Genomic DNA, 227,403 nt, shown 5'->3' on the forward strand with positions numbered 1-227,403 from the left:
CGCAGCCTTCAAGGGCTGCTGTTTCCTTTCTCTCTTTATTGGTGGCCTATGACATGACAGCGTGCCTTGATGCGATAAATTGTTTACTTTTACGTGAGGGAGGCTTAGTTATTGCTCTTTTTCTTATGTATCAAGTTTTCTCAAAATGTATCAGCTGCAGGTCCCCAGGAAGCTTTGCAAATGGGGCTTATTTCACATCTTACCCCGGCCCCACCCCTGCCCCTGTTTGTAACAGTACAAGTTTGGGGGCTCACCAACTCTTAGCGCCTCCTCCTACAGAAAGACCCCTGGACAGGCCTGAACCAGGAGGGGGGGCAGGGGGCAGCATTTCCAGTTGGCACTGAGCCAACCTGCAGGAAGAGGGCTGATTGACAACCCCTTGGGGCTGTTCTACTTTACTCACATTTTTAAGGTATTCAGTTTCAGGAAAACCGCCTTTTTGACATAAGATATGGCTTCACATGGATTTATTAGGTCATTCCAAACCACCACAAAGCCTTCATCTCAATTGGGAAAGAAATACTTTTTTAAAAGATTTTATTCATTTATTCATGACAGACACAGAGAGGCAGAGACACAGGCAAAGGGAGAAGCAGGCTCCCTGCCGGGAGCCCGATGCAGGACCCGATCCCAGGATCCCCGGATCACGACCTGAGCTGAAGGCAGATGCTCAACCGCTGAGCCACCCAGGCACCCCGAAACATTTTTTTATCTGGAGGCAAATTTGGGCTCCACCAGACCCCACCACCATCTTGGGGTCTGGACAAATGCACAAGCTGCTGCGCACCTGCTGGGCAGACTGCAGGAAAAGAGCAGGCAATGCCTGCACCCCAACCCTGGTTACCTACCCCAATGTAGACCACATGCCCCCCGCTGCCCCACTGTGTCACCCCAGCACTGCCACACTGCATTCAGCCACTGCCTCAGCCTGCTGGAGCCCCAAGTCCTAGGACGCCATGAGGTCATCCAAACTTCCCGCGACTACACCCCTAAACCGCCCCCCGAACCTTAATAATACAGGCAGTGGTGACTCGATGAAGTGCATGTTCTCAGGGATGCTCTATTTTCAAGCCCCTTTGGAAATGTTATTTAACTGTTTTGCTAACACATTCTTTCTCGTGGCCTGACTAAAATGTTGGTGGGGAATTACCCAACACCGAAGGATGGTAAGAAGTGGCTTCACGTGAGCAGTAAGCCTCAGGGACATTCCCTGCGCAGTTTCTCAAACCATTTGCTTCTGGAGTAAACAGTGTTCACGACATAGCAAGCCCCCCACCCCCCCCCCACCCTGAGATGGGCAGGACACAGGGGGCTGCTCAGAGCAGAGTCGGAGCCACCTTTCAAAACCAGCAGCTCTCACATGAAAATCTGCATGTCCAGCTTCTCTTGGAAAATGGGAAGATTTGGCCACCAAGTGCCTGTGGTCCCCCACCCCCAACCGCACCCCAAGTAACTATCAGCTGGAGGGAGGCGCACTGGGTCCCCCAGACTGGCACTCCTCTGCACTTCACCGCAGCTCTCTGAGGACAGCCAGCTGCTACACTCGTTTACATCACCTGCTTGTCCCCGGCAGGGCTTTTGCAAACTTCAAACAGAAACAAGTTTGAAAAGCAAAATAAAAGGGGCCGGGTTCTTAAAAGATGAGCTCAAACAGGGTAAGCACCATCTGTGTCCCACACTGTGCAGGACTGTATCTCCAATGTTGGCCCGGGGCTCCAGGAGCAGTGCGGGTGGACCCCTTTCCAAAGGATCCCATGGCTCTTCTTACATCACCCCCACCCCTTTGTTCAGCCTCTCCCCAAGGCAGGACAGGCCTCTGGGGTTTCCAGAAAAAGTGTTGGGTTTTTTCCCCCAAGAACTCACAGAGGGTAGTGCGGGCATGAGTTGGTGGCAATACTACATTAACTCAAAAAATAAATAAATAAAAACCAAATTTTTGTACAAGACACACACCTATTACCTAAAACCCAGCAGCAGCTTCTCGAATGCGCCCTGGCATCTAAGGAGCACAGAGACCAACCCACCCACCGCCACCCCCGGGGGGCTGTGCAGGACCCCCCACCCCGAGGATTTCTGTGGTCAGTGGATAGGGAGGCTTCCGAGACAGGATTGAGAAACCAAGAAAGGGAAATCCCCACAGGGCACAGGCCGGACATCTGTAGTCAGTCCCTGTGTCAAGACGGGTTTCTGGAAGGAGCGGTTACTCCTGGCTCAGTGAAACCCCCTGAAGCCCCTGATGGGCTGGGGGCAGGTCATTCCTGAGGTTGGCACTTTCCCTAGCATGAGTAGGCAATGATGTGTGACACGTGTCATAGCCACAGGCATTAACCCCGTGGCTCTCCCTGTGGCCTCAACCCCACCCCCACCCCCAGAAGCCACAGATGTGCTGTCCTTCCCGGCGTGGCCATGTGCCAAGTCTTCTGAGCCTGGGATTCCCCCCGCCCCCCCATCCCATGAAAAGAAGATCTGCCCTTTGCCTTCCATGCGCCTCACTGGGAGTTTCTAAAGGTCACAGCGGGTCACCATTTGGCCCACACTCCAGTTTGGTTTGCTGGACAGTGTTCTAGAATGGCTTGCAAATAGAGTCTGACTTGTTTGTGTAGGTGGGAATGGGTGGCAGGCACTTTCCATGTCACCCTAGATGTGTCCCAAAGCCCCCCAGCCAGCCTCTGTGGGCCCTCGAGCTGGGGCGTAACCCTCTCTCTCCTCCAGCGGCACACAGGAAGCAGAGAGCTGTGGTCGCCCTGCTGGAGACGTTAACGTACGTAAAAAATAGGTGCTAGAACCACAGAATTTCTGAACCGAAAGTCCTCCTTTACGTTCTGAAAGGTGATTCAGAGCGAGTGTTTAAACACCCAGAAAGGGGAACATGACATTGGAGGTGCTGTTAGCAGCACAGGCTCAGATCTAGGTGTACACTGCTTACTTAGCTTCACCCTCAAGCAAAAAGTTAGTGCATGACCTAAAGTGTAAGGTGAAAACAGTCCCGGCTTGCTGACCCATCTACTCTACCCTTCTTGATTTCTTCTAAAGAAGTGCGTCCTCCAAAGTGCGTATTATAAGGAAATGTTTGCGGCAATATTTGTTCCTAATGATGAAAATCAGAAGCCACCATGGGAGGTGGGTGCTACACTGGAGGGTTGCACCTAAAAGAAACATATGTGGCCATAAAAGACATTCTGAAGAGAATCTCTTGGCACCATAGAGCCCCAGACACAACGTGGAGAAGCAAGGGACAGAGAGCACTAACTGTGCGACACCAGGAACCTGTAAGCCTCAGCGCACCTGACCCCCACTGCACGCATGACACAGCTGAATGGCCGTGTGGGGAGGGCTGTGATGACAGAGGATCGCTGCTCTCCTTCTTTGTGCTTTTCTACAAACTTTCTGCAGCTCAACCTTATGTAAGACAAATTCAAACTTCTCCCGAATGACAGCCTTGGTGCCAGACGTCATCCACCTGACTCGTGCGTCGGGCACTGGGCTGAATGATTGTTGGCCATATGGTAACAGATCAAGAAGCCAGACGGCCGCAGGGCTGTGCTTGCAGGGAGGGAGAGGCCCCAGCATGACCTTTGATTCCTGAGCTGCTCTCTGGCCATTTGATTCTGGTCCTTTTGTGGCTGAGGCCGAAGGAGGCCGAGGGGGGCCGTGGCGGTATCACCCTGGGAGGTTAACTCTAGAATGACCGAGATAAAGATCTCAGATGGCACAGTAGAGGCAGGAAGGACGGACAGACAGCCCCCAAACACCTTCCCAGAAACGCGCGGGTCACCAGGATGCACATTTTAGCAAGTAGCAATGGGGCCAAATGCTCTCACCCCCCCACCCCTTTTCGTAAAAATGTCTACTTCCCAGGTGTGAATTACAGCAATAAATTGTGAAAACTGTTTTCCATTGTTTATGTAACTAGGAATTCTAGAAATTCAAAATATGTGAGTGTACTCAAACTATTTTTGAGACTCTTGCAAGTGCAATTCTGTTTTTCAGGGCCTACTTGCTCTCATCCCAGAAGAACCATACAGGGCAGCCAGGGTGGCTCAGCGGTTTAGCGCCGCCTTCAGCCCAGGGCCTGATCCTGGAGACCCGGGATCGAGTCCCACATCGGGCTCCCTGCATGGAGCCTGCCTCTCCCTCTGCCTGTGTCTCTGTCTCTCTCTTTCTCTCTCTCTCTCTCTCTGTGTGTGTGTGTGTGTGATGAATAAATGAATAAAATCCTTAAAAAAAAGAAGAAGAAGAAGAAGAAGAAGAAGACCCGTGCATGACTTTAGTAGGTGGTCACCACTGGTATTCATGGTGTGGTTTTATTTACCAGACTCCTAGAATGCTTGTTCTGTGTCAGGCACAAGTCCGAGCACTTTAAAAACATCGCTGAACCCTCATGGTGACTCCGCTGGGTGGGCATGGTTGTCAGCATTGTCAGATAAGGGAACGTGGGCACCGAGAGGGTAGGCAACTCAGCCAAGGTCACACAGCCAGGAGGTGGCCGGGCTCGGCTTAGAACACAGAGCCACTGGCCCTGGAGCTCATCGCAGGGAAGGGAGAGACACGCTTCTCTGTTAAATCTTTTCTAGAGCCTTTGGGGCCAACTGTTTGGTCCACGAAGGACAAGGAGATTATCTAAGGAAAAAGATTTTTTCGAAAACCTGGCTTTCCTGAGGAGCCCCACCCAGCGGCGCTGGTCCCTGGTATGTGACTGCAGCGTGCCATCTTGTGGTCAAAGCAAATACAGCCTCCAGCTCTGAAAAGCAGCCTCTTCCTCGGCATCTAAACCCTTCGGTGCTTCCCAGGAGCCAGGAGTCACAGGCTCTGGCTAGGTGCCACCTGTGATGCGCAGGGGCAGCACCTTCATCTCCCTACCCCCCAGCAGCAAGGACCTCGACCCTGCCCTGCTGCCCACGGGTTAGATTGGGAGTGGAAGTCAGGCCAGCCCAGAGGATGATGCTTCTGTAAGGTTTGTCCACAGTAGAGAGGCAGGGTGAACCCCAACATCGGGGGAGCAGAACCCACCCCCCAGGAACCTTGTGCCAGTGGTGATGCTCTTGCCCGTGAAGCAGAGGGAAAGCGGGTATCGGGGTCATACAACTGAGGGAGCTGGGGACCTGGCCACTCCCTGCCAGACCTCACGCAAATCTCAGATTCATGCTGCCCCCTGGGAGGTGGGACCTGGACTCCCCCGGAGCAGCTGCCCCGGGACACAGCCCCCACAGTGCTCTGTCGTGCTTGGGGCGAGCCTGGCAGCCCATGCACCTGCTTCCTTTCAGATTAGGGATGCTCTGACTCTCCCCACGTTTTCCTCCCTGCAGTGGTGGGGTGACCCGCGGAGGAGGGGTGAGGGCAGCCCCAGGAGACAGTGCTGGGTCCCCACCTGGCCATGTGGGGCAGAGCTGCCCTGCTGGCCCACCCACCCAGGCTGTCTCGGTGGGGTGTGTGACATGAGTTCTGTCTTCCGCTGCTGCGTTTGGAGGTCTTTTTATTTTTTTATTTTTTTATTTCTTAAGATCTTATTTACTTATTCATGAGAGACAGAGAGAGAGAGAGAAGCAGAGACACAGGCAGACAGAGAAGCAGGCTCCATGCAGGGAGCCCGATGTGGGACTCGACCCCAGGACCCCAGGATCACACCCTGAGCCAAAGGCCGAGGCTCAACTGCTGAGCCACCCATGTGCCCTGACGTGGACGTGTTTTGACACCTTATACATTCAGGGCCCTCATGTTGGAGGATGCCACGTCCTCCTGGACAGGTGTCACACCCACTCTAATTGATTTGTCCTTCCTTGTTCACTGCCCCACATTGGTGGTCATCTGACCCAGATGCGTCCAGCCATTCAGCCCCCAGTGATGGGCGCACACTTGGAGCGTGTGCTGCAGACAGGATCGGGTCAGTGCATGCAGGAGTGCACGGGGGAGGGGCTCCAGGATGGGATCGGGTCAGTGCACACTCACACTGACCCCGGGGCCCTTCTGGTTCCTGCCCTGGCCTGCACCCTGCGGGATCCAATGCTGTCCTTAGGCTGAGTCGGAAGGGAGTTGAATTGGGGGACACCCAGCAGCTGGTGTGTCCCCAGTGCGTGAGACCTGGAGTGGGAACCATTAGCTGTGACTCAGTGGTCACCGAGACGGTAGGGAGTGAGCAGGGGAGGGAGGCACACCCACCCAAGCAGCCAGTGAATTTTTGAAAGGGTAATCTTGTCAGCCAGTGGCACTGACACAGTTGCACATGCACACGCAAAACAAAACAATTAAAGTCAGCTGCTAGGGGGTTCCTGGGGGACTCAGTGGGTGAAGCATCTGCCTTCGGCTCAGGTCATGACCTCAGGATCCTGGGATCCAGTCCTCTGTCAGGCTCCCTGCTCAGTGCAAAGTCTGCTTCTCCCTCTCCCTCTTCCCCTCCCCCTGCTCATATTCTCTCTCTCACTCAAATAAATAAATAAAATCTTATTCTAAAAAAAGAAAAAGAAAAAAAGGTCAACTCCTACCTCACAGAATGAAAAAGATCCCCTTGAATTGGGTCATAGATCTACATGTAAATGTGAAAAGTTTGAACCTTTAGAGATAAACAATAGGAGAAAGTCTTGGGTGCCTGGAGTTAGGCAAAGACTTCTTGAACTGGGCCCCAAAATCATATTCTAAAACGTAGTGATTTAGTCTTCAACAAAATTAAGAACATTTGGTCTTCGAAAAACACCATTAAGCCAAATGAAAAGGCAAGCCATAGACTGTGGGAAAATATTTGTAACACATGTAAAGGCCTTCTATCCACAATATATAAAGAGCTGTTACAACTCAGCAATGAGGAGATAGTCCAATTTTATTTTAAAGGAGCAAAAGATTTGAGCAAGCAGTTCGTGAAAGAAGCAATCAAGGGGCGGCAAAAGAAGCTCAGCATCATTAGATGTGAAAGAAATGCAGAGGAAAGTCACAATGAACTGTCTCTACTCACCAACCAGAGCTGACAAGATGTGATGCTAAGCGCTGGTGAACGTGTGGGGCGGGGCTGGAGCCCTCAGACGCTGCTAGTAGGGATGTAAAATGGTGCAACCACTTTGGGAACACAGCACCTCCTAGAAGTAAACCTATACTGACAGGCTGACTCCGAGACCCCAGTGCCATGCATCGAGAGAGAGAGAAAGAGAGAGAGAGAGAGAGAGAGATTCGTGACGTGTCAGCGTGAGAACTGAGTGCGGACGCTTGGATTTACTCATAAGATCCAAAAGTTAGATACAACCCAAACGTTCCTCACCCGGTGAACGGTTACACACTGCCCAGTGTCCCCACAGTGGACCACCGTCCACAAAACAAAGAAACAATGTCTAAACCCACTTGCCAGAGGCAACAGACCGCACAGTGCGCACGCTGCACGCCGTGAACCCACAGACAAGGACAAGTGAGTGACAAAGCAGATTCGTGGCTGGCGGTCGCAGGAGGGGACTGACAGGCGATGCAGATGTTCCGTTTATAACCGAGGTGGTCGCAAGACTACACCCACTTGTCAGAACTGTCTGCACCGAGTGGTTAATCTGGTCCATCTCGGGCACCACAGCGGTGCAGCTGGTTACGCTCCTGGTTTGGGCTCGGATCACGATTTCAGGATCGTGGGATGGAGCCTTGTGTCCGGCTCCACATTCCGTGGGGAGTCTGGTTGAGATTCTCTGTCCCCCTGCAAAATAAACATCTTTTAAAATAATGGTGCATCTCATTATGTCTAATTACACCCCCATAAAGCCAACCAAATGAGGAGAAGAAAAGAGCATTCTTTTAAGCAGAAGAAAAGAGCATTCTTTTAAGCATAGTCTTTCTTTATCTTTTTAATTATTTTTTAGGTGATCTCTATGCCCCACATAAGGGCTTGAACTCACCACCTCCAGATCAAGAGTCACAGGCTTTACAGACTGAGCCAGCTGGGAAGCCCTTGAATATATTCTTAATTTAAGTCCAGTTTGGAGAAAGTTAAAAGAAGGGCAATAGTTGGAGGATCAGATTAAATTTGAAAGGTGTAAACAATGAATCAGCAGTAATGCGACGCTGGGGAATCCAAAACTGAGGACACACTACCACCTAGTGGCCCAGTCGTGCATTTAGCCCATCATCATCATCTGGTGAACCGTGTGCATCTAACAAGTCACAGACCTGGACTCTTCTCGTCTAGTAAAGGTCTAGTAGAAAGTGTTTCTAGCAAAAACGTCACCAAAAGTAATTTAATAACATGTTATGCCTACTGGTCAAAAGTTGAGAAACCTTTTTAGAAATATCTAAAAAGAAGATCTTCCCGCCCTTTGAGCAACAACTAAAACCATACTTCAGAGAGATTCTCCTTTTAATTAGAAACAGCACAGAATTGCCTGTTGCCCCTATTACTTAACACTTCCCTGCAAGTTTTAGCCAATGCAAAAGATGGAAAAGTAAACAAAACAGGAGCAAGATGTAAAATTTTTTTAAAAGGTGGAAATAAAATTATCGCCATTGGAAGGTAACAGAGCAATGTACTTAAAACAAGAGAATCATCTTAAAATTCTTGTAATTCATTAAGTTATCAGACACCAGATTAAAGGGGAAAAGGTGATAGCTTTTCTATAACAGCAATCACAGACTATACGCTAAAACGAGGGAAAGCTTCCATTAATAAAAGTAGCAGCAAAAAAAAAAAAAAGAATATGAAACACCCATAGATAATCCTAAGGAAAAAAAGCTATCCATATGCACTGAATGGACTGTAAAAAGTTTATATGGTGAGGGCACCAGGGTGGCTCAGTGGTTGAGCATCTGCCTTTGGCTTAGGGCATGATCCCAGGGTCCGGGGATCAAGTCCCACATCGGGCTCCCTGCAGGGAGCCTGCTTCTCCCTCTGCCTGTGTCTCTGCCTCTCTCTGTGAGTCTCTCCTGAATAAATTTAAAAAAAAAACTTTTTAAAAAAGTTTGTATGGTAAGATGTATATCATTTCTTGATGGGGAATCTTATAGAATATTCATGTCCCTTCTCTTCAGTTTATCTTCTATATTTTATGGAGCTTCAGTCACATACACATATGTGGTATTTAGATTAACTTCAATCATATGAACAAGTTCCCAGAGCAATACTGTAATGATTTTGACTGAAATTCCATACAACTGGATGGTAATCTGAATACTGCTTGTGCATATGCCCATGAACAATGGACCACATAGTATCACCTTCTTATGTTTACTTTGCACACTAAATGCATCTTTTGTGGCTTGCCGTCTTATACACAAAATGACCATTTGGAGGTGCATTCGTGTCATTGTGTGTGGTCCCCTATTGTAGGTGTGCGCCCCGGGTTGTCTGTGCTCCTGTGGATGGGCACCCAGAATCCTGCAGACAATGCCTCCAGCATGCATACACACATCTGACAGCCATCGCAGGGACCCAGGCATGCACCCGTGCAGACTCCCAGGCTTGAGGGGCAGTGCACTCCAGCCGTGCAATTATCTGCTCTTTAAGGGCAAAACATGTGCCGCAGACTAAACTCCATCCCCCGAATGCACATTGAAGCCCTAGTCTCCGATGGGATGGTATTTGCAGGCTGGGCCTCTGGGAGGTGAGCAGGATGACATGAGGTCAGGAGCATGGCCCCGCTGTGGGGTTAGTGCCCTTATAGAAGGGACAGAAGGCACCTGTCGCCCCGGGGAGAGCTCTCACCAACGACCAGACCCAGCCATGCCTTGATCTCAGACCCCTAGCCACCAGGATGGAGAGAAATGCATGACTTTGTCTGAGCTGCTGGGTCTCTGTTCTGCTGTGACACCCCTGAGCAGACTAATGCAGTATGCCTCGGCTACAAAATGATGTTTTTTGTTAAAAAAAAAAAAAAACTCTATTGCCTTAAGTGATGCAATTTCCCAAAACTGTTTTCTCGTTTCAGCCAGATGATGTATTTTGCAAGGGGTAGATGCCATTTTAAGTTCTATTATATAGATCACATCTGAAAATACTCAAACGTTTTCAACTATGCAAGGGAAGCGTTGCAGATTCCAGTAGGTTTTTTTTTTTCAAAATTTCTCATTTGTATTATCAATATCCTTCCATAACTTTGGCCCCCAAGAGTATATACATGTCAAATATTTTATTCTGTGTAACTGATCCATCATGTCATTTTATATTTCCTCATTTTTATTACAATTTTTCTTTATATGAATTTACCGGGGTATTATTCCCCACTCTAATAAAAGTGTTCAATATTTTCAAATTTTCATGACTTTCAAGTAACATTTGCATCCCACATCTATGTCATTAACAACAAAAATAAGCCACTCATGTTTCTTGAAATTAGCAATTTATTTTCAGAGCCAGGGAGGGTGGTCTCAGAGCAGTGCAGTGACTAAGGGGCTTGTGGGGGAAAATTTGGAGCCCCTGCCCCCAGTCAGAAGCAGAAGGCTGGTTTTGATTTCGCATCAACCATAGTGCTGTGTTCACTTATCTCTGAAAAATATAATAAAAATAGTAAATCAGGTAACTCACTTTATCTTCTCCATAAACCTTATATTCACTACCTCATATAAAGTCAAATAATATGTGCATCAAAAGGGCATTAAAATCATGGAAAATGGAAAGCTATGCTGGGCCAGTGGCTTCCAGCCAGCAGAAGCCATGAGGCTGCAGCCACGAAGTGCCAGGAACGTGACAGCTCTCCTAGGTCTGGCTTTCCTGGCACAAAGCTGCTGTCATCGGAGCAAGGCCGCGAGCCTACACCCAGGAAACAAAACATTCAGGAAAGCAAAGCAGAACCCATACTCCAGTCAAAACAAAACCAAATGCAGTATCTTTTCTAAAAAATAAAAAAAGAAAGAAAGAAAGAAAAGAAAGAAACAAAAGCAAAAACAAAAACAGCTGGGCTGTCCAAACGCATTACACAAAAATGCCCAGGTTGTGTGATGATTGCAAAGGTGGGAATGCACTGAACCAAGAGCTCGCAAGCTACTGGATCATGACGTCGGCCACATGATGGATTGGAGGGGAGAACTGATAAAATGAAGGCAATCAGATGCACCCTTATTACCGGCGCCGCTCCTCTCCGAACCGCAGTGTGCAGGAGTGCACCTGCTGGACTCAGCGGGCTGTGGGCAGGTTTGCCCGGGACGGATGTGGGCACAGGCCTGGGGGCTGGGAGGCGGGCGGACGGCGGAGCTCCCCTGCACTGCTCTGTCGCAACCCCTGCAGCTGGCGGCCTGGCAGGCGTGGAGCCAGGAGTGGACGGAGCCATATCCAGGTCCTTCCGAACAAGCTCCGTCCCACCAGGAGTCCTGGAGGGGGTGCCGCTCTGCATCCAGGTGCTGCTTCCTGCCTTCCTCTGATTCAGGGACTCTGGCCCTCCTATCGCTTGCTTCCTCAAGATACCCAAGCCTGAGACTTGGGGATTGTTCTAGAGACCCCAGTTCCCTCACTCAGCAGCTCAACCTGACTCCCAAGTCCTGGTCAGCAGCCCCGCTGTCCAGTCCCTCCATCCCGGTCAGCTCAGATGCTGTAACAAAGTATGTGGACCCTGCCGCTAAAGTAACAGCATTTATTACTCAGAGCTACAGGCTGGGAGTCTGACACCAGCCCACGCCTCCAGCAGGTGAGGGGCACCCTGAGGTCTCTTCTCTCGGGGCACTAACCACACTCGTGGGGCTCACCTCCCCGCCCTTCCAAACAGCTTCATGTTAGGGAGTAGGGTTCCAGCACCTGAGTTGGGGGGGGCAGACATCAAAGCACGGCACCCACCCTCCCACCCACTTTCATCACTTCGCAGGGATGCGTGCAATTCCCACTGGTGGCTCCTGACCTCCACAGGGTTCACTGTGCTGCCTGAGTTCCTCCAAACGCCGTGACGCTGGCCCCATTGTGAGCCACTGTGGAGGGAGCCACATGGGCAGCCTCCTTCAGGGTCCCAGTTTGGAACTCCCCACAAGCCCCGACGTGCCCACCAGCTCACACCCTCTGGTCCCACCCAGACCTCCCGTTCCCAGCTCTCCCAGACTGTGTAAAGGCTCACTCCCATCATCCATTCCCTGTCCCAATAACTCACATCATGGATTCACACTTGGGACTCACTCCAACATTCTATCGGCATGATGGCCGGACCACGGTATTTGACGTTCCCCGAAGCCACGCATGCTTCTATGTACACGTTTCTGGCTGATGGGAATTCTCACCCCATTGCCAGGCCCATAGCTAACCCCTGCTTGTCTCTCAAAACCCATGCTGAGAGGGTCAGGAGGGAGGCTGAGCCCAGCGAACGGACGGGTGGTAAATCCATGGAGACAGAGTGGCTCTCAAGCTAGTGGGGACTTAAAGGGGCATCTGGACCCGGGATTGAGGAACTGATCACCTGGGAGCTATTCTTCAGGAAGTTAAGGAATCCTGTCCCAGTGGTCCTCTGGTATAAGGAGCACAGGTTGCCCAAGACCAGGGCTTGTCCCAGGCAGGGCAGCGGCGGCAACTCTAGGAGAGGGCCAGTCTCAGACAGGACCGCTGGGTCGAGGGCCTCCCCTCCTGGATCCCGAGCTCTGAATGGCATCACGGTAGGATCCGAAAAGACCTAAGTGGTAGCAGGAAGCTGGGGGAGTGGGGGGGACACCGTATCCAGGACTCTGGAAATGATGGACAAAATGCACAAACATCCTGCATGGGAACAGCAGAGCTGGCCCTCGGGGAAGACCCGAGTGTCACGGCCCCAGGGATGCAGAGCGGGCTTGGTGCACAGATTCTGGGGAGCTCTAACAGGGCTGCCACATAAAGCCCAAAACCCTGGGAAGCCCCTCCATGGCTGGAGACACTAGAAAAACTCACCCACCCTGGCAGAGACACAAGGGAACGTCTCTCTTGGCTTCCAGCTCCGCAGGCAGGAAGTTCTTCCCGGAAAGTTTGTAAGCTCAGGCCTTGGGTTCTTTGAATGTATTCTCTCTGCAGGAACCACTTTGTAAGACAAGGGAAGGTCAGCTATTAGGACTTTTCCTGTGTGATGCTATTTACTGAGACCTCCCCCCATGTCCCCCGCATGTTCAGGTGCTGGGGGGGGGCACCTGGGTGGCTCAGTGGTTCTGCATCTGCCTTCGGCTCAGGCCATGAACCTGGGGTCCTGGAATCGACTTCCGCATTGGGCTTCCCACATGGAGCCTGCTTCTCCCTCTGCCTGTGTCTCTGCCTCTCTCTGTGTGTCTCTCATGAATAAATAAATAAAATCTTTAAAAAAAAAAAAGTGAGCGTGACATCCCAGGTCCCTGCCTTCAGGCAGGTCACTCCACACATGACCCACAGCTTGGGGGGTGCATGTTGCAATGTCAGAGTGAGTTTCTGGAAAAGCTGTTCACTTTCCAGGAGTCAGATGTGGGACAACACCATGAGAAGGTCCCACTCAGGGTTCATGCATGGATGTGTCTGTGCACACGAGCACACACGTGTGGAGGGGGAACAAGCGACCTTGGGTGTGTCGGGGGGCAGTCCTGCCCTTGGGGTCAGCATCCCATCCTGCCAATACCCCGACTGCTCCACTCTGGTCTCCGATGGGAGCTCCTGCCACACTGAGATGTCATGTGATCAACACATCAAATCAGGGCCGAGCCATCTCAGAAAACAAGCCAGACCACAGCTCTATATCCTGTGAGTAGTGAAGTCTCTCACTTTTTGGAGAAATAAAAACCTAATTATGTGCATTGGAAGAAAGGCAATCAGGGGACCTGGGGTCTCAGTGACGCATCTGCCTTCGGCTCAGGTCATGATCCCAGGATCCTGGGATTGACTCCTGCGTCCAGCTCCTTGCACAATGAAAGTCAGCTTCTCCCTCTCTCTCTGCTTGCTTGTGCTCACTCTCTCTCTCTCACAAATAAATAAATTAAATATTTTTTTAAGTTTAAATAAATAAAAAATGGCAAGCAGTCCCGTGAATAACATAAAATAGTAGGTGAATAGAAGGTGTGATCTGGCCCGAGAGTGGCATATTTTCTGATTGTTCTGTCCAGATTTCTAAGTAATATTTTAATTATCTTTAGAGTTAAATGAGTGTGCACTGCCAACACAAGCAATGAGCTCAGAGAGAAGTCGTCCTGGGGGAGGAGGCCGTGAAAACTGAGTAACTTGGCCTGGAATTTAAACACCGTAGACCAACCACCATGTGGTTAAAGTTTTGCCCAGCCTCCTTCCAAGGGAACGAAACAGGATACAGCAAAGTGGAAAAGAGAATTTACCAAAAGGAGGACCGTGACCATCAGGACTCCTGTAACCACAGAGCCCAAGACACACGCAGGCTGTTTAAAGCTGGCTCTGGCCGTCCACGCCCTCTGCAAACGGACCACTAGTTCTCCCCACGGGGGAAGCACAAGAGCTGCCGCGGGGTGGGCAGTGGGGACAGAGGAACCACGGGGTTGGCGGTGCGGTTGCGCCAGGAGCTTAGCGGGCGGAAGGAGGCCATGGACAGCAGAGGAGTCAGTGGTGCACCTGCTCCTGCCTGTGGTGTTAGTGCCCCACAGGGCCAAGTGGGAGGCAGCTCTTGGGGTGACCGTCTCAGACCTGGCAGATACAGGGGGACCTGAGTCGGTGTACATCCTGCATCCAGCCTGCTGGCTCCGAGTGTGGGGCATCCACCACCAACATTCTCTGGATGACCCAGCGTGTTCACTGATCCGAAGGTGCCTCATCAGAACATTCCAGAACACAACCCTGACAGTGTGAAGCTCTCCAGCCTGCACAGTCCTCTCCCCAGGCAACAGAGAGCAGCCCCAATGATGAGAACGTGACTGTCCCAGTTGGTCCCATGGAAGTCCAGGAGTTCAGAGACACTCGTGGGGCCGATGTTGCTGTCAGCTGGACCACAGGTGCCCAGCTATGTGGCCAAACCAGGGTCTGGGTGCGTCTGTGAGGTGCTGCTGGGTGGGATTCGCACCTGAACCTGCACACCCAGTAAGGCAGACAGGGTGGGGCTCGGCCCATCCATTGAGGCTGGCCAGGGCTGAATGGGGAGCACCCCCTCCACATCCAGCTACTAAGCGGGGATGTGGTCTCCTCCTTTCCCTGGACAACCACATGCACCCCCTGGGCCCAGGCTCCCAGGGCTTCGGGCTCAGACCCTTACCACCCACTCCTGAGGCTCCAGTGAGGGTGCCCGCTACAGGCCTGGCACTTCCCAGGCTGCACAATCATGTGAGCCAATACCCTGCAATAAATCATATATGTTATATGTCTCTAAAAAACAGTAGGACACGCGTGTTATCATAAAAGACAAGAATCAAAGCTACGTTTGCAGCACGATTCCAATTTTTACACATTTATGTGCATAAATACACTCATGCACCCACGTGAACCAGTTTGGGGAGGAACACAGCAACATAGCCTGATGCTCATTACTGAATTGTCAGGCTGCAAAGAATTACTCCTCCTTTATCCTTTCTTCTAATTTCTGTATGTAGCACGAGTGTAATTTAATTTCTTCCAAAAGTAATGAATATCTGGGTTTTTTTTTATAAATTATACTGTCTGTCCATGTTTAGAGGCTCGTATGTACAGCCGTCAGGAGCATGGAAACCCCCTGCCTGCCCATCCGCTAGTAAACGGACAAACAGAGGCAGACCATCCATATGAGAGACGACAGGGACGTGAGTGAGCCCATCACAGGCACGCATCCCTGTGCATCGCGGTGAGGTTCAGAGATCTGCAGAGTGTCCCAGCCCCTGACACTGAAGTCGAGCGCAGGAAAGGCTGGTAGCCAGCAGGTGTGTCGTTGTCTGGGTGGGGGGCGGGGGGCGTGTTACTTTAAGTGGACATGAGGAGACTTCGGGCGTGAAGGAAATGTCCTGGGTCACAGACGTGGTCACACAGGTGTGTACATCTGTCAGACTCACCAACTTGGGCTTCTTAATTGTTATTAATTTATGTATTATTTATAAATAATAATTATTATTTATAATATTATGAATAATAGATTATTTATCTAGAGAGAGAACAAGCAGGGGCAGAGGAAGAAGGGGAGAAGCAGACTCCCCTCCGAGCAGGGAGCCCGACTCAGGACTTGATCCCAGGACCCTGAGGTCATGACCTGAGCCAAAGGCAGATGCTCGCTGAACCGACTCAGCCACCCAGGCGCCCCAGATTGGACGTTTTAAATACATGCAATTGATGGCATGAATACTGCGCCTTCATAATGTTAATTTGTTTAAAAACAAACATTGCCTGGTTGTAATGAAGTAATTGGATGAGGGAATGAATGGATGGGTAAAATGCGGGGCCACCTGGCAGCTTCCATGTGTGGCCTGCAGCTTAAGTCTCCCCTGACTCAGGCTCCTGGGGCCGCCCTGCACCCTGGCCTGCCCTCCCCGCTGCGCTCTCTGCCTGGGAAAGCCTGTCCCCAGGGCAGCCTTCCTCTCTGGTGGCCGGGCATCAGTGGATGGGACACCCTGAAGTGTGGCCCGCAGGCTGTCAGAGGGCCCAGCCGGACAGACCCCACTGTCCACAGTAGGGATAAGCCTCTCGCCCACCACCTGCACAGGGGGTTCCCAGCACAGGATGTCCCCCTGCTCTCAGCTGCCTCCCACCCAGGACGTCAGCCTGGGAGCTGGTCACCTGGAGCCGCTGCTGCCACCGGGGTCCAAACACCCAGGGAGACCCATGATGTGATGAGGAGCAAGCAAAGCCACCAAGATGGTGGAGGAGGGAGTGCCAGGCCTCTGGGGGCCCACCTGCACCCCCTTCCTGCTGTTTGGTTATAGGGTCTGTAAATCCCCCGACACACCACACACTCATGCCTGTGGGGTCCTGACACTTGCAGCAAACTGGTCTGATCCACACAAAAGATGTGAAAACAGCAACCGTCTGCCTCATGCCCACCTCAGGTGGCCACACAGCTCCCGCTGAGGCTCAGAGGCTCATTCACTCACTGCTTTGAGGGGCTTTTTTGCTAAATGTTGTTTCCCATTTCATTTTATTCCTTCCAAAAATGATGATGATCTGTTACATGGGTCCATGTCGATATGCTCCTGAGCAATGAGGGGGTGGGAGGTAGGGGCACCGACTTCCCAAGTCGTCAAAAATCCATGTACGATTTTTGTCTCCCCCTGAAACCTAGCTACTGTTGACCGGAAGCCTTACCGATCACAGCAACAGCCAACACACCCTCCCTGTGTTGTACATATTATGTCCTGCATCTTACAATACAGTCGCAAGAGAGAATTAAATGTCATTAAGAAATCATAAAGAAGAGAAAGCACATTCCCTGGACTGTATGGTATTTATTAAAAAATAATCCACCCATAAGTGGATCCATGCAGCTCAAACCCATCTTCTTCGAGGGCTAGTTGTATTTATAATGATTTGATGTAAATAGGATCACACACCCATATAAAACCCAACGGAAAACCTTTCATTTTAAACTTTTAAAAAAGATTTTATTTATTTATTCATGAGAGACACACAGAGAGAGGCAGAGACACAGGCAGAGGAACAAGAAGTCTCCCTGCGGGGAGCCCGATGTGGGACTCGATCCCAGGACCCGGGGTCACGCCCTGAGCCAAAGGCAGACATTCAACCACTGAGCCACTCAGGTGCCCCTAAATGTTTCATTTTTATGGGAACATAGTGGTCAGTATGAATGTGTCCAAGAGAGATCTCTGCCCCCCAAATAAAATAATCTGCAAAATCCTGTTTACCACCATGTGCCTGGAATTCTGTGTACTGTGAGAACCAGCTATAGATCATTAAAATAGAATTTTCCAGAGAAAACATTAAGCTGCTCCTGTTTCCATCTCGGGGCCGTGGTGTTTACCTTCAGCTCCGCATGTCCATCTCTCAGGGTGTCATCAAAGGGTGCTCTGGCTTCCCTGAAGGAGCGAAGGCATTTTGCTGCATCGCCACATACCTGCAGGGCCCTCCAGAGACCCCTGTACACTGTGATCCTGCACACCTGCCCCTGCCCCCGCCACCGTGGGACGGGCCAGCCACAGGAGCTGTCCCCGTCGCAGACAGGCCCACAGTAAGTGTCTTCCTGGACTCAGGTTGTCATTTGGGCAAACTCAGGATGACTTCCCGGCCCCGCATTATGGGCTCATGGCTCCAAATGATTCCCACAGCTCTGGGCAACAGGCTCGCGACTGCCCTGCCCACAGCCAGCCAAGCATGAGGACGCAGCGATGGGGGACTGTCGAGGGTGCCAGCCTGAGAGGGACCCAGAGGAATTCTGACAGCCATGCAGGAAGGTTCAGACACCGTGAGAGGAGCCCCGGCACGGACCCCCATCGCAGAAACGCACCTGTTAGCAAGGCAAGGGTCTGAGGGTCTCAGTTTGGTTGTTTTATTTTGTTTTGTTTTTTAGGAGCATCACCCAGGACAGCACCCACCTGTCACGGGAGCTGGGAGGACAGTATGTGAGCACCTGGTCTGTGCTACCCAGGAATAGGGGGAATAGGAAGAAATCTGGATTTTGCAGGGCGCTTTTTAGAACGTTCATGCGCGTTCCCACACTAATGCATCACAGCAGGGCTTCCACCTGACTTTTGGAGAGCTCTTGCATCCAGAGCCCCACCTGGGAGTCCGACGGTCTGCTCCGTTTGGACACCGAGTGTCCACCCCTCAAGGGGACAGGGATTCGCCCCTCCTCGTGGTCAGCAGCCCTGCAAAGAGTCCGGACGGCCCCTCCTCCTGCCACTTCGCCAGCGGCCCACATCCGTGCTGCCCCCACAACATCCCTGAATCCATTTATTTTTGTCCCTTCTGAGGTCAAGAAAGCACTGTTTATCCCTGGGATAACCATGGTGATGTTTCCAATGGTCCTCAGACAGCTCACATTGGCGCCAGAGTGACAAATAACAAGGGACAGATGCAGATCTGATGTGTCCTCTGCTGGCTCTAAATTCTTGATTGCTTGCCATTGCTCGAAAGCCACGCGATCCAATCTGGCAGCAGCCTCCCATTTGCTGCTTACATTTTATTTGATTAAAATTAAAGCCTCAGGGACGCCTGGGTGGCTCAGCATTTGAGCATCTGCCTTGGGCTCAGGGCATGACCCCGGGGTCCTGGGACCAAGTCCCACATCGGGCTCCCTGCATGGAGCCTGCTTCTCCCTCTGGCTGTCTCTTGGCCTCTCTCTCTGGGTCTCTCATGAATAAATAAATAAAATCATTAAAACACACACACACTAAAGTGAGCAAGTAGATTCTCAAACACGGAATCCACAAGCGAGGATCACCTGTATCTGACGATGGGCTGCATTCAAAAGTACGTAAAGAACGTGTGTATGTCATGGGTCAGCCTGAGGCTCCCAGGGCTGCTGGCCATCGCCTCTGGATCCTGGGGGCCTGAGGTGTCGCTGACCTGGGCAGCCGTCTCCTGTCCTGCCCCGGCTTGGAAAGTCAGAAGGATTCCGGGATGTGCGAGAATGAGGTTGCTTCTCCAGCCTCTCCCAGCACCGAGTCCAGGACGGAACATCTGTCAGCAACGGGTTTTGTTCAGTATTTGTGTCAGAGGAGGGAACCAGGCTCCCAAGGGTGGCCTCTTTGGGTGGGCTCCACGTGCTCACCTATGTCTGGCTCTCCCTGCATGCACGGGGTGCAGCCGGGAGCCAGTGCCTCTCCTGGGAGAGATGCCAGGGCCAGGGACTCAGAGATGCACTCAGGTCACCACCATCAGGGGCAAGTGCTTGCCTCAGTCTTGCTCCTCCTGGGGCTCTTGACACAGCACGCACCCCTCCTATACCTCGTCCCTACACAGTATCTCTCCGCCTCTGCCCTCTGACTCCCTCCTTTGGGCCATCCGGGCCCCGGGGAGAAGGTAGGGCACACAGGGTGGCCATCTGTCCAGGGGGGTTCAGGGCTGCCTCCTGACGCCCAGAAGACCACCCGGCATGGAGGGGGTGGGGGGTGCAAAGTTTTTTCTAAATGCTGAGCATCTTTGTGTTCCATTTCTCGCACTGAGTCAGCTTCCCTCCTCTCTGGCTGTAAGACAAGTACTTGCATTTCCCTGAACCATTTCAGAGGGGTCACCCGGTCCCCAGGTCTAGATTTGTCATCTGGAACCCAAAGCAGCCACGCCAGAGACCCCGTGATACCTGTCCCGCCCTGGGAATTTGCAGAAATGATTGTGTAGACCAAAGGCCATGAAATGCCTGGACCCTCCAAGCTGTGAGGAGCACTAGAACGTTCTAGGTAGGCAGTCAGGGAAAGAGGTCATCAGGACAGTGGGTACAGAGAGGGAAGTGGCTGGGACAGAGATTGGGAAGGACCCAACCCATGGGCGGCCCTCCTGCCCGCAGACCAGTGCCTCCCCTGGGGCATCGTGCACCTGCAGTGGCTGAGCCGCCAGCCCAGGGTCAGGAACCAGCTCACGCTAAGGAGCGCCAGCCCGGGGTGGTCAAGGTCAGCCCCCACGCACAACCCCGTTCCATTCCTCCTGCTTTGAAACACCTTCTGTCACTTCCAGAAACGTCATCCTGATTGTGATTTTAAGTGTTGCCTGTAAAGCTCCCTGGCAAGCCGGGACATGCCGCAAAGCCAGGCTGGAGTCTCTGGGCGCACCTCTGCAGGGAGGAGTGTAGTTCACGGGCGTCCAGAACAGTCCGTGGCTCCCCTGGCCCGTGGCTTCCACGACCCTGAGAACAGCCCCACCTGCCCTCACTGTGAGACAAGGGGTTGGGAGGGGTGCTGCTCAGGCCAGGTCGGCAGGTGCCTGAACTGGGGGAGACGCGCCCTCCGCAGGGTCGGAACACACAGCGCCTCCAGGCCACCGCCCACCTGCATTTGGACAATACCACACCCTCGTCTCTACTTGCCATGGTGGCCACAGGCCACACACTGTCCTCGGGGGCTAGGGGTGCAGACGGTGAGCCCCTGGTTCTCGGGCCCATGTGCAAATCCATGGTCATTCCAGGACCACATCCTCGCCCCCAGGCCACCTCTGTGCAGCTGGTCCTCACGTGGGGCCCACCCCTTGGAGTGATGCCACGTCCTACAGGTTGCTCCTTCCCCTGATTCTGTTTTGTTTCGTTTTAATTAACAAAAACTGGATGTTCCTCAGGTGCCAAACTCCTTCCTCCTTTAACAACCTCCCTCCTCACCGTGCCTGCCACACAGGCATCAGGCTCTGCCTCTTACAGATGGTGAAACTGAGGCCCACAAGGCATTCACCTCGGTCCTCCTGCTGCTTAATCAAGATTCATACTCAAATCAGGGAGAAGGCAACGAGGCAGGGGCCGCCCCGCATGGGGTGGGGGCTTTGGGGCGGTGCTCAGCTCCCCAGGAGCAAGAACCTAGACAGCTGAGCAAAAACAATATTAAGAATTTCAAGAAGTCTAAGGGTGCCTGGGGGGCTCCATCAGTGACGCGTCTGCCTTCGGCTCAGGTCATGACCCCAGGGTCCCGGAATTGAGTCCTGCGTCGGGCTCCCTGCTCAGCGGGGAGCCTGCTGCTCCCTCTGCTCATGCTCATGTTTGCTCTCACTTTCAAATAAATAAAATCTTCAAAAAAACAAAGAATTTGAGGAAGTCTGAAGTGAGTGGAGGAATAGATCCCGTTTATAGATAGAAACTTTCAAACTTACAAAGATGTCAATTCTCAAAAAGCTGCCTCTGTAAACCCGGTGTGATTGCACTGACATCTCTCCACCTGCCTGCACGCGTGCAGGGCTTGGCAAGCTGGTTCTAAAAGTCGAGGAAGCAGGGCCGCCAGGGCCTCCTGACGGTGGAAAAACCCGTTCAACTGGACGGCAGGACTTGTGAGAACAACCCTGGAACTAAGCCCAGGAGCCATTAGGAAAGGGCTTGGAAGAAGAACGCGCGCCTGGAGAGCTCATGGGGGGACGAGGTGGGGCGCAGGCCACGGGGTCTCGGGGTGAGCCACTCCCGACAGCAGGCCCCGTCCAGCCCCAGCCATGGCCTCTGCTTCACACGCTTCTGGGTGGGGCAAGAGTCTACTTGTAAAAGGCCAGCGGTAGAGCTGTTACAAGTAATCCCGGCGACCTTCAAACCTTCAGGTCCACAAGGACTTCTTAAAACACACACACACACAGCAGCCACCCCCAAAGAAAGTAGTGAGAAATGGTGAGCACTGAAATTAAGAACTTCACTCACCAGTAGGGACCATGGAGGAAGCAAAAATGGGCAGCATGGAGGGTGGTGTTTGCAGATGGTGCTGAGAGGGTGGCAGCTGTAGGGGTGAGAGGTGCCCGGCCTGGGTACCTGAGCAGCTTGCAGGGTGGCGGGGACCTGGGGATGGCCTGGTGGGGGGGGGATGTGGGAAGCAGGGGGACCCCAGAGTCTGGCCGTGTGCAGCTTCCCGAGCTGGAGGTGGTTGCACGGGAGGCTGATTTACAGTGAGAAATACGTTTTCTGAAGTTTTCTGAATGTGCATCCCACTGTGCAGTAGAAAAAGGTGAAAACATGTGTACAGTTGACCCTTGAGCAACACAGGGGCTGGGGAAGCACCCCCTATATGGTCAAAAATCCAGGTATGCCTGGGTGGCTCAGTGGTTGAGCGTCAGCCTTCGGCCCAGGTTGGGATCCTGGGATTCTGGGATCGAGTCCTGCGTTGGGCTTCCTGCATGAAACCTGCTTCTCCCTCTGCCTGTGTCTCTGCCTCTCTCTGTGTTTCTCATGAATAAATAAAATCTTCAAAGAACAAAACAAAACAAGAAACTCAGGTATAGCTTCTGACTTCCCCAAAACCCAACCACGAGCAGTCTATGGTGAACGGGAAGGAAGCCTTACTGATCGACATAGTTGAGTCACACATATTCTGTGTATTACACAGTGTTCCCGCAGTAAGTAAGCGGCAGGAAAGAGAATGGTATTAGGGAAAACAGAGGAGAACACACATACACAGTGTGTTCTGTACTTATCAAAACGACTGTCTACAGGTGAACCCAGGAATTTTAAACCCGCGTTGTTCAAGGGTCGACAGGAGGATGCTTAACTTTTAAAAATCCTACAACCGGGGCAGCCCTGGTGGCTCAGCGGTTTAGCACCACCTTCGGTCCAGGGCGTGATCCTGGAGACTGAGGATCGAGTCCCACGTCAGGCTCCCTGCATGGAGCCTGCTCCTCCCTCTGCCTGCGTCTCTGCTTCTCTCTCTCTCTGTATGTCTCTCATGAATAAATAAAATCTTTAAAAAAAAAAAATAAAAATAAAAATCCTACAACCGTGGATGAAGTAGTTTATTGTTTTAAATAGATGGTAATGACACGTGAGCTGTATTTTTTTTTAAGATTTTATTTATTTATTCATGAGAGACACACAGAGAGGCAGAGACACAGGCAGAGAGAGAAGCAGGCTCCCTGCAGGGAGCCTGATGTGGGACTGGATCCCAGGACCCCAGGATGCCCTACCTGGAAGGGAAGGCAGACCCCAATCGCTGAGCCACCCAGGTGCCCCAAGCTGTATTTTTAAAAGAAAGAAAGGTTCTTTGTCATGGGTAAAACTTCCCTGCAGGAAGAGGGAGGGGCTGCCCCTTGTGCAACCCCCCTGGGCTTCCAGGCCCCACAATGCAGGTGGAGCGCCGAGTTCAGCACCTCTTGCCCTGTTGAGGCCTCCCTGCCCCATCTACACAAGGACTTTGCAGAAATAAAGAGCAGCTTATGAAGGTAAACATGACCGCTCATGACGGCTCCACCCTGCACTTTGCAGACCTGCCCAGCGAGAGACGCCCAGGCGACCCCAGGGCAGGGTGCTCCAGACCCTCGTCCGATCTTCCTATCAGGTAGCACCTAGTCTGCCGACAGGAGGAATCATAGGGAACAAGGAGTTCCACTCCTCCTGGAAAACAGCATTTCCAAGGACACTGTGACCGAGCACGGCACGGCAGGGGCAGCAAGCAGGCCGGGCCCCAGGTCTCTGTGCCCGCACCAGGCTCCCAGGTCCTGTTTGGAGCAGCCCGGATGCCCTTGCAGGCAGCTCCACAGCTGGGGGGAAGGTCACAGAGCAAGGTGCTTGGTGCAGCACCCTCTGGATGATTAACACGGAAGTGCTCGGGCCCTGTGTGCAAAAGGACACTGTGGCTTTGTGTCTCTGGGCCTCAAGGACGTGGATGCTTTCGTGAGAGTTCCAGCATCTCTGAAGCCCACGAAGGCAGCCCCAGGGTCAGTCAGAATGCACTTGACTCTGCAGCCAAAGGATGTTCTTAGGCATAGGGCAAGGGAGGAAAAAAAAGTACCTACTATTTCTTTATCTTTTGAGGGAAGTAAACTCCCACAAGAGTCACCACGGCCTGAGACGAAGGAGGTGGCCATTGGTGCCCCCCATCAGGGCCAGATCTGACGATGCAGAGCCCAAAGTCAATGCACATCTATGCCAATTTAAAAGTATATATAAAAAAGGAACAGGGGCAAACGTGTTTTAAAGGCACACTGTACCAGTGTGCTAGTGAGGGTGTGTAGCGCCCAGAACCCCCACCCAGCGCTGACAGGCACGTAAGGTGGCACAGACGCTTTGGAAGCCAGTTTAGCTGTTCTCTTAAAACGTTCAGTGTGAACCTACCATACGAGCCAGGAATTTCACTCCTGGGAACTTGCCCCACAGATATAAAAAGATCCATCCACACAAAGGTTTGTTTGTGACCGGTCACGACCGCACATACAGCCAGAGGGCAGAAAGGACCCATTCGCATGACAACCGATAAAGAGATAAATCCAGCTTATCTGTGCCATGTGATATTACGCCACACTTGAAAGCACGGACCAATGCAATGCAGATGAACCAAATAAAACAAAAACAAAAACAAACAAAAAATTGAGCTACATGGAAGAAGCCAGGAGCAGAGGGCTGTGGCATGATGGTGCAGTCATGGAAGGCCCCAGACAGAGGATCCCCACACACGGAGAGCAGCTCAGTGGTGGCCTCAGGGTGTGGTGGCCTAGGGTTGCAGGGCAGCAAGGACACAAGGGATGTTTGGGGGTCACGGGAATGTTGGAGACCTGCATCGTGGTGAGGGTAGTGTTAAGGCCCCAGACTTATCAACATGCGTTGAATTGTATGCTTATCATGGGTGAGTTGTGTGGTGTGTGCTTTATGCCTCAAGAAAGCTGTCTTTTGGGGAGAAACAAAAAAGAAACAGTAAAGGAATGAATAAAAATGGATCGTTCCACAAGTAGCGTGGGCAGGCTGTGGACCACGGGGCCCGGGGACGATCAGTGTGATGTGCTTATCACCAAAACCAGCCTAGTTGTTTATTAGCCAAACCACATGACGACGAGAAGCGGTTAATAGATCACCAGTTTCCATGTAGGGCATGCCTGTCTGAGGACAAGAGGGGAAAGTCTGGGCAGGGAAGGCAAGGCCGACCCCTGGCTCGCATTCACAGGCACACAAAATACACCACAGCTGCTTAGAAGACAAAGGACAAGCCCCAAAACAGAGCTTTGCTGCAAATGTGGCAGGGCTCAATTCCCTCAGGTTTTAGCATCAGAATCAATAAGAAAAATGCTAACAAGGCCCAGCATCTCCTGTTCAAACACAGGTCACTCGGGGCTACAGGGAGAGCGGGACAGCCCAGGTCCCCGAGCTCCCAGGTGGCCGGCTGCAGCATGCACGCCCACCCAGAGCCCCGCGCCTCGGGGTTGGGGCTCTGTTGGCCCTTGTGGGGAAGCGGCAGCTGTCCCCGGGTGAGGTCTGCAGTGGCGATGGGTCTCCTCACTCCAGCCTGAGTCTGCACTGCTCCATCTAAGGACCAGAATGAGGGGCACCTGGGGGGCTCTGCGACTGAGCATCTGCCTTCAGCTCAGGGTGTGATCCCGGGGTCTGGGATAGAGTCCCACATCGGGCTCCCCGCAGGGAGCCTGCTTCTCCCTCTGCCTGTGTCTCTGCCTCTCTCTCTGGGTCTCTCATGATAATAATGAAGTCTTTTTTTTTTTTAAAGATTTCATTTTTATTCATGAGACCCAGAGAGAGAGAGAGGCAGTGACCAGCGGGGAAGCGGCTCCAGCGGAGCCGTGTGGGACTCAATCCTGGGACTCCGGGATCACACCTTGGGCCAAAGGCAGCACTAAACTGCTGAGCCACCTGGGCTGCCCAGGACACAGGCTTTAAAACATACACCATACACATGTATGCACACATGCACACCACACTTACATGTATATACGTGTGCACACACATGACACCCCACATCATGCACATATACCACATACACATGCACACTCCACACACATGTGCACACACTACACCATGTATCATGTATGCACACACAGAACAGCTACATGCATGCCACATACCACATGCATATACACAGCACACACATGCATGCACACATACTACACCATGCATCATGCAAACACACATAGAACAGCTACATGTGTGTCACATGCCACACACGTGCATATATGTATACATACACATGGCACCACACATATACTGCATACAGCATGCACATATGCACACACACCACACCATGCATCATGTGCACACACATACAATAGCTACATGTACATCACACAAAATGCACATATGCACATAGCACATACATGCATATACATATGTACACACACCACACACATACCACATACCATGCACACACCACGCACATATGCACACACCAAACACCATGCATGCACACATAGAACACCCACATACACCTCATGTGCAGTAAGTCACTGACTATACCCAGTGCCCGGGGCCCCCACAAGGAGCCAAGGCCACATAAGGATTCGCCATACCCAGGACAGGCTGAGGGAGGTGGAGAGGAGCCATGCCCAATAGGTTTCTGATCGCTGGCCTTCTGGGTAGTGAGCCACCAGGAGCCCCACTCCCCAAGCCTGGGGAGGAACCAGCTGTGGTATGCAGGCCACCCGCACTCTGGAGCAGAAGGCAAAATGTCATGAGGGCCATCAGAGAACCGAAGGCTTGGAGGGGGCAGCTCCAGACGAGCGTGGGTTCCCCCCTTAACATCCGAGAGGCCTTGCGCATTGAGAGAACCGTCCGCTACATCCTCCACTTTATCCAACATGCAGTTTACTTCCATGAAGCAAGCCACAATCCCCACGGAGCAATGGTTCTCAAACTCAAGCGTGCTTTGGAACCCCTGGTCGCTCACTAAAACACCTTTGCTGGGTTTCTGAGTTAGCAATTCTGGGGCAGAACCTGAGAATGTGCATTTCGAATGGTTCCCAGGTGATGCTGATGCTGCGGGATCTGAGACCAGACTTTGAGAAACGCACCCTCCTCTCCAGCTGGTCCATCAAAGGTGCTCTAAGGAGAATCAGGTGTCTCTAAAATTTCAGACATAGATTGTAAACTCAAACGCTTCCAAACACTTCCTTAAAATCAAGATGACTCTGTCGGTTGCTCTTGAGCGTTTTAAGTAAACAGCGGGTGAAGCCCTTCCGCACTCTTGATGGTGATTACAAACATCATCAGGCCACGCTAAGTAAATATTTACCAAAGTGGTAATTCCTCAGTCGGCTTTTCCGTGAACTTCCATTCCAGGTCTGATTTCTAGTTCTATCATCTCTAGTCTCATTCCATCCCCTGCCAGGGGCACAGTTTTACCCCCTTACCTAGAGAGGGGGTACAGCCTCTGCATCTGAAGCCAGCAGAGGCTGCAGCCGCCCCCCTATGCTGAGCCCAGGAGCTCAGGATGAGGCATGCAGGTGCCAGTCACATTGTGCCGATGAGGCGCCCTGAGTCCTTCCCCTTGGGACAGCCTGCTCTGTGCAGTTAGGGTTGGCGTCCCTAAGCAGAAACTGCCCAACTTACACACCCCAACTAACCCGACCGGTGTTGAGTTCCGGACCTAGGCTTTGCTCCTGCATCTGCTTATGCCGAGCGTCTTCCCACAATCGTGGGCTGGAGGCAGCTCACACTGACTGCAAGAGCTGACAGTGGAATGATCAGGACTCTCAGAAGCCTGACATTAAACACAGCCATCATCAAAAATCAAATTAGATCAACTTAGGATCAAATCGTATCACAACAAAGGTAATAAATACTCAGACTCACAGCTCTATGATTATCTTCTGGCTGTCTACCCTCCTGGGGGTGTTTACGTCCATTGCATGTGTGTAAGAGGAATGGTCTGTAAAAATGAGCTGCTTGCACCTCTGCCCAAACCCACTTCCGGGGTGACACAGTGGGAGCTTGGAATAGGCCACAGTGGGTGTCTTTACGCCACAGAAATCTGTAAGGTATTTCCCCAGCCCAGGCAGTTATTAGGGCTTTACAACATTGATCCTGTGATCGCAGAAGGAAACTTAAAACATTTTAGTTAGAACTGTGCCTATTTAGGGCATAGGGCACAGTGATGTGATGCACAGGTGCCAGTGACATGATGGCTGGGGCCACCTCCAGACCACTCGTTCACACTGGGGAAGGGAGCATGTGTGCTGGGCCTGGGGGCCTGGGGAAAGGAGCTGGAGGAGATAAGCTCCCTGCAGGGCGGTTAGGACAGAGTCTGTGCTGGGTGTGGAGTGCGTGCAGGTAGGCTGGGGACCGTCTGCTCGCTGTCACTACCAGATGCACACAGAAGCAGGGATGGGACTCGCTGGGGACAGGGGGGCAGATGGGACAGAGCACAGAGGGAGGGCCTGATGCTGCTGTGGATCCAGGGACACGAGAGGGAGAGATAGGGTGTGGGAGGGACCAGGGCCTGGTGCACTGGAGGTCAAGCTCAGAGATGGTGACGTTGTAGGGATGTTAAGTAGACCCATTGTCCCACACTCCCCCGAGGCCCCACCTCTTTCTTCCAAAACCAGCAGGAGAGGACATGCCTGCAACAGGAGGACGTCCCTCTCTTTAGCTCAGATCTTTTATAAATGCCACTGAGCAGCACTTGCCAGCAAGAAAGCACGCAGGCGGGGGAGACGGTCTGGCACAGCCCTGCTGCTGGAGGCCTGGAGGCCTGGAGGCTCCCACGAGCACAGAAGGGTCATCTCTGGGGATGATATCTGCATCCATTGGTCGCCATCACCAAGCAAGCTGGGCATGCCGTCGAGCCCTCTGTCCCCTCCTTAACCACATGATCATTACCATGTGTGGCCACACATGCCCCTCCATGGGGCTTTTACAGACGCTGGGGATGCGATGGCTGTGCATTTGAGGAAGGGATACCAAACACAGGGTTTTCTCCATATGGCCTCACCACAAAATATACGTTACACACACGCTGCCTGAGTCCTCCCTGGCATCCAGCATGTGCCTTTGTCTGGGGGCCTACAAAAGTAGTTTTCTCGGAGGATGATTCCAGGAAGCACAAGTGGAGAGCAGGGAGACACAGCAGGGAGAACAGCTACCAAAGCCACATTTGTGGGCAAGTCATGATCATGGGTGATGGGGCTCGGTCCCACGGGTCCCTCTGAGATCCCGCAGGATGCCCAGAATGGTCTTCCGTGCGTGACGGGGCATGCTTGCCCCAGAGTGGCAAAGGCCCCTGCACTTGCAGAGCGCACCTGCCTGTGGGGACATCCCCGTGATGCTGGAAGGGAGCCTCAGCTCCGAGCCGGGACGCTGCCCACCTGCTACAGCTGTGGAGATCAGGTGGGTCGTGGGGCTCTGCGACGAGGCATCGACCACAGAAGCACGTGGAATATGTATATATATATAAAACAAGTCAGCGATCCTTGGAAACAAGCCTTCTGTTTTAAGAAGGTGAATCATTAACCGAGTGTGTCTCCCACGCTGCCACAGTGAAGGCATTCCAGGACTCTCCGCTCGCACTACCCTCCTGGGTGGACGTGGGCGGGCAGGCCTCCAGCAGTGTGCCACACAAGCAGGAGCTCAGCAGGCGGTCGGGGAGGGTGGATTCCAAGGGCAAAGGTGGCAACAGCACCCCCCGCCCCATGTCACCAGAGAGGGAAAAGACGCCCTCCACAGGAAGAAGGACAACTCTATCTTAAAAAGAAGCAATAGCCAGCCTCTCCTTCCCTGCTTCAGGCTGGGGGTGTGAGATTGGTTTCTAGGTCTTAGGGGGTTAGGGACAGGTTTCCAGTTAAATGTGGCAGAATTGTCACCAGGACACCCCTATAACAACTATAAATACCAGAAGGGGATAAACCTGCAGTAGACCGGGGCACGGGGGATGGGGTGGCTCAGCGGTGGAGCACCTACCTTGGGCTCAGGTCGTGATCTCAGGGTCCTGGGATCGAGTCCCACATCAGGCTCCCCACAGAGAGCCTGCTTCTCCCTCTGCCTGTGTCTCTGCCTTTCTCTGTGTGTCTCTCATGAATGGATAAATAAAATATTAAATAAAATATTTTAAAAACCCTGCAGACGACCAATAGCCTGTACCCCAATATGCAAACAGCTCTGACAAGTCAATAAGAGAAGACATCCCAATGGAAAAGTGGGCAAAGTGTCTGGGTGACCACACGGTGTGTTGTGCAGGTGGCATGTCCACACAACGCAATACTGGGCAGCGGTCACAATGAACAAGCCCCGCGAATCCCGTCCCCCCCTGGGTGACCCGCATGCCACGATGTTGAGTAACAGCAGCCAGAGCAGGGGGTGGAAAGCAGCAGCAGGCCCCGTGAGGTTCTGTGGCCACGCGCTCTCACCAAGGGCGAACTTCTGGGAAGGAGAGCTGTGAAGCCCGAGGAATGGGGCAGGAGTCTGCTCCTCTTCCTTCAGGCCTCAGACTTTTAAAACATCGTGCATCTCTTGCCATGGTAAAAATAGATTTTTTTAAAAGAAAAAAATCTCTAAAATCAATTCAGGGAGTCAGCATCAAGCGCAGGACACGCCAGAGTCAGGTGGGCTGAGTGGCTGCGGGTGGGGGGCCCAGAAGGACTTGTGTGGCCCCGGCCCCCAGGGGCCAAGGGGAGGGCAGAGCCGGGGGCTGGGCACTGGGGGAGCACGTCCTGCCCCCTGGACTCGGCCAGGCTCCGGGTGGGGGACACCTCACTGCCTGCACTGGAGACGTCTGCTCAGCCTCAGTCCATGGACCTTGTGTGAGCATCTCCCCAAAGCAGACGGAGGGGCGTACGTCCACCAAGGTGACCCCGGGTTTGAGGGCACAGGGCGCGTGTTTACATGAGAGCGGGGAGCCCCGGCTCTCCCCACCACACTCGCACACTCGCACGTGTTCACATGCACACACAGCTCAGTGGCAGCACGCACCTGTTCTGGGGGCCAGCTGGTGGTGAGCGTGGGAGCTGGGAGCAGGGTCTACCACACACGGGTAGACCCGCATCCACCCTGGGGGGCACTCTGGTGGCGACCTTCTTTCAAAGACCTCGATTCTCCCAGCTTGCTGAGGGAGCAACTGAGGTCCCCAGAGGTGACCTCTCAGTTAACAGCCACATAGTGTGAGGGGCCAGTAAGGCACATTCCTCGCCATCTCCACACAGGCGACCTACCCAGCCTCAGGCCCCAGACATGCAGGTCAGTGCCCCCCCAACCCCAGGGCCCCTGGTGCGAGGAGCCAGAGAGCCCGAGAAGTCTCAGAGGGAGGGGAGACGATGAGGGTGTGGCCTCTGGGTATCAACCCGTCCTACCCTGTCCACCCCCTCCCTGCCCCTGAGAGCCATGAGAGCTGGGCCTGCTGTGACCTGCAGACAGGAGGTGGTCCCTACACCTTCCTGGCTCCTCGAGGAAACCTGCCCTCACCCCACCAGCACCCCAGAGCCCACCCCCAAAATCTAGGCTTAGGTTCCCCCACAGGCATGGCTGGGAGCATCCTCAGTTGGTGGAACTGAGGTCAAAATGGTCCCATGCCTGGTCACTCAGCTCTGCACCGAGGATCTCTGAGCTGTGGGCACCCTGCCCCTCACGGGGCCCAGCCCTGCCACTCCCCGGGCCCAGCCCTGCCCCTGGGAGTGCTGGAGGACAGTCTGCACCACAGGCCCACTGCCGAGCCAGCTGTCCGTCTTGGAGGGACCCTCATGTCCAGCCTGACCCCCTTGCAGCAAAGGCAGGGGGGCCCAGAAATGGCAGACGTTCAGCATCTTGCCAACAGACAAGAAAGGAGACACACACAACCCAGGGTGCCCGTGAAGCCCCCGTTAGCCCCAGGGACAGGGGAGGCAACACAGAAGCTCAGGGCAATGGGTCTGGCCTTGGCTTATTTGGCCTCCTTCTGCAGGTGACTCTCAGCTCCTTATGGCAGCACAGCATAGATGCTTGGTTGCAGGGAGACCTGAGAGCTTGTGGCTGCAGCTGGGGCCCAGCAGACAGTGGGCGCGTCGCCGTGCAGTGGGCAGGGCTGTGGGGGAGCAGGTGCACAGGGGGGCAGCAGGGAGGGGGCACAAGCAGAGTGAAGACCATCCCTGCACATCTGTGGCGTTCAGGGGGTGCTGGATCCTGAGCATGAGGAGGAACGCAAGGAGCCTTGAGTCTAGGAGAGGCAGCGCCCAGAAGAGCTGGGGAGCAACAGAACCCGGGTGGTGGGCAGTCACGCGAGGCGTCTTTCCTCGCTGCAGCTGTGCACTTAGGCCCAAGACACCTCCGCCTTCACTCGGGACTGGATCTAACAAGAAAGGCCCCTCTTGTTCCAAATGGCCCCACCTCGGTCATGAAAATGCACCATTGCACCATTAACCGCGCATCCCCCTGGCGCCCCAGCCTGTGGGTTTTGAGTCGGTTTTGTCACAGGCACAACTACAGATCTAGGCACCAGGGAAAGACACAGACTGTACACGACTGTGGGGCACAAAGCAGCAGCGTGTGTCTGGGGCAGGGCAGGGGGCGCACACGTGTCTCCCAGCACAAGGAGTGCTAGAAGAGGGAGGTCGTGGCCCCGAGACCTGCCCCAGAGCCTGCTTGTCACATCTACCCCAGCACCTTTGCACCCTCCAGGCCACAAATGGTGTCTGTTCACAAGCAGAGGACCTGACTGCTTCCTGGGTCCTAAAGACAGGAAGGAAGAGGAGCCTCTGGTTTGTAGCCCGATAACCCGTGGAGGCTTGTCTGCTCCCCACAAAGTGGTGGGGTGTGGGTGCTCTCTCCTACGGCTTCTTCCCAGCTTGGGACCCGACCACTGACTGTCACTCATGGTCCCTAAGGGGCACATGGGGCAAGGCCACCCTCTGGCCGGGGCCAACCCCGTGCCAGGGCCTCAGCACCACCCCCTTCCTCACCCCCATGTGGAAGGCAGGCAGACGGTCCCCCCAGAGCCCCCCACCCCACACCTTCTGGAAGCCTGCACAGCCTGCAGGCACGCTACGAGTCAGAGCTCAGAGGTGCCGGATCACAGGGCCCAAGTGTTCCTGCTGCATGGAGGTGATTCGAGGAACCAGCCTTCTCCCCTGCACCGACGCTCCGGGTCACAGAGCTCCTCTGAAGCCTGCATCTGCCTGCAGTTCCCTGCGGTCAGACACTTGACGACGTCCTGGAGGGGTGGCCACTGTCACAGCTTCCTGCCTGCTGCCCTGGGGACAACGGGCATCTCCTCTGACCTGCTGGCCATTTGGGGTCCCCTGGGCCTGTGTGGTGGGCATGGGTGACCCTAGGGACTCACCATCCCCCCACCCCTCCACCCTGCACCTCCCAGGGGCACAGGACCGGCTGGGCTGCCACGCCAATGCTACTCCCCAGGAACAAAAATGTGCCAGCTAGAAATGCAGCAAGTGTCGGCCGCGTGTCAAAGCTCCGTACCCATTGTGAATCCACGACAGCTGGATTTGTCAGCGCGAGGACGTCAGGGAGCATCAGGAAGGCAGCTGCTGGTTTGAAAAGGAAGCTAAAACTTCCACTCTCTTGATTAAGCGTCCCAAACTCATTTCTACACCCAACCCCAATAAAACTGAGATGCACACCCAGGGTGCTGCACATGGACACACACACACACACAGCCCGACATGCCCATGCACTCCCCGCACCCCTGCTGCAGCACCCAGGACCCTCACGCGATGCCCCGTGGGCCTGAGGTCGCTGGCGTGCTCCCTGCAGTGATGACGCATGGGCAGGGGAGCCCCTGGGGGCTTCCAGGAGGAGGGGAAGGGCCAGCCCTGGTGGGAGGAGAGTCACCACGTGGGCACCAGGACCAGCACAGGACATTGGCCTGACACAGGGGTGGATGCTGGGGGCCCGTCGGAGACCGGATCTGGTCAGAACGGAGCCCTAGAGATGTTTGAGGAGTGGGCCGTGAGGGAGGCGACGTTCTCAGTCTCCAATGTTGTTTTTGGTGTTGTCCGTTTTCCCTGCTGTAGATCATAACCCACGCAACGTTACGCAAGCGTGTGCACGGTTGTGATGCAAACATATGTTCGTATGTGTCCTGGGAGAACCACATGCACACGCACGCGAGGTGCTCAGCGTCCACATAACAGGGCCTTGCTTCATTGCTGTCCTGATCCAGGACGCCGACCCAGGGGACCAGCTTTATGAATCGTGATGAGAACTTTCCGAGAGACCCACGGACTCGTCAAAGGCAAACATCCACACTCAGTTTGCACACTCGGGTTCTGGGGGTCCTTCAGCTTGCTGCCCCTGGGGTCCCTCCCTATCAGCCGGTCCCAACCGAAGCCTCCTTACACCGGACGTCTGGTTCTCAGGGGACTTGGCCTGCCAAGGTGAAGCTCTGGGGGGTGGGCCTCCTGCCGGCAGCCACATGCTCAGCTCCCCTCACCCGCAGGTGACGGCAGTGGCGGTGGTGACGTCTGGGGGTCTTGGCACCCAACACACACATAGACCAGGGGTGATCACGCTTGTGTCTCTGCAAGTTTCTTATTTTCTCACTGATCAATAATACTTTTTAAGTCGTAAAACCACCTGGATAAACAGGCCTAATCCCCGAACCGTCCCCTAAGGAGAATAAGTCAAGAGGCCGAGGCCAAGTAGTTGCAGGGCAGCCGAGGCCCGAAGGAAGGAAGGGGGTGTCGGGAGCCCTTGGCTCCCCAGCCCCTCCCCTCGTTGGTTGGGTGGCTTCTGCTCCTGGGGGGGCCTGCTCGCATCCCCTCCTGTAACCCCCGCCTGCGCCCCATGGTGCCACCACGGGAGGAGCTGGCACTGAGGCAATGGGATCCTCCCTTCCCCCCACCTCCCGCCGCCCTTCCGGGCACCGAGCCACAGACACTCACTGAAGTGGGACCAACCCCGAGCGTGTTGTGCCCATGACATCTTGTCGGCCATCTGAGGTATCATCACTACTTGATCTGTCACCATGGCAACAGGAAAACTCTGGAAAAGCCAGCCTTATGGTCTCTCCTGGTAGAAATGCTCCATCTCCCAAACAGCAGAGGTGCCTCACCCTAACCACCCATGGTGCGGGGATCCCACCAGCCGGCCGCGGCCCCGGGCCAAGTGTCCGGGGATGCAGGTTACACAGCGTCCCTGTGTCATGAGCAGGGAACGCGCCTGGCGGTGGCTGCCCGTCTGAGGACTCAGCACTGCCGTCTGGGACGGCTGGGGCGTGGAGCAACGTGTGCCCAACATGGAGATGACCCGCCCCACCCTCGTCCCCCCAGACCCCCCCAGGGTGATGGAGCCGCTCTCCTGTGACACCAGCTTTTCTCACCAGCCCTCCCAGGCCCGCTCACGCCCACAGCTGATGGTGGGGATGATGACACCAACATGCCCACACTCGCAGAGGGCTCATGTGCCAATTCCTGGCCAGGAATTCTGGTTATAAGTGGTCACCTTTGTCACCAGGATCGTGACAAGCTGTCCTGGGCCAGCTCAGTTCTTCCCCAGGGCCCGTGGAGACAGGCGGCCACGTCCCCCCAACCCCTGGACAGCAGGCTCACGCCAGGAGCCCAGGCTCAGCCAAGGGGCTTCTCACGCATCCCCCGTCCTATCACCGTGATGGCTGAGAGCTGGGTGTCGTCTTGTCCATTTTACAGGCTGAGAAACTGAGTCCCGGGGTGTTAGGTCATAGAACCCAGATTTAAAGCCTTTGTGATCGCTGTTGGATTACATCCCAATGGCCCTTTTAAAGTTGGATTTCAGGAATGCCTGGGTGGCTCAGTGGTTGGGCAGTTGCCTTCGGCTCGGGTCGTGATCCCCGGATCCAGGATCGAGTCCCACATCGGGCTCCCTGCGTGGAGCCTGCTTCTCCCTCTGCCTGTGTCTCTGCCTCTCACCGCCTCTGTGTCTTTCATGAATTAATAAACAAATCTTTTTTTAAAAAGTTGGATTTCAGATGAACTACAAATAACCTTAGTATAAGTGTATCCCAAACTTCCATCTGCTGCATCTGGTGACCCTACTGTGTGTAAAGCATGTGGCGGGTTACAGGCTGGGACGTCCGTGCTGGTTGCTGGCTGGGCTGAGCCGTGGAAGCCGCGAGTGTGGGCTGCCCTGGGCTGTCTGCACCACCGCGGAGGCCTGGCCGAAGCTCCAGGGCTGGGCAGGGGGGCCTCCAGGCCCGGTGGCTTGCGTCCCCGCCGGCCCGCAAGAGTCCTCTGGGCTGTATCCCTGCCCCTCGCCACGTCCCCCCTTCTCCTGCTCACCTGTGCAGCACTGAAAGCCGAGAAAGGGGAGAACCAGTGAAACCTCCAGAAGAGGCCATGTCCACTGGCGTCGTCAGAGATGACACGCACTGGATCGCGGCTGGGAGTGTGGCCCAACGAGACGCCCACAGCAAACGGAAAGGCTGTTAACAAGAATCACAGGTAATAATCACAGCGTCTGGAGTTTCAGGGCCTGGAGCCGGCCCCCCTGAAACACAACAACACGTTTAATGGCCCCGCTCCCCATAAACGTTCCCACAGGCCGGGAAGGCTCACTCCCATTAGACGGGTAGTGAAAACATGGCCCGGCTCAGCAGCCTGGGCCGTGGGGACCCGTGTCCAGCCTGGGCTGCCTGCAGGGAGCCTCCCAGCCCCATCTTCCCTACCCCCCTGTCCCTCCCTCTTTCCCTCCTGTGTTCCCAACCTCCTGCCAAATATACCTACAAGCCAGGGCTTCAGGGCCCAGCACAGTGGGAGGCCGACAGAGGCTGGCGCACTCAACACATTTCAGGAAATTCTCCCCCCCCGCCCCCCCGCCCCAGGCCCAAAGACTATCCAGCGCCCTGGGTGCATCCTGGCTCTTTGGGGCACTGTGGGGATGGTTTAAATCCTCATTATTTTAAGATAACAGGTTGGAGCACCTGGGTGACTCGGTGGAGTGCCTGCCTTCGGCTCAGAGCGTGATCCCGGGGTCCTGGGATCGAGTCCTTTGTCGGGCTCCCCGCAGGGAGCCTGCTTCTCCCTCTGCTTGTGACTCTGCCTCTCTCTGTGTGTCTCTCATGAATAAATAAATAAAATCTTTAAAAAAAAAACAAAAACAAAAAAAAAAAGAAGTGCCCACTCAGGCTGTAATCCCGTAGGTATTTCCTACAAGTGGTTTGGGCTGCAAATGTGAGAAAGCCCATCTCAGAGGTGCTCTAACAGGGATGCACTTAGCGGTGTCACAGAAGACGCAGTCAGAGCCTGTGCCCCGGCCAAACCACGCCCCAACCAGGTGCGTCCTGACCTCCCATTTCCATTCCCAGCACAACAGCCTTGAACCCTGGTGCTGGCTGCCTCAAGGTTACAAAATAGCTACCAGAGCTCTGGGCATGACACCAACATCTCAGACTGGAAGGAAGGGACAGGGGAAAGCCTATGAAGTCTCCAGATGATCTTTTCTTTTCTCTCTCTCTTTATTTTTTTTATGCCTTGAAGTGTCCCATTCCCGGTCCCCCTGAAACACTCAGTTGCAAAGGAAAGGAGAGGTTATTGCTGTGGCTAGTTCAGACCAAATGGATATGGAAATGCTTCCCCTGGGAGCTGGAATGCTCTCTCCCTGCTACATAGATGCAGAATTGGGTTCTTCTGGCAAGAAGTGTGGACCACGGGAGGGAAGGCACAGTGTCTTCCATGAGCCCGGGGCTGGGTGGGGAGAGTCCCTGATAAGTAACCGGCTCCCTATTTCTGGCAGGGTCCCAAGTAAGGTCAAGTCTTGATTCTGTCTGGCTTAGAGAAGGAAGCTCATGAGCACACGAGCACCAAAGCCAGTAGTTGCCATCCTGGATCCCGCACCCGCACCTTCTCATTGCCCATCCTGGATCCCACACCTGCACCTACTCGTTGTCTATCCTGGATCCCGCATCCACACCTTCTCTTTGAAACAAAAGTGATCCAAGGAATTCCCACCTGGTCACCCCCACCAGAGTCCTAGAGAGGCATCAAAGTCCTGGCAGATGCTCTGCAGCAAATAAGGTGAGGCCAGGTGGATGCAGGTAAGGCCAGCAGCCACCTCAGGGGGCACTGGGGTGGGGGGCAAAGGCTGTAAAGTCCATGACAGCTGATAGCATGCAGCATTGGTGTCTGGAGCTGCTCACAGCTGTCGCTCATGAAGCCTGAGTGTCAGCAAGGGTGTCTTTTGGCCTTGAGAGAGTTTCACGTCCGTGGGGGTATGGGTTCCTCCAGGATCTCCCCTCAACTTTGGGGCCTGACTGTATGGCTGCTGGCTCAGCACAGAGACAGGCCTGTCACCCCCACACTGAGGCCAGCTGGAGCAGCCCCGGGAGGTGGGGAATGGACGCCCCTGCCCAGGAGAAGGGGATTGGCTGCTCCAATAGCTCCCCAGGTTGGTGGGGATCAGCCTGCCCATGGGACTTCCAGCAAGTCTAGATCAGAATCCCGGGCAGCAGCATCTCAGCCTCGGCTTCTCCGCCAGCAGGATTTCCCAGGCCAGCGTATTTCCTCCACCTGAATCATAAGATCTTATGTGACCAAATACATTTGGGCAACGCCAGGAGATCCCCTCGGGCCTCAGCCCCAGCATGGATGGACTGGGGGCGGCTGATAGCTCACACGCAGGCTGGGACCCAACAGCAGAGGCCAGTTGTGGATGTGAGTGTAACTGCTCTGGCCAACAAGCATCTATCTGGCAGCTTCTCCTGGAGGGAAGTGCTCGCCCGGCCCAGCAACGGGGACAAATGAAAACGTATACCCTCCACCCTCACCAAAGACTCAGGTAAGAATATTCAGAGCAGTTTTACTGGTAAGAGTCAAGACCTGGAAACACCCCCCCTCCACCAGAGAAACACGGGACAGGTGTTCTGAGTGTCCAAGCAGGTGCGGGGTAGGATGCTGCACCACGGGGCTGTCCCCGGCCAGGCCACAGGCTCTACCCGGCGGGTCACGGAACCGTCCGCCAGTCCTCCTCGGCTTTCTCAATCGCTGGGATGCACCACCACGCGTGTGTACGCAAGTCTTGGAACCAGGCCCCAGAAAACAAGCGTGCATTTCAGGACAAACCTCCCCAGAGGCAGGATTCCCGAGTGACCCTGGGCCCCCAGGGTGATGCTTCCCAAATCCAGGGCTCCTGGGGGACAGGTCCTGCTGGAGCATCCTGTCCACCAACGCGGCACATGGGCAGTCTTCCTCGGTCTTTCTCCAGGGGGTCTCCTCCCTCATTGCCTCACTTTGCTCTTTCTTCCATTCCCAGAAAGGGCCAAAGGCCTTTTTGGATACCTCATCCCGAGAAGGAAGTGGGAGGAATTCATGGCAGGCATAGAGGCCCCTGCGTAGTCTGCGCACTCTCCCTTGTCCACATTGGCTCCTGGGAGACGGGACAACCTCTAACACAAAACAGAAGGAAGGAGAGGGGCCTCATATCCATCTGTCCAGCTTGTCCCCTTCCAGGTTCCTGGAACACCCAGCACCCCAGATCGTTCTCAGACTGGCTACATCTGCCTCCCTACAGAGGGGGGTCAGACTCCAGCACAGATGTACCTAGCAGTGCATGAGCCCCGAGGACAGGAGCTCCTCCAGGGGAGGCCTTCCTGCCGACACCCACCACCGCCAAGTCAGACCCCGAGGGCTGCTCCCTGGCCCTGGGGGGGAATCCCCCCTGCAGGCTGTGATCTGCATGCTGGGCCCCCCTGGCGATGAGGGGAGTGCGAGAACGAGCACGAAGGCGAAGAGGAATGCTCCAGATAAGGGAATCTTGCCTCACAAAACCAGGAGGAGCAAGTCCCAAGCAGCACAGGCAAGCCACAAACCCTCCACAGGGCAGCAGGGCCCAGGGCCTCAAGGGTCACCGGTCACTCACGTGCATCAGCGACAGCCCAAGCCTCCGGGTAGAGAAACGTGCAGAGCAGGAGCAGAGGCGCCGCAGTCCTCGCTGGGGCCAGCCGCAGCGCCCCACGACCGACCGCAGGGACACAAGAACTCCTAATGGCCTGGTGAAAATAAACGTGTAAACCATCTGAGCAAGTTCCCCCAGAAAGTGTGTTTTTTACAAAGCACGGGATAAATCTATTTTTTGCTCCAAGAGCAGAACCAGCAGGCCACTCCAAGGTGACCTTTGTAAAGGGAACAGCACCACATGTGGCAGCATTCTGGGGATCGTCCTCATGGCAGGGCAAGTCAGGGTGGCGGGGCAGTGGGGACGGTGGGGATGGAGGGGATGGTGGGGGCAGAGGGGACCACAGGGACCACTGTCCTAGCAGAATGCTTATACGTATGCCCTGGAAAATGCATTTAGGCAGAGCTGGATTTGTTCCAAAGCAAGCTTTCCTCCTTCCCTGCGTCCAAAGTGAACAGATCTGCTGCCCTATCCATGACAAAAGTCATTGCCCAGCTCTGTCATCCCAAGACTGGTGGTGCCCCAGGCCCTCAGGCCATTGGCACATCCACGGGGCCGCTCTGCAAAACAATTTCCAGAGTTAGAAGGGAAGCCTTCTACGTAAGAGGAGCATCTTGACGCCAGGACAGCCCACCCTCTGCCCATTTCTCCTGAAATGCTTTCGGGGGCAGGACCTTGTCCCTCCAGATTCAGTCGTGTGGCACTTCAAGCCTCTGAAAGGCGGCGTTAGGTACGTACTTGAATTTTTTCCCCTGTCAGCTAAAAATATTTGTGGGCCAGGAAGCAAGGCTTTGGATGAGAAACTTCTTTACTAAATATTTTTATATTAGAGGGGGGAATATTTTGAGGTTTCGGGATTGAATCCTGCCCGTGTCCCGCCGGTCGCTTCTGTGTCACTCACCCACAGGCATCAGGGAAAACAGCGATTTTTCTGAACGTGACGTCAGATGCCAAGCATCAGGCACAGCACTGAGGACCACATCCTTGTCCATAGGAAGTCTGGTGGGAGCAGGCTCACATCCCTCTCTGGGCCCTACAGTTTCCCCAAGCGCTCTCGGAATGTGACAGTTTGAACAGATTGTGGCAGCAGATGGGGAAAAAAATCACCATCTGATTTTGGTGTGACGTGGAGACATAGAATGTGGTGCACAATAATTAGAGAGGCTGCGTACAGCCAGGAAAGCCCGTCTGCAAACAGCGAGGCTCACTGAGTGTCAACGAGGCTTGGGCCTCGTGAAAGGCGAGGGGAGCCATGTCTACCTCACCACCTTCTATGCCCTGGTCCCCCTAACACCCCAAAGACCCCCTGAGCTGGGCACATGAACCATGTCCATGGAGTTCAGAGCCTGCCCAAGGATGCACACGCTCCTCAGGGCGCACGCACCCTCATCCTCGATCACATGGCAACACAGAGGACAGAGCCTGGCCCTGCAACGTCGGGGAGAGCAAGGAGGCGGTGGCCGGCAGGGGCTCCAGGAGGGGGCCCCCGCTTTGCTGGCAGCCTTCGTCCTTACGGGTGGGTCTCGGCCTCCTGTTTCAATACTTTTCATGTGTTTTAAATATTTAGAGGGAAAACCTAAATATTTGCACACAGGATTTATGGCAGCGTAGGGTCCCTGCACATGCTTGGTGGAAACAGTTTGTAGCTCTCACTAGACTTGCACACTCAGTGGACATCGTGGACGCACAGGCTCGCATGCACAGGCCACCTGAGCCCCTACAGACTCTCAGGAAACTCTCAGCGTGAGTGCCTGTGGCTCTAGAATCTGGAGGGAGCCCAGAGTTCCCGAGAGGTGCCGAGGGCAGCGTGTGACCGGCCCCGGGGCAGAGGTAATATGCCTGGACTTGCTCGTGAGCTGAGACTCCTGTTTCTAAAGGATGGTGGGGGGAAGCAGCTCGCAGACAAAGCCCCCGTCTCACCTGGCAGGTAAGTATCGTGAGTCCTTAAGGGGTCTTAGGTACATTTAATTTACCCAACTGTAACCACAACAGGAGTGAGGCCATCCATATTATGTCCAAACAAGAGCACGTGGGAACGGAGGATATACACAGAAGTTTCCCTGAAGAAATGTGTTTAACTCTCCAGGTGGTCACTTTGCTCTGGTGGGTGTAGGGGGCCCGCAAGGGGGACCATGAGCCGCCAGCCCGAGGGAGGATGTGGGGAGGGCAGGGGCATGTGAGGGGGGTGTGTGGCCCCACTGGCACCCAGAGATGGGCTGACCCTCATCCTGCCATCCTGGCCCCCAAACTGCAGAGGGAATAGGTGAATGAAGCAGCGGCCCAGGGGATGGAGGAGCTGGGGGGGCATCTGGCAGAGGCAGCAGGAGCAGACCAGTGAGGACACGCGAGCGGCAGCGGCGTCCAGCAACCCTGCCTCACCCCTGCAAGCACAGCAGTCTCTCTGGGCTTCACCTCTGCCTTCAAAGCACAATGTGGGGAGCTCCGGGGCATCACCCCTTCCTGCAGGCTGGTGTGGTCCAGCAGAGAGCCACTCCCCACGCCCGCACCCCCACCCCAGCCCCGACAATGCCCCCACTCACAGCCCAGGGACCTTTCCCCGTGCAGAGGGAGGCCACACCAGCACCTGCACCCGCCGTCCTGGCTGTCATTTCCATGGACGACAGGCAGCCAGGCCTCCCTCTTCTCTCCCAGGCAGAGAATCCCTGACAACCGGGGGTCAGGACAGGCTGCCACGCACATCCTAGCTGGTGTTCTCGGGCTCCAGAGAGCTGCCAAAGCCGCAAAGGGGAACCGTTAGGAGCAACGTTGTGGGATCCGCGATTAGAAATGTGGTCAGCGGTCAGGACGTCCGGGTTCACGCCCGATGCTCGGTGTGAGCCCAGGGTCACCGCCCGGGCACACTCACAGCTAAGAGAAACAAACCAATCAGCCTGCAAGCAAAAGACCATGGGGGAGGTAAAGAAAATCCTGTAGAATTCACCCCCCCCCAGAAAAGGAAAATGAAGCCCTCAGGGAAAAGGGAGGAGAGTGTGTCTGCGACCCTGATGCCAGACACAGCAGAAGGGGCTGGAAGGGACGGCTTGGGTCTCCAGTACGACCAGGTGGCAGAGGAGTCCAGGAGAAGTGTCGGGGAGAGCAGGCTCTGCGCCCAGCAGTCACGGGAGGGCTGGCCCCCGTGGAGAGGCTCAGGAGAGGGCCGGGCCATGAGGTCTGCACGAGCCCCCCCAGGACCTGTCCCCAGACTTCACAGAACAAGGGCCAGAGAGACAACCCCACCCAGGTCCAGCAGGGAACGGACAGCCGTGACTGTGCCGCCAGGGAGCATCCACCCTGATTCCACCCTGAGCACGCCTCGCTGAGCCTGGGGGGTCCTGGGGTGCGGGTGCTCCCCCCAGAACAAAGGAGCCAGCTAGGAAAGGCAGATTGGCTCCATGGACAGAGCCAGCCTGAGACACAGGCAGCCTGGGGACAAGAGGCCAACAGTGGCCCAGGGCTTCCTTGCCAGGGGACAGCGGGAGGCAGCTTATGTCCAGGAGAAAACAGGGTCACAGGTAAGGGATGGCCTCCAGCAGAGCAGCCAGCAAACCTCTGCTGGGGGAGGCCTGGCGTGGGTGAGGGCAGCAGTAGGCCCCCCGCCCAACCTGGGGACGTCCCTCCACAGGGCCCCCCGCCCGACCTGGGGACATCCCTCCTCAGGACTCCCCTGCCTAACCTGGGGACCTTCCTCCTCAGGACCCCCCGCCCGACCCGGGGACCTCCCTCTTCAGGATCTCCCTGCCCGACCCGGGGACGTCCCTCCTCAGGACCCCCTACCCAACCCAGGGACCTCCCTCTTCAGGACCCCCCTGCCAAACCTGGGCATGTCCCTCCTCAGGGCCCCCTGCCTGACCCGGGACATCCCTCCACAGGGCCCCCTGCCTGACCCAGGGACCTCACTCCTCAGGGCCCCCGGCCCCAACCCGGGGGCGTCCCTCCGCAGGGCCCTCCTGGCCGACCCGGGGACTTCCCTCCTCAGGGCCCCCCTGCCCGACCCCAGGGACTTCCCTCTTCAGGGTTCCCCTGCCCTACCCCTGGCATGTCCCTCCTCAGGGTCCCCTGCCTGACCTGGGGACATCCTCCTCAGAAACCCCTGCATGACCTGGGGACATCCCTCTGCAGGGTCCCCCCACCTGACCCAGGGACCTCCCTCCTTAGGGCCCCCCTGCCTGACCCGGGGACGTCCTCCTCAGAACCCCCTGCCCGGCCTGGGGACGTCCCTCCACAGCCCATGTGGTGGCCCGGGGGCTCCATCCACATCCCCAGGGTGGTCCTGGCCATCACCCAGTCTGCAGGCATGATGGCTACAGAAAACTGATCACATACACATTCTTCCCACATTTTGTTTTTATAGACACCTCAACCCAGAAACTTCCAAATGTATACAGGAACCCCACGGAAGGTGGACAGGGGGGTAAGGAGAAGGTGAACAGGTAGCAGGGGGACAGGGGAAGGACAGGGATGCTTGTTTCTCATCCTGCTTGGTGACACACCAGAGAGTGAGAGGGAAAGCACCCCTGGAGTCCAGCATGGGATGAGAACAGGACTCATATTTTCTAATATGTAGGGGGGGACCAGAGATGTGGGCAGCTGAGTGCTGTCGTGAGTTGTGCAAAGACACCGTCAGCTCCCATCTAAGGCCGATAAACTGGAAAACAGCAGCTGTGGTTGGGCAGCCACCAGCATGGAGACGGGCGGGGGGGCAGCTCCCCAGAGCTAGGAACGGGGTGGGGGGGCTGGGTGCAAATAGGTGTACCTAACGCTGCAGGGTTGAGCCGTCTTCCTCTTGCCCACCTGTCTGAGAGAGTCTCCCGTGATTCTAGGAGGAACCAAGCAGGGCTGCATGCACCCGCTGACAGGTGAGCTGCAGGGTCCAATTTAAATCCAAAGTCGCACTTTGAAAATAAAAAAAAAAAAACAGACGGAGACACAGAGTGAGAAATTGAGACCAGATCTTACAAAGTGCACGTGTGTAGTTATGGGCTTGTTTGAGGGCACACGGAGAGGCTGGAGGAGGACGTATGTCCTGGAAGGTGGGGGAACAGAGGGTTGGCCGTCCCTGCTTTGTTGCCCCATGAGCGTCTGTGATCCTCTAAAGCCTACGCCACAATGAGATCTGCAAGCTACGTCTAGCGCGTTCCCGCCCACCTCCCTCTGGATGTCTCATTTACTCCTGTATTTGCCTCAATAATAGAAAAAGTCGCCTTCTTTGGGTGGAAAGTCAATCTTTGCCAACAGACGACGCTCTTTCTAAACGACTTTGGCCCTGGTGAGTCAAATACCAGTCAAGCGGCTTGCAAGCGAGGGGATAGAGCCGGAGTGCGGGCTGGCTGGTGGAGGGGGTCCTGCTCTCCCCAAGGGAACCAGGTGGGGGGCTGGGGAGGGGGGGCCAGGGTCACTCCACACCTAGAGTGGCCTGACTCGAAAGCACTTTCGGTTTGTGCGAGCGCTTCCACGGCTTGCAGAGCACGACCTGTCAGCCAGGCCTCTCCATAAAACCATGTCCCAGAACTGGGTCGTTGCAAGTAGGCCGCTGTGTTCATTCATTGCTAGCCCCCCACCTCACCCACTCTGCCTGGGATGTGAGCCACATGAGCACCCTCCATGCCCGGTCGGGGCCTCCACTGGGTCTGACTGAGGATGTTGGAAAAAATGGAAGAGGAGAAAAGACAGGTGCACAGAGTCTGCGCCGGGCGCTGGGTGAGCTTGGCCGTGTGCGGGGAAGGCTGTCCCCGGCCAGAGGCCCGAGCCCATAGAGTTGGGGATGCACTGATGACACCGTACCGGTGATGAGGCCTCGGGTCTTGTCGTGGAAGAAGCCAGCTCCTTACACCGTCCAATCCTTGATTGGGGAGCCTGGGGTCACTGAGTTTCCTGTTCCCAGGGTCAGTGGGCAAATGGTGGCTGAGGCGGGTGCCCACGGGTCCCAGGGGCAGGCGGCTTACCAGCAGGTGGACCCATCCTTGTCCACCTTTGCACAAAAAGTCTATGTGATTTCGCCCCAAGAAGCCCGAAAGCCGGGGCTCAGATCCTACCTCCCACAGTCACAGCCAACGGAGCATAAACAAGCCCCCTGACCCTGTTAGAACGGTCACATTTCTGGATGAGGATGACAAGGCCAGCATGCCCTGCCTGCGTGTTTGTATTGGGGAGGCTCACGCCCTGGGGGGTTGGAGATGCAGCATCGCCTGCCCACAGCCCAGCAGCCCGTGATTGCTGCAGGAAGCCGTGCCCCCGGGAATGCACTGTGACTACACATTTGCCCCCTGGCTCTAACCCGGCGGGACGTGTGCTGGCCCTGTGTGCTCAGGACCATCCACCTGTTCTCGCAGGTGCTGCTCCCACCCAGCCCCGAGGCTCTGTGACCTGCAGGACCGCACCCCGCCACGGGCAGAGGCAGGCGGCCCAGGTCTGACAGGTCGTGGATCTCCAAGCCGTTTGGGGTTATAAGTTCACATGTTGGGTGTGGGACCCGACCAGAGTCCTTTCTTGAGGCTCTCCGTAGGGTGGGAGAGTCCTCGTCATTATTGTGTTGTGGCAAGAGAGTGAAACCAACACGCCAGCAGAACTGGAGGCTGTCAGAGACAGCACAGGAGCGGCACCACAGTGGCTTCGCAGCCCCTGGATCTAGCTGTACCTGCAGCATCACTAGATGTAAGTGAGCCACAATTCTGTCACTTGCAACTAAGAGTCCCATTGCCTCCATGAATAATAAAGTAGACACGTTTGACGGTGATTTTACAGTAGCATCGTGCTCAGTGCTAGGGACGTAAAGTCTGGGGATGCCCTTTAAAATAATAATTCATGGGGTACCTGGGTGGCTCAGCAGTGGAGCATCTGCCTTCGGCTCAGACCGTGATCCCCGGGTCCTGGGATCAAGTCCCACGTTGGGCTCCCTGCAGGGAGTCTGCTTCTCCCTCTTGCCTGTGTCTCTGCCTCTTTCTGTGTGTCTCTCAGGAATAAATAAATAAAATCTTAAAAAAAAAAATAGACCATACTCAAGAGACTTTGGAGGGTCCATCCAGATGGAACGGAGGGAGGACAGGAGAAACGTTCTTACCTCCCACTGATCGCTAACTGAAATTCAGCATTTCCTTCAAGGGTCAGTGTGGACAACAGAACCCAGAAAGGTCAGAGGGGTGTGTGACCCGCCCCAGCACTCACAGAGCTGCTCCCGTCTCAAAACACCGGGCAGCTCATTTCCACTTAGGAATTGCTGGTTCTCGGATCCACTGCTGCAGCGTGTTACTCAGCGTGTAAACAAAGAAGCAAATGGATCACAGTTTAACAGACTCTGATAACTGGATTTCAGGATAACAGGTTTGGTTTCTAATCCCGTGTTTTATTCGGTACATTTAGAACCATTGCTCTGAAAGGAGGTCAACAGGGGTCACGAAGCTGTAGAGGCTCTAAACGAAGACCAGAGTAAAGAGGGAACAAACCAGGGGACCCTGGTGTGGGCTGTGGAGGGCAGATGTGCCTCCACCTCTGCAGGCAGGACTGCCAGGTGACATGGCAGCGGGAGGGGACGTGTGGGTTGGCTTGGGGACTCCGGATGCAGGATGCCTGCGGGGTAGCCAATGTCTGGAGGGCCCTTCCAGGAGAGGGGGGCTTGGGGAAGTGTGCTGGCTCTGCCGCCAGCAAGGCAGGCGGTTTTGGGGTCTGGGAAGGCATCACCGGTGCAGGTCAGCGGAGGACACCAGCTCTGGGTCAACTAATGGTCAGCAAGCACGGCCCACCAGAGGCCTGTCCCCCGTCCCCGACTCCCACTGACCCCAGGTCCCGCCAGCCTGCGCCCTGGAAGGTTTACCCTGTGCGTGCGTGACAGAGGAAGGCCTGATCAGCCAGGATGGGGGCTTAGTGACTCAGGATGCGCGTGCATGCGTGAAGGCTGGATTATACTCCTTCAGCTGAGGGAGTGTGCACTTCGCGGTCTGACGGCTAAAATACCGTGGGGTGCCGGGAACAATGGTGACGGCTCAGCCAGGCTTTCATTTATAAGCTGCTGCCGGAATGCAGCCTTCTAGAACACAGCCAGTGCATCTGGTGTGCTCCTGGGCGGGCGCTTCCTCTCCAGCTGAAGAGGGTGCTCTGGCAACGAGTGCCCGATAGAGACCCCCGGGGGATCCTTCATCTCGGGGTGGGTGGGGAGGCTGCCAGAGTGGGACGGCCAGTGAGGGGTGGGGTGGCAGTCATGCCATCCGTGGTCACCTTCAGAAGGCATTTCCCTCGAATCGGAAGCGGCACGGCCTCCCCGGTCATTACCCAAGCCCCCCAAGGCCCGTTTCTGCAGGGGCTGCACCACACCAACCCCCCAGCCCGCTTGACAGCTCACGTGCTAAGGTCCCAGCCGGGGCTGTACCTGCTGCAGCAGGTGCAATGCAATGCACCTCGCCTCCCTCGCTCAGATACTCCCCGTGTGGCCATCTTAATGCTGCTCTCAGCCAATTGCACCCGCTCTCAGCTGCACCTGGGGGGTGCAGAGGTAGAGAAGTAAGTATCTCTCCTCACGCCCACGGGCAATGGTGGAAGCTGAGCAGAGCCTGTGGCACCTGGGCTGCCACACGGAGCCTCCCCGCAAAGTGGACTTCATATCATCTACCCAGACAATGGTGCTCGTCCACACAGGGACGGCGGAGCTGGAGAAACACAGAGACACTTCGCACAACGTGCCCCATGGATCCAAACACTTGGCATTTCTGGAGAAGCTCCAAGACAAATTGGTGGATGTGCTGTCATTGCTCCTTGTCAAATTAGCATGGAAAGGGGGAGCAGGGGACCGGAGGTGGGTCGGAGGTGACGTAAGATTGCCACCTGTGCCCAGGCTTATTTGGCTGCTCTTATGTACATGTTTAGGATGTCCCGTCATGGAATGTAAAGTGGCAACAAGGAGAACAGAAAGACAAACTGGGTCACTTGGTGTGATGGGCTGAGGCCACAGGGACGGGAGGCCCTTCTGGAGACTGGCTGGTGGGAAGCGAGCAGCGCTCACCCTGAGCCCTCCCCCTGCCCCTGACATACATGAGGAAACAGGGGACAGGGCCAGTGTGTAAGGTGCTGAGGCTGCTGGCCCTCGCTCCAGGGCAGGGCGCTAACAAGTGTCTGGCCCGTGGGCCGCCCTTGGCCCCTTGAAGTGCTGGGACGTGGTGCAGGTGTGCAGAGAGCACGGTGGGCCTGGCAGTGGGGGGAGCTTCTGAGGTCACCCCGATGCAGGTCGCTCCAGCAGGCTCCCGCGGTGGCCCCAGGACCTGTCTAGACACTGGCTCGGAAGGACGCGCTCCTCCAGGGGCGGCGGCTCCTCTGGCAGGCGGATCTGCCAGAAAGCGCTCGTGGGGAGCGGAAATCTACTCTCTAATCTAATTTCCACCCATCTGTCCTCCTTCTGCCCTTCATAACCCCACAGGGTAATCCTTCTTCCTGGACAGTTTTGCAAATATTTGGATTCCACCATCTTGTGCTCCACACATCCATCTCTCAGGCTGACGTCTCCTGACGTGCCCGACCACCCTCCCATGGCCAGCTGGTGACTGTCCTTGGGCTCTAGCGAGGGCACCATGTTCCAGTGGCGCCCAGTGGGACAGGGATAAGGGGGGTACCCCTCCCACCTCTGTGATGCTCACAATCCTGGATCCTAAGAGTGGGTATTTGCTTGGGGCAGGGGATGCTGTTAAAACAGCCCTGCTCTAATCTCTTCCCATCAAGTTTTAATCCCAGAGGGATGGGGACCTCGATTCATGGCTCCACCAAGCAGAAGGAGCTTGGAAAGGTCGTTGCCCCACTTTCCCGGATAGTCCCCAGCACCAAGTGCGGAGTACGGCGCCATGGAGCAGCTACTGCTGTTCTCTTGGCAAGCCCAGCCCAGCTCAGAGCCGGCCACCTCATCCTCGCCCTGGGGAAGGCGGGATGGGGCTCCCAAGGTCACCCTGGAGCATGGAAGGCAAGGCCCCGGAGCCTCTGAGATTCCAGGTCATGACCCCGCCGCCAAGGCACAGGGGGAGAGGGGGTGAGCTGTCACCCGGCCTGTGTGCATGCTCAGCACTGCTTCACCATCCGGACCTGTGCTGGCCCTCAGGTCCTGGTCCTAAGGAGGACTGGCAGGGCCTCAGCAGACCAAGGCAAGGGGCCCGTGAAGGGGACCGAGGCTCTTGGGCTGCCCCGGATCATTTAGGGAAGTGTTTGTTTTTAACTCTCCCTCTGGCTCTCAGCAGCAGTGGTCACCAGGAGAGCAGTCCCCAGTTCCCTGGGAAAGTGCCTCGGCTCAGGCCAGAGGCCCAGGCCTGGTGAGGGAGCCCCCAGGCCCACCCGTGGTAAAACCCCACCGGCTCATGGGGAAACCGTGTTCCTTCCCGCGGACAGCATCCACAGCAGCCTGTGGGAGCTTCCTGAGATCACAGCCTTCAGAGGATGCCCAGGGCCCCCAAGGCCCCACATTAGTACAGACATGTGTCACCAGGGGCCGCACTGGGGAACCTTTTGCCATTTGGTGCAGGAGACGTGAAGGCTGGGCAGACAGTTGGCAGGGAGCACACAAGGGCCGCGGAAACCCCGCAGGCTGCAGGAGGTACCTGCCCGCCTCAGTCTGGGAAATGCAGGGGCCGCTCAGAAGGCTCCTGCCCAGTCAGGCTTCCTAAGATGCCAAGGGGCAACCAGCGTGGGCTGTGCACACGAGCGTGCAGGGCAGGGCCCCAGCAGAGTGGCCAGGGGGCCTGGGGGGCGCGGGAGACCTGGGGATGGGGGGGCCGGGAGGGGTGCAGTCAGGCCGGGCTCCCAGGAGGGGCCCGCGGGTCCCTGAGCAGGTGGTGGGGGTGGGGGCGGGGGCGGGGGCGGGGGCGGGGGCTGGGCCCGCCTGAGCGCGGGCGGGCCAGGGGCCGCCTCTGAGGCCCCGCGCGGAGGGGAGGCGGGAGGAGGCAGGAGGGGGAGGAGCGGTGGAGGAAGGTGAAGAAAGGGGAGGGCGGAGGGGAGGGAACGAGCCGGGGAGGAGGAGTCTGCCGGCAGCCGGGCGGGGGAGGAGGCGGCGGGAACGGGAGGGGAGGCGGGAGCGGGGGAGGGGGAGGGGCCTGCGCGCCGCCCCGCGCCCTCCCTCCCGCGCCGGCCTCCGCGCCCTCGCGCGCCGCAGCATCCCGCGCCGCCGCCCCCGCCGCCGCCGCCGCCCCCGCCGCCGCCGCCGCCCGCGAGCCGGCCGAGCGCCCCGCCGCCCGCCGCCCGCCGCCCGCCGCCATTCCTGCGCCCGCGCTCGCCGGGCCGGGCACCGCCGGGACGCGCGGCCAGGACGCGCCACGCCAGGTAAGGGCCGGCAGGCGGCGGGAGCGCGCGGCCCGGCAGGTGCGCGGGGGCGGCGGCGGGACCCTCCGGAGACCCCGGGCCGCCGGGAGCCCCAGCCGCCACCCCGCCGGACCCTCCCGGAGTCCCCGCCCCGGAGCCCCCCGACTCCTCCCCGGACCCCCGACCCTCCCGGCGGCCCCTCCTCGGCCCCTCCCGGCGCCCCCCTTGGGACCCCGCCCCCCAGGCCCCTCGCAGCACCCCCGGGACCCCTCCCCTCCCGAGCACCCTCGGGGCCGGCGCGCAGGTGGCTCCGGGGGCGCAGGGCGCGCGGCCGATCGCGGCAGGGAGCGGGGGCGGCGCGCAGGCCGGGCCGGCCGCCCCCCTGGCCGCTGGGCCCCCGCTGGGCCCCCGCCCGGCCCTCCGGGTCCAGCCGCTTGGGCCTGGCCGCGCTCCGCGGGCTTCTATTTCGGGCCGGAGGCCGCGGCCCCCGTGCGCCGGCCGGAGACGCGCACTCAGACAGGTGGGGCAGGTCAGGGCCCTGGCGGTGAGGGCTGCAGGCCTCGGGCTTCCTTCAGGCTTTGGGCTGCGTGATTCTAGAGCAGCCAAGGAGACTCTCCAGCCTTGGCTGGGGCTGCACCTGTTGCAGCCGCCTGGTGAGCTGCAGGGAGCTGAGCCCACTGGGGTTTTCCGGTGCGCACACGGAAAGGAGACTGGGGTGGTGGTCCTTCTTGTCATTTATTGGATTTAGAATCGGGAGGGGGGGCGCATGTGAGTCTATATGGGGGCAGTTCACTGAAAATGAGGCCTGTTGTCAAGGGCTGGGTGAGCCCTGACTTCCAGCACCTTCCGACCCCCTGCCTCCCAAAGTTGGCTCTGTTTTTGTTTTACAAACCTCCCCTTACCTTGAGCACGTCCAGGCCGGTGGGTGGCCAGGCTGCTGCAGGCCAGGCCGGACCTGGGGCTTGTGGCCAAGCAGCTGGCCCTCCTGCTCTGAGCTATTCAGGTCCACTAGGCGCCACGGAGCGGAAGTTTCTTCTGCAAGGGGGTGAAGTGACATCGTGGCCTGTCACCTCATATCTGCCCCAGGCCCGGGGCCAGCCTGCTGGCTGCCTGGGCACCGTTATTTGGGACTGTTTACTGTGTCCCAGAAACAGGCTGCCTCAGCCAGCGCTGGGGCCAGGATTCTGGTGGAGATAATGCCCTGATTGTCACTTGAACGGTTGGTGTCTATGCACATCGTCTGTAAAAATAAAGAAGAATAAAGCCGGCCTGCTCTGAGTACTCTAGGCACCATGTGCTACCAGGGATAAAAGCTCAGGAATGAGGGGCTGGTGAGGGACACACTGGCTGTTTCTGTGGACAGGGACTGGCCCTCTGGGAGCCAGACCTGCACTTCGCCCTGAAAGTGCCTGTAGTACACCCAGCAGGTGAATCAAGTAAAGGTGTAGAAGCTAATCAGCAACACGGAGAGATATCTCTGCCCGGTCCCTCCCTCGCAGGACCGTGAGCTGGTGGGGGGGAGTGACTGACTCCCCGTGATGGGCTTTGCCATCTGTTTGTCTGCCTCTGAAATAGTACAGTTGAGCTTGTCTGCCTACCCTCTGCCCAGGCTAGCACATGTCTGTTGGAAAATGCAGCTCTGCAGAGCCCCCTCCCCTGGTGCGTGGGGTGCCCTGCCGCTCCTGCTCTAGCCCCAGCAGGCAGTGCACACATCCGAGCTGGGGTGTGGGGTGTGGGCCGTGCTGCACAGCTGTCCAGTGGCTGGAGGTAGGGGGCAGCAGGGCAGGGCAGGGAGATGACCTTCATAACATCATTCACTTGTGATCCCCACCATGTGGGTTATCTGAGGCAGATGCATCTCGAGGGCCTTCCCCACCCCAGGCGGGGATGTCTAGGCCGGTCTTGGGAGAGCATACTAATGGTCGGCTCTGGTGCCAGCTCACAGCAAAATCAATAACGCCTTGCAAGGACCGTGGATCCGCTGTGCTTCTGGAGAGAGTCCGCCTCTCCCACACCCAGTGTGGACAGGCCCAGGCCTCCGGCCCCTCCCTCTGGGTCCCATTGCTCGTAGTGGGGGAGGAACGGGCAGGGCCAGGAGGGCGGCTGCAGAGCCTTCTCCTGATGCTGCGTGCTGCGTGGTGAGTCTGGGGCCAGAGCTCCTGTTTCAGCAGCTGGGACCTGGTCCCCAGGCATCCCTGTTGCTGGCTGGGGTAGGCCCCTGCCGCTGTGGCCGTGAATTCACTTCCCGATTATTCCATAATTTATAGTGACTCTCCTCTTCTTATCACACTAAGGATCCGCTTGGTTGAAAGAACTGCCGGGAGGGAGGTGGGAGGTGAGGTGGCCGGCGGTGGCTCCGAGCGCCCCTGCACCCCCAGGCTTTTCAGGGAGCAGAAGCCGTGGTCTGTTCACTGGCTGGGCGTGCAGGGTGGCCGTGTGGTGAAGCTGGCCATGCAAAAGCCCTCAGATGAATTTGCTGTCGGCTCACAGTCCAGGGTTAATGCTGGGAGAAAGGCCACCGTCTTGCAGTTCCCAGCTGGGAGCAGTGTCATCCCTCTTGACCTGTCACCCGGCAGAAGGGAGAATAGAAGAAGGAAGATGACAGAAGAGAAGTGGGGGGCGCAGGAGAGAGGTCCTCTCTCCCTCCAGCCTGGGTCGGCCTGGGGCTTGGCAGGTGCAGCTGCCACAGCTCTACCACACCACTGGGCTGTGGCTGTCTGGGGACGTCTTGGGGCGTCGCCCAAGAGCAGGGCCGGTCAGGCAGGCTCCTTGGCACAGGAGATAGGGCTCAGCGCGCAGCAATTTCCAGGCTGCCTGCCGTCCGGGGGGGGGGGGTGACACAGGGAAGCCAGGGGTTACTAGGAGGAAATATCTGCTGATTCGGAAGGGTGCGTATTGGGCCTCACCTAGTGAGGGTGGCATTTGTCCGCATGACAATTAAGGTGATTTTGGGGCTGAGCAAGTTGGCCCATCCCAGTTCCTTGAGTGGCTCACTTTTCAGCTTGCCTGACCCTCCCTCAGTGCACAGACGTTTTTACTGGCAATGCCGTGCTGGGGCAGGCTCCCTGTTGCCCTGCTGCCACTCCTGGGCTTTGCAGCAGCCCCCAGGGCCATCCTAGGCCTGGGTGCACCTCCAGAGGGGTGGGGTCCCTTCTTTGGTTGAAAAGTCTCAGATGCTGTCCAGGAGAAAGCAGACTGCACCCTCTGCCCGGGTCTCTTCTAAGCAGCTCCCGGAATTGCAGGCTTTGGACAAAATGCAGTCAGACCAGCATTTGATTTGACTCAAGAATCATTCCTTTAAAAAATTACGGTATTTATGAGACAGTTGATATTTGTTGAGCAACTGCTGAGTTTTTTTTTATAGATTTTATTTATTTATTCATGAGAGACACACAGAGGCAGACACATAGGCAGAGGGAGAAGCAGGCTCCCTGCTGGGATCTCAATGCAGGACTCAATCCTGGGACAGACACTCAACTGCTGAGCCACCCAGGCATCCCAATGACTGATGATTTTCAAAGAATGAGCATATTCCTTAGTATGAGCCATGTACAGAGCCACGGCCATGCTGAAATGACCTTTACCTTTTAGCCGTGGACACGAGAGTGTGTGCAGAGGAGACAAGAGAGTATTTGGGGTCTGCTTCTAACCAGCACGGTGGCAGGTGGGTGGGCGTGGAGGGGTGGTTGGGTCTGGAAGAGGGTGCCTGCAGGTTCTTATTCTGTTTTGTCTGCCTTCACTTATTTTCAAAATGCTCCATAATAAGAAGTTAGTAGTAATCCAAGAACCGTGTATCCCCTCCCAGAAACATGCCATAGGGTCCTTTAGTTCATGACACAGTTTGGGGCTTTACTTCAAAAGACGTGCTGACATATGAAGGGAAACCACCACTTCTCGGTGGAGCAGGCCTAGGAGGAGCCGGTTTTCGTGTGCGTACGTGTCAGTAATAACCTGAAAGGGCACACAGCGTCTGTTGAACAGATCGTTGTGGAGTGCCTGCTGTGGACAGCAGGAGCTGCTCCAGGCCTGGGGCCAGGGGGGAGGGGTATGGTGTGTGTGTGTGTGTGTGCGCGCGCACACGTATGCATGTGTATGTGTGCACTCACATGCATGCGTATGTGTGCATGTGTGCATGCATGCCTATGTGCGCTAGGTGTGTGCATGTGTGTGTGTATGTAGATCTGCATTTGTGTGTAGGGTTGTTTATGTGTGCATTTGTGTGCAGGTATGTGTATGTGCATGCGTGCTATGTATGTATGCACGCATATGTGAGTGTATGTTTGTGCATGGCTGTGTGCATGCATGTGTGTACGCATACATGAGTGTGAGCATGTGTGTTGGAGGAGGAAGTATGCATGTGTAATGGGGGGAGGGCGAGGGTAGGAGGGGTTGGGAGAGGAAGTGGAATCTATACTTTTTTCCCTTCTACATACTTCTGTTCAGTTAGTTGCTTTCAAAATGGAATTGTTTTTTCAGTCTAAAAGTTAATTTTAAGAAGGGTATCTCCATGAGGTGATACCATGTTGTATTCTGAATGTTCTGGATTTCTGAATTGGAAGTTGGTTTAAACGAGACTTGATTTGCAGAAGTGCACATCTCTGTACAGCGCAACGAGCGATGATGAGGTTCACACAAGGCACTTGTGAGTCAGTGGTCCCTGGCAGTCTGACTAAGTGCTCTGGGAGCCGCAAAGAGACAGACTCAGATGCCTGGCCCTCGGCGGCTGGGAGACGAGCCCCAGGCCCTGAACCTTGAACGCCAGCATGTCCCCCCACGGTGCCAGGGCCCGGCAGAGGTGGTCTGTGCAGTGCAGGAGGACCTCAGCCCGGACCCACCTGGTCTTGGTTCAGGTGGAGCAGCATGTCCTCTCCACGGCCCAAAGCAAAAGCAGAGATAGTCCCAAGTCCCAGAAGGTTCCCTGGGTGCTGGGTGTCTGGCCACTGCAGGCAGGTGCATCATTTTCAGTGTTTACTTTGGTTTTCTTTTCATTTAGCAGAGGGTGTGTCAGGTAACTTCTGTTCTGGAAAGCAGAGAGTGCAAATTGTCTGGGATCCTGAGGGTTTTTCCCTCCTGTTTTCCTCGTGGAAGACCTCCTGAGTGCCTTCACAGCCAGAATAGAATTCGCTTTGGTCTAGCATTCGGGGGGCTTTGGCCCTGACCTGTGTGTGTTTAGATTTTGTGCGGAAAGCCACTGGTTCCCAGGGGCCTGCCATCTGCGAGGGCTGCACTGCCCACCCCCTTCTGTGTCGTCACTGCATGTGTGGCGTGTGCCACAGTTCTCTGGATCTGAGGAGGGAGTACTGCAGCGGGCGGTGCTGCTCCGAGCCTGAGAAGTAGTCTGAGTCTGCTCGGGACAAGTGCCTGACCTCTCCTCTCATTGAGGTCCCAGGACCAGCTCACACATTTGTCCTGCAGTGGAGGGCACCCCTGGCAGACGTTTGCTGAGCGCCAGTTGCAGCAAGAAGCCGAGGTGCAGAAGGCCCTGTCCACATGGCGCTGCTCTCAGGTTGAGGGAGATGGAAGCCAGACATGGGGGAAGTAAGTCAGCCTGTGTCACACGTTGAGGCCGTCACGGGGTGTTTGGGATTCGAAATCAGGTGGCTGGGCCTGCCGCTGGCAGTGTGGAACAAGTACAGAATGGGGGGTGCAGCCAGTGGGCAGGAGGGGACCCCGAGACCCGGCTCAGGCAGCCGGAGGGGTCAGTTGGCATCATCCTGAGGTTGTGGGGAGTCGGGGAGGACGGCCGCTGCCCAGGTACTGCCTGTGAGCCTGCACTGTCCACGTTCAGGAGCCTGCACTAGAGCACGCATGCATGAGCAGGGAGTGGGGAGGAATGGGGAGGGGCAGAGGAGGAGAGAGAAGCCCAAGCAGACAATGTGAGACTTGACCTCATGACCCTGAGATGGTGACCTGAGCTGAAACCTTGAGTCAGACACTGAATCGTCGGCACCACCCAGGCTCCCCCAGAGATGAAGCTTCTAAAGCTGTGAGTCAGCACGGGACAGTGGAGGTGGAGGGGAGGACAGGCCAAAGGACCCCGGGGGGTGGCCAGAGAGGGGTGAGGAAGGCCGCCCAGCCCAGGGGTCCTGTGCAGTGAGGGCTTGGAGCTGACCCCAGCAACCTGGAGGTCCTTGATGACCTGCCAACCTGCCTGTGGTCTGGGGGAGTGGTCAAGGCCCTGTGGGGAGCAGCTGGTGGTCTGGGGGGAGTGGCCTCGGTGGACAGTGGATGGGAGCAGTCAGGGTCCTGGGGGGAGTGGCCAGTGATCTGGAGGGAGCGGTCCATGGTCTTGAGGGAGCGGCCAGCGGTCTGGGGGAGTGGTTGGCCAAGAGTTCAGGGGGCATGGAAAGGAGAGCTGCCCCTGTTTTGCGAGTTAGGCTTGCAGGGCAATAAGTAGGAGAGGACAGAGTAGCAGGGTGACGTTGGGGTCTGTGTTCTGGAAGGAGGGACAAGCCATGAAGGTAGCGAGGAGGAGGCTTTTGCTGGAGCCCTCCAGGCAGAGGTGCTGGCCGGCCCCAGGGTCTCCCCTCTAGGCCAGCTGGGCCCCCAGCTTGCAGTGTGGCCTGCAGCCTGTGTGCACTGCACCTCTGCTCGCCCAGGTCCACAGGCAGGAGGGGCCAGGACGCAGAAGGCACAGTAGAGGTTGGTGACATGGCATCTCTGAGCACAGGCAGGAGCTCACAGGTGGGCACCAGGGACCCCGGAAAGCTGCTAGTGGGGCACCTGGGCAGGGAGGGGAGTCAGCCATGGGGGAGGTCTGGTCAGAACCTGGGGCTGGGAGCAGGGGCCTGTCTTGGAGGCCCTGTGACTGTGGGGGAACTCTGAACATTCCTTCTGGGTGAGACCCGGATTTCCTCCAGGTGGGCCTCAGCCACCAGAAGGGTCCCAGGTCCTGTCTAGGATGGAGACATGGTCCCAGGTCACCTGGACACCGGCTGAGAGCACATGTCTGGGTCCCCCAGCCCGTTGGCCATGTTCCCCAGACCCGCAGTGGAGGCCCTTTGTTGCCAGGCCTGCCCATGGGCGAGCCCTGGGGTGGACGGGGCAGCCAAATCAGGGTGCTTGTGCAGAGGGATGGCGCGCCCTTTACCACTTATAGCAGGATGTGATTGCCACACAGCAACAGATGCTTGTTTTCAGGGAGCAGAGTGTTCTGAGCCATGTGCATGGCCAGCAGCTGCCGTGATGCAGGCCCCATGTCGCTGCCCTCAGCCCTGGGGTTGGACGTGCCGGGTCCACGCAGCCATTCATGAGAGTGAGAGTGCCCGGTGGCTTGGTGCTCTCACTGCAGGGTGGCATAGGGACGACTGGGACCCTCTGGCCTGTGAGCGCTTCCAGGGTCCCTCTTGCCCTTTGCACTCAGCCCACGGCCCAGGCAATGACTGATGTGTTGAGATTAGGTTACGGTCGATGAGATGTGTTCCTCCAGGAATTTCAAAAGGGACAGACACTGTGTCTGGCTGCTTTCATGCAGCGTGGTGGCTTTGAGATCCGTCGGAGCAGCCGTGCTTGTGAGAACTCCGTGTCTCTGTAGGGCTGAGTTCTCTTGGACGGTTGGGTGACCCAGGGTTTATCGATTCCTTCACCTGTTGGTGGACATTTGCATCACTTCCTGCGTGGGGTTGTGGTGAATAAAAGTGCCGTAGGCTACGACTCAGCACGGAAGGAGACACAGTCGGGGACCCAGGAGCAGATGCATCTCCAAAGGAGATACACAAATGATGGAGAAGCACACAGTAAGATGCGTGCGATCAGGAGTCCCCAGGGACGTGCAGAGCCAATCTGTGGCCACGTACCACTTCCCACCCAGTGGAAGGGCTTTGGTCCAGAGAGAACAGGAAGTGAAAAGGGTTGGCGGGCTCAAGGAGGATGAGAACCTGGTGCCTCGCTGGTGGGAAGGGGAAATCACAGTCCCGTCGGAAAGCCGCGTGGAGAGTCCCTCACGGAGGTTAATGGAGGCTGGCCCTGGGACCCGGCAACCCCACCCCCAGGTGTCCACCCAGAAGAGCTGAAGACAGGCCTCCAAACAAAATGCTGTGTGCGACTGTTCATAGTAGTAGCATCAACCAAGAGGTCAGAAGGACCCAAGGTCCGTCAGGGAGCGAATGGCCCAGCCAGAGCATGGCGGAGCGCTGACAGACCGGAACATGGGTGCCCCTCGGAAACATTGTGCTTGGGGAGCAAAGACGTAGAAGGGGACACGTTGCATGATTCCATTTATGTGAAAGGTCTAGAATAGGCACGTCCTTGGAGACGGGAGGCAGAGCCTAGGGTGGCTGCGGCTAGGGAGGGGGTGAGGGGTTAATGGGTGCTTTCCCTTTGGGGTGAAGATAGGGCTCTGGAGCTGCATCCTGCTCATGGTTGCATGGTGCTGGGGATGTACTCAGTGTCACCAAAATGGTAAATGTTGGGCACCTGGGTGGCTCAGTTGATGAAGTGTCTGCCTTGGGCTCAGGTCATGATCCCGTGGTCTTGGGGTCGAGTCCCTCACCGGGCTCCCTGCTCAGCTGAGGGGAGTCAGGTTCTCTAACTCTGCCTCTGCTCTCCCCTCCCCCCCCCGCTCATGCTCTCTCAAATCTTTAAAAAAAATGTAAATCTTTAAAAAAATAAATCTTAAAAAAATATAATAAAGTGATAGATGTTACCTTGTGTACATTTTACAGTAAAAAGTGGTATAAAAGCTCCCGCTGGGGAGCTGCGGGCACGGGCACCTCTAGAGTGTGTGGGTCGTGTATGGTAGTCGACTCTGAGAAACCGGCAAACAGTTTTCCATGGAGGTGGTGCCTTGCCTTGTCCCCGTGCCCCGTGTCCCGCATGTGAGAGGACGGTTCCCCACCCCGCCGACTTGCGTTGTCACCATCTCTCTGATTTTTGCTCTGCTGGTGTGTCACGTGCTGTGTCCCCAAGATTCTAGCACAGCAGCCCTTCCTGGGTTTACGTGTAAGTATTGTGTTAAGTTCCTGTTCAGATCATCTGCCCACGTTTGAAGGGGGTTGTGTTCTTGGATTTGGGTTCCAGGAGCCGTTCACGTGTTCCAGATTCAGGTCGTTTGTCTGATATGTGGAAGGCGAATAGGTTCCCTGTCTGTGGCTCGCCGTTTCGTTAATGACAGCTTTCAAAGGGCAGGTGTTTTCAATTCTGATGAAATCCGAGTTAATCTCCTGTTTTTGATTTATTTTTTTTTAAGAGCTCTTATTTATTTATTCATGAGAGACAGAGAGAGAGAGGCAGAGACACAGGCAGAGGGAGAAGCAGGCTCCATGTGGGGAGCCCAATGAGGGACTCGATCCCAGGACCCCGGGTCATGACCTGAACCAAAGATAGACGCTCAGTTGCTGAGCCACCCAGGGATCCCCTATCTCCTGTTTTTTTTTTAGTAGCTTGTACTTTTCTCGGGTCCTATTTACGAAACCTTTGCCGAAGGTATAGTCACGGAGATTTTCTCCTGAGTGTTCTCCTGAAGACGTTATGGTTTTAATGTCTTCTGTTCAGATCTGTTGCCCATTTTGCATTAATATGAAACTAGAAAGTTGAAAGGATCGAGGTTCTTTGTTTCCATGTCGGATGACCAGTTGTTCTAGTACCGTTGGTTTAAAGAAACGATCCTTCCCGTTGGATTGTCTTGGTGTCATGTCTGGAGAGCACCTGAGCTTCTCCGCGAGGCTGTTTCTGGGCTTGATCCTGGCCCGTCCTGGATTCTTCCTCGCGGCCCCCCTACTCTGGCTCCATGCCTGTTGCCTTCTGCAATGTCTTGAAGTTCCGTCCTGTGAGCCTCCCAACTATGCCTTGTTTCCAAGATGGTGTTGTCTGGTCTCGACCCTTCGCATCTCCCCGTGAATTTAAAATCAGCTTGTCAACTTCTATAAGAACCCTTGCTTGGATTTTTGACGGGGATCACATCGACGACCTAACTCAATTTGGAGAAAATTGACATGGTTAACAGTTCTGAGTGCCTCAGCCAACGGGCACGGGCCATCCCGCCTCCCGTGCTCTCCTAGCGGTGACTTGCAGAGGTTGTGTACAGGTTTTATACGTATCCTATCAGATTTATTGTTAGGGAGTTCATGTTTTTGGATGTTATTATGCATGGATTTGTTAGTTATATTTTGCACTTTATTGCAGGTGTTTACAAGTGCAATTGATTTTTTAAATAGTTTATCCTGTAACCTTTATATATTGACTTATTTGAGTAGCTTTTCGTGCAGCCGACCCCTTAAGATTTTGCACGTAGATAATCCTGATGGTTAGGAATGGGAACCATTTACCATTACGTTCCAGTCAGAATGCTGCTTATTTCTTTTTTTATTCTCTTGTCTGGGATCTTCACTACAATATTTCACAGAAGTAGTAAAAGTGGACAGTCTTGCCTGTTCCCAATCATAGGAAGAAAGAACTAAATGCCTTTTCGTGAAACACAGTGTTAGTGAAGATTTTATCTGGATGCCTTTTATGAGAGGATGAGGAAGGTTTCTCATTTGCTGAGAGTTTTTATCAGGAATGGACGTTGAATATTGTCATATGCTTTTTCTTTATCTGTGGAGACGATCGTACGGTATTTCTTTTTTTTTTTATAGATACGGTGAATTATGTTGATGTGTGTGTGTGTGTGTGTGTGTGTGTTAAACAACCTTGCATTCCTAGCACAAACTCGAGATGGTCACAGTGTATTATTTTTCTTACGTATTGCTGGATTTAATGTGCTACAATGTTGTTAAGGATGTTTGTAAGTATATTCTTGAGGGATACCGTGTTCCTTTTTTGTAATATCTGTCTGGTTTCGGTATGGGTAATGTTGGAGTCACATAGTGATTTGGGAAGCTCTTCATTTATTAATTATTATTTTTTAAAGGTTTATTTACGGGGCACCTGGGTGGCTCAGTGAGTGAAGCATTTGCCTTGGGCTCAGGTCATGATCCTGGGGTCCTGGGATGGAGTCCTGCATCGGGCTCCCTGCTCAGCAAGGAGCCTGCTTCATCCTCTCCCTCTGCCCCTCCCCCTGCTTGTGCTCTCTCTCAAATAAATAAATCTTAAAAAAAAAAAGATTTATTTACTTATTTGAGAGAGCAAGCGGGTGAGTGAGCATGTGAGCAGGGGTGAGGGGTAGAGGGAGAGGGAGAATCTCGAGCTGAGTCTGCATCAAACGTGGAGCCCGATGTGGGGCTCGATCTCATGACCCTGAGATCATGACCAGAGCTGAAATCAAGAGTCAGATGCTCAATGGGCTGAGTCATGCAGGTGCCCCTTTATTTTTTATTTTTTGAAAGAGAGCTTGTGTGGGACCAGTGTTATTTCTTCCTTAAATGTTTGCTAGAATTTACTAGTGAAACCATCTGCGGTGTTCCTCATGAGGAGGCTTTCAGGTTTGAATTCGGTGTCTGGACGTAGGGCTGCTAAAATTTTCTGTAGGTCGGTCCTGGTGTTAGGTGTGTTTCGGGGACTCTTTCCATTTCCTCTACGTTGTCAGACTTGTTGGAATAAAGTTGCCCCATAATATTCCTCTGTTATGCTTGTGATGTCTGTAGGATCTGCAGGATGTCCCCTCTGTCATTCTGAGCCTGGGGTCTTACAGTGCCTGGGCCTCCACCCACCCAGTCACATCTGACCCCAGGGTCAGAGGTAGGATACAGTCCAGTGGTTTGGACGAGCTGCTCAGGTCATTCTAACCTGCAGCCAGAGACCAAAACCTTCGAGGTAGAGGATGGAGGAATTTGTGGGTACCTCCTGGCAGCCCAGCAGGTGTTCAGGGTGGGAGGGGGTGGATCAAGAGCTGAGTGGGCTGTGAGGCCCTAGAGAAGGCAGCAGGCAGCTGCCTTGGTGGAGGTGTTGGGCTTGGTCCTGTCTTGGTGGGCCACAGGCTTGGTGGGCCTGCGGGCATGGAGGGTGCTCAGGATGTGCCAGAGGTGCAACAAGGTCTCTCTGCCGGCTGGTGGTTTGTGTTTAAGTCAGATTTTGACAAATAATCTGTCCACAGCAGAACTCACCCCTTGCCAGATCCTGCCCCGTGGGTTGTAATGCACAGTCATGCAGCCACCACCAAACCAGGATGTGAAAATTTGCTTGACCCTGCAGACTTCCTTATGCTCTCTGGAGTCAGATCCTTCTCCCCACCCCTGGCAACCACACATCCATTTCCTGTCCCTGTAGACTTTTCCAGAGCATCACGTAAGTGGAATCCGACCAACACAGCATAGGCGGCAGACCGGTAACTGGCGCCGTCGGATCCAGGTGGAGGGTGACTCTGGCCTCTCCGACTGCTGCACATGGGGAGGCCGTCAGGCAAGGAATGACACGGCTGCTTGCACGAGGGCCGCATTGTAAGTGACGTGCCTGACACGTCTCTCCCTCTTTCCTGGGGTCCTGACTACAGGTGAGGGTGTGGTAAACAGAGAGAACAAGAGACTTTTTACATGGCCACTCAGCCGGGAGGATGTGAAGCCCGGGAGCTGTGGCCTGAGGCCTGTGGGGAGGCATGCTTTTCAGGTGCCGTGTCTGGTGCACACAGCAAGGGGTGGTCACCCATCAGGGTGCTTTAGGGTTTAAAGATGTACGTACCCTGGGCCCCTGCAGCTCAACATCTAGAAGTTTACCCGAAGTAATCATGGGTATAAAGAGGCGTTTATTAGAAAGGGTGTTTGCCAGCATTTGTGAACAGAAAGCCCAGGTACAAGCTTGTGCCCGAGGGAGGGGCAGCCTGTCTCCAGAAGTCAGAGCGCCCAGTTTGACCATGGGATGCGGAATCAGAACACGTCCAGTGGCACAGCCCGCTCGTCTCCAAGGCCATAGGCGCAGCGAGGGCTGTAGCTCACCCAGAGAGTAGTAGACCAGGCTTTTGAAGATACTGTTTCTGCACAGAAACCTCCCTGGAGCTTGGTTTCAGACAGGACGCTGAGTCGCAGGTGCATCCTGGCACTGGGTTTATTGACAGGGCTCACTCACGGTCATGTCTCTGACCCCACAGCCTCGGGGCCATGGGTGCCAGGGGAGTCGACATCGCTTCCCTGTTGTCCTCAGAGCTTGTCTCCTGTCCCCGATGTCTCATGAGCGTGCACACACACACGCACACACACACAAATCCGTCCTGAGACCCAGCAGACGCCTCCCAGGCCTCTCGTACCTGCCTCGCTTAATGAGCACGTGGGTGTTTTACTGTCTGTTTTACTTTTAAGTGGAAAACGCACCGTGGGAAGTGGGGCAGCCGCCCTGGCCTCTCCCATGCGGTGGGGACCAGCTCCTGGGGCCAGGGTGTGCAGTGGGCACGGGCTCCCCTCCTCCCTCGGCCTGTCACCATCACAGGGCCTGCCCCACCTCATGAGCCGCGGGGTCAGCGCCAGTGGGTGGGGGTGTTGCAGGATTACATCATGAGAGAACAGCGAGTACCACTTGTTGGAATCCAGCGTCATGTTTAAAGACAAGCTTTAGAGAAGTTTCAGTGCATTTATAATATTTTCAAAAATATTTTTTATTAGAACATTAAAACTTCACTGCGGTCAGGAAGCTGGCTGCTTTCAGGCCCTGAGGGTGACTGGTGGGGAAGACGTGTGTTTATGCTGTGACCAGTGCACACGTGTGTGCAGTACACTTATGTGCACACAACACATGCACACGCAACACGTGTGCGTATATGACACGTGCATATACACTGTGAACATGTAGCAAATATGCCCGTTTGCGCACAGAACATGTGTACACATGTGCACACGCAACAGTGCACATATGCACATGGCATGCACATAGTATACATGCACACAGTACACATGACACATGCACACATGATGCGCACACGTACACCTGCACACACGTGTGTACACACACCGCTAAATCCAGTGTTTTCCTCAACAGCACACACATCCTTAACCATACAAAATACTTTTGATGTGTGTTCAGTGCATCTTCTGTGAAAGCTATTTCTACTCACCCCCCTCATTTGAAAAATACCCCCCTTGATGCCTCGCTCTGTGTGACTGCATGGACATTTTAACATGTTGGCACAGGGCGGCTGTGTATTTCATATTCTTGTCCCTTGGACTCCCTCCTCCTTGGTTTCTCTCTGTGGCCTGGCGTGCAGTGGGGCCGGGAGCCCCAGGGGCCCTAGGCCACCATGGACTGCACGCTCCAGAGCCACAGGGCTGGGAAACTGGGTCATGGCTGAGTCCCTGAGCTGAGTGGGTGGAACTGGACTGCTGGCATGTCTTTGAAACCCGAGGGAGTGGCTTGGGTTTCAAATGTGGGATCCTGCAGAGGCTCCCAGCCTCCTTGGGCCTTCTGCGTGGGGCCCACAGTCCCCTGGCTTGGCGGACAAGACTGCCACAGAGGCATGGCTCACTTTTTACCAGCAGCCCCAGGAAGCAATGGGAATGGGGTTTTTAAAATAGACTGTGAGTGCTGAGCTCCTAAAGAGCTGCTTTCGGGGAGAGGCAGGGCCCTGTCACCTGCTGTGACCCTCCGAGGCCCCCTGAGCCAGGGGCACAGGCTTGCTGTGAGCAGGGACGAACAAGTGCTATGTCCCGTGACTGCGTCTCTTTGTGCAGAAGGGGTGGCCAGCTCTGCACAGTCACATTGTTTCAAACATGAGGGAGAACCTGAAGGAATCAGAACGCTGTCCCTCGTCCCAGTCAGAGAGGGGGCAACGGGCACACAGGCCTACTCCATGGGGCACCGCTGCAGGCAGGACGTTTGTGCAGAGGTGTGAGAACCAGGGCTGTTCCCAGGCCCTTTTCAGCACTTCCATTGCAGACGCTAAATCAGATGGGAAACTTTTCCAAACGCAGCTGTGTTCACCACAGGTGCCAGGCTCCCCTGCCCGCTGGGCAGCCGAGGAGCTGGAGTTGGGCTTGTGCATAGACGCTGCCTCTGTGTCCTCGGGAGGCAGGCCGAGCCTGGGGTGCTTCCCTAGGATGTGGGAGCTGGGTTGATGCTGGTAAATGCCCCGTAGCCCTCCACACTTCAGAGGTACTGATGCCCGTGTGCTCAGAGCTGGAGGGGTATGCATCTCAGGAAGGAGACGTGGCCACAGCCCACGGTGTCAGCTAGTCTTCACCCACAGAGCGACCGCATATGACCTCATGTCCTTGGGCAGCAAGACCCAGAAGCAGCCAGCAGACGGGCTCTCCTGTGAGTGCTGGGGCAGGAGGCCCGTTGGTGTCAGCTCTACCGGTGGGGGCCCTGCCTTCCAGCCACCCCTGCCCAAAGCCACCCATGCTGCTCCGTGGTGGGTCCCCTGCCCCACTTGGCAGTAGCCCGTCCCCACTTCCTCTCCTGACTAGAAAAGGCAAAGGGCTTCTGCAGCCCACGCCCCTGGGGGCCCCCTGCTACCATGTGGTGTTCCCACCGCCAGCTCTCCATGGTGCTGTCACGTGCGTGAGCCGCAGTTTCCACGCTTGCTGTGCCGTTGGCTTGGTTTCCTCCTGGGCCGTTACGATGTGGCTGGTGAGGGTGCCTGGGTCTCAGGAACACTAAGAGACAGCTGGGAGCTGGGTGGGGGGAAGCCTGTGGTTGTCACTCCCCTGGCGTTGCTGTCACCGGGATGCTGTGTCTGTCCTGCTGTGGGGCAGGTGTCATGGTGCCCACGTGGAGCCTAGAGCCCTGCAATGCCCAGCATGGAGGCAATGGCCTTGTGGCCACCGTGCGGTGAAGAGCCAGGCCCCTAGACTGCCACACGCCCCACAGCCAGCAGTCCTGGTCTCCAGGCACTCCCTGCCAGGGCCTGATGGGCAAGGGGACCTGCCTGTCCATGACTGTAGCCTGTGGCCATTGGGTCCCCCAACCAGGGTCCCTGACATTGGAGCTGGGACGAAGATCCTGCCGTGGCCCGCTGGGACCCCCAGCCCATGGAAGCACGAGCATGGTGAATACCACGACCCCGAGTCCACGGTAGTTCATTAGGCTGTGTAGTGGCCGGAGTGGAAGGGGTGGCTCCGGGGAGAGGGCAGCGACCTGGGGTAGACAGGAAGCCCAGGGCATGGGTGCTGGATGGCGTGGTGGCCTGTGGCCCTGATGGGCGTGAACCTGGCTCTCTGCCTTCATCCCGCACGTTGCACCTCTGCGCCTCAGGGCGGCCTTCTTACCTTCTGGTGAACTGACAGTGAAGGCAGCGTGCTCACTCCTCCCGCGTGCACATGCATGATCCCTGGGCTGCTGTAACAAGGCGTCACGCACGAGGTGGCTTCCAGAACAGGATTTGTTGTTCTCGTGGTTCCGGGGCCAGAAATCCAACATGAAGGTGTGTGCAGGCCCGTGCTCCCTCTGCTGACCTGGGGAAGGTCCTTCCTGCCCCTTCCAGCCTCCGGGGGCTCCGATTGCCCCTCACTCATGTCCAGTCTCAGTCTCTGTCCTCCGACGGCCGCTCCTCGGTGTCTGGGTCTCTCCTCTGTGTGTCTCTCGTGAGGACACTTGTCAGTAGGTTCAGGGACCCCGCCGATGACCCAGGATGATCTCATCTTAACTCTGTGACCATAACCTAATGACGTCAGCAAACACCCTGGTTCCAATCAGGTGGTGTCCGCGGGCACTGGGGAGGCTCTGGGGACCCGCCGTGGCACACTGGAAGGCCCAGGACGTCGAGGCGCTGGGGGCCGCGGGGCGGGCGCCGGGGCTGGCAGGCTGTCACTTTCTCCAGGATGTAGTTCAGAGCCGCGTTATCAGCAGGAAAGTGGAAACCACGGCTGCCTCCTGCCCTCGTGGGCTGCGACAGAGGCGAGAGCACAGTGGAAACTCGCCGCTTGGTGAAATAATTTTTCATTGACTCAGAGGGGAAACAGGAAAGGGCCTCCTGTCTTTTCATGTGAGTTTTTATCTCTGCCGCCGGGGCTCTCTTTTAAGTAGCATTTCTACAAAAATACTTGTCAAATCTTTAGTGTGAACAGGAAAGCAAATATGCTGACTGATTTTTCCTTTATTTTAATGGTGTTTTTCTTACGTGGAAGATGGAGAAAGAGTGCCCCTCCTCCACGTGTGCGGGCTGCACGCTGTGGCCCACTGTGCGTCCGAGCTCGGCCTGTGCCCTTCTCTCGCTCGTGTGTTTGCATGCAGGTGCACACACCGAACACATGCATACGGCCGGTTTCCCAGAGCTGTGGTCGCTCCTGCAGGGCCCTGCAGCGTGCTTTTCCCACACAGTGCTGTGGTGTAGACCCGCGGGCTCCGTGATGTGCCGTGACGCCACCCGCGGTGTGGTGAGGGCCATGCGCCCGCGTCCCTCACCCCAAGGTGGAAACTCGGGTGTTTTCCTGTCTCCCACGTCCTTGACCACCGCTCCTCATGTGTGTCAGTGAGTATTTTTATATGGAGGACTTTTCTGGGAAAGCATACAAATTACCAGTAAGTTGTTAAACGGACGTGATGCCCTTGATTAGAGACCAGCGGGGCCATCACCTGCTTCCTGAGGCCCGTCAGTGGTGGTGGTGTGTGCGGGCGTGTCCCCAGGGGCCAGGCACCTGGTGTCCACGCTCTGGGTCACCTTGTCAGCTTCAGCCGTGCCAGCTTGGCCCCGGGGAGCATGGCGCCCAGGGAAAGGAATTGGCAGTGTTTGTAGTTGGCTGTGTGTGTGTGTGCAGACGTGTGGGCACATGTGGCACGCGTGTTCCTGGAAGTAGTGCACAGCACATCTCAAGGATTGTGTTCCACAAGGCTGTCACTGATTTAGGGGTCTGTCCTTGAGGAGGCTTGCTAGAACTTGCTTTCCATCCATCTTAATTGTATTTCCAGCCAAATGAGGAAGGTCACCCCCCCCAGCCCCTCCATACCTCCTGCTTGTCTGGAAAGGTCACACATGGGGGGAAACTCCCCTCCACGTCATACGTGACGCAGCGTGTCTTCCTGGGAGGCAGCTGTGCACCCTGACCCCACACTCCCCATGCTGGGTGGTGAGTCCTCGGTCATCCGCACACAAGGTTTTGGCCCCGAGCCCTTCATGGGGTGCCATGTGCTCACGGGGGCCGCTGTCTCTCTGCGGGGAGGTTCTGCTCAGATGTGGGGGTGGTCCAGGCTGGGTGACATCTCAGAAGCTGTGTCCTGTCGTCTTAGTCGGCATTCTTCAGAGACGGAGAACCGACAGCGGGCGTGTGGGCGCATGTGCGTGGTGTGCACTGAGAGAGAAGCAGAGAAAGTTGTATTCTACGGGATTGGCTCGTGTGATCGGGGAGGCTAGTGGCCTGAAATCCACAGGCCAGGCCAGCAGGTGGAGACCCCGGATGCCTGGAGACAAGCCCTACTCCTCACGGCCTTTTTTCCTACTAAGACCTTCCACTGATTGGATGAGGCCCACACGCGTTGTCGAGGGTGATGTGCTTTACTTGGGGTCTCCTGATTTAGATTTTCACATTGGTCATAAACCCCTTCACAGAAAGCTTGAGAAGAGCTTGACCAAGTCCCTGGCCGCTGTGGTTCAGCCATACTCACACGTGAAGTCAGCCCCAGGCTGATCAACGTCCCCAAGAGCCTCGGCCCCGTGGCAGGATGCGGGTGTGTGGGGATGGGGGGCAGCCTGTTCCCTCAGCAGGCAGGACTCGTGGCTGGTCCCCAGGTGCCGTGGGGCCAGCGTTGGCATGGAGGAAGGTGACAGTTCATGCATTTGGATGGTGCTGGGAGCACGTGCATGAGCAGAGCCCATACACACTGGCGCTGCAGCCTCTGGCCCCGTGCAAAGGCCTGAGTGCCTCTCAGGGCACCTCTGGGGGTGAGTCCTATCAGCCCCCCTCCAGAACAGGCCTCATGTTCCGGCTTGCACTGGAGGAGGTGTATTCACCAGAAGCCTTGGTGCTGTGCCTTTTTTTTTTTTTTTGGAAAAAGTCATCTGGTCCCTGCCCTTTGTGAGGGGCTGAGGCTGGTCTCCTGGTCTCCTGGCCGCCTGGCATGCTCTTATCAGGCCTCTTGGTTGGGTTGATGATAAATAATCGCGGTCAACAGGACAAAAGCAGTGTGGTGTCCCGGGAAGGGCTCAGCCTACCATTCGTGTGGGTTTGGAAACAACCTGCTTGGAAGACAAGTCGAGAGCAGGGAGCTGTGCCCCCTGCATCCCCCCAAATGGTCAGGGAAATGGTTTCTTTCTTTTCCACTAGGTGTGGTGTTGGAGGTGAAAGAGGAATGGTGGATGGATGGATGAGTGAGCGGGCTGGTCGCAGAGCTCGGAGGGGCTCAGTGGGTCCAGCATTGTGGCGGGCAGGCATCTGGGGACACAGGTGTCAGGGCCATGACCCCAGAACCCCGGGGCTGCAAGCCTCTCCTTGCTCCCAGGGGGCTTGGGGGTGCAGTGTAAGCACTTCCCATGAAGCCAGTCGTCTCACTATTTTAGAAAAGTGAGGCCTTTCCGGGCAGCCTGGGCTGCACCTCTTTGCGGTTGCTCTGGTGGTCACGGCCCAGAGGCCCCAATCCTCCTGTAGGGCTGGCGGGGAGCTCTGTGGGTGCCCTGAACCTGACCCTGCCCACTGGGGTGCAGTTGGAATATGCTGGTGCAGGAGGACCAGAGTCTGGTGGCAACTGCAGGTGCCCAAGCGGCATGGCAGCTCCAGGCCCACCCCCAGGGTCTAACACACCGACTGCTCCTCTCAGAAGTGCCTTCTAGAACTTTCCACGGTGGCCTGGCCAGGCATCCCGGGGCCTCACCAGCCAGAACCCCAAGGGGCTCCCCTGAGGACAGACCTGAGACCTGACATCAGCCCCGCGTTTCACGGTGGAAAGGCTTGTCCAGGAGGGACATGGTGAATTACATAGAGATGCGTCCTGAGTTCTCCCCTTTGAGGGCCACACATGTGTCGGGAGAGGGGCCGGGGAATAGATGCCTGATGATACTCGGTGCTTTCGACCCCGTGCTCCGCCAGGCTGTTCCGGGAAGAGCTAAGGAGGTGCACAGAGTGCTTGGGAGATGAAGCTTTTGGGTTGTGCCGGGAATTCAGATGGGGAGAGGCCCTGGTCCCGGAAGAGGAAGAAACCGGAGCAGTGTCCAGAGAGTATGGATGTGGCTCGCGCATCTGTGTGCTGCATATTGGAACTCAGAGACATTCAAACTGGTTTGTGTTTATGTGTCCAGAGTTATCTTTGTGGTGTGCTTATTTGGATTACAATGACAGTGGTTTCTTGACTCTGGCCGTAGCCCGGAGTTTGGGGGGAGGGGGGATGATTCCCGCTGAAGTGCTTGCAGCTCGTGGAGCCGGGGAGTGAGTCATACAGTGTTTATCGGTGGTGTTTGTTGGTGCCAGGTGTCCCCGGGCTGCGATTGGCACGTGGACATGATCAGGGCGATACTTCTTGGCAGCCCATGGGGTGGTGGGAGGACTCGTGCCCAGGAGCAGGTTCCTGTGTGTCTGCAGGGTGGCTGGAGGCTTTCTTTTTTTATTTATTCATTTTTTTAAAAAAAGATTTTATTTATTCATGAGACACACAGAGAGAGGCAGAGATACAGGCAGAGGGAGAAGCAAGCTCCCTGCAGGGAGCCCGATGGGGGACTTGATCCCAGGACCCCGGGGTCACTCGCTGAGCTAAAGGCAGATGCTCAACCACTGAGCCACCCAGGCATCCCAGCTGGAGGCTTTCTAAATTGTGAGCATGGACCCAGAAATGCCGCAGTGGGGCCATGGCCCCCTTGTGTCCCTGCCGCCTCCCCTGGGGGGTCCCCCCAAGGCAGAGAAGAGGCAGAGGGTCCCCTCATCTGCCCCTAACTGGTTTGCCTGGAGTCTCCATGGCCGTGTGTCCAAACGAGGTTGGGGACGAGGGTCTGGCCAGCCCAGGTGTGGCTGAACCTGCAGGCTGCTGCTTCAGACCAGGCACATGCGGGTGCTGAGCTGTCGGCTGCTCAATCACGGAAGCAAACCGTGATTCCTGGACAATCCGGAGGACTGGACAGAGTGACTGTGACATCCAATCTGGTCCCGAGGATGGTAGGAGCAGACCATGGCCCAAGTGTGAGGGCACCCGGTGCATGAGGTGTGTAGGGACGGCCTGGCGCGGTACGGGCCGAGCCCAGCCGCTGTGCATCTCCGGCTGAGCCACCGTGCAAGTCCTTCCCTGCTCACTTTCATAGCTGGCTCCATGGTTTTCTGTGTATACAAACACGGTTCTGTAAACCTGCTTTTCTGAGGGAGATAAAGGGGCCTTTACTGTGATAAAACACACATCATGTAACATTGACCCTTCTAAGCACAGTTCAGCGGCATGAAGCACATTCACGTTGTTGTGTAACCACCACCACCGTCCATCCACGGGACTTTGTCACGTTCCTGGAACAGAAAGTCTGTCCCCGGTGGATACCAACCCCCCAGCCTCCCCAGCCCCTGGCGCCCACCCCCTCTCCACTCTGCGTCTGGGAGTTCGACCCCGTGGGGGACCCCAGACAGATGGAGTTATAAAGTATTTGTCTGTGTCTGGCCAGAAATAAAAGTGTTTTTAAAACATTTTAACCAAGAGGCGCCTGGGCAGCTCAGTCGGTTGAGCATTTAACTCTGAGTTTCAGCTCAGGTCGTGATCTCAGGGTCATGGGATCGAGTCCCGGGTTGAGCTCTGCGATCAGTGGGGAGTCTACTTGGGATTCTCTCCCTCTCCCTCTGCCCCCTCCCTACCCCCTTCTCTTCTTCTCTAAAAACAATAATAATAATTTCAATTCCGTCTATACACACACACACACACACACACACACACACACACCCACCTCATTTTACTGTACTTAACCTCCACTGCACTTTGCAGAAACTGTGCTGTTTATAAACCGAGGGTTTGTGGCCAAGTGCGTGTCGAGCAAGCCTGTCAGCATCACTGCCAACCGCGTGTCTCTGTGTCCCACTCTGGTCATTCTCACGCTATTTCAGACCTTTTCGTGATGATGATATTTGTTCTGGGATCCACGCTGATGCCTGGCTCAATGCTCAGATGACAGTTCGTGGCTTTTAGCGGTAAAGTTCTTGTAACACAGGTATGTGTGCTGTATTTCAGACACAACGCTGTTACACGTGTACTTTTTACATGTTCTGGGAAAGTTAAAAAGTTCGTCTGACTCACTCTGTTGAGACTTGCTTCATCATGGTGGCCCAAAGCCAAATGTGCAGAACTCGGAGGTCCTTCTACTCTTTTTTTTCTTTATATTTTACGTGAATAGACAGTGAAAGTGGCCTTTGGTGTATGGTTCTTTTTTTTTTATTTTATTTATTTATTCATGAGAGACACAGAGAGAGGGGCAGAGGGAGAAGCAGGCTCCCTGTGGGGAGCCCAATGTGGGACTCGATCCCGGGACCCAGGATCACGCCCTGGGCCGAAGGCAGATGCTCAACCACTGAGCCACCCAGGCGTCCCTCCTTCAGTTTTTCAACATGGACAATCCTGCCGTCTCTGAAAAGGCCTTTTTAGTTCTTCCTTGCTAATCTGTATGCATTTTATATATCTTTATTGCTCCTTCTCACAAGCCAGGCCTCCACGGAGTCAGATGGGCGCAAAGAGAGGAGCTGTCCCACCCTGGCCCTGACTTAGGGCCCGGCGTTCAGTGTCCCCCCCCCCACACACACATGCTACCTCGTCGTCTGCTGAAGGTTTCTTTGTAGACACCCTCTGTGGGTGTGGGCGCGCCTCCTCTGCCTGGTTTGCTGAGAGATCTTGTGAGTAAATAGTGAGTTAAGTCAGATGCTTTTCCTACAGAAGTTGATCCCTCGTGAAGAAGTTTTTTTCTTCCGTGGGCCCCCAGGATGCTGTCTCTACTGATTTTCGCATGTTGAGCCTGCCTCGCATCCGGGGATAAACCCTATTCGGTCATGGCGCGCCTTTACATATGTTACTGGGTTCCATTTACCAATATTTTCTTGAGGATTTTTGGGTGTGTGCTCATGAGGATCAATGCTCTGCGATCTTTCATGCTGGTTTCGTCTGGTTTTGTTCTCAGAGTAATGCTGGCCTCCTTGAGGTTGGGAAACTTTTTTCCTCTTCTGTTTTCTGGAAGAGATGGCGTAAGACTGCTGTGTGTTTGTAAACATTTGGTAGAATTTGCCGGTAAGCGCATCTGGGTCTGGATTTGTCTTCTCCAGAAGGTTCTTAACTACAAATTCACGTTCTTGGGTGCTTGCGGTATCGTTCAGGTTGTCCGTTTCGTGTGGGTAAGCTTTGGTGCGCTGAGGTCGTTGAGAAATCAGAGCATCCCCAGCATGTCTCTGACTGGGTGTGCCCAGCGGGGTCAGCAGATTTCCTTACCTGTTGACCTGATTCTGGGGTCCGCAGGGGTAGCAGTTGTTCCTCCAGATACTGGGAATGAGTCAGATCTTGTGTTTGAAACGCAACCTTTGGAACAGGGTATCACAGCAGCTGAAGGTGTTGGGTTGTCCCCCTAAGCAGGGTTCCTGGGTTCCCAGGTACCCCACAGGGGATAGCGCACGAGATCCCATGGGGCAGCATTTGGTGCCCAGGGGCGGAAAGTTAGTGCATGGCACCCCAGTGACCTGCGCGTCTCCATGTGTTTGCAGAAGCGCCAGGTTGGGGCCAGGGAGCAGTTTCCCTCAGGAGAGCCTCCTGACAGGGCGGGCCGAGTCTGCCCCTGATTCTGGACACTCAAGGGGGCCGTTCCGGGCACAGTGTCCACATTGCGGATTGACACCCGCTCCTCCCATATCCAATCAGGCCACAGCTGGGCTGCTGATTTTTACCCCCTGGCAAAATACGTCCACACAGAGCTTCCGGTGTTTTTAGAGGTTTAAGCAGCAATTGCTTGGTTGGTGTTCATGGGGCCGGGCCAGGAGCGCAAGGTATGTGTCAGCACATCCTCACACATACGCTACGCCATGTGATCATCGTGAACCCTAAGGTAGATGTTCCAAAATGACAAAAGCTGTGGGTTTCGGTTCCTATGTTAGTCTGTTCTCGCTGCCGCAGACTGGGTGGCTTCTCAACAACACACGCTTATTTCACACGGTCCTGGAGGCTGGAAGTCCGAGCCCAGGGTGCCGGCAGCACTTCCAGGGCCCAGGTGCCTTGCCGTGTCTTCCTGTGGTAGAGGGGGCCGGGCTCCTGAGGTCTCTAAAGGGCACTAGTCTATCCACGGGGACCCTGCTGTCATGACCCTGTCAGCACCCCAAGGCCCAGCTCCTTGCACCATCACATGGGGGCATCGGGTGTAGGATGGAGTTTGCGGGGGACACAGACTATAGACCCGAGATGCTGACCTAGGGCGTCATCCCCTTGGGGGGGCAAAGGTCAGAGCCGTTTAGGAATTCCTCAAGCAAAATTAATTTTGCTTCATTCAATTAAAAGATCTGTGTCACTCAGGGCTTTAGGGCAGGGGAGGGATTTATGAACAATAGAAGGAGGATGAGATTTTGTAGACACAGAATGATCTGTCATGGCAACGTGCTGTCCCGTGTGGGCCCTGCTGCAGATCTGGTGTGCACGGTTTCTGCCTGATTTCCAGGAGCATGGGGGTGACTGGGCCCGGCACGGGGACTGCCTCGGCCGCTTGTCTCGCTGTCCGCCCTGTGGCAGCTCAGCCCGTGTTGGGAAACTCCAGGCAAAGTCCCCCAGGCTCAGCAATGGTGCGGACCTTGAGGGGCTGCAGTGGTGTGAGGTGTGCTCCCTGCGCCCCTGTCCCTGAGGCAGCTGATAAGACAAGTAACCTCTCTGGGTGTGATTTCCAGCCTCATTATAGAAGTAGCATGTGTTTCCTGTAGGAAGTCCAGAAAGGAGGGAATTGGAATCAGTCTCCACTGGGAGAGTTAGGGTCTGCGGGCCCCGGTCTCCTGGGCGCGGGATCGTAGGCACTGAAGGCCGCGAGCTGCCTCGAGGGGCACCCTGTGTGGGAGCCCAGGGTCGTCCGACGTTGACGTCTCAGGAGATGGACCTGGGAGGGCACACTCTCCCGGGGAGAGTCCACACGTGGCCACCAGGACGGAGGCAGGCCAGGGCGCAGGGGAGGGGTGTCCCCTCCTTTTCACGGAGATTCTGTGCCGTTAACTCTATGGATTAATAATTTGGTCTTTCCCATGAGGTTGGTGACAGGCAAGTCTTGCATTCTGGGTGCTGTAAAAGAGTGACAACTCTGTTCGGGCCGTGCTTTCCAGAGCTCACGGCTTAGAGCCTCTTGGTTATGCGGTGACAGAGGACCAAGGGCCATGCAAGTGCAGCCCCACCCTTGCGGAAGGTTCTGGTTGTTGACGTGGGGTCCACACCTTTCGACGTCTTCCTCTCATGCCTCCAAGGAGAGCCTGTGGCCTGGCAGTCGCCCGCTCAGCTCTTCATGAGGACAGGGGACCCATTCCCTGGGTGCCCCGGGCCTCCATCCGGACGTCCCCCCACCTGTCCTCTGCACGTGCAGAGGAAGCACGTGCCCTCACGACCTGATGCGGTGTGTGCTCTGGACAGAAGCGAATGACCACTCTCGTCCCTGGATGGCCTCTCTGAATGAGAGAACGGTCACCGTTGTCATGTGGTCTGGAGCGTCAGCGTGTCCAGGCAGGTGCACACGCCCTGGAGGGGTTGTAGGGATGCGGGGACCCCTTACTCGCACAAGGGGCGGCCTTCCCTGTGGCGTTGGAGATTCCTGGAGAGAAGTCTCATCTGGCAGACAGAGAAGGCATTTCTAGAGATGACTTGGTGTCAGGCTTCCTTATTTTGGAAGATGGGTGAGCTCAGACCTGAGCCGTCACTGTGGCTTTTCTTCTGAGGGAGTGGGGGGGTCTTTCCTTTTGTGCATGCGTTTGGCAGTCTGCGTGTCAGCTGCCCCGGAGCGTGCCCCAGGCTCCTTCTCCCCGCACACTCCTCCCCATCTCACTCTGCACCTTCACCTGGCCCGGGTCCCAAAGCCCCGCCCCTCCCTGCTCCCCACCTGGGATGGTGCAGTGAGCGGGTGTGAGTGGAGCGTCAGAGCCCCTGACATTTGTCTTTGTCCAGTTTCCGACGCTGCACGCAGTCAAAGGCCATGTGGATGGACCCCTCGGCAGGGATGCGCATGCGTCCCGTCCACTGGCCACACCGTGGACTTCGTCCCCTGGGAAAGGGCCGCTTTGCACCTGCTGGAGGCAGTTCCAGGATTCCTTCACCCAGTGTCTTATGGGGCTGACCATGTTTCAGTGCACACTCCAGGGGCATTTGGGACATTCCCAGTGTGGTGCAGCCACTGCCTGGTTCCAGGACACTCTGTCATCCCAGGGAAGTCCCGTCCCCCTCAGGCGGTCACCCCCCCCACCTCCCCCACCCTCCCCCGTCTGTTTTCTACTTCTCCTTTGAAGAGTCTGGAACACCTCATTGGTTCCTCATGAGTAATGAGTCAAACAACATTTTTAACCCGTGGTTATTTTTTTAAACGACCTTTGACAACCGTCCTGCCCTTGGCTGAGCCACAGTTTCCAGTGGGCCTGAGGTCCTCATTGGCCTGCGCCCTGTGGGACACGAGGGCTGAGAATCCGGTCATGGGGGGCAGGGCAAGCACCCCACGTGGACTTTCCCAGTCTTGTCTCTTGGGTGGAGGCGAGTCACCCAGCTGGCACTCTGCCGTGCTGGGACAGCGTGCACCGGGTCATTTTCATGTGCCTGGGGCTGTGTCGACCGTGTGAGAGGTTTTCAGCAGCTGGTAGGGCTCAGCGCCAAGCAGTGAAGTAGATCTGAGAAGAAGCAAGAGATGCTTCATCATTTGGCGTCCCTGGGCATGCATTGTAGTCGTGAGCGAGCATCTGCTGAGCAGAGCAGGACCTCCTCCGCGGGATGCGCTGGGCCCCTGTGGTGGTGGCCAGGACTTGGCCTGGCCTGTCCTCCAGGAGGATACAGACCACCCCCCGCCCCGGCCCCTGCACCCCCTGCTCCCAGCAGATGCAAGACTCAAGTGTGATTCTGTTTGAAGCCTCTGCTTTGTGTAGGTTGAACCTGCAAGGGGCCTGAGTCACAGCAGGACCAGCAGGTTTGACGTGTGTCAGTGTGACTCCTGCTCTTCCTGCCCCCACAGCGCGTGGGGACGACGGGTCTGGCCCGGCTCTCCCCAAACCAGCAGCACCAAACGAGGGGTCGTGACTTTGAGCGGAAAGAGGAAGCCTCTGAGGGCCCCACGGGGTGGCTTCCTGGGGGACGGAGCCTGTCCCTGAGGAGGGCTGGCGTGGCGGAGGCGGGGGCCGTGTGGGCTGCAGCAGGTGCGAGCTGCAGGTGCTTCTGGATGGTGTGGCCAGCCCTCCGTGCCGGCTGCTGTCAGCTGGTTGCTCTGAGCGGGGGGCTTCCGCCCTGAATGCAGCCTGCTTTCTCGGGCTGTGATCGTTCCCTCGGTTGTAATATTTTCCAACAGCTTTATTCTTTTAAAGATTTTATTTATTTATTTGAGAGAGAGAGAGTGAGAAGGAGAAAAAGCAGGAGGAGCAGCAGAGAGAGAGGGAGAAGCAGCCTCCCCGTCAAGCAGGGAGCCCGATGCAGGACTTGATCCCAGGACCCCGAGATCATGACCTGAGCTGAAGGCAGACGTGTCACCCACTGAGCCCCCCAGGTCGCCACATCCATCGTCTTATAAAAGATTCTGTCTTGTAAAGAAGGCAGGGCTCGTGTTATGTAGATGTGCCACCAGGAAAACCACCTCCGCGTTGGGTCAGTCTCTCGTTGCTGCTCATGCGCACACGAGGCGAGAGCATGGGGACCACTTCCTAGTGTGGCAGGTGCCCCTGTTGTCAATACTGAATGGCCAGGGACTCTACTTTCTGCACCATACCTGGGCTTCAGGGTGGAGCTGGTGAGATGTCCCCACGTCTGCACCGGCGAGAAGCTGAGTTCCCAGGGCCTGCTGCCCGGTGTTCATTGTGCGACTCCGCACCCACACCCGTCATGGGCTCTGCAGACAGCGTCAGGTGGAGTCAGGGTGCTTGCAGCTTCTGGAGCTGTAGCCGGGTCTCAGCCAAGGCTGACAGCTTCCCATCCTGACCAGACCGAGTTGAATCAGCTGCCAGGAGAAGCAGGTCACTGACTGTTACCGGTGTCCCTTAAATCCAGCCTGTGAATCTGCTGTCTGCTATAGAACCGCACCTCGGCCCCCCAGGGAGGCTGCATGTGCACAGAAGCTGCTGTGTGCTCAGCATCTCTAACCCGGGGATCCTGGGGGCCGAGCTATGTTTCTTAATCCTCTCTCCAGGACCTCTCTTAATTTTATGCCCTACTGAGTGTCCACTGGAATGGGAACTTCGGCTGTGAACCCCTGTCCCCGATCCCCATCCTTACCCGTAGCCAGCATAGGCCTCTGCAAGGTTCTGGATGGTCCTGGGCCGTGTTGCTTCTAGAAGAGGCTTCCCGTTGGCAATGGGAGCCCTGGCTCCGGCACACATGACCCCTGAGACTGAGCCCTAGAAGTCTGCAGTCCACGGGAGGTTTGAGTCCCCCCACCGCATCCTCCCCAGGAAGCCTGCCCTGCTGTGGCTCTTGGGGGCCTAGCCTGGCCTACCCTGACTCGGGGGGCCAAGGGGGCTCTCCCTCCCATGTCAGAAAACCCCCTGCTCTGGCGTTAACCTTTCACATCACAAATCGTCTGCTTGCAAAAGGCACATTAAAAGGGAACACTTAGGGGATCCCTGGGTGGCGCAGTGGTTTAGCGCCTGCCTTTGGCCCAGGGCGCGATCCTGGAGACCCAGGATCGAATCCCACATCGGGCTCCCGGTGCATGGAGCCTGCTTCTCCCTGTGCCTGTGTCTCTGCCTCTCTCTCTCTCTCTCTCTCTCTCTGTGTGACTATCATAAATAAATAAAAATTAAAAAAAAAAAAGGGAACACTTAGATTTAAAAGTAGATTCTAGAGTGCGTGTCCAAGCAGAAAAGCGGCTCACGTGAGGGATTCGCTTTTCCAGCCTGAGGTGGTTTGGAGGAAGCTTTGCATCAGGGGGTTCTCTGTGTGGGGACAGAGCGGAGGCAATCTTCCATCACCAGCATGGTGATGCTGGTCCGTCTGACGAGGGTCCAAGAGACACACACAGCCTGAACCCCGAAGGGGTGCTGCCCTTGTCACAGGGACAGCCGTCTGGGAGGCTGGCTTTGAGGGCCGATGGTCGGGGTGCAGGGGGTGCCACCTGTAGGTGAGCTTCCCTGGAGCATGTGACCCAACGGGCCCAGAGGGCCTCCGTGGCTTCCTGGGATAGGTCCACAGGGACGCCTGTCTGCAACGGATGTAATTTTATGTCTCACCTGCAATTTTTCTGTTAGACCCAAAGTCGTACAGCCTGGGCGGACGCGCTGATGGGAGGCGGAGAGCCATCTGCCCTGAGCACCTTTGTTGTGTTGGCGCCAGATAGCTAACAGTCCCACAGTCTTGCTGAGCCGTGGCGCGGGCCACCTGGCTGCCAGGGTAGGGGTAGGGGGGGCGCCATCCGTGGGGGGGGGCCACCGTCCATGGGATGGGTGCTTCGTGCACAGCAGGTGGCGTGCGGTGTCCTGCAGCGCCCTGCAGCGCGGGGAGAGGGACTGCTGTGTGTGTGTTTGAGGACCTGGGAGGGTCTGTCTGGTGGTCCAGCTGCAGCCCCGGGATGCGGTCACCCCCACGTGGCCCAGGACCACCCCTGAGGGCGCCCAGGGTCCCATGGCGCTGATCTGAGGGTGAGTGGTCTGGACTTTTCGTGTCTGAAGACTGTGTACGTGAGGAGCTCACATTTCACGACTGGTTAACATCAGTGTGGAACCAACTTCCTCCCAACTCGGGTCTGCACATGGTCTTAGCCCAAAGTCCAACCCAAGGCCCACGGTACAGACTGAACGACAGGCCAACTGACAGGCCGCTGATGAGGCGTGGGCGGAGCTGTGGGTGCACCTTGCTGAGGCCTGGGCTCCTTGGAGCCAGGACTGGGGGGCAGGCCCTCTGGCTGTGACAGCTGCACAGCGCTGACCCCATTGGGTCTGTGGTGACCAGGAGCTGCCACACTGTCGGCCACAGCTGGTCCTGCACTGGCTCTGACATCAGAACCTCACGGGGACGATACCACTTGCTCATGCGTCACACCTGCTGCACGGTCCGACACCACGGGGGCACGGAGCTGGTGCAGCGGCTGGTCAGAGCTATGGGCGTGGATAACAGCACAGGCTGTAAAGGCCCAGGGTCAAGAGGGACTGACCGGAGGTGGTTCTGTTCATGATGCTGGGAGCTACCTGTGATCGTGCTTTGGATGTGTATTGGACTATGTTCTAAGAGCTAACATCACCTGTTTGTTCTTACTCTTTCAATGTGACTTTTGGGTGCATCTGAAATGACACATGTGGCTCACCTGGCATTTCTGTTGGAAGCATGGATCTGGACTGCTTTTTTTTTTTTCTAAACATTTTACTTATTATTTAAGAGAGAAAGAGAGAGTGCGAGCGCCTGTGCGCACGAACGGAGGGGGGGACAGAGGAAGGAGCACACTCCCTGCCAAGCAGGGAGCCCGATGCAGGACTCGATCCCAGGACACTGAGATCATGACCTGATCTGAAGGCAGACACTTCAGAGACGGAGCCACACAGGCGCCCTGGACCACCTCTGTGACTTCCCGCATCTGTCAGGCCGGCCCAGGGGTGGGGATGCTGATTCGTCACGGGTCCTCGGGGCCTGGAGTATAGGGAAAGAGCCTCTGTGAGCCTCCTTGGTCCTGCATCCCTGCCGCACTGACTCATGGGGGGCGACCCTTGCCAGAGACATGGGCTTGGTGCTCATACTGCATCTCCTGTGGGGGGACTCAGCCCCCTGCTTTGTGAACGTGCTCAATCCCTGAAGGGCCACCCTGGCTCCCCGATCCCTGCTCCTGTGTCCCTGTGTGCTGTGCATAAGGGGCCGAGCCATGGCCCGCAGCCTGGCCTCTACACGACCACCTCCTGCTCACACTGCGTGGCAGTGGCATCAGCGAACCGCTGGCTGTGTCCTGGTGGGAGGAGGACGGGCGTGGGACCCTGTCCTGTCGGGAGGGGGATGGGCACAGAACCCTGTCCTGGTGGGAGGGGGGACGGGCGCAGGACCCTGTCCTGGTGGGAGGGGGACAGGCACAAACCCTGTCCTGGTGGGAGGGGAATGGGCGCAGGACCCTGTCCTGGCGGGAGGGGGACAGGCACGGAACCCTGTCCTGGTGGGAGGGGGATGGGCGCAGGACCCTGTCCTGGTGGGAGGGGGACGGGCGCAGGACCCTGTCCTGGTGGGAGGGGGGATGGGCATGGAACCCTGTCCTGGTGGGAGGGGGACGGGCGCAGGACCCTGTCCTGGTGGGAGGGGGACAGGCACAAACCCTGTCCTGGTGGGAGGGGGATGGGCGCAGGACCCTGTCCTGGCGGGAGGGGGACAGGCACGGAACCCTGTCCTGGTGGGAGGGGGATGGGCGCAGGACCCTGTCCTGGTGGGAGGGGGACGGGCGCAGGACCCTGTCCTGGTGGGAGGGGGGATGGGCATGGAACCCTGTCCTGGTGGGAGGGGGACGGGCGCAGGACCCTGTCCTGGTGGGAGGGGGGATGGGCATGGAACCCTGTCCTGGTGGGAGGGGGACGGGTGCAGGACCCTGTCCTGGTGGGAGGGGGACGGGCGCAGGACCCTGTCCTGACGGGAGGGAGATGGGCACGGAACCCTGTCCTGGTGGGAGGGGTTTGGCAGTGGACCCTGTCCTGGTGGGAGGGGGTTCGGCAGTGGACCCTGTCCTGTCTCTGGGTGCAGGGTTGCTGTGGCTTCCCAGGGCCCCGCTGATGGGGGGCTGGGCTGGAGCCCTGGGGAGCACCCTGCAGGCGGGTCCACATCTGGCTGGGCTATTTATATCCCACAATGGCCCGTTTTGCTCCGGCGCTGCTGTCATGCTCGTGGGTGAAGCCAGTGAAACGGGCCTTTCATCACCCGCTGCTGGAGCGTCAGCCGCGTTCTCGTCCACATGCCCGTCCCCAGGCTCTCCCCTCGGCCCGCTGCCGTCTGGGGCACACACGGCCTGGGCGCGGCATTGGGATGGCCTGGCTGGCCCAGGGCGGCAAGCCCCGGCTCCCCTCTGGCCCCTCCAGACCCCATCTGTGCGCTGACCTCCCCTGCTGGGCATTGGGGCCTCCGCATGGGGTGTGCACTCCGGTGTCGGGGAGGACGGAGAGACCGCGGGACCAGTAAGTGGGTTACGAGCCGTGAGGTGGTCCCGGGAGCACAGGAGGAAGGAGGACCTCGCTGAGGAAGGTGGTTGGGGAAGGGGAGACGGGCTGCGCCTGGGTTTGGGGAGTAGTGCTCCAGGCGGGAGGGAACAGCAGCCACAAAGGCCCTGAGGCTGCAGCAGGCCTCCCATGTTCGGGGCACAAGGGGGACCTGGGAGCTGCTTGGCACTGGGGATGCCGAGGTGGGAGCCCGGAGCCAAGGGTTTGGGTGGCCCATGGCTTCTGGGGCATGGGACATGGTGGGGGCAGGGGGGCTGCGAGATGGTCTGGAGAGGACGTGGTGGCACAGGCCGGCTGGCTACAGCAGCCAGGGTGGGAGGATGGCCTGCTGGGCCTTCCCGGGAGCAGAGTCGGGGGACTTGCTGACTGAGTTGGGGTGGGTGGGGGTCGAGGATGCCCCGGCGCTGGGCAGAGCAGCTGGAAGCATGGAGGGTCCCGTGGGGGCAGCTCCCCGAGCCCCTAGGAAGCGTCTCAACCTTGGGAGGTGGGATGGCAGGCGTGGGTCAGGTGAGGCATGGAGGGGAGGAAGGCCTGGGGCCCTAAGCCTGGCACTGGACGATGTCTGTGGACCTGCCAAGGGGTGGGCACCTGCTGCAGCAGCGTGTGGGTCTCCAGACGGGTGGGCTGCTTGCTGTCAAAGAGCCTCCATCTGTCCGTCCATCCGTCAGGTGAAGCTGGCTGTGTGGGAATCAGGATGGGCAGCCTGTTACGACCCCGGGGTGGGACTTGGTGCATGGAGGTGGGGAGGGGTCTCAGTGGCTGTGTGTGCGGGGCGGCAAGGGTGGGCTGCTCAGGGCACACGTCCCAGGGTGCACCCTGGCGGAGCTCCACAGGGGGTTCTGAGCTGCTGGGTACACAGGCCTCTGGAGGCTGGCAGGGGGTGTGTGTGGGGGAGGCAGAGCCAGCCACAGGGGAGCCCTGGCTGGCTGTTAGGACGGTGCGCAGCCTGCGTGGTGTGGGAGCGGGGGAGCTCTTAGGAAGGAGGCGCCTCCCTTCTCCGGGGTAGACCTCAACATCGACACTCTTTGTGCCTATCTCCCAGGAAAGGGATAAGTGACTACCTGGGGTCGTGGACGACCCCCCTCCCCGCCCCACCCTGAGGCCAGGGGGATGCTCATTTTTGCAGGCACACAGTAGCCAGGGTCTTCACCCTGCCTCCCTGTAACCCGAGAGAGGCTGGCGCCTCTGTTACAGACAGGAGGTGCTGTATCTTGTCCTCGTGGCTGTATCTGGGGTTGGGAAGAGGGATGATTACCCCCTGGCCAGGGTTCCTTTATGACCTAGCACTGGGTCCCACATGGAGCCACTCACCCACGCTCCTGGATTGGACCTGTGGTCCCTTGTGAACTTGAGAACGGCCATCAACAAAGTCAGGCTCCGGTCCCTGGAACTTTGGGTGCAGCTATGTCTAGACCCAGGGTCTGTGCCTGTGTGGTTCCGTGAAGGGTGTTGACATGGGGACGAGATCCTGGGTGGCCTGGTGGGCCCTCAGTGCACCACAGTGACCTTCTGAGAGTGAGGCAGGAGTCAGGCCGTTGAGGACAAGAGGAGGACGTGACGTGAGGACAGAAGACGGGTCGGAGTTGCATGGGCACAGTGGCTGGTTTTAGGTGGTAGCTTGGCGGGCCGCCGGTGCCCAGATACTTGGTCCAGTGGGATTCTGGGCATGTCTGCAAGGGTGTTTCTGGATGGGATTAGTGTTTGAATCAGAAGACCGAGTAAAGCAGATTGTCATCCTCAATGAGGGTGGGCCTCGTCCAATCAGTCGAGGGCCTGAACGGAGCTGAGAGGCGGTGTAAGTGAGAATTCCCGTGCTGGCTGCACAGCTGCTCTGAGCTGGGTCGCCGTCGTCTCTGGCTCCCAGATCTGGACTGGAGCTAGGACTCCTGTCCTCCGCTCCCCTGGGGTGTCCAGCTTGCCGACTGCACATATCAGGACCAATCAGCCTGCAGGACCGTGTGATATGATTTATAATAAGTAATCTCTTTCTGTGTGTACATCCCATCGATTCTGTGCCCCTGGGGACCCTGACTAATGCCATGGCCGCGAATGAAGGGATGCCGGCAGCCACCAGAAGCTGGAGAAGGCAGGGAGGGGGTCCTCCCCCAGAGCCCCCAGAGAGGACACGGCCCTGCTGACCCCATCATTTCAGCCCAGCAAGACCGATTTTAGACTTGCGGCCTCCAGGACTGCGGGAGAATAGATTTCTGTTGTTCTGAGCCACCCAGTTTATGGTCATTTGTTGGAGACGCCACAGGAAAGGAAGACGCAGCCAGTGTAAACAGTGCTGCCCTAAATAGGGCGGCCACACGCAGGGGCTGTAATTCAGTGCGTGGCCTTCAGGGAGAGGTACCGCCGGGCCGGGGTGGGGGGGCGCCTCTTTGTTCTACAGATTGTGCCACATGCATCTGCGCGGGTGTCTGACAGCTGCCGCCTCCCCGTGAGGCCGTGTGCCCGCCCTGAGCGCGGCGGGCACGAGGGGACTGCCTGACCCGTCGGCCTGCAAGGGGCAGAGCTGCAGGACGTGCGGGCCCCGCGCCGCCAAGGTGGGCTCTTCGCTCACAGGTGCAGCGATCCCTCTGTGTGTGAATCATCCACTCGTGTTCTGGGCCCGTGTCCTTCCTCGCCTGTCTGTAGATGTTCACGGGCGTGGGTGGTTCCCTTCTGCCCTGAAGATACGGGCTCCCCGCTCTGTTGTTTGGTTCTTTCTTGGGTCACTGTGTCATTTGCCACCAACATGAGGTCATTTTGCAGCTGACTGTGTGTCTCTCGTCACCTCTGGTTTCTGGCTCCGGGTCTGCCGGGAAGATCACCCAGGCAGATCTGTCTCTCGATTGCCTGGCGGGGGCTATGTCGCTTTGGATCAGCTCTTGAGCACATCTAGTATGCTCTCGCGTAATGTGGGATCAGATTTTTGAGGGCGGAGGAGCCTGATTTTATGTCCTTCCACTGTGCCACACCAAGTAGTCAGCCAGTGAGCTGAGCTTCCAGTCTGCAAGGTGTCCTGGGCTCACATACGTGGGTTCCCTTTGGGGGTTCTCGCATCCATCCCACTGACCTGGGTGCCTATGGTGCACCAGTGTCTCACTGGTAGCGGCCGTGTGGTATGTTTCCACAGCTGAGGAAGGAACCCCCTTTCCTGTGCTCTGGGACACGGTGAGATGTTATGGCGACAATCCTGGGTATGCACCTGTGAGCCCGTGTGCACACTGACACGTTCCCATGTCTTGTGGGCAGAGGGTGATTTGGGTGGACACAGGATAGCTGTGCTGCCAGAGGCAGCAGAGAGGACAGTGTGGTGTAGGTGCAGCGGGGAGCCAGACGCAAGGGACAGAGGGACAGTCACACTGCATTAAACTACTCCTCGGCACACACAGAGTTTTAAAGGTTTATGAAATAAGTGAAGCAGTAGCATCTGAGGAACAAGGCCCTGAACACACAGGGTCGCCACGGGGGAGTGGCCCCATAGCACATCCCACTGGCTCCACCATCATGTTGGGGACATGCCATGGCCTGGGTTTCTTCTGTGCATGAGTGCTTTTCTTTGTGGATGGTGGGACATGTGTGCGCATGTGGGGGTGTGCGTGTGCATGTGGGGGGTACATGTGCATGGCAGGAGTGTGCATGTGCGTGGGGGTGCAGTGTGTGTGCATGGTGGACGGGTGCATGTATGTGGCAGTGTGTGTGTGTGCATGGATGGTGCTTTGCACAGCGGGGTATATATATGCATGGCAGGGGTGCACGTGTGCATGGGAGGGGTGCATGTGCACGGCAGGTGGGCACACGTGTGCATGGCGGGGGTACATGCATACATGGGAGGGGTGCATGTGCACAGCAGGGGTGCACGTGTGCACAGGAGGGATGCAGTTGCATCCCTGTATGCAGTTGTCGGAGCCAGTGCACACATGTTGCAGCTGGGTATTGTGTCTGACTGGGCACCCTCATCTTATCAGTCACTGGCTCAGGCCCTCTGAGCAGCAGCACCCTTTGTCCTCAGACATCCCTGGTGTCCTCCAAATGCCTCTGTGTTCGCCCTACACCGTCTGTGCCTGGGCTTCTGCCACCCGAGCTGGGGTGCACCCCCCTCCGTGCCGGGAGCCTGGAGAGGTCCTGCCTGTACTCACCCTCTTGTGACCCTGGCCCTGCCCACACGGCGGGTGGAGGTGTCCCTGGAGCTCCATGCGCCGCACCCCACACAGGACTGAGGACTAGCACCTGAGGACGCTGGCCTCAGCTGGGGTGGGGGTGGGGTGGGTGTGGGCACCGCAGGCCCAGGCTGTCCACTCACTCTCTGCCCCACGCAAGTCCTCCTTCAGTAGCTCATGCTGGGGGCCGCCTAGCCTGCTTCACGGCTGGCAGGCCTGGGGGGGCAGGGTCCACAGTACAAGGCAGGCTCACTTCTTTCCCAAATACCAGTGTGACTGGAATCTCCCCAGGACCAGACTGTGGCCCATCTGCTCCGAGGTCAGCAGAGGGTGACCTGGGAGCTTCTCCATGGGAGAAAAATGGGGAGCACGCCCTGTGGGCAGGAGGGGAGGACGGAGAGCAGGCCCCCTGGAAGGAGGGGGAGGAGGATGGGGAGTGGGCCCCTGGGAGGAGAAGAGGAGGAGGGGGAGCAAGTCCCTGGGAGGAGGAGAGGAGGGGAGGAGGGAGGAAGATGGGGAGTAGGCCCCCTTGGAAGGGGGAGAGGAGGAGGGGGAGGAGGAAAGCAGGCTTCCTGGGGAGGAGGGGGAGGAGGAGAGGTAGGAAGAGGGGGAGGAGGAGGGGAAGTGGGCTCCCTGGGAGGAGGGGGAGGAGAGACAGCGGGTCCCCTGGGAGGAGGGCAGGAAGCTGTAGGCCGAGGCCATGCTGGTGAGCAGGTGAGGAAGGACACCTCTGGGCTCCCGGGGCCCCTGCCTGGCCCGTGGCAGGCTCACCCCCACAGCTGAAGGATGTGCACGTGTACAGGTGCTGGAGCAGCATGTCTGGTGGGGAAGAGACATGTTTCAGCACAGATGGGTGCCCGGGGAAACCCCCCCCACCGTGTCCACTACTCCCTGTGCTCGGGGCGAGGGTCCCCTGCGGGAGGTGGTCACCCTGGCCCCACCCTGTGCCAGGGAGCAGGGGGCCCGAGCTCACGGGGTTTGGGTGCAGGCCCTGCAGGAAGGGCTGAGGCAGGAGGGGCAGGAGGCACTGGACTGGCGAGAAGTCTGAGAGGAGGACGGGCCGCCATCAGTGAGTGGAGGGTTGGGAGGCTGGGGGCCTGGGGGCCGGGCACTAGGGACCCTACAGCCCCAAGGAGGAGCCCCCAGGCTTGCTGGGTGCTGGCCTCTCCTCCCGCCCCTGGGCTCCTTTGCCCCCTTCTCAAGCTGGGACCCTGATGCAGCCCCCCCACCATGCAGACCCCTAGGGAGCACCCCTCGGTGGCCCGTCCATGGAGACTTCATCCTTCCGGGGAGATCAGGGCCACTTACCCAGAGGTCCTCGGTGTGTTTGAAGGGTGAGGAGCATGCGGCTCGTGTGGCTGGTGGAAGGTGCCCCCGCAGAGGGCAGAGACAAGGGGGTTGGCGTGGCCTTGTGCAGGGGAGGGGTCTCCAGGACAGAAGCCCGTGTCGGGGTGGCCCGCACGGCGAGGGCCAGGTTCCGAGAGAGGGTGATGTCTGGACTGCTCCTGGTGAAACTGAGGCAGGCCGCTCTGTGCCCCTCAGGCCTCTCCGCAGCCTGGCAGGTGCTGTTACAGGGCCGGGTTCCAGTGGCAGAGTTACACGTGGTGCATCCTTGGGCTCAGGGGTTGGACTGATGCTCGAAACCGATGCTAAGACGTGAACTTGAGCACAAGCCCGCTGGTTTTCACTTGGCCGAAGTTTGTGCAGTGGGGTGGCCGCCTCCTTTCTCAGGAAGCGAAGCACGTACCTAAGGTAGGCTGGTGCAAGTAGAGCCCTCCCTGGCTCCTTCCTGAGCCCTGGGTGGGCGCTGGGCCCAGGGTCCTGCTGGGTGCTCCCACTCTGAGCTGGGCCGCGGAGCCCACACTGAGCGCCTTTGTGACGGGGATGAGACTGAATTCAGAAGCTCGTCTTTACACGGGCGGCTCATTAGTGCCGGTCTGTGAAAATAGCCTCGGTTTCAGGGTGTGTCGCAGACTTGAGGAGAGTCTCCAGGTAGCACATTGGGTGCGATTCCAATCAGAGCACGAGGAATACTTGAGTTTGTGGCCTCGGGACAGCCGTGAAGCCAGAAGCGCTGTGTGCCTCTCCTGACGACAGAGTAAAGGGTTTTCGTGATGCTGGTGCGACGGAGGCCCCTGGCAGCCCATGCTGGGTGCAGTCTCGCTGTGTCTACTGTCCTGACCGTGTAGCCCCGGCTCCCCCGGCACATGTGCCCTGGAGCGCGGCCTCTTGGGCTCCGACGGCACCGCCTGGAGCTGCCCCATGCCGCCGGCCAGGGCACAAGTCCCCCCACAGGACCCATGCGAGCACCTGCTGTGGCCGCCCTGTCTGTCTTGCTGCTGCTCCCGGGCCTGGTGCTCAGAGTGCCGTCCCCAAAGGCTCGGGGCGGGGCAGAGGTCCCTGGAGCAGGTACCTGGGACCAGGTGGGGCCCTTCCAGGCAGGGCCTGCATCCCTCAGCACTGGACGCGTCCCGTACGCCGGCCCTCTGTCTTGGTGGCTCAGTGGCACTGTGGGTGGCCCGCAGAGGTCAGTGCCCTCGGCCATCAAGCCGTGCGGCGTCCCCGGCCCGCGTCCTCCCGTGGTGGGGCGCGCAGTTGTCTGGGGCCACAGTGGGGGCCTCCCTGCCTGCTGCCCATGTGCTCGGGTGTGTTCATGACCAGGTGTGGGCACTCCCATCCCCTCCCTGTTCCCTGTCCAGGTCTGCAGGGTCCTGGGGACACCCTGTCCACCCTTCACAGGTGGCTAGCGCAGGGGCCATGTGGAGGGGCTGTGGTCAGCCCTTGGTTTGGTTTCCTGGCTGAGTCTCGTTGTGCCCAACTGTGCCATGGTTGTGTCCCTGCCTCCCCTGCCCTGACTGCTAGCCTGGGTGCCCCGACTGTCCGTGTTTCCCAGGCTGGACACTGAGGTTCAGAGGGGTCACCCAGGGCCCCTCAGGAGAGCCTGCCGGGGAGCAGCTCCCCCCTCCTCGGCCTGGAGCCCCAAGGCATCGGGGACCAGCTGTGGCCTGGCCTGTGTGACCCTCAGGCTCTCGGAGGGACCCCTTGTTTGCCCTCTCGTGGCTCCTGGTCCCCTTCTTCTCGAGGGAGTGGTGTTCCTTCCCCCTCCTGGGCCAGGCCCCCCGGTGCCCTCAATGGGCCCACACAGGAGAACAATCAGGCCCACATCCCGCACAGCCTGCCATTGATAGGGAGAGAATGGGGCAAGCGTGTTCCACGGCCCGAGGGGGGCTCCCCGCGGGGCCTTGTCCTGTTGCTGAAGGGTCCCTTGTGGTGCCGTGGCTGGTCCCCGCCCCCCCCCCACGCTGTGCCCTGGACACCTCGCGGTGCCAGGACAGACGCCCTGCAGGTCAGGCCCTCGCAAGCAGGGGGCGGCGGGGCCAGACGGGTTCTGAGCGCCGTCCCTCCGCAGCCAGCGTCGGTCGGGGACTGCCGGCAAGCGCGGCCCTGGAGAGGTGAGGCCGGCTGGGTGGGCGGCGGGGGTCTGGCTTGTTGGCAGGAGTCCAGCGGGGTTTTTCCTGCTGGAAGAATCAGGAGCGTGTACCAACCCTGGGTGCCAGGACACGTCTGGATCTGAGTTTGATCTTGTTCTCAGGCCTCGGGCGTGTGATGGTGTTCAGGCCCCTGAAGGAGTGGGGTGACGTGCGGCCATGCCCCCTCGCTGACCGGGCTCCCTGGCACGGGGAGGCCGGGTCCCTGCCCATCCCTGCGCTTCTCATCATTCTTGTGGACGGCCCTGTGCTTTCCCGGCTCTGACAGCTCTGCTGTGGACAAGCGAGCTGAGTGGGCAGGTGGGCATCCTCCCCCGCCCCCCGTGACCGAGGCATGAGTGGCCAGCTCTAGGGCCGGGGGAGTCTGTCTATGATTCTGGGCAGCCGCTCATTGGCCTGGGTGGCTCGTCCAGGTCCCCGTGGACGTGTCACAGCAGATGTGTCTCAGTGTCTCATGGGCTCTGCAGGGAAGCCAGCGAAGGCCATGGGCATCTTGGGAGTGGCGGGGGGCAGGTGGGTGGAGTCAGTAGGACAGGCTCCCGGCCCTGCTGGCTCTGCACACGGGGGCAGGCCAGGTGCCGTCCGGGGTCCCCACTGCATCGTACTTGGCACCACGAGGGTCATGCCAGGCGCCCTGGCCTGTCTGGCTCAGGAGACAGGCTGGTGCGGCCCCTGGGGTGGGTGGGGGGTGGGACTGGGCCCCCCACCCCAAGGACCCCACAGCGCCTGCCTGAAGAGGCCTCTGGGGTTGAGGGGCTTCGTAGAAGGACCCAGTGGGGGGAGTGCCTGTGGCTGGGAACTGTGAGCGCTTGTTCTGGGGAATTCCTCTGGCCTGGCTCTCCACGGGGTGCTTGTAAACCTTCCAGAATTGGGGTAGAATTTGCATCTGAAAGACCAGTCGGGCCAGGCCGGCCTTGGAATGTGCTGGTTTCCTTGTTACTTGCCTCTCCTTGTTAACACTCAGTCACATTTTTATTCTGCCCACGTCCCTAAAACTCACATTACCTGGCGGGTGCCCTGCCCCTGGTTTCAGGGCGCACTCGACCGTGTTGGCCCCCCCCATGGACTCCCACCCCCAGCCCCCAGAAAGTGTGCACCCTGCCGCCCCCCACAGCCCTGGGCCCCCACCCTTAGCACCAGACCCCCAGCCCCCGTGGAAGGTGTGCACCCTGCTGCCCCCCACCCCCAGCCCTGCAGCACCCCTGTTCTGTGGGGCACCCAGGTGGGCTGGAGCTCACAGGAGGCACACAGGTGTGGTCTGGACATCCCAGGATCCCAGTTGCCTGTTACTTCTCTGCATGAAGAAACTGGGAGCTTTAAATCCACAAACCTCACTTTTTCTACAAGAGCTGGGAGCTGTGCTCATCATGCGGGGCCATATCATCAAGTAGCCTTGGGGGCTGCAGGAGGCTGCACACTGCCCCCAGGCTCGTCCACGTCCTCACCCCTGGAACCTGCCCCGCAGTTGACCTTGAACGGTGTGGGGGAGGGGAGCTTCCATGTCCCCCAAAAGCCTGCTGTTGACCAGGAGCCTCGCCTGTGACATCCACAGTCAGTTAACACATGTTTTGCATGTGGACTGCATCCCGTGCTCTGTTCTTGGCATAAAGTCACCAGGGGGGGAGATGTCGTCAAGGGAACCACGGGGAGGGGAAAGGACATGCATGGTATGCCCTATGCGTACCCCAAATAATCCACCTATGAGTGGACCGCACCCACGCAGTTCAACGCAGTGTTGTTGAAGGGTCAACCGTGTGTCATCCTACGTGGTAAAGGGACTTCACAGGTGTGATTGAGGGTTTGAGTTAAGGACAGGATCCTGGGTCCTCCAGAGGGGCCCGAAATGTCATCACGGGTGCCTGATGAGAGACTCAGGAGGGCAGACGGGAAAGAAGATGCTAAGGTGCTATGCCACCAGATTGAGGGAGGGAAAAGCTTCTCCTCTCCTGTCTTAGGTTCTGTCTGTGGGGCCTGTGAATTAAACTAAGAAATGAGAGATTAATAGGACAAAAGGCACACAAGTTGTACTATTGTCACATGCACAGGAGCTTCACAGGCAAGTAAAGACCCAAAGGAAGCAGTTAGACGGGGGTGGGGGGGTGCTGATATATCACTTAAGTCAAGAGCGGTTAAGTTGTGAGGTGCTAAGGCCAAGGGAAGGCGGTTTGGGCTCCTGGGGCAGTAAACTGTGGGAAGGCAAATAGGAAACTGGTGAGTACGGGGTGTTCAGGAAGGTTTGCTGGGCAGACTCATGTTGGTGCCTTCCCGGGGTCACGCTGATCGAAAGTGTGTGTTGTGCGGGCTCGTGGGGAGGCAGCAAGCCCTTGTGTGTGCCGCTCCTCGGCTGCCTTCAGCTTAAAACTGTGCTTCTGCCAAAGTGGCCTGCGTGGCCTGGTGCATCCCGATCCTCTTCTCCGGCTCCGAAGCCTGAGGCAGGGACACGAGCCCGGGAGCACAGGAGGCCCCGGGGGCTGGGAAGGCAGCATGGGTCCCTCCATTGGATGCCCGGCAGCCCAGTGGGGCCCGCGTCAGGATGGCGAACCCCAGAGCCGCTGAGATGACCCATCGATGTCCGAACCCATGGAGTGTGTGGTGATTTTCTCTGGGAGGTCAGCACGGGTCCTTAGGCCGCGGTCTGCTGGCTCCTGTGGCTGGTCGGGGCGGGACGACTGTGTGGCCCTTCGTCTCCCCAGAGGCTCATGCCACAAGCACTTACACATCCAGGGATGCAGCCGCGGCCACTCCTTGGGCAGGAGGCGTCTGGTTGACAGTCTTGGAGACACATGGCCATCCTGACTCACGCCTGCCAGTGGACCTGCTAGAGTCAGAGCCGTGACATGAGGGCCTGGGCGGCGGGTGCCCCAGGCAGCCCAGGTCTGCTCCCCCCCCCCATCCCTGCTGAGGGCCTCCCTTCCCGGGTGCTGGAGGCGAGGAGGAGGATCAGGGACGCGGGGTGGCCTCACAGTTCCCCAGGTGTGTGGGGAGCAGGTGCCGCCCCGCCCGGTGATAGTGACATCCTTTAGGACGGGACCTGAGGTTGGAGGCCGAGGCAGGAGTGCTGGAGCTGCGTAGATGAGGTGGCTTCCCCTCTGCGTGGCGGGCAAGCTCTTCCTGCGTGAGCTCTCTCCTGGGGGACAAGGTGTAGAAGGAATACAGCGTGGGATGTGCCAGGGCGGTCGTCTCCCGGGAGGCCCAGCAGACGCCCCAGCCATGCTTTGGGACCGGCTCCATCACAGCTCAGACCTCGGGGGCAGCAGTGGGCAGCTGACACGGGTCACACGGCTCCAGCCCGGGCCTCCCGTGCATCCCTCTTGGGGGGCAGCTGGACCACCAGCCCCCAGCAGGCACACAGACATAGAGAGCAATGAGGCATCGACGATGACAGAAAGGAGAAGCCACGGGCGGCCCCGTCCAGTGGGGGGCCGGGAGGACGGATGTGTCCCTAAGGACAGTGGGAATGCGCCCCTGGGGCCGCGGGCCGCCTTCCTCTCTGCTGGGACTGGGGGATTGGTCCAAGAGAGACTCTGGGAGAAGCTACTGATTGTGGAAACATCGTGATTGTTCTTTAAGAAAAACTCACACAAAAATTGCATTTTCCAATTGCAAAAGCAGTCAGGAGATGCAGTAGAATCCAAAGAGGGATTTAGAAATGCCCCCATGAGCCCAGGGCACAGAGCTCGCCCCGCAGGCAGCAGGCACCCCTCGCCCACCTGTGACAGGGCCACGGCCTGGGGCTCAGGGCTCAAAGAGCAGGTGCACCTGGCCCAGCGAGCTCACCTGAAAAGCAGGTAGTGCTGCCCCGCCGGTGTGGAGGAGCGCGCGTGGGCGCAGGGGGCAGGGCCGCGGCCCTCCTGGGCACAAGCCTCCCCGACGGCCTTGTACGTGAGTAAGCGAGCATTTGAGCTCCAGTTTATCCTCCCCGCGTCACATTTAATGATCTACGTGTCCATCCGTGCTCAGCAGTAAGCGGGGACCAGATGGTTTGCGTTGCAAGCATAGCGGGCTGTGATATTACCTGTTTAGGCTGTAGATCCTTGCTGCTGGGGCCATATGGGGGTCAGCGTTTGAGCCCACATCCTTTTGAACTGGTGGGATGGCGGCGGCCAGGGAAGTAGGTGATCGGCGCCTGTCTAACTCCTCTGGAACGCCGGGTCTGGCTGCACCCTGGTGGGTGCCTGCGGATACTGGCAGGTGCTGCTCCATGCTGGGTGGGGGTTTGCAGCCTGGCGGCCGGCACCCCCACAGAGGCAGAAAATCGTTTCCCACTGAAGGTGGAGGGCCCCAGCCTGCTGATGGTGGGTCAGGGCAGGTGGGTGTGCAAGGGGCTGCCCAACGTGACTCCCCTCGGGCTTTTCTGGGTAGAAGAGACGTGGCCCCAGAGACCTGTGCGTGGGGGCAGGGAGTGGGGTCGGGCAAGCTCGGGCAGGTGCTTCCAGTTTCTCAGTCTGTGAGTTGAGTTTTGTGAAAAGAATCCACCTGGTTCTGAAATCTGGTGAGGAGTGTCTTCCGCCATGGCTGAAATGTTTCTAGAGCCTTCTGTGACCTGGGACGCTCTGGGCGGGATTGCCATCCCGGGCTGGGAGCCTGTCCTGGGCAGACAGGGGTGGGTAGCCAGGTGTGCCCGCCCCCCACGGGGTCACAGCCGCCACCAGCCATTCAGGGAGGAGCAGAGGCCCTGGAAGAGGGTTTGTAGTTAGAAGATGCTAACAAGGCTGTATGGTCATTTGAGGTTCATCCCTGTCCCTGACCACCTGACCTTGAGGCTCATCCCCGACCCTGACCATCTGACCTTGAGGCTTGTCCCTGACCGCCTGACCTCAAGGCTCGTCCTCGTCCCTGACTGCTTGACCTTAAGGCTTGTCCATCCCTGATTGCTTGACCTTAAGGCTTGTCCATCCCTGACTGCTTGACCTTAAGGCTTGTCCATCCCTGACTGCTTGACCTTGAACATGCACCTGGGGACCACGTGGTGTTCTAGGCATGGAACTGTTGCTCTCCGTTCGCCGTGTGGTCTCCGGGGATGCAGGGGGCGATTAGTTTTACCGTCTCTGTGTTAGGTTTTTAAACTGGGAAGAAGAAATGAGGACCACACAGCCCTGATTTGCCGAGTGGGTTTATTTATTTATTTATTTTTTTAAAGAATTTCATATCTTTTTTTTTATTTTTTTTTAATTCATTTATTTATGATAGTCACAGAGAGAGAGACAGAGAGACAGAGAGACAGAGAGAGAGGCAGAGACATAGGCAGAGGGAGAAGCAGGCTCCATGCACCGGGAGCCCGATATGGGATTCGATCCCAGGTCTCCAGGATCGCGCCCTGAGCCAAAGGCAGGCGCCAAACTGCTGCGCCACCCAGGGATCCCTGCCGAGTGGGTTTATTGGCGAGGCACAGCTGCCAGACTCCAGGGCGGGCCCCAGTACCACCGGCCTGGTTTAGCCCATGGGGGGGGGTGCCTGCTGCACCCCCACCTGGGAGTGTGTGTGTGGTGTTGGTGGGACACCTGGCAAGGCCAGCCATGTGCACCAGCTCTATGTGGCCCCTGGCTCAGGCTCTCCCATGTCAGGGGGAAGGTTGTTGGCTCCCCACCCCGGTTGGGGGGGGTAGTTACAGGTGGTGTTAAGGTCGGGGCCCAGGCAGATGCGGGCATCGGACTCTGATGGCCACTGGCGTGGGACTCTTGGAAGTGTCTGGGTTGTGGTTTCCTTATGTGTGAAGGGGGGTGAGGAGGAGAAGGAGGATGGCCCCAGCTCATCCTGTGGCCAGAAGAGCCCCTGTGACAAGCCCGCACATCTTGGTGGTGTGGGGTGACTGACCAGCTCCTCTTCCTCCTCCAGAGCTCATGCAGGGACGTCGGGGCCCCAGCTGTGTCTCCAGGAGGGTGAGGGGTGGCTGCCAGTGGGGGGCAGCTCTAGGGGTGGAGGGAGCTGCGGGCAGGTGAGGGCAGGGGGCTGCCTCCAGGCTGGTGGCAGGTGGGGCAGGCCTGGCGGGCTGCCTGGCAGTGGTGCTCTGCAGGCCTCCCCTGCCCCTCCCCCATGCAGCTCGTCAGCTTCCGGCCCAGAGCTTCCGGTGCCTACAGGGTCTGTGGAGGCCTTGGGGGACCTGGGGGTGAGGGTGGCGGCAGCCGGCCCCTAGGGAAGCCACATCAGTGCCTCACAAGGTTGAAGAGGAGCAGTTGGCCTTTCCTGGTGACCCCGCGGCCAGCCGGGGCCCATCTGGTTTGCTGCTGCTCCGGGTAGCACTTCCGCCCAGGCTGCCCGTTGCCCCGCGCCTGCAGGTAGGGCTGGCACCAGTGCCGTCGGGGGCCCTGCCGGGTGGCGGCCCCACTGCAGGGACAGGCTGTCCTGGAGGAGAGCCGGGCGGGGCAGGGGCTGTCCGGGTGTCTCTGGTCCCTGCTGGGGGCCAGCAGTGGGCGCGGGGCTCTCATGTGTGCATCGTGGGGAGCCGTGCCTGGCGCCTGGCCGAGGACTGCCACGCTCTGCTGCCCGCTGGCGCACGGGGCGGCCCTGCCCGCGTGTGGCCCTCGGCGGGCAGTTGCAGGCCTGGCCGGGTCCCCTGCAGTGTGCGGCATGGTGGCTCAGGCGTCCCTGGCAGGGACGTGACTAGGCTGCAGGGAGTGTGAGCCCTGGGTGACCGTGATGGTGGTGGCACCTCCGGGGCCCAACTGTGCCCATGTGCGTGGTCACGGGAGGCAGCAGGGCCCGGGTGAGGGCGGCTGTGTCAGCCTGAGGTCAGCCCCCCCGGGGCACAGCCCACCTCGAGGGGCCCCGCACGTCCCTGGTGTGATGATGGCAAGACTGGCAGGCTCCCCAGCAGAGCTCGCCCTGGGCGGTGGCCGTCAGGGGCCCGCCGAGGCCTGGGGTGGGCCACCCGTGACACTGCGTGTCCCCGGGGCCCGGGAGTGGGTGGCAGGGGGGCCCTGAGCTCTGCCTGGCGGGCAGCATGGCCAGCTGGCCAGGCTCCAGGACCAGGCCTGCAGGAAACCAGACCTCGGGCCCCGTCACCTCCAGTAGACAGGGCTGTTGACGAGCACACCTCCCGACTTCCCGAGTCCTTGACCGAATGCCGGTCACATTTCCTCAGCCCTTACCCTCCGAAAGGTTCAGAGTCCTGTGCTCTGGCTGGTGCTCGGGACCCACGTTGGGGGGGTCCTTTCGTTCTGTCCCCGTGTCCCCATCGCTGGATGAGGGTCCCCAGCATGCACGAGGTGGCACGTGTGCAGCACCTGGCAGGAGGCTCGGCAGGAGCAGGTCTGAGCCAAGCCACGGTTGTCTCCAGGGGTGCAGTGGCAGGGCCCTAGCGGGGTAGAGCAGGGACCTAGCTTACTCTGGTGTGAGAATGTTCTAGAAGCTTTTAGATTTTGATTGATTTTGGTTGCTGTGAATTGTGAGGAGGCCACTCTGCCTTTGTGCTGTGCGGCTCCTATCGTATTCCCAGCACTGGTCCCCGGGAGGGACGGCGCCTCCTCGGGCTGGCTGGAGGCCGTGTGGGCCAGCTAACCCCTCAGCCCACGTCTTCCCCCCGGAAGATAACTGCCGCCATGTTTCCGTGTCTCGCACATTCTGAAGCACCTGGGAGGTGGCACGGGGCTCGGGACGGGAGCGCCCCACCTGCTGTGGGAGTCCGCACCACGGGAGGGACAGTGGGGCCAGGCACCAGGGCAGGACACAGGTTGGGGGGGCCGGGGTCCAGTGAGTCTGGCCCACGATACGAGGGGAGACCCTCTCCCATGTGGATGCTGCAGAATAGATCGCTAGAATCTGAGGTGGGGGCTGCCCTTGACCTGGGACCTTCAGCAGAGGTCACCCCCGGGCACCTGCTCGCCTGCACCTTGTCTGGAGGGACAAGGACATTTGACGTACTGGGGTTTGCTTGGGGCCTAGCCTGCATTGTTTATGTGGCCCTCGTCACTCACACAGCAGCTGGGCCCGGAAGCATCTAGAAGATGAAAAGAACCACAAGGGAGGATCGATTGGAGGGGTGAACCAGGCCCAGGGTGGGGCTCTCAGTGCTCCCCGCAAGGGCCCTCCGTGCTGGTGTTTACCTCGGGCTGTGCCTCTGCGGCCTGTTTGGAAAGTAGAAACAATTGAGAGTCTGGGCATCACCTGTGTGCGGGCAGCTGGCCAGTGGGCATCTCAGCAAAGGTGGAGACCCTGGTGCCCCCCAGGTTAGGGAGAGGCTAGGGCCCTTCCAGGCTGCCTGTGGCACCCCGCAGTATTTGCCCCTTGTCCTCATGGCTGGGGAAGGGCTGTCACTTTGTCTCCTCCGCAGCATCCTGGGGAGGCCGCTTCACCTGCCCAGGGCGACCCCGTGGTCCGCTGTCGGTGGGGTGTGGCTTGGTGTGGTTTGAACGTGGATCAGAGGTGGCGAGGTTTCAGGACGGTGAACTTTGCTGCCAGGTGTTCAGTCAGCTGCATCCAGGGCCGAAGTTGGAGTTTCTGGGGGGTCCCCGTGAAGGGGAGTAGAAGATGGTGAAATAGAGCAAAATGCTGGGGCGTAATGTTTGCACAGATAGTGCATGGAGGTTGGCACGGCAGCCTGACGTGGCACGGTGAGGGCCCTCGTGCCCCGCCTGGGGGAGGCCCCGGGGCCCTCAGGGTGCCTCGGCCTGGGGCATGAGCCTTCTCTAATGGGCTCTGCCAGGTGAAGAGCAAAGGCCACGTCCTGCAGGGAGGTCAGGTGCAAGGAAACGGCTTCATCCCGGCTCGGCCTTCGCACACTGGAGCTGGACGGTAGCCCGCGGCCAGTCGTGCTGGCCTGGCTCTGGAGCCCTGCTGGGTATTTTTAAGGAGTCACTAAAGAAGATGAAGGCAAAGAGAGTAGCATTTTGTGGGTTTTCTAGACTTAAAAAAGAAATCTCCGCCTGGACCTAGGCTTGTCAGGGCTCCAAGGCCTGTCCCTCCTGCGATGGCTGAGATATGCTGGTCATGCTGCCACTGGGCTGGGCCCATGCAAGGGGCAGGAGTCCGGTCCCCTGGTGAAACTGTGTGCACAGCCCCCGTGGACACTCTGAGGGGCTTGAGCACCCTGGAGGCAGGACGCTGCCCCAAGTGGCCCCGAGCGCCATCCCGAGCCAGCCCCGGATTTTGCATGATTCCGGGTGATTCTGTGACACCTTCATTCCCTGGCAAATGGCAAAGAGAAGGAGCCACCTCTTCTGAAGCACCTGCTGTGGGGTTGGAACACCCCTTGTCTCTGCTCTGAGCTCCTGGAGGAGAAACATCAATTCAGAGTGGAGCCAGACGCTTCTGCAGAGAGTAGTCTCCAGCCCTGCCTGCAGAGCCATTGCCCACTCCGTCCCCAGGGCAATGGGAGCCTAGGGACCTGCTGGCCAGGCCTGCAGGGGGGATGCAGGACACGGGAGGGACAGAGGATGCCCAGCTTTGCTGGAGACTCCAGATTCATAACTGCCTTTGTGAGTCTGTTTCTTCTTGACAGGGGTGCCTAAAACCTGCCTCACTAGGAGCTGGGGGTAGTGGGGGGCCACACGGTGGTACCCCCGCGGATGGTGCAGCAGGGCTGTGGCCTCGGTGACTAAGTCTGTTGGCACAATCCAAGGGTTCTTTCAGAGGCCTTGCATTGAAAAAAAAGGAAAAAAAAGAGGCCTTGCATTGTAGTCAGACGTGTACACCCAGGGAGCTAGACATGGATAAGGGTAGTGATCTCTTGTCTATAACACTGTAATGCCTGTGGAGGGGCTGAGGGAGTAGCTGGGGGTGATGGAGGGGCTGAGGGAGTAGCTGGGGATGATGGAGGGGCTGAGGGAGTAGCTGGGGGTGATGGAGGGGCTGAGGGAGTAGCTGGGGGTGATGGAGGGGCTGAGGGAGTAGCTGGGGGTGGTGGAGGAGCTGAGGGAGGAGCTGGGGTGGTGGAGGAGCTGAGAGAGTAGCTGGGGGTCATGGAGGGGCTGAGGGAGGAGCTGGGGGTCGTGGAGGGGCTGAGGGAGTAGCTGGGGGTCGTGGAGGGGCTGAGGGAGTAGCTTGGGGGTCATGGAGGGGCTGAGGGAGGAGCTGGGGGTGGTGGAGGAGCTGAGGGAGGAGCTGGGGGTGGTGGAGGGGCTGAGGGAGTAGCTGGGGGTGGTGGAGGGGCTGAGGGAGTAGCTGGGGTCGTGGAGGGGCTGAGGGAGTAGCTTGGGGGTCATGGAGGGGCTGAGGGAGGAGCTGGGGGTGGTGGAGGAGCTGAGGGAGGAGCTGGGGGGTCGTGGAGGGGCTGAGGGAGGTGGAGGGGCTGGGGGAGGAGCTGGAGGTGGGCAGTGACCTGTCCCCGTCCCTCCAGTGGGAGGTGGCATCCCTGGCCCTGGGAGCCGCCACTAGAGCAGCACCCTCACTACCGGCCCCCTCCCCTCCCCCCCTTAGGGGGAGCAACCACCAGGAGCTGAATGGCAGCTAGGGCTGGAGGGAAGTGTAAGGGCGCTGAGGTAGAGCGCCCCGCGGTTTATCGCACAGAGCGCGCGCCTTTGCGGATGAGACTGTGGCCGGCGCCCGCAGGGGCCGAGCGCGCCAAGTCCCGGGGCGGCCGTTTCCCGGCCTGCCAGGCGGTGCGTGCGTGCTCTGGGCTGTTGGCCGCGCCGGGGCGAAGGCACGGGCCTTCCGACCGCTTCACGGTGTCCCCCGCGTGGCACCTCCGCAGACAGGCTCTGGGTACGGGAGCTTCTGGGTAGCTCTGCTGGAGGCCAAAATCAGGCTTTAAAAATGAATTTTAAAGGGCGCCTGGGGGCTCGTCAGTAGAGCACGTGACTCTTGGTCTCAGGGTCCTGCGTTCAAGGCCCATGTCAGATGCGGCGCCTACTTAAAAAAATGAATTTTAAGTCAGAAATTGGCAAAGGTCTGAGGGTGCCACCTTCTCCTATTTAATCCTGGAACACCGAGTGGCCATCAGAGGTGCTGGGGGAGCGCCGGGGGCCCACGGATGCCCCCCACGGGAGAGCCCAGGGAAGGGCACGGTTCACTCAGAGGGCCCGCCCCCGCTCCGGCCAGCGCCCGGGGGACACCCCCCAAGTCCGTGTGCGGCAGCAAGCTGCCCCTGCCGCCCCAGGGCACCGACCGGCTGGGATCCCCGGCCCTCCCCGGACCGTCCTCCTGTGTCAGTCCCTCAGTGGGGGTCCGACAGGACGTACACGTGGGCAAACGACGCAGAGACTATCTGCTGTTCTCGGGAACTGGTGCTTTAATAGAATCCATGTCGTCAGCCTCACAAACGGAACCAACCGGACATCAGAGTCTGTGCCTTACTAGGTGCCCAGCAGAGTGAGTGTCCCCGTCGGTCCCCGGGCGACATCGTGGCTGTGTCAGCGATGATGCTCCCTGCGCTGAACTTTCCATCCCGCGCACTGACTTGTGTTGTTGCCGGACATTTGTACCTCTCTGTTCCCGTCACCAGTCTCACCCATCGCCCGCCCACCCCCGCTGGTGACCCCAGGTTGTGCTCTGTCTTTAAGACTCTGGTTTTCCGTTTGTTCATTGGTTTCATTTAGATACCAGTGTAACCAAGATATAGTGTTGATCCTTGTCTGAGTGACTTACACTCTCTAGGTCCTTCCATGTCATCATGAGTGGTAACGTGTTCTTTTTGTTTTTTTGTTTTTAAATATTTTATTTATTCATGAGGGACACAGAGAGAGAGGCAGAGACGCAGGCAGAGGCAGAAGCAGGCTCCCTGTGGGGAGTCCCATGCGGGACTCGATCCCAGGACCCCGGGGTCACGCCCTGAGCCGAAGGCAGACGCTCAACCACTGAGCCACCCAGGCGTCCCATGTTGTTCACTTTGGTGGCTGAGTAACATTCCAGTGCGTGTGCCCACCACACCTTAATCCACTCGTCTATGGAACGACGCTTGGGCTGCTTCCATATCTTCGCCGTTGCCAGTGATGCTGCAGCGAGCACAAGAGCGTGTGTGTCTTTTCAGATTACTGTTTTTAGTTTTCCTTGGGTAAACGCCCCGTGGTAGAATTACTGGGTCATATAGTAGTTCTGTTAATTTTTTTGAGGATGCTCCGTACCATGAGCACGCCAATCTACACTCCCACCAGGAGCGCAAAAAGGCTCCTTTAGCCACTTTATTCCTTTTAGCAGCTGCATACTGTTCCATCCCACGGACACAACACATTTATATACAAGCTGATTTGTGCACGTACGGTGTGTGTGCGTGTCTGTGTGTGAGATGTCTCCAGAGTTGTCCTGTGGAATAGCCTCCTACTTGGGCGTCTCTCGTACGTGGGGTGTATCCAGCTGAATTGCTGGTGGACAACTGCTGCGTCAGGAGCCCTTGGCACACGTTGGCCGGGGCACGTGGACACTGCCTCTGCGCCTTCCTTGCGGTGTCTCATAGCCAGCTGGTCCCATGGCTGCCCTTCTCAGAGGCGGGACTGTAGCATCTTGCTTAGATGTGCAGACCCCTGCTAAGGGTAAGGAGCTTGGGGGGGTGATGTCACAATTGCAGAACATGGGTAGGGTGTGTGCAAGAGCTGCTTTGCCTTCCCTCCGTGCTGTGGCTGGAGCGGTCACTGGACAGCTGCCCAGGGCATGGGCCTTGGGGCTCCCACACTCACCGGCACCCTGGGGAGGGGGGATGGGAAAGGCCAAGTCCCTCACGCAGGAGAGGAAACACTCTCTCCCTTCTGATTAATTTTGTGCTTTTACCTCGCAAAAGGAGGCTCGGATTCTTTTTATGTGCATTACAAGTGGGTATGCATGCGTGGCTCGAGGAAATGCACGAGTCTGTCACGGGCACGTCTTTGGGGTGGTGGTCCCTCATTACAGTACATGGGTTTTTCTGTTGAGAAACAAGGAAGGACTGGCGTGGTAAGAGGGCACAGATGGCCGGGGCTGGGGCCGGGGCCTGGTCGTTGGTGGGGCCGGAAGTGTCTGGTTTTGCTCCGAAACCACAGGTTAGGAGCTGCTGAGTGGAGGGAAGCTGGGTGTGCAGACCTAGGTCGAGGTTAGAAGGCGAGGTTGCCACGCCCAGGTGCGTGAGGGGGTCCACGGTACAGACCCACATACAGGCATCCCGACCTGGCAGTGGCGTCGGGCACTGTGAGATGGGGGAAATGCGACGCCCGCCTCGTCTGGCCCCCAAACGAGCAGCTCTGGGCTTGTACTTGTGGAAGTGACGGAGGCTTACTGAACTAACAGAAGAGAGACGTTTTTCAGTTTTAAAATTCTCAGCATTCATGTTGTTTATCTGAACCTCTTGCTATGTGTGAACTGCTTCCCCCCCCTACCCCCGTGTTTTTGGGAGTGTCTGGGTGGCCACTGTGCGCTGCCGGCCTGTGCCATCGGGTTTGCGTGTCACCTGTCCATTCCTTGTGGCAGCACCTGCCCTGGCTTTTAGACAGCAGGCGTGGGTTCTGGGAGCTGCGAGGGTGCGGCCTTGTCTGGCGATGCTTCTGCTGGCTCATGGGTGAAGATATTTTTGCTTGTCAGTTGGCCGTCAGCAGGAGCCAACCCAGAATCAGAAAGACCCAGCTTGGCCTCTGCAAGCCTGCCACCATGAGACCAGTACTGGACGGGGGGCTGGTCTCATTTGCTCAGGGTTCACGGGATGTGTCTCGGGCGGCAAGGCTTCCCCGGGGGACCCTGCCTGGAAGTCGTGCGTCACAGGTGGACGCGTTGGAGTGGGCGCAGCTGGCCCCCAACTCCGCAGAAGCTGTGGGAGGGATGGGGCATCGGCAGTGCTTCTGGGGAGCACTTTCCACTTCTCAGCTATCTTCAGAAGACCGGCAAGAATTGTAGCAGTTCTTCAAACAAAAAGAAACCAAAATATTGCAACCGCAGAAAAAAATGCAAGTGTTTGATTGTGAGGTTTCAGGCCCATGCTGGATCGTTGCGAGCCCTCGAGGGTCTGGTACCAGTGTCCTCGACCCCCTTGTGCATCCGGCCTGAGGCCCACTGGGGCCGCCAGCCACTCTGGGCCTCTGTGATACCCTGCCCATCCTGGACCGGGCTGCCCATGGCGAGGGCCGCACCCTGCAGGCCGGGTTTCAGGGAGGTTTCTTTGTGGATCTGAAGCTCACAGGGTGCTCAATGCTGTGTCCACAAGCGGCAGACCAGCCCCAGAGGCCGTGTTTGATTGGCTCATCCTGCAGGGAAGTGGCTGCGGTCAGTGCTTGGGGACCGGCCAGGTTGCACTTCCTTTCTGGGCACGATTGCACACACCCTCCTTCCTCCCGTTTGCACAAGTGCGCAAAGGCCTCACCCATCCTGGGCCAGGGCCGGCCTGCCTGGGGCCCCGGAGGTTATAGAAGAAATTGCTGAGACTTTCTTCTGGTTGTGTCCAGAAGGGATGCTCAGCTGCCGTGGACAGAGGATTTCGATGTTGAAACGTTCTCCTTTCCTGTCACTTTCAGAGCCCAGGCTTCTGAGGACACCGTCCTGGGAACAACAGGGGGCAGGTCCTGGAAGGAGAAGATCCAGGTAAAAACGCACGGCCTCCCCATCTGTGTCCCCTTGAGGCAGGGCCGAGTCCTGGTAGAAGCTTTGGTGGGGGCCCGGGGACACTGGTCCCAGCTCCCTGTGTGCTTGGGTTGGAGTTGAGGGAGGTCAGGACACGCTCTGCAGGGCGCCTGTCCGCCTTGGTGCCGGGCACCTGGCCCAGCGCACAGCCCGTCTCTCCGCACCCACCCTCATCCTCCTGCTCCCTGCTTCCTTCTCAGCTCTCTCCCCTGGACAATTGCAAAGCTCCATCATCTCTTCTGGGGGCGCAGGGGCCTTGTCAGTGGTGTGATTGCAGGGAGGGTGCTCCGTGTCACCACGCCCCAGATTTGGGGTCATTTTGTGGTTCGTCTTCATTTCAACCATGTAGTTCCAGCTTGAGGGGAAAAAGAATGAATTGAATGTAAAAGCAGAAGGAAAGCCCACACCTCCCGTCCTCCTGCCCCGCTCTGGCCGCTCTCCAGCAGCCCTGCCGCCCCGTGTTCCCCGGGACCTGCTGGGCCGGTATGCTGGGGCACCGTTAGTGAGCACGGCTTCACCTCTAGGGGCACTTAGCACTTTCCGTGTGTTCGTCTGGGCCCACGCGTGTGCACTGAATCACCAGCCGTGTTGGGCCAGGGGCTGCTTTGGTAGGTGGCTGCGCAGAGCAGGAACTCTAAGCCCTGGCGCTTGGCTGACAAGTATTTTCCCCCCAGGTCATGTATTTTCGATTGTGTTATCTCTTTATTTTAATTTTTTTAAAGATTTTATTTGAAAGAGATAGAGATATAGTGACTGAGACAGCACAAGCAGGAGCGGAGGGATCAGACTCTCGGCTGAACAGGGAGCCCGATGTGGGACTCGATCCAGGGACCCCGGGATCACGCCCTGAGCCAAAGGCAGAGGTTCCACCATGGAGCCACCCAGGTGTCCCTGTTGATTACATTAAAAAATTTTGGGGGGATGCCCAGGCACCTACCAGGCAGGTGCAGCAGTAACTGCAGAGTGGTATAGATGTGGCGCTCACTGTGTATGAAGCCAACATGAGCAGCGGGGCCCCTGGCCCCGGGCCTCCCTCCCCTGAGGTTACCACTGTTAATGGTTGGATGTGTGTTGTGTCCATATGTGTTTAGGTCCTTGTCAGGGCTGGGGGACAGGTGGCACCTGCTACCTGGACACAGCGGGGGCCGTCCCACCTGCTGCTGACCTCACGGGGCAGACCCTGACAGGCGCCCCCACCCCCACCCCGGTTGTACCTGTGTCCTCAATGGACTGCAGGCCCTCCCGGGTCCCTGGGGGTAGGAAGTGAGGCTCGGCTGCGGAAGCCCCCTGCCCTGCCCTCCCGCAGCTTCTCTCAGCCTGGCTGCAGGTAAATGGCTGTCATATCGTAGTTTGCGTTTCCCTGTGAGTGGAGCTTGGTGCCCTGGGAGCTGCTGACACAGGTGTCGGCCCCATAGGCCAGGGGATTCAGGACCGCGGCGGGCTCCAGGCAAAGCACAGCTGTCCCGTGTCTTTTACCTGAGGGTGCCTTCCTTGCCTCTGGGGACCAAACACCCATGTCTGTGGCATTTCGGTCCACCCCTCGCCCCTGGTATCACTGGGGTCACCTCACTCAGCAGCCTCTGGGGTGACATCTGGTTCCTGAACCCATCCTGAGCCAAGAGGACAGGGGCTTCTCTGCGAGGTGGTAATGCATTGGTCCCACAGCCAATGAGGGGGAAGGGAGCCCAGGACTGGAAGCTGGGGGCAGGGGGTGGGGGTCAGTCGGAGGACAAGAGTGCTGTGGGCCAGCCTGGGGGCAGGGGTGGGCATGGGGGGTGGTCATCCTTGGGGACAGAGGTGGAGGGGTGGGGAGGGTCAGCCTTGGGGGTAAGGGTAGGCGTGGGGAAGCCGTGGGTAGGTGCATGTCCTCTGCTGGCCAGGCTACAGGGTTGAGGGGAGCGGGGCTTCACCCACCCCGTGTGTGTGGACCAGGCCCCTTGGGCCCCATGGGCCCCATGCACAGCTGTCACCAGAAAGCCCTTCCACAGACTCGTGGGTGCCGGCAAGAGTGCTCTGAACGTTGGCTTCACATCCTGCTGGTCAGTGTGGCCCTGAGATCTTCAGGGGGCAGGGAGAGGTGGCCCCTTTGTGGTCCCTCTGTGACCCTCCCACCCCCACCCAGGGCCACAGGCAGTTGGTCCCAGGAGGGGAAGCCAGTCCCAGGGAGCCTCGTGGTCCTCGGTTCCCGCAGCAGTCAGCAGTCACATCTAAGAACAGAATGGCAGGTCAAGACTGTCCTCCTGCAGCAGAGTGCACACACCACACACGTGTGTTCACGTGCATGCACACGTACAGGCATGCACATGTGGACGCACACAGGTGCACAGAGGTACACAGGTGCATGTGTACATGCATGCACACAGGTGTGCAGTTCACATGCACACATACAACTGTGTGCATTATATGCACGTGGGTTCTTGCACTTACATGTCCACGTTGCACACATGTGTGCATGCACCTGCAGCTGTGGGGGCAGTTTCCTGAACAGAACCCTCTCTGGCTGCTGTCTTCTCCACTGCAGTCCCTGACTTGGTTCAGAGGCACCGGGGGGAAGGCTGGTGGGTGACCGGCACTGACAGCCTGAGCGAGGGGCTCCGAGCCCCCTCCCTCCAGTCTCTCAACGCCCAGAGTGGGGTCGTGCACTCCTCATGAGCTAGCGCATGGCCATGTAGGTACTGGGGCCTGTGCGGTGGAACCCTGCCTCCCTGAAGGGCTCCTGGTTCTGTGTGACACTTCTCTACTGGGGGCACACAATGCACACCTGTCACTTGGCTCCCGGTGACAGGCTCCTGCTGCTCAGAAGCGCCTGGGAAAGCCAAGGCAACTGGCATGATCCACTTGTTTCCATTTTAGCATTTATGCCATGGTCCCTCATGCTGCATGTCCCCCATCCCAGAATTCCAGAGCCGGATTCCTGTAGGAGCACTTGGTGGCCGCAGGTCCACGTGCACGGGGCATGTGCTCTGCTTGGTGGGGCTTCAGTTCTATGTGACACCACATGCTTATTGGAAAAGAGAACACGAAGCCCTTCCGGTGTCCTGCAGGACATGAAGCACCCACTGCTGCCCCCCCCAAAAGCCGTCTGGGGAACGTGGCCCCTCTCCCCTTTGTTGTTCCTGTGGATTTTTTAAAGACGCTCAGGAAGCTCGTGTGTGCTGCAGCACAAGGAGCACGTCTGCTGGGTGACCTGGGGTGGCCAGGAGCAGGTGGCCACCCGGCTCCTGAGTGGCCGAGTCTGGGTGGGTCCAAGGTGAAGGGCAGTTAAGAATTCCCCCTCTTCTCACGTGGACCGATTTGAGCAAGCCACGTGTGCAGCAACCTATGTGTGCAGTAGCCCGTGTGCAGCTCCCTAGGTGTGCACGGTGCCACCCCAGCTCACCTGTGCGTTTGTCAGGCTGCACAGCCCCTGCTGGAGCTCTGGCCATTGCACCTGTCATCCTGGGGTGGCCCGCCCAGAGTGTTCTATTGTGAAGCATCCTGTCTCCAGCCCCCCCCAACCCCAGCCGTGGTCTCCTAACTGGGGTGTGCATCTACCCGGCCCCACCCACCACAGAAGGGGCCAGGGCCACGGGCACAATCAAGGCCTTCCATGGAATGAAGAGGATGAGGCCAGAAGCAATAGGAGGGAGGGTAGGCATCCGGCCAGGAGTGGCCCTGGAGCCAGTGTCGCTGTGGGCGAGGCCCAGCTGCCAGGGCCAGCACAGGAATATTCTGGAGGACAGGCAGCTTGTGCCGAGGCTGGGGGTGGGGCATGGTGTTGCTGTGGAAGATGGCAACGGGGTTCTCTGCCTCCCCGCCCTGTCCCCTCCACAACAAAGTCCCTGTGCCCTCGGCCCCACTCCTCGTCACACGGGGTCTTCTGCTCCCGGCTGTTCTTCCTTCTTGGGAAGAGACAGGCCAAGTAGCTCCCTTGTTTTGCCGGAGCAGATCCTTCAGGAGCTTTCTGAGAAAGGCCGCTGTGGGGTAAGAGCTTTGAGAGCCCTGGTGTGAGACGGGTTCCATGTACCCTCCGTGTTGACAGTTGGGTACTGTGCGGGATTCTGGGGGGGCGGGGGGGGAAGCCTCCTCCAGGATGTTCAGGGCGTCCTGCTCCTTCAAAAGGTCATTCTGCAAGGCTCTGTCCCCCTGGAAGCTGCCAGGACCCCTCACCCCACCTTTGTCCCCAAGGGTCTCAGATGTCACCACCATGCACTGGGAATGGTGGTCTCCTTTCCTTCATCACGCCGCCAGGGGCTCCCGTTCCGTAAACGCGTATCCTCCCGTTCGGGACCTTCTCTTATCATCGCCCTCTCATTGTCCACGTCTCCTCCTCCCGCCTCCGGAGCTCCTGCCAGCTGCTCCTGGGCCTCCCCCCGCCTGGTCCTTATCTGCGCCACCTTGATGAAGCCGCCTCAGTTTTATCTTCTCGTCCTTCCCCTGGACGTTCTGTTCCTGTCGTCAGAATTTTAATTTCTGAGTTCACCTTCATTTCCTGGGGTGGTTTTCCTCCGGCATCCTGGGCTCCGGCCGCGGCTCTGTGTGGTCCACGGAGCCTGGGGACTCCCAGCCAGGGGGTGCCAGCGCTGGTGGGGGGGGCACAGATGGTATCAGACTGCGCGACACAGGCTTCGATGCGCGATGCGCTATGCGCGGCGTTGACAGTAAAGACCTCGCTGCTTTTGCTGTGTGTTTTCCCCCTGGCTGTGCTGTTACTGTCACTGATGCGCCCCAGCGGCCACCCGCCTCCACGTGTGGGGCGGAGGGTGGGCACTGTGCCCCGTGCATCTTGTGTTGTCTCTGTGTTCAGTGACTTCGTGTCAGGAGCTTGAAGGCACCTCTGACACCCCCAAAAATGTGCATATGGCACAAAGCAGGGCACGTCCCCCACCCTGCCGTGGCTCTTGGAGGCCTGGTGGCTGGGGCTGAGCCCACACAGTGCCCGTGACCCTCACCTGTTTGTGTTCCGGTTCCGCAGCGCGGTCACATTCCCATGGGCTATGGTGCTCTCCCCATTTTTGTCCTGATGGTTTATGCCCTTGAGCATCACAGGATTGGGCTTTAGGACAGCAGGGCTGAACCTCTGTGTGGGCTCCAGGTGGTACATGGCTTCTGCCATCAGCAGTGTCTGGGTCCTCACCTGACTGCTCCCAGAGTGACCTGTGTTGGGGACCCAGCCGGGAGTCAGCGCTTCCCCTGGGCCCTTGTAAACCGGACTCTGGCTCTGTGTTGGTATTTGGGGGTGGCAGGGATGACACATGCCAGTGGGCCTCGAATCTGCAGCCAGAGGTGCCCTGGGCAGTGGGCACACTCACACAAAACCTCACACGTGCACCTCTTGTGATTGGGAGGCACCGCTCTGAGCTGGGGTGGTTTTTTTTTTTTTAGTAAACTCTATTCTTCTGAACAGTTTTAGATTCATGAGGAAACAGAGCATAAAGCACAGGGTTCCCATGTACCCCATCCCCACGATGAAAACCCTACTCTGCCGGCTGCTGCTGGTTAGTAAGTGTATTCTGGGAGGTATCTGTTTGGAATTCTATCCAACTGCTGGTAATAAAAACCTGGAAAACGGTAACTTGAAGAGACTACTGGCTTATTAGCAGGTCTGGAGGCAGGCAGAGGGAAGGTGTGAGGTCCCCAGTGGATTTCCACTTGGCTGTTCCTAGAAGGAGACCCTGGTCTTCATGTTTGCGAGGTGGCGCCCAGAGCTCCAGCCGTCCAGTTCAAGTTCCAGGCACCAAATGGAGGAAAGACTGGAGGCAAGACTGCCAACGCTAACCGAGTCAGCTTTCCTGGGATTTGCACCTGATACCTTCCCTTCCCAGTTCTTCAGCCTCTGCTGCCTCCGGGGAAGCTGGGAGTTGTAGTGAGCTGGGCGCACTGGTGTCCCCAGGGAAACTGAGACCCTGTCAGTAAGCAAGAAGGGACGCGGATGCTGGGACAGGCAGTAGGCATGGAACAGGGTGAAGGGGAGGCGGCTGTGGAGGCTCAGGTGTGGGTGGGCATGGTGGGGACGGCCCCGGGGGGTGGAGGTCCACGTCGCCCACATAGGCCGCTCTTCCCGGGGCCTCAGTGTCCCCCGGTTCCCCAACTGTTGGGGCTCCCTGGGTGCTGCTGCACGCAGGGTCACAGGGGACCCGCACAGGGAGGAGCCTCGCCCCCAGCTGGGGGCAGGATGGCAGGGAGCCCAGCGCCCTCGGGGCTGCTGTCGCGCTGCCACATGGACTCAAGTAGCCGGGACAGAGACCCCGCGGCTCAGTAGTCCCTGAGAAGGGTGCCTGTCTGGCCGTCGGGGGGCGGGCGGGTGTCTGCACAGGACATGCCACCCCAGGAGCGGGAGCCAGCAGGCGCCCCGGCTGCAGGGCCTGATGCGGCCTTGGGGAGAGGACGGGTGCCGGGAGGACAGAACCTGGCCTGGCAGGAGGGCGAGCCGCTGAGGCCCCACCGTGCCCTCCCCACAGGGCCTCACGAGCCCCTTCCTTTGGAGGGGGGCGGCCATCCTGGTGCCCCGTGTACATACGAGAGGCAGAGGTGCGCTATAGCACCCCGTGTGATCCATGTGGTGGTGGGGGCCAGCCATGTGGGGTGCTAGGTTTAGGGCTCGGGCGAGGATTCCAGGGGCCAGACAGGGTGGCCTCCTGGGCCAGATGAGGCAGCCCAGGAGGGCTTCCTGGAGGCGGTGGCCAAAATGTCTCCTAAAACCTTCTCGGGAGGTTTGGTTGGGCTGGAGGTGCTAAGGCACAGCAGGAGCTGGTGTATGGTAGGTTTGGGGGCCCTGTGGGAGCGCTAAGCAGCAGGGAACTGTTCGGGGGACTGGGTGTCCACAGACATCCCTGAGGGCCAGTGAAGTTCAGGGGGCTGGTGGTGATGCTTGGGGTAAGAGGAAGGCTCCAGAGGGGGCCCAGGGCTTGGCTGGACAGAGGGACCCACAGGCAGGATGAAAGGAAGACAAGGGGGTGAGCAGGGCCTGCCCTGGGCTGAGAGGACAGACTGTTCCACTGGCTCCCAGAAGCAGGAACCTGGGCTGGGGGGCTGCGAGTGGACACCGTGCCAGGACCCCTGGGGGAGGGCGGGAAAGCACAGGGTCCTGCTGTGACATACCTGCACCCCCCTGCTGGATAGGCAAGGGTCCCATCTCTGCTCCCACAGCTGTTTGGGAGAAGCCCACAGGAATCCTGGTCACAGTCCCGCTGGGGTTCCGGTGGGGATCCAGGTCAGGGACAGCCCCGCCTCAGCAACCTGCAGTGAGGCTGAGCTGCCCCTCACCACAGGCCGCCTCGTACACGGCACATGGGGCAGAGCGTGGGTGCCGGGAGACCTGGGGACCCCAGCCCACAGCCTCTGTCCTGCTACCCAGGGACCCTTGTGAGCCCACGGCCACTCCATGGGGACATCCCAGGTGGGACTGCGGGAGCAGGGCCGTGGGGGTGGCCGTGTCTGCTGCAGGAGGTCAGCCAGCCTGCATGGCGAGGTCACTTGTGTGTGTGCGTAGGCGTGCATATGTGTGTGCATGTATGCATGTACTTAGTGTGTGTGCACGTGTATATATGTGTACGTGTGCGTGTCTGCCTGCAGGTGCATGTGTACGTGCATATGTGTGCACATGCATGTGTGTGCATGTGTTCGTGTGTGCGTGTTCTCACATGCACACGTGCCCCAGCTTAGCCTCTACCTGCTGCTCCTGCTCTTGGGCCCTGGCTGACCTGCTGACGAGGCCTATGGAGCTGGGAAGCCAGGGTTGGGGGGATCCTGTCCCCTGGTTCAGGCATTTGCATCACGTTGCAAGCTGACCATGAGCGTCCATGCTGGGGGGACGCTGAGCAGCCAGGGGGGGTGGTTGTCCAGGTCCGGCCCCCATCTGTCCTGGAGCTCTGCCCCTGGGTGACTGGGACACAGTGTTGCCCTGGGGTGGCGTCCCCACCACCCTGCCCCAGCACAGAGCAAGCCAGGGGCCCAGGGAGATATACCCAGCAGGTGCTCCTCTGTGCATCCTGACCTGTGACCTTCCTTCTCCCTTGCTTCCAGAATTTCTTCGTGAGGCCACAGAGAAGCGCACCATTGAAGAACCGGGTGGCCCTCGACATCTGCGGCGGGGACCTCACCCAGTGCCTGGGAGATGCGGGTCCTCAGCATTCACACCATCCACCTGCTCCGGGCCGTGCTGCGGGTCGTGGCCCCCTGGCTCTGAGCAGCATTGGCTGTCACCCCCACCACGGGCTCCCTGCCCACGAGCCTTCACTACCGGAGTCCCCCCCGTGGCGCCTGCGCGTGAGAATGTGCGCCCCCATCGGCGGGCTGCTTGCTGCCCTGGCCATGGCATTTGGGATGACGGTGGCATTCGCACCGGTCCCCAGGATCACCTGGGAGCACAGAGGTGAGGGCTGGCCCTTCCCTGGAGGACTTGCGGGCAGCGGGGGCTGTGCTGGGTCTGGGGGGAGGGGGTTCTGTGCACCTGCAGCAGGGGAAGAGCCTCGGCCCCGGGGTGCACATGCCCAGCTGGTGCAGGGGCCCCAGGAAGGATGCTTCCCCGTCGTGCGCCCGAGGGAGTGTGCACGTGGCCCAGGCCCGAACCTCAGTGAACGCCACTCCAAGGGCCTTGAGTGACGGGTGGCCGAGCGTCCAACCAGCTGCTCTCATCTGCTCCATCTCCCTCTCAGGAGCCGCGTCCTGAGACCCCAGGTCCCTCGGGCTCAGTGCAGCAAGGGCTCGCAGGGCCCAGCCGTGTCGTGCGGAGCCCCAGGCCGTGTGCCTGGGAGCCTGCGTCCGCACGTCTGTGTCCAGCCCTGGAAGATCAGGAGAGCAGGATGGCAGGCCAAGGAAACCCGGGTTCAGACTCCTCCACGGGGGCCGGGCCACAGCGAGCGCGCTTACGTACTGCCCATTGCCCGTGCCTCGTGTTCCTGCATATCGGCACCATGACCTCGTAAGAGAGGAGGCATCCCTCGTTTCTCTGTTTTATAAGTTGGTGGTGCTTGTCCCTGAAAAATACTCAGGTTAAGGGACATATTTACCAAAATATTTTTTTTAAGGTTTTGAGCTAAATCATTTTTTTTCACTGAATAAGGAAAGCTTAGTTCTATTTTTTATACAGTTCATCTGTGTTATGATCAAACACACATACCAGAGTATGCAAGCACAGCAGTCAGCAGCCTGAGGCGTGCAGGCTCCGGTGGTCTCCTGGGAGGTCAAGAGGTCATGCTCCTCAGAGGTCACATTCCTGGGAGGCCACAAGCCTAGAGGTCATGCTCCTCGGAGGTCACAATCCTGGGAAGTCACGAGTTTAGAGGCCACGCTCCTGGGAGGTCATGGGCCTAGAGGTCATGTGCTTAGAGGCCATACTCCTGGGAGGTCCCGCTCCAGGGAGGTCACAATCCTGAAAGGTCCTTCTCTTGGGGGGTCACGTGCTTGGAGGCCACACTGCTGGGAGGTCATGCTCCTTGTAGGTCACACTCCTGGGAGGTCATGTGCTTGGAGGTCATGCTTCTGGGAGGCCACACCCCTGGGAGGCCACACGGAGTGCAGGGTTTGTAATCAGCTGGGCTGGAAGGAGTAGGAAGGGATGTTGGGCCACAGCACTGGTTAACCACAGTGGCTTGGGCCTTGCTGGGTCCTCTGCTCTTCATGGCCATCTTAGGCCGGGGGCTGGCCTCGTGGCAGTGGGTCCACGCTGGGCCCTGGTGACCTGACGGTGTGCTGAAGCCAGGCAGGGTGCTCGGTGCATCCCAGTTCAGAAGGGCCTCACCTTCTCCCTTATCCCCAGAGGTGCAGCTGGAGAAGTTTCACGAGCCTGGCATCTTCAACTACTCGGTGTTGCTGCTAAGTGAGGACAAGAGCACCCTGTACGTGGGTGCCCGGGAGGCCGTGTTTGCCCTGAGCGCACTCAACGTCTCCGAGAAGCAGCACGAGGTATGGCACGGGCTCCGCTCTACTGCCGTGTGGGCCACAGACCTTCTGGGGTTTTCTTCTTGAGCCTGCACTTGGGCCCCTCCTAGGGTGTGAGGCCCCTCACTGGCCATGAGGCTGCTCACCCTGTGGCCGGCCCACAGTATTCTGCATGCCTGCGAGCAGCCTCCCGCCCGCCTGTGAGCAGCCCGTCCTGGGGTGCACCGGGGCAGCCTCCGTCGTCCCAGGCCAGCCACTCACCCAGGGGCCTCCTTTCCTCGTGGGGTTGTGAACTCTTCGTCACGGACAATCTCAAGCCCATGCAGGAGTAGAAGTGATGTCGATGAGGCCTGTCCCCCCCTCAGCTCCTATAGCCCGGAGTCACCTTCCTGCACCCATGTCCTCGTGCTCTGGTCCCTCGGGAGGCTTCAAATCCAACCCCAGACCCATGCTTCATCCATAAGGGGTTCCCTGGGTGTCTCCTTCCTAAAGAAAATGATTCTTTTTTGTCAAAATAAGCAAAATACCACAATCACAGCCCAAAAATGTTATCAGAATAGTTCAGATTCCAGAAACCATCATAAATGACGTCTGAATGTGGTTGAGATCAGGCTGTTCTTGGGGTCAGCCGCTCTGCCCATCAGGTGTCCCCAGCCTCTCGCTGGGAAAGCCACCTCCTGCGTTCTGGGCAGGCCCATCCTCCAAGGCAGGGCCCCCCTCCCCGCCCCTGGTGCAGAGATGCAGGTGCATCATGGACCCCGTCCAGGGACTGCCCGGCCCAGCCTCTCCTTCCCTGTCCAGGAGCAGGAAGTTGTCACCAAAGGGGACGTTCATGTCCCCAGGATCCGTTCCTTTAGACATGGCTGGAACAGCACCTGAAATCCTGGCCTCTGTTTGCCTGTTTTTCACGCCCTACGCCCTACATCTCTCCCAAGGGGGAGGTAGTGGCATTTTGGTTATTTGGATTTTCGGAACAATCTTGGAGTCGTGAATTTGAGCACATCAGCAGGGCCTTGCTCCGTGGTGGCCCGAGCGGGACCTGCTGCTCAGACTGTCCCTGGCTGATGGCAGCCTCTCCATAACCATAGGTCCTAGGCTCAAGTCGGTGGCTGGGGTTGGCTTCTTGCTCTCTGGAACTGAGCAGGGCCGAGCTGGTCTTATGCGTTCTCCGCCCCAGACGTCTGTGCTTTGTTCTGCCGTCGGCTCCCGAGTCTGGTATCATCGGGTTTATTTCTGCCTGACTGATAACCGATAACCCAGATGCTGGCCGTCGGCCTCTGAAAAGAACGGGGTGGGCAGCCTGGGTGGCTCAGCCTGCCTTCGGCTCAGGGTGTGATCCTGGGGTCCTGGGATCGAGTCCCACGTCGGGCTCCCTGCGTGGATCCTGCTTCTCCCTCTGCCTGTGTCTCTGCCTCTCTCTCTGTGTCTCTCATGAATAAATAAAATCTTCAAAAAAATAATTTAAAAAAAGAATGGGGCTGTGCCGACCTCTGGGTGTGTGGTTGGAGCCCACACGGCTCTTTCTGTGCATCCTGCGTTCCCTCGGGGTGAGGGAGGGGTCCCCTCGGAGACCAGGGGGGCCCATCAGTGTTCATGTTCCCGTGTCCTTATGCATTTTATGTGGATGGAGATGAAATCGTTTTTTTTTTACTTTCCGAGACAAGTGGCCATTTGCCTTGGTACGTCATTCTGATGAGGACTTGGGTTTCTCTGGAAACGGGCCGTGTGGTTGTCAAGGGCTGTGCTGCTCCCCTGTGGGAAGCCAGTCCGTGGAGGACATTTAGGGTAGGGCAGCATCCACGGGGATTTGCCCCCATGTGCTCCCTGACCCCTGAGCCCCCAATAGCTGGCTTTGATTCTCTGAGCGTTGGTCATGGGGTCATCACACGGGGAGATGGGGCATCCTGGAGGTGAGGCAGGAGTTGGGGAGCCCTTTGTGGGGTGGCCTATGGCCTCTTGTCCTGTGCGGGGCAGGGGGCAGAGGCTCCACAGCCGGTCGGCCTTGATCATGCGAGCACAGGCCATGGGAACACGCGTGGTGGGGGGGAGCAGGTGCTCCCTCGCTGCCAAGGCTGCGGGCACAGAAACCTGAAGGGAGCCCAGCGGTCATGGGAAACACGGGACTTTATTTTTCCTTTTACTGCCCTCAAGTCGGTCTGAATGGATGAAGGAGCCAACTTTGCCATTTGAAAATGCCTGTGGTTTAGCTTGCTGATAAATAACCTAAGACTTCAGTGTTAGCATGTGAGCGTTGGCTGCTGCTTTGCGGCGAGTGATGGGAATCTGGGGGGAATGATGGAAATCTGGGGGGCCAGGCGTGCCAGCTTCGGAGGAATGGTCCTGGTGGAAACTTCTCAAAGTCCCGGTTGCTCAGGCATCCGCTGGCTGAGCCTGGCTTTACAATCTCATGTCTGCTCTCAGGGGGAATGTGTGTGCCCCACATGCCCCCAGGTGCTTTGGGAGCCATGGGTTTTGACGCCAGCGTCCCCTTTTGAATGGGGGAGATGCACTGAAACAGACTCTCGTTTCTCCCAACAGGCGTATTGGAAGGTCTCGGAAGATAAAAAAGCAAAATGTGCAGAAAAGGGCAAATCAAGACAGGTAATTTCCGGTCTCAGAAGCCCCCCATCCTGCAGGTCCCCCTCCTGCACCCCAACGATTGGGGGGCATCTCTCAAACCAGGAGCCCCCACATGGTGGGTGCCTGGCACACTTTTGTAAAGGTGAACATAGGTGCGTTTATTCAGATGGCCCCAAACCTGATAGAGAAAATCCTTCCTGGTGCCCGTGGGATGAACATGTGTGGTGCAGGGTCCAGCCCCCTGCCAGCTTTGGGGGGTGGCCGTAGGGTTTCTGCATCTGGGGCAGCAACTGTGCCTTGAGAAACGCTCTTCCTCAAGGAGGTACTTGGCTGGTCCGTGTGCTGGCTGTGTGGGCAGTGCTGCCCCCCACCACCTGTGCCCCCCATCACTCCCTGGGCCCCCTGCCCTGACCTGGTGCCAGGCCTGTGTCCGAGACCCTGAATGGAAGAGCCCCGTCTTCCTTGCTAGTTGGGCAGGACACCAGAGTTCAGGTAGATTAAAGTGGTTGGCTAATTTCAAAAGGATTCAAAATAAAAAAAAAATGCTCCTGCTGAACTTTTTCTTTAGCAAGATGTTGCACACGTTCACCGACGTCCCTAGATCCGAAGTTCCTTTAGGAAATGGGGAAAATGCAGGCTTCATGTGGTAATAACTAGTGTTGGAGGGAGTTGTCTGAAAGCTAAATTAGGCTGAGTGCTCGCCCTGCCCGACGTGGAGGCTGCTCGGAGACAAGAGTCCCTCCCGGGTCACGTGGGGAGGGTGAGCTACTGCCAACCCATTAAAGACAATTGTGGTGGGGGAAAAAAACCTTCCCTGGGCAGAGATAATTTCAGACAATAGTCCGTATAACACATATAATCCCGGTACATACATTTCAGCCTAAAATAGCGTGTTCTCTGGTGGCATCTGGTTTTCTCCTGCAGGGACAGCCTCGGGCCCCTCCCTCGCCTGGCCTGTCCCTGGAGACCAGAGAAGTGCTGTTTCCAGTCCCGTGAACTGGGCAGGCCCCTGTGCAGTCCCCTGCACAGGGAGGGCAGGCGGGATGCCTCGCTCCGGCCCCTCTGCAGCTCTGGCCACGCGAGGCCGGTCCCGGGTGTTGAAGAGAGTCAGTGCATCTGTCCGGCAGCGGGTGTCCAGGGGGGTCTGAGGCCAGCGCATCTTCGCCGAGTGTGAATTGGTGGTGGAGGTGAAATGTCACGGCCCCTGACGGCTGCCCCGGGGACGCTGCCGGCACACAAGCACCCAGTCCAGCTGCAGAGTTAGGCTTGTCCGGGGGGGCTGGGTCTGTGCCCTGACCCTGCTGCCCAGACAGGACCGAGCGAGCATGTGAAGGTGCCCGGTGCGTGAGGGCGGCGTCCTGTGGCGGCTGATGCTCGTTTCTCTCCCTTTTGCAGACGGAATGTCTCAACTACATCCGCGTGCTGCAGCCGCTCAGTGCCAGCGCCCTGTACGTGTGTGGGACCAACGCGTTCCAGCCAGCCTGCGACCACCTGGTAAGGCTGCGGAACCCACTCCTTGGGCAGTGCTCCTAGCAGAGGGGGCCTGAGGCAACCTGGGGGGCCGGCAGCGAGGGCTCTGCGGGGCCAGTGGCCGGGCTCCCGGAAGGCCAATGTCCTGCCTGTGAACCGCTATCACCGAGGGGAGGACAGGGCAGGGCTCACGGGGCCAGCGGCACGGAGCTGGCCATGGGCAGAGCTTCTGGGATGCATGCTGTTGGCACACAGAAGTACCAACGTGCCGTGGACCAGCCTGTGTCCTCCTGGCCACGTGTGCTTCGTGGGGGGGCTGCTGCGGCTGGGGGGCCTGGTCAGATGGAAAAGCCAGGACTCGGATCCTGATCGCGTGCTGCTGGTTCACCTGGGTTGCAGGCCAAGTGTCCATGCGCCCAAATCCACACGTGGGAGCCCTAATGCACCCCCTGCATGTTGGTGTTTGGAGTTGGGGCCCGTGAGCCTCCAGAGCCGTCTCTGCACCACGTTGGGGGGATGGGGTGCCTGCCAGCCAGGAAGAAAACAGCATCCTCTTCACCCAGCACGTCCCAGCCGGTGCCCTGAACCCCACTGGCCACCTCCAGAGCTGGAGGGAACGGGTGTGTGTGCTAGGGGCTGCCCTGTGTGCTGCTTAATGGCAGCCCGGGCTCACAGGGACTGCATGGCTGCTGCTCGGCTCCGGGGGACATCGCCCTGTGGCATCGGCTGTGGACGCGGGGACTGCTGATGTAGCTGGTGGCATGCACCCCCTCCAAGGGGCTGCGGCATGGCATGGGTGTTTGAGTGCCTCCCTCCTTGACCCACGTCCATCCTCCTGGCTCCCATTTGCCTTGTAGCATGAAGGTCTTTGGAGGGGGGGCCCACACTTTCCTCCGCAGACCCTCTACAACAGGGAGCCAGAAGGACATTGGGTGGCAGCGTCTTGCCACAAGAAGCCCGTTTTGCTCAGGCGCCTGCTGAGCCATTTACAACGACCACAGAGAACGAGCAGCATTTATGTTTTACAAAGGTTTTATTTATTTATCCATGAGAGACAGAGAGGCAGAGACACCAGGCAGAGGGAGAAGCAGGCTCCCTGCAGGGAGCCCGATGTGGGACTCCTTCCCAGGACCCCGGGATCGTGCCCTGAGCCAAAGGTAGACACTCAACCATTGAGTCACCCAGGGATCCCTCAGAAGAGCATTTTAAACACTTGAGGATCGACAGGCCCCTCTTCTAGTGACTGTCCCTGATTGAGCGAGTCTCAGCCAGGCAAGAAGTGCGCTGCCATGGAGAGCTTTGTTTGCTGGAACCCTAAAGTAATAATAACTTAAAGAAGATTCTCCAACCTTGAGTCCGAGCTACATGACAGCGCAAAGTGGGGGCAGACACAGGACTTGACTGGGGAACCGTGTTCATGCACAGACCCACAGGGCGGCTGCCACGACCCAGCCGTCTCAGCTTGCAGACGCTGGGGGTGTGAGGGCTGGCACTGAGAGCTGGACCTCCTCTTTCTGAGGGAAGGAAACGTGTGCCAGGTCTTATTAGAAACGTCTGTGCACCCAGGTATCTGCTGGCTGAGCTTTAGTCGGTCAGGAGTTTCCAACACCAGGTGTAGATGCCGGTCCCGCGGGCCTGTCTGCTGTTAGGTGAGGGAGTCAGGTGTCACATGTAATCTCTCCCCATATTTTTAATGACAATGTTCAGGCCACCAGAAGGCCGATGGTGCAGGCATCTGGGCACCTGGATCACACAGGTGGCACAGGTGTGGGCAAGCTGCCCCATGCCCTGCAGCCCCCGAATGCCCAGAGCAGTGGCGCTGGCCTACGTGACCAAGCCTGTGGGTGCCTGCAAAGACGCACAGTCATTTCCAATAATCTTCTCTTCTCTGGGCCGCCCCCTGTTCACACGTCCCCCAGACTGCCCCTTGTGCTACGATCCATTCACACCCCAGCTCGTGCTCCCTGGCCTGACATGGGAGGTGGGCCCACAGCTTTCCTGTTCTTTACGCACAGGGTTTGGGCTCCCTGGTCAGGCCAGGAGGGATGCGGACCTGAGACTGTCACCCCTACTGTGTGTGAGAGCCAAATGGGGTGGGAGTCCCCAGGTGCCTGTGTCTCAGGGGGGCTGGGCCCCGCCGCCTCCAATGCTGCCGCGTTGGCACTGAAATCCTGTATGTGGCCTCCAGTCACTCGCGGGGGCCTCCCACCCCGGGCTGCCCTAGATGCCTAGTGACCGTGGAGCTGTCAGCGCTGTACAACTAAAATGAGGCTCCTGGAACCCGTGGGGCCCTCGAGGCGCCAGCATCCAGATGCTCCTCTCTCTCTCCCCCCAGCGAATCTGGGAAGCGGTTCAGCACATGGGCGCTGGGATCCAAGAGGTTCAAACTCTTCCTGATGCTCTGTCTCCTGGTTCTGTTGCAGAACTTAACCTCCTTTCAGTTTCTGGGGCGAACAGAAGATGGAAAGGGCAGGTGCCCCTTCGACCCCGCACAGAGCTACACTTCTGTCATGGTTGGTGAGTCCCACCCCCAGGCTGGTACGCAGCCCGTGGGGCTCCCTCCCTCGGCCTCCACATTCCCTGTCCCCCCAGAAGGCCCACGGGCCTCCCTTTAAACCCTCCCACATGAGCCTTTGAACTCATTGTGCAAAAGGCCCACCGGCCACCACTGGGGCCACACGTCAGACTTGTGGGACGAGGTTATCGTGCGTCTGTACAAATTACGTGGCCTCCTATTCACACTGTCATGCCTCCACAGAGGGCAGCATGTGTGGAGCCCTGTGTGCCCACCATCATATCCTGGGTGCAGGTCCCCTGGTGTTCACGGCCCAGCCCTCGAGAAGCACCCTTCATGAGGTGCACACAGCCATCCCCATGGGGAAATGCAGCAGAGGCTCCAGAAGCAGCTGCGTGTGCCCAGGAGCAGGCCCACGGCCTCTCCCCATCCCCAGAGGGGCTTGTGTCTGGCTGTGACCGGAGCTGTGACGGGTGCTGACCCCCTCTCCTCTTCCCTCCGGGGCCGCTCAAGATGGGGAGCTGTATTCTGGGACATCCTACAACTTTCTGGGAAGTGAGCCCATCATCTCCCGAAACTCGTCCCATAGCCCTCTGAGGACGGAGTACGCGATCCCGTGGCTCAACGGTAAGAGGCAGGAGCCCCGCCACCGTGTTCCTCCATCTGCAGCGCTGAGCCTCCCCAAAGGCCTTGGGCGCCCCTGACCTCGTGGCAGCCCCCCTGTGGGTGCATCCAGAGCTCCATACCTAGTGTCCCAGGCTGGGTCCTTCTCCGCTCAGCTGGTGCTGCTTGAAGGCCACCCTCCCCACTACTTCCCTCCCTGAAAATGGACATGGTCACCGTCCTTCGTGATATGAGAGCTTCACAGTCCCCGGTGACTCGGGCAGGGAGGCCACCTACCTCCAGATGATGCGGTTGCAGCAGATCCCGCAGCTGTTCACACGGGGCTCTCCCTGTGGGCTTGGCAGCTGCCTGTGACCCCGGGGTGCTCCTCGCTGCAGGGTGGGCTAGGGCAGGGGCTGTGTCATCGTTGGGTCTCCGGGGATGGGGGTCTGCCCGCCACGGGGGGAAGCCCAGCCTGGGGTCATAGGCAGCATCTCCAGCACCTCCGCGGGCCAGGGAGGGCAGTGGGCGGCATCCCCACCCCTGTGACACATGCATCCTCTTGCATTGCTGCTGGTGGCACCGGGGCCCTGGGCATGTGGAGGGCCAGCCATGTGTCTGCCGCTTGCAGAGCCAAGCTTCGTCTTTGCTGACGTGATCCGAGAACACCCAGATGGCGTGGACAGCGGGGATGACCGGGTCTACTTCTTCTTCACTGAGGTGTCTGTGGAGTATGAGTTTGTGTTCAAGCTGATGATCCCACGAGTGGCCAGGGTGTGCAAGGTGAGCACGCTCCCCGAGGTCCCCTTGGTGCTGACCCATGGCGCACATGTGTCCGGGGGACTTGTGGGTTCCGGGCTTCCTCTGAAATGTCGACACCCCTCTGCTTCACCCTCCCACACCATGATGATCAGCCTGCCCGGGCAGCCTGGGGGTGTCCCTGTGAACCCCGGAAGCATAGGCACCCCCATGTGTGAGCGGCCACCCAGTCTCAGCAAGCCTGCTTCTGACCCCCCTCCCCCAGGCCTCCCAAGTTACCGAAACTTAGTGGCTGGCCACCGTGTGAGCTAAATTCTGCCGGAATTGGGATTTCGGCATCCCAACATACAGGTGGCAGAGGGCGTGTGGGTTTCTGTGTCCAAAATGAGTAAGAATGCTTCGATTCCAGAGTCTCCTGCATCCAGATTCTCGTGTTTCAGGCTCTCCTGGGCGGGTCCCATCAGGCATGTTTGTCATTGTCCCTTGGGGGCCGCTCACGAGAACATGTGTATGGGGGACCCGGCCAGAGCCCGCTGACATGACTGCATCCTCTGCGATGAGGACTGTCTTTTGGGGGAGTCCCCACGTGTTGGCCTGAGGCAGACGGGGCCTTGTCCATGGCCCGGGCTCTGCAGCTGCTCATGGGGTTCAGTAGCATGTGGCTGGTGAGGCATCTGCCGTGATGCCATGTGTGTGTGCATGGCCCACCGGTCCCTCCAGCCGCGGCCAGGCAACATCACCGAGAGGCCTGTCTGACCCAAGACCCCAGCTGGCGAGGAAGGGGCACAGTGGCCACGTGGCGGTTCCGCGGCCTTCCTCAGCCGAGGCCTCAGGTGGTTCGAATGGCGCCACTGGGGGCCCGCTGACCACACTCGCTGGGCACCCGCTCACAGGGGCCTGCCCTTCCCCCACCACACGTGTCTTCTGGTTTTAGGGGGACCAGGGTGGCCTGCGGACCCTGCAAAAGAAGTGGACGTCTTTCCTCAAGGCCAGGCTGATCTGTTCCCGGCCAGAGAGCAACCTCGTCTTCAACGTGCTGCAGGACATCTTTGTCCTCAGGTCCCCAGACCTCAAGGAGCCCGTGTTCTACGGGGTCTTCACCCCACAGCTGTGAGTGCGTGGGCAGCGGGGTGGGCAGGGGGGCAGCTTCTCTGCACTCCCACCAGCCAGGCCAGTCACGCCGTCCCCCTCCTCCGCAGGAACAACGTGGGGCTGTCGGCTGTGTGTGCCTATAACCTGTCCACGGCCGAGGCGGTCTTCTCCGGCGGGAAGTACATGCAGAGCGCCACGGTGGAGCAGTCCCACACCAAGTGGGTGCGCTACAACGGGGCCGTGCCCACGCCGCGGCCCGGGGCGGTGAGTGGGGCTGGGCTGCGGGAGGCCGGGGGCAAGTTGGTGGGAACCGCCATGCATCCCGGGCCAGGCCAGGGTGGGGGTGGTCCTGGAGGGGAAGAGGCATCCACAGGGGCTAGGAAGGTCAGCGAGCACACTCCTCCCCCTGTGCTGTCCTCAGTGGTGTGCAGGGCACGGGGTTGCAGGCTGAACGAGAAGGTCACCCTGGCTGGCACAGGTCACTTAGTGGCATTAAAGTCGTATGATAAAAAGAGTTCTGTGTCATCTTCTGCTCCCTGCACAGAAATACACAATTCCTTGGTTACGAGCTGTACTTCCTGCCCATTAACACGAGTCACATTTTTTCCCCCTAAAAGTAGTGAATTCTGTGTAGAAGTCAGTGTGGTCACAAGGCCCATTTGGCTGCATCTGCTCAGCTTGTGGTTGGCGTGCGGGGCCGGGGCCTGGGCTCTCCCCCAGGACAGGGTCTCCTCCGGGGGGACACGTGTGCCCACAATGGTCGGGTCCCTCAGTGCGCAAGTTACGAAGTAAAACCCGTCCACTCACACGCATGAGAAGCTAGAGTCCCTCACACGCTTGACCTTCATGCACTTTGGAACGGGACTGTTTTTAGCAATTTTAGCCGTGTTCTTGAGCTGTCAAGCGATAAGTACTTAGATTCAATTTCAAAAGCTTGATACGCTTTTCTCGTTTATAAGTAGGTACAGCTTCGCAGAGTGTGGATCTCGGGAATTCTGTCTCATGGATACAAATGTAGTTGCCTCCCCCACAGGCCGCAAAGGATAAGGCACCTGCAGGGAACGGGCGCCTGTTTGTGCCCTTGTGCAAGAAACCCGCTGTGTAGTGGGTTTTGTGCCTCCTGGGGGCCTGCGTGGGGAGCGTGTGCGGGCAGCCGTGCGCAGGGTGTTGACAGGCAGCTCCCTCCCTGCAGTGCATCAACCGTGAAGCGCGGGCCGCCAACTTCTCCAGCTCCCTCACTCTGCCTGACAAGACCTTACAGTTCATCAAAGACCACCCTCTGATGGACGGCTCCGTGACCCCGATAGACAACAGGCCCAGGCTGATCAAGAGAGACGTGAACTACACGCAGATCGTGGTGGACAGGACACGGGCCCTGGACGGCACCGTCTATGACATCATGTTTGTCAGCACAGGTGGGTTCCGACCCCTGGTGAGGACACTGGCACCGCTGGCTCTTCCTTGGGGAGCCAGCGCCTGCCCCCGAGGCCCCAACTGCGTGCGTGGAAGCGTTCCCAAGTGGCCGCCCCAGCTGGCTGGCCTCAGGGCTGTGAGCACATCAGACCACCGGGGCGCTGGGTGAAAAGGCAGATCCCGGGTCCCATCTGGGGAGTTGGGTCCCGTAGGTCGGGGCTAGCACTGAGGGAGTCTGGGTGGTCCGTGCGGGCCTCCCTGCTGGTTTGGGACCTGACCCTGAACAAGGGGTGGTGGCCAGGCTCCAAGGCCGCTGGTAGGGCACCATGGTTGGCCCTGGGAGCTTTCCAGTGGCTCTAATCATCATGGGAGAGGGCCCTGCCTTCACCTTCCCCGGGGCACCCATGGGCGGCATCCCCAGAGGGCCACCTGTCCTTATGGTGGCAGCACGTCACTGCATCGACGTCCACTGGAGCCAACTGTAGCCTGTTAGCGTATCATTGAGGGAACAGTGGAAACGCTCTGTGCCACTCGGTCCCCATTCCCCAGCGAGTGGTTTCTCCTTTCCCACCTCCAAAGCGAGACAACCATCAGTCTCTAAGCGTCCTGTCAGGGGAGGGAGTTGACGGAAAGAATGGACCGCGGGCTGCCGTGGCCAACAGTACCAGCACGTCCTGTCCTCGCGGGTGTGGCCCTGACCCAGAGCTTTGCCCCTGCAGACCGGGGTGCCCTGCACAAAGCCGTCAGCTTCGAGCACGAGGCCCACATCATCGAGGAGACGCAGCTCTTCCCGGACTTTGAGCCGATCCAGACGCTGCTGCTGAATTCCCAGCAGGTAGAGTGGCCGGCGGGGGGCGGGCAGGCGGGGGGCACTCGTGTCCCTGGTCGCCGGGTGAACGCGGAGGCCAGTCTGTCTGGTCCAGAGGAGCCGATCTCCAGCCTCTTACAGAAGGTCCTGGGAGGCCCAGGGTGTCGGATGGGGAGATGGAACTGTCAGCTCAGGAGGGCTGTGCCTCACGGAGTTGCTGGGGCACCCTGGGAGGTGAGGGGCACCGGCTCACAGAAACACCCCTGCGCCCTGAGCTGGGTAGGGTCGGCGCCCCGTCGGCAGGTGAGGGGTCCTTGCAACATACATGTCGGGACAGAGGAGCCTGCTCTGAGCAGCAGTGATGATGCCTGTGCGACCCCCGCCTCTCTGACGAGGCACCTTCTGCATCCGGGTTGGGGTCAGGGTCGAGGTCGGGATCGGGTCGGGGTCGGGGTCGGGGTTCTGCTAAGCCCTCCCGTAAAAGCCAGGACTGAGTGTTCGAGGCTCCAGGGGCTACACGAGCGGCCCTGGGGCATCACCGGCGTTTGCACCTGCCTGCACTCCGGCAGAGCTTTATTTATGGAAACAGCTCAGGAGCTCGCTAACACCCAGATGTCATGGAATGTTGTTCTGACTTTTTCCTCAGCCGTTTCACAATGTGAAATCTGTTATTAGTTGGCGGGTAGTGCAGAAACGGCGGGGCGGATTTGCTGCGCAGGCCGAGCCCTGCCGTCTCCACACGTGGCTGGGCCGCGGCTCCCGCTCACAGCTGGGGCGGGCCACGCGGATCCCAGCAGGCCAGGCCCAGGCAGGGGGACCACGTGAGCCTCCTCTGTAGCTGGGGGCATCCGACCCTGGGGGTGGCCCGGCCCCGCCCTGTGACTGGCTGCCAGCCTCGCTCCTCCCTGTGGGGTCCCCACGCTGGGAGTCCCCCCGGGGCCAGAGCAGACACCGGAAGCCTGGCCGCGGGCCCGTGCCCCTTGCTGCGCACCTGGCCTCTCTGCCTGGGCTGCAAAGCCTCGTTCCGGGGCACCGGGCTCAGCTGTCCCCAGTGTGTGGCATTGTTCACGTGTTGAGCCTGCCTTGTGTGACCCTGACGCTCCCAAGCCTCTGTCTCCAGGGGTGGACGGAGCTTCACACCTGAGGTGGTCCCATGGCCCCTCCACGCTTCCACGCAGCCAGGGGAGGGGACGGTCGGCAGCGGCAAGAGGCACGGGCAGCCAGGTCGGGGGAGAAGGCAGCTGACTTCCCAGGGGCACGTGTGCAGACGTCACGCACGGGTCCCCTGCATTGTGAGCAGATGGACTTGGACCTGATGTCCAAGGGGACCCGCGAGGGGCCAGGCAGGACAGGGCCACGGCACGCACCCACTCAACAAACCTCACAAACATCAGGCATTACCTGCTCAGGTTTTTTCTTTTTTCTTTGCCTTTCCAAACACTTTCCATTTTGAAATATTGTCAGATCCACAGAGGTGGGGGCATGATGTGCAGGGGCTCTGGCCACCCCCCGCACGGAGGAGCCCCGCTGGCACAGTGCCCACTGGCCCACAAACGTCTGCTCCAGTTCCGGGGCCTCACGTGGCCTGGGACATCCCCGTCCATCATCATTTCTGCGGCATGCTCAGCTTTGCGGAGGACCAAACACCCCGGGTTTCCTCGTGATTGGATGGGGTTGAGGGTTTGGGGACGTGAGCGAGGACAGTGCTGGCCAGCGGGGCCAGGCAGGGGTGAGGCCCCAGTGCCCATGGGCAGACATGCTGTGAAGCCGTGGACCTGCACTCCACCCCGTGGTGACGGACGCTTGCTCATGGTTGAGACCTCAAGGCTGCTGGGTGTCAGTCCCTCCTGCCCACGGGCTTCTGCACCTGCCAACGGTCTCAGCCACCCCCCGCCACTGTTTGCCTGTTTCCTTCTCTCAGAATCTGTTACTCCGTGGCTCTGGATCACGGAAGCCCAGCCCTGGGGACGGGGGGTACAGGGACATGAGCGCCCCATCCCCCCATGCCCACAGCCACACGCTCAGGTCTGGTGTCAGCTGGGGCTTCCGGGGCAGAGTCTGTGCCCTCTGGGGTCCCTCAAGGTTGCCTGCTCGGCCTTCCCAGGAACCCTCTCCTCTGCAAGCCATGTGACCCTGACAGGGGTCTGGGGTGGCATCCTCAGTCCTTTCAGCAGCCATGTGGCCTCCTCTGCCTGGGCCCCACCAACAGGGATGGGCTGGCCCCCAGGCCTGGCTCTCTGCCCCTTCTGACCAGAGGACAGTCTGCTGTGGAGGGGACTTCTTGGCTACACTCACACAGGGTGCGTCACAGGCCAGGAGCGCCAGCTGGACGCTGCTGTTAATTCCCTGTCTCCCCCCGGGGAAGGCTGCAACTCGTTTGGGTCTGAAACACTGACTTCTGCTGGGTTCTGTTAACCCTGAGGTTAACCAGAAGATCTGTGTGGGGTCGGGGAAGATGGGCTCACCGGCGGAGGAGACCGTAGACACACATGCAGAATTGCAGCCCTGCAGCATGGCTGTGCCAGGAGGGGTCCCTGCTGTGTCCAGGGGAGCAATTAGACGCCTGGGGGGCCTGGCTCTCTGAGGTGCCAGCCGTCGGCCTCCCTGTCTGCGTGCTCCTCCCTCGCAAACCTGGCTGGTCCCTTATTCCTCGTGCTGGAGTTCTGCATGCCCCCCACCACTCACTGGCACCTCCTTTCCTGGCCCCGCTGGATTCGGACACTACTGGGCTGTCTGTACACGGCTGCTCAAGCCAGACAGGCCTGAGATTGGGCTCCGAGTTGTACCCTTTGGCCTCTGTCCTGTCGCAGGGCCAGGAGTGTCCCACTGGAGGAGCCCCATGCACACAGAGGAGCTGACCCCCAGCCCTAGTGGGGCAGAGACACGTCCACACTGGCACCCAGACGGGATGGCTGGGGGGTTCTGGAGGGTCCTGTGACCAAGGCCCCGAGGGCCGAGTTAACGAGGACTCTGCTGAAGAGCACGCGGCCTCTGCGGGCTTGAGGTGCTGCTGTTGGGATTGGCCTTGGAGTAGCCCGGCTGAGCTCCGGTTCTGGAAGCTCCTGGATGAGGGATCGCGGGAACGTGCTTGCCACAGCCGGCGAGGTGGAGAGGCACCTGCCACCAAGCGCATGAATGCCCCCCTCACGCGCCTGTCCCCTCTGTCTCCCCCATGCAGGGCAAGAGGTTTGTGTACGCGGGTTCCAGCTCGGGTGTGGTGCAGGCCCCCGTGGCCTTCTGCAGGAAGCACGGGAGCTGCGAGGACTGCGTGCTGGCCCGCGACCCCTACTGCGCCTGGAGCCGTGCCGCCGAGGCCTGCGTGGACCTGCACCGGACAGACAGCCCCAGCAGGTACCGGGGGCGCGCGTGCCGGCCACCCGCCCTGCCCGCGGGGAAGGCGCGTGAGTGACCGTGCCCGCTTGCCTTGCAGGACTTTGGTTCAGCAGATGAGCGGTGACACGTCCGTCTGCCCCAGTAAGTGGCCCCTCCTCGCTGTGCTGCTCGGGGGCGGCCGGGTCTCGTGATCGTGTCGTGGTGCTGTGCTGTTGTGGCATCTCGTACATTCTTTTTTCTTTCTCTACTTGGAACAGAGGGCACGTATCCATGAGGATACAGAGGCCGACCCCGCCAGCCCCTCTGGTTGCAGCCACGTAGTACGTTCACTGGAAGGTGCTCGGCGTCCAACCTGTGACATCCAGTCTTGAGACGCTCCTCTCTCCCGCTTAGCTTGGGGCTGCTGACACAACCCTGAGGGTCCCGGGAGGGGCAGCGGGAGGAGTCCTCATCCCCTCGGCGATGCCCCTGCCGGCCAGGGGGTCAGGCACATCCCTTGGTCTCCTGGAAGGCAGCCGTGCCCTGGGCTGTCACGCTCCTGATGTGGACTCGACAGCGGGGCAGCCTCAGGAGGGTGCTGGGCGCACTGAGAGTCCACGGGCCCCGGAGCCGTTGGCAGGAGCGCGGCATGTGACCCCGCGTGTCGCCGCACGGCCTCGCAGGGCACCAGATGGGAACTCTGTGCCCGGTTGCTCCCGAGTTCCTCATCCCCTGGGGCTGCCATCTGGGGCTCATCTCTGCTCTTCTGTCACGCATGTCTTTATCTCCTTAGTTGTTCTGGAAGATTCTGTGTTGCTCCAGTGGGTGAAACTCTTGTGTTCTCTTGTGCGTGTTGACCTATCTTTGAAAGAAGGGAAGTAGCGGGCCGGGTTGTTGACACTGTGCACGTTTATTTTGGTGTTCCAGATGAAACTAAAAGTTTCCGGGAGCATTTTTTCAAGCACGGCGGCACAGCGGAACTGAAATGCTCCCAAAAGTCGAACCTGGCCCGGGTGGTGTGGACGTTCCGGGACCGCGTACTCAAGGCCCAGACCCCCAAGTATGGCCTGGTGGGCAGGAAAGACTTGCTCATCTTCGACCTGTCAGAGGGAGACAGTGGGGTGTACCAGTGCCTGTCGGAGGAGAGAGTCAGGAACAGGACGGTCCTGCAGCTGCTGGCCAAGCATGTTCTGGAAGTCAGGGTGGTTCCTAGGACCCCGGCTGCTCCCACCCCACCAGCCGCCCGGACAGAAGGCGACAGGACCGTCCTCAGAGTGTCGATGGAGCCCACCCTGGGCCCCCTGCCCCAGACCCCGGCCATGCGGGGCCCCACACCCAGCCCCGCGCCCACCGGCGGCACCTGCAAACCAAAGACCATCATCAACACGGTCCCTGAGGTCCACTCGGAGAAGACCATGTATCTCAAGTCCAGTGACAACCGCCTGCTCATGTTCCTCTTCCTCTTCTTCTTCGTGCTCTGCCTCGGCCTCTTTTCCTACAACTGCTACAAGGGCTACCTGCCCGGCCACTGCCTGAAGCTCCGCTCCGCCATGCTGCTGGGGAAGAAGCAGCCCGCGTCCGACTTCTCCGACTTTGAGCAGAGCGTGAAGGAGACGCTGGTGGAGCAGGGCAGCTTCTCGCAGCAGAACGGGGGGCAGCCCCGGCCGGCCCTGGACACCGGCTACGAGACGGAGCAGGACACCATGGCCAGCCGGGTGCCCACCGACAGGGAAGACTCGCAGAGGCTCGACGACCTGCCGGTCCGGGACAGGCCGTTTGACGTCAAGTGTGAGCTCAAGTATGCCGACTCGGACGCGGATGCGGACGGGGAATGAGGCGCCTGCGCGTACAGGCCTCCACACACCGTCGGTGCTCGTCCGGCCCTGGGGCCACGTAGGGAGCCCGTGTCCATACACCTGTCTTCTGTGTCTTTTCTCTTGGGTCGAGCTTGTGATTTGGTTTCTCTTTGTCCTTTCGGAAAATGGTGAGCATTGTGCCCCGGCATCCCAGGTGGGCCGCCGTCGGGGACCGGCTGTGGACACTCATGCCTGGAGCGCCCCCTCCTCCAAGCAGCCACTGAACGATCATTTCATTCCAGATTGGAAATGACGTGTTTGTTTATCAGATTGGTAACTTAGCGCCTGTTGTCCAGATTGGCACGTACCTTTTCTTCCCACAGGATTATTTTTGTAGGGTTTTACTTCTGTTGTGTTAGGTCGTTTATTTCTTAAATCAAGAAAGCGGATGTTTAAATATTGAGAAGATGTAGTACATCTTCCGAGTTCTGTTGTGAGGATAGGATACAGCTTACGTTGCTTACGATTCTCAGGGATAAACTTACTTTGGCTAAATGCATTCCTTCTGCTTTTAGAAACGTAGACAGAACCATCTCTTAAGCACATTTTTTTTTTTTTATTCCTTGAAGGAAACCTCATTTTCAGAGAGATTTTCTTTCTATAATTTTCCCCCCGTTGTTTTAACTGTTTCGAAGAAGAGAGAACAGCGGGAGGCTGGCCCAGAGCTGATGGGGGTGCAGGTCTTGCAAACGGAGGCCCATGGCCACTGCTCAGAACCTCCCGTGCAGACGGACAGACATCCACCAGGGCGTCTTCAGCCATCCACGTGGCTGCTGTGACCATTGGCCTCTGTCCACAGCCACTGCCCACGGGACGTCCCACCTGGCTGAAGAGAGCTGTCCACACATGCAAGCAAGCTGGACAGGCCCGTGTCCCAACAGTCCTTGGAGCCATGGGGGCGGAGGCACGTGGCCCAGTGCTGTCTCTCAAGGTGCAAACAGGCGAGATGGTTCAGCCTCGGTGACGTCAAGCCCGCCTGCTGCTTCCCACACGCCTGCAAGAGGAGGCTGTCTTTCCGTGGCAAAGAGCAATAAGCTGGACTTGTGTGTGCCCGCGTGGACGGTGTCATCTGCAGCATGCTAGGACTCGACCATTTTGGTGTAAACATTTGTGTTTTATAAGATTTACTTTGTTTTTATTTTTCTACTTTGAATTGTATACATTGGAAAAGTAACCTAATAAATGAGAAGCTTCTATCCTTCACGCGGGCGTGACTTGCCGAGTCTGGCGGCCAACACCCTCCCCCCCCCCCCCCCACGGGCGCTGACCTGCGCTGCTGGCCCTCCCTTCTCTGTGCTTTGCTTTCCTGCTCCGGGTGCAGTGGGATCCTCACGACCCCGCCTCAGTGGCCTCTTTCTTTTCTGTCCTCTGTCTCGCAGCCTCACCTCTGCCCTTCCCCCCTCCGGGGTCCTCCTCCCTGTCCTGTCGGGGCCCCGGCTCAGCTTCCTCTCCCCGAAGCCCCTGGCCGGCCTCGGCCTCGGGGCCTGACAGCAGCCTGCCGGTTGCCCTCCTGCCACCCTTCCTCAGCGACCAGGCACAGCACGTGCACGCCCTGGGGACCTTCCACCTCTTCTGCCAGGCCACAGGTGAGCGGGGCGCCAGGCGGGGGGGGGGGGGGGGGCATCGGTCTATCCACAGGGGGCTGCGCTCACCGCCATGGGCTGCACAGGCCACGGGTCCCATCGGGAACTCGGCTCTGCCTCCAGAGCCCCGAGGCCTTGCTCGGTGGGACTGACTGACTGCCGACCCCTCGGGGCTCTGTCCTTGGGGGACTCCGGAGCCGCCAGAAGGGGCGTCGTTCTCATGCGTCGAGCCGAGCGGCCCCGGGGCCTGGAGGTGCCTGCCCTGTGCTGGGAGAGGCCAAGACGGCCTCCTGCGGGGCCATGTCTTTGTGGTCTCCTGTGGCCTCCCATGGTCCCCATGGTTTTCCATGGCCTCCGTGGTCTCCCTGGTCCCCGTGGTCTCCTGTGGCCGAGCGGCTGCCTGGAGGCTCCGTCCTCTGTGCCCCGAGGAGAGGGATAGAGCTGAAGAGGAAGCAGCGTGCAGGTGGTTTCTTCTTGAGACTTTAAACTGAGGAGTGCTCCAGGTACGAGCCGGCTCCGGGAGCCTTTGCACGTCCCGTGTGGCCGTGGACTGGCCGCATGTCTCGTGGCCGCACGGGAAGCCGCCTGTGAGCAGGACGCTATGGAGACAGACCCATGGGGGCAGGTCTGGGCGGCCCCCCGCTCGCCTGCTCCACACCTGGACTTAGCCCGTACCGGGCCCCCCGTGTGGCTCCGGGCCTGGGCGAGTCCTCTTGGGGCCTCCCTGGACAGAGTGGTGTCCGCGTTGCTGGGAGAGCGGGTGGTCAGTCACACAACCTGGCGAGGAACCCAAGGCCCCTTGCCGCAGGCGGCCATGAGACCAGGGGACACTTCTAAACGTGGCTTCTCTGGGAGGCGCTGTTAGCCAGTGTGTGCACACAAGTGCACTGCCCCTGTGATGGGGGGCTGGGGGACCCCGAGGCTGGCGTCAGCCGGAGTGGGAAGCATACCAGGTTTCAACGGGGACCCAGTGCAGGGTGTTCACTGCAGGGCTGCTGGCGGCTGGGGAGAAGGGGTGCGGGTCCCATATGTGACGACGGCGGGAAGAGCCACACCCCCTCCCCTGCCGGGCTGCTGCCAAGAACCAGCAGCCAGAGGGACAGTCTTCCCCAGACTTCCCGCCTCCTTAGTGGGACCTGACAGGAAGCTGGGGACCAAGGATGGGGAGGCAGCGGGTGGCCTCGCAGCCCAGGGCGGGAGAAGTGGGCAGCACGGAGGGGGCAGCTGATTGAGCAGAGGGCCCGCGGCCCCCGCCCTCCCCTCGCACACTCCTTGCTCCTTGAGCGGTGGCCCACCTGGAACCTTCCATTGTTCCACGGGGCCCCACCTGAGGCTGAGGCAGCCTGAGAACGGGCCCTTCCCAGGGAGCCCGTGCATCCTATTCCACCCGAGGGAAGGCCGTGCGTCCTTGTCAGCTCGAGGTACCCGAGGGCCCGGGGCTTGCCCAGCGCAGCTCGGCACAGGCCACACGGAGCACAGCGGGCCCTCCTGTGGGCGGCTGGGTGTGCGGGCCGGGCCCCGAGGGAGGGCGGCTCCGTCGGGCAGCAGCAAGCCAGGGCAGGGGCCGCATCCCAGGGCGCCCACCCCACCCTCCAGAGCGGTCGCTGGAGGTGTCAGCGGAAGCCAGGAGGCGCAGCCCTGGCCTCAGGGCCCGCCCCCAGCTCGGCCTCTCCCCGGAGCCCCGTCCAGGAGCCAGTGCTGGTCGCATGCGCAGGTGGGTGTCCTTGTACATGGGGTTTCAAATGACAGTGCCTCTGGCCACCCCTTCCCGGCACATGCCAGAACCAGTTTCTTCTCCAGCTGACGCTCCAGCCGCAGCTCCTCCCGCAGCCCCTCCCTTTCCAGGTTTCCCTCCCAGTGTCCCCAAACGGCCTCAGGCCCCGGGGGCCACGCAGACCTGGCTTTGGTAAACTGTGACTGGCGGCTGGGCCAGATCACCTGCCTGTGCCGGGCGTGCCTCGCTGCTCCCCGTCTTGCCCCATGTCCGGATTTTCCCCGCGGGGTGTGTGTGTGCACTCACGTGTGCATGCATCTCTGGCCACAGCCGACTGCCAATGGTGCTCTGCAGCCATGCCTCCATTCCCAGGCCCTGAGGCCTCAGGGTGCAGAGGAGGGCGTCTCCAAACTGCTGCTCACCTCCCAGGAGGTGACGGGGGGGGGGGGGGGGGTTGGCCGCATCTGCAGTTAGGAAGGTGCTGGCAGGCAGAAGGGATCCTGAGCCCGAGACTGATGTCGGCATATGGCGGGGATGCTTTTCTGCAATGACCCCGAGCCCCTTGCCGTGGAGTGCAGTGGGATGAGCAGTCACTGGCAGCGGTACTCCGGCGTGTGTGCACAGGCAGGGAGAGCTGTGAGCCACACCAACACGCCCACGTTCACAGACGTGCAGATCATGCATCTGCCCCCACAGGTGTGTGGACTGGAGCCCCTTGGTGCCCAAGTGGAGCCGTCTGCCCCGCGGGACCCTGCATCCCTGGCAGACTGTGCTCATCACTTTCACAGCTAGGAACGGGTCCTCTGTACGTGAGGTGACTCGGCTACCCCTGGTTTTGGCGGCCTCCTGGGTTTTAACCACGATGTTGGAAATCAGAGCCCTTGAAGCCACTGGGAGCTGTGGGGGCCACAGAACGTTCCCTGCTCCCCCACAGTGGCTGTTGGTGCCAGCGTGTCTTGGGGGAAGGGGGGAGGGAGGGTGCTCCGGAAAGACCAGGCTGGACTGTGCGCGTCGACTCGGGAGCTGGTCATTGTCTGGAAAGGCTGGGACCCCTCCAGGGTGGGCAAGGCGGCCGATCTGTCCCCTTGCAGCTGGCTTGATCCTTAGCATGTCTTTCTGTTGTGATCACCATAGGCTTTTCCAGAGCAGTCCTTACGTGTGGGACCGTCCCCCGCACCTGGCACCCCATGAAACTGGGCGCCTGGGCAGGCGACCCCCATGCTCCCACTTACCCACAACGTGGTCTGTGAAGCACATTTTGCCACATGCTTCCAGGGATTGGGACCTAGATATTCTCTAGATGTTCTGGGGGTCACTCTCGTCAGCCGACCACAGAGTGCTGGCTGCTTTGCGACAATGTGGGCACTGTGATGGGAAGGCTCTGATGGGGTGGAAGAGGCCCCTCTCCCCAGCTGGATCCTGATTTCCATGCAGTTCTGGATCTGGCCATGCAGGACGACGTCCAACTCTGGGTGCCGCCAGTAACTGGCAGGAGGCCCCGGGCATGAGCTCGGAGATGGGCTGGCCCCAGGGTCAGAGACCACCATATACAAGGGGATGCTTGGGGGAAGGCTTGACAAGCAGGGACACTAGTCACAGATGTGGCCCGAGGACTTGACCCCATCACACTGCCCTCCAACTCTGGGCTCTCAAGGCCCCCACTTCCAAAATCAGGTGTCGTCCCTCAGTGAGGCCACTGCTCTGAGGGGCTCTGGTTTTGACACAAGGTAGAATCAGCACTGCACCCACCAGTCCCCTTCGGGCATGGGGTGGGTTAGGGGCAGGGTGAACCCTGGCAGGTGCTGGAACCCAAGGCCTGGGGAGCCTTCCTGGGGCAGGAGGGCCTGGCCTGCTGTCTGGGCCTGAGTGGCAGTATGCAGGCCCTGCTGACAGGTTTTAACTGTCCCTTTGCCTCCCTGTTCTCCTCTGCATTCAGGAGCCGGATAGCTTTCTAAAAAAGTAAGTAGAACGTAAGTACACCTTTAACATTTTCAGTGCTTTACTGTGGCTAAACGCAGATTTCAGGCTGCACGTGGTGGTTTGTGTTCTGCCCATGCCCCCCTACGGCATGGGCACCCGGGCATTTTGCTTTTCAGGTCCTGGCCATATGGCTCAGGTTCTGTCCCAGAGAGGGCTGTAAGAAACCTCCAGAAGCTCCCGTGGCCCATCCAGGTGGTACGTCACCATGGGGCAGTCAGGGGATGCGGGGAGCCCAGGCCTTTTGGAACAGACTTCAGTGTCTGTTCACAGACTGCCTCAACAAGAGTCCGTTTCCAAACTTGATTCGGCTGCTGGGCGGTGGTGTCACACGGCACTCGCAGCAGGTACAGGGAGGGTCAGTGCCCGGCGATGGGCAGCTGCAGGTGTATGCAGACATAGGCAGACCTGTGTGTGTGTTCATGCGTGTGCACACACGTCTGTAGTGCGGATCCTCAGATGCATGCATATCTACGTGTGATACATGGACAGAAACATCTTCGACTAGAGGACAAAACGCTTTGTGAAAATCAAATTACACTAATAGAATAAAAACCCATAAATCCTGCACAGAAAACAAGAGGACACTGACAAGGTGTCCACACCACCAGTGTGGCCACAGCGCTGCTGTGTGAAACACGTGCTCCCGCACAGGTGCACTCCCCCTCTGCTGACCGCCCCCGGACACCGCCGCAGCCTCTGTGGTTCCCAGGTTGGCGGGGCAACCAGGTAGACTCTTGCTTTGAGATGCGTTCTCAAGCAGGGCTGGCTCTAGTCTGGGTCAGCTTGCAGCCCACCCCTGGGTGCCATCCATGCCTGGTGCCCCTCCCCACCCCCTGGGAGCGCCCCCTGGCATCCCCACCCCTCAGCTTGGCCGGACCACCTCCAGTTAGGTGCCAGGAGAGCAGGGGGGACCCCCTGGAGGCAGAGCCTCTGGTCACAGGTGGTGGTGTCAGGTCTAGGGCAAGAGATGAAGTTCCCAGGCTCAGACCCTCTGTGCAGAACGGACACCTGTCCCCAGGGCATGGCTCTCAGGTCCCCCATGGCAAAGGGGGCTAGGGGACACCAGCTGTGCAGATGTGCTTCTAAAAAGGTACCTAAGGTTTAAGAAGCAGGGAGTCCAGGGGGCAGTGAGGGCACACCTTTTCTCCAAGGACGCTGACGCTCACAGTGGGAATCACCCCAGGCCACCTCCAGGGACACAAGTGCCGTCACTCTGAGTCCAGCTGGGACAATGCAGGTCCTTGCCCTGGGTAGCTCATGCCACTCATCCCCACTGGGGGCCGTGAACACGGGCCTTTAGTCAGAGTCCAGGGGACACCAGGTGGAGACAGTCTGTGTGTCCCCAGGTCCTGCAGACGTTCACTTTGTCTGGGAGAAGAATGGCCGTGAGCTGGAGACATGTGTCCCCACACAGACCCACGGGCTGCACGACGGCAGGACCCACGTGCTCAGCTGGCTGCGAGATGCCCTCCAAGAGAGCGCCGAGTACCGCTGCTCCGTGTTGTCCTCCGCGGGCAACAAGACCTCCAGAGTGCGGGTCACCGTCATGAGACATGGTAAAGAAGGAGTGTGCCGTGCACGGCCAGCCTCCCCGGCGTCCCGCCACTGCCACACGGCCCCCACACCCTGTGCCCACCTCATAGCCACCTGCCGGGTCTCACCCTGGGATCTGTGAGGTCTGTGTTTGGAGAGCCCGTGTCCCCTGCGGTCTTCACACCGAAGGGCCGGGTGTGCGCGTCTAGCCTGAAAGCCCTCCCGTCTCCCAGCCCTGCACACCCAGCCTGGCGCTCCAGGCCCACCGGCCACACTGCATACACTCACGCCTCGGTGCCCCCAGGCCTGAGCCCATGCCACCAGGAGTTTTTCCTGAACATGTATTCATTCTGCTCTGCTCCACTTCATGTCCTGTGCTCTTTCTGGAACTATTTTCCCACACGTTGGACCCCTTGGTTTGGTATGGAACAGGGAAGGGCCCTGGGGCTGTGCTTCCGCGTCCAGATGGCCTGTCCCGGTGCCCGAGTGTCTCCAGGAGGGGTTGCCTCGGTTTCCCCACTGCTGGCCAAGGATTCGGCCTTCTCAGGTCTGCTCCCTTCCAGCTGGCGCCTCTGCTTTCAGCCCCCAGGTTTTGTGCTTTCCTCTCTAGTCCTGGCCTGTCCTCAGGTTTGCACCTATACTTGGCAATGCTGAAAAGGCCACGTCCTTCTGGGGCAAGCTTGGGGAGGAAAAAATGCTGCAAATATTCGCTCCTACCCAGAACCCCTTTCTTCCTGTTTCTGTCAAGCGCCCTGCCTGCTGCAGTGATGACAAACGGAATCGTGACGTGAATGAGCCCCACAAACTATGAGGGGTCATGCGGGAATGGCACCGTCAGCCAACAGCCAAGGGGCCGCAGGCAGTCTGGGGCACACTACACTGCCCCGCTCCCTGGGCTATGCTCTGGCCCAGGGCCTCCCAGCTCAGAGCCCGTGAGCAGCAGGCCCCAGCTCTGGTTGTGGCCCTTCTACCGTCACACTACGGGCTGCCCGGGCATGCGGCGGGCGGAGATGCAGGCACAGCCAGGACGGCCAGAATCTGCCTGCCCGCTCGGCCTCCTGGAGATGCAGGGGCGCTAGAGAACGTAGGGGTTCTCTCAGAACAGGAGCAAGAAGTCCCCACATGGCCCCTCGGGGATTAGGACCCCGAAGGCGCCTCTGGAGCCCTTGCCCCTGCCCACTTCTGCTCCAGCAACAAGTTCCACTTGGTGTCTCAGGGTTCAGGTCCCTGGCACCCACTTTTGAAATCAGCAGCCTGAACTCTGGGCCAGATCAGTGACACAGTTCACACCTGTGCTTACAAACAAAATCCACGGCGGTCTGCTGTGCCATCCTGACAGCCCCCCAAGTAACTTGCTTTCAAACCCTAGATCAGCTCCTACGTGCAGCAGGCTGCACAGAGCAGGCAACAGCTGGACGTCGGCCTCCCTCAGGCCAGGCCTCAAAGGGGAGGCAGCACCCCCGACATGGGGAACTAGACAATTCAAGGGAGTAGAGGACAGAGCCAGCGTGACCTTGGGGAGCAGCCGCTAACTGGAGCTGGCAGCCAGGGACGACCTGGGGAAGCCCCTCCAGCCAGGAAGGCAAGGCTGGGAGGTGTCAACACTCCTTGGAATGGCCTCAGTGGATGGTACGTACCCAGGGTGCCATCAAGGCCTGCAAACCTGACACCTGGTGTCCCCTTTGTCTTGCAGAAGCAACCCACCAGGAGCAGTGGACCAGAGAGCTCGCCGCGTGGAGGGCTGTCGCCGGGGAGCATGACCGCATGATGCGCAGCTGGAGGAAGGCGTGGGTACGTGGCCGGGCTGGGGGTGGGCAAGGGCTGGTGGGCGTCCACTGCCTTGGGGTTTGGTCTGCTGAACAGTTCTTTCTGGAACCTGCAGCCTCAGAGCTCCAGGCAGAGCCCTGAGGAACATCAACAGAATGGGAGGGGGCACTCATGGAGACAAGTCTGGGGGCCCCACTTGTGGGGAGGTGACTGCTGGGCCTGCAGGGAGCCCCATCCCAGCACCAAGGGGGGGGAGGACAGGCGTCCCCCGCCCTCATTGCTGCAGCCATCTGGGCAGCTACCAGGCCAGGAAGAAGCCCTACAGCTCAACCACCGGCCTTCAAATGTCCTGGGTTTCGTGGCCACCCACGACCTCTCCCTGTTGCCAACACAGGCTAAGCGTTTCTGACTCATCCCTTCAAACATAGAACATGCAGGGCCCCTCCCTGAAGGCCGCCCCCTTGACCCCAAGGGGGAGCACATGGGGTGTGACGCTTGAGGCCCCTTCCTACATCGAGGACAGTGAGGGGGAAGCAGGATGGGCCTCTCTTCTGCCGGGAATTCAAAGACGGGTTGCACTGTTGTTTCAGGAAAGCTGTGACAAGGATACCTTCTAGGCACCAGGTGGTGGTGCCCACCCCTAGCCACACCCCTGACCCTGCCATGGCTCCAGGACAGTGAACAGTCATCTGGCCTGCGGAGAGGTGGCCCCACCTCAACCTCTGTGACACTAGCCAAAACGTTCTAAAAACTTAGGTGCTTACATGAGACAGAAGAGTCAGCCCGGCAGAAACAGGACAGCAGGACAGTTAACTACCTATAGATTGAAGTTATGTAGACAATGGTGTGCATGACGGCTCGTCTTCCAGAAACACCCGAGTGGTTTCCTGTACAGCATGGCCACCCCTGGAGCCCTGCAGCAGCTCTACGGGTTCATGGCCACCCCCCACGCCTGCTGCCACTCCCTCCTTCACACATGGCCACGGAGCTCCCACTGCCAGGACAGGCCCAGCAACACCAGTGGCAATATCTGGCCTGATCGTTCAAGTGACAACAAGGTCTCCTGGAGCTCACAGGGACTGTAGGATTCACAGGCTTCCGAGCACATCTCAGAGTGTGGGGGCTGCTCTACGGGGCTCTGTGCACACCCTGAGCTTATGTGCAGCGGTGCCACGGGGAGGGGCCTGTGTCCTGGAGCTGCACCTGCAGGCACACTGTGTGTGCGGGATGTGAAAGCCTGATACTGCACAGCCTGGACCCTCCAGACACTTTCTGCTGCTGGAATGGTTAGCAGAATGCCAGTCCACCAAGACACCACAACCTCTGTGCAACCCCAGCAAATGGATGACCACAGCCTGTGTCCAGACTCCTTCGTTCTGAGGCCGGGGACATCGGAGAGCACAGCCTCCTGAGGACACCGGCTTGGGGTGGGGTCTGCCTGGGATGCCTGCCCACCTGGTTCCCAGGCCATCATGCGTGGTGCCCCTGACAGAAGGGCTCAGAGGCCTGTGTCCTCCTTGGTGCTGCTTTCCAGAGCCCTGAGACTTGGCCTGAGTTGGCGGGCTCAGAGTACCTCATGCAGCACCACAATGAGATGTGTGCTTAGCCTAGCAGGGAGGGTTCTGGGGGGAACCCGTGCTTAGGAGTTCGGGGTCTCTGCTCTGTTGAAAAAATAAATGGAAATAAACACAGTGAGCTGAGTGTGTGGTTGGGAGGCCTGGCGGCGTGTGCTTCCCGCAGCATTGGCCACAACAGGGCCCCATCTCACCAGCAGCAGGAGCCTCTGCTGTGAAAGGGACACTGCAGCTTGGCTAACCCCACAGGAGGTCACAGGAGACGCTGGCCCCCTGGGGCTGACGCCGTGTTCACGCCTCCCCACTCTGCTTCGGCTTCTCTGCCCCCAGATGAGCTCTGTGCAAGCCACGGGCCAGGGCTGGGGCGCTCAACAGAGGCCGGCATATCCTGCTCAGAGTTGTACATTTGATTTTCTCCTTTTAGGTTAACTCTGGAACCTTACCTCTCCCATAATATCCAATTTTGAAACCTACAAGAGCAGACTTGGCCCCTACTGACACAGCAGGGGAAAAGCCCTCCCTCGTGCCCCTCCTCTCCACCCCACCGAGGGAGCAGCCTGGGGGTGGGACTTGGCCTGGGTGACCACGTCACATGCCCCCCACTTACAGGCTCAGAGAGCAGAGAAGCAGGCACCTAGGGTCAGCAAGCATCCAGACGACAGGACATACCGGTGCTTCCACACCCCGCCAGCCCTGGCAACACCACATGCCTTTTGTGACGTCACTTCAGTGCACTCCTCACAGGCCACTGGCCTGCCAGACGTGTAACACTTGACACGACCGACTTCCCCTCACACCACCCGCAAAGCCAACGCACTCTGCCGCCCTTCTGAGAAATGGCCAACAATAAAGCTCCATCCTGCCGTCAGCTCTGTGACGGCACAGGGGGCAGATGGGGCCGAGGCAAGGTCCCCTCAGCAAACCTCTCCCCAGGTTCCATCCTCTTCCCTTCAAGCAACAGCCCCCGAGGAGTGCGGACCAGGGCTGAGGAACCACCCATAAGCCTAAGCTCTGGCCACGGGGAGATCAAATCATTGCTCTTTATTCAAAATAAATAAGCCCTCTTACTTACAGCAAAGTATGAAAGCAAACTTCTATCCTGCTGGCCTCCAAGACAGAAACCACATTCAAAGAATAAGTTCATTTACAAAAAAGCCTATAGAAATTTAGGACTTCAATATACATTGCTTCTTTGAAAAATAAAGACAAAAAGGAATAATTCATGTCAAAAGGTCACAGGTTAGAGAACTGATTTTCCTTCTGAGTGAGGCTCATTTTAGCAGACATTCCAAGTACCCCCAAATCTTCCAGCCGAAGAACCAGGTCCCGAGAAAGCCCCCCCACCCCAAAAGTGGCCCCACCACACCCGCCTGCTGGCTTCTCTGCGGCTGTGCTGGGTCCTCAGGCAAGAACACCAGCCCCAGGGCTGCGGCCTGCAGTGGCTGCCACAAACTAACCCAGCTCGGCTTTTCCGCATCAGAGGGGGTTTCCTTCACAGCAGACTCAGGGCACCACACGTTGCAGTCTTCCCAGACAACGTACGCTTACATCCAAAGCTGTGTCTCAGGGCTCTCTGGCAAGGCTCCTGCCAGCCACCTGAGCATCCATTCCAGGAGGCACACCCTGGACCCCCTCCCAGTTATCAGCCACACAGAATAGAATACATCAGGTCAGTGAAAACCTGGGAAGAAAAAGGCCCCGGAGTCTGTCACACCCCCCCCTCCTTACCCCACACGACACACACACAGAATTCTTCCTATAAGTTCAGGTTCATCATCTGAGAGGTTGAAGCCTCCAGTGAGTCTTCCAGCTCCAGGGCACAGCGACTGTATGCTTCCAGGTGTCTCCTCCAGATTTCAACTGGAAACAACAAAGTGGCACAGCTGAGGGACATACAGGGATGGTCGGGACAGTCTCTACTGTCCGAAGCGTGCCACCCGTGGCTCAGCCCTACGTGGGCCTGGCAAGGACTCAGCCCAGCCGCCCCCATTCACAGCCACACTCTGGGAGCAGTACCCATGAGCCCTTGGTGTCTGGTGGGTTTGACGGCCTCCCGCCAGGGACACCGCTGTCATCTAGGCTACACTCTGCAGGTGCCATCTAACCCGAGGTCTTGACACCAGCTCTTAAGACAACAGCCAGGACCAACCCGGCTTTCTCCAGGGGGCGCTGCCAGGAAGAGGCCATCCAGGCACTCTGTCCCTTCTGTCAGCTGATGCAGTCCCTCCCCGGCACTCACTGTAATGGGGCTCTTCTTTCTCGGCTGTAGGAGCAGGGGGGCTGTCCTGCGTGGAGCAGCCAGGACCCTGCATGGGCGGATTGGCCAGAGCTGGGGTCCCAGGTTCCCCGGCCAACTCCTGGCGCACGTTCTCCAACATGGTCTTGTAGGCCTGCCGCGCAGCCATCGTCAGCTCGACCATCCTGTGGAACTGGTCCTGGGGCAGAGGTGAGAGCAGAGGTGACACCCCTGACCCACCGGGGACGCTGCCCTCGGGGGGAGCAGGGGGACACCCGGCATGGATGCTGCCTGCCCGAGGTACCTCTGGGACAGCAGTGAGCACAGAGCAGACTCAGGATCGCACCACCACCCTCGGGCTCAGGGCTGCCCCATGGGAATGTGCCTACAAGCCCAGGCCTCTGCTCCACCCCCACCCCCAAAGAACCCCGCCCCCCCACTCACCTGGGCCCCATCGTAGCTGAAGATGCCCACCACACTGACAGGGACAGCCTTGTTCAAACTGCGCCCCAGAGCCTTGCGGTTGAGTGCAAACACAAAGGGAATGTTCTGCTCACAGGCGTAATCAATGATGGTGTGCAGCGTGTCATCCAGCCCACCTGGTCAGGGACAGCAGAACAGGGAAATGCGTCAAATGCAGCGGGGTGGTGACACTGGCCGGAAAGGGCTTTTTTCTACAGAAGGCAATACCCCCAGCTACTTCGTTTACTCGTGGGCCTGTGCCAGATGCCACCAGGACAAGCCTGCCACCGCAAGTGCATGGTTATTCTCAGCTGCAAGGAGGATATCAACTCTCCGGGAGAAACGTCCCCAACATAATACACACTGCAACCCCAACACTCTTTCCTTACATTCTTTCCATTTGCTAGAGATACAAAGAACTCCATTCAGGGAGTCACTTAACTTCTGTTTTTTCCAATTTATGAAAGGATGTGACATGAGTTCCGATCACCAGCTGGAGCAGAGATGTACACAGGGCAGGTACAGAGAAGGTGCGGAGCTTCCCTGCCTGCTACAGGTGTGCCAACTACTCCGGCATCATCTCCTGTGCACTGACCAGGAGGTTCTCCTAACCCAGCAGGGTGGGGGTGGGGGAGTTCTATGGATGCTTCACCACATGGTCACAATGGACTGAGTCGACCTCCAGCTCCTCCCCTCCCTGCAGGCCAAGGGTAGGGGTGGGATGGGGACAAAGGTTCCAACCTCCCCAATTACTTGGGTGACTCTCTGGCAACCAGCCCCTGCCCAAAGTCCACCTTCATTAACATGACACCTTTACTGAAGTTAACACAGGTATTCCAAGGTGTGAGCCAGAAACCAAGGACAAAGACTAGATAGGAAGTAGAGTCTATTTCGGTCATCTGAACAACCAAATAGGTATTTCTTACAAATCACAACATTGCATGAGGTGACTATTTCCTGAATACTCAGTGTGCGCCAGGCTGCTAGCTAAGCGCCTCGTGCGTGTTAGCTCCTGTGTGCACACACCCGGCAGGAGAGAGGCTGCACCCACACAATGGAACCCCAGAGCACACACAGGTCACCAAGTATGTGACAGAGCCCAGCTGTGGGCTCCCTGACCTCCACCACCTGCCCTACTGCCAAGCAAGGTGCCAGGCAGGGTCCATGCACGGGGAGAAGGGCCATGGGGCTCTGTGTGCAGGCAATGTGAATCTTTACCATGAGAGAAGTACATACGGGCGTCTGTGTACAAGTCACGCAGAAATCACGAGTCCTCACACAGGCAAGTGGAGCCACCCAGGACAGGTATGGACAGCCACCAGACATCACCACAGGCAGGAACAGATTTATCACCAAGTATGAAAGATTTACTGAGCAGCCTCAAGGTGCTCCAGAAGCACAAGAGAACATCTACAGGAAGGCACCTGTGCTCTCAGCCACAACACACCAATTCTGTGCTAACCTAACACTCTGAAATACTTACTACAACTGGGATTTTTTTGAGGAATAAAGAATATGAAAAAATATACATATGAGAACAAGCCTTTGAAAAAGAAAATAGGGATCCCTGGGTGGCTTAGCAGTTTGGTGCCTGCCTTCAGCCCAGGGTGTGATCCTAGAGTCCTGGGATCAAGTCCCACATCGGGCTCCCTGCATGGAGCCTGCTTCTCCCTCTGCCTGTGTCTCTGACTCTCTCTCTTTCTCTCCATGTCGCTCATGAATAAATAAGTAAAATCTTTAAAATAAATAAAAGCTAAATAAAAATACATACATACATACATACATACATACATACATAAATAAAGAAGGAAAATAATACCTGGCTAGCATCACCAGGCACAAGAGCTGCTCAAAGCCACAAGACATAAAAGCAGCGACGCGGAGTGGCAGACCAGAGGCCCCCAAGTGCTGCTGTCGTGTGCAATCTGAGCAGCCGGGAAGAGCGCTGTGAAGCAGTACAGAAAGGACACCTGGCTCGGCCTCTGGAAAGACCCACCTGAGAAAGAATATGTTCTTCCTAAACAAAAATGAAACCATGGAAGAACCAGGAAAAACAAAAACAAAAAAAACCAAAAACCACAAACCTACAATAACCTTGGAGTGTTAAGGTGAAAGAATGGCATAAAACCTAAAATGTAATAAAAACACAAAAACAGAAAACGTTATTATCATAACAACACCCAAAATACATTTAAAAAATACGAAAATGACAAACCAGAGAAACATTTACAACTCTTACCCAAAAAGCTTTATTATATAAAAAAGCACAAGTCACTATTAAAAAGATCAACATCCCAAAAGACAATGGGCAAAGAACATGAACCACCAAGTCCTTTAATAAGTAGGCAGCTGCTCAACACCCCCCCCCCACCCCACCCCCAAGCACACACACTCCACAGAAGGAAGGGCCGGGCACGGGCACAACCGGCTCTGGGTGCAGGCGGAGGTGCGGAACCCATGCAACCCACAAATACACCCGCCCTCACGCCCTCAGTGTGGAAGCCACGGACACGTTCCCACAAGCAGAAAGGACAGGGTGCAAGATGCATCCTTATTCATAGCTGTTGGCATCTGGAGAGAACTGTGCAGAGTCTGTGCACGATGCTAAGAGCTGGACCCCCAGACTAACCACAAAGCTAAAAACAAGGGCCAAAGGGCCAGGGTGCCAGACCTCCCTCTGTCTCTCTCTCACACACACACCCTGCCTTACCAAGGACACATCGAATGTGGCAATGCTGGTTGCCTCTGGGGGGGGGGGGGCTGCAGGAATCTGGGGGACTTATTCCTCAAAATGAAACCCAGCATCTGGCTCACCAGGTGGCATGGCCTGCCCCAGCACGTGCCTGAGAAGGAAATGTCTCCCTGTGGCCCCTATCACCTGGCACTAGTTACAGGATTATCCAATTTTCTTTCAAGAGAGGAACTTCTCAAAAGCATGGGCCACTGCTCTGGGAACTGAGAACTCACTCTGCAGCTGGCTGGATCAGAGTTAACATTCAGGGCCCACATCCATTAATTCTGCCCACCCCCTGGCCCAGATCCTCCTGAAGACAAGAGGATGTGAGGAGGAAGTTAGCTCTGGGGAGAGAGATGTTCAAGGAAAGCCGCACTCCCGGGTTGGCAGGGAAGCGGGCAGAGGGGGATGTGGGCAGGGTGGGGTCCTTGACTAGAATCACAGCGACTCTTTCCCAACTTCCCGCTGGAGACTCCTGTGCCCCTGGGGGTCGGCCACGTGGTCTCTCTCCACCTCATGTCCCCCACCCTCAGAGCTGGTCACAAATGCTTTGCTGTGCTGTCTCCCCAGGCTGGCACCAGGGCCTGGGTTTCCAGAGGGCTCCCACCATGCTAGCTGGTCAGAGGAGCTTCAGGGTGGCAATGACAAGGTTCATGCTGATTACCAGTCGGGTCAGGCAGGGGGTGCCCACGTGACCAGCCCCCCCACAGAAGACCTGGGCATGATGCCCTAGGAGCTTCCCAGGCAGACGACTCTCCACACATGCATCCCGAGTGACTCCCCTGGGAGAGACTGGAAGGCTGGGTCTGTCTGACACGGCGGCAAGGCTAGATAGTTCTGCTCCACCCAACACCTAGCCTGAATTATCAGGGAGAGCTGAGAGCAACTCCAAGGGCCAGCTTCCCAGGATTCAGACGACGACACAACTTAGAACAAGCAAATGCTCAGGACAACTGCTGTTTGAAATTCAACTTCTGAAGCACTAGGGGGAAGACCAACCTGAGCAGACGCAGTACTTTCACACAGTCCAAGAGGCCACGATACTAAGTTTTTCCTTTAAAATGACTGCAAGCCACTGCCTAACTCTTTTAAGAAGAAAACATTTATGAGGTATAATAATCAAGCTGCTTTGGCCTCAAAGCAGAAATACCCCTAAGAACTGATGACGAACAGCGTATCTGAACGTGCAACCAATGCAGACGCCTGTTGGCCAGGCCTGACCCCACCCCAGTGCCCGGTCAGAGGAAGGAAGGCAGCTCACGAGAAAGGCACGGTGGACCGCCCACTGCACACACATACCCATTTTCTTAGTCTGTTTTTTAAGGACACAAATCACAGGAGAATTCGAGACCAGAGCAGGAAGCTCTAATGGAAAGACAACTGAGCCAGCCAACCGGCCAGTGAGGCCAGCGCGGGGAGCCTGGAGCTGGCCATCTACAGCCTAGCACCAATTCCCTGGAGCTTGGCGGCTACAAGCAACACTGGGCACCTTCCAAATGGAGCAAAGCTCTGAAAGGTGACGGCAAGCTGGCGTGCGTCACCCAGGCAATGCCGGAAGCTGCGCTTCTAGGGGCAAATGTGAGGACGGACTCAGGGTGGATGCTGGGGCCCCACACCAGGGGGAGCATCTTGCCCAGGGGACTCAGAGACATGCCCTCGGGGGCTCTCCAGCACAACCGCGGCCCCACTGGTCAGCCAAGAGTGGGGACCCTGGAGTAGCAGCATCTTTGAAAAACATGCTCAAAATGCTCAATTCTGGGGTCCAGGGGCCCTGCTCTGGCAGGGAGTCAGGGTGATGCTCACATTCACTAGCTGGAGAAGCAATGCCCTACAACGCAGCTCCTGGCCTCTACATGCCAGCCTCGCTAGCTTCCTGGCAGCTGAGGACACAGGTGCCCAGGAGCCACTGGCCATCTGCAGAACCATCTAGCCAGAGACCCAAACGGCAAAGCAGCAGCCAGGAAGGCTCTTGAGGGGCAGGAGCTGCACACCCTTACATCTTCTCCACACACAGCTCAGGGCATGGACCCAGCTCCAAAGTAGCAGCAGTGGCAACACAGAGACTTCAGGACAACAAACACAGCTCCCGAAAGTCAGAAATGGAAAACTTTGCCATGGTTTAGAAGACGCAGGTGAGGAAGATGCCGTTCTGTAGGGCAGAAAACAGAACCAAGGAAAGGCTGAGAAGATGGCGGCGCAGAAGACACTGCTTGGTGCGGTATGCTCCAGAAGGGCAGCAAAGGGGCCCTGCATGCAGGTGTACAAGTGGGGGTCTGTGTGCTACCCACCATCCTCCCAGGGAGGAGGGAAGGACAATGGAGAGCGGGTGAAGGAGAGCAGGCCTCTGGAGAGCCAGCAGACTGGGCTCTGAGTCCTGGTTCCTGGATGCACCCCTGCACCTGCCTTTTCATGAGCCCCCGGGGAACACGCTCAGGGCAAACAGGGTGCCCCTGAGAAGCACACAAGCAGGCACCAGTACCCCCACACGCCAGGGGGGCCAGGGAAGGGCAACCCCAGGAAGATGGCTGCAGAGAGGTGCAGAGAGCCCCCAAGGAGCCCAGGTGAAGCTGTGGAATGCCCCAGGCATCCTGTCTTAGAGGAGGCTCAGGCTGCAGGCAGGAGCTTAAGGGCTGCTTGGTGTTCTAGCCCAGCGCTGTGACTGGACCCAAGTGAGGGGCGCAGCCAACACACAACCAAATGGCAGGTGCCTGAAGCCCCCTTCTGTCCCATTCCGGTGTTGAGGCCCACCCTCAGCTAGGACCAGGACACGGTGAGCGGGCAACAAGCAGGTCTAGCTACTGCTCTTGGACCCTGGGTGCCCAACACAAGCCAGGAAACCTCAAGTCTTTAGCTGCGAAACGGCAGCCAGAAAAGCCCAGGGCAGGATCCAAACCTGTTCCCTGCAAGGTAACCTGTGCAATATGGGAGAAGAAGGTGCCCAGTGAAGGACTCCACATGCTCCGCAGGCTCCCTTGGTCCCCTTGGCAGAGGAGGACACAGGACCAGCATCCCCCTAACATACAGCCCGAGGAGGGCCACAGGGGACACGTCACAGCCTGAGTCTGTGCATCACCTCACCCAGCCCACTGCATCCCATGAGACACAGCCAACTTTCCAGGGCCAGTAAGATGGCCAAGCCCCTGGACAAACCGCATCCTTAAATCAGTGGACAGAGGAGTGGGGTCACAGACATAGCAAGTAAGTTCAAAACGGACTGCCTGGCTGCCACTCACAGACTTCCTGCAGCACGGCCTCCAGGGCCCCCCACGCCCCCCAAAAGAGGCACAGCGTCCCAGCCACCAGAGGCCTGCATGGGCCGGAGCGCACAGGGGCCTGGCTGCCTCAGAGAGCAGGACACCGGGTGGCCAAGTGAACGCTGCAAACACGGCCCTCAGTCAGAGAGGAGAGAACCAAACCAGCCCTAGCAACCGGGCCCACAGCCCTTGTTACCTTTCGACTGGATCTTCTCACAGTTGGGAGAGATGATGATGCATTTGAGCTTCCTGAGCTTCAGATGCTTGAGGACCTCCCGCAGCCCCAGCACGAGTCGGCGTTTGGTCTTAGCCTTGACCGGATCCTTCTGGTACATGCGGTCTTGGAATCGCACCAGCTCCTTCAGCAGATCCGTGACACAAGCATCCACCTCCTTGCTCAGCATCTGGCTGCAGTAGCTGAAACAAGGTTCCCACTGGCGGCAGCCCTCTCGGGAATCATAGCACTGAGCAGCCCGTGCCCAAGAGCTGGGGCTCACCTCTACACCCGGCTTCCCCTGATGGCCCGCCACACACCCCGTGGCAGCTACTGCCCATGAGAACCCACACGTGGGGTGTGCCCTGGGAGAAACGTGGGATGGGAGAGACAGAGTTCCCTCAGAAATTACAGACATTTACCTCAAAAGGGAGCCCACCCCCCAACACACAAGTCCATTGAAGTGCACCTCCCATACCACGTGTGTAGGGCAAGGATCCTGCAGAAGCAGATTAGGTGGCCTTGCCCTGGGCTACGACAAGGATGAAGGCTGGGGCCTAGCTCGGCAGTCTGAGTGCACCAGGGCAGCAGGGCCCCACGCTCAACATCACAGTGAGCACATCCGTCCCATCCCCACAGGGGGCACAGCACCACAGCCACTCACTCCCTGAATCTCCGGCTGTGGATCTTGGGGCAGCTGGCGCCATTGGGCACCAGGTGGCAGCCCTCCGCCTCCTTCTGGAGCTCAGCTCTCGGCGGCTCTTCTGACCCGCTCTCCACTGCGGGAGCAGAGGACAGCACCTCCTCCGGTCCCTCTGAAACTTCACAGAGACACAAGTCAGGGCACAGCACCTGCAGGACTGGGCACTCAGGTCGAGGATGGAGGCCACCTGTGCACACCTCATGGGGCAGCAAATCCAGGGCAGCCCCCCCTTCCCGGTACCATGGCGGGTGGCAGAGCCATGAGAGATGGGAACAGCTGGGGGACGCAGAAGGACTTGGCGACTTTCTACTCTGCCTGGAGGTGCCTCTGACCCCGACTTAAGCTGGTATTTACTGTGGCAAAATATTCATAAAATATACCATCCTGACCATTATTAAATATACAGTTTGGCTGCCAAAACTGGTTTTTAATTTTGAAATTTAACCTGAAATTCATAATGGGAAGTTTTAAGAACAGTTTTAGCATTCCCAATTCTTCATACGATGGTTGAATTCATTCTTTTAGCAAACAAATATAAAAAACATCTGAACCCAAACACCTAAACTATGAGCTTCAAGCTCACAGTTCCCAAATTACTTCCAGGACAAGTGAGATAACAGCACCGGAGAGAGAAACTACCCGCCAGGAGGGCAAAGGTGACAAAGACAGCCTCCTGTGGGCTGACTTCTCCCCCACCTGTGGGCAGACCTGCTGGAACACCTGGAAGCCTATCTGGTGGAAGCCTGAGGGCAGACGGCAGTGGACCGACCCCTGGAGCCCACAGTCCCACCTGGCACATGCCACAGGAGAGAGTGCTTACGTCCTGCGCGCACGCTGACCTACTTCTACTGACCCCAAGAGGGAACTCCCAGAACGTCCACCTGCCAGCTGGCACGTGAACATGCCTGAATGCCATGCAGCAATGACAATCAGAACCCACTCCTACAGGCCACAGACACACGGCTGGGTGCAGGCACAGGCTGCAAGATCCCACTAGAATGAGGTCAGGGCTGTGGCCCTGGGCCAGAGGGCAGGGGGGCTGTCCTGCTTCTGAGCTGGGTGTGGTACTCACTGTATGAGACGTCCTCCAGCCACACACCAATCATCTGGGAGACTGTTCTGAACACACAGCTCAATAAAAGGCTTCCTAACATGTTCTATCTATGAGACCTGACTCTCATGCGGGGGAAGCAGCTCTGAAGTCAGGGGCATTCACTCTCACGGCAACTTCAAGCTATAAGGACCACCCAATGCCACACAGATTGCACTCGGGGCCTCGCCCCCTGTCCCTTGACATGTCCCCACACCCAACACAGAGGCACAGGCATCAGGAGCTCTACCCGCCCACTGGGATGCCCTTTCCTGTCAAGTCACTGCACGGTCCTCTGGGCAGCCAGCACAAGCGCTCAGTACCTGAGGGGTCAACCTGCTCGAAGGCCTCATCGTCACCGCCGCTCTCCCCGTCCGGCACAGCGTCACTGGCAGGAGCTGGGCTCACAGCATTTTCTTGGAGACGCTGCTGCTTTCTCTCCTGCCGTTCTTTCAAAATGATCTTTAAAATTAAATAAGCAATTGAAACACCTAAATACTTATGTTAAAAATAAGCTCTTTTGCAAAATAAACCACCCAATTTCAGCTTGCAGGCATCATGCCTTTTTGCGTTCCCACAGCAGCGACATGCCCTCCATCCCCCAAGAGGCTGGGACACATGTCCCCCAAGTGTGCAGAGCAGGGTATGCAGGACCCGGGCCAGACACCACAGGCTGCGACAGCCCCTGCAGAACCCACACTCAAGAATCTCAACACCAGACAGATCACCCAAGGGAGGATGAGGGCAGCAGAGTGTGAACAAGTAGAAGGCAACCCCCCATCCCTGGCTCTGTCTGCATCACTGGAGAACAAAGAGCCCTGCCTCTACAGCAGAGACACCCTGCCTCGTACCCTCTGCCGTCCCACTCAGGGAGAGGACCATGTGTCAGAGAATCACGCACACACCTGGTAGAGCACATTCAGGTAAACATGTGGAGAGCCGTAAGAGATAACAGACACAGGAGAGCCCACAGGTTTCCTAGCACCCAGTTTCGAGGGGAATAGCACATACCTTCTTCAACGAGGTTGGCTTCTTGGCCTTGGGGACCTCCCTCTGCTTCCCCTTCTTCATCAGCGGGGCGCTGGAGTCCAAGGGGTTGTGTGGGGACTTCACCTGGCTGAAGTGGTGGCCCTTCTTCCCCGACGCAGTGTCCCTGGAGAGAACCGGCACCGCCCCAACTGCAACACAGAGGGGACATGCATCAGGCCAACTGCCGCACCAGCTCACGGACCTCACTCACCCCATGAAGATGTTGATTACACAGTCTTCTCATTGGCAACTCAATGAAGTTTAGTATCTTCTGGTAGAGATCCAAAAAACTGTCAACTTATTTGAGGACAACCAGCGTCCCATCCCTGTGACGGAATCTCCACGTTGTTCAGGAAGTCTGACAGCGGGTGGACCCCACCTTCTGAAACCAAGGTATTTCCAGACAGTGCGTACTTGTGATGGCTCTTTTGAGGGAGTCTCTCCCCACACTGTTCAGTTGATGTGGCCTCTGCAGAAGTTGACTACTGGTTTCCACACATGCATCTTCTCTCTCACTAGCTTGTAAGATTCTCTCAAGTTTTCCAGGCAGAAACACACGGTCATCCTAGGTTCCCTCATACACAGCTGGTGGTAAGCCCTCCACCATAAATACAAGATCACAATCTGCTCAGCACTCCTGCTGCATTTTTCCAAATCTTGCTCTACTTCTCACCTAGCTCTTGCTCCGAGGAAACTGGTTATTCGTGGCTACTTCTTTTCCCTACCTTTCAGTCAGGACAGCTTTCCGGCTCACACCCAAGAAGAGAAAACGGTATGACAACAAACCCCAGGTACCCACTGCCCAGCTGCAAAACCATCACTGTCTTCCCAAACATCATCAGACCTGCCCTCGCTGGGTTTGAAGTACATTGTAGAGTTACTGGTGTCTTCTCAATCGGGCATGCCCAGTGCCCTATGGAGAGCACAGCAGCACTGCCCCTAGCTCTCAGCCACTTCTAGTCATGACTCCACAGCATTGCTGGCAGCTCTGCAACTGTGCTTCCCCCCCCCCCATTATAAGTTTGAAACATACACGTGCCAAGCTCATTTTGAAAAACCACCCCATGCAGACCCTGCTGACACCTGTTCACTCTGTCCCCGATACCACTTCCCAGTGCAGGACCTCAGCTGGGCATCTGTGACTCCTACTGCCTGGCCCCTCCTGTCTGCCCAGTTGCCAGGTGACGCTCCACACAGCATTAGCAATGAGTCCGGGAGTCCCTTCCACATGCACAATGAGGTCGACCAGCTCCCATCCCTGAAACTGGACAAAACTCTAAAAAATCATGTCAGCCCTCTAGGAAGTGACCAAAGGCTTATCACAAACTATGGAGCCTTACTAGTACGCTCTATCAAAGTCCAGTAAGAACAGCACCAGCCTGGGCGTCTTATACAGGCTGCTCTCATTCAATCCCTGCTGACAGCTAGTTGGACCAGGGGAGAGAGGCCGTGAAAACCTGCAGCTTCACTGCTCCTGCCAGAAGGAGCTGCTCAATTTAGAACATGATCATTCAGAGACATGATCCAGCAAGGGACAGTACAGCCAGCCCGAGCCGTGGTCCTCTGCAGGCAAGCAATAGGGCAAGAGCAAGTCCACCCCACAACCCAGACAATGACAGAGCCCCCTGCAAGTGCAGGACTCACAGGAGTCCAAGGACACTGAGCCAGGGCAGACCTGACCACAGCCTGCAAGCTGAATGCACTCCAAACCCACACATACTTGTGAACAGACAGCACAGGCTGTGCAATCTTGATGCATTTGAGCACAACCTCCAACACATCTGTGCTGGGTGGACAGGCAGGGGTGGCCTCTGGAAAGCCAAAAACAGTAAGAACAGGGAGAAATAACTGAGCTGAGGCATCAGCAACCACACAGCATGTGGAAAACAGCCTTCAGATTCAGACCAACGCACTTACTAAATAAAACCCAAGAAATTAAATCATAACCATCACTACTCTCAGGGAAGGAAAAATAAATTCAGAATCCAGAGCTGTTATAACTTATTAACTAAAATATTCGGTATTCAACACAAAATCAGAGACTTTCAAAGAAACAAGGAAGTGTGACCCACACTTTTGAAAAAGGAAAAGAAACTGCCTAAGAGGCACCCACTGTGAGATGTGGCCAAGACTTCAAGGCAACTCTAAGAACACAGCTGAACCTAGGGTTTCAATTAACAGAAACTGTAAAAAGGAGGTCAGCAACAGATCTGACATGGCAAAAAAAAATCGGAGAAGCTGAAGATACATCAATACAAACTATTCAGTTTCCTGAAAAAACTTAAAGAGATAAAGAAAAGTGAACTGAGCCTGAGCGACCAATGGGGCATCAACGAGCGGAATAATATACATGTGTAACGGGGGGGGGGGGGGGGCAAAAGAGAAAAACAAAAAAGTTTCAGGAGAAATAAAGGCCCCAAACTTCCCAAATCTGATGAAAGCATTAGTCTCCAGAGCCAACACACAGCCAACCAAGGTGGGATGCATATACAGAGACATATCAGACATGCCCCAGCCCGAGCACTGAAGGCCAGAGGAAGAGAACCCATGGAGAACAGCAAGGGGACAACTGCTTATCACAGAACGGGTACAGGATTAATGGCTCCTGACATGTCACGGGCGATAGTGGAGGCCAGAGCACAGGAGACACCCTCATCTTACTGTGCTGCACAGACCCTGGGTGTTTCATAGACTGAAGGCTGGTGACAACCCTGTGTTGGCAAGTCTCCTGGCACCACCTTCCTAACCAAACTTGTACTTCAGGTCTGTGTCACAATTCTCATAATTTCTTCAATTTCTTTTTTTTAATTATTTATTTATTTATTTATTTATTTATTTATTTATTTATTTATTTATTTATTTATTTATTTATTTATTTATGATAGTCGCAGAGAGAGAGAGAGAGGCAGAGACACAGGCAGAGAGAGAAGCAGGCTCCATGCACCGGGAGCCCGATGTGGGATTCGATCCCGGGTCTCCAGGATCGCGCCCTGGGCCAAAGGCAGGCGCCAAACCGCTGCGCCACCCAGGGATCCCTTCAATTTCTTATTACTATTATTGACTATGGGGATCTGTGACCAGTCATCTTTGGTTCTATTATTGTAATGTTTTGGGCACCACAAGCCGTGCCTATGTAGACGGCCAACTTAATCCCTGTCTCTCCCCCTCTCTTTGGGCCCATTCCCAGAAACAAGACAGTACTGACCCTACAGTGGCCTCTATGTGTTCCAGCAAAAGGAAGGCATGTTGAAAGCCGAGATGGGCCAAAAAGCTAGGCTTCTTGTGTTAAACAGCCAAGTTCTGAATACGAAGGTGGTTTCTGAAGGAAATTACACATGCATAGCAAATACACAATTGATAGGAAAGTGAAATAGCTTTATTGCTGATAATGGAAAACGTTTAGTGGGTAAAAGGTCAAACCAACTGCAAAGTTCCCTTCAACCAAAGCCTCACCCAGAGCAAGGTCCTGACTCTGTTCAATCCCATGAAGGCTGAGAGAGGGAAGGAAGCTGCAGAAGTCAAGTCTGAGGCTAGTAGAGACTGGTTCATGAGGTATAAGGAAGGAAGCTGTGTCCATGGCATGAAGGTGCCAGGCGATGCAGCAAGTGCTGCTGTGGGAGCTGCAGCAAATGATCCAGAAGATCTAGCTGAGATCCTTAATGAAGGCGGCTACCAACCGATTGCCAGTGTGGGTGAAAGAGCCTCCCACGGGAAGAAGATGTCATCTAGGACTTGTGTGTTTAGAGAGGAAAAGTCCGTGCCTGGCTTCAGAGGTTCCGAGGATAGGCTGATTGTGTTGCAGGCACTAAGGCAGTTGGTGACTTTAAGTTGAAGCCAATGCTCACTGACCATTCCGAAAATCCTTGGGCCTTTAAGAATTATGCTAAAGTTTACTTCTGGGGAAGACAGCAAAGTAAAAGGATCCTAGGCTCACCTCATCCCACAGTTACATCTAGGTAAAACCCACTATAGTGTAAGTAACCCAGAAAAAGGACCCAAAGACTAGCAGAACAGACACACCACAGCTAAATGTACAGAAGATGCCACATCAAAGAGGGTAGGAAGGGTGGAGACACGGTCTGGAGCCCAAAGGACCCTCAGGACTGTCCACAGGAGGGAGAAATGCACCAGGTGCAGAGAGGAAGAAGCGCTGACCCACACCAGGACCTGCACTGGGAAGAGGAGTCACCATAGCATTTGGCTTTGAAAACCAGACTCACCTAACATTGTGATCTCTTACAATGAGTGGGGCTGAGCACCTGAAACTTTAAGAATCAGTGGCTCAGCTCTGGGAAAGCTGGAGGGTGATAGGCAACTGCAACCTGCCCTTAGAGAGACAGCACAATGGCCTCGCAGAGACACAGCAGCTGAGCAGCAGCAGGCTGAAACACGTGGGGTAGACATGAGGAACATCTATCTGTTTGCTGCTCTCAGAGCCTATGTGGCAGGGGCAGGGATCCCTAGGAGATGCTCCAAGAACAAGAGCTGGTGGGTGCCACTTCTGTCCCCACCCCCCAGCCAAGATACACTGACACCTGCAGGAACCAGCAACGTGGACTCTCCCCTCCTGGTTTGATTAACAGCACGTCCCCCCTCTATCCCAGCCTCCATAGGAGTCCTCCTTGCTGGCACCATGCACCTCACCCCTACTCTTCTGCAGCCCTGGCCCCTCTGTCCTGGTTGGGCCTCCACAGATTTCCCTGTCCGCTGCAGATCCCCACCGGTGCTGGACCAGTTTGCACCCTGCTGGCATCAGGAGCCCAGTCCCCGTGTCCTCCTGTGAATCTAACACCTCCAACATACCCTAGGCCCAAGCCCATCCAAATCAGTGCCACAAGCCTGGCAGTGTGCCAGCAACCCTGAGAGAGGCCAGCACCATTCCACAGTGATTCCTGCCCCTAAGAGAGGAGGAGATTGGGGAATCCCTGGGTGGCTTGGCGGTTTAGCGCCTGCCTTTAGCCCGGGGCGCGATCCTGGAGACCCAGGATTGGGTCCCATGTCAGGCTCCCTGCATGGAGCCTGCTCTTCCCTCTACCTATGTCTCTGCGCCTCTCTCTCTCTCATGAATAAATAAAATCTTTTTTTTTTTTTTTTTTTTTTTTAGAAAATAAAGAGGGAGATAACCACACACACCAGTCCCCCTGCGGCCCCTGGGGTCAGACAACTGGCCACACTGCAGGGCCTGGCCACCAACAAAAGCTTCTCAAGAGACAACACAGGGAAAGCGCCCTGCAGTCTGGTACCTACCACAGCTCTGGCAAACACTGGTCTGACACAACTAACTAAGCGCAAGGCAGCCCAGACTGGCCCACCACTAACCCAGGAACCAAACCCTGCTCAATGGCAAAGAGAGCCACTGCAGACCACTGGACTGAATGAAAAAGTGGTGAGGCCACAGGAGCAGGGCACACGCCACACACAGAGGAGACAGCCCCTGAAATGCCAGCCTCGAGGGAATAGGAGACACAACACACAGAAACAGACACAGGGAATTAGACAAAGCGAGAAGAGTAGAATATGTCCCACAGAAAGAACAGGGCAAAATCACAGCAAGACAGAGGCTACACAAAAACAGTGATAAGTAATATGCCTTGCAGGGAATGTGAAGATATGGTCATGAAGATCCTCGCTGGACTTGAGAAAACACTGGGGGAGCTCAGAGAGACCCCTGACACAGACACAGAAAACATATAAAGAACCAATCAGAGATGAAGAACTCAGAAAGTAACATTAAAAATATTCTACGTGGAATAAATGGTAGATGAGAGGAAGCAGAAGAACCCATCAGTGACCTCAGGCCAGAACAATGGAAAACAAGCAAGCTGAATAGGAAAGAGAAAAAGAGTAAGAAATGAAAATACACCCAGGGAACTCAAGAGACACTAGCAAGCATAATAACATTTGCATTACATGAATCCCAGAAGATGAGAGAGAAAACAGGCCAGAAAATATACTTGAGGAAATAATAGCTGTAAGCTTCCCAAATCTGAGGAAGGAAACAGATCTAGATCCAGAAGGCAGAAAGAGTCTTCCACAAAATAAACCCAAGGAGGTACACACCAAAATACTGAGTAATTAAAATGGCAAAAAGTTGGGACGCCTGGGTGGCTCAGCAGTTGAGCATCTGCCTTCGGCTCAGGGCGTGATCCCAGGGTCCTGGGATGGAGGCCCACATCGGGCTCCTTGAGGGGAGCCTGCTTCTCCCTCTGTGTATGTCTCTGCCTCTCTCTGTGTGTCTCTTATGAATAAATAAATAAAATCTTTAAAAAAATAAAATGGCAGAAAGTACTGGTAAAGGCAGAATTTTAGAACCAGGAAGAGGGGTGCACCTGGGGGAAGGGGGGCTCAGGTGATTAAGCATCATCAAACTCTTGATTTTGGCTCAGGTTATGATCTCAGGGTCCTGGGATCTCAGGTTGTGGATTCTGCACTGGCAGATTCTCTCTCTCCCTTCCTCTCTGTTATCCTTGCCTTCAACACTCTCTCTCCAAAAAACAAACAAACAGACCAGCAAGAGAGCAAACAGTTACATCCAGGGGAAATCCCATAAGGCCGTGCATGGATTTTTCAGCAGACACTTAGCAGTGGCATGATATATTCAAGGTGCTGAAATAAAAAACATGCAGCTGAGAAGACTATCTAGCAAGGCTGTCAATAGGCATAGAAAGAGAGAGAAAGTTTCCCAAAACAGAAATTAAAGGAGTTCATGACCACTAAACCAGCCCTACAAGAAATATTAAAGGGGTCTCTGTGAGTGGGAAAGGAAGTCCGTAAGCAGGAATAAAAAAGGTCCTTAGGAAGCACAAAAGCAATAAAATTAAGTATATCTATAAAAATAATTCAAGGGATTCACAAAATAAAAGGATGTAATGTATAACACCATGTATCTAACATACCATGGAGAGAGGAGTAAAGCCTCAGTGCTCTTAGGATGGGTTCAAACTTAAGTGGCCATCAACTTATGATAGACTGCTATCTGCAGAAGAGATGATTTGCCAACCTAGCTGTAGCCACAAATTCAAAACTCCTAACAGATATTTAAAGAGTAAAGAGAAAGGAATCCAAGTATATAACTGAAGAAAGCCAGCAAACCCTGAGAGAAAAAAGGGAAGAAACAGAGAAGTACTATAAAACCACCATAAAAGAACCAAAATGGCAGTAAGTCCATACTCATCAACAATGTAAATGGCCTAAATGCTCCAATCAGAAGACCGAGGGTGACAGAGTGAATAAAAAATCAAGACCCACCGCTGCAGAGACTCGTTTCAGACCCGAAGCTACATGCAGACTCAAAGTGCAGGGATGGGAGAGCATTTATCCTGCAAATGGAAGTGAAAGGAAAACCTGGAGACCAATTCTTATATGAGACAAAACAGACTTTAAGACAAAGACAAGAAAAAAAGGCGGACAAAAGGGGGCAATCCAACAAGAAGATTTAACAACTGTAAATATTTGGGACCCAACATGGGAGCACCCAAATACATAAAGCAGCTAATAACAAACCTAAAGGAAGTAATCAATAGTAACAAATTAACAGTAGGGAACTTAACACCCTACTAACATCAATGGATAGCTAATCCAAACAGAAAATCAACAAGGAATCAGTGGCTTCGAATGACACACTGGGCCAGACAGATCCAAAAGAAAAGAAAGAAAAGAAAGAAAGAAAGGAAAGAAAGGAAAGAAAGGAAAGAAAGAAAGAAAGAAAGAAAGGAAAGAAAGAAAGAAAGAAAGAAAGAAAGAAAGAAAGAAAGAAAGAAAGAATAGATAGATAGATAGATAGATAGATATTCGGAACATCCCATCCTAAAACAGCAGAACGTACATTCTTTTCAAGGGCGCGTGAAATGTTCTCCAGAATAAATCACATATTAGTGCACAAAGCAAGTCTCAACAAATTCAAGGAGCTCAAAGTCCTAACGTGCATCTTTTCTGACCACAATGCTATGATACTAGCAATCAACCGTAAGGAAAAATATGGAAAGATGGAAGATTAAGAACATGCTATGACAATGAATGGGTCAACTAAGAAATCAAAAAAGAAATCCAAAAGTACACAGAAACAACTGAAATTGAAAATACAATCGTCCAAAATCTTTGGGATGCAGCAAAAGTGGTTCTACGAGGGAAGTTTATAGCAATACTACAGGCCCACCTCAAGAAGAAAAATCTCAAATAAACAACCTAACTTTACACCTATAAGGAGAGAGAAAAAAGAAAAAACAAAACCCCAAACCGAAGGAAGGAAATCATAAAGATTATAGCATAAATAAATACTAACAAAAAAACAGAATACAACAATGAAACCAGCAGCTGGTTATTTAAAAAGATCAACAAAACTGATAAATCTTTAGTCAGATTCATTGGGGCGTGGGGTGGGGAGGGGGGAGAAGAGGACTGAAATCAACAAAATCAGAAATGAAAGATGAGAACAACCAAGACCACAGAAATACAAAGGATTATAAGAGAATATTATGAAAAACTATATAAATTTGGCAAATAGTAGAAATGGATAAATTCCTACACACAATCTCCCTAAACTAAATCAGGAAGAAATAGAAAATTTGAATAGACCAATTACCAACAATGAAACTGAATCCCTTATCAAAAAACTCCCAACAAACAAAAGCCCAGGACTAAATAGCTTCATGGGCAAATTCTATAAAACATTTTTTTTTAACGATTCTATTTATTTATTCATGAGAGACAGAGAGAGAGAGAGAGAGAGAGAGAGAAGAGCAGAGACACAGGCAGAGGGAGAAGCAGGCTCCATGCAGGGAGCCTGACATGGGACTCCATCCCAGGTCTCCAGGATCAGGCCCTGGGCTGAAGGCGGGGAGGCGGGCTAAACCGCTGAGCCACCTGGGCTGCCCAAATTCTGTCAAACATTTAAAGGAGAGTTAATACTTACTCTTCTCAAACTATTTTAAAAAATAAAAGAGGAGGGCAGTCCTGGTGGCCGAGAGGTTTGGTGCCGCCTTTGGCCTGGGGTGTGATCCTGGAGACCCGGGATCGAGTCCCGTGTCCGGCTCCCTGCATGGGGCCTGCTTCTCCCTCTGCCTATGTCTCTGCCATTCTCTCTCTCTCTCTCTGTGTGTGTGTCTGTCATGAATAGATAAATGAAATCTTAAAAAAATAAAATAAAAGAGGAAAGAAAACTTCCAAATTTACTGTGGCCAGCACTACCATGACATCAAAATCAGATAAAGACACTATAATAGAAGAACCACAGGCGTCTCTGATGAACACAGATGCAAAAATCCTCGAGAAAATAGCAAACTGAATGCAACAATACATTAGAAAAATCATTCACCATGATCAAGTGGGATTTACTCCTGGGATACAAGGGTGGTTCAATATTCACATATCAACACAAAACATGCATCAATAAAAGAAGAACCATACGATCATTTCAGTAGATGCAGAAAAAGCATTTGACAAAGTACAAAATCCATTCATGATAAAAACCCTCAACAAAGTAGGTTTAGAAGGAACATACCTCAACATAATAAAGGCCATATATAAAAAACCCAAAGCTAACCCCACTCAATGGTGAAAAACTGTGAGCTTGGGATGCCTGCCTGGGTGGCTCAGCAGTTGAGTGTCTGCCTTTGGCTCAGGGTGTGATCCTGGAATCTGGGATCGAGTCCCGCAACAGGCTCCTTGCAGGGAGCCTGCTTCTCCTTCTGCCTGTGTCTCTACCTCGCTCTCTCATGAATAAATAAATAAAATCTTTATAAACAAAAAAACTGTGAGCTTTCCCCTAAGGTCAAGAACAAGAAAAGGATGCCACACCACTTTTATTCAACATAGTACCCAAAGTCCTAGCCACAGCAATCAATGAAAAGAAATAAAGTCTTCCACATTGGTAAGGAAGAAGTCAAATTTTCACTATTAGCAGATGATATACTATATAAAGAAAAACCTAGACTCCACCATAAAGAGCAAGAATAAATAAATTCCATCAAGTTGCAAGACACAAAAACCAATGTATAGAAATCCATTGCATTTCTATGTACTAAATAATGAAATAGCATAAAGGAGAAATTAAGACAACAGACCTATTTACAATTGCATCAAAAATAATAAAATACCTAGGAATAAACTTAACCAAGGAGGTAAAAGGCATGTGTACTGTGAAAACTATAAAACAGACTAAAGAAAATGATGATAATGCAAACAAATGGAAAGATATTCTATGCTTATGGATGAGGGTAAATACTATTAAAATGTCCATATTACCCAAAGCAATCTACATATTTAATGCAATCCCTGGCAAAATATCAACAGCATTTTTCACAGAACAAGAACAAATAAGTTTAAAATTTTAATGGAACCGAAGAAGACCCTAAATAGCCAAAGTAATCTCAAAAAAGAACAAAACTGGAAGCGTCACAATCCCAGACTTCAAGTTATACTACAAAGCTATGGTAATCAAAACAGCACGGTACTACAGCCCTAGGTGGCAGTCACTTAGGCATCCAACTCTTGGTTTCAGCTCAGGTTGTGATCTTAGGTTTGGTGGGATAAAGCCTTTTATGAGTGCAGAACCTGCCTCAGATTGTTTCCCTCTTCCTCTCCCTCTCTCTAAAATAAATAAAATCTTAAAAAAAAAAAAAAGAAAAAGAAAAGGAAACCAGAATGGTACTAGCACAAAAAAAGAAACACAGATCAATGGAACAGGACAGAAAACCCAGAAATAAACCCAAAATTACATGGCTAATAATCTTCAATAAAGAAGGCAAGAATATACAATGGGGAAAGGATGGTCTCTTCAACAAAGATTAAGCATTCAACAAATAATGCTGGGAAAACTGGAGAGCTACATGCAAAATAATGAAACAACTAGTCTCTTATACCATACACAAAATTAAATTCAAAATGGATGAAGGACCTAAATGTGAGACCTGAAGCCATAAAAATCCTAGAAGAGAATACAGGCAGTAATTTCTCTGACATCAGCCATAGCAACATTTTTCTAGATATGTCTCCTAAGTCCAGGGAAACAAAAGCAAAAATAAACTGCTGGGACCACACCAAAAAAAAAAAAAAAAAAAAGCTTCTGTTCGGTGAAGGAAAGAGTCAACAAACTAAAAGGCAAACTACTGAATGGGAGAAGATATTTGCAAAAGACATATCTGATAAAAGGTTAGTATTCAAAATATATAAAGAACTGCTACACCAAAAAAACAAATAATCCAATTAAAATGGACAGAAGACATGAACAGACATTTCTCCAAAAAAGACATCCAGATGGCCAACAGACACTTGAAAAGACGCTCCAAATCACTGATCATCAGGGAGATGCAAATCAAAACCACAATGAGCTATTACCTCACACCTGTCAGAATGGCTACAATCAAAACCACAAGAAACAACTGTTCACAAGGATGTAGAGAAAAAGGAAAGCTCATGCACTATTGGTGGGAATGCGAAGTAGTATAGTCACTCTGGAAAACAGTATGGAGATTCCTCAAAAAATTAAAAATAGAATTACCCTATGATCTAGTAATTCCACTACTGGATATTTAATGAAAGAATACAAAAACACTAATTCAAAAAGATATATGTACCACTATATTTACTGCAACAGTATTTACAACAGCCATATTACAGAAGCAACCCAAATGTCCACTGAGAGACGAATAAAGAAGTGATACATATAGACAATGGAGCATTACTAAACTATAAAAAGAAAAAAAAAAGGAAATCTTGCAATTTGCAACAACAGGATAGATCTAGAGAGCATAATAATAAATAAGTCAGAGAAAAACAAATAACATGATTTCACTCACGTGAAATTTAAAGAAAGTAAAAAAAAAAAAAAAAAAAAAAAACCAAGAAAAACAAACTCTTAATTATACAGAACAAAATGATGTTTACCAGAGGAGTGATGGGTAGGGGACTGGATGAAATGGGTGAAGTGGCTTAAGAATATACGTATCGTGATGTGCACTATGTAATGTATAGAATTGTTGAATAACTATAATGTACCCTTGAAACTAATATAACACTGGATGCTAAGTATACTGAAATTGAGAGAAAAAAAGAATTATGCTAAATCTGTTTTGCCTGTGATCTTTAAATGGGGACATTAAAGCCTGGAGACAGCACAGCTGTTTACAACATGGTTCACTATTTTAAGCCCATGGGGGGGGGGGGTACCTATTGCTCAGATATAAAGATTCTTTTCAAAATATAACTGTTCATTGACAGTGCAATTGGTCACCCATCCAAGAGCTCTGATGAGATTAACTAACTATCAAGATTGTTTTCATGCCTGGTAACAAAAAATTTATTTTGTAGCCCATAGATCAAGGAGTGATTTTGACTTTTGAATCTTATTATTTAAAAATTACATTTCATAGGCCTATCGTGGCCATAGATGCTGATTGCTCCGATGGGTCTAGGCAGAGTGAACTGAAAACATCCTGGAAAGGATTCGCCATCTGGAACAAGCCAAAATATTAACATTCATCAGGGTTTGGAAGAAGTTGATTCCAGCTCTCATGGATGGCTTGAAGGGGTTCAGGACTTTCCTGGAGTAAGTCACTGCAGATATAGGAACAGCAAGAGAACCAGGATCAGAAGTATAGTCTGAAGACAGACTGAACTGCCCCCAATCTCGGGATAAAACTTAAACAGACGAGGGGTTGCTTCTTAAAGAAGAGCAAAGAAAATGGGTTCTCAAGATGGGATCTACTCCTGGTGAAGATGCCGTGAAGACTGTTGAAATGACAACGAAGGATTTAGACTGTCACGTGAACGTAGTTGTAAAGCAATGGCAGGGTTTGAGAGGAGGGACTCAAGTTTTGAAAGAAGTCCTACTGTGGGTAAAATGCTACCAAACAGCATTACATGCTACAAAGAAATCATTCACAAAAGGAAGAGTCAATCCATGCAGCAAACTTCACTGTCTTATTTTCAGAAATGGCCACAGCCACTATCACCCTGATGGTCAGCAGCCTTAAACATCAGATGAAACCCTCCACTAGCAAAAAGATTATGGCTCCTGAAAGCTCAGATGAGAGCTGGCATTTTTTAGAAATATTTTTTAATTAAAGTATATACATTGTTTTATTTTAGACATAACACTGCTGCACTTAATAGATTACAGTTCAGTGTAAACATAACTTTTACATGCACTGGGAAACCAAAAATTAATTTGACTTCCTTTACTGCAATATTCACTTTATTGCAATGGTCTGGAACCAAACCCACAGAATCTCCAACGTACACCTGCACTAGGGGAAAAAAACTGCCACGCAGGAATTCTATATCCAGCAAAACCATCTTTCCAAAACTAAATGCAAAATAAAGACATTCCCCGACAAACAAAGCATGAGAGAATTCGCTGCTTAGCAGAACTCCTGTATGATACAAGAGGAAATGCTGATGGAGGAGCCCCCGGACAGTAACAGACTCCAAAGGGACAAACACAGAACACTAAAAATTGTGAACAGGAAGCTGATAAACATACATTTCTCATTCCTTGTCTTAGTTTCTTCAAAAGACGTGGCTGCACAAAGCAATCCTGACAACACTGTATTGTTTTAACATATATAGGTGCAACAACAGCCCAAACACAGAGAGAGGGAGAGAAGAGTTCTACTGGAGTAAAGTTCTCCAGTGCAGAAATTCAGATGTATACTGTAATTCCTAGAGCAATCACTGTCCTCATTCAGGAGCAACCACTTACTTTCCTAGTTTTCAAGAAAATTATTTTTTTTAAAGAAAAAAACAAATGAAGGTATCAAAATGGTAGTCTAAAAATATTTACTTGGGGCACCTGGGTGGCTCAAGTTAAGAGTTAGTCAAGTTAAGAGTTAGTTAAGAGTAGACTTGATTTCAGCTCAGGTCCTGGGATCGAGCCCTAGGCGTGGAGCCTGCTTAAGATTCTCTCTTTCCGGGCAGCCCCGGTGGCACAGCGGTTTGGCGCTGCCTGCAGTCCAGGGTGTGATCCTGGAGACCCAGGATCGAGTCCCACGTCCGGCTCCCTGCATGGAGCCTGCTTCTCCCTCTGCCTGTGTCTCTGCCTCTCTCTGTGTCTCTCGTGAATAAATAAATAAAATCATTAAAAAAAAAAAAAAGATTCTCTCTTTCCCTTGCCCTCTGCCCCTCCGTAAATAATAAAAATTATTTACTTAACATAAAAGACAACAGTTGAAGAGGAACAAAGACGACAGGAGAGAATAAAAAACCCAGCAAAAAACTGAACATAAATCCAACCACAGTAACAATTCCATTAAATGTGAACGAAGGAAACACCCCAGTCAACAAAACACCCCAGTCAACAGGCAGAGGCCATCAGACTGGATAAAAAAGAAAAACGTGACTGCAGTAGTCTCAAAGAAACACACCTCGGGTTCCAGGGTGTCGTCTGCCAAGTAGCCAGGGCTCCTCCTGCCATTGCTGCTGGTAAAAGCAGGTATATCCTCATTGCCCTGGTAGCCGACAGGGAGACCTGATCTGGAATCCAGGAAAGACTCAAGCCAAAAGCCCTGAGTGAGGTTGTGTGCTGGCCTGAAAGCACGGCACAGGGGTCACCTCACACTGGCTCAGCTACAAAGAAAGAGAAACCCCAAATTCCTCTTAACTGGTTTTCACTTTTCCTGGCAAAGAGGGTTCCAGTTGTAATGTCAAAAGGGAAGGTGATGGACACATCTGGATGTGGGCATTCTTCAGATTCTGGCCAAAATATCATTTCAATATTATCAAAATCCCAGCCTCAAAATTCAACCCGAAACTACTTAAAAATGTGACCTGAATCGGAAAATACAAAATTTGCCTTTTGAAAATATTTTAGAATGATCTGACCATCTGTACTATGTATTTTTTAGTCATACGTGATTATACAATTACCTTCTTGGTTCCTGACTTGCCAATTGTAAAGTTGTTTTGTTTTTTTTTTTAAAGATTTTATTTATTCACTCATGAGAGACAGACAGAGAGAGAGAGAGAGAGAGAAAGAGAGAGAGAGGCAGAGACACAGGCAAAGGGAGAAGCAGGCTCCAGGCAGGGAGCCCGATGCGGGACTGGATCCCAGGTCCCCAGGACCACACCCCAGGCCAAAGGCAGCGCCAAACTGCTGAGCCACCGGGGCTGCCCTAAAGTTTCTATTACTCCTTCACCTCTATGAGTTTTACAAACCAAAATATAAGTGGCTTCTTTAAAAAAAAAATCCTGATCTCACTGGGGTTTCCCATTCTTTGCTAAACTATTTCACACACAATTCCATCAAACTGATCCAACTTGAACCCAGTGGGAAAAGACCCACACAGTGCCTCTCAGGCTGGTTTCCTCTGCCTTGTGAGTGATGTAAGGATCTGGAGAGCTCAGTCAACAGCTTACACACACCCCCTGCAGCCTCCCCAGGGAACTACATTCTGCGCCATAGGAGGGCTGGCTGCACATCTTCCAGATTTCTGAGTGTGATGTAGGTTACTTGAATTTCTGCTCTGGAAAACAACAGGCTAAGATAACTTCTGCTGTGACCTAGGAGTAAGCCCTGCATTAGTATGTTTGTGTATTTGCTGTGTATTACGATGTTTTGACATCTTAAACGCTTCCAGTTAAAAAAGAGTGCCCTCCTGAGATAGCCAATTCTTAGAGAGACCAAAGGCTCCAGGCTGCAAAGGGACTTCGATATGCAAGCTAACCCACCCAAAGCCAGACCTCCTCCATCTGGCCCCTGCACCCTGGAGGCAGGATCCTTTAGTCATCCCAGGGCCAGGGGCCAGGCCACTAGTTACCTCTAGCTCAGAGCTCACTGAAAGGAATCAAACTGGCCAGTCCTAAACAGTCCACCCTTCCCTGCCCACAGAAACCCCAACAAAGGCTCTGGCCTAACACCCTCCCCTCGCTTCTGACCTCTGCCTGCTGTCTACCCCGGTGCTTGTGCAGGTGGCTGTGCCTCCTGTCTGTAGGACCTGGGACTACAATAAACTGTTTTCTTGAGCCTCTCTTCCACCCCTTCTTGTGGCCACACCTGACTCACCACCTCATCAAAAAAAAAAAAAAAAAAAAAAAAAATAGAACAAGCCCAAAGCCAACTGCCAAGGAAAAGCTCACTGCCCATAGGTGACCCATAAATTACCAGCTCCTACTAAGCACCTGGACTGGTCTGAGAGCAACACACAATCAGAGAGCCCTGCAGGCCTTTCCCAAATGAGCTGAGGAAAGCAACGCTCATCAGGGAAGAGTCACCCAGGGGATAGGGGTCCCAAGCTCTGGTACAGTCACTCAGACTTGCCACATACCCAACCATGGAAACTGACATGGATAAAATTACCAACACCACCGAGACAACCAAGGAAATTTAAACACAGACTGGACGCCAGACACTAGTGAGAAACAAGCATAAATGCTGTGAGAGGCCGGCGGGGGGGTGGTCCAGTGAAGCACACCACCACCATCAGACATGCCAACAGGGCACATACAGGGAAATGATGGAACACCTACCACTTGCTTTCAGGCACTTCAGAAAAATAAAATGTGAAGTCACAGACACAACAAGAGTGGCACAATGTTGATAACTGCTGGAGCTGGGTAACAGGCAAATGGTAGGGTTCACTGCACTCTCTCTACTTCTGATTATTTTCCATAATGCAAAGTACAAACAAGACAACAAACTGGTACAAAACAAACAAAAAATCCTGTGAGCTAGTTAAAACACCTCTTCCCCAAGCCCAACTCCACCCCAGTGACTTCACTGCACCTGCCCAAAGTCTGAGACATGTCCAGGGCCTGTGCTTTCTGTGTACTCCCAATTGTGCAGCTGCAGGTGGCCCTGGGGATGCAGCGTGAGGGAGGAACAGTGGGCTGAGGGACACCCTGTCTACCACTGCCTCAACCACTGTGCTTCAGCTAAATTAGCTACGTTCAGAATTTTAAGGTTGTATGCTGAGCTGGTAATAAACGCCACTAAGGAACTGCCACATAAACTTCCTTCTGCTATAGCCATGAGAATGGTATTTAGAAACTGCTCACCACATACCATTCAGCAACCCGTACGAAAACAATCCACACGAGAAACAGCATTTCGAATTTTTAGCTTCAAAAATATGCCAACTCCACCCCGATCCCCCCTAGAAAGGCTACAATTAAGATCAACATGATCATCATATTGGTGAGCATGCAGAAGCACCAGAGCTTGCACACATTACTGACGAGTGTAAAACAGCACACAAGCAGTACGGCAATTTATAAACTAAATATATCCCTACCACGTGGCCCAGCAGCTCCACTCCCAAGTGAATCAAAAACAGATACTCAAATACTGCTACCTGAACAGTCATAAAAGTACTAATCACAAGAGTTAAAAGGTGGAGACAATTTAAATGTCCATCAGTGGGTGAATGGGGAAACAAACTGTGGCGATGGAACAGGATTCAGACATAAAAACTAGCCAGATGCTGATGCAAGAACATGGATGAACGTCAAAGATGCTCTGCCAAGGGAAAACAGACCAACACAAAAGGTCACAAACTGCACCATTCCGTTTATGTAATGCATCAGAACAGGCAAAGCCAAAGAGAAAATGCACACTGGGAGTTGCTGGGAACCGGGGAAACGGGGAGCTCAGCGGGCAGGGGTCTCCTTTTGCCAGGGTGAAAGTGTGGAACCAGAGAGAACAAGGCCACACAACACTGTGGACGAACTCCACGCCACTGAACTGTACGCCTTAAAATGGGTTTTATGTTACTTGAATTTCACATCCAAAAAAAGCCAAAAAGGAACTCTGTACAACAGGAGTAAATCTCAAAACCCCCTTGATGAGTGAAGAAAGCCTTAATCAAAGGAGCATATGTTTTAAGATCCCATTTCTACGAAGCTCTAGCAGGAAAAAAGAAGTCTGGCAGACAAAGAATCCGCAGGTGGCTGCCTGGGGGCACGTAGGGACCTGCTGGGTGGGGTGCAGGGAGCTTCCAAGGGTGCTGACGGGGGCTTGGGTGACCTTGCAAAGGGCTTACCTAAGATCTGTGCATTTCACTAATGCATGCTTCACCTCCGAAGACAAAAAGAACCATGAGCTCTAGTCAGTGATATGCCTGCAACCTTTATTAGAGGTGATAGCAACCAAGGTCTGCAACTTTGAAAGGCAGCAAAAAATAAAATAAAATATTGATAGGTGGTTAGGTCAGGGTCAGCCAGCTTTTCCTTAAAGGGCCAGAGAGTAAATATTTTAGGCCCGTGAGCACATGAGTGTGCAACACTTAACTGCCATTTCCTAAAGTCATCATACGTAAGTAATTCATCAACACCTAGCATGTTAACTATTCCATAGTACACAACCCAGGAACACCAATCACACTCACTGTGTTGTGTAACCCTCACTACCACCTAGTCCCCGAAGTTTTCCATGCCCCAAACTGAAAGTCTGTCCCCACCAAAAAGTCCCATACCCTCCACCCCAGGTACCCTCTAATCTACTTCCTGTGACTGTCTATTCTAGATCTCTCATGTAGCATGCGCCCTTTTGTGCTGGCTTACTCCATTAGCAGAACGCTTTCATGTTTATCCACTCTGGCAGAACTTCCTTTCTTTTAAGGCCAAGTGGCAGTCGGCGGTCGGGCTGGGCTGTTTAGCCATTTGGGCTGATAAGCAAGTGGGGGTGTTTCCACTTTTTGCCGCTTGGAATAATGCTGCTGTGAACACTGCCTTGCAAGCGTCTGGGTCTTCATTTTCAACTCCTCTGGGCATACACAGGCAGTGGCATTGCTGGGCAACATGGCAACACTCCACCTAGCATTCTGAGGAGCTGCCAAACTGCTTCCCCAAGTAGTCTCATGCTTCCCCATTTCCCAGGGGTCTCCATTTCCTCCAAATCCTCACCAACACCTGCTATTTCCCGTGTTTTCCCACCACGGCTACAGCAGCAGGAACAAAGAGCTATCTCAGTGCAGCACTGGCTCACATTCGTCTGATGACTAATGCTGTTGAGCATCTTTTTATGTGTTACTGGCCACCTGTGCATCTCCGTGTAGAGCCATGCCAAGTCCTTTGCCGATTTTTTAGTGGGTATTTATTATCGAGTTGTAGGAGTTCACAGATCTTTGGACACCAAATCCTTATCAGACATATGATTTACAAACATTTTCTCACTTTCTGTAAGTAAATTACTTTTCTGTTTTCTTGACAATATCAGCTGGTACACATAAGGTTCTTGTTTTTGATGAAATCCTATTTAACGGTTTTTTCTTTTGTGGCCTATGCTTTTGGTGTCCCAGCTAAAAATTCACTGCTTAATCGTAAGTCATGAAATTTACCCTTGCTTTTTTTTTTTTGAAAGAGGGAGAGAGAGAATCTCAAGCACACTCCCTGCTGAGTGCAGAGCCCAACCTGAGGTCACAACCTGAGCTGAAACCAAGAATCGGGTGCTTAACCAACTGAGCCACCCAGGCGCCCCACCTTTGTTTTCTTCTTAGGGTTTTATGGGCTTAGCTCTTGTATTTAGGTCATCACTCCATTTTAACTATTGCATATGGTGTGAGGCAGGAGCCCAGCTTTCTCTGGCATGTGGAAAAATCCAGTTGTCCCAGCACCATTTTTCAAAACTGTTTCTTATTCTTTTAATGAACACATTCTGGTCAAAAATCCACTGGCCATAGATACGTGGGTTTACTTCTGGACTCCCAAGCTATTCCATTTAGTATCTTTCTCTTCATCTCAGGACCATGCTGTTCTGACTATATACACACACTTTTGATTAAAAATCAGACAGTCACAGAGCAGTCTACCTGAAAGACCTCTAGCCATTTATCTGAGATGGACAGACTCTTACCTGAGAACACCACAGGTTTGGAGGACGGCTTCGAGCTCTGGGAGTGCTGCTTCTTTTCCAGGGCTGCTAGCATTCCCCCTAAATCCAACTGTACCGGAAGTTGGCTCTTCTTTCCACTATTTTTAAAATTATTCTATAGAATTGAAAAATCAGAAGTTTCCTTAGGATAATGTATTTCACAAACTGTGTTTTTTTCTATAACAAAAAGATATAATGATATAAAAAATAAAATGAAACATATTCATAGTGACTGTAAAAATCTTCTAAAATTAATTAAAGGAAGCCCTAGATAATCCCATATTATCTCTCAATATGACTGGCATGGTTGTTTCCTCCTTCTCCCATAACCCTGGGTTTGTATCAGATGAGCTCCATCCCTGGCTACACCACATTGTGAATAAGAGCATACACCTACAGGTACCAAATCAAGACTCATGGGAAGTCTCTGGCAACAGGAGTTTGTGTGTGAGGCTAACTGTTGGTGTTTTGCCTCACCAGTACCACTCAACCTCTGACTGCCTAGGGGAGCCAATCAAATGCCACGAAATCATGGAGATACAACCAAGAATTTACACAAGTCCAAAATACACACAAGCAGGTATTAAATTTAGGCATGAAGTGTGATATATTGAAGCAACTGCTATTTCTGAAATAATTGTGACCTGGGTTCTGAGGCTGTGTGAAAGGCTGTGCAGGCAAGCCGCTGCACGAATGTGCTCTGGCACATTGACTCCTGCTCTGCTGCCTGGCTGAGGGCCCACATCAAAGTGTGAGCACAGAGTGCCACACTAGTAGGTTGCAGGGTCCTCCACAGACAGGCAGGCAAAAGGTCCAAACTGTACCACGGGAATTCAAACTAAGGTGCACAAGGGTTTAGAACTTCTCACCAACATGAAAATAATGACCCCACTTCGGAAGGCCAAATGACAATGAAGAGGCTAGAGATGAGCTGAGGAATGGGGCCAAGTGTGCAAGTTCTCCATCTGGGTGACAAGTCACGAGTTCATCCCTGAACCTACCACAGAGCTGGGGCTCTAGGGGAGTCCTCTCTTCACCTTGTATTGACCGCTTAGAGTGAACTCTGATGGCTCTCCCCAGTTTGTTCAGACACTGCTGCCTCACAAAGGAAGTCCTCTAAGATCCCCAGGTAGCACGTGCTGCCATCCTTTCTGATGCAGCAGCGGCAGCTACCAAGTCTTCTTGTGAAGGTGACAGAATGTTTGGGCTTACAGCAATTTTATTTCAATACAATGGGTATGATTCTCCAACGAAGGAAGGGATCAAAACTAAACCAGCTCTCTCTTGGTGCATAAAAAAGTCTGGAAAGTAGTTTTTGTCAAGAGTTTAGTTGAGCGAGAAAAGTTAAGCCTAAATCAAGGACAAGGTCAATCTAAAAATTACCTGTGGCTGCTGTTTGGATTGAAATTTCGGAGATGCTACTCTGTCTCTTCTTTCAGATGCAACTGCCAGATTGGGGAACTCCTCGGCATCCTAAGTAAACCACACACCCTTTAGCTCGTTGCGGATCACGAGAATCAATGTGCCCATGTGCAAGCTTTTCCCTGCTCCTCTTCTGCATCTATGACAAGCTCCCACAGTGCTCTCAAGGGGATCTCAACAGCCCCTAACTGTTTCACTCTTACCAACAGATTTAAAGACCACGGTTCTAATCCCGCTGCCCTGGAGAGCAGCAGGCAGGGGCCCCAAGGACGTGGGTGCCTGAGCCCCCACCCCAGGCACAAGAGTGGGGGTCCCAAGCACCCAGCCTTCAACTGAATTTTCATTAGAGAAACTGTCTAGACTCAGGAGACGGAAGTACTCTGTCTTGTGTGCTGCTTCCAGGCTGGAAAATAGAAATAAAATAGAAAATAGGGCAACAGGACTCTAACAATGACACTGAAGTCATTTAAGAACATCCTTCTGTGAGCATCTGAGGTGACTCAGAGTATGTGGGCTACGGGAAGAGAACTCTATGAATTATGTGTTGGCCCAAACCATAAGGCTCTGGCAGGGTGATAGGTCTTCAAATACACCCCCTAGTGTCCTCAAGAAGATGTCCTGAGAGCGCCCAGATACATGGTCAAGTCTCGGGTTTGGCCCCAACCTGGGTGGCAGGCAGCAGTGCTGAGCCCCCAGAGCCGGGCTGCTGAGTCTGGTACTCAGTCTGAACCCAGGGCAAGTCCTCACAGGACAGGGCCTTTCTTACGGTGCCACAGGGAAAGTTTACAGGGTGGTTTTGCAAGTCTGTGGAATTCTCTTGGCCACGGCCCACAATGGAGCTCTGGCATTCTAATTTCCCTCTAGAGTGACGCACATTATATTACCATTTCTGGATAGAAAAGGAGACCCTGCAAAAGCCAGCATGCCAAAGCGAAGAAGAAACAGGGGAACAAGATAGTTAAGGAGTAGGAGCCGTGGCAGGTGCCCCACTCGATCTGCACAAGGACTCCTGCCTCTCCACTCCTCACGCACCCACCCGCCCAGTGCCCACGACAACTCAGCCACCACGCTGGGCCACCAAAGTGAAGAGAACAGGGAATGGCTATTGTCTTTAGCACTGGGCAAAGCCTATCAAGGAAATGCTCGAGATTTTCATTTGGGAAGCCCGAATGAACCTGAATTTCTACTAGGACAGACCCATTCACTGTGTCGTAAAAGGTGAGTAATAAACGTAAATGTACTTCAATCCTTGGTGGCTCCTGAACTGTCAAGACTTCATATTTTGATTTAGACTTTTCTTTCTTTTTCTTATGCTTTCTTGAGGCTTCATTCTGTTCGGGATCGCCACCCTGTGACGCTTTGGACTAGATGGAACAAAAAACACAGCAAAAATCATGGGCTTTTTAGACATTGAATGGGATGTTTACTTTGTGAATCAGAGAAAACTGACCACATGGCAACTTTGTTCAGAGTCTGGCTCCTCATCTCTGTTTTCCAATGAGCCAGCATTCAGTAGAGTACTTCTCAAGGAAATCTGGTGAAAAAACTGTCCTATCCAATTATTTGGAAACTGGTAGATTTGGATATAACCTACTTGAGCAAGAAGAGATAATTCTGACATCTCTCATACCACCTTTAAGTCTTTTCATAAACCCGGGTGTGCCATTTCTAGCATAATGGCCTGGTAGTCCCTAAACCTGATCACATATCTGAATCCCCTGTGGAGACTTCAGGTGGGCCAAATGTGTGGGCCCGTCGCACACCTACTGAAGTGACCCCGCTGCTTGCACCCTCCCGCAGCACAGTAACCTCAGGGCCTCTGCACATCCGCCCACACTCAGGCTAGGCTGGGACCGCACCCTCATTCCAGGTCAAGAGCCGTCCCATCTCTTGAGCCTGTCCCTCCTCATCGCTCCCCTCCAAAGCACTGATCCCTCTCTGAGTGCACCACGCTCCTCTCTCAGAATGGAGGCGTGAGGAAAGCAGGGCCTTTTCAGGTGGGGGCCCTGCCCTACCTGAGGCAGGAACTCACCCTCCAGGGGCTCCTGAAAACAGTGTTTATCTGTTGACCTACAAGATCTGTCCGTGAGAACTTATTAAGTGAAAAAGGCAACTCTGAAGGGATGATGTGTAGAAGGGTCTCATTTTTGTTTCAAAGAAAAAAAAACTTAAAAAACAACAGAAATCTGTTTGTTGATGTTCTGTGGAGCCCAAGGAAGGACATACACCTGGTTGTTACCACAGCCTTTCCCAAAGGGTGGGCAACAAAGGGAAGATGACCTCGTTCATAAGATCTCTGTGGTATTACATTCATTTGCTATTTTGGTGATAAAAACTCACAACACAAAGTTTCAGAGGGAGAAACCATCATGATGCTATCACTCCCGTTACATATGACAGCACACCCTCTGGATTCTAAGATGCCAGGCAATCTAAATTTTCTTGTCTTTACCTTAGAATTTTTCTAAAATCAACTTTTCTTACACTTTTTATAACTAAAAAACAATGTTAGGGGCACCTGGGTGGCTCAGTCAGTTAAGCACCTGCCTTCTGTTGTCATGATCTGTCATGATCTCTCGGTCCTGGGATCGAGCCCCACATCGGGCTCCCTGCTCAGTGGGAAGTCTGCTTCTCCTTCTCCCTGCCTCTCCCCCCTGCTTGTGCATGTACGCTTCCTCTCTCTCAAATAAAATCTTTAAAAAAATTTTTTAAAGGTTCTGGGAAAATAAAACAAAATTGTTAATAATAACTCTAAGAATGCGCATCAGGAACTGTGGTCAGACAGCAAGACAGCGGCTGCGGGGCAGCCCCAGCCAGAGACCTGCCCCACACCTGCACCCACATGGCCACAGCTGGCAGCTCCATGTGAGCTCAGAGTGGGTCTCACCTGAGCCTCTAGCGTCCTTCACATCATTCACAGAGCCGTGAGGACAGGCACACAGGTCTGAGCTCACCCAAACTGTTGGCAGCACACTTTCCCTCCCTCAGCAGACTCCCAACATAGCTCCCCTTTATGGGGGATGGTCTATGACACTCTGGGTGACAGAAACTATCCTCATACTTAAAAAGGGTATCATTGCACTAACAAACATGGCCACATTTCAACCTGAAAAAAAGTATCCATACACAGTGAAAATCAAGAAATAAATCTAGACCAGTAAAAAAGCCTCTTACAGAAATAAATTTAGGGACCAATAAAAATGACAGCTTAAAATTATTTGACTTGAAAAGGAAAAATGGACCCTGAGATGCTACCTTACACACTACAATGAACTGAGTCAGTAACATACACCAGATGATCACACGAGGTGGAGTTCAACTGTCTTGCTATTGTGACTAGTAAGTAAAAGATGAAAAGGCTAGGGGAAAAAAGGTAGGACTTTATATACCAGGGCGTGAACTTCGACCAGTGTCTCTCCTTCACAGACTTCAAAATGGTTCACAGGTGTTTGAAGACCACAGATATAAAATCGACAGATATCTCCCTTGCTCTAAAAGCTACCAGCTGTGTTCCCGAACCGAGGTTCTATTTTTCTCAAGGTACAAAAATGCAACTGATTCAGATGAGCAACTAAAACACAGAATGAAACACTTTGTGAGGATCTGAGAAAAATAAAGACTATCCAGTCGCACAGAAGATCAACATAATGCAAACGTGACACCTACCTTTTTAGCTGGGTGGACATGTCTCTCTTTGTAGGAAAGATCCGAAGGTAAAACTTCAGGAGGTGATATACTAACACTTTTAGGGTCTGCTGATGAAGCAACCATCTTTAGGTTTATCATGGAAGTAACGTTTTTAGGGGCTGCTGACCGTTCTGTAGATAATGTCTGCCGAACAACATAACCCATTGGTGTCCAAGATAACTCTGCTCAAAGATAACCAAAGTTGTTGAACCATCTCAACATTAAAACAAAAATACTTAGAAATTCTAAACACGTATTACGTGAGGTCATTACTCAGAGCATGATTAAATTTAGACTGGTGCTCTGAACACTCTTGGAAATGACAGCATTTGCTAAGCTCTCTTCTTGGAACGCACTTGCTGAATTAACTTACAGGCTGTGTGATTTCCCTAGAAAGCAATTTTTTAACTTGGGTGTGCAGGTGGGTAGACACACTACAGCTAAAATTAAAAGGACAAAGATCACACGCTAGCCCCACTAACCTTGCTATGTAGCACTGACACTCAGTCAAGGATCACTGACTTCAGCTTCCCAGGAAAAGGTGATCTCTCTCTCTTTAGGCTCAGGTCTCAGTACGACAGCACTACTGCCTAGGTCCACAGACAGAACAGAACCCATGCACCCCATGGACAGCTGGGGCATCCCCCCAGGAGAGGAGGCCAGAGGCCAGTCAGGCTGCTTTCATACCAGAGCTACACGTCATTCAAGCTGCCTCTTAGGTGAAGGCTTTACTGAACCACACACGTGCCACACATGAGAATGCAAAAGAAAACACACTTAAAAAAAAAAAAAAGAAAAAAAGAAAAGAAAACACACTTATGAATACACCTGGAAGAGTTTTGTAAAAATGTCTTCTGCTAGGACCAGCTACTCAGAAAAATTACTGAGGTCTCTCTGAACATATCACTTCCAAGACAGCCAGGCCAGAAGACCCATAAGCATGGTCTGAGGCTCCCAAGACCCTTTCAGGGCTCTGAAGCATCAAAACCATTTTCATGACAGGAGGAACGGGCCCTGTGTCTCCCTGTGCTCATCCTCCCTGTGCCTCCCTTCGCTCATCCCCGAGTGCCCTGCGTTCATCCTCCTGAGCAGCCAGCAGCGTTTTCCGGAGGCTGCATGACACGCGACAGTAGAGTTCATTAAATTCCTCCCTTAACTGGACAAAGTGGACACATCTCATTTAGAATTCTTTGCTCCCACGTTACACTCCTTGCACACTGACGTGGGATCTCACGTACTTACTTCCAGCTTCTCACAATAACATCAGTTTGTCCACAACCCATCAGCTGTCTTAAAGAAGGCTTTAAACCAAAAACACTTCTGTTGTACTGAGCTAAAAATGACCTTGGAAAGTGGGGGCCTGGCAGTGCCTCTTACCTCTGGTACATGAGGAGGGATCGGCCACAGAGCTGCCAGTCATAGACTCCACTGCATCTGTGCTTCTCACCACCCCTTCACCCTAGAAGGCAAACCAGCATCATACCATTTCAAGTTGAAAATAATCACTTATTTTTTTTTAAGATTTTATTTATTTATTTATTCATGAGAGATACAGAGAGAGGCAGAGACACAGGCAGAGGGAGAAGCAGGCTCCAGGCAGGGAGCCTGACATGGGACTCGATCATGGGGCTCCAGGATCATGCCCTGGGCTGAAGGCGGCACTAAACCACCGAGCCACCCGGGCTGCCCTAATCACTTAATTTTTAAATACACCTTCCCTTGCGATTCTTAAAATCTCCAAAATATATGCTAATGCCACCCAGGGGCCCCCTAAATTATATTTATTAAAAGAACAGGCTATGGGGATGCCTGGGTGGATCAGCGGTTGAGCATCTACATCTACCTTTGGCCCAGGTCATGATCCAGGGGTCCTGGGATCAAGTCTCACATCGGGCTCCCCGCAGGGAGCCTGCTTCTCCCTCTGCAGGTGTCTCTGCCTCTCTCTCTCTGTTTCTCATGAATAAATAAAATCTTTATATATATATGTGTGTGTATATATATATATATATACACACACACACACATATAATATACATGCTCACCATGGCATACCTGTCCCAGAACAGTTACATAAAGATTCAGTGCAACAGGCTTTCAAAAAATACTTAGTAACACAGAAAAATGCCAAGTTTTAAAACCTCAAAACACAAACCCATACATACACATAACCTCAATTTGAGGGGCATCCCCTCAATTCCCACTACATACCACTAAAAAAAGATTTAAGTACTTAACACAGTTTTCCTTGGATGACAATTACAGGTGACCCTTAAGCATTGGGAGTTGGGGTGCCAACCCCTGGCGAGTCAAAACTCCACATGTAACTTCTGACCCCCTCAAAAACCTAACTACTAACAGCCTACTGTTGGCCGGAACCCTGACAGATCACATGGAGTTAACATGCATACCATACACGATACGTATCATATACTAGATCCTTATAGTAAAATAAGCTAAAAAAAAAAAAAAAAAAAAGACGTTAAGAGAATCACAAAGAAAAAAAAACATGTTTACGCTCCTGTCCTGTGTTTTATAAAAAAAAAAAAAAAAAAATCAGTTGGTGCAATTCAAACCCGTGCTGCAGAAGGTCAACTGTTTATTCTCGTTTAAATACTCTTCTTGTATTTATTTTTTTTTAAGACTTATTTATTTGTTTATGATAGACATAGAGAGAGAGAGAGGCAGAGACACAGGCAGAGGGAGAAGCAGGCTCCATGCCGGGGGCCCGACGCGGAACTCGATCCCGGGACTCCAGGATCACGCGCTGGGCCAAAGGCAGGCGCTAAACCACTGAGCCACCCAGGGATCCCCTCTTCTTGTGTTTAAAGATACTACTAGGATTAATGAGGAAAAAAGTTCTTCTAGATAGAAAAATTAAACTGCACACATAATTCAAGAATGTGAACACATCCTGAGCGGGGAGTCTTGTACACCTACTGACGTAGCAGCATGGGCCTCATTTTGTGTCCAGATGCAGGTGTGTGACCAGTGACCATGATGAGACAGGTCGGTCACATCCCGCCACAGGCCACTAGGTACATGGACTACTCACGGGCTTAGACTATACAGTGACTACCAGGGACATGGACATGGAGCCCCTCAATGGCTCGGCTACTCCACGCACACAGCAGAAGGGTCACACAGCTGCCAAACGAAACGGATTCCTCAACGTCAGCCAGCCGGCCACAGGGAAGCACCAGAGTGTGATAGCATCTAACGTGTGGGGAATGGTGTAACTCCTGCACACCACAAGCCACGCTGCCTACCTCTGGGCGTCGGTGTCCAGGCACCCAAGAGCACCTGAGGAAGCCAAATCCCAGCTCCACTCAAGAGGTAGGTGGATGGGGAGGCCCCCCTCCTTCTCTGTACCCACCTCCTTGCCTGTCCACCCTCCTTCAGCAGGAACTTGTGAGAAGCAACCTTAGAGACTATACTCGGATGACCTTTCTTCCTGAAACCTTGATGGAATAAACTTCCAAGACCAAACGTGGAACAATGCATATTTTAAAATCATTAAGTGGCAAACAAAACACACAATGATGACTTCTGCTCAGTTTGTGGTCTCATCAACGAAAAAAAGTATGGATAAAAAACCTAGAAAAATCAGAGGCTACTTGTGCAGTTTGAAATATTAGTCTGATTTTAAAAATCTCTGTGTCTATACAATAAACGTTTGTCAGATGCAACGCTGACAGTGAGACATTCACCAAGGGCTGTCTGAGCAGCGGGACCTGTGCCAGAATCCGACCCCAGGCGCTGGCAGCTAACAAGCACAAGGAAGCTTATTAAGTAATTCTTTTAAAAGAATAGCTGTCTTAGGGGCTACAACCAGCTGGGAAGAGTCCAAACCAAAGGTCCTCTAAGTGCCTGGACAGGCCCCCACACTAAGACATAGCGTACTGTGAAGTACTTGCAAAAATGCGTACGGAGAAGAAAGGGAGACAGGAGGAGGAGGTCCCACACTCACCTCTGCTGTCACCACAGTGGGTTTCACCACCTCCCTGAGGAGAGAAAGGTCAGCTGAGGTGGAGCGTAGAGGCCCCCACTTGGGCGGCTTCTGTGTCTCTGAGAGCTTGCTGTTCTCTGGGCCTGGCAGCTCAGGAAAATCCAACCTGGTAAATTCAAACTCAGGTTTGGAGGCAGATCCACTTTTTTCAACAATTCTGGATTTCCTGTCTGTTCGTTTATGATAACCATCTGTATCTGTAGAATCAAAAGCAGGGGTGAAAAGTCAGGCATCGTGTGAAAACTGTTACTCATGCTTCAACAGTGGGGCAGAAAGCCTGTTGCTGCTGACGCACTAACACAGGACTGTCCAAATGCCGCCGCCCCCCCCCCCCCCTTTGCTAGTGTTGCCAACCTGGCTAACGGTGGAAAACAGAACTGACCACAAGTTCCAGCTGGGCCACCAGGCAGGAAAAAGCAAAGCACGCCACAGATTTTGGGCATAATTCTCAAGCTGCTGAACTAGTTATTAGAACCTGATCTAATTATTCTTAACACTGTAGAGTTCTGCAAATTCACAGAGATGCCAACTGACTTCTTTTCAGCGATATATCTTCCACGCTTGAGAGAAACTTTGGAAGAAAGCGAGTAGAATTAAACTTGGAACCTCTTCCCCATCTTTCCCCTTCAAATACAAATGAATCCTCCTGTGGGCTGTAATACCATGAAGTCCCCGCATTTAATCATGAGGGCAGAGTTATTACAGTAAACTGTCTGACTTTCCTTTCACACTTCCATGCACCAAATGATTTCTGAGTGAAGTCAACACAAAGAGAAAAATTTGTATGCCAAATAAGTATACATGTAAATAAGCTGGGCATTCCCAGAAAATACATTATAACAAAGGTGTTAACTATTTATATAAATAAGCCATCAAACTGCGCTAGTACATAACTTACAGGAGAAAGCAAGACACCACGTGGAATCACTAGCTTTCAGCCAGAGCCTGAAACAGTAGTTTCCAAGGCCAGAGAGGCCACATCCCCCAAGTAACTACACTGCCTCAGGTTTGCTATTGCTCAGGATGGGATTCAAAGCACAAACTCTCTCACGTATTAAAAAGCGTCCCAGGGATCCCTGGGTGGCGCAGCGGTTTGGTGCCTGCCTTTGGCCCAGGGCGCGATCCTGGAGACCCGGGATCGAATCCCACGTCGGGCTCCTGGTGCATGGAGCCTGCTTCTCCCTCTGCCTGTGTCTCTGCCTCCCTCTCTCTCTCTCTCTCTCTCTGTATGACTATCGTAAATAAATAAATAAAAAATTTAAAAATAAAAAAAAAAAAAAAAAAAAAAAAAAAAAAAAAAGCGTCCCAACAGAATACCAGAGAAGTGATTTTAGCAATGAACATGGTCAAAAAGAATACAAAGGATGCAGCCGTGATTTGCTTAAGGACATGTTTTGTGGCCTGTGGGTGTCAGCTACTTGCCATGTTAACTTTGGGCTGGTTCCTGCACACGTGCGTGCACATCACAGAGCGCCCCCAGAACAGGTCCCTCCCAGGGCAGAAGACCCCAGTGGAGTCCAATGGCCTCTGCTCTTCTCGAGCAAGTCCAAAAAAGCAGATGAACAAAGAACAGTGACATTTCCGGGGTAGGCGGGGTAGAACGATAGAACATCAGAAAGGAGTCTGTCATTTTCACCTGATTTCAAATTACTGTCAGCGTGAATGGACATAGGATGTGAACCTCTAACTGATTTTAGATCCGATGACAGAGATCCGTCAGCCTTCTTGCTGTCAAACTTTTGCTCGTATGTTTTTTTCTGCAGGAAAAATTAAAAGGTCACATGAATTAAGAAAACTAGCACAAAGGCTTAAAATTGCAAATCCGTAAGTATCCCCAGTGACCATTTCGAAAAAGGCTAAACAAAAATCAGTTCTTAAATACACAAAAGACTTAGATAATATTTAAGTATCACGTGAGAATGAAGCAGCTCTTTACACTGTAAACGCTAATGTAACCAGTAGCACCATGGTGTGCTAACCTTAAACAGAGCTTTCGTGTCTTGTGGGAGAGGGCACATCTGCTCGCTTCGTGGCTTCATGGTCTGAAAACCTCGGTAACCGCTGGGGTGGCCGTAAGCATACTGGGACCCAGGCACTGGGCAGACACTCTGTGCACACTCCATGGGGTAAGGAGAATAACTGCATGGATGAAGAGCGAGCTCAGAAGATAAATACTGAGGTGGAAACGTTGAAGCCCCAAAGGCCACATCTTCAGTGTAGAGCTTCCGCCTAAAGAAAGAAGGTACATTTTATTTTTTTAAGATTTTATTTATTTATTCATGAGAGACACACAGAGAGAGGCAGAGACACAGGCAGAGGGAGAAGCAGGCTCCCTGCAGGGAGCCCAATGTGGGACTCGATCCTGTGACTCCAGGATCACGCCTTGGGGCGAAGGCAGAGGCTCAACCGCTGAGCCACCCAGGCGCCCTGAAGAAAGGTACATTTTAGTGGAAAATTTCATACCACAAACCAAAGAGCTATTCTGTACAAAGCAATTTAAACTTTTGAGGTCATTCGTTCTAGCACTGAAATCTCTCTAATAGCACAAGGAAAGCTCCTAGTGTTTCCTTCTTGCCCTGCACAGAAAGACGCAGAGCCAGTACTCCGTGTTCACTACTAAGGTGAAGCATCCACGGCAGGACTGGGTCACAGGGCGCAGGAGCGGAGCCCAGGGACATCTCAGCAGCTTCTCATGCACAGTTAGACGTCTGGGAAAGCCTCCCACCACTACCCTGGCCTAAAGGGCCATCCAGACCATTCTCTCTGCAGAGGGGGCTCTTACAGAGACCCCACTGCCCCATCCAATCTCCAGCTCAACCTCCACATCCTGTGCTTTTCTGTCTTGCAGGGCCAGAGCTGCAAAGGGGACCCTGCACAAATGGTGGCCTAGGAGCTGCAACCTGCCAACAAGACGGCCACCATCTGTGGATGCTGCCATCACCCCATTTGCTCAAACTGTGAGGCTAAACCAAAATATAATTTAACACTGATTTTGTAAAGCAAATTTGGTATTCAGCTAGAGGCTTCAATCCTCTTGTGACAAAAGATGATACAATGGCGAAATGCTGAGCAGAGGAGCTAAGACACAAAACATGCCCTTCTCGTTCCCACAAATGAGCACCAGATGTTTCTGTGACGTCCCAGAGCATCAAAGGAATCCCAAAGGGTGCTGGTCCCCTGGAAATCAGAGCTAATGATGAGACATCCCAGCTGACCTCACCTTCCGGATGGCCAGGAGGTACAAGCAAAGGCAACATGAAAGACGTATTTCTGTTCTGGGGCAGGAATGGTCTGGACTGCAGGAGACAGCACCCGCACCCAGGTGAGCAGGCCAGACCTGAGACCAGGCCAGACACCAGAATGTTCCCTGCATTCACAGCCACGCAGGGCCTAACTGGACAGTCTGCTACTGCTATCTATGAACCCACAACACCTTATAATAAGTTCACACCCAGTAAGATCCTTCACTAATTCCAGTAATTAAGTATTCCTAAAGAAAAACCAAGAAAAACCTCTTACTATACTTTTTTCAGTACACGTGGCCTAGTGCTGCTCTTTGCAGGAAAAAAAAGCAAAAGCAGGTGATAGCAAAACACAGTAAAAAAGATGAAATCCCAAGTCCAAAAACCGGTCAAACGAACAGACCAATGAAACTGAGGTAAGGGAGGAAAGGAAGGCCAGGTCCCACAGTTTTGAGGCTGTGTCATCCAGCAAACGTGCATCCGCAAATCCAGAGCCCTCGGTTCGGGTCCTGGCAGTTTTCAGTATCTAGTTGTCCACTTTGGACAAGTCATCACTGGTCCTTCTTCCTCTGAGAAGTTGGTACTTTTCCCTTCCATCCAAGGACAACACAATTACATGCAGAGACCACCACACAGAGACACACAGTAAATCACAGCGACAATGCACAGCACCTGCCGGGGCTTCAAGCGCCTTTTCTGTAAAATTCCAGTTGCCACAAATGGCCCAGATTTTCCTCAACCACAGAGCATACCTTCTTCATGCCCCACATCTCACCCAGCCCCCCTTATATTTGGAGCACCTCTCCTGCAGCTAACCCCCCACCCTGTACCCACACAGCACCCCCCCCCCCGACCTCTCTGTCTCCTTGCCCCATCGCCACCCACAGTCCCAAGTCTCCAGGACATCCTTCCTGCGAGCCCAGTGGCCTCCTCCCCACACCATCTGCGGGTCTGGCCCTTCTGTCCCATCACTTGTAAAGCTCCACTGGCCTGGACTTGCCAATCCTGTCTCACCTTCCATGGCTCGTCCACAGAGGGCCCTCCTTGGCACTTTCCCAGTCTCTCCGGTCAGACTCCGAACCCAGACCTGTCCTCGCTCTGCTCAGGACTTCACACACGTACATGCCATCCTGAACCTTTGCCAGCTCTGGGCGTGGCTCTCCAACTGACAGGTCACTGCCCTCGAACCAGCACTGACTGCAGTCCAAGCTGAACGTGGAGTCCCCGAAGGGCCCCTCTTCCCACCCCCATCCTCAGGAGTGATGCCACCGCTCTGCACATCCTCAGCCTCTCTTCCACTAGCATCCACACGGGTCACCATGGAGCCTTCCTTTCCCATACCTTCCTTATTCCCTAGTTTCAGGGCCTGGAACCCAGTCCTCACCTTAGAACTCTTCTTCCTACACAGCTGAATGAGAAGCCGGGAGGGAGCGTCCCCACACATTTAAGGCACGACTGGCAGTTCCCTACTTCTACCCCACACCCTTAGTCTCCTCGGCTGCACTGAGCAGTGTCCCCCCAGCACTTCCCTCAATCCCTTGTCTTTGACATTTGCCCCACAGTGTTGTCCCCAGTCCCTGCCGTCAGGCCAGGACAGGTCAGGCTCCAGCTGCTCCTCCAGCCACCAAGCGGACCTGAGTGAGACACACTGCGACCAGGACTCCTCGTTCTCACAGCTGAGGGATTTGCACTCAGAGGCACCCACCGCTGACGGTACACTGCCACCCGCCGAACTGTTCTGCAAACACTTGCCACAGGTGGCAGCAGCTCTGGGGAGATCCACTGAGGGCAGGTCAGAACTACAGATACTCACTCTGCTCCGGGCACTGCCTACCTCAATGACCGAGCACACGTTTCTAGCCCCAGTTTCTCAGGCGCAAAAATAACATCACACTTCCTGCCAACCTCATGGACTGGCAGTGGGACAGGCAGCAAAGACGACCTATGTTCCTTATGGAAAATGCTAGAGGAGATCTCCATTTCTGGGAAGCCTGGCTCAGGCAAAGACTTCTTGGCCTCCGTCAGGAAGGACTAGATACTCAGTCCTCATTACATAATACATCCCTTTCCAAGGCTCCTGTCCCTCCTAATCCTGCCCCTCTGCATACACGCCTCTTTTCTCCTTGTTTTCTTGCTGGCCAGGAATATTGTCAGCCAATCTTTTCCTTGGTTATAAATAATTTAAAAAAAAAAAAAAAAAAGTCAAAGTTATAAAAGAGTAAGAGGTCAAGAGACCTAATTTTTAAATCTGGCAGTGCACATCCTGAAGCTTCTGATTCGTCTCAATTCAGGCTACTGCCAGAACATTAGTTCAGCCGTAGGAATGTTTTCCACCTTTATTTTGGGTAACTGGAATCCCACCCAGCAGATGGCTTCGAATCCCTGTCACTGAGTGAACTACATTTTATACTTTACTTTGTGAACGAACCACCCAAGGTAGAACAATTCGAGTGAGACCCATGCCAACCCTCCTCTAACAGAGGATGAAACCAAAGTGGAAAACTCGAGTACTCCTAGCAACCCATGTACAGGCAAAACTTCAACACTTTCAAAAAATACAACCTACGTACACCAAACAACTTTATGATTTTCTTATTCATTCTAAATTTCACTCTTGTGAATACTAATCTACAATTTATAGGAAGCATGATCTATTTTCAGTCGACACCATGCAGACATGAAAAAGAAACAAGTATGACCCACATCAAAGGAATGTAAAGACAAAGATTCTTACATAAGCATGAAGGTGGCGCATACCTTAAAAAAAATCTACATGTACTCTGTACGATGACACGAGAGCTTTAACACACGTTTTTCTAAATTCAGCTAATGACAGAAACCATTTTTGTCAATACCCAAAAAATGAAACTTGTGAAGGAAAAACTGAAAAACCAACACAAGCCTTTTAACTCGAGAAAAATTTTATAACCCAAGCTTCTAGACTCCATCTCCAGGAGACATTTTTAAAGAAAAGTGCACAATTCTTTGGAAACTATCCAACAGAGGAGCAGCCAGGGCTGCAAGATTTTACAATGTTAGCCCTTGATCTCCCTGGACTGGTCCTTGCCCCGTGTCCTCTCTGCACCCCAGCCACCTCGTCTCCGCCAGATGTGTGATACAGTTCCAGACCCCATGCACAACTGAACCCTGAAACTGCATTTCCTACCAGCGAGTGCACTGCAGCCTCCACACGTTCTTGGCCCAAAACCACCACATGGGCGTGAGGAGGTGACCTTTCCGTGCCTGGTGCAGGACACAGGCTGTGCCCCAGGCTCGGGCCCCTCCCTGGGGAGGAGCATCCTCCGGTGGTACCCGGAACACGACGCCGTCAGGTGCAGCGTGGTTCATCCGGGAAGAAGACAAGACAATGAGAGGGATACGTACTCAGGCACCGGCAGCTCCTGAACACACGGGTAGTAGGTGGCTGCACAGCCGGGGAACACACGTGCTTCCGAAGACTCTGCCCAGGCCACACTGAGCCCTGCAAATTTGGGGACAAACGGCTTGACATCTGCTGACAACTTGATGCCCTGAGGAAAAAAGGGAGAGATGGTTTTGACTAGTACCTTCGCAGGTAAAGCAAGGGCGAACAAAGAAGCCGAAGAACGCCGGGGGTTCCGGCAGTCCCCGAAATGCCAAGCCCAGTAACGCCTGCGGCTCAAAGCCCAGAGCGTCCGTCCTCATAACGAGAGACTGCGTTTGCCAACTTCTGCTCCGATGCTTCTCTCCTAAAAAAGGGGGTGTAGCGAGGGGCTGGGGGTGGGAAGGGCGAACGATCCAACCGGTGACGGAGCCAGGACAGCCGGCACGGTCCCTCGGCTGTCACCCCGGGTCTCCGGGGACCGCGCGGCCGCCCAGACTGCCAAACGCACCGCCGGAGTTCGCGGCCATCACGCTTCCCAGATTAAAAAGTTGCGTCAGTGCTCGGCTGTCACGCGGCGGCCCACGACCAGCGGTTCCGTGAGCAACCGAGGGCGAGCGCCGCCGAAGCCCGGGACCCGAGCGCCGCGGCGGCCGGGGCTCCCCCTAGCGGTCCGGCCCGCGGGCCCAGCGCGCCCAGCGCGCCCAGCGCGCCCAGCGCCGCGGCGGACGTCGGCGGGAGCTCCGGGCGCTCGAGAGCCGAGACGCCCCCTCGGGGCCCGCCGCCAGCCCCCGCTAACCGCGGCCGCCCCGACGCCCCGCGCGGCCCCCGCCCCCGCTCCGGCGCGCCGTCCTCACCTCGCCGACCGGCTCCCGCGGCCCCTCCGACGCCATGGCGCGCGGCTCGGAGGAGGCCCGGCCCGGGAGGCCAGCAGCCGCCCCGTCGGCTGGCGGCGCGGACGAGCGACGCTCCCGCTCCCCGCTTTTCCGCCTTTGGAGCGGACGCCAGGAAGTGCGTCACAGAAACGCGCCCCGGCCCGCCCCGCCCCGCCCCGCGCCGCGCCGCGCCGCGCCCCCTCGCTTCCGGCCGTTAGTGTGCGCGGCGGCGGCGGCGCGGCGGCGGCCGGGGGAGACCCTACCTTGGAAGGGGGCCGCAGGCGGCCCCGGGACACGACGGGGCTGGGGGCACCGGAAGCGGACGGGGACCGCAGAGCCAGGAGGCCACGAGGACTCGGTGCACTCGACTGCCGGCGGCAGGAGCTCTCGGCTGTAAACGCGGAGCGCCCAGCCCTTGCAGCTGTGGGGACAGGGGTGCGGCCGGGCGGGGGGTCGGAGGGACCGGGCAGGTGTGGGGCCGCGGGGGGGAGGGGGACGAGGGGTACACACTGGGGAGCGGGGCGGGGCCTGGGAACCTCAGCGCTGCCCCGCACGGAGGCCTGGGCTCACTGACCGCCCGGTACTCCCGAGCAGCACGCGCTCCCCGCTCCCCGTGTGCGCTCCTCTGCAGGTGTCCCAGCAGGTTGTCGACAGGCCTGGGGCGAAGCAGTTAGCCTCGCTGTCCCTCCCCTGCGGTCTGCCAGCCCTGCCAGCCCTGCCAGCCCGGGGACTTCTCGGGGATGGGCCCTGGGCTGCAGCTCAGCACCAGTGTCTCTGTAGACGCCCACCCCCGCCTTCCTCAGGAGCGAGCCTATGGAGGACCACCAGACTGGCACCAGACTCCCTGCTTCTGCACACCTAATTTCAGGGTTTTCTCCAGCACAGCAGATAAAATAGGCTGTGTCTGCGTTACCGCGGGAATGTTAAATAGCAGCTGAGAAGACAGTTTATTAACAGACACCAACTGTGTAGGGGGCTGGTGTTTGATGGTACTTTTCAACTCAGTGGAAACATCATCCGAACTGGGAACATGCAGTAAAAGAGAAACGGGGCTAAGAGGTTTCCCCCACGGCCACCACCTGGGGCAGTCCTTCCACCCAACTGCACAATTCTCCAGAACTAGACTAGCAGCAGAGCTGTAAAATAAATCTACTCTTTATTAACTATTACTTCGTATGTGAATTAAGTGGTTTCCTCCCCAAGCCAAGCTATTTTAAACTCATTTAATCTTACTGCTTTAATTTCCTCCGGATCAAACTTGTAAGAGCTGAAATCCTCTAACCACCTCACTACACACAAATTCACATTAAGAAAATAAACCCCAATAAAGTCAATGATAAATGCAACATACAAACTTTATTTAACAAAAGTAACAGACAAAAATCAAACAGGCACTTATATTAAGAGAAAAACTGACTAGGAGAAATTTATCTTGAACATCTTATAGTAACCTACTTGCAGTTGCATTTAACTGAGCTCTGTTGCTGTGAAGAATACAGCTCATGCACAGGTATGGATCAACAATTTGTACATTTTAAGTATTCACTGAATACTACCCTTATATACACATATACATTAAATTTGAAAAAGATTTAATTGACGATCCCCAGAAAGACTTCATTTTTGTTGCTCTTTTGGAAGAGGTCGTCTAAAGAGAAGAATATGTGGTTCTGTGGAAACAAAATATTTTATATAATTTTAATACATTTAATTTTCATTCATTCAACCAAAAACTCAAAATCCTCAGTTGATCCAAATAAAATAGATCAACTGTTATCAAAATAACAAATTTTACTTCAAAAGTCACTGTCAACTATAAACAAAACCACCTGATGATAACATTCCCCAAGGTTTTAGTTTTATCTAAAAGAGATCCTAAATAGAGAAGAGAGTTTGGGGAGAATGGTTTCTACCTTTAGAATCTCAATTCCAGCAAAAAGGGAAAAGAGACCTAATCAAATTCAAAAACCACCACCCTGTAAAAAGTACAGATCCCAAGGGCCCATCCCCAAAGATTATTTCAGTAGGTGGGAGTCCCAGATTCTACAAGCAAAGTTCCTCACGTGCTCTGGTACTAGCTGGACAAAGCTTTTGACCTAATAGGATTAAATGCCCCCAGTCCCAGAAAAATTTTAAGTCCATTTCTGAGGCTACTGCCACTTTAACAAGAGCAGAAAACAAGATCACTCTAATTCCACCTGATTCAGTTTCTATAGCATGCCCTCAAAATTTGCTCAAAGCACTATAAATCATTAGATTTATTCATTATGCAAAAAAAAAAAATTTTTAACCCAAGTTTTAGTTGACCATTTCATATCTGGGAAACTCTGGTGAAATCCACAAAATAATACACTCCTAATGCATAACACACATAGCACAGTTTACTATGTTATGTTATTCCAGCTTAATGTGGTAGAACCCAATTATCCTTTAAATAGAATGAAGGAAAAGATAAATCACTTCAAATTGCATTAATTTCTATGCATAGAACTTAAGGGACACTTAAAGGGTCTTAAAATAAGTTCTTAGTTTTCAAAAAGGGGACAATAAGTATGGCAAAATAAGATACTATTTATAATGACACATTTTAAAACAGAATTGCCCTTTTTTTTAACTCATCTTTCTGCAAGAGGATAATGTATTACTTTCATTCCTGGTATTCACTACAAAATTGGAATTTTTCCTAGGAAGAAAGGAATCAGCCATTTAAAGAACACTCACACTTACCAGAGTTACTTTGGGAATACCACTAAATGTCAGTATTATTAACCTCCAACAGCCAAAACCACTACTATTTTATTTCAGTTGATGCTTTCCTAAATGGCCACACTTACCTGGCTCATGAATCATGTAATGAACCCAGCCTAGACTCTGTTGGACACCAAGTCTCCTCCACTCCTCTTCAGACATCAGATGGGTTTTCGGTACTTGTTTGGAAAGTTCTCTGGGTAACATGACATGCCTGTTAAGAGATAGAGCCAACTATTAGTATCCACCTTTCGTACAATTATCACTTTATACATGCATTTTCAGGATACTTAGTATCTGAGTTCAGAATAAAGACCCTTAAAGCAACTCTTTTTACATTACTTTTGGTATCAATCTTGAGGACTATCACCTTTAATTCTGAGTTTTGAAAGCCAAATGCTCAAAATTAGGGAGAAAAGAATATACAGTCCAAATACAGAAGGCATTTTGTTAGGATTCACCTTTTCTTCTCTACGAGACTTCTTCAGGGATAGAATCTCCAGAAACTAAGTGGTTATCTAAAACACCCCAGCCTCCCGCCACAGCTACCCCTTCTGACTTAAATCCTGGCCAATATGAAGTAAGCGGAAAATACACCAACTTAAAGAAACTGTCCTCAAAAGAGAACATGCCTAACTCTTTTCCTTGTTCTTTCCTGTTGGTTATGAATCAGACTAATGGCATCAGGGAGCTAGAGAAGCCATCTAAATCCACAGAAGCGTAAGTTGAGGATGGTTCCTGGTTGTAAAACTAAACCCCATGCTGCCTTTTATATAAAAGAAAAAAATATTTCTAAAGATCTTATTTGGAAAAAAAAAAAATCTTATTTGAGAGACAGCAAGAGAACAAACACAAGCAGGGTGAGGGGACAGAGGGAAGAGAGCAGCAGAGTCCCATGCGGGGCTTGATCCCAGAACCCAAGGCAGACACATAACTGAGGCACCCAGGTGCCCCCAAAATATCTAATTTGTTAATTTGGGTGTCCCACTACTCAACATTATAGATTTATAGTAGATAGGAGTCCTGTATACTGTACAAGTTGCTTTGTTCAGATACAAAGTAAAAAACTCAAGCCCCACAAATATAGGTGTACCTAACCACCTCAAAGACTTCTTTAATTTCTATTTATTTATGAGACACAGAGAGGCAGAGACACAGGCAGAGGGAGAGGCAGGCTCCCTGCGGGGAGCGGGCTGTGGCACTGGATCCTGGGACTCCAGGATCACGCCCTGGGCGGAAGGCGGGGGCAAAACCGATGAGCCACCCAGGCATCCCCAAAGACTTTTTTCAGAAGTTACTGACTTCTATCCAAAACTTTAAGTTGTTATTTTAAGGAAAAGATGTTCTCTTCAATGTACGTATACATTGCACGTGCACAACTATAACTTCGTAAATTCTGAAAGACAAGTCTGCATCCCTCTTAACTGCAGTAAAAAGGCCTTTATCAATCACAATTCCCAGACCCATTTTTACTATTCCCAGCGGCAATATGAAGTTATGGAGTTCTCGACAGTAACCAAGTTTTTTGACCAGTACGAAATATCTACCTGTGGTCAGCTGGCTAGGGGGGGAGAAAAGGGGAATCTGACCAGTCACATTTTCTGTCAGAAACTGAACTCCTTACACATAAACACTAAGACGGTCATCAGCTTACACTCTCGTCGGTGACGAGTGAACTGAATACCCGTACGTATTATTCACACAGAAGCAGTGAGCCTTGGAACTACCGCCATGTTTTTAAATCTGCCCTGAGACCTCCAAATCGAATTACGCTATTTCTACCAATTCCAGTGAACTACAGTTGACTCTTGACCACCACGGGGTTGGGGGCCCTGACCCCTCAAACAGTTGAAAACCTACACGTAACACCCGACCCCCCAACACTAATTACTGACGTCATCCTCTGACGCAAAGCCTGGCTGGTGGTAACGTGTTGTGCACGTTTCCTTGAGATGCCCCGTGAACGGCCTCACTTCTGCCTTCCACGTCGCTGTCCGCCTGCAGCACGTCCTCAGCCCCCCCTGTTCCCTCCGCGGGGCCGCCGCTCCCCAACTACGCCGGGGACCGTGTCCACGTCACGGCGCGCCCGGGGCTACTCAGGACACACGCTCCCCGAAGGCCGCGGGCCTCAGCGCCGACGCTCAAGTCCCGAGACCCCGCGCGGGGACCCGGTCTCGGAGACCAGAAACGCGGCCCAGGTCACGCCCCGCTTCCGGGAACACTCCCCGAGGGGCCGCTCTCCGCCCGGACCCTCCCCACAGTCTGGCCCGGGGCTCCAGGGCACGGCCCCCGCCCCCGCCCCCGCCCCGAGCGTGCCCCCCACAGCCCCACCCCGCCCGCGGCCCCTCCCCCGCCCCACCCAGTCCCACCCCGCCCGGCCCGTCTCCCCCACCCAGGGACCGGCGCCGGATCCAGCCGCGCCTACCCACAGCCGCCTGGCCGTGCTCCGACGCCGCGGCAGCCCGGCAGGGCGCAGCGGGGAGGGGAGGGAGGGAGTGGGCCCCACAGCCCCGGCCCCGCCCGGCCACCGCGAACAAAGGGCGGGGGACGCGGGGACGCCGGTCCGCACGCCCCGGGGCCCTGGTGCCCTGGTGCCCCGCCGCCCGCCGCCCGCCGCCCGCCGCCCTCCGACCTCGGGCCCCGACCCGAACCCCCGCCGGCGCGCTGCGACCCCGACCCCGACGCCGACCCCGGTTCCGGTTCCGCCCAGCCTCGCGGCCGAGGCCGGTAGTCGTAGTGCTCACCGGTACTCGTAGTGCTCGTCGAAGTACTTGTCCGAGTAGTAGATCTGCTTGTGGGCCATCGTGCGGGCGGCGGGAGCGACGGGGCGCGAAGAGCGGGCGCGGCGGGCCACACGTCCGCGTCAGGCCGAAGCAACGACTCGACTGCGACCAACCGACCGCAGGCCCAACGATCCCGGTTTGAATCCGACAGCCCACCGCTGATTGGACGGAGGCGCCAGCCAATCACCTTCCACGCAAACTGCCAGTAGGCGGAACCGGCTCCCAGCCTATCGTCACCGACCCTCCTCGGCGCTGTCCCCCGTGATCAGCCAATCAGAGACCTGTTGCGGGGTCGCCCTGGGGAAGAAGTGGATGATTGGCAAGGCGTGGCGACGGGAAGCTCCCAGACGGGAAGGGGCATGGCCAGGGGAGGGCGGAGCCCGGACGTTAAGGGCCTCAGAGCGCGTGCGCAGGGGTTTAGAACGTTCCAGGTCAACCAGGCCGTTGGGGAGGGCGGACCTGAGGGAAAGGTGAAGTATCGCGGGGTTTGGCGCGGTGCGGGCGGGGCTGCGCGACGTGCGGCCGTCTCCGCGCAGGCGCAGTCTCGGTGTCGAGAGGGCGGGAGGGGAGGGGTGGGGCCGGCGGCCTTCCGCCGCGGGGCCTGGCCTCGGGGTCCGGGAGGTCGCGGCGCCCGCGGCAGGTGGGCGGGCGTGGACAGGAAGACGTTGGGCGGCGCGGTCGGGAGCAGACTGGGGCGGCCGGAGGGAGAAGGACGCCGACCCCTGAGCGGGCGGCCTGTCGGTGCGGGTCGGAGGCGCCCCGCAGGCGGCGGGCGGGAGCCACGTGCAGGAACCGGGGGCCTTCAGGGCGGGGCGCGGCGGGGGGGAGGGGTCCCGCCGGCACAGGCGCATCGGGGCCGGGCACGGACCTGCTGCCGGTAGGCGGGGCCGGCGCCCCGCCCCGCCCCCCCCCGGGCTCCGTGCCTGCCGCCCCCGCACCTGCCGGGTCCAGGGCATCGTGCGCCGCGAGGGCGAAGATGTGGACGATTGTCACGGGAGGTGGGGCGGGGCACCGCTGACTGTGTGGCAGAGCGCGGGAAGGGAGAGCTTCCCAGATTCGTTTTTACAGAGATGTAGTGAAAATTTCAGGTGAGAGAGTAGAGTGGCGTCTCCTCCCCAGTCCGGGTCCGGGTCCGGGTCCGGGTCCGGGTCGCTGAGCTTCCGCAGCCGTTGTGTGGCCGCCTCGTTTCCTCTCCTCCACCCCCACGTTTGAAGCGATCCCGAATATGGGGCCGTTCTGCTTTGAAGGGTGCTTCCGCCTATGTGTGTGTCTGCGGAGCACGTCTCCAGGAAGACTCCGAGTACTCGGCACCATGCCGCAGGCCACGCCACAGCACCACCCCTCGTGGCCCTCCGCACGCGCCCGGGTTCGGGGCTCCCGGTCTCGCAGGTGCCTTTTGACGGCTGGTAAACCCGCATCCAAACGTGCGCCCACGTGTCCAGTCTGAGGCAACGCCCTCCCCACCCACACCCACCCACACCCACACCACCCTTGACCATAGGGATTCATCCAAGACACCAGGCCGTTGGCATCTGTGGAATACTGGTTGCTTGCGGTCTGATCTACTTTTCCGCGTGATCTAGGTCAAAACCACAGCAACAGCCATTTGTCCGAATCCATCTAGCGAGTGGCAGACTGCCCACTTGAGCCCCGACAGTCCGAGTCCGCGGTTAGGCCACTTAACTGCTACTGTGTGCTGTCGCCCATCTTGACAATGTGGCGTATGCTGGGGGCAGAGTGCACACATCCTGGGAAGGGAAGGGAAGGTGTGGGAGGTGGATCTGGGAGGAGGGACGTCACAGACCTCAGAACAGCCCCCACAGATGTCCATGTCCTGATCCTGGAACCTGGAGATGTGTTGCCTTAACCTGGCAAAATGGACTTGGCAGATGTGACAGGTACTTCTGACCTCTAGAGCTGTCAGATAATGAATTTGTGTTGTTTTAAGGCACTAAGTCTGCTGTGATGTGTAAAAAGCAAACAAAACACAACCCAGCAGCTGGAAACCAGTGGTAAATTGGGCCAGACTAGGAAGGGATTCCAGACTTCTTCCTATTAAATGTGGTCATTTTGTTGAGCGTGGGGCCGGTCAGGTGAGATGTGGCAGAGGGGCTCTGTGAGAAAGACCTGGCACTTGATCGGGTGAGGGCAGGCGCCCTGTCCTGGCAGCAGCCCACTGACAGGCTAATGGTAAAAGTAGCCCCGTGTGGTCCACATCCAGTCACGGAGCCCAGCAGCGTGCTTGGAGAGGCTTCCTCCCTGGGGACAGCACTGATTCTGCTGCTCCAGTGATGACAGTGCCTGCCTGGGAGGCACTACAACGTGGCATAAGCATTTCTTCATTGTCCCTTCTGAGCCTCCACGTTACCGCACGAAAAAGGCAAGGTGGATAAAAGCAGTTTAGCTGCAAAGCCCTCCTTGACCAACAGTTCCTGCTCCAAACAAGTTGAAATTCTGAATGTGCGTATTGTATGAAAAGCATCTATTCACTGTGTCCGTGGAAGAGACTTTAGACAGCCATTCCATGTGTAAGAAGTACAACAAAGTGTGTGATTTAAAATACAAGACTCGGACACACCTGGGTGGCTCAGCCGTTGAGCGTCTGCGTTTGGCTCCGGTCATGATCCCGGGGTCCTGGGATTGAGTCCCACATCAGGCTCCCCACGAGAAGCCTCCTTCTCCCTCTGCCTGTGTGTCTCTGCCTCCCTCTGTCTCGCGTGAATAAAATAAAATCTTAAAAAAAAATACAAGTGTCTTTCTGTTCTGATATGGGTACAAGCTTAGGAACTAATTCACAATGAACACACACACCATAAAGCTCAAGTTTGAACTCCCCACCATCCTCTTGATGTTGCACTAATCGTGCATGAGGAAGATTCAGGTGGTATAGGCCATTTTCAATGACCGCACCCAAGCTGGTCAGTGTTCACATACTTCTGTATGTAATTCTTGATTGAAAAGTTTAATTCCCACCAAACTCCTATCACTCTTCTTAGTGTTTTATTCAACTCATGTCTGAAAATTGCAGAAATAAGCACATACTTATCAAAAGAAATAAAATGCCTGCTCACTCCTTTCTCAACAATCTCATACAGATGTAATGGCCATGGTGCATTACCCACATGGACTTTTCTGTGTGCTTAGTACAGACGTGTCCCTTCCAGAGCTAGGGGTTCATGTGTACATCCTTATTTTATAAAATATTCTACAGCTTGCTTTTTTTTTTTTTTTTCACTCTCTTCCTGGGACCCCATTAACAAGAAGGATCATTTCAGGGATCTTGTTGAGGCCATCAGAGTTTTGCTGAAAGGATGTGTGAGACTGCGTCCCTCCACCTGTACTGGCCCCTCCTGGTGCATGTTGGTTCTTGTCCATGTGGGAACTCCATAGGGCTCAGTCCTCAGACTGATAGTCTCCTCGTGGTTCTGCCAATTTTTTGCTTCACGGATTTTGCAGCTCTGTTAATTTGGTGCACTTAGGAAGGCTGTCTTCTTGGCAAGTGGACCATTTTGTTATGTAATGTCTCTCCTCATCTTGGTTAATTCTCGTCTTTGCTCTGAAGTCTGCAATGTCTGATGCAAACATAGCCACTTCAGCTTTCTTTTCATCAGGGTTTATATCCTACAGCTTTTTCCATCCTTCTGCTTTTAACTCACCTCAATCTTTATATTTGACATGAATTTCTCGTAGATACCATCTACAAGATGTTAGGTTTTTTCCAAAATGAACGGCAGAGAAATAAAAAAAAAAAAAAACAAAAACCAGCAGAGCCAGGCAGTATGTTCTAGAGTGTTTCTAATGGGGAGCGCTCCTGGGCGAGGTTCCAAGACTGAGTCAGAGAAGTCACACCAGGGTTGGCGAGTGTGAGGGTTTTTAAGCCTTATTGGTTCAGGGTTCGGGTCTGGGTGGGTCCCTTGCCAAATTAGGCAAGGGAACACCGAGTCCCTAGGTGATGGCTGGGGGTGGGGATAGTACAGACGATGGGGGTGGTCCCTGGCTGGAAAGTCCTGGATGGAAAGTTTCGGTTTCCCGTCTAGGCTTCGATTTGCTGAAGATGATGTGGTGGTCATGGCTGCTTTGACCAGCCATTTTGACCCAATTTGAGATGTCCGCCATTTTGGGTGCCCCTATCTCTCAGCCAGCTCAACACAAGAAACTATTTTTATCTATTTTCCCGTCTTTATCTTTTAATTGGTACTTAAGGCCTTTTACATGTAATGTAACTGTTGATGCTTGGCTTTGAGTCTGCTGTTTTACTATGTTACCTGCCTGGTCTCTTGTTTCTTCTGCTTCCCCTTTACTGTCTTCCTGTATGGGCTCAGGAGCCAAAAAAAAAAAAAAAAAAAAAAAAAGCCTGAAGGTTCCTATACATATTAAATCGAAGGCTAATTAAAGTCTCCTAAAGAAAACACTAGACCCAAAAGGCTTTGCAGAAGACGTCTACCAAGAGCAGAAGAGTTCATTCTATTAGGCAAGAATCACATTGATTCAAAAAACACATTGATCCAAACATGGACAATATGAGAAGGGAAATGAATGCCCCCTTCACGGACACAGATAACACTTAAACAACCTAAATAAAGTGCTGGCCAGCTGCATCCAATTGTGTTCTTAAAAAAGATGACACGTCATCCTACAAATGCAAAGATGGTGTAATATTAGAAAATCTGTTAATGTAATACAGCACATTAACAGCATAAAGGAGGAAAAATGATCCTCTCCATCATGCAGGGAAAAATAATTGATAAATTCACCATTCTTTTAAAATACAAACTCAGTAAACCCACCATTCACTGGTGATAGCACTCTTCATGATAGAAGTGGAAGGAAGCTTTGTTAAAACTTCATTGAAACAGCTATAAAAAAAACATTTAATGTAATTCTTTTGGAGAAACATCAGAAGTATTCTCTTTAAAATTTTCTATTATCTCTAATTATATTGAACAATGTGCTGGAGTTGTTCCATCACCTTAAAGAAGCCATCACCTTAAAGAAGAAATTGAAGGCATAATAATTGGAAAGGAAGAAATAAAACGGCTTTTGCCGTATATATTCTATAATATATAGAATTATATTTATATCCAGACATAAGATCAACGTACAAGTCAATTGCAATCCAACAAACCAGGAACAAAAAACTAGAAAACGTATGCAAAAAAAGAAATATGATTATATCAGCACCAAATGTCACAGACTGGAGATAAGCCGAAGAAAAAAAATACCCAAAGCCCTGATAAGCAAAAATGTAAACTTTTGAGAGACATAAAGACTCGTATGAATGGAGAGATATACTGTGTTCATGCTTGGACTTGACGTGGTTAAGATACAAATTCCCTCCAAAATAAAAAAAAAAAAAAAAAAGACACCTGAGTGGCTCAGCGGTTTAGTGCCTGCCTTCAGCCCAGGGTGTGATCCTGGAGTCCCACGATTGAGTCATCAGGCTCCCTGCATGGAGCCTGCTTCTCCCTCTGCCTGTCTCTCTCTCTCTCTCTCTCTCTCTCTCTCTCTCTCTCTCTGTCTCTCATGAATAAATAAATAAAATCTTAAAAAAAAAATTTCCCTCCAAACTGATCATAACGTAGTCTCATTCCAATAAAAATGCCACATTTGAGGGATAAGTACCTTTGATGAGAAAAGAGCCAAAAATAGCATAGATACTTCCCTGGACTCTGTCAATGCAGACCGACCAGAAATCCCTCTAATAAAAGAAGAAAATAGTTTTATTTGAGGCCAGATTACAGCAGCTGTCTGGGAAATACGATCTTCACAGGGACCAAAGTGCTCCGGAGAATGATCGGTTTTTAAAGGGCTATATCCTTTTTTTTTTTTTTTTTACATAAAAGAGCCATAAATCAACATGTCAGAAGTACATTCCTGTAAAAGTTCAAGAAGACTATTGGTGATCACGGAGGCGGGAACCACGGGTTTTAATGTCATGGAAAGTAGGGAGTAGGAGCATGGATCAATTTCTTAAGGACAAGATGTTTTCCTTCAGGCTCCTCATGGGCAAAGCAGATGGACAACGCAAGCTTGACGAGCCATAAATCATGCTTTGGGTTTAAACAAAGTTTAGGTATAGTCCTGCTGACTTAGAAACCTCAAATGGCTCCCTCAAATGGCTCCCCAGGCCCTTAGAGAGTTTTTGTGTCATCTACTCGGGGACCATGATTTATGAAGGAACTGTGATAATTAAGACTGTGGCAGGGGCTTGTAGAAATTAAGATAAGGTGTCAGGAAACAGGCAAGCTGCCTTCGGGAAGTGGCAGCAGGCCCAGCACAGCGCTGGCTGCAGCTCTGCTGTCCTAGACGCCCTTCGCCGTTGTGAGGCCGCACCCCTTCCCTCCTGGCTTGCTAAATGTTTATTATAAATACTGTATTTCATCAAAGGCTTTAAACTTTTTTATTTTGTACGTACGTTCAGTCTTTTTTTGAATTCTGAATGTAAGTTGTAAATGCCATAAAAGAGATGAAAAGGTATTGGCAGCTGCAGTTGTCAGGATGAGTCAAACCAAAAATTCAATAAATGGAAATACTTTGGATGAGGAACAGATCAGTGAGTCCCGGGAAACACCAGGAAGGGACAAAGAGAGGGAAGACAGGAAGGAAAGAGGCATGAAGGCTAGAAGGAATGAAAACTGTTGTGACTAGGAGTCCCAAAGGGAGAGAAACAATAAACAGAGGAGAGGAAGAAATGCTACTACAAATAATGTCTGGGTATCCGCCCAGTTTTAAGAAAGAAAGACTTCAGGTTGGAAGGGCTTGTAGAGAGCTGAGTAATGGAGATAAGAAAATATAACCACATTGGGTCTAGCGCAATTCACAAACACCAAAGACAGAGTAAAGTTCTGGGAGCTTCCAGGGAGAAGCCAGATGGCACCTGCAAAGAAATGATGCATGGACCATGGCCGGCACTGAATTCAGGGAGAAAACGGGTTGCTGCGCACAGAGTGTTGGATGAAGGACTAGAAATAAATCCTGGATGAAATTCACGATATACTGGAAATATAGCAAAACAAGTAACTTAATACATTGATTGAGGATTTATAACAACACTTATTAACAATTCAGCAGCCAACACAACTGGGATAGGCAGGACCAGAGGGAAGTGAGTACACGCCAAGGTACTTATCCTTGCAGCAATTGGTAAATTTAGGAGATTGAAGGAGATTAAGAACCCATCACCCATCACCAGAGCAGTCTGCTACAATCACTTGGTCCTGCTACCATCTGCAGTAGCAAAATTAAATGTTTTAACACCACATCGTAAAGCTTAACTTATAGACAGAAACACCTCCCATCTCAGCACACATGCCCTTCATTCACAGTGTGACTCTACATTCCTGTCGACAAGTTGGAGTCCTCTTCTCCACCTTTGGTCTGGTCTGGTGACTTGCTTTCACAAGCAAAATATAGTGGAAGGGACATTACAGGACTTCTCAGCCTAGTTCTTAAGAGGCATTGCTGTTTTTGCTTTCTCCCTTTTGTAATGCTGCCCTGGATCCTAGTATCAACAAGCCAGGGAGACAACTAGGTGGCCCAGCCATCCACCTAGCCATCCGTCCAACCATCCAACCATCCACCCAGCCATCCACCCAGCCAATCATTCCACCATCCATCCAGCTATCCACACAACCATCCACCCAGCCATCTAAACATTCAGCCATCCATCCAACCATCCAGCCCCATTCAACTGCCAAACATGTGCCAGAGGCGCTGAATGCAGAATCTGAGTGAGATGAATGAAAATGAGGAAGGGAATTGCCCAACCAACCCTCAGAATCATGAGAAAAAATAAATCACTATTCCCAGTCACTAATTTGAGGGTGGGGATAGTTTCCTATACAATCATAGTCATGTTCTAGATTCAAGTCTCACATCAGCAAATCTAATCAGGAAAAACTAAGCTATGTACAGCGTCACAGCTGCAATGAACTCCATGAAATGCTTTTAGTCTTCCAGCCTCCCTCGCACTGGAAGAATGCTGAGCTCTCTCATTAACAAGACACAGTTCTGAACCATACACTAACTTGAAAACCTGGGTGGGATGGATCTTTGAGCAAATTGGCCCAGACACTAGACAAGGAGAAAACAGTCTAACTCATTGTACAAGGCTGCCCTAACCTTTACACCAGAATCAGAGAAGGGTAACCGGAGAACAACAAAAGCAAGATAAGAGTCATTCCCTTTTAAATGTGGTTGTGAATTTAGCTGAGTGAACCTCAGATTATTTTAAAAACTGCATCAAGGGGAATTTGTCTCAAAAACAAAACAGCAATGAGTGTAATGGCAGTTAGCCAATCTAACAATGTAATTCACACACGAGGGACAAAAGGAAAAGGAAATGCCATGTTAATACATGCAGAAAAATCATCTGATACAGTTGAACCCTGATCTATAATGAGAATTACCAACACAGAGGACAACTTTCTTATTTTTAGAAGCTACATACAAAATCCTACAGCAAACACATACATAATGGAGAAACTTTAGAAACATCCTCTTTAACATTGGAAAAAACACAAAAGACACTTTCTATCACACCTGAGGACCATTTCCGAAGAGTACCACAATGTGGAAAAGTTGTGAGCAATGCCCCAGGTATCTAAGCCTTAACCTAACAATGAATGCACAAGATCTTTATGGAGACAACAGAAAAAGATCTATACAAATGGAAGATCTACACAAAACAGTAAAGAAAAAAACAGAAAGCCAACAGAAAGTTGGCTAAAAATATAAATAGGCAATTCGCAGACGGGAAACATCTGGAAAGCTAACAGTGTATGAAGATGTGACCAAACTCATTTGTAATCAGAGAAATACAAATTATAGCAACCATAGTAGCTTCCCTATACCGATGATACTGGCAAAAATCATCAAGTCCAATATTAGGAAGTGTTCTCAAGGACGTTAGGACATGGGACCGACACTCATGGTCTATGAGTGGAACATAAGGTGATACAACCCTTCTGGAAGCAGTCTGGCAGTATTCAGTGAAATTAAGGATGTGTATTCCCGATGTCATCCCAGAACACAACCTGCCCGGATTCATAAGGTTCAGGCTTCTACAGCTACTACCTATCTCTATATCCACCCGTCTGTCTACATGCCAACAGAATTAGATCTAGAAAGCGTTAAGCAAAATAGTTTTTAAAAAATAGAACAGAGGGACGCCTGGGTGGCTCAGCGGTTGAGCAACTGCCTTCAGCTCAGGTCTTGATCCTGAGGTCCTGGGATCCTGTGGGGAGCCTGCTTCTCCCTCTGCCTATGTCCCTCTCTCTGTGTCTCTCATAAGACATCTTTAAAAAAAAAAAAAAAAAGATGTGAACAGAGGCAGCTATGAAAGAGTAATGTTTCTCAAATCAGATTCCATCATTCTGGGGCGGGGTGGGGGTGGGGGGTCCTTGTGATGAAGTTTTGGAATGTAGGTGAGGTTTGGTGGGGTGAGGTCCGGAGCCGATGACCAAGAAAGAATTCTTGAGACATCTTTGGTGCAAAATGGTGGTTTTATTAAAGCCCAGGGACAGGACCCCCGTGGGAGGAAGAGTGGCTGCCCCAGGCCTGTGAGGGGTGGCTGGTTATATACCTGGGAGTTGGGAGGGGTTTGAGGATAGCTCACTCTCTAAGGAATTTTGGAAGCAAGGTCTCCAGGACCCTGAGGGGACCAGCTATTATTGGGAAAATATCACTTATTACCATCTAATAAAATCTGAGTCATGAGACCCTTCAGATATTTATCAGTGGGCCATGTGCTTGGGAGATGATTGCAAACACGTATCTTGGAGGGTAGAGATAAAGGAAATTTCTAAAGGAATTTTTATATGTTAAAGCAGACTTAGAGGATCCCGGGGGTGGGGCTAGGATTGCCTTTTGCCCTCAGCAGAGTATTAACATAGAGACAGTGGAGTCTGTAGAGGAATGTCCCTCTGCTTGTTTTAAGGATGTGTCAATGTGCTTTGTCCTCATCTAGTCCTCTGTTCCATCACTGGTGTTTTCTGCCAGACTGCTTACCTTCGGGTGGGCCCATGGACAAATGAATTCTGTGTCATCTGTAAGCCTCCTCCATTGCAGCTTGTGTTTTGTTCCTATCAATTGTTGTGGCCAATGAGAACCCAACAGTTAGATTGACTGTTGATTGTCACCTGAACAGAGCAGGGGAAGCACGATCAGGCTTGCAGTTGTCAGAAAAAGTAGGAAGAGATTTGTCTGTGCTCCTGATCACTGGATTCCAGCGTGCAGGTGAGCAGGGTGGAGTACCAGCCGGGCGTCCTATGATTCAGCTGGGTTCCGACACCACCTACCTGGAGACAGTGCAGCGTCCCATCCCACGTCACCTCCTGCCCCACATTTCCCATGCAGTCACAAATCCAGGCGGTTACCTTTGCTTCTGCTTCTGACCTACTGGCCCCAGGTTGGAGGTTCCAACAGCATCCTCCAACTCTGCATGAAAATCACAACCCCTTGTTACCCTTGCTCCTGGCCCACAGGCCACAGGATCACAGCTTCCCACAACCCCCTCCCTGGGTTCCATTCATCTGCTCCAGAGGCTCACAGAACTCAAGGAAGCATGTTACTTACTAGGTCATCAGTTTAATCGGAGGAGGACACAACCAGGGAGCGCAGACGCACAGGGCCAGCCATGGGGAAGGGCGCAGAGATTCCCTGTCCTCTCTGCGCACACATCACTCTCTCCAAATCTCCCCCAGTTCACCAACCTGGAAGCTCTCAGACCCTGTTCTCCCAGGTTTTTGCAGAGGTTCTGCTACAAGAGTGAGATTGATTAAATCATCGACCCTGGCGATTAGGCCTCCAATCGCTCTCCCCTCCCTAGAGGTCAGAGGGTGAGGAGGTGGAAATTCCAACCTTGTAATCAACTGATTGGTCTTGGGTCACCTAGGGGCATTCCTAAAGTGTCTCATTAACAAAACAAAAGACACTTTGTAAGTTCCAAGAATTTTAGGAGCTCTGTGCCAGGACGGGGTTAGGAGACTAAATAGGTACTTTTTAGTGTAAGTCACAATATCACAATTTCAAGTATTGAAAAGCCCAAAGTTGCTGGTGAGTCATGCCAGCCTCCAAAGAGCCCATCCTTAACATCCTCCACCATTTTTGTGTCAACAGCCATGACTGGTTTCAGCAAAACAACATTACCCATCGCATTAAGTTGAAGTCGGTTTAGTTTGTATTTATTTTTTCTTTTAAAGATTTTATTTATTTATTCATGAGAGACACAGGGAGAGAGGCAGAGACACAGGCAGAGGGAGAAGCAGACTCCACGCAGGAAGCCTGATGTGGGACTTGATCCTAGGATTCCGGGATCACTCCCTGAGTCAAAGGCAGACGTCCAACTGCTGAGCCACCCAGCCGTCCCTGGTTTAGTTTGTATTTAAACTGAAGCTAGTATAGTTTTATCTGATTAATCCTTTTGCCTTTAACGGTTTAAGAGACATAAAACTTACTCTGTTTGTATCAGCATTTAAGTAACATTATGAGGAAAACGTGGGGATTTCCACACACCCCCACACCCCCACCCCCCTCACCCCCACCCCCCACCCCCGGCATAATGGATGTGAAGTGAACACTGAGGATCTGGGAGATTTATTTCCCTTTACAAGTGATCTGTAGGCCTCTCAGTTTGAAACTCACCAGACTGTGGGGTGCAGCCCCCGGTAGCCGGGAGCATGTTCCGGTGGGGGGTGGGGAGTGCCTCCTGGAGGGGTGCAGATGCCAGGCCATAAGCAGGCACAGCTGCCTCCGCTGCGCACCACACAAACCTTCCCTCAAAGGGGACACATTTCACCCAGAGTCCTCACAATCAGAGATTCATCTGGTGAAAAGTAAAGTTTTTAGAAGAACACAAACACTGGAGGGTCGAAGAGCTGACTAATTTTCTTACTACTGGTGAGGGAGCAGAAGGCGAGGTGAGGACAAAGCCGAAGCGGACACCCCACAGCCCACCCCCACCCCCGAGCTGGGAATACGTGTGACATTCCTCAGGCGCTCCTGGCTGCCCTAAAACAAAGGAAAGGGGAAAAGCAAATGGGTAATTGGCAGAGATCACAGTCGTGCAAGATTGAGTCTCCAACAGTTTGCCACTGTCTTAACGACTTACGAGAAAAAAGCAATCTCCAGAAACCTGTAGACTCCATTTCCTGGAGCCCTAACACCACCCTCCTACTCTCCAGAGGCCAGAAAATCTATTTAATCAGTTACTGCTCACAGTAACTCCCTGCCGTTGGCCCACACGGTGTAGTTTTGGAAAGTAGGTGAGGTTTGGTGGGGTGAGGTTTGGAGCCGACGACCAGGAAAGAATTCTTGAGACGTCTTTGGTGCAAACTGGTGGTTTTATTAAACCAAAGGGACAGGACCCGTGGGCAGGAAGAGCGGCTGCCCCAGGCCTGTGAGCGGTGCTGGTTATATACCTGGGAGTTGGGAGGGGGTGAAGGGGAGGGTAAGTCTCTAAGGAATTTGGAAGCAAGGTCTCCAGGACCCTGAGAGGACCAGCTATTGTTGGGAAAAGTCATTTGTTACCGTCTAATAAAACCCGAGTCCGGAGACCCTTAGGTGTACATCGGTGGGTCCTGTGCTTGGGGGATGATCGCCAACATGTATTTTGAGGGGTTTAGAGATAAAGGGAGTTTCTAAAGGAATTTTTATGTTAGAGCAGACTCACAGGGTCCTGGGGGTCGGGCTAAGGTTGCCTTTGCCCTCAGCAGAGTGTCCGCATCGAGGCAGCTGAGTCCCTGGAGGAGGGTCCCCCTGCCTGTTTCAAGGACACATCAATGTGCTTTGTTCTCAGCTAAGCCTGTTTCCCACCAGTAACTTTAAGACAGTTGGGAGCTTCCTGGAGGAACGTCACCCATATCCCACCCGGGAGTGGAGGGGGCGGGTTGCAGGGTGTTAGCTTGTGCTTCGTCCTCAGCTGGCTTCTGCTCCCTCATCACATGGACCCTCTACTCCAAACCATGTCACTATGAGCTCACCCCTAGAACGCAGGGCACTGTGGGCAGGGGTTTGGATTTTTCGGCGGGAGGCGAGAGGGACTTAATTTCACCGGAGGAGAGGAAGGTGCGTCCAGAGACAGGTCCCAGGAGGAAGTGACTGTGTTCCAGGAGCTTCTGGGGGGAAGGAAGGAAATCTGTCAAATGGGAAGGAAAGTCTGGGTCAGAAACACGTGGGGCCGTGAGCGGTAGACCTCGGGCAGGTGCCCATGGAGGGCGTGGTGTCGTCACTTCTCAACATTTAGGGAAGTTCAATCCTGCTCAATATTTAGGGAAGTAATTTCTGTGCCCCAGAGCACATGCAAGAAGCGTCTTCACCTTGTTCAATGGTTCGGTAGGATGTGTGAAGGTTTCCCACGCAAAAATTTAATTAATTGCAAAAAGGAAGGATCAGGGCAGCCAGAGTGGCTCGGCCGTTTAGCGCCACCTTCGGCCCAGGGTGTGATTCTGGAGACCCAGGAACGAGTCCCACATCGGGCTCCCAGCAGGGAGCCTCCTTCTCCCTCTGCCTGTGTCTCTGCCTTTCTCTCTCTCTTTCTCTCTCTCTCTCCCTCTCTCTCTCTTGCTCTCACTCTCGCTCTCGCTCTCTCTGTCTCTCATGAATTAATAAAATATTTTTTTAAAAAAGGGAAGAATCATAATAATAATAAAGAGGGAAACCAGGTAACACCTTTAACCAAGTGATCAAAATGCACATCACCCATGACGTAGGAAGCAAAGGCAGGGGAGGGATTATTAGATTCCCTTCCTACCTACCATCCACCGACCATCCTAGATGCAAGCAGGGGGACCCTTCTCCAGGGACTCAGCTGCCTCGATGCGGACACTCTGCTGAGGGCAAAGGCAACCTTAGCCCGACCCCCAGGACCCTGTGAGTCTGCTCTAACATAAAAATTCCTTTAGAAATTTCCTTTATCTCTAAACCCCCCAAGATACGTGTTGGCGATCGTCCCCCAAGCACATGGCCCACCGATGTACATCTGAAGGGTCTCCTGACTTGGGTTTTATTAGACGATAATAAATTAACTTTCCCAACAATAGCTGGTCCCCTCAGGGTCCTGGAGACCTTGCTTCCAAAATTCCTGGGAGGCTTATGCTCCCCCTAACCCTCTTCCAACTTGAGAGCATATAATGGGGGAGCCACTCCTCGTGACCCCAGGGCAGCTCTCTCTGTCCACAGGTCCTGTCCCCTGCTTTAATAAAACCACCTTTGGGCACCAAAGACACCTCAAGGATTCTTTCTTGGCAGATGGCTTTGAACCCTAACGTCTCTCCTACTTCTGCCCATGCAGGGCAGACACCCTGTGTGCTTTCAGAGGCTACCCTGAGAAGCCCACACCACCACCTACACCAAAAATGTGTATGTCAATCTAACAGGAAGGAAACCTTGAACAGAACGGAAGCGTGGCCTGTGAATAGGAAAGAGGAAGGCTGAGGGACAGCTCCCAATGGCAGGGGCCACGGGGACAGGGCCAGATGCGGTATGTGGGCCTATGCCTGCAAAACAACATTTATAAAGGACACTTCTGAGACACTGAGGGGGCGGTAGATTATATGAAACGTCAATGTTAAATTTTCTGAATTTGAGAAACGTCCTGTGGCTCGGCCCATGTTGCTTGGCTGTGGTCACTACGGAGCTGGGCCTAGGAAGCTCCCGAGAACCCCAGAAGCAGTTGTGAGTCCTGGGATGTCGGGGCATCCACCTGGCCCCCTCCCTCTGCCTCTCCAGCCTCCTGCAGAGCCGTGCGAGGAGAACCCTGGGATGAGCTGAGCTGGACGTGCAGAGGGACAGCAGGAGAGCCTGGCATAGGGCTGTGGCTGCCCTGTCTCAGGTGGCTCTGGGGGACCGTAGACAGGGACACGTGCCGTCTGAGGAGAAGTGGTTGGAATTAGAAGGCCTAATGTCCTCCTAGCCTGCAGGGCACTGTGGCCCCAGCTCCAGAGCTGTGTGTGGTCCTGGTGAGAAGAAACTAAGCCAGAAGGTGGAGATCAGTGTCCCACTCAGCTGCTGGGCACCCCGTGTCCCCCCCACCAGAAGGGTTGGTGTTTGTGCAGGGCTGGGTGAGAGGGCCACACATCCTTGTGCCGCGGGGGTGAAGGCAGCTGTTTCTACGGCAACCAGAGCTGGAGGGAGTCACTGTTGCTCACCTCATGCTAGGATCACGGGGCAACCCTGTGCCCCTTAGTTCGTTTGCTAGCTGTGTTCTGAGGGCTGCAGGCGGGAGGCCTATGGGGGACAGGCAGGTGCAAAGGCAGATGGATGCCAGTGTGGAGTGGGGCACCTCCACCCGGCTGGCATCCTTCACACGGATCTGGCCAGCAGTCAGGGACTCGGAGGGATGGAACGTGGAGTTGTGAAGGCAGTGAGACGCGAGCAGGGACCTGACACCAAGTCACTTGCTGGAAGGGTCCCAGAACCCAGACCGTTCGTGCCCCAAAACATGGACTTCTATCCATTCAGCTCATGTGGCCATGACCCCATGTCTGGTCTGCCAGCCACAAATCCCATGTGCGGCCTTGGTGAGGGGCCATGTCCTGCTCTGGATGCAGAGGTCAGATGTCACCCCAGGCTGCGTTACCTGGGGGAATGGGGCAGTGTGTTTGTGGGATTTGCAGGATGCTAGGCAGAGACCCCTTGGACATGTCATTGGAAGGGCTGTTTTGTGCGTGGGTGCAGAAGGCAAGCACGTCCCGCCTCAGCCCTCCCTCTGACGGCTCCCGGGCTGCAGCCCCTGGGACTCAAAGCACAGGATGTGATAATCCGTGTTAGACCATAAACATCTTTTCCAGCAGGAAAGTGAACCCAGAACAGAGATGCCCGGAGATGGTAGGCAGTGGGCATAATAGCCACCTTAGGTGACACATAAGGATCCTGTCCAAGGACATCTTTGGGTTGCTGTGGTTTGTGTCCCGTTTGAGGCCCGACTGCCCAGGTCAGCCAATAATTTTGTGAGTCCCCCGGTGCCAACCCAGCAAATGCCACTTTCGCAGAAGTTGGTGGACTTTGACACGTGTACCAAACTGCTCTAACGGACACTTGGTTTTCAGTACGTTAAAGTTAATCATTTATGTGTCCGTCTTAACACATGGATGGTGTGCCATGTGAAGCCAGGTCAGGGTCTCACCCATGCCTGTCTCCCCAGGGCCAGCTTGTGGCCTGGTTCATGGTGAGTGCTGGGTGCTCCTGTTTCTGCTTCGCCTAACCATGGGCAGAGTCATTTGTCTGTTACTCAAGTGGCCATTCTGTCCTCATCTGTGCTTGTGACCAGGAGAGGCTGCAGAGTCAATGTGCTCTGACAAAGGTCTGAGAAGCTCATAGGAGGTTCACTGCAACAGTTTTGTGCTATTTATCCTCACTATCCAGATTCCTTTACTCAGTTTCTTTTTTTTTTAAGATTTTATTTATTTATTTATTCATGAGAGACACACAGAGAGAGGCAGAGACACAGGCAGAGGGAGAAGCAGGCTCCCTGTGGGGAGCCTGATGCAGGACTCGATCCCAGGACCCTGAGATCACACGTGAGCTGAAGGCAGATGCTCAATCACTGAGCCACCCAGGCGTCCCCTTGACTCAGTTTCTACCAGTGTGCTGGCTAGTTGGGATTTGCAGTTCCAGAACCTTCCAGAAGGGTGGAGTATTGCGGGGGAGGGGGGTGCTCCTTGACAGTGCTGTAGGGAGCAGCCTGGGCGGGGGTGGGGGTGGGGGGGAAGGGGTGTGCATGAAGAGGATGGCCATGTCCCCGGAGCAACCCCCGAAGATCTTCACCTGTTTCCCAGGTAGCCGCGATGAGCGATTAGCTGTCCAAGGGGCATGGGGGCAGGTGGTTTCAGCCGAGGGCCGATTCCATCCCAGGTAATATTCATTGCTGTATGGTTAACGCTGATTGTGCTCTTCAGGCAACTGTAGCATTTAGAGATAGTCCAAAATGACTCTGGTGGCCAGGAAGAAGACAAAGCAGAAACTATCAATAAAGATTGTACCTTAATTGCAACCTGCAATTGTTATAAAGTACTCTAAATTACAGATATTTCAAAATTCATTTGCACTCAAGCAGTTTTTTTATCTCTATCCATGTTTGGGTTTTAACATTCACTGCTCTAGAACATTCCATCGCGTGTGGCCTTCTTCCGTACTGTCGTTATGCACATGAATTAGTCCTTGCCAACTCATGCTTTCAGGTCCAGTGAAGCCTTGCTTCCAGAAACACCTACCAGGATGCCACCAAAGTGAGGAGTGTGGGCCAGGGCCCCAGTGGTTGGCGTGGGGAGACCCCGTGCAAGAGAGACAGAGTGTGCCTGCCAAGTGGCCCATCATCTGTCCGTCAGAGCACACGGGGCCCAAGTATAGGCTATCTGAGGTCTGGCCTCTGCACCGGCACCAGGTCCTGCGGAGAGGACTGGCGGGCCGATTTCACCCGTGATGTTTCTGGGCAGACGGGTTGCTCTCTGCTTTTCAGGAGATGAGGTCAGGGCAGCATTCAGTGTGCACTTAATTCTACATCCTCAGGCCCCGTGGATTATTTTTCTATGGAGAAGAAGGTTGGAAAGGGCCTCCTCCTGGGCACCAGGAAAACGAGAATGGCAGACTGCCGGGACACATGTCCTCTGGGGAAATTAGTCACTCAGAGGCTCCCCCAGGGCATGGGGGCACGGCGGGTCCTGGGGCCCACCCACGGTGCCAACGGGACAATCCTAACGACGGTCAGAGAACTTAGCTGGCTTCTAACACGCTTTCAGCAACTTGAGGGAAGTCACAAGCTCTTTGGTACAGCGTGGGTGGTTGCAGAGTGCACGTGGCTGCATCTTAATTCACCAAATAGAGATGTGAGGTTGATCTTTTGAAATGTTCAGTGCCTTTGGTGACTCATCCTGATAAATGTAAACAGGCCGACGAGTCCCTTCCCCGCTTAGACGACGCCAGTAGCCGGGTCAGTGTCATCAATGTAACGACTTCCCTTGACAGGAGTCTCCCCTCCGATGTCAAGGAGGAACAGAGATGCTGGGGAACATGTCTTTTGAAAATAAAACATGAAAAACTCAATATTTTGAGTTCTCATCCCAGGAAAATGTAATATAAAAGAAGCACATGAATAAACTTATTTTAGGAATCGAAATGACTTCAAGTGGGAAGTTTCAAGCCCTGCCAGCAATGAGTCACGCAGGCAGTGTTTGTAACACTTTATTTCTGCAATGACATTTAAAATTAAAAACACTACCTGTGAAACGCAATGCGATCCTGTTTTTTTAACAATATGTTGCGTATGTATTTTAAGTGGGAAGACAAAAACAAATGGAGAGGCTGAGGTAGGTTAATTCTGCTAATTCAACTGCCTTTTCTCTTCAGAGCGTTAAGGGTAACCTGCACATGTAATTGTTACCCAGAGGAAGATTTTATATGTATAAAATGTATTTGGATGTCATTTGCTTTCCAATCACTCCAAAGGACTAGATAACCAAGTTGACAGGTCTCCCAGGAGGGAGGCATTAGGTGCTTAGGACAGGGACTGCCCTGGGCCAGCTGGACGGCTGGTCATCCTACACCCTCCAGGAGGCTTGTGGGTGCTGAGCCCTCTTGTCTGTGAACATCCATAGCCAGGGGCCTGCCATGGGGGTGGTCAGAGGGCAAGGACAGAAACAGTGGCAGTGGGGCCCCCTGGGTGGCTCAGTGGTTGGCTCAAGGCGTGATCCTGGGGTCCTGGGATCAAGTCCCGCATCGGGCTCTCTTTCTGTATCTCTCATGAGTAAATAAATAAAATCTTAAAAAAGAAAGAAACAGCGAGGAGGATTCCAGGCAGGGGTAAGTGTTGGCAAAAAACCAGGCTGGTGACGTGACTGATGGACGGGTGCGTGGGTAGGCACTGGTAGGTCCCCAGATAAGGCCCCACTGGGGAGGGGCCATAGAACTGACCACTGCACAAGAGAAGGGGGACAGTGGGACAGAGGAGGGCAGAGCAGAGCAGAGCAGAGCAGGGAACGGCAGGACCTAGGTCCCCAGAGACATGGGGCTTGGTGAGGAGTTTGGGTTTTGTTGTAGATACGGTGGGAGCCTGGGAGGGGGTGGCCAGACGGGGCAGCGAGGCCTGGCGCATGCTCCTCACATGGGCTCAGGGGACTGCTAAGGCACACAGAGAAGTGGGGGCACACCGCCTAGCCCACATGCCTGCACCCACCCACAGAAAATGCGGGTCCTTAAGGAAGTCAGGATGCCAGGTAGTCCTTCCTCCTGTGGCGAGGCAAGCCCACCTTCAGAAGAAGCTCTGTCCACCGCTGAGAAAGAGATGTTCTGGGCGGGGTGAGGCCAGCCAGCTGGGAGGTGGGAGACCTCGAGCTGAGCCACCCCCACCGCTCGTCCTTCTAAAGCATCTGCACTGTGTTGGGGCTGGAACCTCGCTCCCCACGCCGGCTCCTCTGCGATCCTGGCGACAGCCACCAGGCGGCTCCCGGCTGGCTTGCAGGCGCGTCTCCCGCTTCCACGCAGCAGCGACCTCGACCTCGGTGGGGAAGGCAGGAGCCTGAGCAGCGCTGGCACCGCTTGGCTGCAGGGACACAGGGGGCAGGGGGTGCGGGGGAGGACGGCCACTCAAGGGGCAGGGGGGCAGAGCCAAGTGCCAGGACCCACAGTGGGAAAGGCTTATCCTCCAGTACTCTCATTACACTAGCAAGTAAGAGAGAAAAGGAATAAATAACAGGCAGCAGGAAAGCAGAAAACACGAGAACACCTTTCTTGAAGCCGAGAGTAAAGATACTTCCTAGGAAATGATGCATGCTTCCTAGGAATACGGGACACGGAACACCAGGGTCGTGGCATGGAATATTCATCGACTGCTCTGGAAATACGGTGCTGTTTTAACCTCTCGTAATGAGGCTCGTGCCAGACTTTCTGCTATGGGTCCAATACACAGCTGAACCCACAGAAGAGGTTCAGAGGCTGGGGTGCCTGCCCAGTTTGGGTAAGTCACGTATATTTTGCATTGTCGTCTAAGCGCAACGTCTCCAGTACTCCAGGTATAAGGGAAAACCCTCAATTCCTGGATTTTCCCAGGGATAGGAGCCTGTTTACCAGGTCTGACGTAAATCTCAAAACAAGAACAAACATGAAAACAAAGGCAAGAAGTGGGAGCAAAAGGAAAACGGAGTGAATTTCGTGCATTTGCAGAAACACGCTGACTTGGAAAGCAGAAGCCAGCACGGGTCCCCTCGGGTGGCCCAGGGCAGCGGTGGCAGCCCCTGGGAACCCGCTAGAAGTACAAGTGCTCAGGCCCCCCGGGCCCCTCAGATGAGAAGCTCCAGGGCTCATGTGTTTCCACAAGGACTATATTCCCCACCCCGGCCCCTTGTGTTCCCCCTACCGTGGACTGGCCTGAGACCCAGGCCCTGGGTGGGCTTCTCCTACCCGTGCTTCATCTTAACGTAAAACCTCATTATGAAATAACTCTTTGATGCACAAGACCGTATTTCATGCATGTGTAACGTTAAAAGGAGGACGGCGAAACCCACAGCCAGCTGGGAGCTAGACCATTTCTCGCCCTCGGCCCTCCCAATGCACCTGTTTGCCAAGACACAGGCTGCAGGGCCCTGAGGCGCTGATGGAGTTTTACATCACTTCTGTTTCAGTGACTCTAGGGTCCGTAGTATCAGGAGGACAGACCGTTTCCAGGACGAACCATAGTGCAGTGCGATGCGTAACTTCCACTGTCTGTTCTCAGGTACAGAGCCATCCTCCACCATGTTCTAGATGAGTCAGGTCCTTAAAAATATTTCATCTTTGTAAACTTCACAGTCCACATGACTGGTGAGCTTTGAGGCTAGAACATATCAGTTTTAATTACCCATAGCTTCTAATTTTTGGGATAATTCATAATGTCCTCACTAAAATTCTGTGATTCAGTAGTCCTTCCTTCCTTTTTTTTTTTTTTTTTTTTTTTTGGTAAAAATGGCTGGTGCTCAGGCAAAGACTGATTAAACTCACTACACAGGCATTAAAAGTTAATGCCTTTTTGTTTCATTATTGCCCACGTATCAGGAGTTACCATGGTTACTGAGAAATGTCCAGGTAGCGCCAACCTGCAGATGTGCTATGTGTTTCCCAGCTTGGTCTCTCGCTTACCACAGCATCGCAGTAACCAGTTTTCAGGGAAAGCGTTTTTTTCTAGCCCGGATTCATGTAGGGAGCTTGTTTTTGTTTTTTTTTTTTTTTTTAAAGGGAAATACCCCCATTCTTTATGTGGGGAGCTAGTTATCTCTCACTGCATACCCTTGGTTTGCCCGCCCCATCTCCCCGTGCACAAGGGCAGCGTGTCAGCCGCAGCGGGACAGACGCAGGTGGCCAGTGCAGAGAACCTGCAAGAATGGCTGTCCTTCTGTCCTGTCCTCTCGCCTGCATATTATATCATTTGTTTTTCATCGATAATCGTGTTGTTTTGACAGTGAAATGGCACCACTTCCTCCGTCACAATTGTCCTCATGTGACTGGCTTATCTCACATAGCACAGGGTCCTCAAGGTTCATCCATGTCATAGTAGGTGTCACAATGTCCTTCCTTTTCAAGGATGAGTAACATTCCACTGAATGGATGGACCACATGATGTTTATCCATTCATCCAAGCAGACAGACACTTGGGTTGCTTCCACCTTCTGGCTGTTGAGAATAGTGCTTCTACGAACATGGGTTCGCCAACATCTCTTTAAGTCCCTGCTTTCAATTTTTTTTTTCTTTCAATTTTTTTAGGGAATATACCCACAAGTGGCATTGCTGGATCCCAGGGTAATTCCATGTTTACTTTTTTGAGGAATCACTGGCCTGTTTTCCACAGCACCTGTACCATTTTATATTCCCACCAACAGTGCACTAGAATTCTTCTTTTTCCACATTTTTGCCAACACTTCATTTGTTATTTTCTGGTTTTTGATATTTGAGGGGTTTTTGTTGTTGTTGTTTTGAGAGTAGCCATCCTAATAGGTGTGACATGGTATCTCATTGTGGTTTTGATTTGCATTTCCCTAATGATGAGTGATGTTAAGCATCTTCTCATGTGCTTGTTGGCCGTTTGTTTATCTCCTTTGGAGATATCTGTTTGAGTCTTTTGTTCATTTTTCAACTGAAGTGTTAAGTTTTGTTGTTAGTGACTTGTGGGAGGTCTTACATTTAAGCCTTCTGTCAATTTCAATACCATTTGTTGCAAAGACTGTCCTTTCCCTGTGACTCTTCTTTGAAGATCAGCTTCCTCTGCATCATGGGTCCACCTGACAGAAACAGGGCTTCTGAGGGTATTAAGTGTGTAGACAATGGACAGAAGCCACCATTGCTTATTGTTCCATTCCAAGTGATGATGCCTTAATGAACTGCACGCTGCCTTAGTCACCAGAAGGCCGGGATCGCTTGATGAATGGGGACTCACTGCTGCAAGCATTCATTCAATGAATATTTCTGAAGCACATTCCAGATAGCTCGTACCGTTCTAGGCACAGAGGTGCAGCAGTGAGCAAAGTGAAGTCCCTGCTCTTGGGGACGTTCACTCTAATAGTCACAGGAATGAAGAAGAGAGGGTAGCTTCCAAGACCCCATGTACACAACCCTCTGTACTAAACAACATGTCACAAATATACGTGCCAAGAACCTTTAATAGAAGCTGTCATATTCTCATGATAATTTTTTAAAAGAGCATTCATTTGACAGATAAATTAATTCAGGTTATATTTTAATAATAAAAACTTACACAGGGGCACCTGGGTGGCTCAGCAGTTCAGCATCTGCCTTTGGCTCAGGTCATGATCCCAGGGTCCTGGGATGGAATCCTCTGCCTATATCTCTGCCTCTCTCTCTCTGTGTCTCTAATGAATAAATAAATAAAATATTTCGAGAGAGAGGCAGAGACACAGGCAGAGGGAGAAGCAGGCTCCATGCAGGGAGCCCAACGTGGGACTTGATCCCAGGTCTCCAGGATCAGGCCCTGGGCTGAAGGCGGTGCTAAACCACTGAGCCACCCAGGCTGCCCTAAAATCTTTTTTTAAACAATAGTTACATAAACACTCTTCTAAGTGAGAACAGCTTTTATAAGCCAGAATAAAAAAAAATAATAAAGGATACTTGAAATACTCAGGTGCCATAGGAACAATTAATTTTGAGAGAAGCCAACCTTGGCTGGAGAGAAGTCAAAGACAAGAGCATTTGGGCAGGACTCTGGGGAATTCTTGGGCCCAGAAAGGCAAGGAGTAGGTGATCGTTACTGCCTGGGAGCATGAGCCACTCATGTAGGGAGAGGACTAGGGGCTTGGGGACGGGAGTGTGTGTGGGGCGCCCAGTGTTTGCCTGGGGCAGTGGGCACACATTTGTCCGACACAGCCTCAAAGGATCTCCCAGATGCTCCGGGGTGCCCCAGGAGACACTGCGCTTCCTGACAAGACAGTGTTCCTACGAGCACAGTGTGTGATGGAGGGCTGGTCACATGTCAGGGGATGTGGTGTCCTCATACATTTAGTGTGAGGGCTGGGACGGTGGGCTGTGCTTTCAGATCTGGGAGGGGATTCTGGTTCCACCACCACAGATGGACTTAGATGAGTTGCTTCATTTTTCTGAGTCTTGGTTTCCTTGTCTATGAAATAAACATGAGAATCAATGTCCTAAAATTATAGGGGGGGGGGTGTTTCATTTATCCTTCAAAAATAAGAATCATTGTCAACTCTACTTCTGTAATAATACATAAAGCTAGGGACTTCTGGGTGGCCCAGTGGTTGAGCGTCTGCCTTCAGCTCAGGGCGTGATCCCAGGGTCCTGGAATTGAGTCCCACATTGGGCTCCCCCCAGGGAGCCTGCTTCTTCCTCTGCCTGTGTCTCTACCTCTCTCTGTGTGTCTCCCATGAATAAATAAATAACATCTTTAAAAATATATATTAAAAATATTAAAAATAAATAAATAAACAAACAATGCTAAGCATTTGTTTTGCTCCCAAATAAAGAATTGGGCAGGACTTGGCCACCTCTGCTCTATATGGTACCGGCTGGGCCGAGTGACTGGGTACACTCACAGGATTGGCTCTGTGGTGATGGCTGTGGGGTGGGCAAATAAACTATGACTCATTCACATACTGAAATCCGAGGGAGCCATTAAATATGGTGCTACAAAAGAATATTTAACATCCTGAGGAGCCATTAAGTGGAAACACTCAGATTATAAAATGGTTGGCTTGATGTAATTGTATTTTATTTTTAAGTGTGTGGTGTACGTGTGGGGTGGAGGGCAGGGGTGTAGACAGAAGGGTGGACAGATATAAACCAACATTTAAATATACGTACTATGCATTTTCTGTTTTTGCTTACCTTTATTTCCGATGTCTTATAATAAGATGTTCTAAATACTGTTTTTAAATAGATTTTATTTATGTATTCATGAGACACACAGAGGGAGAGGCAGAGACACAGGAAGAGGGAGAAGCAGGCTCCCTGTGGGGAGCCCAATGCAGGACTCAATCCCAGGACCCTGGGATCACTCCCTGAGCCGAAGGCAGATGCTCAACCACTGAGCCACCCAGGTGTCCCGTGAATATACTGTTTTTAAAATAAGGTTGTAGCCAACCCTGAGAATCATCCTTATGTGTTCACATCTCTTGACCTTACAAAGCATTTCCTCACGGCAAGGGCATCTGCCTGGAGGATTCACTGCTTCCCACGTGCTCAGAGCCTCCCTCAGCACTGTGATAACACACTCCATGTCCCAGTGAATCTAGAGGAAGACCCAACCCTGCACTTCTCATCCTTGAGAGCAACGTGGAGAATCCCCAGTCTTGGTCCTTAGGATGCTCGGCTCTGCTAGAAGAATCCAGCACCATCCGGGGCTCTTCCCGTATCCCACCAGCTAGTTAGCCCAACATCTAGCTTGGCTGGAAGTCCCAGATGACTGTGGGGCCCAAACCCACACCTGCCTCCTCCCTGGGAGACCTCTCTAGTAACCAGCTCACAGCTCCAACCAAGTCTTCCCACTTCCACCACCTTTGCCTGCTGCGTGCAGAGAGCATTCCAGAACAACCAGCAGGCCGCACTTGGACCATCCAAGTGCCAAGAGGGTCAAGCAGAGTGAGACAGAAACCAGCACTCACTGCCCTGCTGGGGAGCCTGTGGTCCCCATGGGATCTATCCATGCAGGAGAGGGAGCCCCCTTCTCAGGGTTGAGGATGAGTGCTGGGTTTCTGGGGTCCCAGGAAGAGGGCGAAAGGAATCACTAGATTGGAGATGCATCTGGGTCTGTGGGCTAAAGGCAGGTGCTCCAGGCTGCGTGCCTTCCTGAGAGCGTTAGAGTGGATCCAGTTCCCTGCCTCTCTCAGCTTCTTGAGGCCACCTGGCCTGTGTCCTCTGGCTCTGCCCTCCTCCCCCGATCTCCAAAGCCAGTAGGGCAGGTCCTCCTGGGGTACCACCCTCCTCCATCCTCATCCGTCTCTCTGTTGGGAGTGCTCTCCTCTCTTAGGGACTCCTGTAGCTAGACTGGTCCCAGCTGGGTCACCCCATGTCCAGGTCTGGGCCCGTAATCACACCTGCCTGGTAAGGTAACAGGCACGGGTCTAGGGACTGGGGTGTGGGCATCCTTAGGGGTGGGGAGGTACACAGTCTGGCCCGGGATGCTCCAGATTCGGGTCCAGCCATGGGAAGAGACCGGGCCTCAGGCCCAGGCAATGAATGTGCTCATCTCCCTTTCCTTAGTTGTAAGATGACAACAGGGGTGGCATCCCAGAGACATCAGGGGAGTTAAAAAGGCCAAGTCTGAGAAGATGTCTGGCCCAGGCCTGGTGCAGGACATGCAGGTCTCAGATGCTTCTCAGAACTGTGTAGAACAACACGCCTGGAGGGCTAGAAACTCCAGGGTGGCCTGACCTGAGTTGCTCTGGTGAGGTGGGAGCCGCCTGTAGAGAAGAATCTCAATTGAGGATTGAGTGGTCACTGTCATCTGCCCCAATTTGGTGTAGACGGGCTGCAGAGACAGGCCATGGTTGCCCTTCCTTCTGACCTCATCCTGCTCCAGGTGGCCTCTGATAGCAACTTGCTGCCACCGAACACCTCCAGGAGTTACAGATTTTTTTCTTTGAGATTTAAAAACCGGCACACACAGGAGTGTGTACGCACACACATGTGCACACACGCACACACATGTGCACACATGCATACACGTGTGCACACACACCATGCACCCTCCACCCATGCCAGGCCTGAGCCCTAGAGATGCTCACCCCACTGGTCTGAGAATGTCCTCTTATTGTTTTTAGTCTAAACACACACAAGACATAAAAGTATCCTGAAGGCCATGAACACAGATTTGTGGCAGTCGCTCCATCAGACCCAGAGGACTAGTGACGTCCCACATCGCTTACAGATGGTTTTCAGAATCCAACTGACAGGCAAGTCGTATACCGTCCATGGAACTGGACATGTGACACAGCAAGGCTACCACCCGGAAAGAGCCCACGTCAGTGGCCACGGCCCCTCAGGAGCCGGCTTGACTGCATGTGCCTTTTGGTGACTTGAATTCATAACGATGGGATGTGCTACAGGTTAGAACATGACCGGGCATGATCTTACATTGGCTCCCTGGTGGGTCCCCAACTCTGTGCGGTGACTACATGGGGGTCCTGTCCTCTGTCCTCTGATGGGCTCCCCAAGGGGATGCTCTGAACAGAAGGACACAGGTGAGGGACCAGAGTGCCTGTGTCCCTGTCCCTCTGCTGGTGGCTCTGCTCCCACCAAGGTGGCCCTTTCCACAGAACCCTGCCCCCTGGAGGCATAAGGACGGGGTGGATCCAAGTTCTCCATCTCAGCCCCATAGGTCCCCGTGGGGACGAGGGATGGGGTGGACACAGTTTCTCTGTCATAGCCCTGCACTTCCATGCCATATTTCACATACCGCCTTCATTAAGTCCCCCTGCAATTGTCCTAGTTGATACATTGTCATCTGCTTCCCGCTGGGACTCCCTCAGATGCCACTGAAGGGATATGTTGGCCTTGTTTCCCTGGGAATCCGTGTGCAGGCTGACAAGAGGATGCGTACCATGGTGCTCATGGTGGACAGGTGTCAGGGAGTTGGGGCCACTGGTGGGGATCTTGGGGAAGATGGATAATTAAAATGGGACTGGGGTCTATTCAGGAGTACATGGGGAGCGCTGAAAAAAACTCATGGTGTTGAAGGGGAAACCCCGAGAGAGAATCTACAGAACCATTTATGGAACCTCCAACACACACAATGCACCAGTCAACAGGACGTTCTCATGGGGGTCTGATGGGCACCACCGCAGTAGTGACAGGGGAACGGAGGGCAAGGGGCCAGACTGGGACAGCAGGAGAAGACAGGCCAATGTTAATCATATTCCATAAGTGAAAGCGTGTGATTACCTCAACTCACTTTACACGAGGCGAGAAATGTGTTTTGTCAAGGTCTGCTAGCCTGTGTGGTCCACCCCGCACACCTACCTGAGTCAGGGTCCCAAGAGACCTCTCTCCTCCTAATGTGATTTCATTCGTGTTTTACAGGAAGCTGGATTTTGCCCAGAGAACCTGGAATTCATTCCTCCACTGTGTTATGGCAAAGCATGGGTTACCATGGTTTCTTAAAACAAAATTTCAATTAGCAGATGGGGCTACTGAGAGGGAAGTGTCTTCCTGGTGCAGAAATTTGGAGCAGCATTCAGGCTAAAATAAACACATTTCAAAAATGCCTGCCATTTAGAATGACCGTGAACGACTGCCAATAGCATGGTGGTACATTAACTGTTGTGTTCAACATTCTTGATGGATATACGTACCACGAGGATCAGCAAATTCAGTACCAACGTTTAGTTTATGAGTTTTTTTTTAATTTTATCGGCAATATTTTTAAACTCAGAGAACGGAGAACGTTGGACAGAGGTAGACAAGATGCAGAATTAGAATCCATCGTGGGTGATCATCAACCGTGGGGATGTTTGGGAAATGTTGAAACGAACCAATGGAGGCTGTCTAAATCATCAGCAGAATTGAAATCACGTGACATCTGCAGGGCACCTGAAACACCGGTATCTTACAAGGTGTGGGTGTGAGGTCAGGGTTTGTCACGGCCGGTGGTCCCTTCTGGCGGGAGGGGTGAGAAGAGGGCTGGCGGCTCCCCCTGAGGATCATGTTTCCCAGCATCTCTTGCAGCTACAGCTGGTCCCATGGCTCGGGCTCCCCTCGCCACTTTGGAGACTTCCTCGGGAGGCAGCGACCCTCATGACTTACTGTCCTTGGTCATGTCTCTGTCTTGCTTTCTGGAATGTGGGTACACCCATACATGAGTGAAATCAGCTTCGACCCAGAAGAACAAGCAGGTCTGGACTCTAGGGACCTCCTACAAGTGGATGTGTAGTGCTTGTCCTTTCGTGTCTGGCTTATTTCATGGAGCATCATGTCCTCAGGATTCCTCCCTGCAGTAGTAGGTGTCAGAATTCTCTCCCTTCCGCACCCTTAAAGGCTGCGTTATAGTCCATTGCATGTGTATCCTATATTACTATGTGTAGTTTATCCCTCCATCCACCGATGGACACTGTACATAGTCCTTTTGGTGATTGGGAACAACGCGGCTATAGACATGGATGTATTACCCAACTTTTCATTTCAAGATAATTGTCGATTTGCATACAGTTGTGAGAAATAATGGAATGATATCTCACATGCCCTCTACCCAGTTCCTTCTCGTGGACACGTGTGGAGGGTTTACCGTGTGACAGGTGGCGTCCTGAGTGCTTTGTATGACTGACTCCCGCTAACTCAGAACATGAGAAGCTGAGGTGGGCAGGAGCTGGGGGACTGGCAGGAGCTGGGGGACTGGGTAGGAGCTGGGGGACAGGGTAGGAGCTGAGGGATCAGGCAGGAGCTGGGGGATCAGGCAGGAGCTGGGGGACCAGGCAGGAGCTGAGGACCAGGTAGGAGCAGGGGGACCAAGCAGGAGCTGGGGGACTGGGTAAGAGCTGGGGAACCAAGCAGGAGCTGGGGGAATAGGTAGGAGCTGGGGACCAGGTAGGAACTGGGGGACCAGGTAGTAGCTGGGGGACCAGACAGGAGCTAGGGACCAGGTAGGAACTGGGGGACTGGGCGGGAACTGGGGGACTGCTCAGGATCTGTCAGCTGGTGGGGGACAGACCTGCAATCTGAGCTGGTCTCACACCAGAGTCCAAGCTCTCCTCTGCAAGACGTGAGGTTGGCAGTCTTGTCCTGTAAAAGCCCTGATAGGGAATCCGCTGGGTCTGTGTCCCAACTGTTCAACCTCCTGTCACAGCTCCAAATAGGGAGCACACGCATGAGGGCAGGCCAGTGTTCCCACAGACCGTTATTCACATGGAACAGAAGGGGGACTGTGGCCTGTGGGCAGCAGTCCGTCAGCCCCTGTATAACCTCCGCTGTGGCAGCTCTGCTTCTAGCACATGGGGGAGGCTAGGGAACCTGAGTGGGTGTCCGGCCTTGGGAAGGACAAGCCCTGGAGGGTCTGCATGGGGAATGCCATTATCCTGCCCGTGATGTGGTGTCGTGCAGCATGTGGCCGCCGGAAGGCTTCCATGATTGAGTAACAGTAACCCCAAAGTCTTGAATGACATCCCCGATCAGTGAGCATGCAAACCTTGTGTGCCTGTGGAAGCAAGACTCCAGTGGGGAGAACTGCATTTTATTTTCCTGCCTGGTGGGCAGTAGGCTGGGAGCAAGCCCAGCACAGAGACAGACAGGAGGTGGACTCCCCCGGGAGGTGGCTACAGAGCAGCCCCTGCCTTGGTCACCAGCACCACTGGACAGCCCATGTGACCCGCTCAGGGGGCCCTTCCACCAAGGTGACCTGGGGGGGGGCATTTATTTTCTTTCAGATGCGCAATCCCTGTTGTGTTAGAGTGAATGAGCCACGCTATGTCAGAGCTGTTAAAAAAAAAAAAAGGTGCGTGGAGTGGAAAACAGTGTGGAGGGTTCCGCCCGCTTCCCAGGAGGAACACGGAGGGATGCAAGCCCTCGCACCTTCAGAAGGGTGCGCCTGCTGCACGACTCCCAGCCCGCTTTGCTCCGTGACAGGAGTGGTGACATTTCACGAAGACAAAGGTGCACTAATGAAAAGAAGAAAAGCAGTCAAATCTCGGCAAAACCTGGCCCTAATTGGCTGCGGGCAGGTGGTGTGTATTGACAGGGCTTAGAAAAAGCAGCACAGACGTAAGAACCAGTCCCCCCCCTCCCGCCCCCGCCCGCTGCTTCTACCGAAATGAAATTAGCGTCCTAAAATCAACATGCATTTGTACACCCGTGCAATGAGGGTGAAACAGTCCAAATTTCTTGCCAGTAATTGGACCCTCTGCAGGCTCAGGGGTTCCCCCCACACACACTGAGAACATTTGTAAAACCGTTTTCAACAATGCTTTAAAAATATAAGACAAATTGTTCTGTCAATGTATTTAAAAACATGTGCCATGTAACACTGTTAGAATACATTGCAACAAATAGCTTTCTGAATAATCTGTAATTTTGCAAAAAAAAAAAAAAGTTTTTACTTTAAGCCTGAGGTTTGTATGTGGTTTGGAAGAAAATAAGTGATATATTAAAAATAAGCATAATCCACATAAAATTCAGCCTGCGTAGGTAGACTGTAAAAACCACGTGACTTCCATTGCTTGGTCCCTTAATCTATGTTTAGGATTTGTCTCTAAGGGATGCAGATTTCCATTCTCTCATTTTTTGTGACCATGTCCCCCGCTGCCTATTCACAGGGTGAGACGATTTAAACATTCTTCGTATCACAAAAATCTCTTAAATAAGGCAAAAATCTTTTTCTAAAGTTTGGAGAGAAACATTTTGAATGTCTTTAAATAGGATATGGAAAAATGTGACATCGTAGCTGCTCTAATGTCCCACTACTGCCCCAGCCCTGTGATCCCTCAAAATGCCCGTTTTCTTTGCAAGCCACCTTTGTGCATGCAGAGACCTTTTCTTACAAATTGGGACATTGTTAAAAACAGAGACAAAGCCCAGATCTCACAAAATTATTTATGAAAAACTAAGTACGAATTCTCGAAATCCAACAACTGCCTTTCTGGGATTGGTTTAAATTTTATTATTATTATTTTTTTAAGATTTTATTTATTTATTCGTGAGAGACACTCAGAGAGGCAGATACACAGGAAGAGGGAGAAGCAGGTTCCCTGCAGGGAGCCCAATGCAGGACTCGATCCCAAGACCCCGGGGTCACACTCTGAGCCAAAGGCAGACACTCAACCACTGAGCCCGCCAGCCACCCCGGTTTATATTTTAATTAGAGTACTTTTAGGAACTTGCACTACATCATGGAGACGTAGAGACCTGTAGAAGCCGTGGCTCAGGGGTCCTGGCATCTGCACGGGGCGGAACCCATCTAGGAGGGGGTGACTTGTCTCTGCTCCCCAAGAAGAGGCATAAGTGAGATGTAAGGCAGGTCAGGGGAAGTACTTTAAAGATTACCAGGCACAATAAAAGTGATGACAGGTAAGAACGTAGTCTGTGCATTGCTGGAGGTGCCAGCCTCTCCTTTGCCGAATCATCCTGGTTCCAGCAACATTTCCCGCAGGGGATAGGTGCACCCTGTGGCCTTCAGCAATGTGGAAAACTAAGGTTCGGCCGATTTAGAAGAATATTTGTGTGATAGATGCAAACCCACACATTTCAAGTGCGTAGTGATCTCAGGAGTGCAACGAGGCATTGGATATGTAGCTGCAGATTTGATGGAGAGAATGTAGATTCCATCCTTCCACCCGCAAGGGGCTTTTTTTACCTTGAAGTTCCAGAGAGTGTACCAGGTGCCGATGTAGTCACTGAGGGGCTTGAAGCCCAGGAAATGGAGGTGGCGGGCCGGCCAGGGTTCATAGTACACAAGGCCTGAAAGTCTGTGTTGCGGAGAAGACAAGGTGAGCAGGCGGGCAGCTGGGCGGTCCTTGCCTCAGGACGCAATCTTTAGCCGTGGTTCCTCTGGACCTAAAGTGATGATGTGCGCAGGAGCCTGGAACTTCCTCAGGACGGAGCCACCACGTGCTATCGGGTAGGTTGTTCACTGCACAAGGGTATGTGGATGAAGGAGAG

The 227,403-nt window shown here is 54.7% G+C and overlaps 3 protein-coding genes across 9 annotated transcripts; 1 reads left to right on the forward strand and 2 right to left on the reverse strand.

Moving 5' to 3' along the window:
* The first annotated feature begins 82,979 nt into the window (after positions 1-82,979).
* SEMA4D (semaphorin 4D) lies at positions 82,980-141,929 on the forward strand. Of its 2 annotated transcripts, XM_055311751.1 has the most exons (19): positions 82,980-83,143; positions 105,161-105,227; positions 113,271-113,619; positions 115,006-115,151; positions 117,666-117,728; positions 119,103-119,201; positions 121,601-121,694; positions 122,206-122,319; positions 122,927-123,078; positions 123,989-124,164; positions 124,254-124,410; positions 125,339-125,561; positions 126,279-126,394; positions 129,546-129,718; positions 129,798-129,841; positions 132,915-133,121; positions 138,159-138,368; positions 140,039-140,136; positions 140,703-141,929. In XM_055311751.1, the coding sequence occupies exons 1-19, from the start codon at positions 82,995-82,997 to the stop codon at positions 140,727-140,729; spliced, it is 2,664 nt and encodes an 887-aa protein (XP_055167726.1). In that variant the 5' UTR covers positions 82,980-82,994; the 3' UTR covers positions 140,730-141,929. The 2 variants fall into 2 exon arrangements, with proteins under 2 accessions (XP_055167726.1, XP_055167725.1); XM_055311750.1 differs by lacking the exons at positions 132,915-133,121; positions 138,159-138,368; positions 140,039-140,136; positions 140,703-141,929 and adding an exon at positions 130,607-132,738.
* A 783-nt stretch (positions 141,930-142,712) lies between these two features.
* On the reverse strand, positions 142,713-189,921 carry SECISBP2 (SECIS binding protein 2). 6 transcript variants are annotated; one of them, XM_055311753.1, is made up of 17 exons: positions 189,785-189,921; positions 188,951-189,096; positions 184,304-184,553; positions 183,961-184,081; positions 182,286-182,521; positions 179,696-179,777; positions 178,298-178,500; positions 175,873-175,995; positions 174,593-174,682; positions 173,192-173,324; positions 153,391-153,557; positions 152,703-152,841; positions 151,251-151,407; positions 150,569-150,789; positions 144,367-144,521; positions 143,926-144,121; positions 142,713-143,546 (listed from the first exon to the last, which is right to left on the reverse strand). In XM_055311753.1, exons 1-17 carry the CDS (start codon positions 189,818-189,820, stop codon positions 143,443-143,445), a joined length of 2,559 nt encoding a protein of 852 aa, XP_055167728.1. In that variant the 5' UTR covers positions 189,821-189,921; the 3' UTR covers positions 142,713-143,442. The 6 variants fall into 6 exon arrangements, with proteins under 6 accessions (XP_055167728.1, XP_055167727.1, XP_055167733.1 ...); XM_055311752.1 differs by lacking the exon at positions 189,785-189,921 and adding an exon at positions 189,133-189,265 and having other exon boundaries at positions 188,951-189,047; XM_055311758.1 differs by lacking the exon at positions 174,593-174,682.
* Positions 189,922-191,139: 1,218 nt separating this feature from the next.
* CKS2 (CDC28 protein kinase regulatory subunit 2) lies at positions 191,140-195,485 on the reverse strand. Its single transcript, XM_055310755.1, has 3 exons — positions 195,295-195,485; positions 192,637-192,764; positions 191,140-191,472 (listed from the first exon to the last, which is right to left on the reverse strand). Exons 1-3 carry the CDS (start codon positions 195,351-195,353, stop codon positions 191,420-191,422), a joined length of 240 nt encoding a protein of 79 aa, XP_055166730.1. The 5' UTR covers positions 195,354-195,485; the 3' UTR covers positions 191,140-191,419.
* Positions 195,486-227,403: the final 31,918 nt, after the last annotated feature.

Source organism: Nyctereutes procyonoides, unplaced genomic scaffold (genome assembly GCF_905146905.1).
Source record: "Nyctereutes procyonoides isolate TBG_1078 unplaced genomic scaffold, NYPRO_anot_genome, whole genome shotgun sequence".
In the NCBI taxonomy this organism is placed as follows: domain Eukaryota; kingdom Metazoa; phylum Chordata; class Mammalia; order Carnivora; family Canidae; genus Nyctereutes; species Nyctereutes procyonoides.

Excerpts from the sequence above, each read along its gene's own strand:
- CKS2 (XM_055310755.1), bottom strand. The coding sequence starts at position 195,353 with ATGGCCCACAAGCAGATCTACTACTCGGACAAGTACTTCGACGAGCAC. Across the intron at positions 192,765-195,294 it reads GACGAGCACTACGAGTACCG|GCATGTCATGTTACCCAGAG; the intron begins GTGAGCACTACG and ends ATCTCTTAACAG. Across the intron at positions 191,473-192,636 it reads TTACATGATTCATGAGCCAG|AACCACATATTCTTCTCTTT; the intron begins GTAAGTGTGGCC and ends TTGTTTCCACAG.
- SEMA4D (XM_055311750.1), top strand. The coding sequence starts at position 82,995 with ATGGCCTGGCTGGCCCAGGGCGGCAAGCCCCGGCTCCCCTCTGGCCCC. Across the intron at positions 83,144-105,160 it reads ACGGAGAGACCGCGGGACCA|AGCCCAGGCTTCTGAGGACA; the intron begins GTAAGTGGGTTA and ends TGTCACTTTCAG. Across the intron at positions 126,395-129,545 it reads TGCTGCTGAATTCCCAGCAG|GGCAAGAGGTTTGTGTACGC; the intron begins GTAGAGTGGCCG and ends TCCCCCATGCAG.
- SECISBP2 (XM_055311752.1), bottom strand. The coding sequence starts at position 189,250 with ATGAGGACGGACGCTCTGGGCTTTGAGCCGCAGGCGTTACTGGGCTTG. Across the intron at positions 184,554-188,950 it reads CAGGAGCTGCCGGTGCCTGA|GCGGAAGCTCTACACTGAAG; the intron begins GTACGTATCCCT and ends TTCTTTCTTTAG. Across the intron at positions 184,082-184,303 it reads ACACGAAAGCTCTGTTTAAG|AAAAAAACATACGAGCAAAA; the intron begins GTTAGCACACCA and ends TTTTTCCTGCAG.